Raw genomic sequence first — 242324 nt, 5'->3', positions numbered from 1 at the left:
TTGTTTGTCTGTTTACAACTTCGTTTGAATCTCTTTAGAATTACTCTGTAGACATTTTACTGCTTTGAAATTTTGTGCTCCATTTTGGTCATTTTAAGTCAGTTTGTTGCGGATTATGAAGTCAATGTGATCATTTTGTGGTATTGAATCGTTTTGCGATTCTAGCTGGCTGTTTTACATCTACTTATGGTCAGCTTCTTTATGGTTGTTTTTCATTTTATTCAACCTTTTAGTTTTGTGTCTGTTCCAGGTCATTTAACGTTTCTTTGTGGACATTTTGTGGCCAGTTAGCTCTTTGTGGTTTTGTGTTTCCTTTGTAGCTTTTTGTTAGTAATCTGTCTATAGCCAACCATTGATCCCCTGTTGTTGATTAGAACTTTGTCTAAGGTGATTTTAGACTTTATTGAGCTCAATTTTGTGTTAAATACAAGCTAGATTTTAACTCTGTACTCCTCAAGGTTTAAGCCCAGTAGGTCACAGTGTATGAGCTGAGATTACAGTTAGAAAATCATCACCATAAGAACTATTTTTTCTACTTTTTTATAGCTTTTCTCTCTGTGATCAATGAAGTCATATTGTAATCTAATTAATTATTCACAACAAAGCTCAAAGTGTGATTCTCAAGTTTTAGTTTTAGTGTTAAGTTTTCAGTGATGTACTCTTCTACGCTTTTCAATCTTTGGAGATGAACCATTCTTTGTTAATTAGGTTATTTGTATTTCAAGTGTTGTATCTGTTTTCCAGGTTTACTCATTCAGCTGCTGCAGCCTGGACAAAAACACCAGCTCACACTCTACAGACCAAACAGGTATCTGTCCTCAAGATTTACCCAGTTTGAAAAAATGTGTTGTATTAATGTTAGTAACAGTGTTTAAATTCTATATAAAATACTGCAAGTTAAAACCCTGCTTTCAAAAATTTACTTTAGTGAATTTTTTATTATACACTACACAGTAACATACATGATTCTTCCAGTGATAAGTTGGCAGACAAGTAATACAGAAATGTAAGATTTAACATAACTTATTTCAGTTAACATTAAATTACATATCTCCAATAATTGATCTGAAGTCTGAACAGTTAGATTTGTCACAAAAACACTTAACTCATCATTAAAGTTTATTTACATAGTCCATGAATATACTGTTCAAAATGAAGAATTTAAACATTGGCTCTCTGTCCCCCTCACTCTCCCTCTTTCTGCTCCTTCTTTCTTTCTCCCTCGCTCTTGCTTCTTCTCCCTCTCTCTGTGTCTCTTTCTGTCACTCTCCCTCACACACACACACTCTCTCCCTCTCACTCACTCTCTCTCTCTCTCTCTCTCACTCACACTCACACTCTATCTTAAGTCTGGCACACACTAAAAGATTGCTGGTGGAGTCAGTTCTCCAGTCAGAGCAGCTTCTTCTTTGTGTAAAAAGCAAATTTAACTCTTGGACTAGTTCTGATTTAGTCCAGAACAAGTTAGTCCACACGCTGGTTTCTTTGTAGATTTTGTTTTAGAGAGAGTTCAATAACTCTGTGCTTTTATATGTTTTTAAATGTTTGTTGTGTTTTTCTCCACAGGATTCAAACTTCAATCATTAAATCACAGAGAGAAGAGGCAAACATGAAACATGAAAACATTTCCAGAAGGTCAGTGTTAGTTTATTCTATTCAGTCAGACTCTGTCATTATCTCAGCTACAGTTTAATAAATAAGTTAAAAAAGTATAAAACTTTTAATAAATAAAATGCATAAATATTAAGTATAAAACCCATAAAAATGTAAAACATACAAAGATTAAATTTAAAACCTTTACAAATATGTGTAAAAATAAATATAAAATCTTTAAAAAATACATTTCAAACCTTTAAGGATTAGGTCTAAAAAAAACGGTTTGATAAATAAGATTCGCTTTGTAACACTTTTGTTTTCTTTAATCTTCTTCAGGTCTTCAGCTGCTGTCAACTTCTCCTGCAGAGACAAGAATGTGTTAATCACAAAAACTGATCAACAAACCTATTTTTCCTTTCCTAAACTTCTTACAACTCAGTCAATATCCTATATTTGTTTTTCTAATTATTACAGTAACAGTAATGACTAGATTTTTCACAGCATACTATACTATGGCCTTTTTAATGACATTTTTTTACAACATACTATTCTCTTTATACTATGACATTTTTTGACCATTTTTGACGCCTTAATATACTATGAGATTTTTTGGTGGTTTTTGGCGCTTACTATACTATGACATTTTTTGACACCTTACCGCTTTTGATGCCTTACTATACCATGACATGCACCTTAAAACAAAAGAACTATCTCAGTGCAGCCATCTTACCTTTGTTTTCCACAGACACAATCATTCACATACTCACACCTCTACACAGTGTTTGTGGGTTAGGTTAGATTTTGTCATTTCATTGTGGTATTTTGCTGTTTCAAACAGTACAACATCAGAGCTAAAATCCAGTCTATTACTGTGCACAATTTTAAATCATCTTGTTTTATAATTTGTCTTGTTTACATCATGCCTTTTTCCCCACTGTGGGACTAATAAAGGATTATTCAAATAAACACTTATGAAGACTGAATATTTTGTTGTCTGTTTAATATTGTATGAAAATGAATATTTTTAGTCAGAAGTCACTTGTAGCCAGGGGTTAGGGTTAGGGTTATGGCTTTCGGACACTTTTAGCCAGAAGCTAGAATTAGGTTTAAGCCGTAACCCTAACCCTAACCTTTGGCTAAAAGTGGCTAAAAGCAGTAACCCTAACCCTAACCCTAACCTTTGGCTAAAAGTGTCTAAAAGCAGTAACCCTAACCCTAACCTTAACCTCTGGCTAAAAGTGGCCAAAAGCCATAACCCTAACCCTAACCTTTGGCTAAAAGTGGCTAAAAGCAGTAACCCTAACCCTAACCCTAACCTTTGGCTAAAAGTGGCTAAAAGCAGTAACCCTAACCCTAACCTTAACCTCTGGCTAAAAGTGGCCAAAAGCCATAACCCTAACCCTAACCTTTGGCTAAAAGTGGCTAAAAGCAGTAACCCTAACCCTAACCTTAACCTCTGGCTAAAAGTGTCCGAAAGCCTTAACCCTAACCCTAACCCTAACCCTAACCTTTGGCTAAAAGTGGCTAAAAGCAGTAACCCTAACCCTAACCCTAACCCTAACCTCTGGCTGAGAGCCGTAACCCTAATCCTCATCTCTGGCTAAAGGCTGTAACTCTAACCCTAACCCTAACCTTTGGCTAAAAGTGGCTAAAAGCAGTAACCCTAACCCTAACCCTAACCTTTGGCTAAAAGTGGCTAAAAGCAGTAACCCTAACCCTAACCCTAACCTTTGGCTAAAAGTGGCTAAAAGCAGTAACCCTAACCCTAACCTTAACCTCTGGCTAAAAGTGGCCAAAAGCCATAACCCTAACCCTAACCTTTGGCTAAAAGTGGCTAAAAGCAGTAACCCTAACCCTAACCTTAACCTCTGGCTAAAAGTGGCCAAAAGCCATAACCCTAACCCTAACCTTTGGCTAAAAGTGTCCGAAAGCCTTAACCCTAACCCTAACCCTAACCTTTGGCTGAGAGCCGTAACCCTAATCCTCATCTCTGGCTAAAGGCTGTAACTCTAACCCTAACCCCTGGCATGACATTTTGTGACATTTTTTGACACCTTATGACATTTTTTGACCATTTTTGCCACATTACTATGACATTTTTGACACCTTACTATATTATGACATTTTTTCCCATTTTTTGACGCCTTATGACATTTTTTGACCATTTTTGACACCTTACTATATACTATGACATTTTTTGACGTCTTGCTATACTATGACATTTTGTCACATTTTTTGACACCTTACTATACTATGACATTTTTTGACCATTTTTTGGCCTTACTGTACTATGACATTTTTTCACATTTTTTGACACCTTATGACATTTTTTGACCATTTTTGACACCTTACTATACTATGACATTTTTTCACATTACTTGACGCCTTACTATACTATGACATTTTTTGACGCCTTACTATATAATATGACATTTTTTGACACCTTATGACATTTTTTGACCATTTTTGACACCTTACTATACTATGACATTTTTTCACGTTACTTGACACCTTACTATACTATGACATTTTTTGACCATTTTTGACGCCTTACTATACTGACATTTTTTGACCCCTTACTATACTGACATTTTTTCACATTTTTTGACGCCTTACTATGCTATGACATTTTTGACACCTTACTATACTATGACATTTTTTTACCATTCTTGACACCTTACTATGACGTTTTTTCACGTTTTTTGATGCCTTATTATACTGATATTTTTTCACATTTTTTGACGCCTTACTATACTATGACATTTTTTGACGCCTTACTATATACTATGACATTTTTTGACCATTTTTGGTGCCTTACTATACTGACATTTTTTGACGCCTTACTATACTATGACATTTTTTCACATTTTTTGATACCTTATGACATTTTTTGACCATTTTTGACACCTTACTATACTATGACATTTTTTGACATTTTTTGACACCTTACTATACTATGACATTTTTCGACATTTTTTGACACCTTACTATACTATGACATTTTTTGACATTTTTTGACGCCTTACTATAGTATGACATTATTCGACATTTTTTGACACCTTACTATACTATGACATTTTTTGACGTCTTACTATACTATGACATTTTTCGACATTTTTTGATGCCTTACTATACTATGAAATTTTTTGACATTTTTTAACGCCTTACTATACTATGACATTTTTTGACATTTTTTGACGCCTTACTATACTATGACAGTTTTCGACATTTTTTGACGCCTTACTATACTATGACATTTTTTGACGCCTTACTATACTATGACATTTTTCGACATTTTTTGACACCTTACTATACTGACATTTTTTGACACCTTACTATACTATGACATTTTTCGACATTTTTTGACGCCTTACTATACTATGACATTTTTTGACGCCTTACTATACTATGACAGTTTTTGACATTTTTTGACACCTTACTATACTATGACATTTTTCGACATTTTTTGACGCCTTACTATACTATGACATTTTTCGACATTTTTTGATGGCTTACTATATTATGACATTTTTTGACATTTTTTGACGCCTTACTATACTATGACATTTTTTGACGCCTTACTATACTATGACATTTTTCGGCATTTTTTGACGCCTTACTATACTATGACATTTTTTCACATTTTTTGATACCTTATGACATTTTTTGACCATTTTTGACACCTTACTATACTATGACATTTTTTGACACCTTACTATACTATGACATTTTTCGACATTTTTTGACACCTTACTATACTATGACATTTTTTGACATTTTTTGACGCCTTACTATATTATGACATTTTTTGACATTTTTTGACACCTTACTATAGTATGACATTATTCGACATTTTTTGACACCTTACTATACTATGACATTTTTTGACACCTTACTATACTATGACATTTTTTGACGCCTTACTATACTATGACATTTTTCGACATTTTTTGATGCCTTACTATACTATGAAATTTTTTGACATTTTTTAACGCCTTACTATACTATGACATTTTTTGACATTTTTTGACGCCTTACTATACTATGACATTTTTTGACGCCTTACTATACTATGACATTTTTTGACACCTTACTATACTATGACATTTTTTGACATTTTTTGACACCTTACTATATTATGACATTTTTTGACGCCTTACTATACTATGACATTTTTTGACGCCTTACTATACTATGACATTTTTTGACATTTTTTGACACCTTACTATACTGACATTTTTTGACACCTTACTATACTATGACATTTTTCGACATTTTTTGACACCTTACTATACAATGACATTTTTCGACATTTTTTGACGCCTTACTATACTATGACATTTTTCGACATTTTTTGATGCCTTACTATACTGTGACATTTTTTGACATTTTTTGACGCCTTACTATACAATGACATTTTTCGTCATTTTTTGACGCCTTACTATATTATGACATTTTTTGACATTTTTTGACACCTTACTATACTATGACATTTTTCGACATTTTTTGACACCTTACTATACTATGACATTTTTCGACATTTTTTGACACCTTACTATACTATGACATTTTTCGACATTTTTTGACGCCTTACTATACTATGACATTTTTCGACATTTTTTGACACCTTACTATACTATGACATTTTTCGACATTTTTTGACACCTTACTATACTATGACATTTTTCGACATTTTTTGACACCTTACTATACTATGACATTTTTCGACATTTTTTGACGCCTTACTATACTATGACATTTTTTGACGCCTTACTATACTATGACATTTTTTGACATTTTTTGACGCCTTACTATACTATGACATTTTTCGACATTTTTTGACACCTTACTATACTATGACATTTTTCGACATTTTTTGACGCCTTACTATACTATGACATTTTTTGACACCTTACTATACTATGACATTTTTTGACATTTTTTGACGCCTTACTATACTATGACATTTTTTGACGCCTTACTATACTATGACATTTTTTGACACCTTACTATACTATGACATTTTTTGACATTTTTTGACACCTTACTATACTGACATTTTTTGACACCTTACTATACTATGACATTTTTCGACATTTTTCGACATTTTTTGACGCCTTAATATACTGACATTTTTTGACCCCTTACTATACTGACATTTTTTCACATTTTTTGACGCCTTACTATACTATGACATTTTTGACACCTTATTATACTATGACATTTTGTCACATTTTTTGACCCCTTACTATACTGACATTTTTTCACATTTTTTGACGCCTTACTATGACGTTTTTTCACGTTTTTTGATGCCTTATTATACTGACATTTTTTCACATTTTTTGACGCTTTACCATACTATGACATTTTTTGACCATTTTTGATGCCTTACTATACTATGACATTCTTTCACATTTTTTGACGCCTTACAATACTATGTCATTTTTTGGCCTTACTGTACTATAACATTTTTTGACCATTTTTGGCGCCTTACTATACTGACATTTTTTCACATTTTTTGACGCCTTACTATGACGTTTTTTCACGTTTTTTGATGCCTTATTATACTGACATTTTTTCACATTTTTTGACGCTTTACCATACTATGACATTTTTTGACCATTTTTGATGCCTTACTATACTATGACATTCTTTCACATTTTTTGACGCCTTACAATACTATGTCATTTTTTGGCCTTACTGTACTATAACATTTTTTGACCATTTTTGGCGCCTTACTATACTGACATTTTTTCACGTTTTTTGACGCCTTACTATACTGTAATATTTTTATGCCTCAGTATACTAAGACTGTTTTATTATTATTATATTATTATATTATATTATTTATTATTATTATACAATGATATTTTTACGCTTTACTGTGACATTTTCTGACATTTGTATGCCTTACTAAAAACATTCATATGCTTTACCATAAGATACCATTTTTACTTATATTTGAGATTACTATTACTTTTGATGTCATATTACAGATTACTTTTACCATTCCCTGTAATGTCAGATCAAGTTTATCATTATATATTACTTTTTTGCTAGATACTACTGTTTTTTTAATTAACTTTTACTGTTGCAAACTACATCTAATAACAGATTACTTTGACAATTACATCTTATGTCTGATATTGCTAATCACTTTTACTTCTATTAATGTTACTTATACATTATTTTTATGTTACAGATTACTTCTTAGGTCTCTGTCCTGGGCTCAAACAACTTCTTCATTGTACGAAGACGCTCTGTGATCGCGGACAATGTCTCTGAGATTATGGACAAAGTCTCTGATCATGGACAATGTCTTGGTGATCGTGGACGATGTCTCTGAGATCATAGACGGTGTCTCTGTGATCATTAACAATGTCGGATGATCGCGGTCATGCCGTCGAATCGAGGAACCACAGCGTCACTACCGATTCTTGCGCAGAGCTCTGCGAAGCATGGGACAATGTCTCTGATCATGGACAACGTCTCTCTCATCTTTGACAAGGTCTCTGCGATCATGGACAACGTCTCTGATCGTGGACGATGTCTCCCTCATCCTCAACAATGTCTCTCCGATCATGGACCATGTCTCTGCGATCGTGGACCATGTTGTGGATGAAGTGGTGACACCTGGAAGAAATCAAACAGAAACATACAAAGGAATATGATCAACACACTACTACCTATTCCTCGTCGACAGTTTAACCATGAAAACACAGAGAAATATTCAACGTTACAGCTGAAACAGAACATTTAACAAAATATTTTATGCCTTACTATACTATGACATTTTTATAACATTCTATAATTAGATTACTTTTATCGTCACATATTAATTTGAATATTGCACATGACTTCTAAATTTACAGTTGATGTAAAGCTGTTTGTGAATTACCTGGAGGCCTCTGTCCTGGGTTCAAACAACTTCTTCACTGTACGAAGACACTCTGTGATCGTGGACTACGTCTCTGTGATCGCGGACAATGTCTCTGAGATTATGGACAAAGTCTCTGATCATGGACAATGTCTTGGTGATCGTGGACGATGTCTCTGAGATCATAGACGGTGTCTCTGTGATCATTAACAATGTCGGATGATCGCGGTCATGCCGTCGAATCGAGGAACCACAGCGTCACTACCGATTCTTGCGCAGAGCTCTGCGAAGCATGGGACAATGTCTCTGATCATGGACAACGTCTCTCTCATCTTTGACAAGGTCTCTGCGATCATGGACAACGTCTCTGATCGTGGACGATGTCTCCCTCATCCTCAACAATGTCTCTCCGATCATGGACCATGTCTCTGCGATCGTGGACCATGTTGTGGATGAAGTGGTGACACCTGGAAGAAATCAAACAGAAACATACAAAGGAATATGATCAACACACTACTACCTATTCCTCGTCGACAGTTTAACCATGAAAACACAGAGAAATATTCAACGTTACAGCTGAAACAGAACATTTAACAAAATATTTTATGCCTTACTATACTATGACATTTTTATAACATTCTATAATTAGATTACTTTTATCATCACATATTAATTTGAATATTGCACATGACTTCTAAATTTACAGTTGATGTAAAGCTGTTTGTGAATTACCTGGAGGCCTCTGTCCTGGGTTCAAACAACTTCTTCACTGTACGAAGACACTCTGTGATCGTGGACTACGTCTCTGTGATCGCGGACAATGTCTCTGAGATTATGGACAAAGTCTCTGATCATGGACAATGTCTTGGTGATCGTGGACGATGTCTCTGAGATCATAGACGGTGTCTCTGTGATCATTAACAATGTCGGATGATCGCGGTCATGCCGTCGAATCGAGGAACCACAGCGTCACTACCGATTCTTGCGCAGAGCTCTGCGAAGCATGGGACAATGTCTCTGATCATGGACAACGTCTCTCTCATCTTTGACAAGGTCTCTGCGATCATGGACAACGTCTCTGATCGTGGACGATGTCTCCCTCATCCTCAACAATGTCTCTCCGATCATGGACCATGTCTCTGCGATCGTGGACCATGTTGTGGATGAAGTGGTGACACCTGGAAGAAATCAAACAGAAACATACAAAGGAATATGATCAACACACTACTACCTATTCCTCGTCGACAGTTTAACCATGAAAACACAGAGAAATATTCAACGTTACAGCTGAAACAGAACATTTAACAAAATATTTTATGCCTTACTATACTATGACATTTTTATAACATTCTATAATTAGATTACTTTTATCGTCACATATTAATTTGAATATTGCACATGACTTCTAAATTTACAGTTGATGTAAAGCTGTTTGTGAATTACCTGGAGGCCTCTGTCCTGGGTTCAAACAACTTCTTCACTGTACGAAGACACTCTGTGATCGTGGACTACGTCTCTGTGATCGCGGACAATGTCTCTGAGATTATGGACAAAGTCTCTGATCATGGACAATGTCTTGGTGATCGTGGACGATGTCTCTGAGATCATAGACGGTGTCTCTGTGATCATTAACAATGTCGGATGATCGCGGTCATGCCGTCGAATCGAGGAACCACAGCGTCACTACCGATTCTTGCGCAGAGCTCTGCGAAGCATGGGACAATGTCTCTGATCATGGACAACGTCTCTCTCATCTTTGACAAGGTCTCTGCGATCATGGACAACGTCTCTGATCGTGGACGATGTCTCCCTCATCCTCAACAATGTCTCTCCGATCATGGACCATGTCTCTGCGATCGTGGACCATGTTGTGGATGAAGTGGTGACACCTGGAAGAAATCAAACAGAAACATACAAAGGAATATGATCAACACACTACTACCTATTCCTCGTCGACAGTTTAACCATGAAAACACAGAGAAATATTCAACGTTACAGCTGAAACAGAACATTTAACAAAATATTTTATGCCTTACTATACTATGACATTTTTATAACATTCTATAATTAGATTACTTTTATCATCACATATTAATTTGAATATTGCACATGACTTCTAAATTTACAGTTGATGTAAAGCTGTTTGTGAATTACCTGGAGGCCTCTGTCCTGGGTTCAAACAACTTCTTCACTGTACGAAGACACTCTGTGATCGTGGACTACGTCTCTGTGATCGCGGACAATGTCTCTGAGATTATGGACAAAGTCTCTGATCATGGACAATGTCTTGGTGATCGTGGACGATGTCTCTGAGATCATAGACGGTGTCTCTGTGATCATTAACAATGTCGGATGATCGCGGTCATGCCGTCGAATCGAGGAACCACAGCGTCACTACCGATTCTTGCGCAGAGCTCTGCGAAGCATGGGACAATGTCTCTGATCATGGACAACGTCTCTCTCATCTTTGACAAGGTCTCTGCGATCATGGACAACGTCTCTGATCGTGGACGATGTCTCCCTCATCCTCAACAATGTCTCTCCGATCATGGACCATGTCTCTGCGATCGTGGACCATGTTGTGGATGAAGTGGTGACACCTGGAAGAAATCAAACAGAAACATACAAAGGAATATGATCAACACACTACTACCTATTCCTCGTCGACAGTTTAACCACAGATAAATATTCAACATTACAGCTGGACTATAACATTTTCCAAACATTAGAGGGCTGTTTCAGAAAATCACTGAAGCACTGTATTTCTTCCACTGCAAATCATTATTTCACATTTCAATCTTCTTGTTATTAACACATATTTAAAATGTCTTTGTTTTTGTTTAATAAGCAACAAATTTACAAACGTCTTAACACCAACTGATTTAAAATTATGACCTGTCCAGTGTCCTGTACATGATGTATCCATTGTCTATGGTGTTGGCTGAGAACAAAAACACAGCATCTGCCACCTCTGTCTGTGCAATTTTTATCTGGAACAAAATCACCAAAGGTTTCTTACTTTTGAGTTGTGTTGACTTTATTTTTAAACAAATACAAATATAAAATACAAATCACTTTACCCAGCAAACTGCCAAATATTCTCTGCTTGCAGCTGCTAAATTATTATGCATCAATGAGAAAAATTTAACAGTTGTTTGTCTATTTAATGCCATTGTTCCTGGAATCATCTGAAGTATTTGCATGAACAATATGGCACAATTACAATCTTACACAGAACCATCACTACATGATCTAACATATCATTTAAATACACTTTTAGTTTAAAAACTGTTTGGGGTTTTAAACTTAATGTATATATTTATTTTTTAAGGTTTTAGACTTTTTTCCATGTTTGATTATCAAAATACAATCAAACTTTTGAAAACAGGAGGGTTGATAAAATAGGGATTAAGAATACGGGGTAATATTAGCTACCTACTATTGCTCAACATACTGCAACAAAAACCATTAGCATATGTCAGTGATTTTCAAAAGCTTTTTTTACTTATTTTAAAGTATAGACTTACTCTCTATGGTTTTGCACTTATTTTTATGCCTATTTTTTTAAAGGGTTAGACTTGTTTCCTATACTTATTCTATAAAGGTTTCACACTTATTTTTTTGCAGCTACAGGGTAGAAAATACAAATGAATAGTAATAAAAACTGATAAACAACAGCAGCTTTTTCTTAGTGATGTTTGTTCCAGACAACAAGGTTTTAAACTGTCAAACTGCAGCTGACATGATGACTGACGCAGACTCACAGTATTGAAAAAGAATAAACCAACACTAACCTTCTGTAAACTTTCATGTCTGCCTCTTCACTTTGCGAGCTGAAGTGTTTCCTGGTTGAAGTTTGAGTCCTGTAGAGAAAATCAGAGAATGATTAATATGAAGCGCACCCTAGTGGTCAAACTTATGTACTTATCTTTACTGTGTTTAATGTTGTCTGGAACAAAACCATTATAAGATTTACTCAAAGATTTACTGAACTTACTAAACTTTAGACTTGTATGTTTAATCTTTGTTTTAAATATGTTTGACTTTTCCACAAGGATTACTTAAATCCTTCAATTTTCACATTAAATACAAATGTTATTTAATATACAAATCATCTCATTAAGCAAAAATGTCAATGTTCTCTACTACTACCACTGCTAAATTAATTCTCTACATCACAAGATTGTTCCTGGAAACATCTGATAACCTGAGGTTAACTGTTGAGGCCAAGTCTGCAGGCACTAAAGAGAACAACAAAGTCATAATTAAATGTTTGTAGTAATAAGGTTGTGTTGGGATTTTAAAGAGAGATAGGATAGTTTTGATTGGAAGGAATAAAGAAAGGGAACAGTAATTTGGCTGGTCTTCAGCAGCTTTACTGACACTGGGTGTGACTGCTGACCACAGTTTACTATACTTTTTGACGGCCAATTTTTATATGCCTGTATTGCAGTCAACACAATCGGACATGTATTTTAAACAGACATATACTAACCTACACTTGTTTAACACACCTCCTGGTTAATCAGAAACACTGTTATATGTCTCAACCAGACCATTGAATAAAGCAGTGATCTTACTGAACAAGTGAGCTATTGCTGCCTCGATCAGTTAGTTTGTTTGTGTTGTTGTGTGATCCTTTTACGTATGTAAAGGATTGGATTTACTCTATCACACAGCAACACAAACAATATAACCGATTGAGGCAGTAGTATTTCAGCAATTCCCGTGTGCGGCTCGGTGAAAATACAGTTTTTGTCAGTGGAGTCTGGCAGCAATATATAGCGATGTTTCTGGTTGCACAAAAAGGATTTACTCTTTGATTTTAAAAAATAAAAGTTTGTCTCCATGGTAATCCTATCCATAATGTTGTCAGACTCTTTTAATATCAATCTGAAGTGGTGAAAATAAGCATCTTAATCGAGGAACTGCAACTGCACCACCGCAGTTCTTGCTCAATGCTGCACAGTTTGCAAGGATATTCGACCGTGTGAATCTTTTATACCAAAACAAGGGAAGCTAAGGGTTTGGCCGCTGATGTTCATATTCAAGGGATAACTACACATGATGTTGGCTAACTGTAACTCTGCTGCCAACTGAGGCACGCAGCGCAAACCCATTGCTTACATATAGTTGCTCTACTGCCTTTTATGCAGGTACACATTCTGTTGTTGTTGTTGTTGTCTGTTGTTCATCAGAAAGGTAGGTGAGTAAAACATAGCCACAAGTAAGTGTGCAAATACACATAGGCTAAATACCTTGTATGCTGCTGTTGAACCCTTCACAACACACTGTCGTTAGCTAGCGTTAGCTAACATTGCTACATTGCTACCTATTTTTGTAGTAACACGATACAAACTCCAACGATGCAAAGGGGAAACAACTATAATGTTACAAAGTATTCTTAGGAAGCAGTTAGCGGCAAAAGTATGGCCACATAAATTAGTTACCTTTGTCGAAGTGGACGCCGCACAAACGGCCATTAAGCCTTTCCGAGCTCAGCTCTTCCCAACCGAACGTAAAGATTCGAGGAACATTTTCGGTCATGTTTTGCCTTTGGCCCTTTATGAACCGCAATCGTAGGTACTCGTCAAAAAACTTCTTGTGGTTTCTCAGTTTGATCAATTTTAGCCGATGCAAATACTGATGTGTCGAGAGCCAGCGATGGCGCGTCCCAGAATCACTTCCGGTCCTCTCGTTGGATTTCCCTGACGTCATACGCAGACAAACTATTGACTCGATTCTGCCCAATCACAAACTAGAAGTGTTGTCCCATCCTTTCCGGATTCTGAACTGTTGCCGTGGTTTGTGTTTGTGAAAAAAAAAAATGTAAAAAAAAACAAACAAACAAACAACAACAAAAAAAAAAAACATTTCAATACATTTTATCTTTCGAAAAATGAAAATGATTGCGTCAAAAGATATAGATTATTGATATGAGATATCTGATATCAACTAAATATTCTGTCACTGGCAACAAGCTTCTAAAACCCACATCGGTCAAACACTAATTTCTAATCAAGTCATATCCAAAGTGTCTGTGTCCTTCTTTCTGTCCCTGACCCAACAGACCACGCCAGTAAAGTTACACCAAGGACATCCATTATGAGTCACATTATTCTCTGTTCCTGTAATAAATAATTGCATACCCCCTAATTTCCTCCCTTCCCCTCCTTGCAACTTCATCACTCAATATCGCTCTCCCACCACAAGATGGCGACAGCATCAAGCAAAAAAAACACACCCACAACCCACTTGACAACTTCTCTGCCTCCCAGACACAAAGCCAGTGACATCATCTGCGGAGGGACAGAGGGTGTGCGAAGGACAAATGTCTTGAAATGCATTACATCATTCTCCACTAATATGATAATATATCTCAGGCGCTGAGTGTGGTGCCAAGCATGAGAGGGGCCATAATCCATATGACGACCGCTTCAAATGTGAACAAGGGGATAAAATGGAAGTGGTGGTGGTGGTGAAGGAGGGGAAGGGGGGTGGGTCCACTGAAGTCGGGAGTGCAGCACTGAAGGTTATTCCAGACATTATTCCTCAATGAGAGCAGGAGGAGAGAGGAGACGATAATCACTATTACACACTAAGTAAAGATGAGGAAGGGATTGGCTCTAATGCTCTCTGTCTGTCTTCTGTCCTTGCCTTTCTTTTTTTTTTCTTTTGCAGTAGACGTTAGTTCTGTCGTGCTTTTTCATTTTCTCCATCCTCATTTTTTAACTGTTATTCAGGCGAGAAGAGAGAAGGACTGAGGGGGGAAATGAGACAAAGATGGGAGAGAAAGAAAGTACAAAGAAAAGGGAGAAATTAAAAGATCTACATGGTGAAAGAGAGACAGAAGATCTGAAAGAGGAGAGGAGAAGAAATGAGAGGAAAAAGAGAAAAGGGGAGAGGGGAAGATGGTTGGGGAGGTGCAAGCACTATAGAGAGACGGTAAACGAAAAGAAGAGGAATGAAGGAGGAAGAAGAAACACAAGAGAGGTGAAGAGAGAATTAAGTGACTACTGCAAGGACAGGAAAGAGGAGAAGCTGACTGAGAAGAAAAGGGAGGAAAAAAGAGAGAGAACAGCAGTGGAAGGAGAGAAGAGGAGAAAGAGAAATAGTAGTAGGAGATGTGAAAGGAGGAGAAAAGAGGGGAGGAAAGGATGAGGGGAGGAGAAATGGTGGGGTAAAAGGAAGACTAAGGAGAGGAGGTGAATTTAGAGGAGAAGAGGAGAGGAAGAGGGCAAGAAAAAGGAAGAGACAAGACACAAGAGGAGAAAGGAGGACAGAAGAACAGAAGAGGACTGAACAGAGAAAGAAGGCAGAAAATGGAAAAGGAGAAAAGACAAAAAGAGGGTAAATAAAGGGGAAGAAAGAGGAGCAAAAGAGGAGAGGTGAAACAATGGCCAAGGGGAAAGAGGAAAACAGAGGGGAGAAAATGACTGAGATGTTTAGGTGAGGTAAGATGGCAACAGAAAAGGAGAACTGAGACAGAAGAGGTGAAAGGAGGACAGAGGAGGAGAGGAGACAAAAAAGACGAGAGGGAAAAGACTGGAGAGGAGAGAGTAGGACCGACAAGATGAGGTAAAGAGGTGAACAGAGAAGAGGTGAAACGAGGAGAGAAGGAGGACTGAGGATGTATAGCTATGAGAAGAGCAGAGAGGGGAGACAGTGAGGCGCGAAAAGAAGTGAAAGAAGAAGAGAAATAGTGAAAGAAGAGACAGAAAAAAGAGGAGAGGGGAAAAGAGAAGGTTTTAGATTTGAGAAAAGAACTGAGAAAAGGAGGTGGGGGATGAGGTGAGGAGAGAAGAGGAGAAAGAGGTGAATGCAGGACGAAGCAAAAGAAGAGGAGACACGGGGAAGATAGAGGAAGAACCAAAGAGATCAAGTAAGGGAGAGGATGCCAAAGCATAACGAGGAGAACAAGTGAGAAATGAGACATGAGCAGAGGAAGTTAGAGAGGATAGAAGAAGAGGAAATGGTGGAAAAATGACAGAGAGGAAAGAAGTAGATGAGGAAAAGAGGAGACAGGAGGAGGTTAAAGAGACAAGAGACAAGTGAGATGAGAAGAAGTGAGGAGAGAGTCATAGAAATGTCAAAATGAAAGACAAAACAAAAGGAAAGAGGAACAGATAGGATGGATCAAGGGAGAAATGAAGAGATTGACGGAGGGTGAGGAGGTGACGAGAAGCCTAGTACAGGAGAAAGAGGAGAGGGCTGATGATGAGGCAAGGAAAGTGGGAAGAAGAGACTGCAAAGGAGAGGTAAAAGGAGACAAGAGGAGAGATAATGAAAGGACAGAGAAAAAGAACTGAGTGGAAAAGAAGAGGGGAAACAAGACGGCTGAAGAAGTAAGAGAAGAGGTGGGTAGAATAGAAGATGGAGAATGAGAGGACAAGTGAAAGTGTGAAAAGATGATTGAGGAGAAAAGAGGAAAACAGGAGAGAGGACAGTGTTTGAGAAATGGGAAGACTGAAGACAGGAGGCAAAAGAAGAGAAGATGGAGGGAGAGAGGGAGGGAGAGGAAGAGATAAAAGGTAAAAGGAGAGGCAAAAAGATGACCGGAAAGAAGAAGGGACATGAAAGGAGGAATAAAATATCAAGCAATAAGGGCAGAAGAGAAGAAGGAAACAGAGGAAAAATAGAGAGGTTGTAGGGGTGACAGAGGAGAAATGAGTTTCTGCAGAGGTTTGTTTTGGTGTTGTTCACTGAGCTCCACCGCCACACTAACTAACAGTCAGGTAAACACTATATGCCCTTGTGTCTGTGTGCTATACATAGACACACACTCACTTACTTCCCACTTCAGGCTGTTTGACATGAGAAACTGTCACAACAACTGCTCGGGTACAGTCAGTCATAGTTTGACCTAAATAAACAACAGTGTGCGAGACGTACAAACCTCAGTCAGAATAAAGAGGTGAAAATATTTTTAAGTCTCCTCCTGCAACAAAATGATAAAAATACTAAATATAATTCTATAAAATGAACTCTGTAAACTTGATGTCAGCAAAACAAACAAAAGAACTTTTCACCTCCATTCTTATGAAAGCCATGTCTTCTTTTATTTTCTGTAATACTGTGGAAAAATAATTACATACAATTTGAAAGAAAAAAACAGAATTCAAACAGAGAAAAATGAAATAAAAATCAATAATATCTTGTATGTTTTGTACTTTTTTTCTTGAATAAAAGGGATAAACAAGTACTCAAACCCAGTATGAACATAATACGCATGTGAACAATATATAGTGATAAAAATAAAGAAGTAGAGTATGGAGAATATATGTACGCTTATTTGAACTCACAAACTATCCCTCTCTCATCGTCATGCACACTTCCACTTCACACATTTTTAAGTGCAATATGGACTCCTTCTCACTGTTCTAATCATTGTCTTCATATGCTCAATGATACTAAGCAGAGCATCAGTTAATCCTGTTCACTTGTGCAGCTGTTTCAGAGAGCAGACAGGCTCAGCAGCTGGATGAGGGTCAAGCAGACCACCTCGGCTCCTTCCTCCTGTCCTAAGGCCACACGATGTCTCCTTCACTCTGTCCTACCAGCTGCATGCTTTCTCCTAGGGTTTGACTGATGTGTGGCTCTGAAAACTGATATCAATGTTATTACTTTTTTCCTGTAATTTTGTGAAGATGCTGACGATGCTGACTTATTTATTTTCCTGCCAATATTCAACACCTTCACAATGTACTATTTTTAATCCAAAAGCACACATATACAGCGTTACCAACAGAACCTTCTTGGCAGGGTGGAAATGCTTTTAAAGCTTCAGCTCACAATAAAATGTAGATGAAATTCTGTAAAGTTTTGCAGCTCTTTAAGGCAGTTTAAAGTTATAATCCTTGTAATTTTAGTCCTGTTTAATTTGTAAACAACAGACAATAGACAATTACAGACTGCTATATTAATACCATAAAGGTGGTTTGATACAATAAAAATCTTAAGGATTATAACTTTAACACGTTGCAAAAATACTGCTTTTAAATTAAAAATATTTTCTCAAAAATGATTATTGATCAAATGAATAAACACCAATCTTATGGTGATTTATATGCAAGTGTGGTCAGGAGGAACCTCCATCATACCAGCAGGTGACAACATGACTGTTTGCCAATAACATCAGTCAAACCCTTATTTCTACAGTCCACATATTTATAATGGTATGAAAACACACTGCGGTTACATGCTGTACACATGTACACACACATGCATGTTCACACATGGACACATAAACTACATGTGCATGTATGGAAACACAAACCAGTAGAGCGCGCACACACACACACACACAGTTACCCATGAGCATACATAAACACAATAAGCACAAATGGCTGCTGCATTTGTTTGTCTGCTCAGTTCATTTTCTTTGCACAGTCTTTTGGCACTCACTGAAGACTCCAAAAGGTAAAAATGGACACCGAGCCACTTGAGTCACTCTTGGCCAGGGATAGCACAGCAGAGCACAGCATGGAACAGAGCAGTTAGCTGTGGGTCTGGCCTGGTTCTAGTCTGGGTTGGCCTAGTTGAGACAGAATTTTGGCTATTTGTGGCCTGGCTGAGCAGTCATTTTGGCCACAGACACATACATCCACTCTCTTTTTTTCGCTGGGTTGATTAATCAGAACCTTCCACCACCCTTCTCTGATGCACACAAGATAAAATAAAATACTGTGTATAAAAACTTAAACACACACTTTTGACCACAGTCATTTCTTCCACCGGTGATGTAACACCACAAAATAATACCAAGAAAATAAGTTTTAAAATACAGATTTTCATAGAAAGAAAGGAGATCATGAAATAATGAACACCAAGGATGGATGTCATGAGCTTGAAGCTATATATTTTGTAAAAACAGACTCCCAACCCTCCAACATACACACATTTATACAAGCTAGATTGCTATATCTACCCCATATGTCGTCATCTTGAAGAAAATTTGGAAGAAAGCTATGAGAAAGGTTTGCAATGATGTTTTTTTTCCATGAAAAGACAGGTTCAACCTCTAAATTTGGAAGCTGGTAGGTGGCTATTAATATGACACAGGAGAGAGTAGAGAGTAAAGAGTTTCAGCACACACTGCCGTGAGAGGTACATATGAGGAAGAGGGGAAAAAAAGACATGGAGTAAACACTTTCACATTCCCTTCCAAACCACTTTTTTTTCCAATACAGAGCCACATCTAAACATCCATTTTGCACTTTTGGCATCTATGGTGTCTTCTACATATTTATATGCCCCCACTGTCAACAGACTGTAAATAGTTAAGAGGTAATGACTAAGTACCTGCATGGCCTGGCTGTGTATTTGTTGGCCTCAGTACCTCCACCGTGTCAAATTTACTCACTCTACACAAGGTCATAATGACATTCCAAGTCAGATGCAAAATACTGCGCGGCTACAACTCTGTAAAAAGGTTGTAAAGAGGTAATAGTATGCAGTACCAAGGCTGTGATAACCATATAAATTTAAAAGGGTGCTCCATCTGCCGTTCTTCTCTCCGTAACTGCTGAAACGGTTTATATAGTGACCTTGGAGCTGCAAGGTTCCATCTGATATTCTAATCAGAAATGATGTGGCTGTGGTTTCCTTTCTGAAAGTGTTTATTCAAAATAGGGGCAATAAATAAAATTTTTACTGCCCCTTAGCACAAAATTACCATAATATACTGTATCTGTGAGGGGCTGATAGGGTGGCTGATAAGTATAAAGACTCAATGATTACCTCTGGAGGTGCTAAGATTCCTGGCTTCACTTTGCAGTCTCTGGTCTTTGTAAAGCAACACTTCGTCTGCTATCATTTTTAACTGCTCAGAAACATGGTACAGTCACAAGTGGGTGACTCATTTAGTCCTCCTTTACTTTGTCTATCTAATAAAGCAGATGTGCCCTTAAGAGAAGGTAAAAAATAAAATGTTTAAGCAATTCCCAGTGGTTGCCAAAAGAAGTTTAAAAAGTCATACTTAAGGTATCTTCAAAATGAAGTTGCATTGGTGAGGGAACCTCATAATTTCAAGTTCAGCATATGGTAAAACCTGATGCTGCAGCTGTGGAGTCTAATCAGCAAATGATTGTCACCATAAAAGGTGAAGTTGTGAGATGGTACAAAATGAACCACTTCTACAACCAGTGGTAACTCTATGGCAGACGAGCCAACCATTTCTCACTGATCTTGCTTCAGTACCAGTAGCTGTTATCGATTACTGTTTTCAGTGCAGTGTTCACATTATAAGTAAGTGACTGGAAGTTGTAGGGGTGAACGTATCTCACATATGTTGGCCAAAACTGAACTTCTTGTGCTCACTACTCATAAAAAGCCAACTGGATGTTTGCGTAGCCAAAAACAACCATTCAGTTCCCTACGACTCAAATAAATGTCTGAAAACCAATCTTAGGACAATGGTAACATGCACTGTTGTTTTATAAGTAAGGCTTCCTTTTCAGTGCTTCTTACTTAAAATAACTTTTTACATCAGCCAAAAAAAATTTGCATTTGACTATCCAAACTTTGCAGCTTTACTTGCTACGTAGATAATAATCCACACTGTTCAAATTAAGTTGGATAGACTTGAAAAGCTGTTTGTAAATTGCTCATATTGCGGATTTCGACTTTGGGAAAGTAAGCAAAGCAACTAATCTGCAAGGAAATTTATCTTTGCCCTCATGCTTTTGAAGGCAAAAAAGACAAATCAGATTTCCTCTTTTGGGCAAAAATATTTTAGATGAAAGTGCAGTGGAGATTCACTCAAAAATGGGATTTGTTTAGCAGCTGCATCAGTAGAGGTTAGAGCAAATAAGCAGTATTTTAAATGCTGCTCATTGTGACCTGTAGGGTCAAAAGCCAGTCACACATACCAAAGCTGACACAACATAAAGGAAAGATCTCAGACACAGAATACCACCAAAGTTTCTGTTGCAGTGAGGAAACCAGCATACTTACACATAAATGTACAAAGTACCATATGAGCTAGATAGAACCCTCTGTACGTTCATTTTGATATGTTAGACTACACTTGAACCATCTCATTGCTTCCAAAGTTAACAGCACAGCTCAAAGTGAGCAGCTGCTTGTTCTCCATCCATCGCTCTGAATGTCGTTAACATTTTAAAAAAGGCAGTCCAGTCAGAAGACCGGAAGTCAGAGGAAGAGTTTCACCCCAAAGAGAGATATCCACTGAAGAGAATTTTTCCCCCCAGTCCGGATATTCACCATTTTGCAATGAAGCTCTTAAAAGTTTCTAATTTAAGTCTACAAGATCCACTTTAAAAATACCGTCCATCTCTTTTTAAAGAAACTCAAAACGTTTCCAATAACGATCACGTTGCCACTTACACATTAAAAAGCGAGCATCACCCAAAACTCTGAACCTTTGGTCCACAACTCCTTATAAAAATACTATAAAATGTTTCTGAATGCCATTTTTTTCTCCATACGGTTCGGTATAAATATGGGAAAAAAACATCTATTCTACTGTGCAAGTGAGAGAAACAAATACTTTTTGCCACTTGAGGATAGGGGAGGTATTTTTTTGTACAAATTGCAGAAATTCATTGAATGAAAAAGCACTCCTGCCACACCTCGCTTCACAAAAACGGTTTACAGCATTGACCTTGAGTGAAATGTGAAGTATAGAAATGCATCATGATGATAAAAATGAGACATGAGGAGGAGAAGGAGTTTACAGAGATGCTTGCTACTGCTCCTTTCCTCTTAGATGTGGCACGTACAAAACCTCGTCGTCCAGAGCATCTTAGTGTACACTTTACAAAAGAAGACACACCTCAAAAGTTTGTGTGTGTTGGCACATAAGCATTGGCACTCTGGTCACTCACTGTACCACTTTAAGAAGCTTTGTCCCACTTAAATCAAGGTAGATCTTGTAAAAAATGGCCACTGGGCAGGTTTTAGTGAGGAAAGAGGATCAAAAAGTGCCAGATATAGTTGTAGTCCAAGCTGCCCCGTTGCTGCAATACATAGAAACAAAGTCTGTGTGTACGTGTGTGTGTTTTGCAATATGTGAGAGTCAGTGTGGATTGCAGGGAGGTTTGCTGTCGGTCACTGTACTGCATCACACTGTATAGGTTTGTACAGGGACATAACTTTAAAATGATCCAAATCTGAATTTGCACTTATTTACAGAGATGAGGAGGGAGGAAAACGTGACGCAGGGAGATGGTCAAAGAGCAAAACGAGGATTTGCAGGAAGAAAGCGGTTCCTCTGCTCCTCTGTAAGCTCTTGGCGCTCTTCTTCTTCCTGTCTTCAAAGTGCTCTTCTTCTCTTTTTGTCTCTTTTCTCTTGATTGTGGCACGCTGTTGCTTTTCTTGAAGCATGAACACTGCACGCAATGGAAGGTGTGTGCGTACGTGTGTAAATGTCGCTTTGCATGTGTTGTATGTATTGCTGCTAACTATTATATATGCGGTGATGCTGCTGACTGCTGTGCGTTGTTACGTTGTTTTATTGGTTCAGAAAAGTAACCAAATTCCATGCACTGGTTGTTATGGAAACAGAAAACAGATTCAGATTTATGTATAGGAAGGTGGGATTTTGTTTGTTTTGTTTTTTTTTAAGTTTCAAAGTTTCTTTATGTGTAATAAGTACTGGTGCTGCACAAAGCGAACCAAAGAGTGTGTGTATGTGTTTCTCACACATGAGTCTGCATCCGCTGTGTGTGTCTGTGAGAATAGTCGGAGGGAGGAGATGAGTACGAGAAGCGAGTGGAGCTTCCGTACTTCCCAAGTCCTGTTTCAGGACTTTGCTGTCCTGGCCCTGGCCCTGGCCCTGGTCCAGTCCCTTGTCCTGTTGGATACATCTCATAGGCTGGTCCTTCCTCTATGGGCGGAGCAAAACCCATGCGGTAGCTGGGATACTGGGACGGGTATCCGTAGTTGTCGTAGGCCAGCTGCGTCGTGCTGTCCAGCAGGCCGCAGTCTCCTGGGTAATCTCCAGGCGATTGAAGAGCCGGATTGGGAGGTGCTTGCTGGCTCTGCGCCGCCCTGGAGAAGGTGTTGAACTGGGCGTAGGTGGCATGGGACATCCTGGAGGGTGGGCGGGGGTCATAGCAGCCTGTCCTTGAGCCTGGCACCGCGCTGGGCGGAACTGCACCGCTGGGGGCAGCCGAGGGTCCGCTGGACGTGGCACCGGCCGGCCCACTGTTTGGGTTCGGGGAGCGAAATTCTCCTTGGTAGTGGATGGCACGGGACTGGGGGCGCGCCTCATCGTGGGTGGTGGCTCGGACGTTGTAGTAGCCGTTGGTTGGATCCTGTCATCATAGAGAAGACTGTTAGCTTTTCAGCCTTGTTTTTTGTTCCATATATAGGAAGTGATGACAATGTGCTAAGCAGTAAAGACACATCTGCTCTGTATATGTATATGAAACTATAAAACTATGATAAACTGAAAAACTAGTTAAATCAAATAAAAAACTTCAGTAAAATCAGGATAACATATTGACTCAGCGAGATTCATTTGCTATGATAAAGTGACCGTCGACACGTTTGCGATTATATAATACTACACACTGCTCATATTTTATGTACTGTATATTGTCATATTGCAGGCTGATGTGCCGGTGATGTGGGTGCAGCTGGTTGCAGGAGGTGTGTTCATGCTATGTCCAGCAATGTAATGGTGTGTGAATGATGCAGCACAGAGTATGTGTATGAATGAGAGAAGATAAACATGGTTTCCGATGCAAGAAGAGAGAGAGCTCAAATGGGTGATAGCTAACTCTGGAATAAAAGTTCTATCAGGGTGCATTCACACCGAGGATGTTTGAAGCAGTTTGTCTCCTTATTTAGATTAGTTGGTTTGTTACAATGAGAATGAACAGCCCCCTGGCACTGTGTACTGTAATGAAAGTTTTTACCTCCAGTGAAAATGCCAAACCTGAGGAAAAAGTGCAGCTGGTAATCGGCACTTAATGATGGATATGACCACAAGTTCATGACATGTGATATGTCTGTGCACCATGCAGGATATAGATGCTATAGAAAAAAACATTCGCTGTCAAAATACTAAGACGTCTCTGCAGTCGACCAGCCACCCCACCTTGAGCTCGTACTCCTCCCGGGTGTCGCTCTCGCTCCTGATGTCCTGCTTCAGGTCCATGTCGTCTTTGAATGGCTGAGTGGAGGGAGAGAGGGAAACAGAGGGCAGAAACTAAACCATCAAACAACGAAACACACACACGGAAAGAGGGAGGGTGAGAAAGGAAAGAAGAAGGAAGAGAGGGAGGGGAGAGGAAAACAGAGTTTCAGGTTTTTCATCCCAAGAGAGTGGAAGATGAGAAACGCTTAGTTGTTGGGGAAAAAAAAAGTTTTCGGGTCGAGCTTTAAAACCGCGCCAAAGGAGCCTCGTCGATAAGATTCTTCAGCAGGACTTCCAGGGTGGAACGCTCTTCTAAAAGAAACATCTTAAAGTGAGTGTGTGTGTTATGTGTGCGGTTTGATTTGCATTGTGTACGTGTGTTTCTGTGTACCCTTTATATGTGTGTGTGTGTTTGTGTGTTTGTGTGTGTGTGTGTGTGTGTGTGTGTGTGTGCAGTCTGTTCTTTTCTTGATTTTGGGTCATGTGAGTGAATGTGTTTGTGTGTATGTTTTTGATGTGTGTGAATCTGCTTTGTATGCAGGCAGGCTTTGTGTATGTGTGTCTGTTTTACTGTGTGCACGTGTACTTTCAAACGTCTGTGTGTGTGCGCGCGCATGCGGCCGTAACAGCCTCTCCTGCCATGTCGCCCTTTGTGTATCTGTACATTTAAGGCCATTGACCCATACGCCTCCTCTCCACGGCCCCCGGTGACTCAGATGGGTGTCTACTCACGGAGTACATGGCCTTGACCATTCGGGTTGCAGTGGAGACGTTGGCCGCCTCCTCCTCCAGGCTGTGGGTCTCTTTGTTGACTGTTTCTACCTTGATGTCTGGTTTACCAAGAGTGACACCCCGGCGGCCTGGAACAAAAACACAACCTCTGGTCATATTCTGGGTCAGCATCAGGATAAATTATTGATTTATTCAACAGTCTGGTTAAAAAAGCAACAAAAAGAACAGTAAGAACACCTTATTCTGTTTAATGCTGTTTTCGTTGGACTTGTCTGGGCCATTATTTGCCTTGTTTCTCTTATTTTCTCTCATTTGATAATGGTACATTAAGCAATTTGGCACGCTGGCAGCCACAAAAGGCAGAGAGAGGTAATGGTTTGAATTTTGAGGACTTCACTTTCCGCCATGATGAAACTACATGTTCCTTTGGCATTAATTTCTTTCTTAGGGGCTGTTAGGATTGAAAATGATGAGGAGGATGAAGATTTCATTGGCTCATTATTTTGTCTGAAAAAGCCATTACGTTGGGATTTTGACATTAGCAACTTTAGAAACTTCTGGGCAAATGCTGAATCTACTGCATTTTATAAAGGCCTTTTCAGACTAGCACTTGTTACTGTACTTAAATGTGCTGGTAAATGTATATATCTGTTTCATTTTTGAATAAATGCCACTCAATTTTAGATAAAAGTCACAATGGCAGTCTTCTTAGATTGGACCTATTTCCATAACACATCCAACACGGCACAAGTCTGAACTGAGGGCTGTCACATTAACATAGAGCAGCACAAGGTTAAATATGTACATTTAGAAATTAAACATTTTTAATGTCATTTCATTACAAAAATTTCAGTTTGGTGAGCTGAGTGGGATTGTGATTTTAGGTCAACTAAAATCACCGCCCTCGCTGTTGCATGCCTCCACCAACTGGTCCACTTGTGTGTAAATTCTTGAGCTGTGGCCAAAAATGTATTTTGTGCGCTCACAGTGACCTTGACCTTTGACCTTTGACAATCAAAATCAAATCAGTTCATCCTTGGGTCCAAGTGAACGTTTGTGCCAAATTTGAAGAAATTCCCTCGAGGCGAGATATCACATTCATGAGAACGGGACGGACAGACGGACGGACGGACGACCCAAAAAACATACGGCCAGTGCAGAGGCATAATAAAACAGGCATATTACTATGTTAAACACGGCACCACTCAGTTTAATTCATACATCCCGAGCACGGAACAGTCAATATTTGTCAACATGAGCGACTCACTTCCCACAACCAGAAACCTCAGAAGTAAAGATTTAAATCAGTGAAGTCTTGAGCTGCATCATAGACAACAAATGACAGACTGCTTATCTGGAGCCACAGCGATGTTTGTTTGAGTTTCTATTTCTAAACAATATCCTTTCTGTAGTTGTGTTATCAGCTCTGAATCAGAAAATATACTGTTATCCCCCAGAAATATCCCTCTGGGGAATGTGCCAGTCACCTTCATTGTCTTTCCCAAACTCTTTATTTGCTATAAATTTAACGACTTGAAGACACCACATGTTCTGAAGCTCTCTGGTTTGTGGAGTGTGGTTTGTGTTCATAAATACTAATTGGATTGCCGTAGGCTGTAGAAATAACATATAGGAATTCATCATTTAAATACTATTCACCCTTAAATGCTCGTTTCCTGTTCTGTTATTTATGTACTTTATCCAGCGTACGAGCGGCATATACAAAATAATCACACGATTCTGTATCAGTGGAATGAAAACAGAACTGTACAGTAGGCGTTTTAGGGCAGTTTGCCTTATTGTATGAATATTCATTAATCTCATTTGAATAAAATGCTATACGGCTGGCATATGTTCCTTTCTTAGTGGAAAGGCAGAATGACAGATAGGGGAAGTGAATGAAAGAAAGACTGATAGACACATACAGTAAGTAACGCACACACACATTAGAGAACCACTATGTGCACTCACTGCCTTTGCGTTGGCGGTAGAGGAAGAAGGCGAGCGCCAGTAGAAACATAAGCAGCAGAATGGAGGAGCCCACCGTACCAACGGCGATAATTCCCACCGGAACAATATCTGAAACAAACACGAGCAGAGAAAAAGGGGGTCGGGGTTGAGGGACAGCTGCTGCTTCATTGTTACAGAAACCTGCACGGATGTTGCATCGTTTAAGCATAAATCCTGTTGTGTCCTAGCTTAATACTGAATCTCTGAGGGCTGGTTATGTTGATAAGGCATGCAAGTCTGACAAGGGATAAACATAAGTATACATAAGGACAAATCCAAGCTCTCTCTCTCTTTCTCTTTCAAAGATATTTTGGTAGATTTTCTGAGGCCTGTGAAATCTGACAGCTGAAAGAATAAGAGTCAGATGAGACTGACAGAGCATGAAGACATCATTTTCTCAATATAATGTGATGAATGAAAGTTCTCGAAGTAAAATGCGTAACAATCCACAAAGGACTAACAACACTATCTGTTGTCCTCATGCTGAGGCCACTGCTTAATAATCTTGCTCAGGGGCACTTCAGTTTGTACCAGAGAGAAGAGCAGGAGGATGAGATCCAGGGACATTAAAGGCACCATGTGGAGTTTTCATTCACAGTTTTGCAGTAAAATCACTTCAAATGTCCTTAAAACTTAACAAACATTTGACTTCATTTACTTCCTCACAGATTGCTGGCAAAACGCATTTTTAAAAAGTGTATTCTAAGAGTATTGTAATTATTGTGTTCAAGGGACAAACACAAACTCATTTATTTCCCCCTTTCTTCCATACCTGTCTCCTCCAGGGTGATGATCATGGTGCCGGGCCCAAAGGAGTTCCATGCGGTGCAGTTGTACGGCGAGTGGAAGTCAGACTCCATGACGTTGTTGATGGTGAGCGTGGAGAGAACAGCCCCGCCCTGGGACGGCGGTTTACTCTGCTCCACGGTGTACCTCTCCATCAGGGTGCCTTTCTCCTTCTCCCACACATTCTCCTTCCATGCCCAGACCTGAAACACATTTCAGAGGGTTTATTTAGCTTCTAATCTTCCACCAACAGATATCACTACACCTGTGTCAGAGTGAGTTACTCCATATTGTACCTTCAATCACATTTTTAGAACACAGAAATGAGTAGTAATGGGCCACTAGAAGACATTTCGTAGTGAGTACCCACTCTCATGTTTGCTCCCTTTGACCTTAAAAGAAAAAAAAAAAGTAAAGCTGGTGTACTTCAGTTTAAGATTAAGTTAAGAGCAGCATCTTGGTACATCTGTAAACTAAAACATCTGTAAATCAGTTGCTGTTAAACACAGCAGGATGTCCTTTAAGCCAATAGGAGCTCTATATTAGCGCAATGAAGACGTAATCTCCAATATGTTTAATTTGTTTGATTTTTATCTAAACTCGGCTCTTTAACTGCTGCAATCACCCAATTTCCCCTCAGGGATCAATAATGCTAATTTCACTTTATCTTATCTTAAATAGTACTAACCGCAAAAAAAAAACCCTACACACACACAAACACACACACAGTCACAAGTAAACATTCAGCCAACAGATGGGCTGGTGTTAAGAAAGGTTAAGAGACTCTGAAGCGAGTCTGGGCAGGAAATATATTTTAAGCAAAACAAATTATATTCTCACACCTTGGTAACTAGCTTTTTTTTCTCCTGGTGCAGTATAGGCCTAATTAAAATTTTTGCAGAAACTTTTCAGGCTGGGGAAGAAATAACAAATAAACCACAACACAGTCACACAAACACACATGTAGAGTGCAGCAAGTGTACTTGAGCGATAAAAAATTTTCTACTTAAAATCTGCTGAGGTAGAAATTTGAGGGTATTAAATATGGAGCATTACGGCATCAAATATACATAGACCCATATGTTGGACTAATGTACCTTTTAACCTGGTTTGACAAAATGAAAAAGGAGAATGTGATCAAGACTCAGTGAGGGAGAAATTTTAAAACGCCTCAAATCATCTGCTCTTTATTTTTTTTCTCTGACAGTCTTGCATAATGCGTCTTTTTCTGTCTCCACAGTCTGCCTCTCACAGGCCCTCTCTTTCTTTCTTTATCGCTCTAAATTCTCACAATAATTTTGTTGCACTGCCACTGTCTGTCTTTCGGTTTCTGTCTCTCAATCTGTCCTTGCCTCTTTTACACACTCGTACACTGTGCACGCGCATGCACACACACAGAATCATACTCCATATTTTATAAGTCCTTGTGTCTCTGCATTAAGCCGAGACTATAATGTCGTATCACATTATACGCTCTGAGCTCTCTGCCAGTGCAGCAGGGGGCTGAAGCTTCCTAAAAGCTCTGATTTCTGTCATGTTGGCACTGCACAATTGGATAATTGACGCTGAAAGGTACAGAATTTTACTCTCCCTCCATCACTTCAATCTATTTCACCCCCTCACTCTCTCTCACTCATTCTAGCCTTCAAGCTCAAATGTCATTACTGAATTTATTTCCATTTTTGGCCTCTCTTTGTGATTTGTGAGCATTCTGGTATTTTCCTTTTTTAAAGGTTTATATCACATACCATACTGCTCATTTTGTGACTTATATAACACACAAACACTTTATATTAAACTGTAGTTTGATCAAATATTGCACTCAGCGACTTTAGCAAAAGGCAGAAATGAAAAAAGCAGCACAGAGTTCTGCAGTTATGGCACATTCAGGAGGATATTCCATTACAATTTGCTGGTAAGGCAATCTGCGTGAAAGCTTTCTTTTAAAGAAAAGATGGCCACCACTTTGAAAGGCGCCACTGAATTGGAAAGGTTTATAGCTGGTGTGTCCAATTCACACTAAAATCAAGATGGTCTTGATGCTACACTGACCCTTTCATGGTGACCATAACTCAGTAACTCTTAATATCCGTGGCCTTAAAGCCACCATATGTAGAATTTTATGTGATTATATGTCTGTTAAATTTATTATAATGGCATTGTAGAAAATGTAATCAATGCTGCTGAAAATCACTCAACAGTTTCTTGCAGCAATCTTACATCTACAGAAAGTCACACCTCAGCTTGGCTCAGAACCTTTAACCCACAGCAGTGAAGGAGCTGAGGGTAAAATGTGTCATTAAAGGGCAACTTGAGAGGAATTGTACAAGAGGGGGAAATGTTACTCATAGATAAAAGACTCAAATCATTCACAAACAGATCTCTCTAACCTTTGGACCAACCAATGGCTGGTGCCACCCAAAAGGTAACAAGATAAATCCGAGGGGTCATACGATGTTTAACAGAACAGGAAAACAGAAAAAAGCATTAATAATTTCCTTTTTTAAGAATTGTTCATTAATTCTTGTGAATTAAGTGGTGAAATTTGCATCTTTAGAGACATCTTAGATTGAACTGGTAGACATAGCTTTGATTTTGCAACTGTGACTGCATTAAAACTAGTGACTGTAGCAAAAAGCAGAAAAATCTAAATGAATCACTAAAAGTAATGACCAAGGCTAAACACAAGACCTGTCCACACAGCTGCATTGTCTTGTATGAATTCACATGTGCGGCCATGGATTCAACCACAGCCTAATATGTTTTTCTGTGCTGAAATACTGTCCAACAATTCCATCCCAAGGCCATCCCATGTATCAAAGGAGTAAGATAAAGGGGTATTTGAGCACATCTTGCAACACTGTAAGCCCGACAAAAAAGGCTGGGATCCACTGTTGTACAACACCTGAGTTGTGACACGGCTTATGGGCTTACAGGAGCAGGAAAAATAGAAGCTGTGTCGACAAATCAAAAAAGGTGAGACATATCTCAAAACTGCAAAGACATTTGGCTGGGATTTGTTAGACAGAGGGGAGCTGATATACGTTTGGTGATTAGCTGAATGTGGAATTTTTACTAAACGATTTTTTTTTTTTTTTTGCTTTTCATATTTGAAAAATCGATTTAATGAGCTCACCATCAGCCATCTCAGCACTTAACAGTTACAAAATACTTTAATAAACATGTGGCAACACTACAGGCAGTGTTCTTTTTTCATGTGTCTCCTCTTTCATTTCAACAGCAGCTGTTTTTGATGAGTCACACCTTCCACCACCGAGAGGGAACACACCGTTCTCACATACTCATGACACAGTTGGAGAACAATGCCACTTGTGCCGATCGTTCGGCTAGTAACACGGGCTGAGAGGAGAGAGAGTAAAAATCATTTTGTTTTCAGGGTGGACAGGGAGCTGCTGTGATCAGGATTCTGTTTGAGGCAGATGCAATCTGAAAAGGTCGAGCACCTCTGCGGCAGATTACAACTTCCAAAGATGGACTTACAATCTTATCAGGTGGGGGGGTGCTGGCGATGTAACACTTGATCTCCCCTCTCTCCCCTCTGACAGCATACTGGACCGGATCACTGGAGATGATTGGGGGACCTGAGCGAGAGAGAGATAGGACGGGGCAGAGAGATGTTACTGCAACAAGCCAACAAGTTTTATTTGTAAGGGTTTGGGAGATAAAACTCATCACCACATTAATGTGTAGAAATTGCTGTAATTACTGCTAACATGAAACCTCCAGTGAGAATATGGAAAGAATTTTAAATACACTGTGTTTAATAATGTGACGCACCAGGCGACATTTATTAGAATATTTCCTCAACTTCTTGGCACAAATGCATGCTTTTTGTGGATCATGATGGGCATGTTTCTACTCATACTGTAGACCTAAACAGGGCAAGGTGGAGGGAGCTTCAAACTTCACTGATATTGTCGTAGCTGTGCTACACAAGGAGGGTTTGGAGATAGCACGTGGGGACAGGAAGAGCAGTGATTGGTCAGTTTGGTCTGCTTGTGTTTTCTCATATAACTATCCGACACAGGTGGAGGCAGCGAACCAGACACTGGTCACAATAATAAACATGCTGTTACGCCTGTGGATGGTTTGATTGTTTGGTTTCGGCACAAAAACTACTTGGTTAAGTTTAGGAAAAGATCGTGGTGCTTCCTTGAGGTTAGAGAACCTTCGTTGTCATGGTTACAGTAATAAACACATACTAAAGCTGTGGAGTGGTCATGGTTAAAAGAAAAAGATGACTATAGGTTTCAAAGCTCTGTGTTTGTGGACCCATCCTCCTCCTAATTCAGACTGTGTCGCTCTTAATACTGTGTCTCCAGACTTCCTCTTTTGTTCTGTCACATTTACTTCACCTACTAACAATAAAATGTAATGTAACAAGCTGCTGGTAGAGACGACCTGTGGGCTCATTTTTTACAGGAGGACAGCCTCCAGTATTGTTGCTCATATTGCGGCTGCTTATATTGTGTTGTGGTGGGGATATCGGGGTGAACTATAAATCAAAACCTATGCATTTGTGGCAGGACTACAGTCAACCCCTGGTGTCAAGTTATGTACAGTATGAATGTAGTTTAAATGTTCAAAATGGAGGAAGCGATCATATTAACCATCCAATGACTTTGCTCTGGTTTTGTTTAAATGGCTTAATAATAAAACTGATGCAGCACATTTTGGTACAAATATTTCCTTTGAATTAACTGTGCTAACATATTGTCAGATTGGTGAACAAGAAGTCACCAGGTCACCAAGCTTTCAGCACCTCATATTTTGCAAGGACGTGCCAATGAATGTTGCTGTTCTCCTTTCAGATTTGACCGGTCAGCTGGAGAAGATTTAAGGAGCATTTGAACTCGCTTTTTGTCACTGTGCTCTTGGTGAATCGGTTTTGATTTACTAAGCAATTCCTGGTCTCTCTGGGAGAGGGTTTTGGCATTGAAATAGTGGTGTTGTGCCTGTTTAGGTCTGAAAAATTAGCTGTTGGGTTTACGTTGGGCTTGGGCTAGAATGAATCAGGCCAGGTCGACGCAAATGTTATTATATACAGTATTATTGTTCTAATATTCAGTGGCTTCAGAGAGACACAGATACATGTATGATCAAACAAACACATCATTGAGGTCCCAGTGGTTTCATATTCATCTTCCATGTTTGACACAGAAACAGGGCTTTGCTGAGCATAAGCAGATCTGTCCTACACATTGTATAATTTCTGCCTCTATCAGCACAGTTATTAATAGCAGACTAATTGAAGAGTAACTGACCGTTGACAGTGAGTGTAACCTCAGTCTCTCCCACTCCAATCCGCGGTACGATGGCCTTGCAGACATACTGGCCTGCATCAGCCTGGCTCACTGACTTCAGATACAGCTGGTTGTTGTTGCTGAGCACCTGGATGCACATAAATAAGTAGGTAAACATGCATAAAAAAAACAGAATAATAGATTTGTGAGGTGGAGAGCAGAGATAGACAGACTGGAAGAGATGTTAAAAAGAGGGAGGGAGTGAGATCTATATTTAATTCATAAAACATGTTGATTTACTCAGCAGGCTCCATTAGTTTTTTTTCCTGGAGCTTTTCTTAACTTGTTAGGCATGAATTAAAGATTTAAGATATGAAGACGGAGTCTTACTACTAACCGTCTGCTGAGCAAACATTTATGAAGTCTGGGTCTTAGACATTAATATGGGCTGGGATTGGGGGTTTTCTGGAGGATTTGGTTATACTGTAGTTCCAGGGACGGGGCTTTATCTCAATATGTGGAGTTTTGAGTTTTTATCCTTTCTTGTATACATTTGAATATGTGACATTTTAATGAAATAAAAACTTTAATCTTCCAGGGTTCAAGGTCGAAGCTTAGGGGAAGGTATGACGGTTTGTTCTTACCATGCTGGAGCCCTTTTTGGTCCAGGTGAGGGTGAGAGGAGGGTTTCCAGACCACTTGCAGTTCAGAGTGACGTCGGAGTCCACATCCACCGTGACTGGCCTGGGCTCCACTACCAAGATTGGACCGACTGAAAGAGAAAAAGAGAATTAAAACCTCAGGACACAGAGACATCTGTAAACAGCTACAGACTGCTGGTTACAAAACTGTGGTTAGAAAAGTGAGTGAAACTGAAACAGAAAAAAGGAGTGACAGCAGGACTTTCTGTCACTCTTTTTTTTCATAACATGAAATATGAACAAAATGAAAATACATTTTCCCTAAAATGTCTTGTAGAACCTATTAGAGCAGAATTTATTCAAACTGTTCATGAAACAGAACCAGCATCTCTATATACTACAATGCACACACATTTTCTTACAATTGTGTGTATTTCTCAGCTTATTTAAATATTCTTAGTAACTAGTTTCATTAAATGTGCTATCGCTACTTTTTTATATATTCATTGTTATTTACTCTACTTTGTTTCTGTATTGGTTTTGACAACAAAAGCCACGAGGCTTTTCTGAATTGAAATGAATCAAACTGAACTGAGAGCACAGTAATCATCTACTGTATATTCATTCTGCACAATTCATGAATACTGTGTCGTAACAAGAGTGAAACCAGTGTGGCTCTTTAGACAAACACATTCATATATCATCAGAATCCCACACAGCTCAGGAGTGTTTGCTCTCTACTCACAGTGCACGTCCACCAGGATGCTGACGTTGGTGCTTCCCACGGCGTTGAACACCTGACAGGACACGGGCTCAGTGAAGAAGGAGTGATCTGCGGTGGTGACAAACACACTCTCCCTGGCCCCCTCAAGCAGCACACCGCCTTTGGCCCATCTGACGGAGGCACACACATCACCATTTCACAAGTTATGAAACGTTACAAATCACTGCTGTGTCAGTTTGTCAGCAGGAGATATCAAAAGCATAATGGGTTTTTTATCATTTTTTGGTGGTGAATCAAATGTTTGATTTCCACTATTAGACATGAGTGTTTTTTATATGGTCAGTTAAAGCTATTAAAGTAACATTTATAGAGTCTTGATGTCAAAACCTGAGGGAATGATTGCAAGTTAAAGAAATAAATTTACTCCTCATTTCTGTTATCCATACTGTATCTTGCCAGATATCTAGCTCAACATCATATAACCATATTGCACATCTGCCATTAGATGACATTTTAATATACACTCAATAGGCTTAGTGCCTAAGTACCTGGCAGTGCTCCCACGCTGGGACCCTGCGCTGGAGTCTCAAACCTCAGTTTAAAACCAGCGTGTAAAAGTCCAGCATTTAGCAATTTCACTGCTTCAATACTGTCACTTTAGATAAAAGTCAGTGTTTAATTTTACACATGTTCAATACTTTCACCAATTCTGTTCTCTAAGCAGAAATTACAATTCAGGATCACATCCAGAGGGCGGACACAAGCAAATTGGAATAGATGAAGGAAAACTTATTAAACAGAATTGCAATCTGCCTCCTGATGCTGCTCTGCAGGACAAAGTCCATCACATCATCGAGTCGATATAAAGCTGCAACAATACTGTTAAACCGAGTATGGCAACATGTATTTTGGTTTATGTAAGGAAGTGCTGATTTCTAAGATATTAAAGTGCACTCAGTTTTTAAAGTTAATTCTTCCCCACCTGTATCCCATGATGGGAGGGTTGGCAGTGGCCTGGCAGGTGAATGTGACCCTCTCGCCCTCCAGGACAGAGCGAGGCTCGATGGACAGGGTCACTGTGGGTGGATCTGCACAGTGAAAGATGCATTTTCAATGCACGACTAAAGATGAAGTGAATGATAGTGTGTTTCACCAGTGCTGAGCAGCACGAGGATTGATTTGCCGAATAAAATAAGTCACAAAAACTATAAATTCTACAATAAAAACTGCTGTTCCAAAACTCCACTTCTCCACAGCCCTCTGTACTGACACAGCACCGACTCCACATCTACAGTTACTGCAGTTATTCTCTCAGTAATTACTAACCACACTAGGTTGGAAAAACACATCAATCTTCTTGATTGAATATTCAAACTGCAATTTCCTTGTGACCAATCATTTCTTATTTCTTCAGGGACACGACTGAAATCCTTTAAACACAAAAAGTTTCTGATTTTCCAGATGTTGAAGAAAACAACTTGCTGAACTGCTTCAGGTGAAAATTATTGGCTGCAAAACTGCTGCCAAAACAACCCAAGCAGCTAAATCAGATTTGGAACAAGTCCATGTTTGACAATGCTGAAAAATAGGGGCTGTAAATTCATGTATACGCCATAGTATGTGTTATTTTTGTTGATAATTAAGTGCTGGGGCAAGTGATTAACATTAGTGATTTTGTAATGTGATTACATAATAATAGCTTAGAAAAAGATTAACATACGGTGGACATTAAGGGTGACAGTGGCTCGTTTGCCCATGGGTACTGCCGGGTTGCTTGCCACACAGGTGAAGTTGGAACCGCTGTCAGTGTCGACTGGTGTGATGGGCAGGTAGCTCCTGGTCGTCACCCTCTTCCTGTCTGGCAGCACCTCCTGTTCAGCAAAGAAAGAGGGAGAGGAGAGGAGAGAAGAGGAGGGTGTAGGTAGTGGATGGGGTGTGCAGAATTTAGGGAGGCGAACCGTCAGAGAAAGATCAAAGAAGAAGAAGAGGAGGAGCACGGTGGAGGGAAAGGACGAAAAGGACATAAAAAGGAGGGAACGGGAAATATCATGGGAGAAATAAGAGAGAAGACAGTGAGGAGGAAGGAGAGAGACATAGGAGTGTTACTAACAGAGCCAAGAGAAATGAATAAATAGCATAAAATAACAACACAAATAACAATCTGGAGGTAGAAATAGAATAAGTGACAAAAGTTTAATAGGTGGGAAAGAAAAGAGAGAGTGGAAACTGAAAAGGTGCAAAGGAGACATTTTATAGAAATCCATGTTCTTGCATTTTATCTTCATAATTTAAAGGTTTAATGTGAATGTACAGGGACTGTCTACAAAAAATCTTTCAATTAATGCAAGGAATTCAGTTTTATACTGACACTGGGCTTTGCATTTAAAATGAGAGCTGAATACTCGTATGAAAGGTGAAAAGAAACACAGTGGTGCTGAAACATGTCTTTGATTAATCAGCTGCAACTGCTGATTTTCTCATTTTTTTCTCAGTATCATTGGAACAGAAGAAGCACTTCAGATACATAATCTCAGGCTTTGAGATGGGCATTGTTCACTGTTTTTGACATTTTATAGATTAAAAGACTGATGGGTGAATCAGTAATGAAAATAAGCCTTACTCACTGCTATAAAAACAAATCCTTCCCTGCACAATAAGAACATAAAATCCAGTTTTCTTGGATTGAGGAGGTGGGGTGGTTTGCAGTGCAGCTACAAAATCTGTCAAGAAAGTGTGTACAAAGTGTGTATCTGTAGTGTAAATGCGTGGTCAGTAACACGGTAACATAAGTGCAGCATGTAATATGTATAAGCATGTGTGGGGGGGCATGAAACTGGCTGCAAGAGATGTAAAAACATCTGTGTTTGAGTGTGTGAGTCAGTGTTTGCTGCTGCATATGAAAGCAAAGAGCCCATATGTGAGTGTGTGTCTACGTGTGTGCGTGCTCGCAGGCATAATATCGTGTGTAGGAGAGTGTATGGGAGCGCGAGGAGTGTGAATGTGGGAGAAAAGAATGCAAAAATATATCACCGTGATAATGCTTAAGTGTCACTTACAGTTTGTTCCTATATGTGTATCTGTGTGTGTGTGTGTGTGTGTGTGTTTGAGTCTGTGGTGGGTTAATTAAACATGTCTCGGATCTTTGCGTTTCAAGTTGTGTCAACACCATAAAGTGCAGAAAATAACTGACATCTATTTCTGTATCCACATGTACTTCTGCTTTCTTGAGGAGTGAGCATGATTGACAATATATGATTTTACATACATGTAGATGTAAAGCTATTGAAAAACTAAGTGAATGTAAAGTAATACCTGCACACTGAATCAACCGAACTGACTGAGATCAAAACATCCATTTAATTAAATGGACGATTGGTTTGGAGCCATATTGTGCAGAAGTGACGTTTTGTGGATACAGGTTGGCTGAAATACCACATGCACATCTACAGGATCTAACCAGAGGCTGTGGCCTAAGTAGGAATCAAACCTAAGCCTTAATAAAAGTGCAAGTATCCCTGCAGGTATTATCAAGTTTCATTCCAAACCTTATTGCCTTTTATTCAACTTTTAAAACCTCTCACTTTCTACTTTACTGTCATCTTGCTTAAACACCTTGTGGCCTAAAAACTAGGCTGTTATAATAAATGAATGATATAATTAAGAAGCAGTTTTACATCCTTTAGTCATCCAGGCTGGGAAATTTGGGGGTTTGTCAAATTCCAGCTTGACCTAGCTCTCTTTGGTCAAAAACAAAACAAGTTCCTTTCTGTATTTTTACAGGCGTTTACAGAGAGAGAGAAGAGAGGGTGCTTTCCTCCAGCATTTAATAACAATAACAATTACTGCATAAATAGCAGGTTCTAGTTTGATATAGTTAATAGTGGTGTTGCATTTCAGTGATGTTTGCACTCTTTCATTGCCAGTATTGAAAATAAACACTGCACTTGGGTCCCAAGTGCTTAAAGTCAGATTTTAAGGCTCAACATGCATCTGTGTGCAGGTTTGCAGGTCAGAACTTGCAATTATTAAGTATTCAAAAGGATTATTTACTAAATATGGTTCTCATCTGCAAGAATGTTATCATTTTGTCAACAAAAAACCAAGAAAACCATGTGCCTAGTTTCTCTATTACACTGAGTGCACTGCACACTGTATTTCCCTAATGCAGGACTCCAGGGGTGCTGCATGGCCTGAGGTGTACATATTGTAATTCTCCTTCACAGTGCCTGTGGCAAAAATCATGTAAACAAACAAATAAAAAGACTGAGAGTGGATGTTATTGAGGGGCAGATTGTAAGAACTAGAATTTGTACTACAAAGTCTTCTGAGGCTACAATAAGCCACATGAGATTAAGCCGATCTCATTTTAGTGTAATAAACTCATCATGGTTTTATGTGAGTTTTATGTTGCATGACTCTTCCCTTGCACACGTGTGTGTTAGCTATTATCTGCATGTGTGCACGGGTGTGTGTGAGTCACCGTGGACTGGTAGGCTCCCTCCACAGCGACTCCATCCTTGGTCCACTGGATGTGCGCTGCAGGCTTGGCCCCGCGGGTCACACAGGTCAGGTTGTACGGAGTTCCGGCCATCAGCAGGAGCTCCGGGGATCCGTCCACCACTGGGTCCTCAGGGGGAACTGGAGGAGAAATACACGTGAATGATCACTTTAAAACATACTCATTTATACAAGTGTGCACTCATACATAGAAATAAACCAATCAGTACATATGTTCAGTAGATAAGGTTGAGACAATTCTACCTGCCAATGAAAACTCTGAATATCCTGAAAAGGGCATTTCCATCAAGCAAAAAACAAGGTTGGTTTTTATCTGCTTGACCATTAACCTGTTGGCTGTTGGTAGATAAGATTCTAAATAAACCCCTCACCTGTTTCAAATTTTAAAAAAGAGGAAAAGCACAGCTCATGAATTCTGGAAGTTGACTTGACAAGAAGCCAAGAAGGTGATTTGACAGGAAACACAAGAATCACATGTCAAATATAGTCAGTAGTATAGAATCGGCTGAACAAGGTCTGAAAATGAACAGCTGTGCATCTAAACCAGTCATGTGATTTTAACCACTCGGTTGATCTCAAACTGTGAAGGTGCTTCTGAGTGTAAAATGCTCTCAGCTCTGGAAACCTTCTCTCCACGAGGACACACGTATCAACTTGGCATTCCTCGATGTGATAATCACCTCAGGTGTCCTCAGAAAGAAAAGGTCCTTTGCTCAACCTATGCTGGTTGACAGAAAATCAGAGGAAAAGAATCTGAAAAATGGCCCCTGTATCTGCAGCTGTAGTCCACTTACTGAGCACATTGAGTTTGGCTCTCCTGGAGCGCAGGGCGGCCTCCGTGGCCTGACACTCGTACAGGGAGTCATCCGACAGCTCGGCATTGGAGATCTCCAAGTTGTACTGGCCGATGTCCAGAGCCCGCAGCACACGATATCTGGGCCAGGCTGCTTGAGAAACAAACCAGGTTTACAGTTAAATAGACGTCAAGACAGCTAATTTAACACACAAGTTTGTGATTCATGCAATTGTTTCTGTTTTAGTTCCACAATAAGTCATGCATCATACTATGGTTTATTTACAGGTCAGAAAAGCCCACTGAGTTTGGAAAATGAGCTCCAGGAATGTAACTTGAGGATAGTGTACCACCTGGAAAACATGACTGTTTTGAAATGATCGTTGGCATGAAGGAAGAGGTACATTACGCACTGCTATTACAGTCGTGAGTCATCATAATAGCACTGCCTTCACAAAAGATCTGCGTTGGAGAATAATATCATCTTTATTTTAGAAACAGTGAGTGATGAGCTTCAGGTAGCAACACTGAAGAAAACTTTATGTTGGGTTTCAGAGTAAAACTTTTTATTTCTATCTGCTTCAAGGAAAATAAGGTGGAAATGTAAATACACAGGGGGAGGACAGCTCCAGATTCACCTTTTAGAACTGATATTTTTTGTTATGATGAATATAGAAGCATTAGCTGTCCAGTGTCTTCAACTCCTGTCAAAAAAGCTCGGGCTGGAAGAGGCATATAGTTCACCTAAATTAATAACCCACTGCACAAATTTAATAGGGGCTATTTTTTCATAACCAGCAGTTCCTATAAAAACTGTTCCAGGTATATTCTGTGGATTATCCAGAGCGACAGGGATGCTAGATGTTGTTTTTCAGTGCTGTGAATAGCACAAACAAAATTCCATTCACCTCTATTTTATGGGGTTGCAGCAGAAGGCTCAGCGATGTATATCAATCTATCTATCAAAACCTCAGGAGATAAAACTAAAACTATCTCACTGGATAGATACCACAAAAAGTAAGTGAGATAATATATTTTTTTAGTATAGGGAACACAAAAAATACACAGAAAAAGAAAAAGAAAATGCATCTACTCGCTATCCTTTTTTATTCAGCGCCATCGTCTGCGTTTCTCTGCTTGGCTGTGCAGCAGAGGACTGACACTTGACTTGTTTACAAGATAAAGCAAATGTAAAAGCTCTTATGAAATGGATAAAAGCTGAATCACAATTGTATTACGCCAATCATAGACAGAGATCAGCAAATGGTACATGTATTTATGTGGAAATGTCAAAGCTTTTAATCACAGTACACAGATAGCAGTTAGCATTCATAGCATTTATTTCGTTTTGAAGACCTTTCGGTGTTAACCAGAGCATCTGGGGATCATGATAGTGGCTCCTTTACACAAACAACTCAGAGGAAGGTAATGAATGCAGGAGTACACACACACACACACACACACACACACACACACACACACACACACACACACACATAAAGCAGCACAGCTACCCAGTCAGAGATAAACAGACAAACTGATCAAGCATCACCATATATACAATGATGCCACATCAATTCCAGTATCATACACAGACTGCAGAACTACAGGCAGCACCGCTCCAATTACAACACCCCCCTTTCCTCTGCGTTTGAACCCCCGCCTCTCAGACAAAGACATAATTGAGCGTGACGTCCCACTAGGGGGCACTCATTGATCCTCCGTGCCCAATCCTAACATGACATCATGGATTCAGATGGCAAAGGCAGGCAAGCAGGCGGGCAGGCAGTTGGGGTACAGAGAGGAAGAAGGAGGATGGGTGGGGTGGTGGTGGTGGTGGTGGTGGTGGGGGGGGGGGACAAAAGTATTAGTGGAGATTACATCATCCACTCCAGCACCTCGCAGCATAGCAACCACAGAGGTGAAAGCACCCCAGGGAGAAGGAGAAGGAGAAGAATGAGGAGGAGGAGGAGGAGGAGGAGGTTCAGGACGAACAATAAACTGCCACCACAGATGCCTGCAGGTAGGGAACAGATGAGTGTGTGTGTTTTAGGTATTTGCATTGATAGGTGTAAACATGATACACATGTATATGTATATGCTGCTTTCCACTGATCATATATTAAAAGGATTTTCTTCATGTCTTGTGTTTTATATTCACATGCACAACTATGTGATGTGATGTCGAGAAACTGTTTCTGTCAGTGAATGAACGCAGATCTCCTGCATGTGTGTGGGTGTTCAAACTGCAGGTATGAATTTACTGCACGCCTACTCTGCCATCAACAGCTGTATAAAAATCATACAGGGCACATAACAACAACCTCTTATATGTCATATTTCATGCACCAGCAACACACCGCTAGATCAGAATAAATAAATATGTGTTGCTGCAAATATTGAGAACATACAGACTTTTCCCTGTACATAACAAGACTTCATGTTCAAAATAAAAACAAGACAGGCAAAAGATTGAGGGACAAAATGTCAGAGATGAAGGAGGGAATGGCAGCAGAGACAATTTAAGGATAAAGGATGGACAGAAGGTGATGATAGATGGTCAAAAAGCAGGGAAAGAGAGACAAAGAGAACAACATGTTTATCAAACGCTGGTGTGTTTGTCACCGGGACCGTGCTCGCAAAAAGGCTACAAGGACAAAGAGAGCATTACTGACAAAGAGAGAGAGGAGAGGAGGAAGGGATGAAGAAGAAGAGAGGAGAGAGCAGTGGAAGAGAGATGAAAAGCAATGGAGGGGATCTGGGAAATACATAAAGCAAGAGATGATGGAGCTGTAGTTTGAAAGATAGAGGGTTAGGGAATAAAAGAAGGGGAGAGAGAAAGAGGGAGAGAGATGTGCTGACCTTTACTAAACCTGAGAATTAAATTGAGTTGAACACAAGATTCACATCACATGTCAGATTATCACTTGAGTGACAATGTGTATGTGTTTGTATGTGCGTGTGTGGGCGGCGGGTTGACTGAATGTGTGTGTGTGTGTGGGTGTACTATACAGCATGTGTCGTTCTTTGTGGATGAGGAATGGGATTTGTGGTTTAGAGCTGAATGGGAACAAAGTATATGAATGCTAATGTACTTAATGTTATATTATGTTGAGCACATCAGATTCCTCAGTAAATATCTGTGACATTTTCAAATATAATAAAGAGTTTTTTTTACACTATTTAAAATATAGGTTCATTAAGGTAATGAAAGTTTTTTCCACTATGTTTTTCTTGAAACTGGAAACTAGAATTATTGCCTGATGTCTTTATGCCTCTGACAACCAATCAAGTTACAGCTGATATCATTGAAAGAAAGAAAAGAGTCTGCTGGTGTTCACATGCTTGGCCAATAAAGCTGAACACAAAGTTGTTGCCATGACAGTAAACAATGCTTTAAAGGTGGATGTTGCTGCAAAGAAGCTACAAATTGTAAAATGCTTCACACACATCTTCAACCTGGCAGCACAGAGGATCTATACAATCATTATAGTTTCAAGTGGGACACTCAAGATTAGTGTCACCACCTCAGTATTCAACCAAATGTGAAATACAGGGACAATCCCCTGTTCCTGAGTCATGGTGTTGAATATGGCCAGAAAAGTGTTTTTGCTGAGCATTATGATGCCACAGTAAAGCTGACCTTTGACCTTCTAGATATAAAACATATGCATTAAATTTTCTCATAATTAGCATATGTATTCCAGAGTTTTGGCCAAAAATGTGTTTTGTCAGGTTCATGCTGACCTTGACCTTTGACCTTTGACCTCCAAATTCTACTCAGATCATCCTTGAGTCCAAGTGAACGTTTGTGCCAAATGTGAAGAAATTCCTTCACCCTGCTGCTGAGATATCGTGCTCACGAGCCTGGGACAAATATACGTCTTTGTAGCATCACCCACATCAAGAAAGAAGGTTTTAATGGATAAACACTGAAAAACAGGCGACTTTAAGAATAAAAAAAGGAACATCTCACAGGTTTTTGGCAATTCAGTCAGTGTTGTTACACGTATTTATGGTGAAATTAATCAATAAAACACTTTTCAACAACAAGGGGCTCTTATCTGATTATGATGAGGCATTTAAGTTTTAATATTTCATACAGTATTTAATTACCCTCTGGTGAAGTTTCTCATCTCTGCGATAGAGACGCTTTTTCATCCTTGAACAGATGAAAGTCTAAGGAATCATTTTCACTCCTTGCCAAAATTTATCATTGGCAGAGAATAAGAGCTATCAGCATTTGTGTAAAAAAAAAAAAAAAGTGAACATCAATGTTCAGTAAGCCGCACAGGTCAAAAGCTTGTTTGAATGTATTTTGCAAAATGGGGCTGAGGTCAGTGAAGGAGGACATTTTTTCTTTTCTTCCTCTTCTTCTCCATGCTTCTTATCCTTTCATTTTGCACCTCTGAGTTTCCTCTGATCATTTCCTGAATGGAGAGGGAAAAACCCCCTCTTCTCTGTCTGTTGTGGTTTTGACCCTTTGACTCTCCTCACTTTTGTTTGCATGTGATGCTTCCCCATCTCTGAAATGAAGCGTATTCTGCAGCCGTGCTCACAGTAAGTCATTCTGGATGTGCGTGTCGGCTTAAAATGTAAATGCGAATGTGCGTCTGCTTTTGTCAGCAGTGTGAGGGATTTTCTCTAATTCAGCATGATATACAGGACTCATTTTTGCCCAGATTGTCACTCACACGCCTCTTGGCTCTTAACTCTCTCTCTCTCTCTCTGTACAGTGTTCATTCCCTTAATGTTAAAAAAACCCCTGCACTTTTCAGCCATAATAGCTTTTGTCAGGGTTCTTACAGTCAAAACTGAACCGAAACCGTGGCTGAGTTATTCCTCTTCTTCACTTCACTTTGATCCCTGCAGCTCAGTGAAGCTGCAAGGTTTTTTTTCCCCCTTTCTTCTCCCACCACAGGATTCCTGTCCCTTCCCTCACCTCGCAGACCCTCGCCGATGCCGAGGGCCAGGCCATCCTTGGTCCACTGGACGATGCCGCTGTAGTTGAAGACCACGCACGACAGCACCACCCGTTCTCCCAGTACCACTGACTGGTCCGCTGGTTCCTGGGAGAAGCGAACGCACCACACTGCAGCAGAGAGGGACACAGAGAGAGAGAGAAATCAATTTTAAGTTCCTTCCACTGTGACCTGGCCATGAGCTGCCATCTTTTATTGCACTGTATCGAGCTACACAGTCCCTGTCCGGTCTTATCGACTCATGCGTGTCCATATGGTGGCTGTTGGGGTGATTTGTTAAGTGTTTTTATAGTGTATATGGTGTTTTTATTGTCCCTTTTTTATTATGTGCTTTTATTTAGAGTGTGTTTTAATAGAAACCCTGTCTGTGAGTCAAACTTCTCTTAAGGGACAGTAAAGTTTTGAACTGATTTGCCTGCATTTAGGCACATATGCATTGGCTGAATGGAAGGACGCGTGAGAATTAATAGATTTTATTTTACAAAATCATAATTTCATAATTTCTCTTCTTAACTGGACCCAGAGCTCTGTTGCTAAAATTTGCATATTTGTCATTTCTTTGTGCCTGCTGCCTCTGCTTCGTCTCTTTCTTTCCGCCTTTTCAAGGTTTTCCCTGGACTTTACTGAGGCTTATGTGTGTCTCTGCGTGGGTATGTGTGAGTGGAAGTGTGCGTGCGTGCATAGATGTGTAACCGTGTGCTTGTGTAGCAAGAACATCATTGCCGAGCTGTGATACAGCCTGCTCTTTTTCATCACACAGTACAAAGGATTTTGCTTACACACACACATTTCCTCCGGCAAAATAAGCCTTTTGGCTATTGCAGTGCCACTAAAATACATGGATATAAAAACTACAAGTGTAGCGCAGGCATACATTAACGCTCTCGCATAAAGAGAAAGTGTCAGGTGAGGAGGCGAGGCACTAACCCGGCGCTGTTTTCAGCCGTTTGCATCATCAGGTAAAATTGTTTCATATTCCAGAGAAACTCTTGCAAGAAGGCGCGTTAATTAAGGCAGAGAAGGAGACTGTGGTGCCTTAGATGACACATGCACATGGTCGTGCATGAGCACACACACACAAACACACAAACACAGGCTGGATATTACACAAACAGAATCTGCTGCACACATGCAACATTGGATCACACCCAGTTTATGCACTTGTACACACACACCTCAGAGTCACTCACGCACATGCAATTGCACATTGAGTCGCACATACACACACAAATACACTTCAACAAAGTTGGTGTTTGTCTTCCCGTAGGCTATTCTGTTCTTGGATCATGGTTAAAACAATCCTATTAGCTAATTAAGGCAAAACTGGTTAATAAAGCAGGCCGTGGCTCTGAGGGACACGTCTCAGCGGGATTGAACCACAAAGGTGCAAACAACAGGAGATTTACTGATTTGTCAGGAGGATTACACGACCTGTCATGTTATTTGTGAAGAGGGCTCCTTTATTGAAGACGTGAATCTTCACACTTCACTAGGAGCACTTTGATGTTTCATCAACTTTACCGCTGAATACTGAATCAAGAAGAGAACTGCAGTGACTGTGAGATGATAGTTGTGTTAGCTATTTGAAGTTAAAGGGAAAATCCACCTCAAAAGACTCTTATTAAAGAAGCTGTTGCTTGAATATGAAATAATACAGATTCATAAGACAGTATTTTTTCAGCTGGCTTAGACATTTGCAATGGACATTTGGTTTTGTGCTGGCCAATTTTTTCTTGTCCGAGCTCCCAGGCTATGGAAAAGTCTTCCATTGGGGTCTTTGCATTTTAAATTTCATCTCAAAACCTGGATTTTCTCCAGGACATTTTATTAATGCTCTCACTCACTCATTCTTATCTGCTAATCCTGCTTATCTTTGATTTTAGACATTTATTTACGTGGATCTTCCTGTTTGATTTCTTTCTTCTTTGATTGAGAATCATTCTGAAACCCAGGTCTGAAAAGTGCCAGTCTGAACCTGGTCCAGGACATGTGTTGCAGTCCTGCATTTCATGGTTCCTGTCCATCTCTACTACATGATGAGAAACAAAGGCCAAAACTGTCCATAAAATACCAGTCACAGGAAAGAAAACATTCTTCAGGCACTGAAGAAGTTACTTTTTTTAGTCAGCTACGCTGGTTATGACACCAACCGCAACTGATCTTTGACTTTCCCATCCCAAAATATTCTTTAAACAGTCAAACAGGAAGTCATTTACTGGTGAAGACACAATGAAACAAATTTAGCAACTTAAAAAAGCCTCAGTAGACCAGAACAGTTACAAATCAGTTTTAGTGAATGGTACAACTATTACTTCTTTCACACTTGTCATGTACATGTACAGGTTCACACTCCCTCTAAGGTGGTCAATCAAAAGTTATTCTGAACAATGACTAGCACATGAATGAGATAAAACACTTCAAAATGTGCAGATTCTCTCTTTTATTCATGCATTCAGTCTGTTATGTACATAAAGAATGACTGAAAATGTTATTATTTCTTTATAATAAGTTACACAACCCTGCACATAGAATAGAAAGAACTTTATTCATCCCCGAAGGGAAATTCAGGAACATATACATTTTTGATTTCCCAAAACCTGGATAGGAGCCTGGATCATAATGTTCCCAGATTGGAACTTCATGCATCTTTCTGCCTTTCATAATCAGAAAGCAAAGACAAACAGAGGAGGAGACAAAACAGTGAAAATGGAAGCGGCTGCTGTTTCTTACAGAGGAGAGGAGGAAGAAGAAGAAGGAGCTGCTGGGATGTGATATCCTGCTGACATGAGTGATTTACATGTGGGTCATGTTTTGCATGATTTATGCAAAATTAACAGCTATTACGAGTAAGGGCCCTTTTCTTCGTGTATAACTCTGTACAGAACAACACATGTTCTCCTGGGACACACTGTGTTGTGTTACTGTGTGTGTCTAAGTGTGTGACAGAGGAGGGGGGAGAGAGAGAGAGAGAGAGAGAGAGAGAGAGAGAGATGGTGACAGAAAGACAAAAAGGAGGAGACAGAGAACATTTCTGTTTGTCTGTCGTGATATTTGAGTGTGCATGCATGTGTGTATATCTGTGTTTATGAGAATGTGGGTATATATTTGTGTGCATGTGTGTGTGTGTGTGTGTGTGTGTGTGTGTGGCCTGTCAGCCTGCAGCAGGGACTCAGATCGTGGAGGAGAGAGCCGCACTGACAGAGAACAGAGATGTAATTAACCCTACGGGATACCCACCCTCCCCCCCCGACACACACACACACACACACACACACACACACACACACACACACACTTCCTCTATCTCCACCCCCCGCCCCCCCTTCCATTTTCAAATTCCCTCTCTCTCTCCCCTCCTCCGTCCTTCTCCCCTCCCTCCTGCTTCCCTCTCTCTCTGTTTCCCACCTTCTTTTTCCTCGTCTAACTTTCTTTCTTTTCATCCTCCTTTTATTTTTTCTTTCTTACTCTTTCCAACCTGGTTTTCATTTAGTCTCTTTCTTTTTGTCTTCTCCCCACCTTCTGTTTTTCTTCTTTCCTTCCTTCCCTCCATCTTCTCTCTCTCTCTATCTTTTTCTTCATCTCTCTCCACAATTCTTTGTGTTTTTCTATCATTCTCACCTCCTAACGCTCATTTTCCTCCCTCCTTCATTTCCTCTGCCTGTTTACTCTGTCTATCTCCCTCCTCCTCCTCTTTCTCCTTCCTTTCCTTCTCGTTGTCTTTACTTCCCTGCATCATTACCCTGAGGGATGATGTTAGGTATATCATCTCTTCCTCTCTCTCCCTCTCATTGCATAATGTACCCAGTGGTACAATAGACAGAGCTTTGCAATTACAGCCTTGGTGTCCAAACACATTATCCCTAATATCTTTTGTCCTCTTTTTTCCATCAGGCTGTTTTATTAAACATCTATACAAGTGATATCTAACCAGCTCTTTATCAGTTTCTACACTTAACTTTTAAATATAAAGTACACATATCTTACTGTATCATAAAAAATTCTACATATTCCATTATACATGAGCTGAAGTATTAAGATTCAGTGGAAAACACTGACTTTCTTGGAATAGTGGCGCTACACTAGAAACTGCTGGTTGAATCCTGGGTGTAAAACAAACTTTGACTGAAAATGGAGTCATATATCTAAACTGACTGGACTTTAAAATGCATAATGTTTCCTCACAAATTTAATCCAAAACAAGTTTTAAACCCTGACAATACCCCGTTATTTGTCATTACCTTCCCATACAACACATGTAAGTGTTTTCTGATCTGATCCCCGTTGGACAAGTCAATGCTACGACAATGATTCATCATACAACTGTATCCTATTCTGATACGTGAGAAATCATGGTATGGATGTAACTTTTTTAACCAATCAAAGTTAAGTAATGATCACGGTCATGGTTAAAAGAAACTAACATGGACTGTCTGTGGGAAATGGGAGGTGGACAGCAGTCTCCACCCAACCACTCCTGCCTCTGCCGACTCCGAGGCAACGTCAAACAACGACATCAGTCTTTACTCAACATAAAGTGAGGTCAACACAAAGACTGGCCATTTTTAGGCATTTTCACAAATGACTGATGCTTGGTTTTGCTGAGAAGATGAAGAAAGTCTGGACAGACAAAGTAGCCAAGGAACAGTTTGTTTTCTTGTGTTTTGACACCCGTCAATGAAGCGGAATAATGGCCTATCCTGACGTGGTGCAGGACACCAGTGTTTGTTGCCCTGTAATGTTTGTCACTATCTCTTCAGCTCACTTGTTTTTGTGGTGATTGACAGACGTGAATCCTATCAAGCAACTTTCACTTTTTCCAAGCAGTTCACAATGATTGGCTCAGAAAGAAAAAAAACAGAAGAGAAATTGGCAGCCAAGAGCACAGCTGACAGGAATTTACAAACTGGGATTCGAGGCAACAATCAGCTTTTCGTTGATGTCTTTTCTACTGTGGTAGGCTGAACATCATAATATTGCTCAGTCAAATCTAATCTTACCACTCATGCAGTTGGAATTTAAGTTGACATGAAAGAAAAATATAAGAAAAGTAATTGTAAGACATAAAACATCAGTGGACATTTTAACTGCCTTGGCTTCAAAATGGGGTGTTTTGTCATCTTTTTAGACATGGTCACAGTGTGGACTGAAGAATGCCTCCACTGTTTGAGCTCAGGGACCTCCAATATGGCCGCCAGAGGCCAAATACAATTTCCTGCAAGAAAACCATTCCTGTGTAGAAATGAAAGGACAGTTTGTGAGGTTTGTAACCCTAAACTGCAGTCCTCCACACCCTGGAGCCTTCATCCTCCTAACCCCCACCCCTAAAAACTGCCACGCTGACCCTCTCCGTGTATTCATGTCCAAACTCTGCCTCCAGGCTACAGCTCGCTCCCATTTCAACTACCGCACACCACTCTCAGGCAGGAGAGCGCACGCCGCATCTATGTGTTTGTGTGCGAGTGTGCATGTGTGAGTATTGTCCGTGTTTACACGCATGCCTGCATACATATCTGTCATTGTTGCGCTGTTGTGTATGCCACGTGCATATATTTGCCATTTTTGAAAAGGCAGCAAAGGGCAAAGTGTGGACGGGAGAGTGAAAAAAAAGGTGTTTGCATGAGAGAGAGAGAGAGAAAAGAGACTGAAAGTGTGTGTGTTTGTGTGTGTGCATGAGTGTGTGTGTGTGTGGGAGGGAGAAAGAGAAAACCACAGAAAAATAAAAGAAGGAGGTGAAAGAGAAGAAACAGTGAGGATGGAGAGACACAGAAAGGCCAGTATCAGGGGAAATGTTTGTGACATTTTGTAGCTTACAAATGCACTTAGAAAAAAGCTGAATGAAAATGTGAAAATACATTAAAATCATGTTAATACAGTTCCCCAACACTGCAAAAAAGTTTTGACACTGTGTGGGGAGTGGAAAATGTTTTTGTTGATGAAGCATTTTCTGAATAAATACTGGCTCAGGCTCTGTCTCATTTCACACGAGGTCAGAAAAGGCTTTAGACTTTTAGGACTTCATTGCATCTGTCACTCATGACAATGGGACACCATGTTGACTCTTCCAGGTTTCATTGTTGTTAGACATTAGATGGTTTTACCTTTGGTTTCATCTTAAACATACAACTTCAGCTAATATCAAAAAATCGCCTTATTCACATTTTTGAATGATATGATACAGACGCAAAAAGCTCCAGCTAAAAAACTGAGATTCCTCTTGGACAAAAATGTTGAATGCGGTTCAACTTTTGCCACAAAGTAACATGTCATCTGGCAAGATGTTATGCTGAAGATGACTTTGTTGCGTGGTCTGACAAACCTTCAAACTAATGGATCTATTACTCGTGGCACACCTGTTAATTTTGACGTGTGTCATGCTCATGCAAACCATGCATAAGAGCCTGGTAGGACTCACACATGAGCAGAGCTATCCTCAATTTGTGAGCCGTCATTTGTTAACAGTGACGCTACCAAAATCTGAACCAGCCTCTGGATCATATTTCACCGTCTAACAGGTATCTGAATCATATGACATACAACAAAGCACACACACAAAGTTACCACATAAAATTAGTTTGAGTTTTCTGTCACATTACAAACCCATGTGTCCCTGCAGTCATTTACAAACACAGGTCAGAATACAGCGACCGGTTTGTTTCCGATTGGCCATGAGGGGCGAGTGCATCATTCCAGTGGGATGATATGTTTACTGCTGCCTTGTTTATTTTGATGTTTCTGGAAATATCGTCCATGTAACATTTATGCCCCCGAAGCACACGGCATCAAAGTGACAGAGATGAACACGAAAGCAGACAGAGAGACGGAGAAGGACAGAGTGAGACAGACACTGAGGGACAGACATGGAGATCATAACTTTGTCACTGTGTGTCCCAGCTCACTCAGTGTTTGCTGTAAACAGTAGCTCTGTGATTTCCCAGTGTCCCCCTCTCCACCAAACACTGCTTTTATTTCCCCTCACAAACACTTTCAGCAGAACAGAGGAGCAGCGTGACGCCGACCGCAGAGGAACAGTTATTGGAAAACACACACTGAGGCACACACACACACACTTACAAGCTCATCCAGGGACAATTACTAATGTGTAGATGCAGAAACACACAACCTCATACACGCAGACATATTGCATAAAGCTACCCAGGCCAAACGCTCACACACTCAAGTCTAAAAGCACACACTCCCACAAACAAATGCACTCAATTTAACTCCCCAAAACACTGCGAGGCAACAAGCAGAAATGCAAACATGCAATTTTTCCTTTGCATGGAGACACAGAAATATACAAACTTGATTTATTTATTTACAAGAAAATCAATTTAGGGATTAGCATTCCTGAGACATAACATTTTAAGGATCACATGTGATGCTAGTGCTCATTCTCTATTTCTGTCCCTTAATTCCATTTTCCTTTTACAGGGGAAAAAAGCGACATAGGGTGAAAATGTTTTAATGAATAATTCTAGTGTGTTACAATTTCTGTAGCTTATTTTTGGTTTTGGCCTGATGGAGACAAAGTGTCTGTTGCCGCAGCAGATGAATCAAAATAGATAAGACATTAATGTATAACTTATGATTGTAACCTATAGTCTGACCCAGTAATAGCTTCATGATTTTGATGATTTGCAGTTGAAAAAGCAGAGACAGTGATCTCCGCCCTTGCGCTAATGACTGATTGATCATTAAAGCGGTCAGTAAAGATAGGCCTTGGGTAATAACCTATCCTACTGGGAGTTTGATCTCCTTTTCCCGACATCAACCTCTGCAAATTAATGCTCTCTTATATGCGCTGTGATGTAAACGGTATGACTGAGGAAATGAAATGTCGTGTCTGACAGCTGCTCGAAGCTCGGAGGGAGGAGGAAACGGACAGAAACTGAGTTGCCAGCAAGCAACTCAGGATTAACAAACTCTGAATTTCCACTAAAGCTGCTTTTTGGAACAGCCCACAGATGACTAGATAGTTTGTACACAAGTAACAATAGTTTAGCCACATTATCTAAACACTTATTTGGTGGTAAAACTTACACACTTGAAAAGTAAAATAAGCCATAGTTGATACAAGGAACTTGGATTCGTAACTGTGATGTATACTCACAACAGTTTGTGTAATGACTTTATAGTTTACACTTGTTTCTCTGCCAAACCTTGGGATTTTGCTTCAAACCAGTTTGACTGCCTGTGTTGTCATGTTTCCAGCTATCAAAGATCAAGCAACTTGGGGAGTACAATGTTATTATTACCAATAGAAGTGATGATCAAAACTTGACAAAAATATATCTCTCGCAACGTTTCCTCTATTTTTACTCTTATAATCTGATTGTACAAATACATGTTTGCAGCATGTGATCATTTCCTGTTTGCAAGCGACCTGCATGACTCTCAAATTTGTGAAATGGGACTGTGCCATCATTTGCATCTGCGTGTAAGCAGTGCTCACAAATTGCTAAGCAAATGGGCCCCTGGTTCACAGGTTATTCATTCACTCTATCTCTCTCTCTCACACACACACACACACACACACACACATAAATGCAGCCACATGCAGAATGCTGTTGAAGTCCTACTGGAGTTCAGCTTTGTAAAAGAGAGAGTTGCCTAATCATCACTGTGCTGCAACCAACCTGATTATGGTGCTGTGGACTTCAAACAACTGGCTTGTGTTAGTTTGACTCTTTTCCGGAAAAAAGGCAGGAGAGACGCACACAAACGCTGTGTGCTCATGCTCCCAGGCACACACACAAAAACACACATTCGCACACTCGCAGCAATCCCTCCCCTCTCTTCCTATCTGCTTCTCCCTGCAGCTCTCTCTCAGTCTCTCTAATTGACTTCTGCTTTCTTACATTTCATTTCATCTCTTATTTCAGTTTTATTTCCCCCTTTTTTATGATCCTCTCTGTCTTCAATTATTCATCCCTCTCTCTTTCTCTGTCTGATTTCTTTCCATCTGGTCTTGGTGATGTTTAATTCACCTCTTCATTTGGAGGAGGGGGGGTGGCGGCTGCTGCTGTGCGCTGTTAATTGGTTTTTAAGAGCGGTAAGTACACACACATGTACGCACACCCGCATTCGCACATACGCTCTTGCGCACACACGCTCAAACACACACACACACACACACTCCCCCTCCCTCTGCTGTTGGAGCACACTGTACATGTCTGCTAGCATTAACATCACCAAATGAGCATGGAGTGAAAAAGCATGTGAGAAGAGAGGGCAATTGTGTGTGCGTGTGTGTATATAAATATATATATATGTGTGTGTGTGTGTTTGCTTGCATATCTATCCAACAGTGAACCTCTCCATCATTAGACATTCAACAAAAGTGGACCAGTGAGCCAACAGAGGACATTTTGTAGGTACAGTGTGGGACCAGTGCAGACCGCAGTCACATACAAAACTGTTCCACATCTTTACTGCAGTTTTCCTTAACGTAACCTCCCACTTTCAGCTCTGTGGAGAGAGCCAAAGCCTGCCTTCATCCTCTGCACCAGGATTGGTTTTGATACCAACAATGGGAGGGATTCAAACCAGACACTACACCACTGGTGCCTTATGACAGCGAACAAACCCCTTCATGCTACCAAGTCCCTTCTCTTTCACAGCTTTTCAGTCTTCCTTATGGTTCATTTTTAATTTCAAAATTCAATGAGCCTCATAAGGATCAAACTCTCATCCAACTGATACTAGTTTCCTATTTCCCTTTGAATGTTTACTTTGGGTATTGCACTTTAATTTTCATTGCAGATCCTCAGGATCAAATAGAAGACCTCAAAACTCCAGAGTAGTCCTCTTAATCCCTCTGCTATTTGAACAAATTCACTTGAGCTCTGTTTCTGTTCTAGATTTTGACTCTTTCTGCTGGACATCCATCCATTAGCTAAACCACTTATCCCTTTGAGGGTCATGGAGGGGCTGGAGTCAATCCCAGCTTACATTAGGTGAGAGGCGAGGTACGCCCTGAACAGGTCACCAGTCTATCACAAAGCCCATTGGCCACAGGACTTACAAATTCAATGCTACTCACAGGGATCAAACCCACAACCCCAAAGCTAACAAACAGTCCCTTAACTCCCTGAGCTGTCTCACCAGCAAGACTTGCTCTGTTTCTTATAGCCTTTGAGCCTTTCTTTCTTTGAGTCCTCTGGGTGGGAAGCTTCAAAGTACAACAAGTTGCCTGAGGCTAAAACCACAACCTCAAAAGTCCATTGCGTTTCCACTGGGCCACCACAACCTGCCAAAGGAGGTCCCAAGTTTTCCCTTTGACAGCATCCAAAGGAAAGAGACAAAAGCTCTAAGAAAAAGAGTGGAAGTTCTGAGGTTCAATTTTTATGAGTAAGTTTTATCAGAGAGTTTTGAAGTCCAATACCCAAAGTGTAGACTCAAAGGCTGTAAGTAATACAGCTCATATGTTATAGATTTTAAGGGTGTGGGTTCAAGCTTCAGTAAACTTAATGTATTCTGAAGTCTGACTTCCAAAGAATGGACACAAAAGGTCTAAGAAATGCTGCTCAAATGGTCTTGATCAAATGGCTCAGGGGGTCAGAGGGCTATTGAGAACTTTTGAGGTCAGGGGTATGATCATTGTGATGCTCGATACTACATTAAAAGCTGCTAATGTACATAGCATGCACTGTATATGGTTATAAATCACATACATTAATGGTTTTTCTAGGTAGTTGTGTCTTTTGGCCAATAGAGTGCAACACTACATGATTATTCTAGAAATATTTGACAAGGTAAGATGTTTAAATATTAAAAACAATAAAGTTAACCAATCTATTTTTGAAAAGACATCATAAAAGCCTTTGTATGTATTCATGTCCCAGTCTGTGTTCACCCCCAACAGTTACACTTCAGGCTACAGAGGTCCCCTGTTTGATAGGTAGACATGAGTGGGTGTGTGTCACCCACTTTGTCAAGTTCTCACTTCTTCAAAAAGCTGCTTGAGGATTGAGTCTTGGTTTTAGGACTGAAGTTGGAATTAGATGTTCCATATCGATGAGAGTCCTTACAAGGATAGGAGTATCTCTGTGTTTTATTCACAGACATGCAAAGGAAGATACACTTTCCAAATATCATTCTTAAGTTTTATTTTAGTACAGAATATAGTTGGTAATAAACTGACAAGTAATGACAGACTTTAATGGCAGCTCTTTGATGGACAAAAAACATATATTTCTATTTTTACACAGTGACTGTTGTTTATTCTTTATATTTGACAGGAAACTGAAGCTAAATCTTTTTTTTTTTTTTGGTCATTTGGAAGCCAAAACACTCGCTGTCAGACATGGAGCCATGACATATTATTACTTTATGAATCTTTAATGACTAATGTGTTGGTAAACAGTTGCCTTCTTACATAAATTCGGCAGACACAGCGCAGCATTACCATTCATTTGGTCACAGAGATTTCCAGTGTTCACTTTAGTGTTTTAGCTTTTAGCTTTTAGCTTTCGTTTTGGTTTCCAGTTCAGAATACTGAGTGAACCAAACACATTTTACAAAGCTGACACAGAGCTGCAGATTTTCTGCAAGATGAGTAAGTTCTTTATATTAGACAAAGCCATTTGATTCATAAATATGAAAAATATTGATTAGTAGAGCTTTAAATTTAATTAAAAGGATTTTGTAGTGTGCAATGTGCAAAACTCAGAGTATCTTTATTTTAAGATCAAATCCGAAGGTTTCCAGAGATATTAAATATACAATCTTGAAAAACATGAAAATGTGCATAAAATATTAGAAATACATCTGCGGTAAATTTTCTCCTTTGATGTATTGAAACAGCCATAAAAAATGGTGCGTAGTTTGAATATTTCACCACGAGTGAGCAATGAAGCACTGGAATGAGTAGACAGAGAATACTTACATGACATAGTGGAATACTGCAGAAAGAATGTTTTTACTAAGTTTCGTTAAAGGGGAATTTAAGAGGAAAAAATGTAGCTCGTGGTGTTAAGGTCAAATGTGTGTGTCAATGCGTGGCATTAAAGAGAACTCATACATTTAAGTACTTACAGTACATGAGCAAGTGAGTGACTTACAAGTGAATGTCTGCAAATATCTCCCCTGTGTAAGTATGTGTGTGCGTATATTCTCTGCATTCCCAGACAACACTGCAGCCACATCATTAGCCACATCCTCTGACTCCAACCTGGACGTCGGATCAGAGGAATGGAACTAAGTCGGGAGCAGATTAGTCATTATCCAAATAACGACCTCGCTCAGCAATGGCTGCACGATTTCCCCTTCAATAAGAATTGGTGATGTGAACTCCACTGAGGCAGAGGAGATGAGATTCTGCTGTGAAGTGAAACAGTGAAGGGAGAAATAACCTCGCTGTAGCCCTGTGAACAGGAAGACAAAAAACCCCCTCGAACTGCAAACAGGGATGAAGATATTTAAATCTTAATGATGATGAAAAAGAAAAGAGTTGAAGGAAAAAATCGGAGCTGCTGCTGCTGCACGAAGGAAATGTTCATGCAGTTTAGTCTAACTGTTGATAAGTTACAGTGAATTTTCAGAGTTACTGCAGTAATGCAGCACGAACAAGAGCTGGGCTGCCTTCCAACAACTAGAAAAGCTGAATGTAAATGTCAAGTTTTATGCTCACTCGAGGTAAAAAAGAAAGGTCTGCAGGTTAAGAAATTCTTTGTAAGATATTCTGTGTAAACCATGACCTCCCAGTCAAAAAGAAACGTACATGTTGATTCCCCCAAGTATAATGCTCGGGCGTAGCTGTGGTTGGAGCCTTTGCAGTATGCAAAGTGCATTCTTTGATTTCCATCTTGAAATGAAAGTATGAAATATCACTTACACTATCTGACACAAAAGCACGATAACAACTTGCCAAATAGAAATCAGTTCTTGAAAGTCTGTGTGGAAATTCAATTTATTTTCTTCAACGCTATTGATGGAAATACACCTAATTTGCATTTTATTTTCTTCCCTATGTTTCAAAAATTCACTTAAAATTCCTTTCCCTTCCCACAGCGACTGTCTGCAGCTCCTACCCTTCCTAATGCATAGAAATAATAAAGCTGCACTGAGAGGGTGTGAAAACTTGCCAAAGCCGTGCGTCGGAGACCCTTTTCTGTCAGAACTTCACAGCACAGCAACATTCAACATTCATCATATTTTTCTCTGATACCTCAGCTACTACAGACTTTGATCTGGCTTAGATCTGATCTTGCTACTGCAAAGAATGTAAAATATGAAAAAAAGCCCTTTCAGGTCTGTATGTGCTAATTTGGCTTCTGTCACATCCTGTATGTTTTAGATCTAGCATGTGGAGTTATAGTTCAGGGAATCTCTGTATTCCCTGCCTAATGCTTAATTTAAGAGCAGTGCGTTAAGGCAATACTTTGAGTTTGAGCCCATCAATCATCCTAATTTTCAATATTACAGAGAGTAAGAATAATAATTTAGCTGGTATTGGTATGTCAAGTGAAGATATACGAAGCAAAATTAGAACGCCTCAAGATTTATGTGTTTTCAGTTAATGTAGTGGCATCCATGGTACTTAGAGCTCAGTGCTATGCCATTACCGCACTGCATTTCCCAGAGATCATCTGTCAGTTTCATCAGTGCTGTGGTATAGTGACTAGGCATCACAATTTTATCAGCGGAGTCCTGATTTTCAAGTATTTGTCTTGAGGGGGCCGGGACTCTTTGCCCTGATAATTAGGTTGAATTAAGGCTGTCTTTGGCAAAATACATTTTTAAAAGTGATCTTAGTGAAATTTGCTGCTGGGGCAGAATTAAGGTAATAGGTTGGATCACTGCTCTAAATGAAAATTGTCTTTCTCTTACTCTCGCTCTCTCTCTCTGTCTCTCCGTCACAGCAGCAATTGCGAGGAAAAGCACAGCTGCAGCCTCTCAAAGCAAAGACACTCTGACAGAATGGCAGAGCTCAAACTGCACAGATTTCCTGTAGATGAGGTTTTATTTTCTGTTGATGAAATCTGAGTTTTGAGAAGGTAGGACCATTTTTTTCTGGCTTTCACTACTCACACTGACAACAGACTGTAGAAAAACAATAAACTATAGTGTTTGTGATGCTGTGTTTTGGTTTGCCACCATCTTGCTACGGTTTTAGGGACAGAAAAAGTAACTACTATGGCTTGTTAAAAACTAATGGTGTAAAACCCTTTTCTGTCATATGAGTCATCTGTATCAGACTAAACAGGTACTCTTCAGTTGTAATCAATACAGCTGTCCACACCTGTCATGAAAGAGCTAAACCTGCTGCTGATCTGCAGCTTTCATGACGTGGCTGGTGTGGACGATGTGGAAGACACCAGTCAAACAAACTAACTTGCTTATATTTGTCTTTAACAACTTCATGATACAACATACATTTTCAAATGTGAAACTGTCTAAGGGAACTTGTGAGAAACAGTCTTTACTTTCTATTAAATAAGTCCAGGATTTTTCCCTTAAAGAATCTATTTCATTAAATAATTAAGTTTTTCAATGGTTTAATTCTGCTTTGTCTTCTCTATAACATGTCTATCTGTCCTGGAAGAGGGATCCCACCTTGTTTTTTGGCTGGACCTAGAAACACAAAGAATTGAGCAACTGACTTGACAGGTGATGAAAGTTCTGCGTGTCCACTGAGAACTACACACCCATCAGAGGGACACACACAGCCAAATCTGAAACGACCAGAGTTATGGCAAGTTAACATCAGCTGACAACATCCTCAGCAGCCCGACAGGAGAGATACTCCGTGGTGTGATAGGACCACCTCGTCTAAGAATGAAGGATATCTCACGTCGTACAGATTGTAAAGTCCTTTAAGACTTGATTTTGATTTGACTTCATGGGTTCATCTAAATGCTACAATAAACAATTGACTTGCATGTAATGGATTGTGGGGAAATGATGGCTACAACAGATCCACTGGTTGCATCCTCTAAATTTATGCAGAAGACTACATAACTTTGTATTTTGGAGGAGCTGTTGAAATTGGACAGGCCTTGTTGACTTGTTAAGACATAAACAGTCTCGACATGCTGACTTTGAAGGATGTGACCCCTGAAATGGGATGCAGCATGAGTTTCCTCAGTGCCAGCATCCAACAGAATTCAGGCGTTTCTGCATTTTTCACTTTAAAGCCTTTCCACATTGGCCTCAGTATTAAGATTGAGTGGCTGGAGCTTGAGTTCTTTCTCTATTTATTAAAAACAAACAAACAGAAAATGCATCATTTCTTCCGCTGCAGATGATTTCCCTGCAAAGGACTGACGTAACCAAACACTGAGAGTTTAGAATAGCAAATATAACAGCTCTTATGAACTGTGTTTTTCTCATGAATCACTGCTGTCGAGGCATACTGTAGGCAAAACTGACATTACAGTTACCACGCAAATGTTTTGGGTCATTACTTTTCACCAAAACTGTTGGTCACAAGGTGTTTAGTGGTGCAGCCGAGGACACAAACAGACAAATACAGCAAGTGACTGTCGGTCAGTCCATCTGTCTGTCTGTCTTTTTGTTTGTCTCTCTGCTGTCTGTTTCGATTTGTATCCAGCTGTGGATCACTGCGTCTCTCTCTGTCTCTCCCTTTTCCTCTGTCACTCTCTTTTCTGCTCATCCTTTTTTCAGTCTGTAGGCGTGTCTCTCGGTCTCTGTCAATCACTGTGTTGCTGCTGTGTGTGTGTGTGTGTGTGTGTACACATGCATCTGTGTGTATGATTTTTTTAAAACTCATCTCCCACTGTCTTCATCTCTCTATCTCTGTGCCCTCTCCAGCTCATGTCTCCTCTCTCTTATCTTTCCCCGTCTCGCTGTCAGTCTGTCTATTTCAATTCATCTGTTTATCTGTTTATCCCGGTCTGTTTTGGCTTTTTTTTTCTCTTCGTGATCGTGTCGCTGCGTTTCACATGCACACACACACACACACAAAAATAAGAACATACACACACATCAGCCTGCCTTCCTTCTCTGGGCTCCTTAGGGGACATGTAAGTGGGACAAGGGGGAGAGAACAAACAGATCAAACTTCAGTCTAGGCTTTTCACTCTTTCCTCCTCCTTCTACGAACCCCAAAACTCCTGACACACATATGCACACAAACACACACACACCCTCCTCCTTCTCTTTCTCCTCCCCTCCTTCTTAACCCCCCTCCTCTTCCTCGATACACACTCTCCACTTTGCCCAGACCCAGCAGCCTGTTTGGCAGGGTCGGCTTGTTTCAAACACACACACACACACACACACAACCACTGGTACACACGTGCACACAGATTGCGAATCGGGCAAAAACTTGAAACTACACACAAACAAGCGCACACTGATAGAAACACATGATAAACACCCCGACACACACACAAACATGCTGCCTTCTAAAATTGCTAATTGTCTTGTTGACAGTGAAATATTTAAAATGAAGCATGAATTATATAAAGAGACATTGATTGTGTATTTGCTGTGTGAATAAAACATGAACGTCCCGTGTTTCTTCTTTCTCTCTTGCGCTCTTCCCCCACGCCCCCGTCTCCCAATGAAATTCAGTTCGATTCAGTAAACCATCGTACTTTTGATCGAGAAACACTATAAACAGAGTGAAGTAAGCTATTTAAAAAATGAATACATTTTTAAAAAGCAGAATAAAACAACCAGTTCCTCTCTCTCTCGCGCTCTCTCGCTCTCTGTCAGCACCCATCTTCTCACCATCTATCCAGGTCATTGTGTCTCTGTCTGTTCACACTTTCACACATTTGCTGACCTCACTCCAGCTCTCTCACATTTGCTCTCACTCTCGCTTTCTTTCTTTTTTTCCCCTTTCTCCCAACACACACCCCGCATTTCACCATCTAAACCTCTGTACAGAGCCTGGCAGGTTTAAGAAGTATATTTTTTTTATATATTTGTCTATAAAGAATTGGTGCTCCCCAGTTTGGTGTCAAAGAAGTTGCCAGCACAGAGCCCCCACCTCAGCCACGTCCAACACCTTTGGGATGAACTTGAAAGTCACACAACATCAGAGTCCAAACTCTCTCTCATGCTCTTGTGGGTGAATGGGAGTAAAATCAATCTCTGCAGCCAGGTTCCACAATCTTGTAGAGATTGTTTGCAGAACACTGACAGGTTGTCAAAGTGACAAAAAGGATGTGATTTCACTTTAATGCCCATATTAATTACAGGTCAGAAATGGTTTTGGCTGTGTAGTGCATGTGGCTATTCTCTGACATCTGTTAAACATAATGTCATGTAAAAAAATAACATTAGTGTTTAATGATCTTCATTGGCACAAATGATTAATTTGGGAGCATGAATTAGTAATATGTACGCACAATATTATTTATGTGGCACCACATCACAACTTTATTTCAGAGTGTTTTCTAATCTGTACAGTATGACTTCAAGTCAAATAACTCAAACAACCCCAGAAAACTGTCTCCCTCCCTCTCTCTGTCTCTCTCTGCCTTCTAGTCTTTTTCTCTCATTTTGTCCTCCTTCATTCTGTCTCTCTCTTTTCAATCTTTCTCCTAACCACTCCTCTTTTTCTATGTTTTCCTTTCTCCCCCTGCTCTCTTTTTCTCCCTCCCTTCCTCCCTCATTTCTCTGGAACAGTTTTAATTAGCCGGTAGCCTGAGGTCAACCTCTGCTCCTCTGCATTAGCGCACGCACACACACACACACACACACACACTCTTTACGTGTGTTTGTGTGTTATGACAAGCTGAATTGATTCTCTCCTCTCTGTTCCAACAGCAGATACATGCACTGATTTCTCCTTTAATGTTCAGAGTGGAAGAGTTTGAACTCCCACGATGTAGAGCAGGAGCACGACATGAAGTGTGTGTGTGTGTGTGTGTGTGTGTGTGTGTATGCGTGCAATATGTGGGTATGTATACATAAAGACTGATGCATTTGAATGTCTGTGTGTGTGAGCTGTGTTTGTGTGTATAGGTCAAAGTACATTTGAGGATATGTGTGTGTGTGTGTGTGTGTGAGAGAGAGAGAGAGAGAGAGAGAGAGAGAGAGAGAGAGAGAGAGAGAGAGAGAGAGCAGTGTGGGTGTGTAAAGAGCATGAGTGTGTGCTCTACCATGTATAATTACTTGTGTGTACAGTCCTGTATGATGTGTGTGTGTGTGTACGTGTGTGTGTGTGTGTAGACTGCAGCCCCCTGGTGCTTCTTGCGACATGCGACATTAGCAGTGACACAGAAAAGATGCATCAAATCCATTTCCTGTTGCACACACACTCACACACACACACAAACACTCAATCCCACCACCACCTCTTCAAAAGAAAAAAAATCCTGGACTTCTCTTCCAATTTGATGAATTTTTTATTTGGGTTTTCTTACTCTAAAATCATCAGTGAGAAATCGTGTTTTTGTGACCGACTGCTGCAGGGAGGAGGGAAATGAAAGCGATCTCTGTGGAGTTGGACCGGGGGACTCGCTTTTTAAAGGCGGCTCTTTTCCCTTTGGACGAGTGTGTGTGTGCGTGTGCATTTTACACATGTATATATATTGTGTCAGTAGGCATTCAGAGTGCGTCTGCTTCTCTAGCTTTGTGTATTCATGTGCATCAATACTGTACGTGTTTGTGTCTGCAGATCAGTAAATGTATCTCTGTCTGGTAGTGTGTGTGTGTGCACGGTTCTGTGTGTTCAAGTGTATTTGTAAGTGTGTGTGCGAACATTTGTACCTCTATTTTTGTGAGGACCAGTCTGAGTTAAAGACCCTGTGGATTGAGGACTTATGTTTGACAGGTTCAGGTTTAGGTTTGGGTCAGAGTAGGGGTTGGGGTTAGGCATTTATTTGTAATATTAGGGTTAGCATTATGTCAACGAGTGTCCTCAAAAAGATAGAATTACAAGTGTGTGTGTGTGTGTGCGTGTGTGTGTGTGTGTAACAGAGAGAGACAGAGCAGAAGGTTTTTCATTAGACAAAGTATGAAGGAGGTGGAGGAAATGCGGAGGAGGCTGGAGGGAGGAGATCCCAGTCACAGGACTATCAGCAGGGAAGCAGCACCTCAGACCAGCATACACACACTCATACAGTACACACACACACACACACACACACACACACACACATATATATATATATATATATATATAAATATATACAATATATATACACACACATATACACACACACTGCACAGATGACAAAACATAAGCATGTGAGACAAAGAAAACAAGTAGAAATGTTTGATATTATACACTGAGTCTTTTGTTTGAGAGTGTAATTTACCTTAACTAGCTGCTGTATGTTCAAATGTAAATGTGAATTAAAAATAACTCATTGTCTCACGCTGCCATGAGAGTTATCATTAGTGTCTGAAAAGCAGCACAAGAAAATTGGCCCAGTCACAATTTAAAAATACATTGTGTGTTCTCAAGTAAATGTGCATTCAAAATCAAGGTTAAGTAAAAGCACATAGGAACAACAGTAGCAGCAATATGCAGTGGAAGAGCACTTATTTCAGAGTGAGGTGTCTGCTTCACTGTGTAATTACGACATTAGGTATCATGAGACATGATGTCAGTATTCAAGTCAGTTCTGTGTTACCCTGATCACTGCATACTGATACTAACTGTGCTCACATGTGCTTTATCTCTTCATCTCATTCCACAAAAACACTTCTTTCCAACGCTCAAACAAACCTGTTCCGGTGTTTACCCACAAACCCCATCGCATACAGTAAACTCCCTAACACACTTCTAGATATCAAACACTCAAAAGATATGAATCACAAATAGCTCACTTCCTCTCGCGGCCTCAATGAGCGTCACGCTTCAATCAGAAACATCACACTAAAGGCAAGTTTTGTTCTTTTTCTCTTTCCAGCAAAACACACAGTAACAAAATCAACTGTTCACATCCTCTGGGGAGACAACAGTGAGCCTGTCATTTACAGTGTAACCGTACCTTTCAGTATACACTTTGACAGTTTGTTCATATGTACTGCCTGCTGCTAAGTAACCACATTTCACTCTTATTTTTTGTTACTTTTCTAGGCCTTTTTAACTCTGCCTGGGGGTGGATTTAAGACCATTTAACCTCTTTATTTCTTGATATTGGCCATAATTTTCTTACAATTAAGAATATATTTGGTATATTCTTGCTCCACTTTGCTGATGCGCCGAGTTGCTCATATACAGTGAAATATTCAGACCCAAAATGCAGTGTTTTTATGGCTGCACAAGTCTTGTCTAAGTCTAAGGCTGACATATTTGGTATCCTTGGAAACTCTGGGATCTCCAGTCGAATTTGAAATAATTACAGGTGTCTAAGTTAAAAACTAGAATTACCACCACATGGCTGTATGCCTCCAACAACCAGTTTACACCCATTTCTGTCCAGTCTCATAAAATATGTTTGGCCAATTAAACTGATTGTGATAGACACATAAGATCCACAAAATCAGCACATTTTCAAAATGGGCACCCAAGATTAGTGAATATCTGACCAAAAGATCACAACGTCCCCTTCAGTTCCTGAATTATGGCGTTGAGTAATGGCCAGAAAAGTGTTTTTGCAGGAAATTATGACGTCTCAGTCGAGTTGACCTTTGACCTTTGGGATATAAAATGTCATCACCTCGTTGTTTTATCCTATTAGACATTTGTGTTAAAAAGTTGTCATAATTAGCAATCGAATTCTTGAGTTATGGCCGAAAACATGTTCAAAGAGGTTGCAGTGATCTGTGACCTTTGACCACCAAATTCTAGTTACTTCATCCCCAGGTCCAAGAGGATGATAGCACCAAATTTTAAGAAATTCCCTCAAAGTGTTCCCGAGATATCACATTCACAAGAATGGGACAGACCTGAAAACACTATACAATTATGCCCACAGCTGTCACCAACACTGAGGTGTAATAAATGCTCTAAAAGTAAACACTGAGTGAGCAGAAAATAACAATGTACAACAGGAAATAAAGGGAATTATGAGGGGACAGCTACAGCACAAACAGTAAAGGTGAACACGTATCAAGGCATGCAACACAACATTATCACAACACTTGAAAACGATGTACTTATTGTGGGGAAACAAAGAGAGAAAGACCTTCCTCTCAGAGTCTGCTTCCACCAGATATGTCTGAATGCTAAGAATCTGTTACTACCAGGATCACTGTGTGTTCATGGCATTTGTTCAAGGCTTGCCCAAGCCTCATACTGACTCATCTTGGCCTGAATCCTACAAGGAAATTGTTACAACGCTACAGCAATGAAAAAAAAAAAAAACATCCACTTTCTCCTTTCCTCTCAAACAGGAACAGTTATGGTATCAGAGCAGCTACAAGGTGGTGAAATGGGTTAGCTGAAAAACTGCATTTTGACTCCAAGGCTACAACATTGGCTGAAACAGGTGATATATTGGAAGGTAAAGTATCTGCAATTTGTAGCAATGCAAGAGAAATGAACAAATGGACTCTTGAAGCAAACAGTTATTTACCAAACGGAGAAACCACCACACACTGAAACCACTGCATAAGAAACCTGTGAGGTTACACTTGATCTCAGGCCCTGATTTGGGGAAAGTCATTTATTTCAAATGTCTCATAGATGCTCCACCGTGTTGAGTCACTTTGTCTGCAAATTATTTTCATTTTGTGCAATCAGTCATTTTGTAAGAATGTATCCAATTTTTTTTCAAGTGACTATTTCATTTTGCTCTCAAACTCCTTATTCTCGAGGAGTAGTTGTATTAGGAATGCACTGATTGGCCACATACTGACTTCATTATGTGGACTGGGCTAACCAGCCAAAGAGCACCAATCCATATTAAACCACAAATGACTGATTTTTATTATCTATTTATTTTGCTCATGGGGCAGCAGATTGTGAAACAACTTTTATGTATATATAATAAAACACATATAAGCTGTTATAGTGAATTTATTAAAGAGTTGCTTCTTTGATTTTATGGATACAGAGGAACATTAGCATTCATTTGAAATCATGTGTCTGACTATCTGATGAATCTAAGTCCAAGATTCCTTCACTTTTCGCTCTGGTTTTGGGCTCCACCAACCCCCGAGGGGAATATCTGACTCTTAAGCTGCTAAATGCTCCTCTAAGTCCACCAGCTGGTCGCTTACTGTGTCTGTCTGCATCCAGCCTGAGTGCTGAGAGGCTGCACACTGTGCCATGTTTCACAGTGCTGAGATCATGATGACAGCCCACTGACACCTTGGACCCAAGACCTGCCTGACAGCCAGCGCAAATTAACATCATTGTGATGGTTTAATAGTGAGGTGATTTCATGCATGTGTGTTTGTGTATGTGTAAGAGCGTGACTCAGGGAGTTGGGTAGGCGGTTTAACAGGCTGACAGGGGTCACTGCTGTTGGTCAGGGACTGACAGGATGAATGGACATCACTTTTATCATTGAAGCTGAGCTCACCATGCGATTTCATCTTATTTCAACTGTAGATCACGTGTTCAGGTGATTTTCTCCCGACGTTACTGATCGAGAGTAGAATATTTTTCGGGTGGATTTTACCCGACATTAGTGTTTGTGTATTAAATCGATGGTAACAACTTTCAGACCTGCCATATTTATTGCTTCATATCATGCACAGTGATCATCCAGTCATAGGCTTGGTGACGGTCATCAAATGAGCAAAACATGGCTAAAGTTTGTTTATGTTGGCAAGAATTAATTCTTTGATACTAGAGCTAAGTTATCTAGCTAGCTACAGGTGAAGTTCTAGTGATATCAACATAACTTGTAACAGCTAACTTTAGTTATGGGTATAAATAAATAGCACTTAGTGATCATTTCTAAAGCAATTCATATGGTTAAAAAAAAATTATAGTCAGCTGGTCATTTTCCCCCTCTCAAAAAATGCTATTTTTTGTTTATCTCTCCCGGAGTTATCAGTGATGCAGGGAGACTGTAACTTCACAGGACAAGGCTCACATGTCCCAAGAACAGTTTGACCAAAGAACAAGTTCCCAGCTCCATTATTTATTTTTTTAGGAATTTTTTGTTAATGACATTTTTCATTTTATGAGACATTGTATAGATGGAAATGAAGGAAAAGTACTTTTCAATTGCCATGTATTGTTGTACTTTGATATATTTTGATGAGAAGTTTTTTTTTTCAGGTATATTACTTCGGGTAAAATATATCTGACGCTAGTGATGGTGTTACAAAAGTGAACGTTAGTGTTCTAGGGTTAAAGCTGATTTAAGTACTGTTTCCGCTCCATTAATTTGCAGTGGTAAGCTCTATGGCATTTTATATTTTCCATCATTTACTGAATGTGCTTCACAATGAATTCATTTTAATGTGAACGGATCAGTATGTCTTTGCTTTGGAACAGTAATATTCTAGGTTAAGGCTACGTGGGGGTGCTTACAATTTAAAGATGTACAAATTTAAAAACTACACTTCTCAAGATGATCCTAACACATTCAGATTTCTTGTTTGAGGCAACACACACTTCTGCTCATTTCATTACATCATACAGGCATGTGAAAGACAGCATGATCTCCTGAATAGTGTCTGGGTCCAATAAAACCAGCCTTGTTTTGAGCTCATTTGCCAGCCATCTCTAAGGTTATGTGCTTCATTTTCTAAAGATTTACTGAACTCAAAGGTTATGCAATTTTCTCAGCCTAAGAAGGGTCAGGGACCAGAGAAAATGGCCTGTCCTCGTTTTAAATGCAAAAAAGAGGCATGTACAGTCACATTGTCCCTCTGGCCTTCCTCAGACTGTGCATTTTCCACATTGAATGAGTGAAACAGAAAAGTTAAGTAAGCCTGGTCAGTGCTGTTTTGAATTCAGGCTATTTCTGCTCGCGACAGTGATGTGTCATTAGTGTCAAGCACTGAAGCAGTTTTCCCTCATTATGTTTCCTGTATTTTTGACAATCACAGTGGGTTTTTACTCTCCTGATGGTTTATGTTTGTCAAATTAAAGTACTAAAAATCAGTGTTTTAGTAGATTTTAAAACAGCACAAAACTGAGTATAAAATGAAATTAAAAATTACCAACTGAAAGTATAAGTTACATTTCATCACACAGACACATCCTAGGGATATTATTTGTCTAGATTTTTCTTGTAAATGAATCCCATGAGGAGACCAGAACCAACAATGTGTTAGTCCGTCAATACTTTTTGACTTCTCTGCTCTGTGTGGTACTAAGCCAGACATAAATCTTTAAAAATAGGTCATAAATATATGGTTTCACATGTGATTTCACTTTTTAAAAAGGCTAGGTCATTTTTAATAGCTGGGCAGAGTAGCAGAGTAGCTTTTTTGGCAAAAGTTACTCAGTCAGGAGTAAATTCTGCATTTGTCAGGGACTATTTTCAGCTGCCGATCGATAAACATTGGTGCACTTATGAGTTTTTTATGGCAGCAGGATTGATTAAACTACAGTACCCAACAATGTGGTTAACTGATCTGTTTTTCAAACGTTTTTGGACGACAATGAAGCTCTATGGCACAGAGGAATAAGATATATCAGGCTTTGGCTACACAGGCGACATGTGTTAGTGGGATCAATTCGGTGTTGGTTTTGGGATCATTTAACAATGTGAAACATTTAGAAAAGCCTCATCTTTCTGGATCTGAATGTTGTTATCCCAGAGGAACTTATTAGTTAGAACATTGCAAAGTGCTGCAATGTTGAGGACAGTGGACAAGCGTAATGTGAGGCTCTGCCTTTACAACTTAAGAACAAACATAGAGGCCATCAGAATGTTAAGTGCTGCCTTGTCTAACATTAACTCCATTTTCAAAGGTCAGGACCACAGTTGAGCGCAGTGATGAATTGAGCACTTCATTCTTTGCCTTATAACCACCCCCACCCTCCCATCTCTATGTGTCTTTCTGTGTGCTGGTCTACCTATCCTCCTCCATTTCCTGTATTTCTCTCTCATTTCTGTCGTTCACTCCCCTCCCCTTCCCTCACTCTGTGGTTTTCTCTGGCCACTTAATGGAATGCATGGCATTTCCTCCCACCCCCCCACCCCCCTGTTCTTCTTCTCCTCCATCTCCTCATCTCTCGCTCTCTCTCTCTCTCTCCATCCTCCCTCCAGTCCCTGCCTCCTGTAATGAAACGTAAACTTTGACATTTGTCAACTTAGTCTTCTCATCTACAATTTGCAGTGTCCGGGGGTGGAGGGTTTACTGTAGCGTGGCGTCTCTAGGCTAAAGCGCCACTCGCGGCGAGCCCTGACCTCTTCGCCCTGTTCCCTCGCTCTTTAGTTTATTTGATCTTTCTCTCATTCTTGTGTGTTTCCGTTGGTTCGTTCATCGCGTCTCTCCTCTTTCTTTCTTCCATGCATTCTTTGTGCTCCTTCTTTCTTTGCTTTACTTTTGTTGTACTTTGTCTCTTTCGTTCCCCTTCTGTGTTGCTTCATAATCTCCTTTTCTTTCTTCACCCACTCTCTCCTTCTGTCTCCCTTTAATTCAATTCTCTGCTGACTGATAATCTGGTTTTTCTTTTTTTCCCCTTCCACTGAGCACCCTCATTCTCTTTCACTCTCTCTTTCATTCTCCAAGTTCATTGATAAGGTCTTTTGCCCCCCCCCCATGTTTCATATTCCAGTCCTCACAGCTTGAATCAATAGAAGTTTTGCAGCTAATTCCACAGCTCTACATCAATACCCAAAGGCTCCAGTCTCCTCTATCACCCCCCTGCCTGCCTACTTTGAATATTCAAATGCGTATTATAATAAAGTGGTTTTTCTAAATGCATTAGCACGCAGAGGGGAGGGGAGAGATTCAATCCAAAATGAGATTTTCACCATTTTGAACAAAGTGACAAACACGTTTGCAACATGATTTGTAGAAACAAAGAGGAGGATAATGATTTGGATTCTCTGGACTTAAGATGAGGACTGTTTTTCTTTAACATGGTGATCTAGTTTTTGGTTAAAACTGCAGTGGAGGCAGAACAAAGCAAGGCCAGAGTGTACCACTGAGAGCTTAATGAAGTGGTTTTCTACATGCATTAGCAGGCAGAGAAGGGTTTCATCTCAAAAGTGAGATTTGGGAAAACTAGCACGCACTCTTACAAAGTGATTGACAGCATAACATTTGATGTTAGTTTTAAAGGAAAGCTAGGAAAGCCGGCTTTGCTTATCAAGACAACAACAATTGTATAGGTTCTAGGTTTTTGATACTTAAAGGATTCTGAATTATTGTCTTCAGGTGAGGTTTTCTTTCTTAAAACTGCTGAAAGGACAAACCAGGGCCAACATGTACCACCGGAGCCAAAGACATGGCTTTCTTTCTTTCTTTCCTTCTTCGCCCCTTCTTTTTTTCTACCCTCACACATTTTCTCTCCCTCCTTCTATCACTCTATTCATCCCTCGCTCTCCCCGGCAAATCCAAAAGTTGTGTCGCCATAGCAACAGCTGCCGTCTGCGAAAATTACCTAAATCCCTCCCTTTTTTTTCTTTCTCTCTCTCTCTTTTTCACTGTGTGTTCCCAGTGACATTCAATGGATACTGTTTTGATGTGGGAACAAACAAACGAGTCAGGGGGTGAGAAAGAAAAGAGGGGAGAGAGGTTGGTGTTAGGAAAACGACAGAGCAGAGCAGCAGAGCAGAAAGAGGAGAGGAGGGATTAGAGGTGGAAAAGCCTGGTGGCCAGACAGGCAGCCAGTCAGCCGGAGAGAAACACAGAAAAAAGAGTGAGACAGAAAGCAAACACAGACTAGGGACGGATGCAGGAAAACAGCCAGACAGATCTGCAGACAGCCATGCAGATACATAAAACACAAAACAAATAAACAAACAAGCAAAGAGTAAACAAAGAAAGGCAAGCCAAGGGCACACAAATACCCAGCGGGCAGACAGACAGACAGACAGACGAAGAGACTGACCCAGCGAGACAGGGCAGCATGTGAAACAGGTAGCAGGCAGAGACGAGACAGACATGTGTCGCCATGGTAACACTGAAACCAGTGAGTAAAGGAGAGAGGGAAAGAGAGAGGTGGTGGTGGAGGTGGAGGTGGTGGTGGTGGTGGGGGTTAAGAGGGAGAGATATAGGAAGCATGCCGTCCCCATGGTAACACAAAACGGAGGGATCCTAAGAGAGAAGAAGCGAGGCCACGCACACACACACGCGCGGAACAACACAAAAGGCACATTAAGAAAGTGGGAAACCTCGTTCTTCAAATCCCATCCCATCGCACCACCACCCCGCCTCCATCTCCACCTCCCATCTTCGTGTAGCGCTACAGCCTGATTTGCATCACCGTGTTTATGTTGTATGATGTGTTTGTGAGAAGCCTGAGCCCGCTTCTATGTGGCCAATTAGTGCCTCGAACATGCCATTTACCGTTCTCAGACTCTGCCAGTGAGCGGCAGTTTTATCTCTGCGATGAAGAAGGCATGTAGTTGTGGAGAAACCCTGACGGATGGTGTAAATTATTACAGCTTGCAGCATTATTCTTGGTTGGACGGCGTACAAGGCAATCTGTTGTCTTATCATGTGTGTGAGACAAGGCCAGTTTCCAGGATCGTGGCTGAGCCAATTCGGCAAAAGACAATCACATTCAATTGAGATAAAGCCTCAGTGGAAATCATGTAGCTGGGAAACTTCCCCAGAACGCTTATCAGACGCTAGTAATTACTCTTCAGCAAACACGCCAGCAGATTTGCAACTATTGTACCACTTAATCAGAGCATTGTGAAAGCAAAAAGGCTTGTGGCAGAATGTGACGAAATGAGTCAAGTTGCTTGACCTGAATGTGCTGCTGACTACAGCGACTGTCATTGCCAGGAAAAGAGTCACCAAACACAGCCCGCGGATTTACACTGAGAGCTAGTAGCAGCAGCGGGGTCTCAATGAGCCCACTGTCATTGAACAGAACAGAGCACAACATGAACAGCACAGAGAACTAGAAGCAGCTAATAGCTAACCAGCTACTCCAGTTGGCGCCTGCTGCTTTGAAAGCTCATCAAGAGCTGCCACAGCTGAGCTCATGGGATGGAAATGTAAGTTTTTGATGCATAAATGCTTTTGGACACCACTATTAAAAGTGAGATTGTCACAAAGTAGTTTTTCTTCATGTTTTATTTACATAATAAGCCTCCCTCCATCAGTATTCATACGGCTTCCATGCTCTTCACAGACTGTTACCGCAGGTATCATTGAAAATTCCCTCTGTCCCAGGCGTATTTACCATTGTGTTGGGTCATTAATGCACGCTCAACTCATAATTACTATATTTCCAACAGCACTTTAAGGCAGCATAATTGCAGTGTACAGCAGATGGCTGTTGGCTAACTGGCTTGCATTTACGCCTAATGGCTATTTGCTATCGGTGTAAAACAGGCTAATGGTTCGCTGGCCAGCAGCTATAGCTTAAAATAGACAGCTGTCCTGTGTTGGCTCAGCCAGAATTGAAATGACTATGTTCTCCTCATTATCTGCTGCGGTGAATTCACCACACAATGATGAACCATAAAAGCAAAAGAACAAAATGATCAACATTTTTTTTTTCCTGTCTGATGTCTGAGTGCGCTGAAGCTAAATCGGAAAAGGTTAATTTATGTGGAAAAATTGGCCCGTGTTTACATCTAATTATAATGACCATTCCTCTTGGAAAATAATTACCCGTATGAAGTTCAGTATGAGAAATGCAAATCATTAACGATGGTATATATCATAACTGCTGTTCAAAGCCATACTGTATGGATGTTTACTGGCAGTATGCTTCACAAAAGACATTCATGCTGTTTTTGTCTGCAATTTTATCTCCCAATTCAAGAGGGAAAAGCGGGGTAGACGGAGAATGTGTATTCCTTTTCAAACAAGGAGACTAATTACAAGGGATTAAGTAATTGCGTGGGGAATAGTCAGGAAATCTTTCTCGAAACCTTTTGTTCCAAACCCCATTAATTTCACCCCACTCCGTCTAGTGTATAACGAGTTAAGTTTTTGTGAGCGATTTCAAAGGACAAATCTACAAGATATTTTCTGAGCTAAGAAAACAGCGATTCATGAAGGCAGAGGCACAGAAAGCGTCAGTGTGAAAGGCTCAGATTCAACTGAGACTGTAAGGTCATGCACCCACACTCCAACTTTACAGAGGAGGCATTTTATGTTGGAAAAAGTTTGATAAAAGTGCTCTACCTCTTTAATAATTCAAAACAAAAATAATTCTTAAGCTGCTAGCATGCTTTGCCAAAACCCTTTTTAAAAAGTATGTACAAAAAGTACAATAAGTGTGACTTAGTATCACTTGTTTATAAGACAGTTTCAGTTTATTTGTGTCAAGGTCTAGAAAAAACTATGATGAGGAACACAAAAAACACACTGTTCCAATAACCAGTACACCAGGATGGTGTTAATACACAAGCAATAGCTGGTATACTACTGCTTTCCCATGTATCTGCATTTGATTATGTATTTAAAATGGTCACACTGAAGCTGATGTCCACCAGCATACGTACTGCATCAAATTCAGGTTCCCAAATGGTAATTGTAATCCATTACTTAATTTACTGATCAATGAAGTGAGTAAGGACTTCAGTGATTCAGGATTCAGGAGGAGGAGGCCAGTAACTGTGGTTCAAGCACCTCTAGCTGAAGAAGAAAAGCTTGAGGAGAGACTCTGCTTTACTCTTTTATGACTACAACTCTGCCAGGAGAAGCACATAGAAAATTGATGGCTGGATTAACATAAGTGCATAATGTATTTCTTGTCAGTATTATCTTTGATGGATATCACAAACTGCTCGTTCATGCTAGTCAATATGTAGAAGTACTGCGTGTGCTACAAAATACATCAAATCAGAGTTTCAGATCCAACCTGAGGTGAACCTCTGTAATACAGAAGGAAGTAGTAAAGATAAACCGGCAGAAGCACAAAGTCCGCCCCTGAGCTTTCAACCACATTTCACCATCATCCAGAATGAGTGCAACACTGACGCCATATCACGCACATATCACACCCACATCATCATGGACTGATACTTGTTGCCATATCAACATACACCAGTAACATTTTCCAGAGCTGATGTGCATCAGAAAAGCTGCAATTTTATTACATTTACTCCCCAGCCCGGCTTTGGTGCCTTAACTAAATCTTCTTAAATAATGGTATCCTACTGTGCACAACATAGCCAGTATATGTTGCCCTTAAGTGGAACTAAATTCATTATATCATTCACCATATATGGTTTGGAACTGGTGAATATCCATGCACAAAGCAGAGGAAGAGCCTCGTACACGGCTCATTTGCTTTGCTAAAAATATATTTTATCATAAAACTATTAAGAGTTTACACTTGAATTATTTGAATTTATCAATGCAGCCTACAGCGGAACACTTTTTACTTTGTTCATCATCTCACTTAAAAAAAAACATGCACTAAATACGCAGTGCTCACACTAATGTTCCCATACTATCAGTTTATTGGATGAAGAATTCGGTCACTCTCCCCCCTCATGACCCATGTCGGCTCTTATTTTGGATCACCATGTAGCTTCAGTGCTTTCGGGGAAACAGATCGAGGCCTCTGTGGTCAGAGCTGTCTGAACTCTGGGACTCCCAATCAATCCTCTCCCTCTCTCTCTCTCCGTCTCTGTCACCCTTCAGTGTTTCTCATTGCTCACTCGGCCTCTCAGCACAGTGATGGAGGTCATGTGTGGTCAAGAGCTGAGAATGGACAATCAGGCAGCAGCCGTACCCACTATTATAACTGCAAAGCCTCTCTCTACCGGCCTCAGTGCAGCCATATTACCCTGCTCGTTCCGTCTTTATCTCCCATTTACAGCGTTGAGCAGTGCAGCAATGTGATTACTTTTTTCAGTAAGGAGTAGTGTAAGGGATTACAATTTCCTAGGCCTGGTTAGGCTTTATTATTGCCACATTTTTATAGATTTTATTTTGTCTTGCAGAAAATTTTCTTTGTGCCTTTAGAACCAAAACTGCAAAACTGTGTTTTTTTACATCTTAAAGTCAAGAAGTGCCTGAGTTTTTCTTCAGAACCCTGCAGCTTCACTGTGAGGACTGGAGTGTTTCATGCGCCCACCATCTCTAATTTACACATGTTAAATAAAGAAGATGTGATGTCGGTTGTGAAGGCTTTGAACTGGGCTAAGTAACAGAAAGTAATGTAATGAGAAACCTCACAATTTATTTCCGTTGAGTGATAGAGCTGCAGCGCAGGATGAGCCACTGGCTAATGAGGTATTTTCCCCGCTATATATACCCAGCTGAGAAATTTCTTTTAATAATATCCTCAATGTTCCTAAACACAGAGACACTGAGAAATAAGTGGAAATTAGTTCATGTTTCAGCTGAATATATTTCAACTTAAGTTTTGATGTTTTTCCCCTGAGTTTGTTATACATGGATCACTTTAATCACTACAGTACCAATAAGCCTGAGCCAATCCAGTCTCCTTGAAATTATGTTTAAATACAACTAATTCACAAAAGCAAATGCATTTTGAAGGAAACATAAAGCACCAGATTACATTTTCTATCATCACAATAATGAAATGTTGTTAATTCCTATATTTTGCAAGTCACAAAAATGCTCCATCTGAAAGTCACCTCACACAGTTCATGCAGAAAATGTACCGGACTTGAACATCCTGAACCCTGGATATCTGCCCCCCCAGCACACACACACACACACACACACACACACACACACACACACTCAGCTCTATAAAAAAAGTAATATAATCATTTTTTTCAATGAGTATTAAGTAATTAATTACATTTTTAATTAACTTGCTCAGCACTGCCCAAATACCCTTCATTGCAGTGCTGTAAATTCACTCTTTCTTTGCTTATCTTGCCTTTTGAATTTCTTCCTATATGTTTTTTTAAAGTTTCTCCAAGTCCTTTTTCTCCCTCTTCTTCCGTTGCTATGGTAACTCTCTCTCTCTTTCTCTCTCTCTCTCTCTCTCTTCCTCCTTCTGTCTCTCTGGTGCACCCCCACTTTCCCCTCTCTCTCTCTCTCTCCAGCGGCTGGTTGGATGGTTGCTATAGAAACAGACTTATTTAAAAGAAGAGCTAAGAAATTATCTTTTTCTCTCGCTCTCCCCAACACACTCGGTTTTGCTCCTTCACTTCCTCTCTCTTTAACTCGCTCCATCTTAGCATCTTAGTAGCAGACCTCTCTCTTTTATATTCCTTTGGCCCACTCTCTCTCTCTCTCTCTCTCTCTCACTCACTCACACACACACACACACACACACACACACACGAACCTACAGTCTCTCTCTTCCTTCACCTGTCTTTGTTGCCCCCCTAATGTTTCTCAGGTTTTTCCTTTGTCACCTGTCTGTATAACGCAGCACCTTTCTTGAGGAACATACGAAAATACACACATTTTCTTTCCTGCATTATCACAACTCTCTTTGTCTCTCTCTCTCACATACACACACATCCTTTGTACATCTATATTTGTGGGAACCCGTCATTAACATAATGCATTCCCCAGCCCCTTACCCTAAGCTTAAACATCACATCTGAATACCTAACTCTAATCTTGAAACCAAGTTTTAACCCTCAAAATAAAGACTGACTAAACCTGTGGGGTTTTTAGACCCCACAAATATTGTAAAACAAAACCACATAAGCAGACTTGGACTCCCTGAATGTCCCATAACATGAGGAGTACAACAGGCCTTTTTCATGGAGGACATTTTGTGATATTGCAGTGACAAAATCACAGGTGGAAATGAAAAAATCCACAATGCCTTCATTCCATTTAGATGCCTCAGTTTCAGGGTCCTGGTATTGTGTATGCTAACTTACTATCACGCTGTCATGACTTATTGTGGCACCTGAAAGGAACTGAGCCATAATGTTATCAGTAACACCTGTGCTTTTCCTACAATGGCAAGTCAAACAACCATGAGTACAAACACTGCGAGGTGCATCTCTGCCAAAAATGTAAAGTCACAAACAAAAAAACACACTCACAGTCTAATCTCTGTTCCCAAACAATGACAAATCTCACTCTGACATAATCTCCACCTGTGACGGCATAACTTCATTTACCGCCACAGGAGTGAGAGATGAGCAGCGTGACGTCACCGTCCCTCTTCACTGCCACCGCTGAGAGCTGCTCGCTTATCTCCTTCACCCGAGCGTATCAGGCTTCACTGAGGAGAGATAGTGTCACCCCCACCACCATCACCACCTCACCCGAGTCTGCTCTCGCCTTCTCCTCTCCTCGCCTCATCGAGCCTCGCCAAGCCAAGCGGAGCCCAGGGTGTTATCAGTTCCTGATAGTTATCGACTTACATTAAAACATAAGAGGGGAGAGAGGAGGGGAACAGGCAGATAGACAGACAGAGGGAGGATGGAAACACAAACAGAGTGGGTGGTGATGGATACCGGCTTTCATCATCTCTAATCATGTTGTCCATCTCCATCTTTAAATCGCTGCTGCTTCTTTTATCACTGTTTAAAATCCACCAAAGGAAAAGAAATAAAAGGGATGGAGGGGTATCTTGAGACTTCAAAAAAGAAAAAAAAAAAAACCTTAGTCGTGGTGCCCACGCAATAAAATCATTTGGTTACACAAGTTCAGTTTCTGATAAGGGAAATAAGTTTGGAGGAGCCTCTGTGGGAAAGATCGGAAGGCTCTAAATGTTAAATTAAGTAAAAATGGAGCCAGTGGATACTGGGTCTGTAGGGTGTGAAAAATGAGGATTATGATCGTCATGCATTGGATTTTTAAAAGGGAAAGCATTAAATATTACAAACTTTTCCTTTAGCAGAAGCTTTAGTTTGAATAAGATATGCAGTCTTAATAGAATTTAGTAACTGCCTCACTAGATGAGGATAAAAGGAATGACTTGAAATATATTATAAATATAATGATGTGCTATTTTACATAAAGTATATCTAGTTTAATATAATGAGGGACAGCGGGGATCCCCGACCGTTTTGTCACCACAGAATGTTTTCATTTTGACTGTTTTCTCGCAGATTGGCCAACTGACATAAAGCTTTATTATATGTTTAGATAATAAAGCGCACATGTCATCCTCGGTCCTTCTGCCGAAGAAACTCTCATTAAACAGTTTGTGTTTACTCAAGTTTTACTCAGCTGTTACAACATGTGAAAAGTCAGTTCCCAGCTGGAGACATGACTGAGACAATATCAGTCATGTTCTACAGGTTAGAAAGAGACAAACAGTACAAATGCTCGCATTGTTGATTACAGTGGTTGGGAACCACTGTGGTGCAGTGTGCCACTGTATGATATGGTCTCATAATACCGTGCAGCAAATATCATGTTTTAAACTACTAGTTTCTCTCTGTTATATTTTAATCTCCATTACATTTTTAATGATTTGAAAAATAAAATCTTATAGGATTTAAAGCTGTAATCACCAAATGGTGCATTTACTTGATAATGATAAAACATATGAACTGACAGTCAGTCAGGAACTATCTCATTAAAGGATAAGAAAACAACATTTCTACTCTTACTAGACATCTGATGTGCTTTGGTACTTGACAGTTTTCAATACTCTTGAGTTTATTGTGTTTTGCCTTTATTTTTTATAGTGGACATCAGAGCGATGGATGGGGAATGCTGTGATCAACAAGCGATGCTGCAGTTACCTGGTGCTTGGCCATATGTTTGACATATCAAACATTCAACACCAACAACTGGGAAAAATTTAATTCAATAATCTGTCATTCAAATAATCACGTGTAACTGATAACGGATTCTTCCATTTATTACAAGCAACACGGTGCTACATATGGTATGGGTGAGCGCAGGTATACACACAAACACACTCACACACACTCAGACATACACACTTAACCAGCAGCATGCATAATCCAGGGCAAAGACAAAAGGGAAAACCGTCTGATAGCGATCTTGTAATGGATCAGATTGATTTAATTCACTGCGTCGGACAATTTCTCATTCTTATTCCTCAAGATGTCTCTGAATGGATTTTATGTGGGAGGCCCATTCAATTGTTCTCGCTCACCTCCACACATGAGACTCTCAGACAGCGAGCGAGCGAGAGGAAACACAGGCAGACAAAGAAACAGAGGGAGAGAGGCAGAAACATAAACTACCTCCACACTCAGCTTATTTGATCTCGCAGCCCTTTTTGTTGACATTTTTCTTCATATAAAAGGAAACACTTTTATGCTTTTGGTGCTTTTATGCTTGATGTCTGCATTTCTTTGAAAGCTTCTCCTTGGAGAGGGTGGCCAGTTTGGTTTCTCACTTTCCCTCCCCAAAAAGCTAAGGGTTACTTCCAGCCTTTTATCACTTTTATTGAATACTCATGCAGTGAAAGGGACCCACTTTATTTATCCTTGGAGGGCTGAGGAGTCTGTCGAGGGTGGTGCTTTGTGCATTGCAGCGTGCTGCTTGGAACGGCGGTGAAATATGCTGGAAATGCCTGGAAAACTCCAGGACCTGCTCTCCCAGGAGAGCCCCATCTATAATAGGCCTGGCTGTTTCCCTCTGCTCCCTCGCTGCAACCCTCTCCACACATAAATCTCTGCTCCCCAACTCTGCTCTCCTCCTCCTCTGCATTTCACTCCTGCCCTCATCCACACTACTGCATCTCCCCTCATCTTTCTTTCTCTGCCTTCCTTACATTAGCGTCTCCTCCCTCTGTCTCTGCTCCTCTGCTGCCCTCCTTCCTCCTCCAGTTTTCTCTCCTGCCCTCACCCTCTTTTCTCTCTCCTTATTTCCTCCTCTATTTCCCTGCTCCTTCGCTCTAACCGCCTGAACACATAAATCTCAGATAATCTGCTCTATTCCTCCTTTTCACTCCCTTCATTCTCTCCTCCTCTTCAACTCCTCTGCGGTCTTTCTACCCAAATTTCGCTCCTTCCTTTCTCTCATCTCCTCTCCCCTCCCTTCACACTCCATCTTGCCTCTGTTTGTGTTTCCTCCATCCGTCTGCACTCCTCCTCAGCCCCCTCACCCTCCTTTTACCCCTCTACCCTCCTCCATCCACCCAAATTCTCTCCTCCCTTCATCCTCTTGTCTTCTCCTCTCATCTGTTGTCCTCCTTCTCCTTTGCTCTCAACTGCGCCCTCCTCCTCCTCCTCCACTCCCGTTAGCTCCTTCTCCTCCTCTTCATTCTCCTCCTACACCTCTGAATCCCCTCTCCTCTTTCTTCTTCAGCTCCCCCTCTCGTCATGTTGTCTCCCTCCATCTCTGCTCCTCCTCTGAGCTCCCACAGTAATCTGCTGCCCCTCTGCTCTCTTCCTCCAACCCAAATTTCTCCCTTGACCTCCTTCTCTCCCCCATCCATTCCTTTATTTTCCTCTTCTCCAGCTCCAAGCCTCTCCACAAATAAATCTTAGCTCCCCAGCCTTGTTCTTCTCCTCCCTCACTACGCCGCCCCCGCCCATCCTCTTAAATATCTCTCCTCTTTTTCTCCTCCTCCCCTCCTTTTCATTTCTACCTTTCTCTTCTCCCCCCTTTCCTCTTCTGCCCTCTCTCCATTGTTATTTCATTCCTCCCTCTTCAATCTTCCTCTGACCGTTGCCTTACCTCAGCCCTCCTCCTCTCACCTGAATTCCTCTCCTGGCCTTATCTCCCTTCGTCTTCTTCTACCCTCGTACTCATTCGTTTTCTTTCTCTTCTAGTTCCTCCTCTCCCTCCCAGTCCATAGTCCTCCATTATTCAGGCTGACAGATCAGCCAGATTGACGGGTGTCAGTCCTAATACCAGTCGACGCTTTCTGCTAGAATCTGCGTACTCCTCAGTCTTTCACTCCCACACACACCAAAACACACATCAGCCCGTGTAGAGGAGGGAAGGGGGAATGTGCCGCTGTCGTTTTAGCAGATTACTAGATTATCGCGGCATTGTGGTGAATTAGGCGACTGCTAATTGTGGCAGTTATTTTATTTATTTATTTTAATTACTGTTTCTTGTCACCTCTGATTACGCTTCCTGCACCATACGGATATCAGATCTGTCAGGTACTGGAGGGCTTTGGGACGAGGCTCACACAAACACACTCACACACACACACTCTTTAACTGCACTGCTGTTGTTGTTTGAACCTCCGCTCTGCTCTTAAACAAGGCCTGTCATGCCATTCTTAATTATTTTCATTTGAGAGTACAACGCTTTTTATCCAAGTAGATTTTTTTCTACCACCCAATTAGAACAACAGAGTCAGTCAACCTTTTATATTTGCTTTTATGGCACAATCAGTACAGTATGGCACTAATGGCCAAGGTTGGGGGTCTGATATGTCCTGAGGCTGCTCATGCAAGAAATGCTCATCAGTGGAGCGTCCACCAAGAAGATGAACATGTTCGGTTGCCTTGCATATTGAACAACGATAATTGTGCAACCATTTTTTATATTGAATATCTGTTGAATAAATGCTTGATTTGCGAATTTTCTCCAGAGTAAGAGCACAATACATAATTCCATCACTTCTGGTTTACTGATAAAAGCTTTTTGTTAATGCATTTCAAATACGTTCAGGAGGCCCTAAAAGCCCCAAGTGGTAATTTGATTAACTGCAAATTTGTCTGTGAAAATCACCAGCAGTCCTGTGTTGCAAACGCAGCGCCTTGCTAGATGACGCTGCATTTTGTTGCAGCCAGGTTCAACTTTTTTTGTGAATGACCCTGTGTTTGTTCTCATGAGGCCTCATTCAAATGAATGAAGGGGCAACATTTTTTCTTGTCTGTCTAAACGTGGCCATAAAGAAGGTCCCTGTACACCACTTTCATCATTTCTGTGTACAATGTAATCAGTTTAATTCATCTTCTTGAAGTCCTCATTCATGTATGTACACAATACACACAGAGGTGGTGGTGGTGGTATGGGGGCAGTCAGTGGGGGCCAACCTTGAATCTTTGCCCCATGGCAAAAAATGGGCTAATCCAGTAATGCCACTGTGGATTTCCCTAAGGCAAAATGAGCAATAGCTGAATTTGCTGGAAATTACATAATCACTCTTATCTTCCCATAAGCCAGCGCTGTAAAAGAAATCTTCCTATATGAGGAGGTAGAGATGAACTGTAATAGAACTGTTTCATTACACAGACATTTTTGAGAGTCCCGTCACTACACAGCATGTTGGTGTGTTGTAGTGCAGTTTTCTAAATTCTTACATGCTGTAAAACAGTTAGGACTTAGCCCTCAAACCCCCATCTGAGAGTATTTTTGTTGTTGGATGATTCAGAGAGGAATTACACAACTGTTTGAGGGCGTAACAGTGGGGAGCTCGAAACTAATGATCAAAGACAATCTCATACAGTCTCTCATTGTACTAAGTTAGTAAAAATTCTCTGTCATCCAGGTCACGGTCTGCTTCAAAGTGGTGAGTCAAAGGCAACTGGACTTGCTTTAGATTCTTGAAGATGTTTTGGATGAGAGGCGGAAAGTTTTTGAGAATCCAAAGCGAGTCCTCTTGCCTTTGATGTAGCATTTCTGGATGAGAAACCCTTCTAAGGATCCCTGTGAGCCTCTGGAGCCCACTTTGGGTGTGAACTTGTGCACCAAGTTGTAAACCATCAAACGCTGATGGCCCAGCTGGGTTGCTGCTGAGGCAGAGACTCAAGCCAATAGGGCCCTTTCTCTTTCTCTCTCAGCTTCCTGAGCACTCCTGCTCTGCCTCTGTTTATCCTCAAACATCCCCTCTTGTCAACAGATTAGGACTGAACCCCGCTGTCTCTTCCTTTCTTCGTCTCTCACTGCCTCCATCTCCCTGTCTTTTGGCCTGTCTCTTTGCATCTGCGCCTCTGCTCTATTCTTGTGATGGGAGAAAAGAGTGGGAGGAGGGAGGAGGGGGAAGAAAAGGGAGAAAAAGAAACTCTGTGTGTGTGTGTGTGTGTGAAAGGGAGAGAGGAGAGAGATGGGACAGGTGCTTGCAGTGCAAGAACTGCTTTGCTTGCTTTGCTTGCATGATCAGGCTGCAAAAATGTTCAGCTCAAGCAAAAAGTGCTGTTCAAGAATCGACTCTGAGAAACAGGCTTCCTCGCCTGTGGCCAGACCGGCGCTGGCAGCACAGCGTCGGATCACAGCAGCAACACGCTACATCGGACCCACACACACATATACAGACACACGGGGCCGAGTGGTAATTACAGAGGCCCACAGACACGCGGTCAACCACATAGAGATGTAGTTGGCCTGTGTTAGGAAGCCAGGCACACCAGTGGACTGAGCAGTAAATCAGGCAGCTCAGAGAGACAGTCAGAGCTGTCAGCACAGGGAAGCAGGCAGCAGACACCTGGAAGAGTCCAAACAGGCTAAACACACATTAGGCTGCAGCTGCTGCATGTAGGGGACGGATTCACTCTGATCACATTTACAGGCTTACACCGGCTCAGCTGGAGACACTGATCTGCTGCTCTGCTCTGTTCTCTGCTGTTCTGTATGTGTTTGTGCTTCGTCTGCTGCTGTTCTGCCTCTGCTCTGTTCTTTACCTTTCTCTACTGTTCAGTTCTGTTCCCTGCTGTTCTGTTTCTGCCTGTGTTCAGCTCTGTTCTTTACTGTTCTGAATGTTCTCTACTGTATCCTGTTTTTGTGCTGTTTCTCCGTCTTATCAGCTCTGTTTCTGATCATTCTCTCCTTGGTTCTGTTCTGCTCTGTTTGCGTTCTGCCCTGTTCTCTACTGGGTCCTGCTTTTCTACTGTCTCTGGTCTTTTTTGTTCTGGCTATGTTCAGTTTTTTTCTTCCGTTTCCTCTCTGTTGCATCCTGTTTTGTTCCCCTTTGTTCTATTTCCGTTCTGTCCCTGTTCGGTCTTGGTTCTGCTCTGTGTCGGTTGTGATTTGTTTTTGTTCGGTTCTGTTCTGCTGTTTCTCTATCTCTAGAATCATCAAACTTCTCTGATCGACTTTACCCTCTTCACAACCAATAGCCGCTCTCCAGTCCTAATTAATCTGAGCTCCTTAGATTATTGACTGATTATCACCATGTCAGCCAGTCTAATCTGATTCACTGTACTCTCATTGAAAGAAGAATACATCCATTCATCAGTCCGAGATGCTCAGAGTTTTTGCTGACTTTTTTCCCGTCATGTGTTTCGTTCTATTCCACCTCACTGTTTAAAGCGATCATAATATTCTATTCTGCTTTATTCCACTCAGGTGGTCAGCTCAGCTCCAGCCTGGGAGCTCCTCTCACTGTCTGTCTAGGCAGATAACCGTCTGTGGTTCATCACACCGGCGGCCTGCGGCACCGGGACCCAGGTGCTGAGGCAGGTACACGTACACACTTGTACACACACACACACACACTGAACTGTTCACATCAGGCCACCTCAATTAATCACCTCTGTCTTTGGAGCCATGACTGCTCTCAAATACAAACGCACATCCTCTCTCCCACTGGTGTGTGTGTGTGGAGAGAGGGCAATCTATCAAGGTGATCGATAAATAGGGACATTAATATTAGTAATGGGGCTCTCCTTCAGTCCAGTGAATATGTCTCCGTCTTTACGGTAAAATATGAATTTTTCTTGGCACCTGCACGTTTGCGGCGGGACCGCGCGCACGGACACGAGCACGTGAGACTCTACCTGCATGCTAAGAGGAGGGTGCACTGGTCTCTGTTATCCCTCCCTCACACACACACACACACACACACACAGAGACTTTCCCTCTCGAGAGACACTTGCGCTGGTCTTTACTTTCCACTCTCTAAATACACAGAGAGAGAGACACACACACATACACACACACAAACTGAGATTGAAGGAATGCACGCGCGCGTGTGTGTCCTCTGTATGTGTGTGCGCGCGCGTGCGTGTGTGTTGGAAATTGATCCAGTGTGACTCATGTTAGAGCCCGGACCAGACTGTGCACTGAATCCTCGCCTCATCAATCATCCCCGGCTGGCAGGTTATGCGCAATGTGTGTGTGAGAGAGCGCGCGCGTGCACGTGTGACCAAAGCATGTGCGCGTGCTTGCAACACATATTCTGTTGACCCACACTGCGTTTGTAGGCTGTGTCAACCAAATCAATCTATTCATGCGTTTCAAAGGTCACGTCAAAGCAGTGTCGCGTGCAGATGCTACACATCTCTCCCATAAACGTGTAATTGAAGAAAAATGAACGCAACCCGTCTGGACCGTTTGTGTCTGCACTCTAAGTCTCATTTTTCCCCCAGTGAAGCAAAGACCCTGAACACCCCACGACTCTGTTCTCTTCAGCGCCTGTGGGCTGTAATGATGATGTCCGGGGCAGCACAAATCTATAACAACATAACACATTTACAAGCACGCGCGCGAGAGAGAGAACGAACACACACACACACACACTCACCACGCACACAACAACGCGCGTGCACATACTGCCAGACATATAGACGCACAATAAATACAAGCACTGGCAGCACAGACAGAAAGACACCCACAAAGCGCACAGACGCCCGCACACAGCAGAGAGAGGAAGAAGGGCAAAAGGGAGAAAACAAAAATTCGGACATTGAAAAGAAACTTTCCAGTGTCGCTTCTGTTTTAGCCCAGTTCAGCCTGAGCGTGTTTAAACATCTCTCACCTTGGTTCAAAGTGATCGCCAAAGTTATGATCCACAAGGCTGGCATGGTTCAGCCGAGCGCATTCAGATTCCTCCCCTCGGCTCTGCTTCCCCGAAAAGACACCATCAATTCCTCCCGACCGGGTGAATTTAACTGGAATCCTCTTTGAGTCATGAGAGTGAAAAGAGCCAAATTTAGAGAAAAAAACCCGATGCTTCTTTTCCTCTCTCTTCCTTTCCTTTCTTCAACTCGTTTCCCTGTTTTTCCCGTGCGTAAAATAAACCTGTCTTCACTTTTTTTGCCTTCTCTCTCTCTTTCTCGGTCTCTCAGTCTGCGTCCCTTTTCCTCTCTGCGTTCTGGATTCCCATTTAAACAAGACTGAATTCCTCTCTCTCTCTCTCTCTCTCTCATACAATCAGTGGCACACACCCCCCTCCCTCCTCCACCGCCACCACATCCACCTCCTCCACGCCTCCCCGCTCCAAATCTCCGTTTTGGACTCAATGGAGAGGAGGAGGGCGCTCCAGCGGCCGCAACACGAACTGCGCTTCAAACATGAAAACTTAAACCATCAAAAGCTTAAATCGCTTAGAAGTGAGCCCAGCTTAAGCACGGAACATTCTACAGCTGGTTAAGGTTGCATTATCTGAATAAAAGCCATTGTGTAGATGTGCAGTCATGACGTTAATTTCAGGACATATATTCCCATCTATAATAAAAGAATGATTGAAAAGTCTGTTTTATCTAAGAACAGCTGCTCATATCCAGGTTTACTCAAACAACAGAGGCGTAAACACATATTTAAAAGACATTTTCTCACTCAGCTTATATTGAGTGATGGAGTCTCTCATAGTTAGAACCGTGTGGGCTATTTTACTGACAGATTCATGTATTTCTGTCTTTGTTTTCTATCTTTGTGTCGTGCCACACTTGTTCTATTGTTTGTCTATGTTAGCGGCCACTGTAAGTCCTGATGATGCAGATGTGTAGAGTTTTCGTCTCATCCAGTTTTCCAAATAAACGTGAATGATTTCAAACTCATTTTTCTGACTCTGACTGAAAGTAAACACAGATCATAGCTGCGACCATTAAGCAATGCATTATTCGGGCCAACTTGCTGGCTGCACCCCGTCACAACATTTATTTTGGGATTTTTAAAAATACAGTTATTTATCTATTTATTATTATTATTATTTTTTTTACCTGAGGCTAATTATCCAACGCAGCATGTATTTTAATTTCAGGTCATAGTGGGCCCAGGAATGTAACAAGATGCTTGTGTTTACTGTCTGTGGGATGAACATATTGTTGCTCATTCTCTCAGTGTTTTACCTGTGCATGGAGTTGTTTCTCTTACCTTATGGAAAGCTGAGCATTTCGTCCAGCTGGTCTCTGTTTTTTCTTCAGTTACGTTTGGGGAGGTGAAGTTTCCAGAAGGACAAAACGGATGAACTCCGAAAAATCACTTACTGCAGTCACGATGCTGAAGCTGCTATCATCCAGGGACACATCCATTTTTCCAAGTCTGGAATCAACATCTCTCTTAGCTGTAAAAGTTTTCCTTCTCAGTCAGCTCTGGAGAGCAGCGGCCACAGGAGCACCACCCGTGTCTCCAGGTTTGTTGTCTTTCAAGACGGTGCTTGATCAGCTCCTCGTCTGTTTACTCCATGTTCGGATTAATACGATCAACCACCACAGTGGCTCCTCCTCATATAAATCCACGGCAGCACCCGCCATTGCATTTACCTTTTCCCAAACAAAAGAACCCCCCGGTCTCCTGAGAAAACAGTGGCTGTAACTGCTGCAAAAGTTTGTCCCTGCACCTGTAAACAAACCGGACATGAGCGGATGGATATTCAGGTTCCGGGCCAGCAAGGTGCCCCGGATGTCGCATGATGGCCGTTCCTAGTGAGTACAATCTGTGTTTTCTTTCAGTCAGATTCATTAACAAGTGTTTGAAATTATTCGTGTAAAAAATCACGTTTATTTTGAAAGCTATGGGTCTGCATGGTCCTTTAAGTCATGAACGTTGAGTGTTTCACATTATTAGTAAAGATTTAGGGAGGGCTTAGATTTTTGTAGTCTCCTATATGTGAAATGACCTGTCACCAGTCTGCAAATATAGGAGAATATACTTCAATCACAATTGTGAACTAACTCATTGACTCGTCAGCACTGCACACTTTTGTTGGCACTCACATTAATACATTTTGTTCCATTGTAACTAGATCACATTGGTTTGGTGGCAACCGACAGTTTAAATCTCACCATCACACTAACTTAGCAAACAACAAGTCCCATATCCTCAAACAGCTGGACAAAGTTATAAATATCCATCTGTGTGAGCATTGTGAATGCTTATTGTATAATTAACTGGTAGCATGTGTACAATGTTAGGCTGATTATTAACATCCATCCCAGTATCAACATGTGGTAACAATATTCCCCAAACCACAGTGCAGAGTAAAGGGGCGGAAGCAGGGAAAAGATAAGAAGAAACCACAAAGAAAGAAAGAAAGATCAAGAGAACATGAGGCCTTTCCACTGTATATAAAGAAAGAAAGCATTACAGTGTTAAATGATCTATTCTAGCTATAATGAGATAAAGACTATAGAAGATATGAAATGAAATTTGATAGAATTCAGGGTAAAAGTCAGTGATGTTCTTAATCTTGTAATCAACTGACCTTTTTGTTTTAAGAAAGGGTCTTTGAATTATTGCATTGTACTGCCCTCTGTTGGGCATGTTCTGCAACTGCACGGGGGGGAGGGGGAGGGGGGGGAGAGAGCATGGCTTATAACCTGTTGATAATTTTCACTTTATGACATTAAGTGATTATTATTGGATTTGTGAGCGGCTTTCTCACGTCCACAGTTTATTCCATAGATAATTTTAATATTTTTACAGTCACTATAAACGATGCTTGGTGAAAAGGAAGATATTTACCCATGTCCTTTTTCGTATAATACTAAATGATAAATACTAGATTAGAATTGTAAACACTAGGATTTTGGAGATATTGATGTGCATATTTAATGTGAGATTAGAAGTAAACTGTAGCAAGAATATGACCAACCCAGAGAGCAGAAAACAAACTACCCTCTGGATGAACATTTTAGCTCATTTTTTGAATGTGATTTTGTACGTTTCTGAGCAGGAAGAACCAACAACAATACAGGTGAAATTAACCCAAATGCATGTTTATTGAAGTCAACAACTGAACTGGTATTTCAACAAAAAAACCCAAATAAAACACAAACATAATACTTTATGAACAGCCAACGGACGCAAACCCACCACAGCATGCGGTTGGCTCTCGCCTTGATGACATCATCAGCGATAGTACAAATTAACATACATAACAGCACTATTCTCATGTGATATGGATATTTATTCAAAAGGAAGACTTGTCATCCAAAAATAATAATGCTAAAAACAGACATTGTTTTAGTCATCGAAATAATAACAATTTTTGTGAATGCAACACACTTAAGAGTGTCTCCGGAGTCTGTTTGGGTCAATTAATACACACCTCACACTCATACACAAACACACATACACACACATATGTACAAATACACCATAGTCACAGACATCATGCCTGCCGTGCATATCCAGATATGTGTGTGGATGTGCATGTATCTAAAGTGTGTGTGCAAAGTGTGTATGGGTGCGCTTGTAAGAGTATCCCAGTAAAGGCAACACTATATACATGAAATTATATAAAAATGGTTGTTGAAACAATAAAATATGCAAAAACTAAAATTTCTAACCTTCAAGTTTTGGAAAAAACTAATTCAAAAAAAAAAGAAGAAGAAAATGATTATCAATTGAATTGAAAGTAACACATTTAAGATTATGCACACCTTTTACAAAACATAATTTAAAAATCAATTTGTTTATACTATAAAAAGAAAAGCGATGAGCGGCAGCTAGTGTGCGACTGCCTGAAGAGGAGTTGGTGAGAGTCAAGTGGTGGGGCAGGACAGCTCGGTCTGACTGAAGAGGGACAAGAGAAGCTGCTGTTTGCTGGCATCTGGTGACAGCTTGTCATTACTGCACTGATGTGATGAAATATGAATTAGACTGAATGCACGTCCCAATTCAACGCTATTGTACCTCTATGTCGTCTTAATGTAATAAGTAATAAGTCCCACTTCATGGGTTGCCTCAGCGTTATCCCGAGAGCTGCAGTGGTTGAGGAGGTACAGACAGGTTTAACTGGGACACAGCCTATGTTTGCAGATCAGAGAACAGCAGGCAGGTCAGCTGGGCAGACCGCCGCTCTTGTCTCAAGAGAGAAGCTTGTCAGCCCTTCTCATCTCCAACACTATCTACATTTCCAACCGTTTCTCATGCAAGCTACATGCTAGCACATTAACTAAGACAAAGGACAGGACAATAAATTACAGGCAAATACAGGTCCATTAGTTTTAAAAGACACTACACTTTTTGAGTATGAGGCAGGTATTCCTTTCTCCATTCACAGAGCAGAATTAGACTGGGGTTAAATACAAATCAAAGGTATCTCTTCAAAGTGGACAATGGGCTCTGTGAGACAAAGTCCGTCCTCTGGTCTGCAGACATGATTACTGTGAAATGCTGTAGAGTGTTGCAGAGAAAACATGGGATAAACAGTGTTATGAATTCTATGCCTCTGTTTGTTCAAAGTTGTCTGGTTCACTTCCAAACTGTGTCCAACAGGATTCAAACAGTGTTTAAGCCAAGTTTACTCCAGTGTCAACTCAGCCACCCCAAATTCCAAGAAAGAAACACAACAGCTGACCCTGCTTCAGGTCACATTACCCTTTATAGTATAGCTAGCTTATAGACACACTAGCTTGGCTACTTTCTTTACAAGCAGCCAGCTAGGCAGCAGTTAACAATAATGCGGGGAAAGGTACGAAAAGCACAATCCCTGAACATTCCCGAAAAAGGTGTACAAAAACTATCACAGACATAACTGTCTACGGGTAGACTGACAACAGCAAATGGATTCCTCTCCAAAACACTCCCAAAAAGTGCTGCGGAGAGCCATCAGCGAACGCCGGCAAAACCTAGAGACGCTATTTCTACTGTACGTCTACATGGACTCCTGAATGAGAGTGAGAGAGAGACCAGCAAGGAGAATCGGACATCAACCGGAGATGGAGGAGGGAGACGAGGGGGAAGGAGCGCTGAGGAGAGGAGAGACCGGGTGAAGGTGGATCAGGACGTAGACGGGATGATTGATTAAAGAATGAAAAGAAATGGACGAGTGGAGCGGAGGGGCAAAAAAAAGAAGAGGACATTTAAGTTCCTAAATGACTTTCTTCAGTGTTAGTGCTGCCCAGACTCCAGCTCGGCACCCTGCCCACCAAGCCAAACCTTGGCATGTGAACAGTCTGGAGCCCAGAGCCTCTTAGTTAGATTGCAATCAATTTCCACGACCGGGCCAAGTGGAGCTTGCCAGTGCCAAGGCGAACTCCCAACCTTAATAAAACACTGTTCATTTATGGGAACCTTTTGCTAAGCTGGCGAATGATTCCTGCTTGCAATAACACACACAGAGAGAAAGAAACAATAACAGAAAGGGTTTTTTATGCCAGGAAGTTTGTCATAATGCATGTAGGCAGTCCTGTTTGGCCCTGTAGTGGAAAGCGAGCAAGCATTTTCACCTCCCTGAAGCAACAACCGTGCCAGCTTCTTAGAGGAAGTCGTGATGTCACTATTCAATGATTTTAGCGCCAGGTGGCCACGCCAAGACAAACAGTTTGCCGCAGGGGAGAAAAAAAAGGTGGAGGCGAGCGGTACGTTCAGCAGGGCCTAGTGGAAAGAAGACCACAGTGGTCCATGGGTGCAAGCACACCGGGGCAGCGATACTCCAGGAAAGCTCCACCAAACACGTTGACGCCTTTCAAAATGGTGACCACCAAGGTCTTGCTACAGTTTAGTGTTTGGGATTAAGAGGGCCAGTTAGGCAGGGACAAAATGGATGTGGGGCACAGAGAGAGAAACGGCATCAAAACCCTAAACCTCAAAATCAAAACACAACATTGGAAATCAGATTCATGGACTCCTGGACTGACAAACCGACAGACACTGTAAACTGTTAACACTGACAGTAACACACTGAGACACTGACGAGAGAAAGTCTCTCAGAAGTCCCAAAAACCAAACAGGGATAAAAGAACAAGGAGAAAAAAAACAAGGAAAACCTCATACAAATATTTGCAGATAAGGTTAGTTTTCATCGCAACGTCATCATCGTTATTTTTATTTTTTTTCCCAGATACTGATATTTTCGACTCTGCATTTCCACGCATGTAATAAAAACAGGCAGGCTTTTTTTGTAGAGTATATAAGTTACTGTAATGCAGTAACAGACTGTATGAGATACAGGAGAGAAGGAGATGTAGAGAGGAGAGAGACAGGAGATAGATAGAAGAAGGAGAGACAGAAGGTAGAAAGAGGACAGAGAGAGTGTGTATTTACAGCACACCAAACATTTTCTGTCAAGTAAAAAGAATGCTATATAATTCTATATATATATTTATATATATTTATATATGTATACTGGAGCCCCTCGGCTTTGTAGCACAAGGCGGGAATGCTATTTTTGCATGAGTGTTGCATGTTGTGTGGTGCTGCGTTGAGGGAAAAATTGTCGGCTCGTACCGGGGGGGCGTGTGTGAGGGTGCAGAAAAAAGAGGTTTGATGGAATAAAAAGATTAAACTGTGAGAGAGAGGGAGATTATGTCTGTCAGTAATAATTTAGATGGATTTCTCTGCCACTAGGATGTTTACAGAGGGATACTGCCTTGTTAAGATGGGAGAGAATGAGGACAAACAACGTGAAAAAGAGAGAGCTGGTTTGGTTTGAATGTGGAGGAGACAGGTCGGCATGGTGGTGAGGAGTGAAATATCAGCTTGGGATGCCGGAATGTGAGTTACAATTTTGCTTTTTCGAGGCGTTGACAGTTAGAAATAGGATACGATGCTTATGTAAAAATGTGTTAATGTGTCATAATTCAGATGTGTTAGTAGGAGGCTCGTGTTTGTTAATCTGAGCATCTACGAGCATTCAAGTCTGTGTAAGAGGAGTTTTTTTCCCCCCCAAAAACTGACTCATTTGTGTGTTTGTGTGTGTGTGTGTGTGTGTGTTTGAGTGTGTAACTTCAGTTCGTCCGTATGTCAGTGCAAAATCTCACTTCCCTGTTATCATTGCAAAGAGGGTAGTACCAGTTGAAGCTCAACTCATCACTTCATCCTGCCCACAGTTCTTTCCCTCCCTTCCCCTCCCATCATCCCTCCAACCGAGTGAAGAACTGAAGCGTCGTGAAAACAAAATGGAGGTTTTTGTATCCTTCACTCCTCCCTTCTCCTCTACTCCATGTCCTCCAACTTTCCTCCTCCCCCCTTCCTGCTCCTTTCCTCCACCGCTCCATCCTCTATCTAGATGAAGTACTCCTTCTTGTCCTCTGCTCCGGAGTGGCCTCCCTCTGCGTTGATGATAGCCGTGTCAGCGTCAGGGGCGTCGTCCGAGCCCTTGGCTTCGTGGGTCAAATATGTTCCTGTGGAAGGATAAAAAGAGAAAGAGAAAAAGAGACCCAGAAGGTAACAGAGTGAGGAGAGGCATAGGAAAGGGGGAGGAGAAATAAGATTGCTGAGGCAGTAAAAGTCAAACACTGGAACTGTAAAATGACCAAAGGCCAGCAGGACAGAGGCTGTTATAAACAGTTCAGTAGCAAGATGTTCCAATATGACGTCTAAATGATCACTTCAGGTGCTTTCAGTAACATTTTGTCTTTAACGTGGTTGAATCACTATGTGGTGAAGTTTTCTTTAGGTTGGACACAAAATCCTGAGAAAAGGTGTTTATATAAAACACAGACTTTACTTCTAAAAAGTTTTTACATTTCAACCAAATTTTAACTAAAATTTCTAAATGTTTTTGACCTTGATATCAGTACGCAACTGGCCTTTATTAAGACCTTGTCACCAAAGTCAAACCATGCTTCATGTTTTAGTTAAAAACGGCACGGTCTCTTATCTGAAACTCTTGCTTAGGTTCAAAAAGCAACTTCATATCTCCACAGCTTGTTGTCACTGATTTTCTTTGATACAGGAAAAAGCAGTTTAACATGATAATCTTGAATTAAGTTCCACTTAGAAGCTCTCAGTGACATGTTTTTTCAGCCAATATAATTTAATCAGATGTCATGGAGTTTACTCATTTGTCATCAGGTGACTTAGGTAGGAAACTCTGGTCACATGAGAGATCATATGGACACATGCAACAACTGTTGGCAACAGTAAAGTGATGTAACAACAAAACCCCTGGACAACATCAGCTCTCTGTGCACACCAGAGCAAAATCGGTCGCTGTATTGACTGGGAAGGGGTCAAAGTCATCAATATGGCTGTTAGGACGTGACCATCCATACTTAGTTAACCATTCGTTTGCTGATGAAGACCAAGAGGTGTCATTGAAAGCACCAGGAGAAGCAAGTAGAAACTGAGTCAAGATTATTGTGTCAAACTGTTTTTAGAGCGATTTAAACTTTGGTAAACACCTTTGGATGAATTATTTTCAGGCTGTTTTACAATATACAAGTGCATATATTTGTTGTTTTTATCAGTTACTTTGTGAGAGCTATCTCCATTTACTCTGCTCTCTCCTCTGTTGGCCCACAGGCTTATAAACATGCAGTCACCAGACAGTGAGGAGTTTCACACTGCCACCTCTGCACAGGTGCCTAAACTAACCAGAGTGAGTCACGAGCGCAGCGCCATCGACGTGATCTGTCACAGACCTTGGCACCTGTGAACACCGGGCACCAGGTAAATGTATTCAATATTCTGTTCCAGCTGGTGGCACCGGAGCTGAGGACTGAATCTGGCTCACTGTGGTGGTGGTGGTGGTAGGCATATATGTATCAACTACACCACATGTCTATATCACATGTCTCCTTGTGGAGCTGAGACATCTGAATTGTTTGTTTATCTTCCAAAAGTGAAATTTTGAGAACTGAATATAAGTGAATAGAGAGGGAGAGAACAGAGTAAGTAAGCAATTAAGTTTCTACTGGCCATATTAACTGAAAATATGCTGACGTCAGGAAATCTAATCTCACAGTAAGTGGTGTGAAGCAAAATGTATTAAAAGGCAATGAATAAACATTTACTCATTGTCATTCATTCATTTCCTTACTCTGCTTTAAGAGTAAAATAAGTGAGGTTTATGCTTAGAATTTATATTTAGGTATGAGTACATTTGCATTTTTGCGTGTGCCTGCATTTGTATGCATATGCATGTTTGTACATGTGAGATTCTGTCTCGGTACGCGTGTATCCATATTTATGTAAGTGTAGCTCCATGTAAGCTCATGCATGCATGCATGAGTGTGTTCGTCTGAGTGTGTCCGTGTCCGTGTGTCTCATGTGTGGGTGTGTCTGTGAGCAGGTGACCTTTGTGTCTGATGAGGTATCTGCCGAGGACAATGAGGAGGCAGAGCAGGATGAAGACGATAACAGCCACCACCCCTCCGATCACAGCGTGGTCCACCCCCGAAGAGGTCAGCATGGCCGTGGGGTCTTGAGACGAGGAAGGTAAACAGCAGAGGAGAGGAGAAGGTGAAAGGGAAGTCATGCAGTAAAGAAAAGGACATGGGAGTCATAGTGTGAGGGAAGGATGGGAAGGAGAGAATGGATGAGAAAGAAAGAGACAGAATGGCAAGAGAAAATGAGGGAGAGACAGTGAGGAATAAGGGGAGAGAGGGTAAAAGAGACAGAGTTTGAAAGCAGAGAGAGAGAACAGGGTGGAGGATGAATAATGGTAGAAAAGGGAGATGGATGATGAAAGGAGCAGAAACAGAGAAAGAGAATAATGGAGAGAAGGCAGAAAGACAAGAAAAGAAAAGAACAGGGGAGCAGAGAAGACATGTCAGTATATAATATCCAGGCAAACCTTCAGAAGACAAAGACAAGGATATGAAAAAAGCCAGGCGAAAGAAAAGAGGCCACCGTGCCACCCTCCATTAAAAATTGTTTGTGACTAACATGCAACAGGATTGTGCAGTTTACCGACCAAGTCCCAATCACTTCATAAGAACCTTGTGGGGACACTCGCTGTTGATGTCGGGTGAAATCCTTGCCCCTTCAGCTGTGGTGATTTCCATTTTTTCACTTTGACTGTGGATTAAGAGACTCTGAAAATGCTCAAGCTTGAGGAATCCGAGGATGGATTACCAACCAGGGAACTGCGCTGAGGCCCCAGACCCTCCAGGAGCCCCCCGAAGCCCCAGACTCAATTTTTGTAATAATCTGATTAAATACACATTTTAAGTTATCTGCTAGTTTAACCCAGACATGGTGGATAAAAAAAGATTTATCCAAACCATAGTGGATCACAAAGAAAGTACATTTTCTGAGAGTATGCTTCATACACTTTTCATTTATTTAAATGTAATAAATGAGGTTAGTGTATCAGGTTGATGCAAACATATAACTGGATTGCTTTCATAAAGTATTACATAAGTAACATTTTAATGCAATACAGACATTTAAAACACTTTTTTGGAAAATATACTTTAGCATATCCAAAAATACATTGTAAAAGTATAAAAGAATACATAGCATGAAACACACATAATAATAAAAATGTATTCAGTATATCACACATTTTACCAAAGGATAATAAAATTGAGGTTATGTTAGTTTTGTGAAAATATACTTTGATTATACATATATTAGTAACTCCTCTACTTTTAGTACCAAGAAGTATATTATCAATATACTTTATACTGGTAGAAATATACTATATGTTGTGTAATCTGTATCCTAAAGTAATGACTTCACTACAGAAAACTATATAATTTCTTGGTGATCGAGCTGAAAACAAGACCTGTTTCCTCATCTCTAAAGAGCTGGTATATTGGAGATTCAGGATTTTCACCCAACAGCAGAGATTTTATGTTTTTTCCTCCCAGTTTGTCTTGTTGCAGACACTCTGGCTACTACTTGCCCCTTGGAATAGAAAGCAATCTGCGCAGAAATAATCTGATACATCATTTATTTCGCCTGACTTTTCAAAGCGGATCAAACGCCGGGTGTCAATTTGAAAGTCACTCAGGTAGGCACAATTCAAAAGCAGCACTTCTCATACTGAAAAGCGTAAAAAAGACTTTAAAAATGACTAAAGACAGGAGAGGGAGCTGGAAGGAGACACTGGCTCGCACTTTGGTGAACACTTCAGGGGGTCAAACCAACGAAGAGGGCAAGGGTTCAACTGGTCAGAGGAGGAAAGAGCTAGCTTATACACCCAAAAAAGAGACACTGACAACCAGAGATGTGAACAAAACTGAAACTGAGGAGGTAAGGAAGGAACACGTTACAACCAAAAGATGTGGTAAACGGACAATTTTGGAGAAAAAAGTCAAATTTCAGCCAGTTAGAGAAGTGAAGGGGCATGACAACAGCCAACCAGAGGCCAGCCGCAGACAGAGAACAGAGGAGGGAGAGGAGGTGGGGAGTGGGGAGGGGGCGGTATGGGGGGAAGACTCAGAATGACACACACGCACAGAAAAGTCGAACACACACTCCGGCTGGCCGGCGAGGAGGTGAGAGGGGCATGCTGACGAGGCGAGACTTAGAATGAGCCCATAAATCCTGCTGTCAGCATCAAAGGAAAGCAGACAAGACCCAAGAACACCTCGAAGCCTGACCCCTCCCTCCCCAGTACTAACACACATACACACACACACAGAAAGAAACACACACATACACACATAGAGAGACACACAGAGGAAGTGAAACACTGTGTAAATGACTTGTACCACTTAAGGGGTCATGCTAGTGTGTGTGTCTTTGTGAGATAGATGTGAGTGCACAGTGTGAATACTGCAGTGTGAATGCGTGTTGAATGTGTGAAAGTGTGTGTGTGTGTGCATGAGCGTGTGTTTTGAGCCTGTCTGTGCATGTACGGGCAACAACAAAGCATTACGTGGGCAGAAGTATGAAATATTCATCCCTCTGCTCAGAAGTTCAAAGGGTCCCCAGACTCGTTTTTTTCCCTCGGAGTGACAGACAGACAAAAACAGACAGAACCACAGATGGATGGACAGACAGACAGGCAGGTGGACAAAAAGTTAGAACGACAGAAAGTCAGAACTACAGGTGACTGGTGGAAAAGTTATACCTGCAATGTTGTCTGCAGCATCTTCTCAAGTGGATGAGTAGATGGATGTTGGATGTTTAGATGGATGGATGGATGGATGAGTGGGTGGATGGATGAGAGGAGGAGTGTGGGGGGGTTTAGGGATTATTAACAGGAGGAAACAGGGAAACAAGAAAAAAAACATCAAACAGTTGTGACATGGCCACACAAATGCTATTTTTCCCTTCATTATGTGTTTCCTCAGTTTATGTCCTGCAGAGTATGTTTGTGTTTGCCTGTATGCAAAACAAACTCCCAGTATCTTTCAGACTGCTCCACAAAACAAGCACAGTTTGTGAATTGAGGGAAAAAAACTAAAATAAAGTAGTAACGTGAATGATGTTTGTTTTTCCACTCCATCACTAAGCTTCTCACAACTCTCTTGTTTGCAAGTGTGTGTCCAAGTGTGTAACTCAGATGGTTTTACCTGTGAAAGTGTAAACTCCATTCAGCCGCACGGAAACTGAGGGAGTAAGGGAAGAGGAGGAGGAGGGGGAGGAGGAGGAGGGAGTGGCAGTGGACGGTGCGCTGCTTGCAGAGGAGGGAGGAGGGGTAGCCGGGGAGGAGTGAGAGTCGGGAGAGAATGGCAGGTCGGGGAAGAGAGCGTTGGAGAGGGTGGTGGGGGAGGAGGAATCAGAGGAGGTGGTCGACATGTCAGCCTCGGAGGGGGTGGGAGAAGAGGAGGAATCAGAGGAGGTGGTCGACATGTCAGCCTCGGAGGGGGTGGGAGAAGAGGAGGAATCAGAGGAGGTGGTCGACATGTCAGCCTCGGAGGGGGTGGGAGAAGAGGTGGAAGCGGAGGTGAGGTCAGGGGAGAAGGAGGAGGAGGTGGAGGGGGAAGAGGATGCAGAGTCAGAGCTGGTGCCAGAGGAGACGTCAGGAGGGGAGGAGGAAGGAGAGGATGGAGAGTCAGAGGAAGAGGGGAAGGTGGTGTCTGGTACATCTGGGTCCATGGGATCTTGGGAAGAGGAACAGGCAAGCAAAGCGCAAAAAATGGCCACGGATCGAAAGAACAAGGCACATTAAAAGCGAAGGGAATGAAGCGCAAGAACCAGCGAAAGCGGTTGGATGGTATAAGCGGTGGCGGTGATGGTGGTGGTGGTTATGGTGGCGCGGTTGGATGAGAAAAAAAAAACAACAACAAACAAAAACAGGAGGAAAGAAACGAAAGAAAATCAGAAGAGAAAAAAGATGGAAGAAGTAAAAGCAAAGCCACAACAAACGACAGAAGAAATAAAAAAACGTGATGAAGAAACGTAAAAGAAGACATCCCAACCAACTTTTCTCTCTACACCAGTCCACCTCTTCCCCACCACACATCCCTCTTCCTGACTGTTTGTCCTTCCCTCTTTTCACTTGTTGTCGTTACCTTGCACCAGGAGTGTGTACTCCCCCTTGCTGACTCCGATGCCGTTGTTGGCTTGGCAGAGGTAGACGCCATTATCTGATTTGTTGAGCATCTCGAAGCGCAGGAAAGCACCGTCGGCTTTGGCCAGTGGGGGGAGCTCTCCATCCTTCTTCTCCCACAAGTAGGAGGTGGGCCTGAGACAGGGGAGAGAAAGAGAGATACACAAAGAATGAGAGACCTGAGTTGAACTGTACATGCTCTGCACGTTTTGCAAGTAAAAAGTAGAATGACTATGAGTAAAAAATCAAAAGAGAGCTGAAGTGACGAGAGGAGAGGGGAGCCCTGACAAAAGCTGCAGGAGAAAGAAAAGAAATGAAACCATCAAGAATAAAGTAGATGGAGAAAATGAAGAAGAAGAAATGGATGAAGAGGGGAGGCTGGGAGGAAAGAAGACAGAAAGAGAAGAGATAAAAGCAGGGGGGGAGAACAAGTGGGAACAAATCAGAGTAATAGATGTAGAGAATGAACAATGTGAGGGGGGAGAGGGGGGAGAGTTGCAGCAGATGGTAAAAGTGAAAAAAAGGAATGATGAAAATGATGGAAAGAAGGACGGGGGTTGAGAGGAGTGCTGCAGCTTGAGGAAGAAAAGAGCTTAAAAGAGATGGAGGGAGAAGAAGAGGAATAAAACAACAGAATGAAGATCAGCATTTCAGATCAGCCTTAGCTAAAAAATCCATTCTGCATAACAGATTGTGTATGAGAGAGATAGCGAGACGTGCCTTGATAAAAGAATCAATTATGTAAATGTGCAAGTCCTTAAGCACTGTACAGTAATTACAATGATGGGGAGTCTGAATCAGGGACAGACCTGAATGTGTTGGACTGATTAATCGCTCTGCGAAATGTAAAAAAAACCCTCAGCGACACCTAAGGTGAAAACCATGGCTTCACAACAGGAGCCAGGTGGACATTTGTACAGTGACTGTTAAAGGCAGGGACTGTGCTTCTCCTAGACCAAACTCCTTTCGAGCAATATTTTAAAATCTAGCTGGACGATCTGAGAGGCAAAGCCCACAACATTGAGTGAAAGCTAATCGCTAACTCCCTTGACACCTGCTGCTGAGCAAACACTGGGGAGACTGTGGATTTACTGCGAAGCTTAAAGTTTTGAATATGTGTCATTTTAGGGATATAAATCCTAACAATGCTTAAAAAAAGAGCTCTAGGGTTCACCCAGCTGTCTCCAGGCAAATAAAAGATAGATAAGATATTCTTACAGAAAAGAAAAAATTAAAAACAGGCACTTCCTGACCATGTTTGTCTAAATCGTCTGGTTACCTGCAATAAAATGTAATCGGCTGTTGTATTACACCGCCTCCAAATGCTAGTTAATACGCAATTAACTGAACAATTAACTTCACATTTACAGGCTGTAGCTCGCGTAGTGTTATTAAACACAATGCTCAAAAGTCAATCACTGTTACATGGCAGGTAGTTTAAGTGCAGACAGCTGATTGGTCATAGTTCCCATCATGCGTCCTGTGTTTTACTCTTGGTTATCAGCCCTGCTTAGGTGGAAACTTTTCAATTAGCACGCATGCATTAACCAACACTGCACAAAAGTCATGATACGCTTGAAAACATTCTTTATTGCAATTATGGGTACTTTGACGCTGCATATTCCTCCTTCTGGCAGCTGTAATCATTATCACAGTAAAGAATGAGCTTTGGGGTGTTTTTGCTAAGTTATTAATGTAAAATGTGTTAAATTATGCTAATATCTACCATCTGAATAATAATCCAACACTTAGTAACACATCCAACACATAGTATCTGTCATCAGATCAGTATTTTTACAGTTGGTGTTGTTTTATATTTTAAACTGTATTTATTTTCACCAAATCTGTGAAGAAAAACAATGCATTAATCCAACTTTCATTACTTTCTGGCTTCCCTACCCAGTCTGTGGCACTCAGTCCCAAGGCTACTGGTTTCTACAGGAAATAGACACATCTAAAGCTGTTCCAATCAATATTTTTATACAAACAATGGGTGAAATGAATAATCACCTGACTGCGCGCTTCTTCTTGGCCACACAGTTTTTCAGCTTTTTATCAGCACACTGTTTTTGTTTCACAGACCACATCGTAACTATTTTTGATTCAGTCAGCTCTCATCAGCATAGTTTCCAGACACAACAGGCAGTTACCCACTGTCACTCCTCGCCAAGCACCAAACAGCAGACTGATAATGTCAGCATCTAGTTAGAAAGCAGAGCATTGCTCTGCAACTGCTAAAGAGTAGTTAAAGCCAGATATTCCCCTCCAGAGTTGGTAGAGACCAAAGAGAAGCTAAAAGAAGAGTGGATGTTGGACTTAAATTCACCAGGTGGATACGAACATGACTTCAAGTAAATGCTAACATTTCTCTATGTCTGCTAGATGTCTAAATATGCCACTGTTCGCTAACACATTTGCCATAACAACTTGGTGACAATGTTTTGATTACAACATGCTGTGCTGCCCCCAAGTGGCCAAAAAGTGAACTATTGCATGTTTAAAGATGGGTCAAAAAGGCTGGGCACTAAGAAAAAGTAAACATAAGTAAGTAGTGCTTTTGTTGGGGACTATTTTGAGCAGTGGATTAATACACAGTTGGCGCCTTAGTGCATATTTACGACAACAGGACAGCATATGTAGTTTTGACTCAAACTAAACAAGAGTGCATGTAGTATAGCAAGGAGTGGGTCATCAAGTGCAATGATGTGGCTCACTGATGTGTTTTTAATAGTTTTTGGACAACACTGAAGCTCTATGGCACAGAGGAATAAACCTAATCAGACTGTGGCTCCACTGGCAGCAGTGGTTTTTAGGGTTTGATTCACTGTTCGTTTTAGTCTTTTCATGGGATTTGTTGACAGTAAGAAAAGTCCAGAATATGGTCGGCCTTGCGCTTTAACAGGTTACAGATTATTGTAATCCTGTTACGAGTCACCTGCTGTTTTCTAACCGTGGCCATGACCTTGCACACATAAGGCAGCTTGCACGCAATGAGTCAAAGTTATGCAAGGCTTTTTAGTTGTAAATGCTTTAAGTGAACAGTCTTGGGGAGTTTAACTTGATTAGATGACTTTAAGAGCTGAAATGGCAATTGCAAGCACTCCCCAGCCGTGTTGATTGAATAGATGGGAAATATAATAGAATGTAGAGCATGAATCCCTCTCTCCTCTATTAGAAAGGTCTTGCCGCCAGACGTCAAGGAAACACAGTATAGAATTGGATACGGTAAGTTATTGGTTTGTACCTGACAAGATGTGACCACAAAGAGAAGAGAGAGAGAGAAGAGAAGTGTGTATCATGGAATGGAGTGTGACATTCATTGAGTTTGATTGGGGAGGGCAGCTCGAGAGGAGGAGAGGGAGCCGAGTGGCTGGGTGTGTTGGAGGGAAGGTGTCGTCGCGGTGATTGGGTTTTGACTGACAGCTGCAGGGTCAACCTGTATCTGATTTGATTGGACACTAGCTCATCCACAAGCGGCGGTGCACAAAACTGAGCACGCCCCCTCCCCTTCTCTCGCCCTGTTTCACACACACACACACACACACACACACACACACACAGGCTCTCTCTTGTTTGCTCTCCCCCTCTCTCTGTCTTAGTCATTCGCTGCTTGTCACCAAATCTTTCTGTCTCCCCTCCGCCCACGCTCCTTCTCCGCTTCCCTCTACCTCTGCCTCTCCTGTTGGTTTGTCTCTACCTCTCCCTCCTTTGTCATTTTTTCCCTTGGTCTCACAGTTTCTCTTTTCTTCTGTAGCCTTGTTGTTTTTTTCTTATATACAGCCTTGGCCACTCAGCAGATGCTTTTATGTCAAGCTTTTCCATATACATTTTCCAAGTACATTTTTAGAAAGGGTGAACCCTGAACTTTTGCATGAATAGAACCATTTCTTACCATGGAACAGGACTATATAAGTCTTATATAGAACATATATAGAACATACTGTACAGATCATTAATGGATGCTTTCATCCAGTGTCTAACTATATCACAAATAAATAGTTTCTAACATAGGAGATCCCCTTGGGAATAGAACCCCTTGCAGTGGGCACACTGTTTATGCCTTGCTTTTCTCCTGTCTATAATTTATCGACTCCCTTGCTGCCTGTTAAAGCACATACATGTGATGACAGTCACCTCCTTCTCCCCCACCCCCTATCTGTTCGACCCGCCAATCAAACTAACTGGCTAGTCTTATTCCTAGCCACTCCTGTGATGAGCTGACAGGGGGAAAGAGAGGCAGGGGGGAGGGAGGAGGTGATAGGAGACCAGGGTGGGGAGGGGAGAAGGAAGAGGAGGGATGGGGAGTTTAGAGGGAAAAGGTGTGAGGAGCGATAGAAGAGAGTTATAGGAAAGGACAGGGAGAAGAGGAGGATGATGAGCAGGGCAGGGAGGCGTCGTGACAAGACGGAGAGAAGCGAACGAGCTGTGAGTGACACGGCAGCAGAGAGATACTCGATGATGGAGGGATGGAGGGAGCCAGGGAGAGGAGGACAGGGGGAGGAGGAGGAGAGTGGATCAATAGGGCTGGTTGGCTGGAGGTTCATCTATAATGCAGAAGGGCCAGGGGAAAGAGTGTATTTGTGTGGGCAGGATTTAAGACGCGGGTTTCAGTTTGTTTCTGTGTGTGTGTGTCTTTGTGTGTGTGTGTGTGTGTGTGTGTGTGTGTGTGTGTGTGTCTGTAGGTATCAGAAAAAATGTGTACACGCTGTATCAGTGAACACGCAAGAGCTTGTAGAAGCAGGTGTTTTTCACTACTGTGCCTGTGCATGCTTCTGTGCGTGTCATGTTTGAACAAGTGACCACTTGCACGATAAGGTGTCAGAAATTGAACATGTTAATGTGTGAGTGCTTACAAGTGTGTTTCTGTGTGTGTGTGTGTGTGTGTGTGTGTGTGTGTGCAGACTGTCAGTGCTGTTACCTGCAGCCTGTGGGTGTGAGTGTGTGTGCATGTCCATTATTTAAGGGTCTTTTTTTCTGCGTGTTTTATGATTGTGTACCTGCCAAGTAATTTGACACCTATTCAGTAGCTCAGTGTGGGTGTGTTTGCATGTATGTCTACTTTTTTGTATGCTGATCTTAAGTGCCTCTAAAATACTGTATATTGAGACCCTCAATGATAAAAGCTTTGATTAGACAAAGGACTTTAGCAACCAGCCTGACCTGTTTATCAGAGTCAGGGCTTCCATCAATACATGTTTTAGTAAGAGAAAAACAGGCCAAGAAAGAGAAAAAACATATTCAGGTTTACTAGATAAATGTCAAGAAATCACATATGGTAGAAATGACCAAAGTAGAAATTAGAACATAAAGCTATAAGGCTACAAGCGCACCAAAAATGTCATCACCAGTCATATGTCTCAAAAATATTCATGTTCTCATCCTGCAAATAAGCTCCCACCAACAGTCAGCGCTGGTTTCCTCTAGCCATGACCACTATGCACTATCCTTACATTAACCAAGCAGTTGGGTGGTTAGCCTAAGCCTAACTAGATCTTCACCATAGGGGTGGTAGATCAGAGGAAAGCTTATTAAGAAAAAAACTGCTCATGAGTCATATGAGCAGTTTTACAAGGCACTGACAGACAGGTTTAGTGGTTCAGGTATGAGAATCTGTTGTTGGTCCATTCACGGTAAACAAACAGTAAAACTTTTACTGAAGCTCATTTGTCATTTATCATCATACAGATACGCCACATACTGGAGTGGCTCCTTCATACAGACTGAGACTTCTATGAAATGTGAGCCTAAATCAAATGATCTCATTTCACTAGTTATTGGCACAGACAAGAAAGTCTTAGTAATATTGCAACTGCTTGGAAATGTTGGAACATGACCAATGATGTTTAGTAGTATTACCTACCTGTATAGTGTAAAGGATGTTTTGAAGTGAGGGTTTTTATTAAAGTTGTATTTAACATCAATAAACAAGCAGATAACTATGCTCTGTACAGTCAGGGATTTGTAATTGTGTATATATGTAGGTGTGTGTGTGGTATTTAGACTAGAATTTAAAACTGAAAGTGTGTATATACATGGATGCAGGCAGAGGGGATGTGAGTGAGGCGTGTGTGTGTGTGTGTGTGTGGGTGTGTCTTACTCTGGGTTGCCGTTGCCCAAACACTGGAGATAAAACTTCTCCCCCTCTCTGGGCAAATCGCTCTCAGGATGGATCTCCACGTTAGGGGAATCTGCAAGTGGAAGAGAAAACACACAGACACACACGAACAAACACACACAGACACAGTATAATTACATAACACAGGAGTCATAACTGTACAGACATGCATGCAGCACAGACAGTCTCATTCATCCCTGTCTCCATCTACTCCCATCTGCCTCCTGTAGGCGTCACCATCTCTCTGCCTCCTACAATGACATAACCCCTTACACAACGACATCACTTTCCCTCGGTGACGCAGTACCAGCAGTTCGCCCACAGGGTGGCAGCACCAGCACAGAGTCCGACGTAGCTCCGTTTCTAGTTTAATTTTAGATGATAACCTGCTCTTCTTATCCACTGTGACTCAACTCTGGGCGAGTGCACCGGCAGAGGAACGTAAAGGTCCTGTATGGTCATTATTACAGATAGCTAATGTGAAATTACAGGTGCAGAGGTCAAATAGAAAAGGGGGGAAATGCGCCTATACTTCTCAATAAAAGAGAAGAGCAAAGCAGAAATAAAAGCCAGAGCAGTTTGAAGTCTTACCTATCACATATGCCTGTCCTCTGCTTTACCTCTCCTCCCCCAGCATCCTCTGCATCTGTGCCCCCCCTGCCCCCCGTCATTTCCCAGTTGACTCACACAACACCCGCAGAGCCTGCTCGCTCCTCTTGTCCCCCGGGGCGAGAGATGCATGGTCGACGACGCAGGTGATGAGGGCATTGTCGTCGTTGCGGCTCACCTCCAGGGTGAGCTCGCTGCTCACGGTGTATGTGGGATTGTCTTGAACGGGCTCCACCACATCCAGACGCCCTGAGGTGAAGAGGGACAAGAAGGGGAGGGGACAGTCAAGAGGAAGGCGTCTGCATCTTAACACAGCACAGATAAAAAAAAATAAAATAAAATAAAACACATAAGCTATGACAAAGAAAAATACTCTTGACTGTAATTAGGAAGTGGTGGTTTCATGTTGTAGAACTGTACAGAAGTGCAATGACCCCCATTTGTTCCCATTAAATGAAAAATGCCTTTTCTGTGCAGTTACCGTGTGCCCTTGGGTGTTTTGTTCTGCTATCTGTCATTATATGCCACATACAGTGTATGTCTAACAATGCATTTTTATAGTGATATCATACCTTTTCTCTCCCTAAAAGTCTCATTTTTTTCTGCTGACTCATTCAGTGATGTACACAACCATTACATCCAATAAAACTCTCCATCACACAGAACCTGCAGCTCTAACTTTGTCTTCAACGTAAGTAGGTCTTTCAGGAGTAGCATGAGTCAGATGTGTGTTTTTCCTCTTACTCAGCCAAAAATTAGTTTAAAGCAGAAAGCATTAGCCGATCAACAACATTTTTATAACTGACATCTTAGGTCATAAATCAAGCTAAACTACACTTTACTCACTTGTTCCAGCAGCTAAACTGCACAGATTTGTTGCATTTCTTTGTTTTATATCAATTTACCTTGAATATCTTTGGATTTTTGGGCCGTCGATCAGAAAAAATAAGTATTCGGAAGATGTGATGTGCACATTTTCCACTATTTGCTGACATCTTACAGATTATACTATTTATCAGTTAATCAAACAATCTTCAGATCAATCAGTGATGGAAATCACCATGTTTCTAAATTTGCTCTATTTCAAATTCACTTGAATTTACTCACTTCTAAGAGGGTATAAATAACAACTCCACACTGCGTTTCCTGGTAATGATAACTTTCAAATCCTTTCAGTCTTACATCAGGGTGTGTAAGGGAGAATTCAACACACACACCTGCTTCATGTGAACCTCAAAAGTCAATGGTGCATGTTAGTAGCAACCAAATAGCAGCAAGAGTTAACTGAACAGGGCGGTTCTGCGTTCCCTTCAGTACACAGAACCCCTGTAATGTAACATCAGTAAACCGCACACAGCACGCTCATGTTTACTAACCAGACCAGTCTATGATGTTTCATGCTCAAGGACACAGAGGGGACGAGAGAGGCTAAAGATCTAACGTTGCTAAGTCTAGCTTTCTTTGGACTCACTTGCTGTTGCTTAGGAGACAGCTTGCATTTAACATGATATAATACTAGAGAACATAGTTTTATCCTGGTGAGTAAAGAAAATCCACAGCATCTCACTTGCAATCTGCTGCAGCCATATTTTGTTATTCACAGTGATGAAACAGGCATGTTTTCATAGTGTAAGTTTTAAGTAATAATATGCACAGATTTTTATAAAGACACCATTTGCTGTTGTTTCACTTTTTTTCCTGCATATTAAATTTGTGGCAGCAGTCACGACAGTCTGCGCAGGATAAAAAGAAGAAGTGGTTGTGCTGGGCAGGTGTAAGAAGGCCTGAGCACCAGCATCAGCACTACAGTTAGACAAAGTATGAAAGCATAAGCATAGTGGAGACTGTCATCCAGAGATTGCACTCTATTGTAAGAAAAAATATCAGACTGGGTGGTCAGACCGTGAAAGTGGTTGGTGAATCTTGGAAAGTGGACCAGAACCTTATCACTTTCCCCCTGCATGGAGTGACACACACACACATCCACACATGCACACACAAGCATGGGCGCATGTAGGTCAAGCTCATGAATAACATATACGCAGAGGAGACAGAGATAGTGGCAGGGAAGCAGATTGGAAAACACACACTTACTTGCACACACACTTTTCCCTCTGTCTCACTCTTTCAGTCAATCAAAACACGGATATTATAGATGCTTCCTCGTCCTCCTCCTCTGCCTCCTCCTCCCCCCTCCCCCTCCGGAGAACTCCTCAAATACCACTGAATCTAATGACATCTCTCTTTTTATTACCATAACCAGTCCTCTGACCCACAGAGAAAATTAGTTTACTTTCCAGGTGCATTTCAAAAATCCTACACCACTCAGGAGTCTTTTCGTCACTGTCTCTCTCTCATTACCCTCTCGCTCTCTCTCTGCGCACACAGATACAGACAGTCTATAGCCTTTATTAAAGACCATGGATCTCCAAAACCAGACTAGGGAATGAAAAAAATCCTGTTTGTTTACTCACTGACTCCTGTGTACAGTATTTCTGAAATCATACAATTGAGTTTTAATAAGTTTTTCAGGCCCAAGGGGTCATGGTACTGACTCAACACATTCATTACGGAAAAAATAAGATGCATTCACTTTAAATGGTTTTTCCCAAGACAGCAGTGATGCACATTTACTCGTGATTCACATTTTCTCAGTTCATTATTAGATCATCAGGGTAGAATCTGCATGTCAGCAGCTGCAAGCAGAGCAACAAGCAAATCGGACCAGTAAACAGTAACAGGTTGTGTTATGCTGCATTATATACAAACAGACTGTACCTCTTAAAGGGTCAGTTTATCTGAATTACAAAAATATATTCATGTTTTAGTCGTGCAGATCTTTTATGTTTTGCCCAGGTTTTGCGATATTTGCCCAATGAGTTCCAATGAAAACTGTTCCCTCTGTATTTCTGTGGATTAGTCAGTGCAACCAGGATGTTGTTTTTTGGTAACAAAAGTTGAATTTTTCAAGGCTGTAAGCAACAAAAACAAAATTCTCTTCACCACCATTGTACTGCAGGCAAGGCAGAAATTGACAACAAAACCTGGACAAATCAAATTAAAACTATCTGCTATAATCAACATCTTTATATTAGCAGCGGTTTACAGTGCTTGACTTTACAAAAGGAACCATTCATAGTGATAAAACAACAGAGGATTATCAATTATCACCTAACTCTAAAGTTTGCCTTAACTTTATGGAGCTTTCCAGCCAGACATGTCCATCAGGAGTTGGTGTAGACCAAACACAGAGTTAAAACAGTGACAGCATTCATTAGGTGGACACAAACATGGCTCCACATGAATGCTAATGCTTCTCCATATCTGCAGGAAGTGTAAATAGGCAAATGTTTTCTATGTAACACACTCCAATTATCATCTTTATGAGCTGATAATATGCCAATGATGGGTGCAGCTCATCTCTGCTGCTCCCAGATGGCCAAAAAAACACTAAATGCAGGTTTAATCTAAGTGCAAAATAAGACACTCAATATATGTACACTGAGCCTAATGAACAAGCTGTGTCTCTAGACATGCATAACAAGCAGACTGTAGACCAGACCATACAACAGGTAATGTGATGAGGAGGTGATGCCATGGAGGTAAAAATAAAGGTGTGAAAAATGATGGTTGTTCTGTGTTAAAGAGAGAGGAAACAGCAGACATTCATCAGTATTAACACAACCATATTTGCAGAAAAGGAAAGACACAGTTTGTTATTATCATTATCATATCACCAGTTCAATTTATCATCACTGCTTCATCACAGCTGAAAAGTTTACAACAGGTCACAAAAACACCCTGTCATTATAAAAACATATCATATCATCAAAGATATGGTTTTAATGAGTGATAAATCATTAAGAACAAATATTAATATTCAATTATATTTTTCCAACATTAGTGGGAGAGTGTGCTGAGTTCTCCCTCTTTAATATTTAAGCCTGACTATACTCCAGCACCTGCTAAAAATTTAATGGGATGCCCGTACTTTTCTATGAAACTCCTATTCCTCGAATGAAAAGGTGGGCAATCGGCACATCCTTGAGACTAACTTCCCCCAAGGTGGTGATGCGATGCAGATGAGGTGCTGGTGCTGCTGATGCTTCAACCCTCAAGCGTACAATCCACCATAAAATAATCATATTAAGAGAATCAAACAACTGGATACAGCAATTACTGCGTCCAGCGTGTTTGGGCTTTTGGGGCTGGGGAAGTGTGCTGGATTAGAGTTGAAACAACTAGTCAGTTAATCAATTAGTCTAATAATAAAACCCTTTGGCCCATTAATCAGATGTAAAACGCTGTTTTTATGATCAAAGAAATGAATGTGCTGGTGGAATGAAATATTTCCATTTGTTTGTAACATTCAACTGTGTGACATCTGGTGAGAAATGATAAAAAAAATAAGGTTTAGACAATTTAAAATTCATAATAATTGCCTGAGACAAGAAAATGTAGTAAACACTGATAAAAATAATGCTACAGTTAATGTTTCTGCAGTCTTTCTTTATGAGTTGTATTTTATGTATTTTTCACTATTTGAAAAACAAATATCATCAGATAAGGCCTATTATGGATGAAGAATACCATAAAAGAGACCAATTAGACTAAAACTCCCCCCTTAATATTCAACAACTTTGCCAGCTGAACGAGGTGTTTAACCCCCAGCTACTCCAGTGGAGCTGCTCTGTCACCAAAAGTAGAAAACTCTGGTTCACCTTGGCATCTCGGAGGTTTGGAAACGTGCATCTGTGAATAGACATTAAAGCATGGCTTAACACTGCTGTGCATGCTCAGCAGAAGCCCCTCTTCCCTCGATAAGGGGAAGGTTTTAAAATAATCAAAACCAGTCATCACTTTTAAGCTTAAATCGGATTAGGGCTAGTGAAAGCACTTCAGTCTGATTCGAGCGCTCATATGAGGTCGTCTAATTTGGAGAGAGTTCATTAGTCCTGTTACTGGATTGTATAGCTGCTGGAACAGATTTTGGTTGTCTTGCTATGTCTGTCTCTGCTGTATCTTTTTCCAGTAGTGGGAGGCGACCAAGTACCTTTACTCAAGTCCTGTATCTGGGTATAATTGTGAGGGACATGTACTTCCCTTGATCATTTCCATTTTCTTATACATTCACCACATTTTAGGTGGGAGCCCTGTACTCTTTAAGTATGTACTGTATTGTTTTTCTATATCACTGCAAAATCTAATATTTTGGGCTGTTTGGGCAATTTAAAGATGTCACACTGAGCACTGGGACTTTTATTCACTATTTCCTGACTCATTTTAATTGATTAATCCAAAATAAGTGACAGATCAATCAATAATGAAAGTTAGCATCACAGCTCTAGATTTGCTCTATTACTCAATGTGTGGTGATTGTGGTTGAATTGATTTTATTTTTTTCATTTCTGAATGGGTGGAAATGACAAATCCAAACTGTGCGAAAATGGTTTCTTCTATTAACACTAAAATCCTCTCAGTCTTACAACCTGGCCCAACATCTTTTACATCTCAAAGCTACCTCATGGCATCCTCCAAGCTGCTACTGTATATAACACAGCATTCTACATTATGAGTGGCATTACTTTTGATACTCTAATCTAAAACCATTTGATTCCAGACTTTCACTTGTGCAGAATTTTAAATGCAGGACTTTCACCGAGCCTTTCCTCCACCACTGTCTAATTCTGCCTCATCTCTTACATTACATTGCTCCATATGGACACACGCCCATGTACCCTTCACCATCCGCCCCACGTCCTGCATTATGACAATTTGGGCCGGTATTCAGCTGCTATGGCCTTAAGTGCCACCATAAATCCCCATTATCCACAATCCAATACATCGATGTCACTAAATGATCCATAGCCCTTTCACACAGTACAACTAATACAGTCTTCAAAGCTCTTAGCCTTTCATTCTTCTCAATTACCACTCCCTTTCCCGTACACTCTCGCTTGCTCTCCGTCTCCCGTCCTCTCCCCCGCTCTCTCTATCTAAATCCTCTTTCCGGATTTCTCTCTCCATTTCGTCAGCCTTCCCTCCTTTTTCTCCCCTCTCTCCTGTTGCGCTCTCCAGTCCCCTCTTCTTTAAAACTGGTCCCCCCCTTTGCTTCATCCTCTACCCCCATCCCCTTCACACCCCCACCCCAAGACTGCGCTCCCACTCAGCCGCAAAGCCGCCTTGCTTCTCCTTCTTCTTCTGTGGTTTTCTTAATTCCCCTACCGTTCTCTCTCTTTCTCCTTCAGTCTCTCTCTTCCGTCGGCTCTTTACAGCTCCCATCACTCTCTCAGTATCCTCGCAGTCGCTCCATCTATTTTTATGCACGCACACACACTCCCGCTCATTCACTCACTCCCTCTCTGTTCTCTGTTTTCTCAGCAGCCCTCACTGTCACTTTCTTGATACAAGGAGTCTCTCTCTCTCTCACACACACACATACACACTCTCTCTTTACATCTGTGTCGCCCTCATTCCCTCCCCTCTCTCTCTCTCTCCATCTTGCTCCCTCTTTCTTTTTACTGTCAGTGAAGCTGTCAGAGAAGCAGTGGTGAGCAGCAGTCTATGGGCTCATCTTTCCAACATAAACACACACACTCACACACATAGACTACAACTGCATGAATGAGAGGCTGTAATAATAATAGCACACTGACCCGAGGTGCTCTTCCGCTATCTAGCCGGAGATGAGCACTGTGTGTGTGATTATCATCTGTCCATTACCAGTGTTGGTGTGTTGAATCGAAGGTGTGTGTGTGCCTGTGTGTGTCGCTCCAGCAATGACTGATTGGTGTTGAGTGATGACAGGACCGCTGGGCGAGGCCTCGAACACACCATCTTTCACATCGAGTCGATCTCCTTCAAATCTCTCTCTGTCTGTCTCTATTTTACTCTGCTCTCCCTTTACTTTAAAGGGCCAGTTCACCCAAATTACAGAAAATGAGCCAATGTCGCAGTCACTTTGGATGCACCTCTATCACCAGATTAAGAGCACAGATTAAGGGCACTCAGCTAATTTTGTTCGTGGTGTTTAGGTACCTGGCATGAGTACTACTCATCTTATAAAAACACAATGCACAATGGCAAGTGTAGTATCCAGTGTTCGTGGAACATCTAATTTGCCTGGGGAGCCCCTTAAGGTATGGTTAAGTTTAGGTCACTAAAACATTTGGTTAAAGTTAGAGAAAGATTGTGGTTGTAGTGACAAGAAAGCAAACACTAATTGCAGGTCTGCGACAGGATGCAAACTTGAGTTTCCTGCATAAAAATCGTCCACCCAGCTCCCTTTGGCCACACTACTCTCTGCAATGGCACTGAATGCACTGACGCTGGATGTAAATCATGAGATGCAGATATGTCTATTATGAATATAATGCCTGAGACTATTCCTTTCGCAGAGATAATTCCTATGGAAACTCCACAGTGAGGTCCGTGAATTATCCAACGTAACCAAAACATTGTTTCTGAAAAGACATGTTGCTTTTTTTTTTTTAATTAAACTTTTTGATGTTGTGAGCACCACAGATAGAAATCTGAAGAGTTGGATATCTCTACAATAAGGACAACTCCACCATATGGTCTAAGAGTTATCCAGCATAATTAGAATATTGTTTTTGGAAAGAAATGTTTCTGTTTAATTAATTTTTTGATGAAACTTTTGAATGTTGCAAGCACCACAAATAGGAATCTTACAGGTTGGATGAGTCAAAACCTGCGCAAATAATACAAACTACCTGCAAGGCTAGATGCCATTACCTTTTTGTATTTGGATAAACTGACCCTTTAAACAGAAATCCAATCTCCCTAAAAAGCGACAATCCCCTCACTCCTCTTTCCCTCTGTCTCCTCTTTTTTTAGTTCGGCTGTAACAAAAAGAACAGATAATCTGTCCTCAGGCGGGCAGCACTCCCATTCCTCCTCTTTGTAGCTTTAGTCCATTCTTTCGATTCATTTCAATCCATAATTATAGCAAACACTAACACTGCCAAGACGTCAGGACACAAGATGGGCATTTTTGCATTACAAAGCCTGAATGCAGAATTTTCACATCAATAAATCATTATCATATTATATCATCATATTATATTAGTATAATTACTGGAGAAAAGGCCACTGCAAAGAAGATCCACCAGTCTAAACACAGCAGTTTACACAGAGTAGGATTTGGCAGGACATCTGCTGGAGAGCTTTGCATGCGGACAGAGGGCGCTGTTCTTCCAGTACAAACATAGCTTAAAGCTTATAGAGTTTCTGGTGGAAGGCAGATGGTGGAGGGAGCGAAAGGGCGACAGAAACAACACTTCCAACATGTTTGTTCTGCTCGGTAAAGCAAAACAGAAAACCTCTGACTGACGCGGCAACAAGAAGCAGGGGGGCTTTACGGGAAACATGGTTGTAATTTGGAGACACGTTACCACTGCCAATACCAGTGGTGTGAGTCAGAGGCTGCCAATCGTCTCCTTCATTTGCAGTTTATCTGTGAGAAGAAAGCTGGTTAATTTGTCCTCTCGTGACATCCTCTCTGCGCTCCGTTTCTCTTTCCTGCTCATTTCTCCCGTTTATCTGTAACAAAAGACCAGGCGGCCTGACCTCATGCAAAGCTCTCTATATCTCTGTTTCTCTGTTCGACCTCATCCCTTCATCCTCTCCTCCGCCCTGCCTTTTATTGCTGGATTCTGTCGTTATCCCCGGCTAGATCCGACCCACGCTATCTCTCGCTCTCTGTTGTGTCACTCCCAGTTGCAGATATGTTGCAGCTCAACGGATGACACACACACACACACACTTGCAAGAATAAACTCTGCATCAACACACACAAAAATACAACAGCAACAGCAAATGCATACACAGCTTCTGGATACATGCATAGGCACACATTTACAGGATCAGGACATGATCAGGAAGGAATGATGGGAAAGAAGGGCACAAACACAAACACACTCACAGCATGTTTCTGTGCTCACACACACAAGCAGCATGCTCTTGCACTTGCACACACACACACACGCATATGCAGGCACAGGTTTAGGGCACGCAGAGAGACAGCAGGCAACGTGGCAAGGACGCAATACACACACAGCATGATCACACACAAACTACATTATCATACACACACAACTACAAACACACAAACACTGACACGTGAGGCATATGTGCACAAATTTGCACATCTATAAACATACACACTTAGTTCCAGAGACAAACACACGTAAACAAGCAAAAACCACATCCTTGAATTCCTCAGAACATCCTCGCAGCCACACACTCACAAACACTGTCCCACAGACACACACACATAACCACACTTGTGCACGTCCTCACCACACGCACCAATCCAGCAGGAGTACAAGCCAGAGAATGACAGCAGGCACGTCCAACGTTTTGTGGCCCCACAATACACACACACACACACACAGTCACAAACACACAAAGAGAGTGTCCACACACTTCCCACATCTCTCACCTTGCAGCTCCTGGTCTCCGCGGTACCACTTCAGCGTGGCGGGGGGTTTGCTGCCGGTACTGGTGCAGGTCAGGGTGACTTTGCCCCCCTCCTGGACTGCATTTTCAAAGCCAGAGATCTGAGGTTTACCAGGCACGCCTGGAGAGAAGTAGAGAGACGTAAAGAGTTAGAGAAGTAGCCTGAGAGAGAGAAAACTTTTATGCTGCAGGGCTCACCTTGCAGCCAGAAAAAGCATATTAGAAAAAAAAAAAAAGGAAGGCCACTGGCTGAGCTCTGAACAAATACTGCATATCTTTTTGCAGATATTGGGAGGGGGGATGAATATTAACAGCAAAATTTGATACAGCATCCTCAATATCACAGACAAGCTTGAATTTGTTTGGTCAATTTTAAAAGCTCTGATGGAAACCAGCTGGGAGAAAAATAATGTTGCAGGCTTGTAATGATTTGCACCCAAAATTGTTCACAGTCATTGCACAGTGGCTCAAATTTCTGTAAAGCTTCTGTTCACCCTGACCTTCCAGAAGCATCAAACCTGCTGTCTTCCCATCAGTGCCAATCAGGTCTGGTGCACCAGAGTATTTCTGTTTGCCAACAAATGACCACTTAAGACAAATAATAACTGTTTTGTCTTTGAAGCAAAGGCAGAAGTAGCTTTATGTCATTTCTGCCATTCAACTGGGAGGGCTGGGTATGTAACAAGAGAGAGTGATATTTGCACCCAATTTCCTACCAAATGTCACTGTTGTTTCTCTTACTCATGACCACAATCATTAACAATCAGTTTTGACCAAATAGTTCCTTGTGTGTAAACTTATAGGCCAAGTTGATACCACACAAAATGAGCCTGATTGTGACATAAAGTTGTCATGACCATAAATTTCCAGTGTCAGGCCTGAACGTTGGAATCAACAAACAGGCCTTGGTAGGTATTTTGCTACCAAGTGTAACATCTCCTACGAGTTCCTTCATGATGACACAGCAGGTTCTCGTGTAAACATGGCGTTAGGTTCATGTTGCCACCAGTTGGTGTGGCATGCTCTTGACCCTCCTGCCAGACAACATGCAAGGACATGAACGATAACTGGTCGGCTTCAAACCTGTAGTGTTGCCAGTCTCCCAGCCAAAAAGCTGCAAAAATGTATGGCACTATAATTACATAATCTGACATGGTGACCATTGTGAAGGACAACAAATATCATGTAGTCTGATTACAGCATAACAGTAGCAGTGGCAGATCAGAGACCAATCAAATGGATCCTTTCTGTAACCGTCACTTCTAACAGCATTGGAGGGTAATACAAAGAAATGCCACGACAATGGAGCACCTGATTGTCGTAGCTTTTATGGATCATAGTTTGTTGTTCAGTTTGAAGGACATGTCGGGCAATCTACAACTACAGCTGGTCAAATGTGAGGATTTGCTGATTTCTGTCTTATATGACAGTAAACTGAATATCCTTAGATTCTGAATAAAACAAATAAAACAACCTGAATGCGGTAAATTACCTTAGGCTGTCAGAAATAACAACCGTACATGCTGACATTTTATAGGCATGATTCATTAAAAAATAATGAGATTAATTAGGTCCTCCAGTTTACAGGTGAATAGCTGTTAGTTGCAGCCAAACATAGAACAACATTAAACAAATATTTATAAGTTCTTGTAAAAATTTAATTAATGGATGTTCATGATAAAAGAAAAACTTAATTTTATAATGATACTGACAAAGAAAGTGTATTTAATGTGAATCAGTAACCTCTTGCCAATACCTGATCTGCTCATTGTAATTAGGTTAGTACTGGGTCCAATCATATGTGCATCCTTAGTTGTATGGTAAAATACACTGTATTAGTCTGTCTGTTTCCTGTATGTTTATTATCATTGATTCATTGCACACGGTCTCAACTGATTGAAAAATGTCAATAGTTATACATAATTCACAGGAAAGTTCCATGATATCACACAGTGGAATCTTACTGTGTCTAATCTTATCTTTACTAATTCACTGCAAGAAAGTCAGACTCTAAGTACATATCACTCTTGTAGCTTACCACATTTTTAGACTTGAATATAGCTGAATATAGAAGCTGAATATAGAAAATGATAACATCCTTCATTGACTTAACATTCATAACAGTGCTTGAGGTACATATATTAAGCATTCCAACATTTGTAGCAAACCCCTAAAAGGCAGGATGGCTGAATAATGAGAAGAACATGGCAACGCAATTAATTCAATGAAGAAAAAATAATAAAGCATTATCCTTTTTAAATCAGCAGCGTGGGCTCTCCATACCTCTGGCAGGCTTGGCATTTCTACAATTCAAGTCAGTGTGGTAAATACTAGCGTGTGACTGTTCATTCTCAGCACTTCAGGTCGGTTCAAAATGTCAAGTAAATTATATTCTGCTGAGATTATTAAATACCACTCTCAGAATTCATTAGCTAAAAGCCAAAATAGGAGTACGAATGACTCAGTCAGGCTAAATGTTTGGGGGGTGGGCGGATGGGCCTGGAGCCTTGGGTGAGTGTTTGCAGGAATAACTGAGAGGGACAGAGAGATAACATGAGCCAAAGGTCAGATTCAAGCCGTCAAGTGAAACACTAGGATGTCCCCAGCCAAACCAAAATTTCATGATTCATCCTCCTTTCCCAGAGGTGTTCCTCCACATTCCAGTTAAAATAAGAAACATTTTTGCCTAATTACTATTTTAACTTGGAGCGCAAGTTGAAGTAAAAACAATGCAAGCCTAGGAAGGAATCCACGTATCCATTCTGCCAAATATTTCACATATCCACCATCATGGTCAAAGGCAAGAGAGGAAAAATCAACTTTTCTCCATCTGGAGCCACTGTGGACGACATTTTTCTCCAAGAGCTGGCAGAGTTTACTGTCATTCTACTCTTGAAGACAATTAACACTCGGTTTTGCCGTCAACTGCATATCCCGCCATCTTGTGCATTAAGGGAGGAGAGAGAGAGTGATGGAGAGAGGAAGATAGAGAAAGACATGGAGCTGACGCTTACAGAGCAGAAGCAAAGAGAGTTAGACAAGAAGTTAGAGAATAGATAGGGAACTGATTTTCATTAAAACTGATGAGATTTTGTACCAATTACTGAAATTAAAAGATAGATAGATAGATAGATAGATAGATAGATAGATAGATAGATAGATAGATAGATAGATAGATAAGTACCAATATAAAGTGCCGTGAACTAACCAAGGTATAGATCAAAAAAATAAAAATGTGGTCAATGTTTAATGTAGCAGTATTTGATGTAGTGCACTGTGTGCGGAAGCTCTCTGGCAGTAAAGTAGCATTGAATATTAATGAGGGAATAATACTGCACATATAGAATTGGCTGGAGAAGCCCTGTCGAGACCCTTTCCTCTACAAGGAGAATAAAAGAGAATAAAGCCATTATAAATTATTCTCTGCTTAGCTCAGGAGAGAGCAGAGAGGCATGCCACACATTTCACTCTACTAGACACACAACCATTTAAAACTGACCATGTTCAGCAGTTATGTGCTTATGTGTGTTTGTGTGTGTGTCTGTCACAACACCGCACATGTCAAAACAAGAATAAAGCACTCACACATGGGCACTGCTCTGCCAAAACTTGATATCTTTGGCTGATTCTCCCATAGGGGTCGGTGCGTTTTAGACATTTTACCATACATTTTTAATGGTTTGGCTCCCTCTCAGGGGTCATGAAATATTTATCGAACACAGAATACAGTGTCACAGCCGTCAATTACAGCAAATAAAAAATGCTTGAATCACAATTACTGCAAAATTGGCAGAAATATGGAGGAGTGATTCTCATGTTAATTTGAATTTAAAGAGGTGAAGTAGAGCCGCCTTCACCCTTGCTTGAACATACACAATACCCTCCCCCCTTTACACACACGCGCGTGCACACACACATACACACAGACAAATCACATTAACATTTTAGGCGCACTGCTCATGCTGTTGTCCAGAGGAACTACATTTCATTCTTTTTGACATACTTTGCAGCACTGCCAAAACATTTGAATAAATATAAACAAAATGATTTATTCAAGGATGCTTCCACAGCTGCCGACTGACAAACCCCAAATTTTGGGGAACAGCCCTGTGGCCTTTCAGCTACATAACAGCCGCCATAAACATAAGCCACCCTGCCCCACCCTAAATATCAAAATTTTAGCATCTCTGGTTTCCACTAAGTGCATTTTCCAAGAGAATTAGGCAGAAACCTGCTGCAGCTCGGGGTTTTCATCCAAGTTTAATTTGTTGGCAAATTATGATGTATTGAATTACAGTAAAAAAGCTGAGAGGAAATGGAAAAAACTGATAAACCCTCCTCAATATCACAAATAAACTCACAGTAAAAACTTATTCTTGGCCACATCAGAGGGTATGCAAAAAAAGCCAATTTGTGGAATAAATATGGATGCAGGTTTTTTGTGATCAGCACAAACACTGACTCAATATCATTACACAGCAATTTAAAGGTGGCACTGGATGCTCTAAAATGTTGGCCGTAAACCTGCTCACCACGACTTCCCAGGAATATCTGACCAGCTGTCTCTCCCATGTACACAGTAGGTCTCCATTGTGGTTGTATGGCCATTAGCTGGTACATTACAGCATTGCCATGCACGCTGCTTTGTTCTCATCTTCCAGAAACCATGAAATACAGCCAGAATTAGCTGACACTGAGGAACAATAACAACTTGACTAATAAAAATCAATAGTTCAAAGATGGTTTGCGGGGGTCCAAAGCCGATTAGTCCAATACCCAATCAATACACAGGCCCACTCACCACTGACAGGATGACCACAATTTATAGCAGGCTGCAGGCAGGCAGGCATCGCACATAGGTAATAACATCCATCTCAAAAGGAATGAGTGGAGCTGGTTTATCTCCACACATGAGTTATATGAGGTCATAACCTTACACAAAGGTTAATGCTATAGGCAGGAGTCTGGATGTAGGTGTCACAGGAAAAGCTATGAAATCATAACATTACAGTCCACTGCAGTGTTAAAGGCATCATTTTCCGAGTCTCAAGTGTCTCAATTTATTTTTTAATTCATCTGTGACACTGCACACTGGCAGAATAACAGTTTTACTTTAAAGGGAAGCTCGACCAATTTTACACATGATGATCAGATTATTCAACGAATACAGGATCTAACAAAAAGATGCAACTGAGCTACATTATGAGCATCGTAGGACCCAGTGTTTTAGTAGCTTTACCCCTAATAAAGACTAAATGTCAGGATATCTCACCTTTACTGCACTGATTGGAGACATTGTTTTCTAATTGGTCTTTCAAAAGTCCCCTAACTTTATGGAAACACATTAAACAGGTGGAGTAGCAATAATTTGCCTCATGCCAACAGGCAGCCTCTCCTAGCAAGTCACACTTACAATAGACATCCACAGGGTCAAACGTCATTCTGCTCTGAGAGAGGGTAAACTCTGCAGGGTAGGTCAATGCCACAGCGGTGCATCAAGGTGAATTTGAACCACTTTGTTGCTATTTTAAAGTTAAAGTGGTCTGTAATTTGATTCGACTGCAATCTCTGCGAGCAGACTGAAACCGACTGGTAGGAAAAGTGGGCATTCTTGTTAAAATTGTTATAAACAACATGACAACTGAGGAGAAAATAAGAAAAGATGCCAGAGGCTTCGAATCATTCATTTAAATTTGTCAGAATCCTACAGGTTTTGGAGAGAAATTAAGACAGACTGCAGTCAAGCTGATTTGTACAACCATCAATCAGTCTCAAAGGAGACATGCCTGAGTATGAACACAAGGAAGACAAGAGTGTCATTCTGCACCATTAGGTCTCAGTGAGAACAAAGAACAATTTTTAGAAAAGCAGAGGTAGGAAAGAAAAAACCACAGGATGGGCCTCACAGAGAGGGATCCTCCTTCGAGAACAGATAGAAAGTTTAGAATTAATAGAATAAAGGAGTTTTACTTACATCACAATGACAAAATTGTAAGTTTTTTTAGTTATTAGTTAAAATAAAAATATTCTTGACAGTTGGATACAAATAGTCCAGAGTTTATTTTAAGGTCTGGAAAAGCTGCAGCCTCTGTAACATCAAGATGACAGATTTTCCCCCAACATGCACATGTGTGACCCACCTAGCACGGTGACGGTGGCTCTGGCGGTACGGACTGGCATGGTGAAGATGGAGCAGGTGTACTCGCCCTCGTCAGACAGCTGCACGTCAGCGATGGTGATGGAAAGCTCGGTGGGTGTCGAGCGGTGCAGCTGGATGCGGTTATCTCTAAGCGCTGAGGGAGGAAGAAGAAGAAGACAATGTCAGTAATCAGAAATGTGCACTTATAATCTGCTTTATGAATCATTTAAGGAAATTTAAGTCCCATAAAGCTGGCATTTTAAAATGACTATTTATTTACTGTAGCGGTTTGGTTCTTGTTTTGTAACTTTTATAACTTTGATACTGAGTAAAGATGGAAAAAAAGGAGAATGAGGAAGGAGAGGAAGATGTGTACAGGGTCAGGCAGAAGGAGAGGAGGGAGTCAGAGGAAGGGAGGAGGAAACAAGGGAAAAAGATGAGGGAGAGAAAGTAAGAGTAGTTGTTTGAGGAAGGAAGGCGTGTCGGGTGGGGAGGTAGGAAATAAGATATGAAGGGAAAGAAGACAAGCGGAAATGGAAGGGAAGAAGGAAAACACACAAGGGGGGAATGCATAGAGAAAGGGAAGAGGGTGATGGAGACAAGGAAAGGAAGAAAGGGTATATAGAGAGGGGAAAGGGTGAGAAAGGAAAAAAAGTACATAAAGTGAGCAGTGAAATGGGGAAAAAGGTGAGAAATGGATGAAAAGGAAAGTGAGAGGAGAGAATTTGGAAGCCACAAGTTGGAGCAAGCAGGGAAAGAAAGAATGGAAAGAAAAGGAGAGGCAGTGGGAATGTAGTGAGAAAAATAAGAGAGGCGGGAAAAGAGGAAGAGAGCCTGTGAAGGAGGTCGAGGAAGGATGGGGAGGGCAGAGCAAGAGGGAAAAAGGAAAGCAAGAAAGATGATGTGCAGAATTTAAATCATGGAAAAGAGAAAGGTAAAATGAAAAGGAGGAGGGAGGGGGAGAGGTGAGAGAAAATGATGTAAGACAGAGAGAGAGGAGGAAGAGGAGGAGAAGGAGGAGCGATGAAGGTGAGGTGAGAGAGGAGGGAAAAAATAGCTGAGATGTAAGCCCAAACGAGGCAAAAAGAGACAAAGAGGGGAGTAAAGAGAGGAGACGCAAATTGAGAATGAGAGACGGAAGAAAGTGCAAGAAAGAAAAAAACTGTGAAAAATAAAACAGAGGAAGCATAAATAGCAAGGAGAATAAGGGAGAGACAGGGAGGGACGGGTGGAGGAGGAGGGAAGTGGGGGGAGGATGAAGAGGAGGGAGGCAGGAGAACATAAGAGAGACATAAATGGCTTTGTCATCAATGAGAAATCCAGCCATGAAAGAGAGAGAGAGAGCGAGCGCAAGCGACCGAAATAGATGATGATGATGAAATGCGACGAAATAACCGCTCGTTTCCGTGATAGCATTGACCTCTACGGTGTTTGTGCAGTGTGATTGCTGTCTGTCTCCCTACCTTCCTATCTGCCTGTCTATCTAGATGTCTAACAGTCTATCTCTCTGTCTTAATAAAGGCTTTCCAGCTTTGTTCTCTGGCGCCATCATGCAGAGATGGCTCTCCACAAATGATGACTAAATGTACGACAATCAGACTAAAAGAAAGCAGATACCTGCAAAATACTACTGTGGTTTAGTAAAGTGAATAGTCTGATAGATTTGTTTCCACATTCAAAGTTATTTTAAGTTACTGTGGCACTATTTTTGTCTTGTCCCCGGTCTTAATTCTGAAACAGGAGAAGTTGACGTTTGAGAAGAGACAGCTAACCGCTATATATTAGGTAGCCTATTGTTATTGGTGCTAGAAGTAGATGGAGGAAGCTTCTGAGGGTGTGACGTAGGTAACACATGGGGACTCAGTGTGGGTTTGCAGTTGCATAACAGATAAAGTGGCCCCATGGATTACCTGCATACGTCCCTCTCTTGGCTGTTTCATGGAAATTTTGAATGTAGGCTTTTCTAAGTTAAGAGGGATGCGTGCAGTTAATAGTTACGTTCAAGCTCTAGTTCTAGCTGTGCTGTAGTTTTGTTAACAACACTACAACTCTTATCAGAACCAAGATGAAAACAACAGAAACAATAAAGGAAAAAGCTGTTAGCATCATGTTAGCCAGTCAACTAACATGCTAGCGAGGAGATGTTTGTTTTTAAGTTTTAAGTTTTGTAACAAGGTTTTAGCTTTTCCTACTATATCAACAGTAACACAGCATTCTGACTAGCCAAATAGCCAGAAGGCCTCTTCTCAAAGAATCCGATGCTAATGCAGCTACCAATGTTAGCCAGTGTGCAAATCAGCAGCAAGACTGTCAACAACATTAGCAGTGACATGAGAACAAACAATGAGGGTAAACAAAACAAACAAACAAAAAAACAAGTCACTAAATTATTTTATTCAGAAAATCTTTAGATTGGAAAATTGTGTAGGCTGGTCCAAAATGTGTGTGTGTGTGTGTGTGTGTGTGTGTGTGTGTGTATGTGCAGTTTAATATTGTGTTATGGTTAGCCTTTGTTTGCCTTATCTTATTGTTTATTTGCCTTTCTCAGTATTGAGCCATATCTGTGTCTGTTTGTCTCTTCATCTTTGTCTTTCTTACTGTCTCACTATTATCTCTGTCTTTCCATCTCTCCATCTGTCAATCCGCCTGTCTTTCTCTATTGCACTCCCACACACACACACACACACTCACACACACACCTCTGTTTCTCTTGGTATTTTTCAGTTATTTCATCCAACACTACTTTATCTTCATGCCTTATCACTAAGCAAGGTCACTACATCTGTCTTCATGAGCTACCCTCTCTGTGTGTGTGGGTGTGTGTGAGGCATATGGTCGGTCACTCACTCACTCTCACACACACTCACACACACACACACACACTTATCCATGCCCTCTGGACCCTGCGCTCAACTATCAGTCTCCTTAATTCTCTTCTCTTCATCTCTCCTCAATCTCCCCTCTTTCCCTCTCTCTTGTTCTTCTTCGTCTCTCTCTCTTACATCTCACCCATTTCTAATCTTTTCTGACTCCAGGCTTTTCTCGCTTTTTTTGTTCCTTCTTTTTTTCATTAGAAACGATGTATATTGCTTGAGAGTACAGGTGTGATGGATTTTCAAAAACTATATGATATCTAGTTACGGGGGCGCATCGATCGCCCCTGAAAATTGTACATGTGCCTCGCCCTGTTTAGCCTGCAATGTGAGCACCATAAATAGTCTGCCGATAGGTCACACTTTGGTTTCTGGGGGCGAAAGAATATAATGAATTTTTATTGAGATAAACTGGATTAATGGATGACAGTGTGTGTATGTGTGTGTGTGTGTGTGTGCGTGTGTGGTAGGGTAGAGGAATATATAGTTGTTGAATATAGTTCATTTTCTCAAAAAAATGTTAGGCAACTGACACTTGGAGCACGTCCAAGACTTGGATGGACATGAAACTCTGAACATCTAAGCTTAGAGTTCACAACCTCTGACACACTGAAACTTTTGGAAGTCTTTTGGAAGTCTATGTTCTAGTCGCTTCCTCTGATTTCTAATGTTGAAAAGCAGAAAAAATCCATTTCTCGACAGGCAAAAAAGTGGTCCAAATAAAACAGAAATTGTCAGTATAAAAGATGAGCACATACATAAGATAATACCCAGGGGCAGGCCCATAGCTTAGAGGTTAACGGTGTACTCACACTAGGCCTGGTTACTCTGTACCAGGCTCAGGCATGGCTAGCTTTCACTCTGGATGTGTACCGTTTCACAGAGTCCAACCGAACCGTGCCTGAGCCCACCTCTTCAAGCGGACCCAGGGCATGGATCAGCATACCGTGCTCTGTCACAGTAGTCAAATGAACTAGACTTTTCAGGTCAAACATGATCAGGCACGGCATGGATCTAGGCCTAGTGTGAGTACATCCTAAAACCATGCAACCATGAGCCACAACATCACCTGTCCAAGTCCAGCTAGATACCTTTGTGGCATCTCTTTCTTTCTCTCCTGTCATCTCTCCACTGTCTTTATCTAATAAAAGGCATAAAATGTCCAAAAATATCCTTTTAAAAAAAGAGAATGCAATGTAATGCTGGGTGCACCAAAAGCTACAAGCTAAAGTTAAATAGTGTGCATTTGTAAAAAACTAATGAAAACAGAAAACATTTTGGAGTTTAAATCATTCAGTTGTTTTTTTAAATACAGTACACTGACTTGTAACAATGATACATTCTGAATTTTGCTACTGCAGACTGTGTTTTTCTCCATAGCAACGTCAGCTGAGGCTTATGGGTGTCACAGAATTTGGAGCCATCTGCTAACCAGACAGAAAAAAAACATGGTTTCTCAAAGATAAAGTTGAAATAGTTACGGTGTTTCATAAACAGAGCATCTTACTATAAAGCAGTCTGCACTTTGGCAGCCAAATTTCCAATATTATTCAGAGTTGCTCAGCAGAAAGCAGATAGAAAAGCGTCCAAGTGGTGTTGAATCAAGGACATTTGGACTTGGTTGTGTTCGATCCCTTCAGCCCTTCTTGGATAACCATGACCTGGATGATTAGGAATCTTCACAGACATCATACTGAAAAGGTGCAACTCATTTATGACAGATACTTTGTAGCTGCACTTGCTTGTTTTAACACAAAATGCTGTACCTTCTTAACTTTAATTCAGTACTTCCCATTGGCATATATTAGCAGCAGAACACTGCAGCATTCAATCTCCTGCTTTACTTTAGGTGAAATGTGTCATGATAGACAAACAAAATAAAATGAATCAATAACAAACTAAATGCAGCATTAAATATTCATTTGGTATCAGTTATTTGTGTTTCTTTAAGCCAATCACAATCGCCTTGAGCAGCTCTAAACCCAGGATGCAGTGATAATGCCCCTGCACTAGCCTTGGTGAGCGCTCTCATTAAAATGGCCAATTCCCTGCAAAAGAAGCAGGCAAGCCTGCCAGAATGCACAATCCAAATCTTTATTAAACTTGCCATTTTCAGTGTGTAGGTTGTTAGCTCAGAGGTTGTTTTGCTGTTTCCTGAACAGATGAGGATTTTAAAACAGGAATATGCAGATAGTGGAAGGAGAGGAGAATGACATGTGAAATATGCAGCCAATGGCAGGCTTGTACCAACACTCTACATCCAGTGAGTCAGACTAAGCTAATTAGAACCAGTGTGTTAAACTGGCAGAGCAGAAAACAGCCACATTTGAGCTACAAATAAGCTGCTTTGGTCATAGACATTGGCGCACTGTGCAGTGTCTCCAGCAGCCCTGTAGTGTCATTAAAATATCAAGGAGACTCTTGTGTTTCTTTGCTGTGGAATATTGAGCATAATTGAAAACTTTCAACAGGTCAAAGAAATACCTCTGCAAATAGCATCTCCTGTGACTGTGCTACGTTGTGTGTACATGCAGTGTGTACATGCAGTGTGTACAGGGGTGTAAAGGGGTTTTAAGTGCTGTCAGAAAGGCTTTCGGCTAAGAAGACGGGGTGTGTATGTGTGTGTTGATTACATACAGAGTACAGGATCTGCTTATCAGCTTGCAAACCTTTTTGTACATCAGTGCGTCTGCGTATCTTTGTTGCCTGGGTATGTGTGTGTGTGTGTGTGTGTGTGTGTGTTTGGGCCAGACAGTGGTTCTTGTCTGCAGCTCAAACTCGAGACTTGATACTCCCTAAAGGTCCAACTGTTGATCTGGTCACAGCAGCTATTTTCGCCTACTTGTCTTCTTTCTCCACCTCCTCCTCCCTCAATCTTTCTCATGCTCTTTCAACTTCAAACATTCAGGAAGAGAGGAATTCTCTCACAACACACACTGAGCGCACATACATATATTCCTTTTTCATCTGCCTCCTGCCTCCTTATGCCTTTCCAACCAAGTTTCCACTCTGCCGAGAACTCTCTAAAATTCAAATGTGCTTTATGGGCACGACAGGGGAGAAACCTATGTTGCTGAAGCAAAGTACATCAGTTACAGACCAATATTTTTATATTTCTGACTCTTCTGACTCTACCCCCCCACCTCCAGCCCTCCACTCCTCTTCCAATCCATCTGTCTATCTCCTCTCCTTCCTTCCTCTTCTGTTTAGCCCTCTCCTTTTCTCTCCACCTCTCCCCCTCTCTCACTCGCTCATTTTGTTCTACATTTTACGCATTTAGCTGACACTCTTATCCAAAGAGACTGCCTCCCTTCTTCCTCCTTTCACTGTCTCTCTCTCTTTCTCCCACACGTCGCCTCCATCCTCCCATCTGTTTCTGAATATTCTCTCCAGCTCCCTAATTATCCGTCCTTTCCGACAGCTGATCTGGGTTCAGTGACCGCAGGCTTCCCTTGATCATACCGTCCCCGCTGATCTGAGAGCGTCAATTGATCTCGGATCAGTGTGCCAACTATGAAACACTTGATAAACACACACCTCTGTCTGTTTTATCCACCTTTCCCCTCCACCTCTTTTTCCCCTCTCAATCCACTCATCTCACTCACTCCACCTTCAGACAGAATTAAAAAATAATCATTTAGAGGCGGCAGCGCAAATATATGCAAAATCAATGGAAGGAGGCAAACGGAGTGAGATGAAGCACACTTTGCCCAAGGTGGTGCAAATTGAAGCAAGGAGGCATTAGTTCCAGTTGAAACTTGAGAGAGAAATGTTCCCAACGGTGTATCAGCTTCGCGCAACATGCCAATGAAATCCTGCCATGTAGTATTTACAGAAGTGAAAAATGTCCATTGGGGATTTCTGGTAAATAACACTGACCGATGACACATCCTAAGAGCTAGATTACCTAGAGAAGACACTGCTCATGCTGGCTGCTCAGCCTGGTGCAAAAGGATTAAAAGGAAAGTACCACAGGGTAAAATGTATAATGCTGGAGCATAGATTATTTTCTCATCTTTACTCACCTTTACAGAAAAAAAGTCAAGGAAGCAATTATAATAATGGCTGTCACTGTATCAGCCTGCTGCTTTCAGCTGCTTCACTGCTCATTTATTTAAGCTAAAGGATCAGATTCATGCAAAGTAGAGAGTGAGAATATTTTCACCTCTCTTCCTGATGACCCTTTATGTCCTCATAGTGTTTTCATTTAACTAACTTTGATTGTGGGGGTGTGGTATGTGTGCGCAGGACTTTCCATTATTCTATTTTTATACAGGCAGAGTGAGCTTTTGTGGTCCATCTGTACTTGTGCAAGAGGTTACTTTAAAGGAAGAGTTAGACATTTTGGGAAATGTGCTTATTTGTTGCCTTGCTGAGAGTTAAGAGAAGGTCGATACCAGTCTCATATCTGTGCGTTAGATCTGAAGGTGGAGTCAGGAGATGGTTAAATCAGCTTCAAGCAAAGACTGGGGACAGGAAAACAGGAGCTGGAAAGCAGGTTTGTTTCCATTTGGACAGAGCAAGGCTGGCTCGTTCTGGTCTTCGTCTATGCTAAGCTAACCATCTACTGACTGTGGCTTCATTTTTGGTGCAGAGACATGAAAGTCATATCGACCTTTTCATCTGCCCCTGGGCAAAAAAAAGTGAATAATTTGCCGTGTCAAATTATTCCCCCCAGGTTAGGACTCTGGGGTCAACCAGTTTACGGTTAAAATGAAGGATTGTAGCACAACTAAAGGAAAACTGCAATCGTAATGTAGTGGACAGCAGGTAAACATCAGAGGGAAAAACCCACACAGTCTCAACTCCACTGCAGTCTTTTTATTTTTCTTTCTATGGATCTGTGTTTCGGCACAACCTAAAAAAAGCCCAAATGTTTATTCACTAAATTAAAAATAAAAAGACTGCACCTAAGAATTACACACACACACACACACACACTACTAAGGTATGCATGTCTCTACTGTTTTATGTCTAGTTTACAGATTTTTATTTTTTCTTTCTATGGGAGGAAAGCGAAAGGCCAATTTCAGAATCACACGGGAGATGTTTTTCATACATTTACTTCATTAACCTCAAAAATAAATTGGGTTTTATTTAACTTTGAATTCTCTGTGCACCTGTCTCTTTCTTCTCCTTGAGCTTGTCTGCCATTACATGTGATTATTTTAAGGACACACGGCAAAATACAGAGTTTAGATGATACAAAGAGAAAATATAGAAAAAGCCTCCTTTCAAGTGCTAGATTTCAAAAGTCTCTCCTGCAGTCTTTCAGCCCTGTGATGGTTGTTGTTAATACATTCTCCAGAGAGCCTTCCCAGACACCAAGAAAACTTTGACTGATGCGATGTGGATCAATAGTTTTTCAGAAAATGTCAAAAAACAACTCACGCCCTGCATGTGGAGTACCGTCTCGCTCTGTGTTGTGAGCAGTCACTGTCAGTTTGTCTCGTTCTCTGGGAGCCTGAGTGGGGATCTTACCATCACTTTCATTATTTCCTGTGTTGTGCTTGTTTCACTTGAGATTGTTTAACACTATAAACTTCAAAAGTGCTTAGTGTGCATTTTTAATTAAATGATTTACCAGTTAGACTCATTTTAACCACAGTTAAAGTCTGCCTACTCAATATCCCCCCACTAGGCAAGAGCATTCCCGTCTACCATGGTTTGTAAATCACCAGAGAGCCATTACCTTGTTAAATTATACTGAGGCAGATAGCCTGTCTGATGTCTGCTGATATGCTTTTATGGAAAGGAAGAAAACCACACATGACAAATAAATAAAATTATAGATGGACTGGGAGCAAATATATGATTTTTATGCTGGTCAGGAAATGTGTTTGCAAACCTCAAATTATGAGTATTTGCACTGCAGGTCTACTTTTATTGTCTGAGCACTGTGGTTTCACTTCTCTGTGTAAGCCATGTGCCTGGCGTTGTGAAATTTTATGTACTGAACACAGCTTATATGTATATATCATGGTCCTTGAAGTAAGAGAGTGTTATGTAGTGGAGGCACAGGTGGAAACATGAAAAAGGTAAAGTTCTTGAAGTGGGCAGATGTATATGCTTTCAGTGCTGGATAACCTTGGATTAGTTCCTGAATCATACAAGAAAGTTTTTGAGTTTTCCCAAAAGAGTTTAATTTTTAGTCACGAACAACCAACCAAAACAAATATCTTCATTTATCCTCATTTCTCCAGCTGAAAGTTAATCGTTGGCTAGCAAGTGAATATACAGTGCTCTATTTGTGCCACTGTCATATAATCCTTTCAGGATGGAGGAAGGTAATCTTTATATTTTTGTATCCACATTATGTAATATGTATTTCAGACTTTGTGCTCATCTTGTATAAATGTTTTGTAATGCTGTTGGTGAGAGCATTCGATCTAACTTGTGGCGGTAAAGTACAATCCAATTCCATCCAACTGTTGCACAGTTTGCAAAGATGCACATAAATTATGTAACATCAGGACAAACTTTGTTTACTGCACAGAAAAACATGTTAGAAACAAACAGATGTCAAGCATCCAGAGGGATGTATGTTCACATTTTAAGGTTTGTTTTTAATATATTTGGCTCAGTTGACTGTTTACTGTTACTGTTTTGTGTTGGAAACACTAAATGTTAGTTTAGTCAGTTTGACACTGCCTCATTCATACTGTAGCCAAACTTTAGTCAAAGTATCAACACCACAAAGCCTTGGTGTTTTGTTTACCTGCAACAGCTTTTTAACTTTAAGGTTGCTGACTGTTGACCGTCAATCCCTGTTTCAGGAAGGAGACTATCCACTGCCAAAACACTGCTAGATAACAGGATAGACACGGCTCTGTTTCTAATGTTGGGAATGGGTTATCAGTATGTTGTAGAGCAGTTTAACCTATAACAGTTTATTGAAGTTTCTCATTTTCATATCAAAAAAATGTCCTGCTCTGATCTGTGTTCATATTGTTTACATCACTCAGCCCTAGTCTGGAGTTCAGTAGTTAAAAGCCTGCCTACTCCCAGAGCCTGCAGTTCAGTTGACCAAACCACAATGTCAAGTGAACTGTTAGCAGACTCTTGAGCAGTCTTACTCACCCGCTCTAAAGCTGTTGAGTCACCTAGGAAGAAACTCTGACAGTCCTCACTGGTGTCCTGTATTAATGCTAATTGTCGGCTAGTTTAAATTGTTCTGGATGAGAGCATCAGCTAAAAGCAAATATATAAATGCAATGTCCTTGTTTGTTTCACTTTCTCTGTCTTGATTTTAGTGCTTTGGTTTCTCTCTGCTAGTCTTTATCTCCCCCGTGTCCGTCCCTTTTGTCTCAATGTCCCTCTCTCTTTGTCTCTTGGTAGTCAAGCATTAATTTAAGAACCCATCTGTTTTCATGCTTTTCTAGCTGTCTAATCTCTTCTATTAGCAACACTAGGTCTTTTTTCCTCCCCTCCATCCATCCATCCATCCATCCACTCCCACACATTCCCTCCAGGGTGTCTGTGGTTCCTTAAAAGGGTCTTAAAATAAATTATCTAGAATTAAGGAATTAAAATGTATCAAAATATCTTGAATTGGCTACAGATATCAGATCATTTATTTTTGCCATGGAGATGCAGGTTCCTTTGCTCTAAATGTTCACGCTCAGATTAATACAGGACAGGATTAGTTGTAAAAAACATTTCTTTTGTCATTGCATCTGCTTTAATAAACACAACTGGGCTTTGTGTCCCATAACAATTAATTTCCTGCTTTGCTTTATCTTTATCTAGGCAGTTATAGTTGCAGGACACTCATTTTGCTCTGCTCCACTGGAACCAAGCTGTTTTTCTTCTTCTTTTGTTCCTTTACTTTGTTTTTTCCCCCTATTTCTGTTCACTTCCATGTAGCTTTAAAAAGGTCTCTTAAAAATGTGCCCACTCTGTTCCTTCCTCTTTGTCTACATCCCTCTGTATAGACTCTCATCTGTGTGAAGCAGGGTCAAATTAAACTGATATCAATGGCTTTGGCTGCCTGAGTAATGATAAAAGTCAGCTTGAGCTTTCGATCTACCACAGAGAATTGGATTGAATCAATGTGACCCTGTGATTATGCCAGAAACATCAACATTTCATATACCACAGCTTTGGCTCTGATTTCATTTTTCACATTATTTGTGAATAAGAACCTTTTTTTTACCAATTAAATCCTTTCCTTGTATCCTCCTGCATCATTTTCACAAACTCATTTCTCTTCTCTCTACAGTATAATGCAATATCTACCACTCTGTCTTTATATTCCATGCAGTTTCTTCACCACATCCCTTGTTTTCCCCTCCTCTTCTCTTACTCCAGTTTAAAGTAATAAGTTAGGAGAACCATCCATCCCTCTGTCTTTGGTTATTTATCTCTTTCTTCTGTCTTTCAGGCCTCTGAATTCGCCGTATCTGATCTCGCCGTAGTGCATTTTATACTCTGCAGTGTGGCAGTCATCACTGTGAGGAGTTGTCACTCATCATTCTCTTCTTCTTCTTCCATGTCTCATCACGCTGTTCGTCCATTCCATCGCTCCCTCCCCCTCCACTCCCTCCACTCCCTCCACCCATCCATTTTTCTCGACTCTCCAAAGCCTTATGCATGCTGTGCAGTGTTTGAACGTACTGGTGTGGAGTCCTGATTTTTCTCGTTCCCCATCTCCCTTCCTTTTTCTCCTCTCTTCAATCATCTGTCTTATTTCTTTCCCTGTTCTGGTACATCCTTCTTTTTCTTAGTACTCCTTACTCTCATCTCTTCATGTCTTGCTGTCTTAAGTCTGAAGCACACTGTCTGAGCTGCGCTCCTTGGGCCAACCGCATAGATGACTTGCTGCTCTCTTCCAATTCATCTTTTGGATCATTTCAGTCACTGTTTTTTCTCCAAGCTGCCTCACTTTTTAGATCCCACCAACCTTTTATTTTACTTTCTTAAACGTTCTGTCCTTCCTTCGTCTTTCCCGTATTGACAATTTTTTCCACATCGACCCACAGAAGCAGAACGTTTTCACAAATTATTATACCTACAAGCAAACAAATCATATCTGTACAATACAATGACTTTTGGACAAGAAGCTGCTGTTTCCTATAGTCAACAATGACTTCTTTTAACAATCACAATCTTTCCTTGACCTTAAAGTTGCACTGGTCAATATTTTTACATTAACAATTCATTAAATAACCATAGAGAAGTCTGAAGTTCTTCTCAGCACTACAGAGCTTTTTGCTGTCTTTCAGCTCACTGTTTTGGTTTTGCTACACACAACTTTCAGCTGTTTTCAGTAAAAACAAAACAAAACAAACAAAAAAAAAACCACCAAGCTACCTGCCGGGCACCAAACAGCAAGCAGGCAAAGTTAGAGACTAGCTTGTGAACATGCTGAAGTATTTAGCAGCTAAAGAATCAGATATTGTCCACAACAGAGCTGACAGGAGAGTTACAGAATACTGGAGTTACATTTATTGTGTTATGGAAATTTCCCGGTCTGCCTGTAGAGAGTCAAAGAACAAGACTGGCAAGGTAGCATGCACCAAATGTTTAATCTCTACAGAGAGGAAGCAACACACAGAACCACACAGCAGTAAGCAGTTCAAAGGTGTGCCCCCCGACCAAACGTTTCACCTCCTTTTTATACTTTGTGGTATGCCTCTGGCCCTCTGATTGAACTGCCAGAGAACATTACTGTACAACTGAGTAAACACTTGGGGTACAATAACAGCAGTGACCCATCTCAAGAATTTACAACTGGGTGTAATCTCCTGTGCTGATGAAGATACCATTTACCATCTTCCTCCTCAGGAAGGTATTCATGGTGGGGATATAAGAGTAAGTTCATCAGGTCATCCTTGCAACCACATGTCTTTGTTTAAAGCTCACTGTGCTGGACCCATGAAGTCAAAAGTATCAATTACTGCAGATCTAAACATGACCTCAAGTGTTGCCTAACCTTAACGAAGAAGTGTCTAAACTTAACTGAAACTTAAGCACAGTTAAGAAAACACATAAATCTTTCCTGTTCCTAACTGCTGAACAGATAAAGTTGGACATCTTTTAACTTTTATTTTGACTCTGCACTCAGACTGAGTCAAAAATGTTTTATTCTTCTTTTTCCTCCCTTCCCCGTCTCCATCTGCTAATCTCCCCCTAAAAAACTGCTGTCTTTCTTCTGTTTACCACTCCTCTCTTGCCTCCTCCACCCTGTCCTTCCTCATTACTTCTCATCTTTCCTAGATCAATCACTACCTCCATTCCTCCTCTATCTCCCTACGTCTTGGCTTTTCGGAAAACAAGATCTTCGTTTCTCCTCCTTTCTCTCTCCATCTGCTGCACTTTGATGAGAGGACATGGTTTAATGGATGAATTCTGAGCTCCCATCATCCTCCTCTCCCCTCTCTGCCTCCCAGCTCTCTGCTTTCCAAAGTACAGCATCTGCTGTGCATGTTGGACCACTGCAGTGGGGAGTTGCTGTTCCCTCTCGCTCCCTCCTCCTATTTTCTCCCTCTCCCTCTCCTCCTCCTCCTCCTCCTCCTCCAACACTTCTCTCAATTCTCTCCAACGTAGAGGTCAGGCTTTAAGTGTTATTGCACAGAAGAGCCTTACTTTCTATCTCCCTCGTCTCTTCTGTGGTTGAAGCTCCATCTGGAGTAAAGACTTGCTGATCTCTCCATTTGTCCTTTCCCACCTCCCTCCCTCATTCTCTCTCGCCTCTCTGTTGTCCAAATTGTCTGTTGCAAAAATGCTGGCCCTCCATCCATCTCTGCTCTCGCCATTCTTGACTCCATCTCTGTATCACTTCACTTCTGCTGTTAAGCGTTGTATTAGTGCACAAGGGAGTCTTTCTGTCTCTCGTTGCCCTTGTTTCTAATTCTCTAACTCTCCCATCGCTCCTTCCTTCCATCTGTACGACTCTCTCCTCTTTTCACTCCAATGTACCAAGTCTGTTGTGTGATGTCTGAAGAGGGACAGATCACAAAAAGTTGGAGCAAACATTTCAGCCCATCAGACTTCAAGTTTCTTTAAAGTCTTCTGACTTCAGCTATCATTTCTTTCATCATGTCAAAAAAAAAAAAAAAAAAGAAATCATCGTTTTATTGTAATCACAGCCTTGTAATGTCCCTGTCTTTATACTCAAACTAGCTGGTGTGTATGCTCCTTTTCACACTCCTGACAATGTTTTGAACCATTGGCTTGAGTCAACACAGTCAAAAGTAATCATTAGTACCAAAACTCCATATTTATAATGTCAGTCCTTATTTACAGTGTCAGTTTTTCCCCACCACTAACCGTCTCTCTCACCTCTTTTTTCTTTTCAAAATACAGGCTGTGCTGTGTTATGTCGGACCACTGCACCGCAGAGTGGGAAGTCTCTCTTTTCAAAATATCATTAAAAGCCCGGCCTGGCTCTCCAGCCAGTTAGGCCATCAAGTTACGCAAAATGGATTATTAAAAAGCTGCGACAGTTTTACTTTTTAAAAAAAAAAAAAAAAAGAAAAAAGTATCTGTTTGAATTGAACATGTTGACGCACTTTAGCCCATCAGACATTGAGGTTTGTTTTATAGTCCTCTGTTTTGATTTGTGGCACTTATTGAGCACTTTTGGCACCATGCAGTATTACAATAATATGCTGTTTGCTATCTCAGTCCCCCCATGTGTTTGTTTGAGGCTTTTTCTCTCGAACAAAGCTTTTGACCTGATGTGTACCAAGTAATTATTAGTGTCTTGTTCAACAAAGGAGCAGTAACAAACATCTCTATTGTAACCCTGTCTCCTAAAAACTGCCTTCATATGGAAGTAACATTTGTTAGCAAATATGCTCTGTAAGATTTGATTTTTATTATCAACACAGACCCCATTTAAAATACGTCAGTTGGACAGACTGAATATCTTTCAAATGTCAAAAATGTAAATGCATTCAAGACTGAATTCTGATTCCTTGAGATGCGTTTTAGCCAGATGTTTAAAAGGTGTATATAATCTTTACTCCTCCCAGGTGGAACTACCTAAGTAAGCAGTCTGTGGGAGTAAACTCTGCGCAGTCTGTCCCCTGTGTTAACAGCAGCTAAAGTTATACAGAAGTTTGCACCGTACAGAAAGTGCACCAAGCTGTTGAAGCATTTATCTGCTCCCTGATTGGTTCAATCACTTAATGATCTGTATGGTTTAGGGGGTGGCATTAAAGAAATCTCATGCGAAACCTTTGCCTCACTCATAGTTCATTAATGCAGTTCATTCGTTACTATGTATAAATAAGTTATTTTTCTCCTGGTGTTTTTTGCAGTTACCAAACAGATTCAGGTGTATCACCACCACCCTCTGGACAGCAGAGGGGCCTAAGTTCATTTGAATGTATCCTGGGAAATCTAAGACAGACTGTAATCTGATTTAGGATGTGGTCAACAGGGGGTGCATACTCTGTACGAGGCTTGGTGTAAACAAAGGGTACATTCTATTGCATCTGGATTTTATATGGAGAAGTGACTGGTGAAATAACAAGTGTAAACAGAGCTGTAATAAATGTATTTTGAAAGTATCAGTTTACCACCAATGCAAAATGTTCATACTGAACATATCTGAAATGTTTTGACTGTCAACATGTTTAAATGTGGTTTAGCTTCGTTTTCGCTCTTGGAAATTAAAGGTCTAGTGGTTTCGTTTAAGCAACTCAGAGCAGTTGAGGTTAGGGGACTATTAAATATTGAAAAAAATCAACACTGATTTGTAGCAAACAAAGAAAAGCATTGACTACGATCTTGGTCCAAACCATGGGCATAATTCTACACACAACCTACAACAAAAAGATATCTCTGTTGTCAAAGACATGCATTTAATACAGAAAGCTGCCCTACCCAGACTCTCCCCTACAACATCTCTGTGGTGGAGTGTCACATTTTCTGGACTGGAAAAAAGTTGATGGTGAACATAATCTAGGCAGCATTTATGTTCCTTGCAAAACATATTTGGCAAGGCAAATTAGCAGCATTTGAATGTGTTTTGGAGGAGATAGGGTTGCTTTTTGACACTTTCATAGCTTCTTTTCTTTCCCTGTTTCCCCAGTCTCTCCTCACCCCTCCCTCCTTCCCTCCCTCTCTCCCTCCCTCCACCTCACCTCTCTTCTCTCCAAAGTACAGGGTCTGCTGTGCAGTGTTGGACCACTGCAGTGAGGAGTTGTCGCTCTCGGCCACCCGGCAGGTCAGTGTCACCGTGCCCCCCACGGACACCGTCTCATCTGAGGTCACCGGCTGCAAGGGGTCATCGTCTAGGTAACAGGAGGGGGGGGGGGGGGAATCATAAGACAGAGCGACAGTGAGGCAACAGAGATAAGTCAGACAGATGCAGCACTTATATGAAAATACAAGCAAAAACAGTGGCACACACCAACACACAAATCAGATAAACCCACAAAATGCATTACTCGCCTCGCTCTCTCTCTCGCTCTCTCTCTCTCTATCTCCCCCCGCCCATCTCTTTCTCTGCTTGTCAGATTATCTATATATCTCTATCTGTCTTTCTGAAAGCACAGACACAACTCGCACACACGCACACACACTCGGTCGTGCTGTCAGAGGGACAAAAAAAGCAGACAAATGGCTATCTGGTTGCATGACTGCGAGGCCAATGTAAGAGCGATGAGTCAGTAGCAGCCCTGGTATCCAGAGACTGCACGACCTGAGGGACCAGCAAAGATGAAGAGACCACGACAGACAGTGGCTCTCGACAGGTCAAAGCAACAACAAGAGCACTGTCTCATCCCTCTAATGGCACTGTAACCCTCTTTTGTTGGTATCTGTGTCAGTTTTTAACGCCATGCATATGTATCTGCTGGTACAGAACAAGCTTGAATGGGACAGGCATTATGGAAATGAGCAGGTCAGAGGGAAAGAGAAAGAGAATACAAATGACCCACCATAATGAAGGGATTCTAAAGGCTGAAGCTGGAACTGGTGCACCACAAAAACCACTGAACAGTGAACTCTCTGGGTGTGTAACAGTATTCAAATTGGCTCAAATTATGGTATTTAACAGTGCTCTCTTGATAACGGGTGAGGGTGCAGGCTAATTCCGCTCTTTGCATTCAGTGAGGGTGTCAGGCGATTACATGAATCAGGAACAGGAGACATATACTAAATTATTCGGCCCCTCGTTATGGTAAGTAATGCCGCACACAGCCACTCCTGCGCTTTTTGCCGGGCTAAGTTATTGCGGCCTTGAGTGCACCCAACTGTGCTTTGTGCTCCCCTCCCTTCCTGCTCACTTCAAAACATGCCAGTGCTCGCTCAACCTAATCTCAAGCAAAACAAAAATATGGCATAATTGACAACAAGACCAAGCCAACGGAGGGAACATCTCATAAGAAGATATGCCTCAAAGCGGTCTCCTCACCCCTGAAAAGATGGCGTGTATAAATAGTTTAATTGGAACCAAATTGTCAAGCGGGAGACAGGTTTATATTCGGCGTGGAGCGTTATCACATCCTTGCACCGGCGGTGGAATTGATTTTTTTTTTTTTTTCTGCAGGAAGAACATCTGCTTAAGTGCGCTTCGGCGGAACTCCCATCAAGACATGAAAGAGGGGGGACACGGGAAAAAAGGATGCAGAAGAGGAGGCGAGCAAACTAACTGCATGTAGCATCAAAAACACACATTTGCAATACATGAGCTTAGAGAAGCAAGCAACTATAGGCATCTTTTTTTTGTCATTTGAGAGCTGGATGGCCAGTTCAGCATCTCAGAAAACATCAGTTATTAGAAAAGAAAAAAAGCCTTAGGTTTGCCTCCGGGCTGAGAGGGTTCAGAGCGATAACCACTCTTAAAGGTACCGCTGCTGTTTGCCGGTAGGACTCAAACAGCACTCTGAGACTTCCAGAGCCCTTCGTGTCAGAGTAAGTCGCTCTCTGTGGTGCTTTACTGCGGCTTTGACCTTGTGGTTAGTTTATCTAAGCACCATGATGGCTGAGGGCTGAATGTGTGGTCAAGTGCACCACGGATTAGTGCCTCCTTTAATAGCATCTTGGGATAATTCTTGCGGCTGATTATAAGAGCTCCTTTACTTGGCATGAACACTTTGGGTAAATTGGCTGTCCCAGTGCATCACTCATCAAGCCAACCGCAATGAGCTCTGACAAGTTAGCCAAACTTGTGTCGTATCTTTGGCCGCCACAGACTCCTGGCATTCCTGACCAAGGACAACCTGTGTTCGAGGCTCAGTGTGACATTTGTGCTGGTAAAACAACTTCAGTTGTCAAGCTGTGGACCTTCAGCGATTAACAATTGGGGGAAGGTATCTGCTTTTTAAGTGGATACATTGTTAAGAATCCTTTACATAATATATAATATTTAACTGCACCAAATCCCGGACTTACTACTTTCTATTATGTGCAGACAGAATAGAAGACCCAGCCTGTCCTCTGGTCGTGTCACACTCACATACTGTCACATACTGTACTCAATAAAGTCTAAGTCTACTGCCCTTAAAACTGCTGAACTGTGCTTTCCCCTGACACTTCCTGCATTATTCACTGTGTGCTTGCCCCATTGTTGTATTAAATTTGTATATTGTTTACTCTGAGTAAAATATTCATTATGTGGCTTCAGTGTTACATCAAATGTACACATTCTTGATAAATTTTCAATAATACTATACACATTTGTTCAGCATCCAGCTTGAAACTATGAATACCACGACAATAGAGTAAACTGATGTAGGTTTTATTCATTAATGCAAGCTAACAAATAAAGGTCAGTCTCACTCTTAATGAGCATAAGTTCTAAAAATGTTTTAATGATGATTAAACAGCACTCTGCATCTTGAATCTAAAGCTCCACTGATGCAAAATCACTTTATCTTGTACAGTATACCAGCATGTCAGAGATCGTGTTAGCCCCAACGGTCAAATATTAATAAGAGATGTTTGATTTAATTTCACTGGAGCAGTGTGTGGTTATAATCTAATTGCATCAGGTTAATTTGTCAGTATCTGAGCAATATTTCACATGGACTTAAGTAGTCATTATATGGTGAGATGGGTGGGGTTAACTGCAGTGGACATTAAGATGGGTGCCAGACAGATTAGACTGACATAAGAGAATAAAAAGTTTTTGTGGTTGATAAATTATATGATGCATCATAATGTGGCACACCCAACCCATCTGCCGGCCCAAACTGGTTCATAGAAAACACAAACAAAGTTGTCTGCCAGTAGAATATGACCCGTATAAGCCTCAGATACAGATACAGCTGTTCTCTTTACCTTTGAAGCTACTTAAGAGCAAAGTTAAAGGGGGGGAAATTAAGTTCAGCTAGAGTTTAAACGGTTAAGTCAGTATGAACACCCAAGCTGCAAAAATGAAAGGAGAGACCTATCTATCCTTAGCAGACGTTAAGTTAAACACTGTGGCTTGCTCCTCTTTCTTCTCTCCTCACTTCCACTCCTCCACAATCCCCCCCTCCCTCAAGCTGTAAGCTCGAGGAAGACACGGGTATTTAAAGCAACACAATTTACACTTTCCCTAGCTGGCAACAAGGTGAGAGAATGCAGAGGTAGAAGGCTGACTGGGATATCAAGCCAAGGGAGGGAGGGAGGGAGGAAGATGAAGAGGGGGGGAGGGAAGATGGATGGATAAGGGTATGAATAGGGAGGTGGGTGATAAAACGAGGTGGTAATCAGTGTACATATGTGAGGGAGGGGAGAGAAGAAGCCAATGAGACAACAGAGGAAGCGTGAGGAGCTCGAGGGCTCTCCGAGGACGAGCAAGAGGAGTGGTTCAACGTTTTTCTGAATTTGAAAACAGGCTTTGTTTTGAGAATTAGAGGAAAAGATCCCTCAGATCAATCCAGTGTCTCAGAGCTACAGTCAGGGTGTGGTAACATGGTGCCTGTACAAATAACACAACTTTTACATTTCCTGCCCTCAGACTTTATGCTAAGCTAAGCTAACCAAGTCCTGACTCCATCTTGGTACGAAACACACAGACAGGACACAGATATCGATCCTCTTGTCTCACTCTCAGGAAGGAAGCAAACATAGCTCTCAAAATATTCCTTTAACAAAAACAGCTTCCTCTTGATTCGATGGGTTTCACTGTTTAAAAAGGAGCAGACAGTGAAAAATTCAAACCACCTTGGCCATCTCCATGTTCACCCCCTCTCCTCCTTCCTCCTCCATCTGTCTCCCTCCATCCCCCCCCCCCCCCCTCCTCCTCTCCATCTGCCCCAATGTCCTCCTCTGTTTCCTCTTGTCCTCCCTCACCTCTTCGCCCTTCTGTCGAGCCTCCTCCCCCTCCTCCCTTATTCCCGACAAACTCGTTTACTTCTCCTCATCCTTAATTCCTTCTTTCCCTCCCTTTTTTGTTCTCCCAGGGAGGCTTTACAGTGTTGGTGCTAATTAGCACGGGTTAATGAACTTTATTTACTGTAATAGAAGTGTGTGTGTGCGTGCACCCTCTGCGTGTAGGCCTGGACTAAGTGTGCCTTGTGCGTTTGTGTGATGAGATTCTTACTCGCATGTTCATGTGTATGTGAATGTGTGTTAAGTATGTGCATGTCTCTTCACGTGTGTGCAAGTCTCAGGAAGCTTATTAGCGATGCTTGCAGGGGATTTGTTTGCATGCAAGTGCAGTTGTGTTTGTTTTTCCAGGGAGGACTTTATCTGTTTGTGTGTGGGATGAAGTATGTGCATCGCTGTGATTTATGAGATGTTTTTTATCTGCATGTGGTTGAGGCTACGCGCGCCTGTGCGCTGGCGTGTGTGCTGGAATGTATGTGTCCACATCCCATTGTAGCTGCACAGACAGCGGTGCTATGGAGTGTGACAGACAGCGCCATGTGTCACGGTGCTGCTGAGGCTGATGCTGTACACATTTGATGGGAAACCCAGCCAACAGTGTGCAGTTTGATATGGCACGGTATGATACAGGCCATTACACACACACAGGGGCATCCACTCGCACACACTGCAACCATGCTGACATGCACCCCTGAATCGTACACAGGAGTGCGCACACACACACACACACACACCCTCTCATAAAACATACAGACAGGAAGACAGACACATGTGTCAAAGAACAAACAACACCTACGCTCGTAAAGAGACATAAATATGTAAAATGTGCTTAAAAATACATTAAATACAGTTGGACACATAAAGCAAACATGCGTAAACACAAACACTTTTTCACAAAGTGCACAGAGGACACATTCACACACACACACACACACACACAGAGAGCAACCTCCCCCACACCATCCATCTATGCCCAGCTGTCCCCGACTACCACCCATCCCCCTGGGTATAAGTGTGTGTGTGTATGTATTTGTGAGTATATACATATGTGTGTGTGCCCTTCTGCCCACCTCTACCCTCTACAAGCTCCCCTACTCTCTTCCTCTTTTTTTTCATCCATCTCTCCTCTCTCTTGTCCTCCTGTTCTGAATCAAAAGATGCAAATTCAAACCAGATATTTGAAAATTTACCAACTGAATGAAAAGAAAAATACAAAACATCTGCAATGTAAAACAAATCTTTTTTCAAGTAGCAGGCCCCCGTCCTTTTTACTGCCAGACAAACACTCCTCCAGCTTGTGAAGTGTGGAGCAAAGCGGGTGTAGCGAAAGGCTTTGTTTTCCGCCTGATTTCCGCAGCTTCGCCGTCTTTAATAGAGTACGGTTGTTGCGATTCTCACTCTGTTGTCCTGTCTTTGTCATCTTGGGGCGCCGAACAAATTTCTTATAATCTTTGAGGGGTGTGGGTGGGTGGGGAAGTGAAGGGGGAGGGTGGCGGGGGATTGGGCTGTGTATTTGGGATTTAAACACCCCCGCCTGCCGTCTTAGCACAAACAAACTCCTTAGCCCTTAGTTTTTCCTCAGCCCGCCTTTTTTTTTTACGGGGCTCAAGGTTTGAGAGGGATTCTGGGAGCCCAGTGCAGCCCCCACCCTCTCCCATCAAGTACCTCCTCCAACCACCTCCAGCGGTACCAACCCTGCCACCCCACCCTTCCTCTGCTGCCTGTCAAACATAGTTAGCTCAAAGCTCAGACGATCCCCCTCCGCCTCCTCGTCTTCATCCTCCGCCAGCTAGACCCCCTTACACAAACACACACGCACACACACCACCACCATCACTGCCCAGCAGTGTGTCTGCAGCAGCAGTGAGGCGCCAAGCTGGCCGCCCCACCCTGCCACTGGAACAGCGCTATGAGAAAGAAAAGAGCGCGCGGTGAGAGATGGGGGAGCAGGGAGAGGGAGGAGGAGGAGGAGGAGGGAGACAGTGAGGGGTTCAGCTTGCAGAAAAGGGCAGCAGCATCACTGCTGACAAAAGAAAAAGAATAATGATTTGTCAGGAAGAGAAAGACAGAGAGAGTTGCAGTGGTGAAACAGAGAGAGAGAGAGAGAGAAGCAGAGGGGAAAAACAGAGCGAAAGAGAAAGAAAGAGGAAAAGAGAGAGTGAGAGGTGAGCGAAGGACATGGCAGAAATAAGCATATATAGATAGATGAGAGCAATGAGGAGAGATGACAGGGTGACTTAGAAAGAGGACGAAAAGACTGAAAAAAGCAGAAAAAACAACGAGAGCTCAATGGAGGGAAGTAGAGCAGAATAGAGAGACAGAAAGTCAAACAGGAGACAGAGGGATGGAAAGATCTGAATGAAGGGATTGTGGCAGAAGTGGCGAGGTGGAGAGAAAAAGCAACAGTGGGAGCTGACAGGAGTTAAAGGATCGATCTGGGGTTTTTTTCAGTCATGCCCAGTACAATAAGCACGCTGAGAGAGTTATTGGCCTCGGTTATCATTCATTCCTTCTCTCCATATGGGTCTGAAGTGATTCTCTTTCTAAAGCAACTTTACTGTGAGTGATGGAGGCCAAATCTACAATCCTCATTCTTAAATTCAGCTGATTAATACCAGTTAACACTTGAGCAGTTAAGAAATCAAGCTGGTATCTTTCAAAGTTGGGGTCTTTTCAACACAAATTCCCTCTCTCCGTTTCCTTGAACAGTCTTCCCTTGCTGACCTGCGGCGAAGGGATACATCCTAGCACAACCTACTCGCGTGTACAAGGCCGGATTACCAACCAGGCGAGGCGGGTGACTGCTCCAGGGCCCCGGATCCACTAAAGCCTTATACTCACTACATGTCAATTGGGTTTTAGAGCTGCAAATGTGCCATCAGTGTCACAAATTTAAGGTATACCACTACATCAAGTAAGAAAGGTTCTGGACAGTCCAGTATCCTAGGAATTACGGTCACGCTGGACGACTCTGCACCTCACAATTTATGTCAGGTCCAAGGAGGCTGTGAGCCCTATACATAGTGAGAGAGAAAGTATGAGTATGTCTGATTTTCATGGTTCTTCACAAACTGTAACCACAGTCTCTCCAAAAACTTAACCAAGGATTTTAGTTGCCTTGCCCTAACTATACCTTAACTACAGTTTATTTGCAGTCTTTCCCTAATCATAACCATACCATAGCTGCCACACAAAAAGTTAGAATTTTGTAACTAAGACTACTCAGAAAGTATCACTGCACAAAATGGGGTCTAGATATCACATCAGGAAGGTACTGCCTGATGACAGGTGTGACCAGGAATGACGACAGTGACCAAACACTCGTGAACATATGAAATGTGAGACATGAAAAATCGAAACGTCTACTTTAATGCCAGGTATGCTTTATTTAGTCACTAATCATACTGAAACGCATTAGTCAGCTAGTATTTGTTAGATCATACAATCCTCTGTAATCATCTCTTTTCCTCACATTGTAATGCACTTTAAACTGCTTCGGTAATACGGTTCACTTCCTGACAGCTGTGCCAGCTAACCCTCTTTAAAAATGAACTGATTGGACACGGACTGACGGAGAGACAGACTGGGAGATGTTTTTGATTTAAGAGAACAGTCCTTTGCTGCACCAGCATGCACAGTTCCAAAAAACCTCACCCACCAGAAATCATCATTTGATAAGAAAAAAGGAAACCAGACTTTATCCGTCCATCTACACACACACACGCACACACACACAGAGGAAGATAAAGAGAGTGAAATCTTTAATGCCTTGGCAAATGCACTGACTGCCCCTGCCAATAGGCCACTTAAAGAAATGAGTAGTCAATTACCAGAAGTCTGCCCTTTTGACTAAGATCACTGGACCCGTTATGGGGAGCCTCAGAACCTGCTTTTTCTCTTGGTCTCTCTCTTTAGCACAGACAACACCCATCTTTCACAACAGCAGTAACAAGATGGTTGGAAAAAGTTTCTGATCTGTTCTGGGAAATACAAGTGTGTCACAATCACACACACACACTTACATAAGCATGAAATGAATGGGTGATAATTTAATGTCATAGTTTGTCTTTCAGTGGGATCACATTACGACATTACTGTTTCACTAAATTCTGTTATCGAGATTAATGATTCTGAACAAACTGTGATTAAAAACTAACAAAATGAATCACTGAAGTTTTTGTTTTACATGTTAAAAAAGTTTTCTTTGATGTAAAACATAACTGTGCTCAACGTTTCACAACACTGATACACCATATGCCAAAAGTACGCGGAAAGCCCTATGTACTTTGGCTTGAGGTTGTTCTAATGAGCATAAATATTACTGCTGCAGCATGCATTGAAATTTTATACAATAGTTTGCTGCCAAATATGTGGCAACAATTTGGAGAGGGCCTTTTCCTGTTTGTGCGCAAAGTAAGATGAAGATCTTGGACTTCACTTTGTGCTGAACATCAGCGCTCGACCTCTCTAATGCTCTTGTGGCTGAATGGGAACAAATCCCTGCAGCCAGGCTCCAAACTCTTGTGGAAAGTCTTCTTAAAGGAGTGGAGGTTCTTGAACCAGCAGATCACATCCCCATGGATTTGGAAAGGTATATTCAACAATTACATACTAGGGTAATGTATAGGTGTTCACATACTTTTGGCCGCGAAGTGTACGTATTTATTGTAAAAGTATTCAGACTGCATGGATTCTGTGATAGTATGAAGTCGTGTACACACAGAGGCAAGCAAAGTCACCACCTTCAAACTGCACAATCACAGTACAACACACACACTCACACACACACCTATCCACTCATAAAACCTTGCGATAACAGCAGGGACTTATACACCAGGCACAGGAAGGATAGGGCTCTCGATGCCCTGGGAAAGACCAAGATTAGAAAAAGGGGACTAGTCCTAAAGCCTCAGCAAAAGAGAGAGGCTGAGGAGGATGAAGGAAGGAGCGTGAGCGAGGGAGAGATGGACGGAGAGAAGGAGAGAGGGAGAGAGAAAGAGAGGGCTGAGCCAGTGAGCCAGGGGTGACGAGGGAAGATATGCTTCAAATTAAATCATTTGGAACAAAAGAGGATTGTTGCCAAGCAACCCAGCCAGAACAGGGTTACCGGGGCAACCGAGGTGACCCGAAGCTTGACCTAAGAAATGGAGTCGCCCCTGTCGTCCATCCGCGCAGACACACACACATGCACACACTCATGCACAGACACCAAACACACACCAAACACACACCTGCACCACTCGCCCTCTCTCTCTCTCTCTGTTGCTTTCAAGGACCGTCCGCCAAACACAAACAGACAGCAGGTTTCTTCTGCAAAATGCAGAACACAACTAAAATGTCATCCCGTGGCACAAACAACAAACAGGGCTTTCAATCAAGAGGGGTTTCGAAATTGAAAGGGGACGAGGTTAGGTGGCTAATGGATGACGTTAGCCAAAATCAACAGCTAGTGAAGCACAACACATAAACTGTCCAACGTCCAAGATGAGCTTGTAGAATAAATAAATAGAGCTTCGTTTTTTCAGAGGGTTTTGGCAGCACTGTCAGTACACAAACACTGTTTTGAGATAATGGACAGATCCCAGATTCTTCTTCAGTCAGGGAGAGGATGCGCACAGCATCATTTAAGAAAGTATTAGGATGATTTTACATTAGAGAGCTTCATATTAAGATATCATGGCACTGTTCTTACTGAGAATAAAATATACAATATGTAATAACATCTGACAATTAATTAACTCTGATAAATGATACATCGTCCAATATTTTTACAGATATGTAATGATTTGCAATTTATGCTTTAATTAATTAATAGTATAATTAATGGTAGAGATTTGTAAGGAAATAAGGAGAGAGAGAAAGAAGAGATGAGGTATGACACACAAAATTCCCTTGCGATTTGAAACTAGGGACATTGTGATTCATGGTCTACTTATCACTGGATTTCTGTATTGCTATGCCTTGTTACTTATCGACCTACATGCAGTATATGTGATAAGGCTGGAAATTAAGAACGGATGTACATATGGAACAAGCTTTAGGCTGTCATCGTGCTCCAAACAAAATGCTTGCCAACTCATTGAATGGTATCTGAAATCCCCCAACCCCCACACCTCTCCGACGAGGGGGGGCCGTCTCCAACAATTCTTGTAACTTTTCCCGAAACAAATGATCCAACAAGCAGGTGTGTTGAAATAAGAGGGCAGGCAGGGTTTGAACTTCTCTCTCAAGCTCTCTCCTTTTTTTTTCACTCTTCCCACCACCACTTGCATCACTTTTCGTGACTGCAAACAAGTGCAACACCATGAGTGCCCTTGAGGAGAGACTGTCCGAAAGCGTGTGCTGTTATCCCTATTTGGACGATTCACTGTGTGGAGACTACAAAGACCTGAGAAAGACACAGAGCTCTTGGAGAGCGCTGGAGGAGGCAGCGTGATGCAATGAAGAGGAGGCTACAATAAAAAGGCTTTTTGACCCACCTCTGAATGTGGACATTCAAAGAACGTACAAACACTTTTACCTTTAGACATGGTCGGATAGTGTGTTGTATGAACTGGTTTGTTTCACCTGAAAGCCTGCGAATACGCAAACAGCTTTTAAAATTTCAGTCACCCCTCTTCCAGACTGCTGTCAGTGCAGATTTGATCAGAAATCCATTGAAATTACTTCAGAAATCAGTCTAGCATGCAGTGTTTTACAGCTTCATGTTTTCTCCCCCTCGCAATTAGAAAATTATTAGAAACCAGTCCTGACACCTTCATACTACAAACTAGCGATAGCTGCAGGTGCTACTGAAGTCAGTTTCTTTGGTATCATGTCAAATCTCCTGTCTGGCTGCCTCCACTTGAAATCACAAATAAAGGCGCTCTCTCTTCTCGTCGTGTAATTGTTGCCGAGTTACATGAGACTGGATGTTCTACTGGATGTTTTTTTGTTTTGTTTCAGGCAGACCTTCTTCCTTTCTTCTCCTCTCTGTCTCTGACTGCTCAGCAACATGACATGAAAGGACAAAGGAGTGTTTCTGGAAGACTGTGTGTGTGTGTGTGTGTGCGTGTGTGCATGCATGATGAACAGGAAGTGTGTATATGTTTTTGTGTGTGTCTCCCTGGAAATAGCACAGAAAGACAAAGCAGAGTTGAGAGAGGAAGAAATGTTAATGTGGGCCAAAGTTTGAAGTACGACATGTATACTCTGTGTGTGTGTGTGTGTGTGTGTGTGTGTGTGTGTGTTTACTGGAAGTGTGTAGTGGAACACTTTCTTCCTTGTATCCAGGCATGTTTCCTCTCTCCAGGGACCACTTGGGAATATGTGCGTGTCCTTCAGTGTGTGCCAGTTTGCAATTTGTGTGTGGTCATAGACATTCACCCCTCCACCCCCACTCCTCCCCCTCCCTCCGTCATGTCTGCAGGAATGTGTGTATGTCTTGTAAAGACGAACGCCCACTAATGAACACAACCTTTCAGATGGCCCCCACGGTTTGTCACTCCCAATCAAGACAATGGAGATCAATGGAGGAGCAAGGCGAGGGAAAGGAGGATGAAGAAGATGGGGTGGGGGGGGCTCTCTGCTTCTAACAATGGCAGCACAGACACAGACGATGAAACAATAGAGGCTGGACAGTGGCGGTTTTATCTGCGTGCATGCTGAGTGGCGGGGAGTCGTCAGACATCATCAGGGCGCCCCTCGTGGGCTAATTGCTAATTAGGGTCACTCCACATGGGCCTAACTGTCATGGCCGCCAACATCGGAGAATTGGCGCGGTCCTGCAACCATTTGGTGACCCACTTGACATGAGAGATGAAATATACGGGCAGGGCATCAGGGCAGTATATGATGGCACTCAGACACAGATGTACAAGTGGCTGAAATGTGTAGAGTCTGGCAACGATTGCAGATTTTTTTTCTCTAGATAAAAATGCTAATTATGATTAGAATACCCAGTCTTATTCACTCTGATTAATTAATTTGTACAGAAATAAATTACAGTGAAATGAAACCATTTATCATTTTCCTGTAGATCTCCTGAAAAACTCCATCAATGACCCTAGAACCATAATGATTTTAAAAATGCAGGCACAGCAGTGTACAGCACACACCTACACACACTATAAATACATGCCACGCAGAGGATAATACATGGTGGTGATGGTACAGTAAATATAGTAAATAACTGGGTAGAGAATCACCTCTGGTCAGTGTCAATCATTAGACAAACCAACACTTATATAACCTGTATCTGTACTTTCAGAAAAAGTCTGAAGGTACAATAGGGGTCTGTCTTATCCCTTAATTTAACATCCATAGACATCCATTTGATGCCACTTACTGTAATGTATTCAAACAATGTGTTCGAATTGAATTCATCAGTATTTCTATGTAAATGTTATTCTTGTCACGCCAGAGAAGCCTCTGAAACATCACTTAGATCATTATAGAACAGTAAAAGTCATTTCCTAACCATAAAACTCTTAGCAGCTCCCTAAGATCAGTTGACCCATTACTCTGATTCAATAGTAGGGACAAAGTCTAGGACACATCAGGCCTTTAAATGGAAAAATTATTCTGAAAAGACAAAACAGAATAATTAAGGCCATCAATGTTCAATGTTAAAGTTTTGATGCAGTTATTTCCAGGCTGTCTGTCTGCAGCTGAGGAAAGAAGGGACCATCATTCAAGCAGCAGCATAACTATCTGATATCCTGTATAAAAAGGCAACTACCGGCTAGATATATCATCCAGTCCCTAATGTGTGCTATAAATTTACATCATAAAGGTATATGTCAAGCTAAAAAGCTGGGTAAACACCAAACAGCCTGCACTATATCTTCGTGCATGCGAGCATAGATATGTGATGGATGCACAGTAGACTGTGCAGATGTCTATGCACTGTACCATCAATGTCATTTGAAAAACGTATGTCACCCAAACTAAAACTGTCAGAAACTATGAAGAACAGCCTAATATTGTAGATTTACCACCATGGAGTTTCAAGTAGTCTATATCTAATGGGTTTTGTAAAAGTTTCCCAAACATTTCTTGTCTCTCTCTGCCCCTCCCAAGGTGTTGGTTTCCCCTTTGAAAGAATTCAAAGCTTGGTCCAATGGATTGGTTGTTATCCTTTTGTGGAACATACTGTATGTACTAGGTGACAAATTAAAGGAAAAACCAACATTTTAAAAAGCATTTTAAGGTTTTATTCCACCATGAACCTTCAGAACAGCTTCAGTGCTCCTTCTCATGAATTCTAATGAAAGTCTGTGAACTCTACTGCAGAGACGAACACCATTCTTCTAAAAGATATTCTCTCATTTGGTGTTTTGATGACAGATCTGCATTTTATTACATTATGGACTCAGATATCTGGGTTTTTCCTCTAAAAAAATAACTAAATTAAATGCTTGACAGGTTACTGCACCAAAATGAAGCAAGTCCTCAAAATCAAATGACAGAATACATTGTCTGTAACTTGTGTGACACCTCTATCTGCAGGACGGCATCATTCGCCTTTCGAAAGTGTGTCCTTGTGATAGCTCTCTGGTTTGGTTGAATTTCATAAACACGTGGCTAGAGGACCGTCCTGGTCATGGTTAGAAGAAGCAATCTTGACTGACAGTAGCAAAGAGGAAACAGTTTCAGGTGTTTTTTTTTTTGTTCCATCCAACCATCCAGACATCCTCCTTATGCTGACTCTGTGGCTGTTTAATAACACAGAGAGCTCTGTCACTGGAACATAAACATATTCTGGGGCACTTGCTTAAACAACTGAGTCTGTCATTGTTCTCGGAAGGAAGGTTTCAAATGTAACTATCCATTAAATAAAGTGTTAAAGTCGACTATGTTCAGGGACTTATTTTTGTTTATTCTCTTACACAGCTCCCATACAGGTTTGCAAGAATCACTTCCCATTTTGTAAATTCAAATTTTGTTTCAAAAGGAGATGTGGAGATTTCCAAACCAAAACAGGAGCTAGAAATCCTTCAACTGCAATACAGGAATGAGTGAAAGGCTTAGTTTACAGAAATGATAAAAGACTCACTTAACTCTTTTAGTATCGAGCCATGCAGATAACTCTTGTTTTGTTGGTGCAGTTTTGAGATATCCAAATCAAAAATTCTGCCGCCACCACGATTCAACAGAACTGAATGGAATTTATTTATAATGCTGAAAAACTCAATGATAAACTCTTTCATTTGAGCATTCACAGTGTGGCCCGTGGATCACACAGCGTTAAGACAGACATTATTCTTGAAAGACACATTGCTGACACATTTTTCTTTAAATGTCATTTCTCAATGCTGAGAGTACCCATTCACCTCCATTGTTCTGAAGTGAATACAGAAATCTCAGGGACTGAGATATGTCAAAACCTGGGAAAGTAAAACTAAAATTATTTGCATGGCTACATACAACTAGAGGTAAGTGAGAAAATGTTGCTTGGGAATTTAGTTGAACTGACCCTTTAAAAGATTTTTTTCTCACACTGGTGACAATATAATATAACATAAGTTCGTGCAGCGTAGGCATACATTGCACAGGCTTGCACAGACACGCTATAAGTAGTTTTCTGGGCTGAGCTACTGTACAGCAGCACATTAATATGATATACTTATGCTCTTCATTCATACACTCAGTCATGACGCTGAATCTTATTTAATGTCACGAGCCACATTCGCCTGGAGTGGAGCCCTACAAGCTCAGCTTCCAGAGGAAAGGACTGAAGTCATCTTTCTTTTCTTGCCACCTCTGTTTCTGCTCTCTCCGTCTTGCTCCCCCCCTCTGTATCTCTCTATCTCCCTCTCTGCTGTGATCGCACCCACCTCCTCCGGCCCTCCTCCCCCCACCTCTCTCTCTCTCTCTCGCTCCTTCTGTCTCTCTCTATCTTTGCCTCTCTACCTCTCTCCCTTCCCTCTGCAGTCAGTGAATTCCCTCGGGTTCGACAGCGGGAGACTATTACACTCACAGACGGATTCGCTCTCCTCCAATTTCTCTCTGTCCTCTTCCTACCAGATCTCCCCCTCTTTCATCATCCCCCTCTTCCTCTCCTTCTCCTCCTCCTCTGCTCCTCTTCTGCTCCTGATCTCTCAAGCCTCCTTTTATTCATTCTCTCCATCAATGAATGTGTGTATTTGTGTCTTTCTGTGTGTGTGCGCATGCACAGGTCTTCCAACCCTCCCTCCCTCCCCCACTCCCTCCTTCCTTTTCTCTTTCTCCTTTTCTTCAGTCAATATAATTGGCATCGCAGGAGTGCTCCCTGCAGAGTATGCTAAAACAGCAAGCACAAAAACAGAGGGAGAGCAGAGAGGGAGGCAGGAAGGGAGAGAGATGTGGATAAAGGCAGAAAGATGGAGAGAAAGCAAGAGGGGAGTACAGGAAAGCAGAGGCTAGAAAGGGACAGAGGAGGATGAGAGGTGAACAGAGACAGGGACTTAAAAGTGATGAGAAGGGATGAGAGATAAATATAGAGATACAGAGGAATACAGAGGAAGAGACATATAAAAAGAAGGCAGAGAGAAATAAAAAAGCAAAAAAAGGTGACTGTGCAAAATAAGAGTGAAGAAAAGAGTTTAAAGGAGAGAGGGAAATGAGAATGGAAAAGAAAAGAAGAAACACAACAGACAGAAGGGGAAAAGGAGAAATAAAGCAGGAGAGGAAAGCAAGGACGTGAGCTTCAAAAAGACAAAGAAACGGTAAAAAAAAGGAAACTGAGAGCCCTGAAATAAAAGAAACTGGGAGGGATATGAAAGGGAGGGAAAACAAAGAGGAGGGAAGGCAAACAAAAAGAGAGAGGGAGGGAAAATTAAGACAGGAGTGGAGAAAGGAGGACACGATAAGAGGGAGATGCAGGGAAGATAAGACAGAGGGAGATGCAGAGGAGAAAATGAGGAAGGAAAATAGGAGAGAAAAGTCTTAACCATAGCAATCAGCAACCAGAGAAACCAGAGTGCATCCATTCAGAAACCAGCCATCCACTCAAGGCAAATTCAGCCATATATCTCCTCCTGACTAGACACACAAGTGCCAAACCACATTACACTGCAAGACAACCATCCTGAAATAACCCAGACCTCAGTCGCAGCAGCACTCTCTCTGTCTCTGCCTCTACAGGCTCTCTGCAGGATTCAGAAGGAATAATTCAGGACTTTTTGAAGTTACAGGCAATATTTTTAATGTAAAAGTGCATGTCTCATCAGCTTAAATCACAGATTCTTCACAGGATTCAGCAAGGAAGAGCGCCTCATTCCCGCTACGGAGAGCTTCTACATTTGTCCTAATTAAGCAACACAATGTCAGTGGCAGGAAATCTTCTTGGAAAACTGCACATTAATCAAAACTTAAGGGCAAGAAACAAACATCTGGCCAACCAGCCACCTGCCTCCCCACTAGCCCCTCAACTGGCAGAAATGCAGGTCAGAGAAGTGCAAAGATTACTGACACTACAGTACTTACATTACCGAAGATTACACCATCACATGACTTCTGGCTAATGAGTCTCTCGCTAATGAGCTAATGAATCTCCTGCTGCCACTGCTGCTGAAATGAAATGTTGCCTTGTGCGGTTTAAATGTGACACTTGTAGGGCTGCAACTAACCTTTGTTTTTCATTACTGTTAATCCCTCTGTTGTTTTTTGATTAATTGATCATGTAGGAAATTAAATGTCAAAAATGAAGACAAATGCTTACTCTACCTTAACAACAGTCGAAAAACTAAAAAGGTGTTAAATTTCCTGTCTCTTTTGTGTGTTTGCTCTGCATTTATGTCTTATTTCATGCATCTGCAACCACGAGGGCCTCTCCTTGATCTAGGATTGTACCACATGTGTGTTGCTTTGGACAGAAGCCAAATAATCTTGACTCTTTAACAGGCTATTTGTGTTTTCTGGGCTGCCAAACACATTTTTCACATATTAATTAGAGTGGTAATCATCATTTTTACACCACATGGTATCAGATGACACTACCTGCTCAGTGCCAAATGGCAAATAAATGAAGTTAACAACTAGCTTGGGAACATATCTTAGCATTTAGCTGCTAAAGATCCAGATATTTTCAAGAGGAGCTGATAGAGACCAGACACGAAGCTAAAGAAGAGTTAAGTGTTGGACTTACATTTGCCAGGTGATCAGAAAGTCAACTCCAATTGAATGATCATGTTGATCCAAAACTGATGAGCAACTGTTTGCTAACAAGTTTGACATATCAACACATGGTGGTGGTGCTGGGTTGTTTTGGCTGCCCCCAAGTGGCCCAAAAAAAGGAAGGGAAAAAAAAAAGGTTGAAACTTTATTCGTCATGTGCACAGGTACAAGGTACAAGCACATTAGAGGCTCAGTTCTCTCAGTCATTCAAAGAAGAAGAAAGAGAAATCAGATATACAGATATATCGCATACAGGTTCTTTACAACCTTGAAGTAAAGGGGAGATATCTTCAAACTAAAGACCAAACATTATTTATAGTTTTCTTGAAGGCAAAGTTAATGACCATGATTGGTCATTTGCCCAAAAACAACCTGATATTAACCAACTGGCAAAAAGCCATGAACCCTTCACAAGCTGGACTCTCAATATAAACCTAACATGATGAGCTCGGGTCCAGAGATAGTTGCCAGGGAAAAGATGCCTCAGCACAGTACATCTGGATTGCATTAACATTCCTCAGTTCATTCCAATAGGTCTATTGACCTCATAACACAATGTTGAGCAAGCACATAGTAATGACAGGATGAGCAAACAACACAACAAATGAGTCACAAATACTTTCACAATGTGTGCACATGCACTCAGTACATGTACAGGTATCACAAGGAGGCCTACTGTACCTGGACCATTGCCATCATGCTATTTCCCCAGAGGTAAAATTTCATGGTCTAAACTGTACTGCACCACTAGACTGACTCATTCCCTGAGGTCAAGTGGATGTATGTGACATATATGCGATGTAATGTAGTTATATGGAAAGAAATGTGTCCCGAATGCCATGTACCTGTGCATAAATAAACCAACATGTCTGTAAAAATGTGCATATTTGTAATACATTAATCAAATGTAATCAAACTATGTTAATACTAGACTTCTGAAGCATTCTATACCTCTATAAATCAGGATCACAAATACTTATCCTCACTGGTAATGAAAACATAGCTCCTGTTATTTATACCCTGATCCAAAGCCTTTGTGTTGTTAGCAATCTGGCAGATTTCCTGTAAAATCTGACTTGATAGGACACTGTGTAAAATGCAGCACAGAGGCCCTTAGAGGCTGACAATCTTCCTGGTAATAGTGTCATTTGTTTATGGTAATTACTTTATTGTCAAAATGTGGCAAGAGTTTCCAGATCTCACAATGCTACAAATAGAACGTTATAAAACTGCCAAAAGCAACTTATTTGCCATTCAGTACAGCTAATAAAAAATCTGAAATTATGAATGGGCAGTGTAATAAAAAGGACAACATGAAATTATTTGTTAAGGAACATTAAGTCTAATTTTGTTTACTAAAGTAGAAATGATGAATAAAACATTACACAGCCTATTGTACAGCTAACCCTGGCCTGCTCCAGAATAATCTGAGAGGAGACATGCAGGACAAAGAAACTTGTCAAAGAGAGATGGAAGAATAAGACCTCTAACACAGGCATTTCACACACTTTCACAATTTTCAAGGCCTTAAATTTAGATTTATTTTAAGGCTTTTGCAATTTTAAAGACCCGTGGATGCTCTCTCTTGCTCTGTATTTATTCTTTTCCCTCCATCTCCTCTGACTCTGCGTCTCTCCCTCTCTCTTTGTGTGTCTCTTTCCCTCCCAACCTCTATCTAATCTTGCTTTCTGAAGCCATGGAAGCAAAAAAAAAAAAGAGAGAGAAAGAGAGAGAGAGAGAGAAGAGAGGACAGACTCTATTCTATTCAAATCCAAAGCCGGGAGAGCAGACTCAAATCCAGCCCAATCGCATTTATAGCCGGGTTCCGCTCCAAATGGTAATTTGTCGACTGTCTATTGGCTTGGACACAGGGGCTCCTGTGATTGGCACTCCGACTACAACACAGCTGGGGGAGGAAGCGGAGGAGGAGATACTAACATCATGTTGCTGCAATGATGATGATTTCTGTTTTCTTTGTTTCAAATTTTATGGTGACTAGATTTACAGTTATCAGTTACAATTAGACTGAAATATTTCAACAACTATTGGATAGACTTAGTCAGACTTTATTGATCCCTTGGGATGACTCCCTCAAGGAAATTAGTTTGCCATGAAACAGACATTCATGTTCCCCAGAGAATGAATCCTAATAACTCTGGTGATCCCTTGTCTTTCCCTCTAGTGCCACCATGACGTTTGCATTTGTGCTCATGAGTCAAATCTCAACAAATACTAGATGTGAATTAGCATGGAATTTGGTACAAGCTTTCATGTCATCTCAGGAAGAATTATAATATCTTAAAGCATAAATAAATAAAGCAAATCATAGCACGTTCACATGCCAATCTAAGCTGATGAACTGCTAAATGTTTCAAAATCACTTCTGTGCCTACACACGGCCTCACACAGCCACTTTCACTGCTGTAATCTCTTAGTCTTGTTCTGTCTGGAAATCCAGATTTCTGTGTAAGTCCATGTGTCACACAAAAGCTACTCCTTGATTAGTTTTGAGAAATCACTGTGTGTCTATATGGCGTGTCTCATTCATACAGATCGTGGTACTGTGAACTGAAGGCAACTAGACTTCCTGCTCAGCCTTGAAGATATTTCAAACCGAAGGCTCTTGACAAGTGAAATATCTTAAAAAACAAACAGCAGGCTCAGTTACCTTGGATATACTACTTTTATAATAGAAATAACTCACATGTCATAACATGAGAGATTATAAAGGAAGTTTTCCATCACTTCAGTGTAGGAGATAAACATTAATAGATTGATATTATTGTCAGTTTTGATCAAGTTCTGTGTGTAAATTACTATTTTAAATCATCCAAAACAAGGTGCAATTATAATCAAAGGAAAATTAACCAACTTTCTGACCTTGAAGATGTTTGAAAACTCAGATAACAGCAGGTACCTTGGACATACAATTTTTGGATATAAATTCCCGAGAGCGAAGAAAACTATTTCCCAAAAGACTGACATCCTCTGCTGGCCTTTTCTTACTCAAATCTTGCATAAAATCTGCTGCATTGCTATATGTCTCTGTGGATAAATCTCTTCACTAACACTGTCATGGTTAGGGATTCCCCCTCGGGCCACCAGTGCTCAAAAATGTATGCTGTGCTTCAGGAGAAGTCATCTGACAAATGGCAGGTGTTGCATCACTGTTCTATTTTTTGTTTTTAATGGATTTGCTTTTCTGACAGTGAGGATGCTTGAGACTTTAGTTTGAAACCGCTGTATAAACAGTTATTTTATCATACTGTCTGTCACGTCTGGCACTCTGAATTATTAATATTTATCTTGGTAGTATCCAAGTGGAGATTTAAAGGTCCTATTTTTTTTACTCCTCCCTACGGTGAGGTACTTTTCAAATACATGAGTCACTGTAGCTGTGTTAATCAGATATTTGTGTGCGAGTTTGCATGTCTCAGCATGTGTTTCTATAACAATATGAAGCTAATGAAAGTATTTAATGAGGACTCTGTGAATAATTAATGGCGTATTTGTTTTGTTGGCATGTCTATGTGCAACCAAATAACCTTACTCACATGAATGTCTGACAGCGTCTTGCAGATACGTATCCTTTATCAGGTATTTCTTGATTGAAACTGAAAATGTCACACTTGATTCTGGTGAAGCTTCCTGTTTTCATTTCAAACAGCACAACATCAGTTGGTTGGTGAGAGTAATTTGATAGCAGTAGTTTGCTGGGGATGAACCAAATTGGAAGAGTAACAATTAAGCAAGAAACAGACGTTGCCTCCTCCTCCTCCCTTCTGTTGCCACTTCTTCGCTACGGTAGCATGTCCCCTGTAACCACTGGTAGTTGTGTCTACATATGCTCTGACAGACGTCTATTGTTTAGGGAATATGTGCCAGTCAATGTATGACATGCTGGCCATGACTAATCTGAAACTGCCAGTAAAAATGATTGGATTTCTGAAGATGAAATTACTGTACATCTTAACACATTGACCATTTAGCTGATGCTCTAAGCCAAAGCCAAACACAATGACTGAGCAGATACTGGGGGAATTACGTGTCTTAGCCAAGGACACTTTAACAGATCGCATCATGGTTACAGTGGGGCTCAGACGTGAGAAGACATCACGGTTGTTGTGCTGTCTCATTCAGATCTGTTGACTTGAAACTTGACTTGGACTTGACCAATGTGAGACTTGACTTACTTGAGACATGACTCCCTAAACACTTCACTTGACCTGAGATGTGTGTGTTAGAAAAACCATTATCAAACTCTTGAGCTCTGACTTAGACTCATTGTTGAGATGATTATTTCCACCAGTGAGTAATCTGGTTATTATTCTCTTAATTAATCATTTGGTCTGCAAAATGCATTTCACAATTTCCCATAACAACATCATTACATCGCTTGATTTGTTCAACCAACACCGAAAAAAACCTGCAGTCATCTAGTTTACTTTCACATAAGACAAAGACAAGCAGTTACTTATTAAGCCTGTGTACTGAAGGGCCTGGGGTCAGATATGTATTAAATACCATCAGTACCATGAACTCCATTCATAGTGACAGTTTAGACAAATTTAAACCTAATGACGATGCGTTTAAAAGACACTAAGTAAATTTTAGTTAATGAAATGATACGTTTTTACCAGTTTGATAAACTTTAGATTCTACAGAGGGCATCTGCTGAAGAACACAACTTTTCTCCTGAATTCTTCCCTTTAACAGTCAGCACTATGGGATGACAGGCCACATCGAGTTGCCATGGTTTTCATGTTTGCTCCATCGAGGTGTAACACACAACAGTACGAAGAAATGTCAACATGCGGCTGTCTTGCCGCTGGCTACTGACCCTGTGACGTAAATGACCCTTCCTTCCCTCGTCGACCTTCAAACAGGACTTCTGTAAATTGTACCTGAAGGTTGATGAAACCAGGCCAGCGCTGACTCTTTGAGCCCCCGAGGGGAAGAACCAGAAAATGTCACCGAACCCTTCAAACAACAACAAAAAGATGCTCTCCCAGGCATGCCGCCGAGCGCTGTCACAAAGTCAAGCGTGACACCTCCCATGTACGAGTCTATATGCCTCTCCACCCTCCTGCCTGTGAGGATATCAACCTGAAAATAGCTCCATGAAGCTTAACACTGAGCCATGATAAATAAATCACTATATTATTTAAATATTCATCATAGAATAAGAGAACAAGAAAAAAAAACAGATGATAAACCCCTTCTTCTTTGCTTAACACATCAAAACAGTTTGCCTTGAGGACGTTCGACTGCATTATCAAATTCTCCCTTCAAGGGACTCATCAAACATACAGTAGCCTGTGTAAGGAGGCTGATAGTCGTCACGCCTCGGGCTGCCCGTATGAATGAACAGCAGATAAGGGCGTGTAGCTCATTAACTCAATTATATCGTTCACTTGTGCCGTCTGTCGATGCATTACGCAAATGGGATCGAATTTGCCCGTAGATATGAAGTCATCTTCATTGACACACAGGCCACTGTAAATATAAAGACAGGGGCTTTTCCATTCATAAACTACACCACGTGGGCCAGTTGAGCCTCCTCGCAGCAGGAGCATTGTCAATAAATCTGTCCTTTAAAAACACCCGTCCATTTGTTGAAAAGCAGCAGGAGGAAAAAAAAAAAAAAAGCCAGAATAATCAAAATAGCACTCGACATGCCGCGGCACTCTCAGTGTGGAAAACAGGAGGTCTGGCATGCACTCCCCAATCCAGCCCCGCTGTTTGCTTTTGATAGCAAAAGCCATAATGACATTCAAGTACTCACCAGGCTGAGAAATGAAGCAGCAGAAGGAGAGAAAGGGAGATAGAGACAGAAGAGGAGAGCGTGCACGTGTGTGTGTGTGTGTGTGTGTGTGTGTGTTGGCACAGTACTTGCGTGGAGTGCATGTGTAAGCTACTGTACATGTAAGTATGAATGCGAACAAGTTCGGGTGAGACATAAATTGGTTGGGTGCCAAGTGGTTCAGCTACCTCTGCAGTGGAGACAGAAGTGTTCCACGGAAACCTAAGTCTGTTAATAAAGTGTGTGATTAATTCACACTGTGTCATTTTCCCAAGCTTCCACCCCCCGCCCCCCCCTCCCTTCACAGAGGGCTTGAAGAGCCGTTTAATTACTCAGCACTTTGCTCACTATAAAGTGGAGTATCACTGGTTGGACACCGCCTTATGGAAAAAATGTATCTCCCTAAGCAATATGGAAAACGTTACACATCAAATGCCTACACTGTGTATATACAGAAGTATAAGAATCAAGCTGTGAGGGAGTATATATTGTGGCTGGTCTGCTAAACACACACACTTATGCATACACATAGATAGCAAGGTAGACACACACACACACACACACAATTTTTCGCCTGGCAGTCAACAGCTTGGCTCACAGGGGTATTTTTGTTTAAGTAAAGACTAGAGGGCCTTCAAAGCTCTGTCTGAATACATTTGTGTGTGTGTGTGCACTTGTGCATATCTTCATGCATAAATATGTACATATGTGTGTTTTTCTGAATCTGTTTTTCAGTGTGTTAGCTTCTGTTTAAAAGTGTTTGTGTGTGTGTGCATCTCTAAGAATTGATGTGACTGTGCATGCGCGCGTGTGTGTATGTGTGTGTGCGTGCCAAAAACATATAGTCAAGAACTTGCGTGTTCATTGAGCAAGGAGTATGTTTAAGCCTGCGTGATAGGGAAGCCAGCTGAAAGACAGACAGATAAGATGAGTGTTTGTGTATATGTGTGTGTGTGTGTGTGTGTGTGTGTGCAAGCATACAGAGGATTTTTAATAGCCTGACAAGCAGTGTGTGAGAAAATGAAGTGAAGGAGAGTGAATCAAAACTAGGTGTGCACGCATGTGTGTGTGTGTGTGTGTGTACTTTTGAGCACTCTGGCAAAGGTGTGTGTGTGAGTGTGTCAGTGTGTGTAGTAGATTGTCATGCAGGGATAAGCAGCTTAGGGAAGGAGCATATTCTTTTCTAAGTAAATCTCATTAATTTTAATTAGCTGTATATTTAGCCCGTACACCTGGATTGGGTGTAATTCCGTTTGTGTGTATATATAGCGACTAGTGAGCAGAGCAGGTGAAATGACTCAGGTAGCGATTATATTGCCGTAGCCGCCTCACATTTGCATAATATCCTGTTTTTGATTGTGTTGCGCTCCTAAGGAGGATATCACAGGAAAATATGCATTCCCTTCATTTTCCTATTGCATGCTCTATGTAGCGCGCCATGGCTCGTCCTTTTAAATGTTCACCTTTTTTTTCTTGTGTGTTTTTTTTCTTCCTCCCTCGCTCCACACGCTGTTTCTTTTCATTTTCTCTCCGGTCTGTGCACCTCATCATTAGAGTGCACTTGCTTTTTTCTTCCCAAACCCCTCCTCCTCCATTTCCCTGCCCTCGTGCTCCCTTACTGTATGGATTTCTCTTGTTCACGTGCATGCCTCTGTCTTTTCTCCCTCTGTCTCCCTCGCCCTCCCTCCTTTCCTGGGTAATCAGCTTATCCTATGTGTGTCCAAGCCTCTATGTCTGCGTTCCTCCTCTCTTTGTTTCGGATTCATTCAGCAGGGAGATTAGAGATGCCTATTTGGTGCCTTTGTCTTCAACCAGCGCAGTAGCGATGAGTTACACCGCACGGCGATGGCCCCGTTGTCAAAAGCCGCATCCACTTATCATGTGTTCGTCATACCCTGATCAGTGTCAAGGGGCCAGATGCAGAATAAAACCCAAGGCTGACCTGTCCACTGGGCAGTGTGTGAGTTTGAAGCTTCCACTTGCATCACAGTGATTGATCGACTGACCTTATTATAATGTTTAAAGGAAGGCAATATATTCCCTGCACCAGCTGTTACTAGAAAACATGTACTGTATGTGTCACTCACTCACACACAACAATCTCAAGGATAACAGAACGAAGCAAACAAGATTATTTCATCAGTAGTTCAGTCAAAAGACTGCTGTTTTGGAATCTTAAAACACTAATGGCCTCAATTCTGGCACTTAAGAAAAAAGCAGCACATCACATGAAAGGGGAATGATACTTACTGTAGGTCATAATCACTATATTCACCAGGTACAAAGAAAGTATTCAAACAATGAGGATATTCATTTTATTTGGCGAGCACCTATCCAGACAGTGGTAATGAGAGAGAAACATAATCAAATACACAAAAGCACTGAAAAAAACACTTAAAATGTGGTGCAGGGGAGGAGTACCAGAGAGATAACAGACTATTTACTCTATTTTCTGGTCAAACATTCAGAGGTCTGACCTCATTTACAACTAGATTTAAAATGTCTGTGTGGATATCATGGGGGGAAAAACACATGGTAAAACAGCAAGAGCATTACGTTCTTAAAGTTATCCGGTCCCCTCGACCTCCTGCAGAGGTGATCAAACCTCAGCCAAGTGTGAATGCAGTCCACACAGTGTGCATTCCCAACTTGCAAACAGTGCAGAAAAGTCTAAACTCACTCCAAAGTTTGCCATCCGCTCAGCTTCTCCGAAGACACCTACAGCACCACGCTCCATTCCCATCACTTCTCACTGCTTTCCTTCTTCCATAGTATTTACTGTAGCTGCAAACTGCAGCAAAAAGCCACACGTCATCATTTTTGCTGCCTTCCAGGAAAGACTCATAAAAGACGACCTTTTCCACTTCAATGAAAAGTAAATATAGGTTCTATAGTATCAAGTCTAATGATCCTACACCAGTCATGGTTGTTCTTGTTGACAATGCAGCCTCCCAACTAACTCCCCCACTTTGCATAGGGCGCCTGAAAAATCTGATCCAATTACAATGCAGCCATAAATGGTGATGAAAATGCACACTACACTAAATGCCAGGTAGTGTATTAATGCAAAGGGCATTTAAATAATACAGACTGCATTTTAATAGCAGATGAACTGTATATGGGAGAGCTATGAGCATTCAAGCAGCGTGGCACAATGTGATTGTGAGGCATAAGGAGTGCAGCAGTGCAGTGGAACCACAAATGAACTCCGCTGAGCAGTAGCTGTGTTACAATACAAAAACTTAAATAATGATACCATCCAACATTCTCAGTGCTGAAACTGTATCTCAGTACACAATAAACCTGCAACTGAAACAGTAAATAAGTATGTCATGTATAGGAAACAATATCCAGGGTTGATTTCACACAGTAATACCAATAATACTTTTAGAATAACGTGTCAGATTTTAAGCTGCACCTAGTTCAACCACTGTGACTGTAATCAGTCAATCAATGCTAAAACTATCAGAAACTTTGTTGCTTGTGCCAGGACAGGACACAGCCTCAAGGACTCTGTCAGTCTGGCTGCTGATTCACTTTGACATCCTATCAGCTGGTAAAGCAGAAGTGCCAGACTCTGCTTCAGACGGCAGTCAATTCAGCGCAAATTACTTTCGTCAAACAGCCATTTATAGTTTTGTTACAGAGGGGAGGAAAGTGAAATGATCAAGTGTGTCAGGTTTGCTGACACATAAGCTGCATGTTTGTAGCAAAACAGCACATTGAGAAGTATTTTCATTTTGAAAAGATTAATGTTTTATGTGGAGAATATATATATATGAAAGTTCATTCTACATTAAGTACCAATATGGAGAATTGCTTCACTATACTTCAAATACTGGTTGTCTAAGTGACAGCACTATGTTAGAGGTTCGAGAAGTCTCACCAGCCACTGAATGGACAGTGATATCCTCAGCAGAAACCAGACTAGGGAGAATTCCCAAGACAGTACACAGGTGAATTAAAATGGCTTTATGGTTGTGGTATCAGCGATAAGATCCCCCCACAGACACACTCCCTACCACCAAGCTGAAGTGATGGCATCATCAAAAAGAGGCAATAAACAAGAGCAACCTCTGCTCTTTCATTGGTGGAGCTCCTGCGCTCAGGGGGAACCCTCAGCACTCAGACTCAATCAATACAAATGCTGCGTTTTACAGCCATGCACTAGCGTCTTCCGGCACCCCGTCATAGCCGAGATTCACACAGCTCAGTGATGGGCTTCAACAAACAGATACACCTTTCCAGGAAGCCCTTGGTCTGACCAGCCATGCGTCAGTGACAGGATGGGTGATTTCCACCCCCACAGCAATCAATTAAAACACCCGCTGGAGAATTCCGGCAGATAACGAGAAAAAAGGGGGGGCTAGGGTTGGGGGGTGGTGAGAGTGAGGGACCTGATCAAAGGAAAAGCTGGTTGAGTGCGGAGCGCAATAATAAGGGCTCTTGTTGCTGGAAACGAGGTGAATTAATTTATTCCAAGGCTGGCGTTGTTGTTGTTGTTAGGTTTGTTTAATCGGCAGTGTCTTTGTGAAGTGATGGTTTAAAGCTGACAGCTCTGCAAATACGGGACCCCTAATTTTCTCGACCCTGAGTTGCCACAGAGTGATGTGTCTTTTCAGAGCACCTGAGAGGAAGCTGAGTCTGATGCTGCTTTGCAAAATCTCAAGAGCCCTTCTCTCTTTCAGTCTCTAAATGGCATTTGCTGTTATTATGATAGTAGCAAGCAAGATTGATCTGCTCCGATGTAATCTCACATTGCCTGAGTGGGCCTGGGTGGATGAGATCTGCCTCAGATTGATGAGGTCTAATGGAGTCTTGTTTGGGTGCTCCTGATGCCTTTAAGATCCGATGATACTGGTGCGACACTGCATTTTAATTCTGCTTAATTTAGCCACAAATTACTTATCAACACTTGTGCCTTGTTGAGCTGTGAGTTTCTCTTCCTGTCACTGAAGCATGTGTAATGTTTCAGCATGTCTGAGGAGATGTATGAAGATAACATGAAGACACAGAAATGTGTATAATGTGTGATGCAAATCATCCCCAGGGGTCTAGTGCTCATGGTTAGAGCTTTGTTGGGAGTTTAATCAATCAGCCACAGCGCCTTAATTAATCGGCATGATGAACAGGAGAAATAATTGGTTTTCTGCCAGATGTGAATCTGTTGCAAACTAATGCCAGCCAATCATGATTCAATTTATAATCACAAAACTGATCTGGACGACAAAACACTTAAAGGATCAGAGAGGAGTAAACACACGAGACAATGGGAGTAATATGGCTTTGGATTTAAAATTCTGATAGGAGACAGTTCCTTGGAGCTCCTCTGCATTGTGCTGACTGTATTTTAGATGCCTAATTGGATCTATAGTGTCAGATTCATCAACAGTCTCTCTGACTGAAATCTAGGATATAAGTCAGTATATGTCATTGTCTTTCTTCTTTTAAAAAACAAACATATTGCTAATTAATTGGCATGATCAGCATGAGAAGAATTAATTGGGCTCCTCCCCAGATGTTTCTGAATGAATCGGCAGAAAACTAATGAGGGGTGTCTGGTTTTTCATTGAAGCAGCAGATGTCATTAAAAGCAGCCCACACCGACAATGCTGATCAACCTCACTCTAATCAGACCAGGTAACCAGTGGCTGAAGGAAATGGAAAAGCACTGGAGCCAGTAAATAACCAGGGTCTAGATTGGAAACCACTGGTTTAGCCCTCTGCCAGCAGAGCCAAATGGAAAAATAGCTTAGGCCTCTTATTAATGTCACAGTGGCTAGGCGGTAATTCCCCCAGGCTCTGTGTACCTCAGCTTGTTAATGAGTCACTGCTTATCAGTCAGCCTTGTTAACAGGCAGAGGCCTCCCATCCAAACCGCCTACTGCTATTGTGTGCTAGCCGTACTGTGTATTAGCCAAATGTTCCCCCATCTTGGCACACAGGAAGTCAACAGTAAACAACAGCAGCACACACAGGAAGTGGGCATCGAGCCAGCGGAGAAAGAGCTGGTCTAGGGGGGAAGGAGCCCATTTTGTGGCAGGATAAAGTGAACCACTGGCAGAAGCACACACACGCAGAGCCCTCCCGCCTGTAAATCTCGCCACATTTCGATTGGTTCACACCGCTCCCATCCTTTAATCCTTATTCATTATTGGCCTTGGCTGGAAGCATCGAGCTTAATTCAGTTGTTCCGACCAGTAGAACTCATCGAGGTAAATAAACTATTAGGCATGTTTCTTGTCACGAATGCAAACAGTCTCCCAGGGTTTGAGATCAGGCTGCTGTGGAGTTGAGGGCCAGGTGGCTGATGGGAGGCCACTGCACACTGCTCTACTTGCTGTCTACAGAGTGCTCGGGCAGACGGACCCTCCACACTCCGCAGCAGCCCCGAGGTAACTGGGTCAGCTGTACAGAACCAGGGCACAGCCGGCCAATTGCATGCCTAATCTGTGCCCTTCTGAGAGGCACTTTCCATCCGCAGTGCATGGCTGCACATCCAGCTGTGGAAATGGATATGTCAAATGGCGCGCAATTAGTGTCTCCCCGATTCGTTCACTCGCTCTAAGGAAGCCTGGTCACAGATAAATCCAGGGAAAAACAGAGCTAGAGCTGTCCTTTCCCTGACTTTAACATGCATCAAATGAAGCTGAGGCAGTGGAAGCGGAGGAGTCGGGAGTCCAGGACTGGTCTGGTCAGGAATCTAAACGGTCATGACATGCAGCCTGTTGGCTGCTGTATAATAATCAACCCCATAACTCATGGGGCAAGCTTTTCCTCTCTCTTTCTTTCTCAGATGATGAGAAGAGACTAACGGTCTACATGTTGCTAATTCACTGTGGACTGTGGAGTATAGCAGTGATAAGCAGTCCTGCTCTCTGATGGCTCATCTGCTCTCACATTGATTTGCTGAGCTAATCGTTTTTCCTCTCTGATACATAACATTGAATTATTTATGCTAAGTAGACCCTTCTGTTCCAGGGCCTCTTAGCTTGGAGATCTCCATTATGACGGCATTATCTGACTGCCCATCCTGCCCTACTCCATCTTCTACTTAACAGCTCTGCTGCTGTGTCACAACAACACCAATCAGACAGATCGGGGCAGATGTGAGCGATGGACCAGTGCTCTGCAGCTTACACACAACATTTCCCTCTGAAGCTGCAACACCACTATTTGCCACATTGCTCAAATGTCTGGAAACTATAGAACAGTGAACACAAGATAGTTTCCTGTCTGCTGAATCTTTGGCACTGCTTTTGGTACTGTGTGTGAGGTCTCATAAGAGCTTACTTCCTTGCCTTCCAGTGACAAAGGCTATAAATTGTCAGTATTTCTTGCACCAATGCCACCTAGACGAATTCCTGTACTTTTCTTGATGACATTATGCATCCTGATTCTGATTAATATCTTCCTATGTCGCACAAATAGGCCAAGTATTCTATATTCCAAACTTTTTTTTTTTTTTGACAAAAGCAATTTTTGATTTCATTGCAGAATCCCTATTAGTTTCACTTCAGTGTAGTTAATATTAGTATTTGATTATGCTTTGATAGCAAAAGTGGTTTACAAGCTCCACACTGAAAGTCTCTTAAGTCAGCACTCTGTTCCTGCCTCCTCTCGCCTCTCAATTGTGCTCTTTGACGTGTTTTCTCATCTCCTAAACACTGTCAGACGCCCCAGCCTTAATTACTCTCCTTGACTGACATGATAATGTAAAACAGCGCTTAGGTGAAACCAAAGCAAGAATTGGTCATGCATGGTCAGGCCTCCCGCCAGGCACACCTTAATCAAATGTGACGTGTGTCTGAATGCGGGCCAAAATCATTTTCAGACCCAAATAACAAAGTGCTGCCTGCGTTTCAATGACGAGCTACACGGTCGGGGTCAGCGCTCTGACGAGAGATTGATATTTCATCATCAGCACCTCAATCTGGAGATTGTTTGTGCATTTCTCATCTTCAACAGCTTTCGGGGCCGTGACAGGCCTCTATTTGCATTTGTTTAGCAGTGACCTCATCCCCAGCTTCTTGCCACAGCCAGACTGTTTCTCGCTTTTCGCTGCGCTGACCACTGTGAGCTCGCACTGACAGTCCTCCACTTCCCCACACCTCATACACAAACATAAGTATGCATAATTCAACAGAAAGTAGAAACAGCTGATGTGGATAGATGAAGTAGAAGCACTGTAAATGTGGTGTGTGTGCTTGCATATCTGTGTGCGGACACGTGTACACCGGGCATGTGTCCATGCGTGACCATGCACAGCGCGCTCATGGATGTATTCAGATTTGCTAAATTGTGTGGGTGTGCACAAGGGAGCGCAAGGGATCTCTGAGAATATATATTGCAAATGCAAATCAGGGAATGTCTATTAGAAGCCTTCTTGCTTGCTGTATCATCTTCCCCAAACACTGTGCAATTAAATCGCAACTGTAATGAGAAAATGCCAACAGGATTCTACCTGTGTCAATCAATTTTTTATGGATTACGAGCCAATCATGATGCTCCAATTCGCCATCAGCACAATTTGCCCTCTAAAGGTTGTATTACCAGCAGCCACTCACTTGAGTGTTATGTAATTGGAAAAGCACATTGGACAGTGTATTCCCGTTCAGTTGGTGCTCACAGCAGGGATGATATCATTACAAAGTGCTTCTCTCATCAAATCCTCTCCTCCATCCGCTTTCAGCTGCGCCCAACTCATCATGAGTTCAGCCATGACGAGTGTCAGGTGTCTGTGCGTGTGTGGTAAGTGTGCACAAGATGATTACTGCTTAACTCTGGGTTGAATGACCCTCTGACACAGGCACATGTGAGGAAGACAGAGAGATGCTGAGCAGGTGAACATGAAAGCATGAGTGGCAGTGTGTGAGCGTGTGCCTGCTTTTGTACTTCTTGTGTGAGCGTATGCAAGTGATTGTAGATGTCATGGACGTTGAAAGATAAAGAGAAGAGGGAGCTACGGGGCAAGTGAGCTGCATCGGGGAGGACCTGTAGTAAGCATGTGTGTGCAGCTCTGCGCCCACGTGCAAGTCACACACATTCCTCAAAAACAACGGCAGAAATTCCACTGGGGTACGGGTAGGTGGGAGTGTCCCATGTGCTTATTAACGGCTCTGTGATTCCCTTGTCATAATACAGGAAACCACAGAAAAAGCCTCAAGTCAACAGATAAGGGGCACCACCAGAGACAGAAAGAGAGGGTCGGGGAGGTCAGGGGCCCAGGGACAGACCGGGAGATAGAGAGAATAGGAGGCAGGCAGATAAAGAGGGGAGAGATGTGCTTACCAAAGACAATGTTGCTGTGAACTGCAGCTGCGAACAGTACTGTCAATAAGCTGACACTCCATAATGCGGAGGGGGCTGATGGGAAGGCCATGGTCGGGCGCGCAGATCCGCCTGTCTCACTGAATCCTCAGGAGGGCAGAGGAGCTCTGGAGTGTCACCTGCAGGGAGAGCAGCAGAGAGATAAAGAAAACAAGCAGGGCATGCCGACTGGCCACTAATTGTGTCCCCTGCCATTGGTTGGGCTGCTGCTGAATAAACGCTTGGCCCACCCGTTACTCACGCGTTGCTCCATGGGTATTCATCGATCTGCTTGTGTCATACCATACTGAGAAATTGAGGGAGGCGGGGGCGAAGAGAGGGGAGGTGATAGAGCCAAAGAATATGGTGATGGCGGTGGCGTAAAGGTGGTAATGAGGGAAGAGGAGGAGAGGGAGAGGAGGGGGTGTTCACGTAACTGTGAATTTATTCATCTACTTTAACAAGCTGTGGAGTGAAGGAAAAGGAGTGTTTTGGAATACCGAGCTCCAACTAACTCGCGCTAATTAGAAATAACGCAAAGGAACGTTCCCCCAGTTGGTCATGGAGGCAAAAAAAAAAAAAAACCAGAGAAGAAGAAAGGCAACAGAACAACAGCAGCGGAGAGATGCACCTGTCGCCCGCTGAGAATACACGGTGCGTTGTGCACAGGACTGGAGACGGACAGACGTGCATAAAAGCCGCTCGGGCTCTCGTTCTCTCACTCTGTCTCCCCCTCTTTCTCTCTCTCACACTCACTCCCTCTCTCTCTCTTTCTCTTTCTCTTTCTCTAACGCTCATTCCTTAAAATAGCAGTATCCTGCGCCGAGGTGAGCCCCCGGTCCATCTGCGAAACGCTCCCTTATTGTCGCCCCTGAGAGAGAGAGAGAGAGAGAGAGAGAGAGAGAAAGGGAGCCGCGGATGGAGCGTTGCCTGCGGGACGGGCGGGCGGTTAGGGCGGGGACAGAGGGTGGGGGTAAGGGGGGGTGGGGGCATTGGATGGGAAGGGATGTGGGTTGCGGGGTGGGGGGTGGAGGGGCCGTGTTTATTGTTGCTCCAGCCCTTCCTGTGGAGTGATGGCGAGAAACGAAAACAAAACTAGAACAAGTGCATCCATGGGAAATAATCCGGGCACTCTGGGCGTGATTTAACACAAAGTTCTTGCGATGCACTCTAACGTGGACGGTAATGATAGTGATGATGATAATAACAATAATAACAGCTCGCGGTGGCAACCTGCATCGCTGCGACGGAGCGCGGGAGCACCGGAGCAGTGCCTCTCAGTTCGGAGCGCGTTTTCTGACACCTTCTCCCCGCACTTGCAGAAATAACAGATACTGATGGGATGAGATTTAGAGACTCCCATAAAGGCTTGGGGAGAGGTGGCTGCTGCACACCGCGCGCACTTGTGATGCTTTTTTTTTTTTTTTTTTTTTTTGCAGAGCGATAGAGACAACTGGAGAGCTGGGAGCAAAGAGGAAAGGGAGATGAGTCGAGTAAAGCGCAGGCAGCCCGACAACAAAACGCATATTCAGAGTAGGCTAAATTATAAAACACGCAGGGATTATACAGCTCTTTCCCTGGGCTGGCATAACGGATTACACACACACACACACGCATGCACGCACACACACACACACCCAGCCACCTACCCAGAGTGCGCACACAGACACATTCCTGAAGACGGAAAAGCGTCAGCACTGACAGGTGTCTCCTGTCCGCCCTACAGGCTACACAGCCAAACCCTGGACAATAACACAAACTGCGAACCAATGCACGGTAATAACCACACACACACACACACACCGTTATATTCCGCCTCCGGAGTCGGGTTTTGCTGGCGCTGGTCTCCAGTAAGGTCCCCAGTAAGGTCCCTCCTCTAATGCGCAGCAGTCGCTTGTCCGGAGCCTCCTCTCAATCTGCTTTTATCGACTTTTTTTATCTCCTCGTTCCTTCTCCTGACTCCTTGTTTTTCTTGCTTTTTCCTCGGCTCTCTCTCTCTCTCTCTCCCTCTCTCACTCTGTGTTTGTATCTCTATCTCTCTCTCGCTCGCTCGGCTCCCTCTCCACGGCTACCGTTCACTGCAGCAAAAACAGTCTGTCTGAAAGACGAGAGGGAGGGGAGGGGACAAGGCAGGGAGGGAGAGAGGGAGGGAGGGGGAGAGAGAGAGAGAGGGAGGGAGGGGATTTTAATACGATTTGGCCCGTACCACCGGGATAGCGGGGCCAGAGCAGGGGCCTGCTGGCTGAGAGCAACATGAAGGAGATGATGGAGCAGATAGAGAAGTGTGATCTCACCATACCAAAAAATCAACATAATGTTCATATAATACTCCATAGTGAGTCTACCCTGACCTTATCGGACGCTGTGGTGTTTTATTAGCTCCTGTGGTAGCACATTACTGTAGGATTTCCTGTGATAGCTCCTGCTCACCTTATCTAAAGGTTTGATATTGAGTAGGTCTTGTATCCTGCTGGATAAATTTGTTATCACAGGATTAGGCCTACATATCTCCCAAGATGAGGCAGCAGAGGTCATCCAGAGTTGATTGTCACGGTTCTCAGTGGCCTATAATGGTTCTTATCATCGATATTATGGAGCTATTACTCCTATCTTTCAGTTAGGCCCAGTGCTATTTCCCGTAGGCCTGATAATTTGCAATATGATAATGACATTAGGCTGCTGAGGCCTTGGCCTTGTGGAGTTGTGCGACTTTGTTCTGTGTCAGTGTATCATATCCCTGCAACACCGCCCGCCTGTGCCTTTAACACTGACTTTATTGTAACTTTATCTGTCATCACCTCAAAATTTGCATAAAGCCTCCATAATGTCCATACTCTTAACGTTTATATCCCAGGAATGGCCAGTTTGCAAATACTTTATCATAGAGTCAAACAGTTTTGACGTTTCATGCATCAGGCCCGTTTGGGAATCTGGATCCAGGGGAGGGAGGAGGGAGGTTCAACTTGCCAGAGAGGATTAAGGATTAGTTTTACTGGCGGATTAGGTCTGTGTGTGGGGAGGCATGATGGGGTTAAACATGGATGGCGGCAGCCGCACGACCCAATCAGTGTGGTGGTGGTGGCGACAAACCGAAACCAGGGGAGGTGGGTTTGAAGAAAATACAAAATAATAAAAGCCATGGGGGAGCCGGGAGGGGTTAGAGGAGTCGAGGCATATGAGAGATCTTCAAGCGAGCAGCTGCTTTCCACACTGAAAAAAATAAATAAAAAGTGCTGCTCTGGGCCTCCATGACTGGGGTAATGTAGGTTTTTCTAAAGCAGAAACTAAAGTCCACCTTCAGGGGTCCTTGAAAGGATTCCAGAAAGGTCCCTGCTCTGATTTAACTAAATTAAAAATACACAATGACTACTGCAATCCTTATTCTCCTCTCGCACCCGCCACATTGTAGTTAGAGTCTATAATTCAATGTAAAATCTGCACACAAAAATCTTGAGACGACACCATTTTCTGGCACTGTGAGTCATTTATGTTCAAAGTAAACCAGAGTCTTTATCTCTCCCTCTGTCCCTAAACCAAATGGGAGAATAGAAACGCAGCATCTGGCATCATTAAACACTTGTTATGAGGACGGAAAAAGCTTTAAATGTTTTGTGGTTGGCGCTGCTTTAGAAAAAAGCTTTTGCTCCGGTTTAAATGAGTGGACAGCCCCAGGTGCTGAAACCGTGCGCGAGCGAGCGAGAGAGAGAGAGACCAAGCCAGGGAGCGAGCGAGCGCGCGCGCGCGTGTCCACTGACTTTCACACGGCGAGGCTGCACGGTGCTGTGCTGTCCTGCGGTGCCTACGTGATGACCGTGTAAAGACCAGAGTCTGAGCGCGCAGCCTGGACAGCACAAGGCTGGTAACGAGGCTGCTACACCGGAGCTGTGGTGTCAGGCTTTTGCCTGTTTGAAATCTGCATATTAGAGCGCTGACCTTTGCGCAATAAAAAGGCTCGTCCATGTGAAATTTCTATGACAGCTGAGTCCAGATACAGTGCGTATTGGGCCCCTGCTGACCTAACACATAAGTGGTAGTCTCTATATCTATCCATTATTTATCTGTCAGTCCATCCATCCATCCTTCCATTATATCTGGAGACAGAACAGCCTTGTGAGATGCATCCTGCAAAAGATACAAAACAACATCTCTGGTTATTTCTCCATCACTCTATATCCTCTCATCCAAAAAGCCACATCCCTTTCAATCACATCTCTGCCGGGACTCGAACCCGGAGCCTCTGGATTAGAAGTCCAGCGCGCTATTCCATTGCGCCACAGAGACTGAGGCACATTTTTTTCGATCAAAAGCGGGTTTATACTCCCCCCTCCCAGCCCTGTGCAGCATCCTCACCATCCCTCAGCATCAGGACCGCAGCCCCGTGGATGGCAATTTGCCGCCCGGTAGGGGGTGCTGCCGCCGCGTAATCACTAGTCTCTTTGTGCCTCACTGAGACGCCCTCATTGCTTTCACGCAGGTTATCTCGTAAAAACATCATCATTGTGATATTATCACAGCAAAACCAGAAGATGGAACATCTTACATTATAAATGCGCCAATAGCTATGAGGCAAAGTGCTCATTCCTCGCAGGGAATAGCTCCAATGAACAGCCCATGTTTTTATTACTTCAGTTTCTGTTTTTCTGTTTTTACTAGAAAATATCTCTACTGATTTGGTGCGAACAGACTATAAGCAAATCCAGTCTTATACCCTGCAGAGTTTGAGCAATTTTCTTGTCAATCACAATAGAAAATTGCATGCCAATGGATTTCTAGCTCAGGTGGAAATGTGCCTGTAGCATGGATTAGTCTCAATGCAGGGAATAATCTACATGCCAAATTCACTGCAAAAGTCACATACAGAGAGCAGTTTTTGCAAATGCTGGATTTACAATGACAAATATTTTGAGCTGGCAACTGTTAAATATAGAGATGTTTGTCCAGTAATGGAGCTGATGTGGCTCTGAGGGGACTATAACACAATCAAAAGCATTACATTACCTCTTGTGCTTTATAAAAACTGACAGTTGCTGTTACTGTGACCTTTATGAGCAATGTGTTTGATCATATGTGTGGCTCAAAAATAAATTTCCTCAATAGCAAACTGAAAACAAATGCAAGCTGACAAGCATTTTCCTTTCAAGCTACCACTGGCAAATTGATAAACCAATTTCGCTGGAGCTAACCAGACTAAGCTGTCGTGTTGTTTCTCTCTGTGCAAGTTCAGTTGATCTAAACAGACACCTTTTCAAACCAGCTGGTACAAAACAGTACAGGTGCAGCCTTGCCTCCCCCCTCAGAACAGTTACTGTTGTTTTTTTTTTTTCCCAGTGTGTAGTTGTTACTGTACCCTACATAAATGGAGTTGGATCTGACATCACATCACGGCATGCTTTTATTCACACTGCAGGACAAAAGCTGTTCAGGTGCAGTGTGTAGCTCCTGTGCGTCTCAGTGGGAGGTAAGGCCTGAGGCGGGCTGCCGGTGAGGAGCCTGTTCACATACACACAGCTTCCACCACTGGGCTGCCTCTCCCGCACACCAGCCCCGCGCTTTTCCTGACGTTAAAAATGCATCTGAGCAGCTGCGGCCTGGAGAAGGTAAAATATGAATGACAGCCTACAGTAAACAGCCGCTCTGCTGACACAAACACACATTCCTGCACATGGAGACAACAGATAGACACGCTGCTTGGGCTGGCGGTGACTGAGCTCCTACAGCAAAGTAAAGTGATTAATGAATTTGACGTCACAGCACTATTAGACAAATTACATAAGGATGTAACATGTAGGACATGTCTAATTTTGGCCACTGGTGGTTGTTCACACCGGAACAAGTGTGAAATAAACTAGGTCACATTTGCATGCACTTTGCACTCTTGCTGCATTTGATGACCCCAAAGCTTCCCAGAGTATAATTAATTCCAAGGGACAAAACATCACAACACCTTTACTGCGTAGGGCATAATATCATTTTTTATTTAATACTTTGATGAAACAGGACCCACAGTAGGCCAGAACAGAACATATACACAAACCCCCCACAGTGCATCCAATCCACATTCCCTTCAACTCCCTCCTCTCCTGTCCTCTCTGCTCATCTCTTCTCCTGTGCTCAGAGCATAGCCAAGGCTATGGAGGTGATGATGGACAGACCAATCACTGTGTAGCCGGTGCGGTAGACCTCTGGGATTTTGAAGCCCTTGCCAATGTCCCACCACTGATTTAAATAATAATAAACAAACAAAAAGGAGAGAAGAGGGAAGACAATTTAGCATAAGCGACACTATCAGTTTAGAAATGCCAGCAAATGTAATCCATTTTCTATTAAAACAGTAAATTAAATAAACATGACAAAAATGAAAAATGTAACAAATTGCATAGAGATCCGTCTCCTTTCAACAGCTTAAGTCGACACCAAACAACAAATATGGTAATTACCAAAGAATCTACATTACACTTTAAAGTGGGATAAAAAAGACAAACATTTGCTAGGTCTATTAATCAAATGATTAAGTCTTACCAAGTGGCGGATGCCGTTATAGGTGTGGTAAGATACAGGGAAGGCGAGGCCGAACTTGGCCAGCCCAATGAGATAGGGGCCGATGGTCAGCGAGTGGATCAAGTCCAAGTAGTATGGGTAATTTCCCGGTAATACCAGCGCTGCCACCGCAAAGGCTGAGATAGCTGGACACAGACAAAAGCAATAAGAGATACTCGACAAGGTTTGTGTATGTGTGTGTGTGTGTGTGTGTGAGAGAGAGAGAGATGGAATGTGTTTAAGAAAGATTTGATATGCATGCATTTCAACGAGAAATGAACATATCAAGTACTAGTACAATCAGTCTGAACTCATGAGTCATGCGAGTATTGCCTGTTAGCAGGTTTCTTCCCTGCTGACCACCACTCTTTCTTACAGAGAAACAAAAGGCTTTTTGTTCAACAGGCAGGCATCTAAGTCTCTGTGCTGCCTCAATGAGTAAAAAGCCTAATTATAGTAGTGACAATTCATCATTTCCATGTATAGAAGGTATGAAGTTATATTTATCTTTTGTGTCAATATGAACACAAAAGGTAAATATACACGTTGTTATTAAGCCCATGTGATATTTTCATACAAAGCCGACACTCAGTGAATGAGTGTTAATGTCTCAGTATACAAGTCAGACTGGTAGTTGAGGACACTGACCCTTACTGAACCCATTAACACATAAAACTGAAGCCAGCTTTTACAGCGTGGTGCATCAAGGACAACAGTACTGATGTCCAAAGTCACAGTAACACAGACTCGACTTTTATCCAGGCAAATGACTAAAAGCTGTGCTACACTTAACTTTCTCATGCAAAGGGCTGAATTGTATTGACCAACTTCTGTTTTATAATGCCAGTAAATGCTCTTAGCAGCAATCAATAGTGATGGACTAAAATGCCCTGAAGAGATTTTCAGGGTCAATCAAAAGCTGACAGCAGCAGTAGAATGGCTTCATTCAATATTAAAATAATAATGAAACAAACAAGAAAAGGTTCGCATGTTATCATTTTTTTATGTATCTAGTACATTTTGACTAGTTTAAGGATGAAACTAACTACAGAAGGAAACAGTAGAATATCTACTAGTGCATCTATAACTTGAGTCATAGATGACAAACAAAAAACAGACGTGTTACCTCCACTTAGCCCCACGCCAGTCCCTCTGTGTGTGATGGACATCATCATGGGGACAGACCATCTGGAACACACAGAGAATGCAATACAGTTATTATAATACATACATATGAGGCTGAAACACATTGCAAACTGCAGGTCGAAGCACTCCACTATCACTGATTTTTAAGAGCTGTTTTATGACAGGCCCGACTGTGTCTGACAAGTTGCATCACTCCAATCTACTACAGAAAAAAACAATACTTCTGTATTTCAGCCTCAAGCAGCAACACAAATTCAAAGTGACTGAGACTCACAAGGCCAAGCTGTGAGTCATGCATGGGAGGTATTTCTTAAGTTTCGAATACAAGCAAATGACAGCTGACACTTCAGATTTCAACCTCCCTGGGGGGGGCACCCCCATATCTGAATGGTTGGGACTTAGTGCCCTCAGCAGCTGGTCCCCGGATTGACTCCTGGTCTGGCCGGACCTTTACTGCATGTCATTCCCCTACTCTTGCTCCCTGTTTCCTGTCTCTCTCCACATAAATAAAGGTGAAAAAGCCCCAAAAAATAATCTTAAAAAAAAGATTTCATCTTCTGTTGGAATCTAAGATAATGCTCTTATACAGAATAACTTAAAACAGGTGGTAGAGTATAAATCACTAGATCACCAACAGCCAAAGACAAAGTGCAGGGACTCGGATTAGCTGTAAAAATGATCCCAGATGACAGAGAAATAATAAATGAAAAAATTAGCAAGGAAGGAAACATGGAGAGAAATTGAAAGGTAGACATACTGAGTAAAAAGGTTTTCTTTACTCCAGGTTTTAGGACCCTAATAACTGCCCGACAGTGCATCAAGATACTTATTGCGCTACATGTACCCAACGGCATGAAAATCTCTGGTAGTGGTGGCTTCTCCTGCTGTTTTATAAGCATTAAAAGAACGAAAAGAATGCATGATCTGCAAATTGATTTTAACAGTGATCTCATTTTCAGCTTGGATAATGTGCTGCAGAAGACTTTAAGTGTCTTGGAAAATATTAAGCTGAAATTATAAAACATAAATGAAGGATATGGTTTCACTTGAATTACTGATTCATCTCTATCTTTAACTTGACACTGTTCAATCTGCACTGTGTGTGGGATACAGCACATACTTGTAGATGGTGAGATGGGGAGACATGGGACGATTTAATCTGGCATTTTTGGCCCAAAACTTGTTCATCTCCTCCTTAGCTGTGGTTCCCATTGGAGCAGCACTGTAGTGGAGAGAGTCACAGAGTTGGCATTTGTGTATCTGCATCGTTACTATGAATAACAGTAGCATATATATATGTGAAAACAGTGTTCTTGCTCTTGTCGTCTCTCTCACTCTCTCTTTCTCTTTCTCCATCTCTCTCACACACACAACTCACTGTCTGTAGAAGACACTGTACTGTGGTCTGGAGAGACAGACGCCCTGACGGGCCAATGTCCTGAAGACAAAAGACAAGAAAGAAGTGTTAAAGATGAGATTTGATATCAGGGTTTCTATGTCTGTTGTCAAATATTGGTTAAGAAAACCATAAAACCATACAAACACAAAATATCTTATACACATGGTTTACTTAGATAGATTTTTAACAATAGGACTGTTCCAAAAACCGTAGAAGGAAAAAAATACATACATAAAAAAATGAATAACACTAGAGTAAGAAATAAAAACAAGAAGTGAGAACTTAACACGTCAAGTAAATATCTTATTTCTGGCAGCCATGAAACCATTTCAATACTTACATCTATTAATCAATTCATAATGACTTTAATACTGTGATTAATTACACATTACATACACACACGCCTACATTAACACCACAGAGAGCAATTGCTGAGACATATTTCTAGCAACATGACTTCTTAAACACCACTTCGACTTACTACTCTTACACTTCCTAACCAGATATACAGTACTGTGCAAACGTTTTAGGCACTTGTTTAGATTTTTACCCGTCACACATCAGACAAACAGCCAACATAAAGAACTATTTTCAGCAACCAGAAGAAGATTAAGGAGTCCAGTAACAGATGCTCTGGTCCCCACAGAGCCCTGGTCTCAACATCATGGAGTCAGTCTGGGATTACATCAAGAGACAGAAGACACTGAGACAGACTAAATCCACAGAAGACCTGTGGCAAATTTTTCAAGGTGAAGGGGACAAACTACCTGTCGAAGACCTTGACAAATAGTACTAGGAGAGCTGATGCTATTTTCAAGGAAAAGTCAAATATTGTGTGGTTTATGTTTTTCTGTGCTTACTGTGCATTGCTGTTGGCAAGTCAAAACTGTTCATGACATTAGTTTTTAAAGCATCCTCAACTAACTGTTGTACAGTACTGAATATATCTATATTGAAAAAAGTCTTCAGTGAATTAATTACAAAAGCACAAAATCCATGACTACAACAGTGCTGACTCTAGTTCTAAGCAATGCAGGCAAACTCAAGTCAATCTGATCAAGAAGATGATAACAGAAAAGGAAGGTGAATATCTATCATGCCGAAGGAGAAATAAATACACATTAACTGCGACAGTACTAAATATTAATTTGATAAGCTTAAGGGAAGCTGTGCTTATCTTTAACAACCGCCTTAGGTCAACGAAGTGGACAAAGTTCAACAATGGTTTGACTTTCCACATGTCTAATACTCTGCTGGTAACAGGCACGACACTGTAGCAACACGAGCTATAAGCTAACTCCTAGCTAAACCAGTCTAAACGCTGCAATTGAGAAGCCTGACAAAAACGCCTCTATGAGGAGTAAAGGCGTTAAACAGAGCCGTTTAAGTTCGTTATTAATAATAATCAGAGCCAAAGTCCACTCTCGGCTAGCTTTCAAACATACCGACAACAGTTAGCCCGCTAGCTAATGTCAGCTAGCGTTACGTCTCTCCATATTTACGATACATAAGTGCAATAAAACAAAGCAAAAAGTCACACTCAGACGCACTGTCCTCAGCGGTTAGTGTGATTGACTGACATGATACACCCGAAATATGGTAGAAAGACTTTCCCTGAACCCAAACGTAATGTAACACAGATGTACTGACCTTAGTATCAGCGCCATGTTTGACTGCCAGCGAACGGAAGTGACGATAACGGATGTTGTTGTTCCGCCCGGTTATCCAAACCCATGAGGGCACGAGAGGCTGTTTACAGAAGGTCAGAGTAGGACAGAGGGAGGTGAAGGCGTTGATTCAAGGCTGTGTTTTTCATTTGCATTTTCTCTCATTCACATTCAACAGCTTTTTGCTCTTTGTCGTTACCTTACTCCAACAAATATTATTTAAACAGAGGTGAGCCAGTACAGCTTTCTCTCCCCGTTACAACTGCAAAATATGGCAAACAAACAAACAAACAAACAAACAATATAAAGAATTAAAAATACATTTCTGCTTTAAAATTACTCTAATTATATTTTATTCATTGCATTAGCCAGGTCAACTAATCAATGCATTGGTTTATCAAAATAAAGAAATAAAAAACTCTAAGCGACTGTTTTGATCAGGCAGTGATATTTACATGATTTGCTCTCAGCTTGTTGGTCTTTCACAACATATTACACACCAAACATTTTCATACTGGTGAGTCTAAAGAAATGTGTCATGTCTGCTCTTACAATTGTAAAATAAATAAATAAATAAAGCTCACAAATAAATACATAATACAGTAAGTTTCAATAAAATCAATGTTTACAAATGTTTTTAAATTTAGAGCTTATGTGATTAGCCTAGTCAAATAATCAATTAGTTTTCAACAAATAATAAATGTATTGATTTATTAAGATTGTATTTATAAATGTATTGCTTTGTACATTAGATTGTAGATTAGATTCAGCGTCAGACACAAAGCCATTAAAATACAGTTAGCATCTAACCAGATGTGCAAAAGAATTGCAGATAAGTGCAAGTGTAATGCCATATCTTATAGTATGTACAGTTATTAGTTATTGACAGTGGAGAGTGGTTATATGTGCAATATAGATAACAGTAATTGACAGTAATGAACAATGTGAGAGGTTAGGACTGTGCACAAATGGGCAGTACAAATATAAAAGTACTGAGATAGTGCAGTAATTAGTGCAATAATGCTTAGCGCTGTGGTGTAGAGTTCAGCAGGGTCACAGCCTCAGGGAAGAAGCTCTTCTGAGCCTGCTGGTGCAGGAGCAGAGGCTCCTATAATATAACAGAAAATAACTAAATAGCAACATGAAATGAAATCTGAAAATCTGACTGCAAGGAAACAACATGGATATGACAAAATGAGAAAAACTGCAAATTGGAAAGAGATGGCTCCCCAAATCTAAACTTTTGTAACTGCGCCACCAAACCTAGAGACAACAGAAAACTCACAAGAAAACTTTAAATCAATGGGGGGAAAAGTCAACCCAACTCAAAGACAGGTTTGCATGTTTAGTTTCCTGTAAAACCCCACACAGTAATAAAATGGTCAATGTGTAATTAAGAGAAAATATTAAGAAAAATACAGAGTAACAGCAGCAGCACCCATGTCCATGTTCAGGTGTAATTAAATGCACAGAATTAGGTATAGGTATGTTTAAGTATTGAAAGACAAGACAGCCACATACACACAAACACAGAATGAGAAATCTACATACACACTAATATAGACAACACAATGGTAGAAAGGTTAATGATGCCCAGAAGCAGCCCTATACTCAGTTCCCAAAGGCCTATTCCTATACTGAAGTTGTATAAAATTAAAAAAAACAAAGACACCATGTTGGAACCAAGTAGTAGACTTAGGTTGGGTACATGACAGTTGAAACATTTCTAATTCATTTTTAGAACACTTTTGACATTGCCTTTGACTTCCGCAAAGAGCTGATTCCAGAGTTGTTAAACTCAGGAGGGAAATACTTTGCTGCCTGTCGGTTCTTTTTCTCTGACATTTTCTGACAGCGAGATAACGAGTGTCCAGTGAATAGAAGACAAGAGAATGTACATAATGGATGATGAGGTCAGAAATATATGAGCATTAGCAGAATCTGTAAAATGCTGGATTTCTGAGGCTGATATACCAATATTGATATTGATATTGAGTTTTAAAAAGTTTTTATTTGCTCAACATTTCTCACATGGTTGCAAAAGAATTCTGGCCAAGATTAAGCAGGACATTTTACACTTGAAAAATAAACTTGTCAGTGTTCTCTGGTGAACAAACTATCTAATAGCAACATGGTTTTTAAATTACCTGTCATACCTTTGGCATTTTTGTATTATATTTTCTTGTAACTCACTGGCCAGCACGCTGATGATGATATAATTGACTCAGCCAATTAATCTGTCTTTTAGCATGGTGTGTAGCATTATGTAGCATCAACTGGTGGACTTAAGTATAAGGTCAAAGTAAGGGATGGTGTAGAAATGTCCATTTGTTTTACATAAGCTAATATGTGGCTTGGAAAACATACAGTTATTGGCAGTGGTGGAAAAAGTACTCAGATTCTTTAATTAAGTAAAAGTACCACTACAGCAATGTAAAAAATACTCCAGTGAGAGTCCTGCATGAAAAATACTACTTAAGTAAAAATGCATTAGCATCAAAATGTGGTTAAAGCATTAAAATAAAAGTGGTGGTTTGGTCCATCTGACTGATCTGTTATTATATAAGATATAATTAGATGATTAATACTGAATCATCAGTGTGTCAGCAGCATGTTACTGTTGTAGCTGCTGCAGGTGGAGCTGGTTTGAACTACTTTATACACAGTTTTATAAACAGGGTCAGCAGATAAACCTGAGGGGTTCTGAGATGATTCATGGGAGAGGAAAGAAGAAAAAAACAAAGTTCTGATTCACAAACCTGTTTTTAGTTTTTGGACTTTCTCCTCTAATCTTTGATATTTGGTGAGATACTGGATGTAACCTGACTACAGCCTGCTTTCTGTAAGACATCAGGAGCCGAAAAGTTTGGAACCCACTGGTTTAAGCTTTTGAAATACAATGTGTTGTATGTTAAAACATTATGTTATCAATTGTGTAAAATCTTAACCTTAAAAGTAACTACTAACTAAAGCTGTCAAAAGAATGTAGAAAGTACAATATCTCCCTCTGAAATGTAGTAAAGTAGCATAGAATGGAAATACTCAAGTAAAGTACAACTACCTAAAAATTGTACTTAAGTACTTTACTTGAGTAAATGTACTGACTTGCCTTCTGCCACTGGTTATTGGTACATATGGTGCACTTTATATTAAGACTAACAAGCTGCTCTGTATCCTCTAACAGTAACTCAAAAGCAATAATAGTGATAAGAAATGATACTGAACACAAAACTAATGGATCAGTGGAATCAGGGCTACTTTGGAATACATTTTATTTGGTACATTTCACATGATGAATGACATTTGGTATTCCTTTATAGCCAAACAGGCCACGATACATCACTTTGGTAACAGTTTATGTAAGGCACAAAGGTATACATTACCGTTGTTCTGCTGGAAATGTTTTCTGAGAAAACAAAAAAAGGAAAAACTCACAGCACAATCAAAAGCGTATTTTCAGCAGTATTTTTTATGATAATCAGATTTGTGAACTGATCCATGCAATATTACAACTGACAGACACACACAAACAGTTCTACCCACACAAACACACGCACGCATACACCCACACACACACTCATACACACACACACTCACAGACGCACAATTCAAACTGACATTTTCCGAATGTTAATAATACGTCTCCTGCTCCACCCAACCTGGAAGAGAGAGATAGAAACAGAATAAGAGAAAGAGAGAAAGTGTCAGAGACCAAAATGACAGGCGAGCAGTTTTCATCATATCCTTTTGTATCGCTCTATTTGTATTCATCCCGTTGCCTTTGTCTCTGTACATTTCCAAATGAATCCCCTTATAACTCTAATACTCTGATCAGTAGCCCGTGACACACAGATTAACAGAAATGATTAACTGTCACGATAAATTATATTTGTCTCCTCATGTCTCGCCCTTCATCAGCTGAGACGCCGCGGCAGTGAACAGATTTTGAGCTGCAGTAGTGTGTCCATATCATGTATATGATCTTTGGGGCATATCTCAAGTGCCTTCATCAGCCTGCTTCAATTTCCTTTCTCATCATTTGCTACTGATTCTGTTGGTGTTGGACAGGTGTAATCTATTTCCTGGAGCAAGTTTTACATATGTTTACTTGTTGACTGAGTCCAAAAAGATTTCTATCTACTTATTTCTCATTTCAAGTGCTGCACACTGGTAAAGATTTTGACCTTCAGGCCAAACGAGTATTCACTAAATGTTTTTGTATACATCTGCGATCATTATTTGTAACTGCTTCCATCAACAAAGTTTTGGGTGGCTTGTGTTTTCACCCCTGTCTGTTTATAAGCAAAATATTTTAAAAAGAAACAAAGGACTTTGGTTGAAATCTGGAGCAGATGCAGCCCTTGGCCCAAGAATCAGATCAAATTAGATTACGGTGGTGATGTGCCTGTGTGATTTTCACCACTGGATGTTTTCCTGTTTATTAGCTGTGTTTTTATGCTCCATTTATTAAACAGTATTCTCAAGCAAACTGCCAGACAGCAGTGCATTTACATGCTATTTTGTCAGAAATCAAACCTGGAAGACAAACAGTAATCAGTCAAGTGTTGCGGAGGCTGCAGCTTTGAAAGCTGGAGAATAGTTCAGCATTGAGTGGCTCGCCTTCTGCTGGGTGCCTGATAGATTTCAGCTGCATTGCTAAGAGTTAGGCCTCCTTTATGGTTAAATGTATGATTGATAATGACTTGTAGGTGAGTTCCAGGTTGGTAATTTATATAAAAATGCCAAAGACTACCTGAGAAACTGACAGGAACACTAAGGGAAGTGCAAAATTTGCATCATGGACTTTTTCCCAAATGGTAAAATGAAAGGGATTTCAATATGACAGCTGGCACCAATGTTGAAACCCCCGTTCTGAAATGTTACACCAAAATTAAAACTTACATCCCTTGTCGTCAATAATCATCCATAATTGCTACCAACATTGCTTTGTAAAATTGGTACCTGTACGTTCCTTTTTGATCTCAGTTCAAAGCTGTTTTTATAAAATGATACTGAAATCCTGCGTGTCACCACATCTGTCAAATGCTTGCTGGGATCCTTCAGTTAAGAAAAGCAGAGTCGAGCTGTGGTGACTTTGTCAATCAGTGTGTCCTTAACAGAGTGGACAGTCTACTGTTTTAGGATCTTTGTTTTGTTTAGAGGACAGTAAGTCTGAGAGGGGTGGGAGTGAAGGTCTAGGTGGAAAATGGCACATGTGGTTCTTTAGATAGGGATATCAACCACTATACCATCACTTTGAAATTTTATTTTTTCTTCTAGCAAATTAATAAGACAAATAAGGTTGAAACCTTTTAATCTTGCTTTCTCTTTAATAAGTGCTTACCTCCAGGGGACCTCCTCAGAATTAATTTACGGATCTCATCATAAACGAAGATGAGGAGACTGTATGGGAAGGCACAGAACCACCACAGGATCCTGAGAGGAAGAAAAAAAAAGAGTATAACAAGGGTGGGGAGTCGCAGGCAGAGTGCAAATTGTTAAATTCATTGCAGTCATTTTTGAATATTAAGGATAACAACGTGGTGTTTAAGGAGATCACAGACTTCATTTAAAGTCGAGAGTGACAGGCTAATGGCAGGCTGTTAGCTCTTTAAGAGGTTATTTTTCGGTTCGGTGGAGATATGCATGTGCAGAGCGTACCTTAGGGGGTACATGCGCAAAGCAATGTCCATCCCAGGGCAGTAAGAGAGGAAGGCAGCAAGAGCAGTCTCAACAAAGAGGCCAAAGATCAGGATCCTGTTCCTGTTGGACAGAAATTAAGAATAAATCAGAGACAGGTTGGAACAATTACAGTTCAGATGAAATGCCCTCTTATTTCCTGCCCTTGATTTCACATCCCTCTACCTTTCTTCTTCTCCACCCTGACCTTCCTTCCTCCCTCACTTACTTCATGCCCTGCTGGAAGAGGGAGTTCCTTCTGGTCTTGCAGATGATAAGATCGGCCCACTGAACGACCACGATGCTGACGAAGAAGGCGGTGTGGCAGGTGAACTCAACGATCTTCCTCTGCTCATACGTCTGCCAAATCGACACGGACACATTGTATTTATCCTCATACGAGTGTGGAAATTTTGTGTCGGTTTGTCTTTTGTCTCTTCTACTTACCCACTGCTGGCCGTAGCTGTCCTCCAGGTCGTTGACTCTGCGGTCGTCCCAGTTGATGCGAATGCCCACCAGAGATTTTGGGAGGAAGCCGTTCTCAGCCAAAATCACAAAATAGGTGAAAAAACCAGCCAGAGCCTGGATCATACCTGTTTTAAGAAATGTGCAGGAGCATTAATATGGGCTCAATGCCAAAACCTGTCTATTTATTATGAGGGTTATCTATACATAAATACGTAAATAATGTTTGTAGCAACAAAGGCCATGCTTTTACAGAATAAGTAGCAAAATAACAAGATATTATAGATAATGAGCTATCAGGCAGTCAGCAGCAGGAATAACACCACTGATCCAATATTTTTGTAGTACTTATGCACAGGAAGTGTACCAAAATATAACAAATAAATTGACTTGTATACCTACAAAGTCGGTCTATAGTAGCTCAGGATATTAAGCCTCACTGCACTTGGTTTTTGCTACTTAATGTATAAAAAAGGAAACAGCACAGGTGATTATATCTTCCTCCCTCTGCCCTCTACAACATTGTTATTTTGTAAGTAAATGGCTCCAGACAGCTGAAGACAGCAGCAATAAAGGCCGATAGTGAGTTTTAATTTCATGTTGGCAAATTCGTTTTGTCAGAGTGGGCGTAACATTTTCAGCATGATGGACATCTTGTTTTAGAGCCAAAGTCTTCACATACACCAAACCTCTGCGAGTACTGATCAAGGATTGAGACGATGCTTATTAATCATCTCGTTCATTATGTTGTGAAACTGAAACCCTACACCAGGTCAGTGTTTCTGTGTTTAATAACAGCGATGTCAGGGATGAGAAAATTGTCTGCTTCTGTTTTCTGGATTCTGGTGCTTTTGTTTTTCCTGTCTCTTGGTGATCTTACTCAACCATCACATGCAGTGTGTGTCACTCCATATCAGATCAGTTAGGTTTGCTGCAGAAGCTTCAGGACTTCAAGCTGTAATGTCAGAACAGTGGTTTGTAAATGTGATTTGATTTGACCTGCAAAAGTTTTCCCCCAGTAGCTCCCGTGTTTTGAACATGTTCAGCTTTAAATTGTATGTCATCCAATGAAGCCCTGTCATATTTTGACCTATTTAACAGCCTATGAAATTGGGCCAGCCTTTGATTCTCACTATTCCCAAAACATATAAAACCAGAGATAAAAAGCATGCTTTCAAGTGAAGCTCCAACCAGTGAAACATGACCAAGATTAAGTAGAAAATAGTTGCATTCTCCACTCTCAATTTGCTGTAAATGTCACGACAATTAGATGAAAATTGTGAGACTCTCTCCTGACTGCTGCTCACCTCCAGATCTATCTTCCTTCACTGTAGGTACCTAAACATTTACAGAGGCTGTAAGAAATGCCAGAATTTCTGATAAATGTCAATATTTAATGTTTTTATGCCGGTGATGTTTATTATCACCATAACTTTACTACATGAGGCCTGTCACAGTGATTCAGGTTTAAGAGCTGTGGCACAAAGAGGTTATGAGGACAAACCTATTTGACCGTAGGCCATGCTGATGAGACGCTCGTTGACCAGCTTGTCTGTTTTGGGGTTCCTAGGTTGGCGTTTCATGATGTCACTCTCCGCGGTCTCGTAAGCCAGTGAGATAGCTGGAACCTGGGAGAAATGGGCGGATAGAACAGAGGCGGCTCATTTCATGCACCCTGTACGATAAATGTGCAGGAATTTGTCTTTATGGCATCGGTACAAAGGCATGATGACAGTGCCAGACACAGGAGTAGACTAGACATGGCACTATTAATATAATTCAGCATTCAATCACCGTGTGGAAGGAGAAAAGACAGAAAAAGGGCAAAGAGAGGGAGAAAAGAAGTGGTGACAGTGATGGAGAGACAGCCAGGGAGAGGGGACAAGAGGAGAGAGGGAGTGATAGCGAATTTCAAGACGCTCATAAAATGAGTGGGAGGATAGAAAGGCCCCTGTAATAAAGATCTTATATTGGCTGGTTTTACCAGGTAAGCAACAGAGCAATATGTGTGACTTAGGGCAGGAAATCTCAGAGACTTAGGTGGGATTTGAGGTGAAGACTTGGCACTGTGTGAAACTGAACACATGCTCTGTGGTCTACAAATCCAGTTTGTTTTGGTGTTACACTCCCCTGACCCACAGAAGTTGAGAAAGACAAGAAGAGGGAGAAGGATATGACTGTGCCTGACATTGATTTTTTACACCTCTGAGAAGTGTGTATGTGTGTGTGAGAGGCTGTGTGCCATATCCAAATTTCAGTCTTGCAGCATTCTTAAGTGTGCCACATCTTGCTTTGATAAACATCCTTTGCAGCCATCCTTTTCCACATGGCAGTGCTTGCTAAAAATAATCATAGCAGCCTCCAAGTGCTGCTTGTCACTGCTAAATCTCAGCAGAGCCCTCAAGCCTGTAGCCTGGAGTTGAACTAAGCTGTTAACAAGCTGTTAACAACCTCACCAGCAGACATGGGAAATTTGTAGTTTTACTTGTTAACTGTACAATAAACATTTTTCAGGTTACTTTATTGAATATTTCAATATTTTCATTTTAGGGTCCTTACTCTTCAAAGCAGTCATCCAGCTGTTCTCTACACCAGTGGTTATTAAATACATGCAGACATGTTACTTTGAAGGAAAGGGTTTTTTATATGCAAAGCAGGTGCACAAATTAGATGCTTTTAAACTTCAATCATCACATCTTTAAAGAGAAAGCCAGCCAATAAAGAATACACCATCCCTGTGATCTCAGACAGTTAAGTAAACATTTGTCAACATGAACAAATCTGTCCTGCTGCTAGAAAACCAGAGAGGTTCATTTTTTTTGTGTCACCTGAGTGGAAAATAAGTGGAACTGCTTTATTAACAATATGAGCCGGCTGTTCCTCTTTATCTTTAACCTGTGGAGACTTAAAATGTGTCTTGGCAGTTGAATATGAGACTATGATAAAACATGTACCTCATTACCAAAACTTTTGCTTTTGGCTCATTGGGATATATAAAAACCAGTTACAGCTGCACACTAATTTCTGGTGGCTGAGAGCTGGAAAAATTAAAGTCAAAGTAATGAACACAAGTGAACCAGTCCTTTTGAATATATTCATCGTGTGCTTCCTTTCTTTTGTAATGATGGATTACGCCCCTCAGGCAAGCAGCATGCCAGCAACTCTTTTTGTTGCTGCTGGAAATACAATGGAGAGACTGGCATCTGGAAAAGGCAGAGCTGTGAAATGTAAATCTGTATGTGAGCGTCACCCGGTCTTTGTTCTGCTTGAACAAATGGACGTCGGCAGTGAGCCAAAAGAGAATTTCTCCCACTGACAGAAAGAGCAAATTACACCAAACATTTTGTTCTCTTTACCTTCAGGCGTTCATATTTGACACCAACATTAACACCATTTTCCTAAATGTCACCTTTAGCTTGCCTGTAGCTATGCAGCATGCTAATAATTAGCATTCTCTCATTGAGAAGAATCACTAGAATTAGCCAATAATTAGCCTTGTGTACTGAGAGGACTCTACAGTATAACCCAATAAATAAAGATAAATCTAAAACATTATCTCCTGATTTGGTGACTTTCTGTGAAATTCACGAAAACTGAATGTGTGCAGTGTTGTACAGAGAGGGTGAAAGTGGCCTGAAAAGGTATCATTTTCAAATATAAACACAGGAAAGCAAAATCTAAAAGATCAGAAGAACAATAAGTCTATTAAATGGTCATTTTTTAGGAACTTAGCCAAAAGTATTGATTGAGATAATGGAGTGGAGATTAATGTTAGCATGTCTGGGACTGAGGGACTAATTAAAGGATTTACACGTCACTTCTCCCCACTGCTCACCATGTCAGTGCCGAGGTCGATGCACAGGATGGTCACCGTCCCCAGAGGAAGAGGAACACTGGCGATGATGAAGAGGAGGAAGGGCGAGATCTCCGGGATGTTACTGGTCAGTGTGTACGCAATGGACTTCTTCAAGTTATCAAAGATTAGACGACCTACAGATTAAAAACACAAGAAAGAACACTTCAAAGTAGAGCTTGGAGATATGTTTATAGTGATATATCATTAATACTCAGATATGTGAGTAGATATTGGATGGCATATTGGTTACATAACACCATGGTGTAGTTTGATTATTGTCTTTTCCTGATGTTATAGGCTTCATCAAGCTCAAGTGAATTTTTCCAGGCTTAACTGAAATAAAAAATGATTGACGATCCCTGCTGCGTCAGCACATCCACATTACTAATGGTTTTTCTCAGACCATATTAGCTGCCCTTACTTTAAATTAAATTCCAGTCTCTTGTGGCAACTTTCAAGTCCTTGAGGGCAAGGCCATGTCAAGTTTTAATAGGCAAATTGCAGGTCAAAATGCAAGTCACTCAGGTCTCTGAATGTTGATCAAAGAAATGATGTGGCAGTTGAACATTTTCATGCCAAAAATATTCTTTTTTTTAACATAGCTGAGATCAAGTGCTTTCAATACATAAATATAAAATGCAGAAATATAAAATATGTGTGTTCTCTTATTTCTTTATCATTATTCTGGATTTTACTGGTTCAAAACTTGAGGCTTGAATGTTTTGAAAGTCTCAAGTCATTTCAAGTCTTTAGGAAGTCAAGTCATTCAGTTAGAAAGTCAGAGGCACCACATGCCTTGTACCCATAGTTGTGAACGCTGATCACCTCCTCTGCTGTCAGGCTGTAGATATAGGGCCGTGTATATGTGCTGGAAGACTGATGAGGAATGAAAGTTAACTGTACACTGTGGTGTGGTTATTTGTATGTTTCTGTTGCAATTGTACAGGCTGTGAAAACACATTTCCTGCGCGACAATAGAGACTGTATCTAAGTCTCAAGTAAGTAAATACTTTATTTGGCAATGTCCTAATTTTTGTGACTAATGTCTGACTCCAGGCCAAATCACAAGTTTCAAGTTTCGGCTCTGTTAAATACTTTGTGAAATCAGCCACAATCATATTCGTATCACATTTTCAATTTGAAGGTATATATTAAAAAATAATCTTCAGTCTCTGTCGCTGTATGAAAGAGGAGCTTGCCTGCAGAATTTTTTAATTTCAAAGTTTTTAAATCTCCTCTCTTTGTTTCCCTGGCTCACCTTTTCTCTCTCGATCTTGGCTTCCTCTCTCTTTATCATTTCCTTGTTTCATTCTTCCATTCTGTCACCCTGTCTTTCTTTCGCTCTGTCAGTTCCCCTCCACACTCACCCTCCTCCACTCCGGTGACGATGGAGGCAAAGTTGTCGTCCAGCAGGATCATGTCAGCCGCCTGCTTGGACACATCAGAGCCGGCGATCCCCATGGCAACGCCGATGTCGGCTTTCTTCAAGGCTGGAGAGTCGTTCACACCGTCGCCCGTCACAGCCACGATTGCCCCCTGCACTCAGAAGGACCAGCGAATAAAAAAAGTGTCAAGAAAAGAAAGATAAGTACCGTGATTTAAGCTTTTCCCTCTCTTTCCCCCTCCCCTTCAGTCTTAATAATGTCTTTTCAAAGCAGCTCTGGGGAGATTAAATGAAAAATGGAATTGAGTTGTAATCATTCAGTCACACGGAGTGAGAGTCAGGGTGAATTGTTGCATGACCTCAATATATGGGGATGTGTTTAAGTGCATACACACTGTTTTGGCATTTCACACACAAAAGCTGAGCACATACATCAAGTCATATATAGAGAGAGAGCTTAATAAATTAATTTAATATATAGTTTGTATCATGTACTCTACAGATACACACTTGTATTTAGCCATAGCGCGCACACACACACACACACACACACACATATGCACAAAACCCTGCATTCATCCATTCAACCGCCTGCACTGACAAATAGCTTGAATACATTCACACAAACTCATACACACAGACACACACAGAAAACTGTATTCAGCTTTAAATGGCAGGGACACACACTCTTTTGCTCACGTACACACACCTGTATTCAACCACACCTCCACACTTAGACATAAACAGAAACGTTCAGGCATTCATCCAGACTTTATCACAAACACACACACATGCTTACATTCAGCCATTTAAACACACACATCGCTATTCATCTCTACACTATCAAAAAAGGCCCCCCAGCACACACACACACACACACACACACACACACACACACACTCCTGTCCATTGACCTGTCTCTGGCAGCCCTCCACAATGATGAGCTTCTGTTGAGGAGAGGTGCGAGCAAACACAATCTCAGTGTGGTTCCTCAGCAGGTCGTCCAGGTACTCAGAGCTCATGTCCTTTAGGTCTGAGCCATGCACCACGCAAGCCTTGGCATCCCTGGGAAACAAATAAAACACACACACACACACAAACACAGTAAGGAGTCAGTGATACCGGAGACAATTATGCAAAGAGGGGCACTGACATTTTCTTGTTTTCGCCTCAAGTTTTTCTGTGTTTCTTTCTCACACACACACACACACCATCATGCAGGAAACATACGCTTTTTCAAGCACCCCTTCTTAAAGGAATAGTTTGACATTTTAGGAAATATGCTTATTCCTTTTTGCGCAGAGAGGAGGATACACACACACACACACACACACACACACACACACAACACACAGTTACTTGCAGTCACACACAAAGTTATTTTTGAGACGCTTGAGCGCACAGCCTAAACCTCTTATGACACACGCACACACTCTCTCACACACCTGGGGTTAACTTGGCTCAGAGGGATGTTCAGCCTCTCAGCGATGTCTTCAACCGTCTCGTTGCCCTCAGAGATGATGCCCACACCTTTAGCGATGGCCTTGGCTGTGATTGGGTGGTCCCCAGTCACCATGATCACCTGACCAGCACACAGAAGGTCCCATAAATCACGAAGCATTATCACATTACACCCTGCTGTATCCTCATCTATACATCATGTGTCACTGCATGCTTGAGCTACAGTGCTGTATGGGCCTTTAGGGTCTATAAGTCATCAGAATGTGTAGTTACATTGGAAAAGAATGGTGCTGTTAGGGGTTAGCAGTTCAGCTCCTGAAACAACAGATTGGTGTGGTCTCGCAGGAAAAATAATGAGCTTAAAACCAAAAACAAGTACTGAATTTGCCTTTGGTCACTATAGTGGACAGGCTGGTTAGCAGAGCTTAGTGCACCTGCAACAACAGCTTAACAATGCGTCCTATGACTGGTTTCAGGCAGCATATTTTCATCTCCTCACCCAAAGTTATACTAGTTTCAGTGTTTAGCGATTAGTTTTAGTGTGACTTGCAAGCTGCTTCGTGTCCTGAGAGAGCTCTCCTGACATATATTGTCTAATTTATTGTAATAACCCAAATACAAGAAACTGGCAGACTTCACTAAAAAACTCACTTCTCATTTCATCACATAAGTGACAAAAGAACATACTGTAAAATGGATTTTATTTTCAATTTCATCAAAGATTACACAGCAGACAAAATCTGTCCATATCTGGGATACTTAAGGATGTAACTTTTTCTAACTTTTTCTGTGGCCAAATTTAAAGTAATAATCTTTCACTAAATTTGTGAAACATTTACGTAGAACATTCTGATATACAGACAGTCACACAAGGACAACGTGTCTATAGTTCAAGTTTATACCATAACTGTATCCATACAAATCATTTCTTTTAAAACCTTTCATGAAAAAATAAAGCAATAATGACTACAATATGCAGCAGGACATATACAGACTGAATTAGAGTGCAATAAAGATAGAGCACTATACTGGTTATTGCACTAAGGCACATTGAGCTAAAGTGTTAGAACTTAACCCATTAACTTTTCATGCTGAGCTCAGCTACGAGGAAATACATTGGATTTGTGCAGATGTACACTATATGGTGGAATCAGAATCAGACAATATGTCTGCATTGTCTCCATCTCTGACACTGTTCAGCAGTTACATGAAGCATATATACATACCTCGTCACAGCTAGAAAAATTATTTCATCTGCATAGAATAAAAGTCTAACGATCATGTGGATATATTTAAAGGACGATTCTTGTATTTTTGAACTGGAGCCTATATTTACGAGCTCAAAAACCAAAAATATTGTGCACTAAGATATGTGATACAGCCGAAATGAAGTAAATATTTTGCTCATCATCAAACAAACCTATAATATGGTGATTTAGACTTACAGAAGGAGTGTAACTGTATAAACATTACATGTTATATAGGTGCAAAGCTATCTGAGAAACAGCATAAATAAAGATAAATAAAGAGTATTGCCTGTAGGCACTCCCAACTACCCATCTCTTTGTCAGGCCAAAAAATACATGGCATAGTTTATAGTTTATACCATCTTGCTACAAAAGTTGTCAAAATAGAGGTGATACGGTCAATCTAAACCTCAGAAATCTTTGAGATTTTACCATTTTATCAGACATGTAATTAGTTTTGTTGCCTTTTCTTTTTTTAGCTTAAACTCCTCAACTATTTCACTTCACTTAAGCAAGAGTAACATTTTGACTCGCTTCTGCCTCTGGTTTGTTCTTTAAGCCAATTACAGTGTGTCTTTCAAAAATAATTATCAAAGCATGACAACAACTGTACCTGAAATTAAATGTGCAAACATCACTTTTCCATATTTGTAGTAGTTCCCCTTAAATCAGATCTCATTCCACTCATTATCCAAGTCTATCTCTGCTGGAAGTTGTTTAACCTTCCTACAGCCGGGCTTATTACTGCACTGAAAATCTGCTCTGTGTGTATTTGCAGTTGATTAACATATAATGAAATCTGTAAGAAATCTACTGAATCTACATTTTACTAAATTGAGCCTTTCATAAAACTAATATTGGAATAGAAAGAGTTCATTCTTTATCACCTGCTTTTTATTTTTACATCAAAAATTCTATTTTTGCCTGATCCCAAAACTATTAATTTTCCCATTTGAGAATTAAATTTGCTCCTAATGTTGAGAACAGGTAAGTATACAACCACGGAATAAACAGCAAAAGAATTCACCTTTGTCTGGCCTCTTTAGAGCGTATACACTGGATATGTTATCAGCAGCTTCCTCTAAGCAATACAACTTCATTTATCCATCGATTATCCTCTGTCAGGGCCCCTTGGAGCGCATTGCCTGTCATTTGGACTCCATTTTGTGATTTGAAAAGACATTTGACATGCAAATCCCTTCTCTAAAAAGCTTGATAAATGAAGCCCTTGGAAAGGCTTTTCAGAAACTACAATGAAGGTTGAATCTGTGGAACCAATTACCTTGATACCAGCAGAGCGGCATTTACCCACTGCGTCAGGCACAGCGGCACGCGGCGGATCAATCATGGAGATGAGACCCAGGAAGCAGAGCTGCTCGGTGGGGAAGTTCATGTCGTCGCAGTCGAAGGTGAATCCTCGAGGGTACTGGGTTGAAGACAGATTCAAGTGGCAGAAGCCTGCAAGAGAGGAGGGATCAGTGAAGTGATCATTCATAACTGATTGAAATGACATCTCAAAGTATACAGCAGCTATTGAAGAAAAAACTAAACTTGATTTGTTGCTTTGACATCAACTGACAATTCATCTGGTACTGAGGGCGTTTCAGGTCTAAAACCTCCAATAAACATTAAGGATGCTCCAGTGTCTTTTGATGTTGCTATAGTTTTGCTGTACGCTGAGTAAAAAACTATGAAAAAATGTAAACACAAAAGAGGTCTGAAGGCTCTCAAAGTCACGTTCATAAAATACATTGCCCTCTGGCTGCAATGATCCTTTACCTTACAGTATGCATACAAATCATTTTTAATTTTAGATGTAGATTTGGAGGTTGCAGGTCTGAAATACAAATTGAATCAGCCACTTTTATTAATTCATGATCCAGAGCCCCTTTAAAATATGTATCTGCTGAATCCTATAGAGCAAAGCAAAATAAAATGCTCCTGATATTTAAAAAAACAGGCTCAGTCTAAAAGTGGTAGAACCTTTCTTTGTCATGAAACAGCAGGCTATCATCATCACCCAAGGCATAACTGAGATTTAATAATTTACATGATTTCAAGAGTTTCACTGCAAAAATGGCACAATTCCACTTTTCACAGTTTGAAAAAAGTGACACCTACTCTAACAAAATGATGATAGCACATAATTATTACCTATGGCACTTTTAAAAGAGATGCCAGGTAACTTTCCTTGGTTGTCAAAATGATGACATTTACAGAGTCTGGATGCTGAACACTTTAGAGATACTGAAAGTTGAACTTAGGGTAATGATTTTTTTTTTTAAACCCAAAATGTTATTTGACAAGGGAAAATGTTATTTCTCGTACAAACTATTTTAGACTTCAGAGCAGAGTTTGACCTGAATTCAATTAACAGTCTATTACCAGTAGATAATTCATACAACATTATATACTCAATTCATTCCACAGAGAATCTCTAACATTTTCTGTAACAGTGGTAATTTCAGCTTCAACTCCGACCTTCTTCTTTGGATACACTATCACAATAATTCCACACTTTTATGGGGAACATTTGGCTAAGCTATCCTGTTTACCAAGGAGATTATGAAAGGTAAGTCCTGTGTCCAACTGCATCTTTCTCCACTACATATTCCTAAACAAGCTGATAATAGCTGGTGCCACCAAACATACCGAGCACTCTCTCTCCCAGTCCTCCCAGCTCCATGTAGGCATTCTGGAAAGCATCCCTCCAGTTCTCATCAAGTGGTTGCTCCTGGCCATGTATCATAATGGTACTACACCTGTAAAACATTCATGAATAATACTTTTAGCACTGCCACTGCTCATAATAAGATCCATAATATAGTGCAAAACAACAAGAACACACTAAAGCTAAAAATACATCAGAAATAGAGGTAAAAACACAAGGTGGGTTAACTAAGATCTAAATCTAAAAAAAAAAAAAACATCTGTTTGTGCCTCCAGAAGACTATTTCAATACAACCAACATAAGTTTAATGAAACCACAATAAGCTATGGTCTATTCTGCATTAATTGTACATTGAATATTTATACAAGCCTAAAGGTAAACACTATTTTGCAACACTGGCACACACTTAAGGAGCAGGGTGAAAAAGGGCACTTCCTCCACAGCAAAGCTGGAGTTGGTTTTTGCACAAAGTCTGGTGGGGCACTTGGTGGGGACGTGGAGTAACCAGAATAATTTAATGTCACCAAAAGGAGTATTTGGGCTGACCAGAAGTCAGATTAGATGTCACAGTGCAGTAATGTGGCCAAAATCAACTTTAGCACCTCAACCCCACCCCTGTGCAACTAATCTACACAATTTAGACAAATACCATGAAAAGAAGAAAACCAGCAAAGTGTTTCAGACAACAGATCTCCATGGCACAGAAGCAATACTAACAGCAAACAGCAGCTTGTTAGTAGGATCAATTCATTGTTAGTTTTTGTACTTTCATGGGATTTACTGACAGTAAGAAACAAATGTAGAGAATATCGCCAGCCTTTAAGAGGAGTGGTTCAGAGCAGAACAGATGGAAAAGATAAATGGAAAACAAGTCAAAATGTTGTGTTGCATTTCTTGTGAGACGTATAATCGATCCATTATTGATTAACCAACCTGTCCAAGATTCTCTCCGGCGCTCCCTTCATGACCAGAATATGACCAGAGGGATTGTCCTCTACTTCATGAATAGAGAGCTGAGACAGGAGGAGGATAGAAAAACTGTTAGGGATGTAACCTGACAGGATGCAGCCACATTTAAGATGCAACATGTAGTTTACTTGTGCTCTAAAATGATTCTGTTTTAGTTAGGAAAGGGCACAAGACAGACACGCTCCTTAGCAATACTCGACAATGAATTTAACCTCTGCACCAGCAATCATTTTTTGCGAGCTGCTGTCACATTTTTCAAGTGGTATGAAATAAAAGTCTTACTGAGACTGACTTGACTGAGTGCACACTGTATGTCATATGTATTCCCTGTGTTGAAGGAGCATTCATTCAAACTCTCACACGTATTCCTGTGGCGCTTCACCTAGCACCCCCCCTTCCCCCCACAAAAACACACACACACACTCACACATACAAGCACACACTCCCCCAGGTAATTTGTATCTGAGTCACAGCATATCTAATCTCAGAAAACCAGAGCAAAATTGCTTTTTTCCCCTCTTCAACACAGACATTCCTATTTTAAGTCAGGGAACAGGTGCAGAGAATGCATGCAGGAAGTCCTTTGTTTGCTTCAACATCACTGCTGTGTTATTCATACGCTGGTTCAAATCTCCAGACGGGCTGGAAAAGACTGGGTGCAGAGAGTGAAGCAAAATCACTCCCCCTCCGCCTTAATTGCTGCGGTGCCCTTGAGCAAAGTGCTAAAGTTCGATATGATTACTTTTTTATATTTCTATATTAACTTTTAATTTTTTGGCAGTGTTGTTCTTGACTCCTACAGGATCTAACAAAGCATGTAGCTTAACTTAAGACCCTCCAGAAGCACCTGCTCTGATGTACTGTTTTTTTATTGTCAAGTGAATTCATCAAAAAAAAAGTTTAACCATTCCACAGGATTCTTGAATCAATGTTGTTGTAAAATTTTAACTTTTCTCCAGAGCCAGTTCTATCATAATGAAACATAAAAGCAGATGACAAGGTAACAGAGCATCTTCTAAGCAGCCAAAAAGAAATCAGTTTGTGATCCACATGTACAGAATCTTTCTACCATAAATAAGACACATTGCATGGAGCTTCAGCGCTGCAACAGTTTCTGTGTGGCCTCTGGTTGTGGCTTGTTGGGCAGCTTCCAAATATGAATGTGTGCAAGCATATGAATGTAAAGTAGGGTTATGTTGTAAAAGAGCATGCATGTTCAGGCTGTTTTCCCCGGATGCAAAAAGGTTGAAAATGAATATGCATGAGTCACTCAAAGCATTTCAAAACATGATAATATTGTGTGTTTAAAGAGCGTGGAACAGAAACTATCAGAAATAAACAAATACTATACAGTAAATACAAAATTAAGTCAAATTTAAAAAGGATTTGATGATTTGAAAAACGATTTGGAAGAAGGAAGAGGAAAGAAGAAATTGATTTACAAATAATTAGAATTTGAACAAACTGAAAGACATTTAAAACTACAGTATAATGTACACATTAAATACTTAAAGTACTTAAAGACTTGGTATTTGTGTATTTGTAATTGTCAAAGATTGTATAAAGTATCAGTGACGGTGATAAATTAAAGTATAACTCTATTCTACTATTCTAACTCTGCTATTTTATAACCTGGGCCTTATTTTCCCATGTTTTTAGGTGTAAATGACTGATAGGGACAAAATCTTTGGAATCTGTGCAGTACTGAGCAAAAGCAGTGTCTGAGTCCATGGGAGCTGCTGAAATGCCACTTCCTCGATCAATAAGTTTCTTTGTGTAATTAGGTTGTACTTTTACTTATGTGAATGATCTGTATATTTCTTCCACCACTGAAAGTCACACATTAACAAGAACAAACTAACAGATCAAGGCAGTGGTATTCTAGCTGCCCCTGTGTGCTGCTCAGTAAAATGCTGTTTTCATCAGTGGAGTCTGGTTGAGACATATAGTGATGTCTCTGGTTAAAGATCTGATCTTTAAGTAAAAAGGTCTATCCTCTCCATAATGTTGTCAGGCACTTATAATAACAATCTGAGCCTGTCAGTGGCAAACACAAGCACTTTAGTGAAAGTACTTTGATATGGACAAATGCCCAGTTGGATTACATTTCAGCAGCTGTTCACAGTTGCTGGGTATACGATTCTCAGAAACATGGGAAAACAGGTTCAAAAATACCAGAGTTATCCTCTAAGTTATAAACTGTATCAGGATTTCACTGCATCAGCAGCAGTTCCAGCACAAAGCTGTGATATGACATTAGTCGCTTTCACTACCTGGTACTTGTTGGTGGAGTTAAAGGGGATCTCTGCCACTTTGGGGTTTCTGGTTCTCATGTCACGAACACTCCCACAGCACACCTCGATGCATTTCAACAGAGCTGACTCTGATGCATCCCCCGCTGTATCCCTCTGGGGAAAACACAGACAGACGAACATTAGCACAGTCATTCACATATGCATATTAAGAAATGAGTATCTGTCTCACTGCCTGTGTTTGTCGCGCTGCGGTGGAGAGAAGCTTTTAGATTATCTGTTATTTAATTGATTAAAGTCGTACCTGAGAGAACTTTCTTTTCTTCCATTATGGTTCTCATTAATGATGCAGGAAGCCGAGTATCATCTACATCACCAACACTTGCAATCTGGTCACAACATTGTTTTTAAAGTTATGTAAGAATTTAATGTAAAAGTAATGAAAGTGCAAAACCTAGTTTTCTTCTTCAGTTTAGGGGATGAAGAATAATCTGATTACAACAGCTCCATTTCCTCTGCAAAAATATAACTGATTATTTGGCCATGTATACTGTTTGCAAGGTTACTTGAAGGCATTTTTCAACAATATGAATGTTAAAGTCCCAAGATACAAAGAGTTCATGTCACACTGTAAATAAATATTGTTGCAGGAACACATTAGACCACTGCCTACTGGCAATAATCAATACCAAAGTGGTTGCTAAGGTTGTAGCTATGAGTAAATGAATGCTATGTGGAATTAAAACATCAGAAGTTGTTCTGAGTGGTCCATTTCTGTTTAGAATAATTGATAATAAATAAATAAGAATAAATAAGTACAGAATAATTCAATAAACACAACAAGCATGGAAATCTGTTGTGTAAATTCCTACAGTTGTTTTGGTGTTTAGAAATGTAATGTATACATTTTAACACTTAGAAAGGGTCCATGGATTTGAGCATGTTTACACTACATGCATGTGTGTACTTCAAAACAATATGCTACATACAGTTGGTACAGGAGGCTCAAAACCTGATTATCCTGTGTTCGGATGCACATTGCTCGATATTTGTTTTTGTGGCTTTTACAGGTTTATTGGATTCAACTTGTGTGACAAAGCTGTTTCTGTCTTGCTTTAATCATTTAGGGGAAAGTTCCCTTTGGATGACCTGTAAAATCAGCCTTTACAAAAAAATTCCATAATGATCACTGCAATTAATCCCACTCTTGGAGCCAATTTATTAAAATCCACGCTGAACTGATTGACCTGACACCCAGTTCTCCACCGGGGGCCAAACTAAGACAAGAGATTTCTCTTTGTTCCTGTTTATTCATTCATGAACAGCCGCAAAACAAGGACATGCTCTCTGCAAGATTTGTCCTTGTTTGTGCCTTTTCATGAATGAATAAATAGATCAAGGAAATTCCATTTCTCTGTTTTTCCGGGTGCAGATGGGGACTTGTTCTTGTAATGATAGTGGAGCCTGGGCCTTGACTGCTGTGTTTGAGTGCTGTCAGGAGACACGGCCGTTACTTAATGCAGGGAGGCAGTCTGGGCACCTCCGGGGGCAAAGAGGCTGCAGCGGCAGGGTCTGCTCCCACCAGAGTCAAGAAGCTGTAATCCCTGTCGCTGAGAGCCAAACGGAGAATTTCTTCAGGTCAATGTAGCACAGGTTGGAGGATAGCGGTTGGTAAAACACTGGGATATTATTGACTTACCCACCCAGCGGTGTGTGTGTTTGTGTATCAGTGTGGGAGAGTTATTTCCAGGGGTGCATTGGATTATCCTCAGTGTGTCTGTGTTTGTGTGTGAGAAGGAGGTAAAGTGTGTGAGCCAGTGTGTGTGTAATGCACCTGTGTCAAGTGGTATTGACAATTTTTTTTATGGGTTGTTTTTTTTCCCTGTGGGTGCCACGTGGGTTAGGATCAGCTGGCAACGGAAGAGAATACAGAGCACATTGACTCATGCACTGTAATTGTGAAGCATGTGAAGTGAACTTGAGTATGTCCATGTTATGTATACTGTGCATCTTCTACTTTAACTTAAAGGATAAGACAGATGTTTTTTAATCCTTTTAAGATTATCAACAAATCCCTAAAGACACTAAAACCAACAACGAGTTTAATCGTCTGAAAAGTGCTGCTCTAGCCGTGCTCAATGCAGTGAAGGAATATGTCACCCAAGTGTATTTCTATGTTTTTAAATGGTGTTGGACAGCAGTGCATATACTTGTTTGCTTGTAATGGATGTGCTGATGAAAATAAAAAGATCTAGCCTTATCCTTTAAGTGCAACAGTAAGTAAAGGATTTGAATACTTCTTCCATTACTGCTCATTTTTGAGTGACAGCTCACCTGGCGCTCTCCTGATGCTGTTAGCTTCGCCCTACTGGCAAACCATGTAGACAAAATCATGTCTTATGAATAATGTGCATGCATTATGTGATCCAAATCTAAAAAGGCCTGCTCATAATGTCCTTGGATTAAACTAAACCCATTACACCCCACTACATTAGAGAGTGGAGATAATTCATGAGGTTGAAGTATCAATGCAAAGGTTTTCTGAAAGTTGCTGTTGTAGTGTCAGTGTGTGGTGGAGGTTCGTACCATTGGGACAGGAAGGTGCTCCTGTCCGGCTTTGAAATCAGCTCTGTTGCACAGGGCGGCCACGCGAGACAGAGCAGACCAAGTAGCAGAGCTCTTGTCAAAACCCAAACCTGAGAGAATAGCAGAGGAAGCTGTGTTAGACTTTTTTTTTTTTTTAAGTAGGCCTCATGCAGTATTTATGCTACTGACTTAACTCTTGGTTCACAGAGTAGCACTGGATATTGTAGCTAAATAACAGAATCGGGGTCAGTTAAGTTGAGCAATCACTTTTTCCTTGACAAAAGTGATATTTCAATTCCCAAGTCTGAAAAATGGCATTCATATTTAACTAGAGTGTCTAAAAAAATAAAAGCTGTTCAGAAATTTCTCGTATCAAAATTTTATCCTTCCCCACCCAATCGAACTGAAAATGACCTTTACTCCACTGCTGGCGCCTGCATTCATTTTTCATTTTAACCCAGACTCTCTAGAGTGGTCACTGTCCCTGTTATTGTGAAAACAGAATATGATGGTGTCATGCAACATACAGTGCACAGTGGCAAACTGTGGCTGGAGTTGTTGAATTTGACAAATTGAGGTGCGAAAGGCTCAAAAAGCTGCAACAGCTGCAAAAATACAGTAGCCTGTCCTCCTGAAAAATGAATACACTGTGTTTTTCTTTAGCATTTGCACTGTTTCAGCTGTGTGGCCTTTGTCAGCACTGCTGGCTGTCCATTTATGATTGCACAATTGTCTGACTCAATACTCATTGGTATGCATAGAGCACCTGTTTTTTTTCTTCCAAACCTTTTGGTTATTGCTAAAAGCTTCTTTGAATTTTGGCTTGATTTGTTGCCGTCTGGTAGGAGACAGGAATCCGATTGGTTCCACAGCAGCAGTCTTGCTGAGGAACTCTGGGAAAAGACACGTTCTTAGCTGAGGGTTGTGCCGCCCACTGCATACCGCTGCTCACTTAATTCAAGCAGTAGCACAAACACCGATGTTGGTTGGCGGCATGAACATTGGACAGATGAATTTCAGCAGGTGGTCACACTCCCCCTCTGCATTCCCACACACTCTACCTCTCCTCTATATCTCTCAGTCTCTCCATCCTTCCTCCAAGCTTTCCTCTTCCACCCTTTCCCTCCTCCCTTTTTTTCCATCCCTCCCTCTCTCTATCTGTCTTACCAGTCTGGTCCTCAGTGGTGTCTGCCTCATGGATCTGGTTGTCGAACCACATGTGGGCCACGGTCATGCGGTTCTGGGTCAGCGTGCCCGTCTTGTCAGAGCAGATGGTGGAGGTGGAGCCGAGAGTCTCTACGGCCTCCAGGTTCTTCACCAGACAATTCTTCTTGGCCATTCTCTTGGCAGTGAGAGTCAGACACACCTGGGAGGACGGCGGGAGGCGAGAACGGGGGAGAGAAAGAGTTGGTGGGGAAAGGGAGGAGGATGAGGAGAGGATGGATGATTGTTAGTCAACGAGGGGAGAGAGCATGTGTACGCACTGGTGCGTTCAAGTGTTTGTGCATGTGAAACCATGCGTGGTCCAGGTGCCTTACAGTGAATGTGTGTGTATATGTGTGTATTTGGTTGGCTGGTTAACAGCAGGTGCACAGGGACGTTAAAATACAAAACATAGATACATTCCATATGTTGTATGAGACACATCAACATACATTAATTCAAGCTGACCACATTACTCACATAGCTACAAATGCAGAACACACAAACATTTCCACACACGACTCATGGTGTGTTTTAAGTGAAAAGCAACTAAAGAAACCACTCACTGGAAGTTAATTTATTTTCTGTGACCAGTGAAATGTCGACTGATGGCATTTCGAATGCCAGCTGGCATCCACCTCAGCTCACACTTTGTTTATTGTTGCAGAAAAAGTTAGATGTACTTCAGCATTTGGGCAACTTCAACATCCAGTAATAAATTACCTGTTTTTGCTGTGTTCTGTAGCATCATTAGAGCTACAGCTAATGTTCACTGAGGTTGAGTTAGTATACACAGGTGTAACTAATAACATGCTGATGATGATGGCTTAATTCCATTCAGGTGTGCCAGTAAGCCATGACAGTAAGCCAGCAGGCAAAATATCAGGGTTGAGGAGCTGGCACACACAGAGCTACACTAATCAATATTTTCAACAATAGATCAAATGCTGTAATGTGAAAGCAGCTGCTCAAGCCAAACCTATGAAGAGCCAACATCCATCTCTGCAGTTCCCCACAGTTCTACAGAGCTTTTAAGCCTCTTTTAGTTCAATGTTTTGGTTTTCAGGCCCACAAATCAGTCTCATTACCCCCCTTTCCAGCAGCCTCAGGCAGCTGTTTTCAAGGCCATTAACCTACTATTTGCCCAGCTCCAAACAACAGACAGACAAAGTTAGCAAAAAGCTGGCGGGAAAGTCAAATATCTCATAGCTAAAGAGGCAGATATTCCCCTGAGGAGTTGGTTGAGAGCAACAAACAGCTAAACATTGGACATGTGGACATTTTCCATACCTTTAAAATGGCCTTTATCCCAAAAATGGCCAAAAGAATCAATCAGTGCAACTTTAAATAGAGTGCAACCATTAATAATGTTATTAGTCACACCTCTGTGTGTCTGTCTGACTACCTGCAGAACAATCAAAACCTTACCAACAGTTTATAGTCCACCCACCAATCCTCTCCATCTTAACACGACTCATTACTATGGCTAATGTTTGTTTATTCTGAAAAATTTCACTGTCAAAGTAAAATTATAATGAAAGCAAATTATGAAAATAGAAATAATTAAAATTACCATTTGCAACACAAACACTATTTAACCTTTTTGTTTTGTTTGTGTAGAGCTGTCAATTTATGACCTTTCCTCACGGCTTTGTTCACTTTTTGTTCCCAGACGCATATTATGACCTGTCCTTGCAACAAGGGGAACTTGTTTATTGTAAACTGAACTGCACATTGTTTTTCTCACAGCAAAAACAAGAAGAGGGTGTACAGGGACATAAAATTCCATTAAAAACTGATCTGCTCCCTTAAGAAAAAAACACCAAGATTTTTTTGGTGAAAATCAGTTCAAACTTCAAATGATGAGCCTGAACTCTTAAAAAAGAGGAAAAACACCCACACACATTACTCACAGTGACAGTAGCCAGCAGTCCCTCGGGCACGTTTGCCACAATGATGCCGATGAGGAAGATGACAGCCTCGAGCCATGTGTAGCCCAGGATGAGCGATAGGACGAAAAAGCTCACGCCCAGGAAGACAGCCACGCCCGTGATGATGTGGATGAAGTGCTCGATCTCGATGTTGATGGGTGTACGGCGGACCTCCAGCTCAGACGCCAGGGTGGCGATGCGACCCATCACTGTTCGGTCACCGGTGGCTATCACAATGCCGCGGGCCGTACCTGAGAGGAAGAGGTTCACTCACTGTTAGGCTCTCTCAAAAACATCAGTTCAACTTAACGCATATTACAATGTTTTCAGAACCCATCATCCTATCCTCAAAATGACATTTTCTCAGCAAAAGGGTGAATACTCAGATGATTAATCACCTCAATACTTTTTTTGTCAGGAAGGCAATTGAGTAGATGACAGTTTTTTCATAAAAGTCAAAGCAAGCTCTTCAAACGTGAAATCATGGGAGTACAAACCAGAAGATTAAAGGTTTGACTCTCGACAGCCTGATCCGATGCCTTCACTGCTGTGATGAAATGTGTGTGTTTCTCAGAGTGGTATATAAAGAGACAAATCACTGTTAAAATAGTGTGGAAGACACTGTAGGGGTTGAGTGCTGTATTTTGTTAACAGGAAGGAGGGTTGATGGGGAGGTGATGGCTGGATGAAGAGCAGTGATGGATGGAGATGAATCACAGGTGTTGGCCAGTGATTGATGGTCAGGTGGACTGAGCAGATGCTGGACTGAGTGAGCGAGGACAGAATTTGAATCTATTACTTCTATTTTCTCAGTCAAAATAATTTCCAATGAAAACAAGATGTGGCATAACAAGGACACTGTTTCTGGAAAAAATATATTTCTATTGATTTTCCTAAAATATCATTTCTATTCTTGTGAACAACACAAACATAATTCAATTTACCTCAAGCAGAGATCACAGGAACATTCATCTCACAACCTGGACACACAAACCCAAAACTATCTGCATGGCTCACTAACAGAGGTGAGAGAATAAGGTCAAGTTTTTCCTTTGTAACTTGGGTTAAGTGATCCTTTAAACCAACCTACACATATAGAGCAAAATTGCGTAACAGACTATGAGACAGCAGACTAAACATAGCTTTCTATCACATAGTTTTCATGACTTATTCTGATGTTCAGCTTTTGAAAACAGACACTTATAAAATGATATAAAACATGTTTTTTTTAGATATAGGATGCGACTAAATCTCTATCCTCTGCTTTTAAGTCAACACGGATAAGAAGTCCTTTAAGTGTTCAGAAAAAATAGAAATGTTAATGTGTACAGTTTCGTGACAAACTCCATCTGTTGATGAAGATTATCTGATATGATCAAATGCTCCCAAAAAGCTACAAAACTGACCTTGTGGTGGGATTTTAATAATTTCCAGTCTAGTCTAGAGTGACCTCTGAACCTCAATTAAATCCCTCATTGACAAATGATTGGATTTACAGGCTGGATCCTTCACATATTAAAATTACTATCAGACCTAAAACTTCTTTTTTCCTCAGACTGACAGCATTGTGCTGTCAGAGTTCAACTGTTCACTTTATATACAACCACCATTAGAATCCAGATGAAGAGATCAATGAAGCTGCAGATTCCACTAAAAGTCCCGTTGAAATTCTCACTACATCACTATTTGATTGACTGATGGCAGCTGAGATACAAACTAAAACTCCCAACGGTTGAATGTCAAATGGAAGCCCTCATTAATAATCTCTGAGCATTCAAAATTCAATAACTACACACTGTACTGTGGGATGAAGGGATGGAACATCTGATGAATTGTGCACTGGAACACACTAATGGTTGGGTGGTAAAGCAAAACGGTGTTGATCTCCAGATGGCTTAAAAAAAAGAGGACATTTAGAGGCAATAAGAGACAATCTTGGCCAGATGTGGCCTACTGACCCTCGACACAGTTGGTAGAAAAGAAACAGATGTTGCGGGTCTCTAGAGGATTGTCGTGCGTGAACTCTGGGGAGCGAGTCTGGGGCTCTGATTCTCCCGTCAGAGAGGAGTTGTCCACCTTCACAGGGAGAAGGAGAAAGGAGGAGAGAACAGTGTTATCCAGAGACTGGGGCTGAGGGACAGAAACAGGAGACAGTGTGGAGGTGAGACTGACAGGGTGGAAATGAAAGAAGCAGCACTTATCAGAAACAAGTGCAGTGATGTAACACTCTTGTCATGTTCTGGCATTGGTGATTTTTTTAACACATTCCCCAAAGGTGAAGAAATGTATGCCACCAATCGCAACAGTCTTATTACACTGCTCCAATACAATAATCAAACTCAAAAATAAACAGTGGTCAAGCTAAAAGTGAATGCACAACCAACAACAGTAAATATATGGACAGAGAGCTCAGAGGTTAATGTGTAACAAATTTAACTTGACAATATGGGAAGAATTCAGTTTGAACACTTCAACTTAAGTTTTCCATTAAACCCCCAAATCAAAATCAACAAGCTACAGTCATGCTGGGTGAACATGATGTCCTGGAGGCAGACCCTACCCATGATGCAAAAACTGAAACATTCCTGGGGTTATATAAACACAGTCATAAAACATTATGGGATATGCCAGTCCTCACAACTGATCCATGATGTACTCTGTGTAATGTGTTTACATTTGACTAATATTTTGCTTGTAGCTATAAAAAACTCTGAAAAGAAGGTGTTATGAGGTCGATCTTCCAAAAAGAGCAATGGTTTGATATAATTAATTTACTGTAGTAAAAGAAATTGAAAACTTGGGAAAAGTGGACAATTTACAATAATCAAGACTCCAAAAAGTAACCTGATTGTTTAAATATTGAACAACTGCAAATGAGAAAGAATTACCCAATGACATGTTTTGATCCATCCAACACTTGAAGTATCTAGACTAATATTCAATATGTTGCCATGAAATTTGGTACAAATATTCAAGGTTATCTGACTTTTCATCTAGCACCATGAGCAGGTTAAAGTTTTGAATTATTCAGTGAAATATCTCCACATGTAAGAGATGAATTGGCAGAAAATCATGTTCCCCATAAATCCCAATGACTTTGGTGATCTGAAGTGCCACTGGCAGACATTTATGGTTTTCAGCATAATGTCTTGACAGCCTTTGGATGAATCACCATGAAATTTGCTACAAACATTCATGTTCCCCTCAGGATGATTTCTAATAACTTGGTGATCCCCTGACTTTTCATCAAGCCAAGTTTTCAATTAATACTTTGGTTTATGGCCAAATACCTGCAAAACTGATGGAAATCCCATCAGCCTCAGCTGTACTTTGTTTTACTGATAATTAGAAAATTCTAATTTAAGTTGATAAACAACAATTGAAGAAAGAAAGAAAAAGAAAAGAGTAAATTAGGAGGACCAAAGTCAGCTGAACTACTGTAATCCCACTGAGACCTCCAGGCTCCCCAGGGCTGAGCCCGGCACCCCTCCCCTACCTTGCATCCGCTGGAGGAGATCACTCGAAGGTCAGCTGGGATGCGGTCTCCCCCTTTGATCTCCACCAGATCTCCCTGCACCACAAGCTCAGCATTGATCTGCATCTTCTCCCCCTCCCGGATCACCATCGCTTGCTGGCATGGAGAAAAAGGAAGCGAGAGATGAGAAGGGAGAGGGAGTGTGGGGAAGAGTGAGAGAGTTTGGGAACACAGAGAGGATTTAGTCAGAGGAAGAGAGATGAAAAAAAGAGGAGCCAGAGGGTGTAGAGGTATGTGAAAGGCAGAGATCGGGAGGGGAAACGGGAGAAGAGAGAGAAAAGACAGGTAGGGAAAAGGAGGCATAAGCAGGGAGTGAAAAGAGGCTAAATAGATTAAAGAATTAGGCAATCGAAATGCTAGAGGTGGATAACACATGGGGAGTTTTTATGCAAACACACTCACAATCCGAAGTTGGCTCAAACATTTATTCTTCCTTTGTGCAAGCTTATTAGGTTTCCACTCAAGTGAGTGTGTAAGCCCTACTTGAGGGATGGCTTATTGATTCAGAGAGCTCTGCGACTACACCAAACACAGAATGCATCAACTTACCTGTGGCACCATTTTCTTGAAGGAGTCCATGATTCGGGAGCTCTTGGCCTCTTGGAAGTAGGAGAAACAGCCGGTGATGATCACCACGGCTGCCAGCACCACACCAAGATACAGCTGAAATGAGGGTAAAGCCAAGCCACAGGGGAAAACAGTGTCATTATCGACTTAGTTTGGTTCATGTAAGGCATGATTAAGCATAGGAAATGGGGATTTACAAGCTTCAAACTGGTTTTAAAACAGCAAAACCTTAAATGCAGAGTGCAAGAGAAGAGTTAAGAGCAAAAAAAACTGTGGAAGCTTCAGTCTTACTGAGAGATTTAGAAGGAAAAGCCAACCTAGAGCTGAATTCTTGTGTACTATTCCTGTCATCTTGGACAGTTCATTCAATGTTAGTCCAAGTGAACATCTGTCTCCCAAACCCAGAAAACCCAAGAACTCTTTGATCTGTGAGGCCACCAAGAGACACTTTCTGAACTGCAGCCTGACTTTGTAGGCTCATGGTTATGTGAAAGCAAGGAGTATCTATTCTGGTGTGTTTTTATTTTATTTTGGTGATGGGTTTAGCTCTCAGTGATGCAAACAAGACAGTGAGGCACTGGATGAGAGCATGGTGCACTGTATGTCCTGTACTCCTGGAAAACAAAATTCCTAAATCCTGAACACTTTGCTTTTTTGGAAGGTGTTGCTTTCATTTGACAGCAACAGCAGCGTGCTGTGCTATTTTACACTTGAATTACTTTTTTTACGATAGAAGTGCAAAATCCTCTGAACCAGGAAATACATTTGTATCCTCCGAAAATCACTTGTCAGTGTTTACAATGTTTGCCTCCATTTCGGTGTTGTGTTTCCAGCTACCTGTTTTGTCTCCACATGGGTTTTGTAGATTTAAATCTCAGCTCTTTTGCCTCTCCTCGCTTCGGGAGACAGTTGTTCTTGTTCACCAGCTGTACAGAATTATAGGAGCAACATCTGTCCAGGCAGGTGACACATTTGAATCTACTAAAGTCTAAAGGATTGCAAGAGTAAGTGCTTCACTTCCAGATTGCACAACATGATTTGGTGGCAGTAAATTGTGTAATTTTAGCTGTTTGGAGATGCTCAAACATTTTCTCAAACCAAAGAAGATAAAATCTTTCAGCTCAATAAACACATCAAAATAATAAAAATTAAGTTAAATTTGAGCAACAACGATATGTACAGTCCCGTTAGGGTGGATTTTCATCTTAAATAACTGCTTGTACATTATGCAAAGGCTCAAAGTGCCAAAGCTGCAGGCAGTCAGAGCTTTGAAGCAGTTCAGCAGAGCATCCAGCTGTACATACTCAGTACAGAATGCAGAGATTAAATCAAGGGGAGATTAACGTTGTCACGTGTGTACATGTGTGTGTGTCTATCTAATGTATGTTACTGTATATTATGCAAGGGTTTAATGCTGTCTGTGGTTTGGAGAGCACTGAATGATGATTGCATAATGACTCAGCTCCATAAAGTGCAGTATGGATGACTGCTTGGCTCCATTTGCTCAGCAGTTGGCCTGAGTATTTATCTGTGCAAATGCCAAGACCGATGCCAGTGTCAGCGGTTGTTTTTACGTCACACCTTCTAAGGTGGGGGAGGGGTGGTGGGTGGGTGGGTGCCAGGTGCGGTGTTTACTTGTAATACTATACTTATGAGGACAAAATCCTTATTTTGATCCCACAAAGTTTTCCTCCTTTTTCTTTTGCCTTTTCATTTTAGAATCTATTTCCCTTTAATTTTTCCTTTTTTCCTTTGGCACTGTGTTGGTCTGTGTGACCTCACTGTGTTGCCACTTGGCTCAGACTTTTGGAAAAAAGATTTAGACCTCAAGAGGCCATCCTGGTTAAGTAAAGGTCGTACAAATCTGCCTACAAGAAAAAAAAAAGTTAAAGTCAAAGTACTTGATTTAGGTTAGGGCGTGCGCAGGTTTTGTAAATGTGTCTGTAAAATGTGTGTATATTTGTATATGTAGTAATTAGATGTTACCGTCTTTTGATTCTTAGTGGAATAATGATATATATATATATATTATTGACAGATGGTATGATCATAATTTTCATATTCTGTTGTCCAAATGATTGATTCCACACACATTTTAATTAAAAACAAATGAACTGTTTAGATATGTTACCTGGAAGATCTGTCTGTCGTTCTTACACAGCCGATGTTAATATTGCACAGGCTGCATTATAGACCATGACGGAGAGGCAAGTTAAACTCTCCTCTATGTATCAATTGTAATCAAGAAATTGGTACATATGAACACAAGTGGACAGACAGAAATATAACCATGAAGCAAATCCATCCGGAAATGTTCGGGCTACTACATTGAGAGAAACTGACCAGCACTCTACATGACTTGACTGTGGCTGACTTCAGTAACTTTAAAATGCAACTTGATTCAGAACCTCAATAAAAAAGATGTGGGGAAAAAGGATTTGTTTTACACACGTGATGTTTTGTTTTATCACATGCAACACAGGAAAATTGTATGTATGATTTTTACACAACAACACAACAACAAAACTGTAATGCAATGTTGACCCCAAACGAAGGTAAGGACAATCCCAAAATCGACAAATTCTTTACCCTCTGAGAGATGATTTAGAGTTAAGATTAGACATAGTATATGGTTTAAGTAAAGGTGAATCCCTTATCTTGATGGATGGATATACACAGAAGATGCAGACATGTGAAACTGTACTGTGTGTGTTTGTGTCTATATACATGTCTTCTGTACCGGTGTGCATCTCCTCCTGTGTGTGATTAATATGTAAGCTGCGTGCCTGTACATGCACATGCTTTGTTTTACAAGCAGTTTCTCACATTGTCATTGGGCGGCTCATCCTCCATGGCCACCTGGATGCTGAACGCCAGGAAGCAGAGGATGGCACCGATCCAGAGCAGGATAGAGAAGCCGCCGAACAGCTGACGGCAGAACTTGACCCACTCCGGGGTGGTGGGGGGAGGAGTCAGGGCGTTTGGACCATCCCTGGCCAGAATCTCCACAGCTCTGGCGTTGGTCAGGCCCTGGGGGAGAGCAATTTTTAGGAATGAATGTCTTTCTGTCTGCGCTGGTAATCTTATTACAACACAACGGCCCCATTTTCACTGTGGCTTAAAAAGCAATTTTACTGCTACAGTTGCAGAACATCAAGTATTCCTGCCTGGCCTATTTAACACCACATGTATAATAAACTGGGCGACTCTTCACATCTAAAGGTGCTGGCTGTTGGATGTAACTTTATTGAACATTTTTTGCCTCACACATTTAATAGTGTCATGGTCTAAATTACTGAAAATGTATGCATATACCTGAAATACTAAGGTGTTTGACATTTTTACAGCTTGTGTAATTTCATGAGCACTCCTGCTTCTATTTTTCTTAATGCTATAATCAGTTTCACTACACCTGCAATATCAGAGTTAAGGTAAGGAGCAAATGTGGCCACAGTATAAAGACTTGTGTGATGCAGTCACATCTGTCTGTGTGTAGGAGTAGGTGTGTCAAAGTGTGTATGTTTGCGTTTGTGTGTGATTGAGGGATTAAAGATGAAGAAGGCTCAAGGTGAACTGGATGTTGCTTTCCAGTCCAGGCGAGCAGAGATTACATCTCTATAGGGGATATTCCAGCTACTCTTTGTTGTGTGTTTGTGTGAAAGTGTGCATGTATAAATGAGAGTGTTCATCTGTATGTGTGTGTGTGTGTGTTCTCACCCGTGCAAGGTCCACTCCATAGCATTTCCCCAAATCATCCAGAGATACTTTGTGGTCATCCTGCAGGGATTAAACGTTCCTTTTTTATTAGTGCTTCAGTGGATTGGACGCAGTAAACAGAATCAGAGTCATTTTAACTGGTTAGTAAAATTAAAGGAAATTTGTCTTTAACACATCATGAATGAGTAGATTTACATACCATTCTACAGAAAGACATTCACAGCATTATTATGTGAACTGGAACAGTATGGATGTAGCTATAAAGGGAAGTGTAATAAGTGACCACAGGATGTAGCACTGATGCATTAGACCCTCCCATCTTACAGCAAAAATACTTTATTCTCTCCATCTGACATGGATTGGAGGGCTTTAAATATATGATTTATTCCTCATGACAGATCAAAGAGTGATGTCCACTCCCCCTGAATTTCCAAGAAGTTCTGAAATATACAGTGGGTGAGCAAACTATGTTTTCTCCAGTAGTAAAAATGTGACCCAATAAAACAGAAGATAATCCATCCTCAAGCACTTTAAACACTGTTCAAAAGATCTTGTTGATGTATGTTATGGGGGGGGTTGTTATTGGGTGGTGTATCTTTTTTCTTTTTATTCCTGTATATAACTAGCTGAGATACTGTTTTTTATTTTAAAATGGGAGTATGGTGCTAAAACAATGTAAATTTCATCCATCAGCTGTCAAGATAGTGTCAGTGCCACAGAATAAAGTGCTACTTCATTCATTCAATGATAAGACAGGAAAAAATCTGCCAGTTTCTTCACCTAAGTGGTGGACAACAATGAATTGTAGCTCCAAGTGAGTTGGCCATAACCAATGACATGCCCCAGTGTTCACCTAACAGTTTGCTAGTTAAGCTTTATTCATATGCCCCTACACCCAGTATCGATCAGCCATAGTCTGGTGGTGGTTTAAAGGATTTCTGGGGGAAAAAAATGTAGGAAATCACTGACCGAGGAAGCAGTTTGTGAGGAAGACTGATGACTAAATCACAAAACTAGTCCTAAATATTGACAGTGTCCAAGGAATTCTTCTCTTTAATCAGTCACAGGCCAACTTGATAATTGACAAGAGCTGCTTTATCAGAGATAGCGCAAGCAGCAAAACTTACCCCAGTTTTCATGGGCATCGCTTGACTGCGTTTTGACAGCACCTCAAAGAGCTACAGCTCTGCACAAGACAAAAACTCTGCACTACACTGCTGGTGGCCCACAAATTATTCAGCATCTCTCTGAGTACAAAGAAGAGCAGCCAGAGGGTGGTAGAACAGATAGGAGAGGACAGGCAAGCTTAGAACTCATCTACAACTGACTACACTAAGCAGGTTGGATTGCCATTTTGTTTACGGGCCACTGTTTTCATTTATAGCCTTGTTAAATAACCTGGTGTCTTTGGCGTAACACTATTTGGGGATCGTTTGGGAGCAGCAGCGATGGAATCAATCACTGTGCAGGGTGAGTGAGTGTTGGAGCAGTGACAGTTTGTTTTTCTTACCAAGGCCACTTCCTTCTTCAGCTCATCCAAGTCCCTGTCCTTCCTCTTCCTCTTCCCTCCATTCTCGGCACCGCACTGGAGGAAAAAGAGAGATTGCCATACATCAGGCCCGTAGGCTATCATCCCAAAATCCCCAAGAAAAAAAAAGTGGGAAAAGTCACATGTTTGTAGCCCCGTTGTGCCTAGTCATTTACATTCATGGCCATGTATTACAAGCGTCAGTTTGAGCACAATGGACTTTGTGTAGGCTGGTTCATTTCAATCTCCTGGCACTATTGGCAAACTATTCACTGAATACAGAGGAGAAAATATTTTTTCTCATAATATGAGTTCCTCCTTTGTGCAAGCGAGAGAGTGTGTGTCATGAACAGTTGGAAGAATGGTGCATCATGGAAATCATCTGCTGCTGTCAGTCTCTTCTTAGCAGCACGTGTGCATGTCAGTGAAGGAGGGATATACAGGCAGAATGAGAGGAGAGCGTGAGCGAGTGACACAGTGAAAAAGTAATCAAAAAGAGCCAAAGAGGGGAGCACAGAGCCGGTGGAGTGCCTGAAATGTGTCTGGCATAGCAATTTCCCCCCACTGTGTGTGAGGAAGATTACCAGCCTGTCCTCCCATAAAGGTAAATGGAATCGGCCTGATGGAGGGAATAAAAAACAAAATTACGTAATTACACAAATAAACAACACGCCGGGAACAAAACTTATTGAGGAAAAAAGCCATCATCCTGAGACGTTACTGTCTTTGGGAAAAAAAAGCTGCATTCTGACGCTCAGAGACATCAGGCCCTGCGGATACATTTAGAAAACTCAGTAGTTTTCCATGATGCATGTCCACGCCATATGCTGTAACTGTACATAAGCTACAGCAGGAACACAGAAACTGAGTCATGTTCGTTCACTCAGCCACTCACTCAAGACAGGAAGCAAGGGATTTAGTATATTAAAACACATTGTAAATACACGTTACGTTGTTTTAAAAAATGAAGTGAACTTACCCCTCTGCCCATGCTGGACGTCCAGACGTCGGCAGGTTATAATGTGAAGGACAGTGCTCAGGGGGCCCTACCACAGCTGAGACCTCCCGCCCCCACGTGTTTGAAGACGCTGGTGTCTTTTTTTGGTCCTGGCACCCCCACATCAAGCATCCCACCACCACCACCACCCTTGCTCCTTCCTGTCAGGGTAACCTGAGCCACACAAACCCCCCCAAAAAAATCCCTCCCCACTACTCTACTCCTATCCCAGGGCTTCTCTGCACCCAGGAACCACCACCAATACCACCACACATGCATACTCACACACAGAGGGGGTTTCTGTGTGTGTACCTGCACCTGCTCAGTATGTCCCCACAACCCCCCCACACAACACACACATGGTCCTTTAGAGAACAACAGCCCATCAATCACTGCTGTCACCACAACAAATGTAACTTTTGCACTCTACGTAACATACGCTATTTATAACAAACATGATAATGACGCACCGATACTGGCCCTCTGTTTGGATTCTGAGCACAGACTGAATCCACAGGTCTGTTCTGAAAATAAAGCCTGTGATAAACTGTTTAATAATTCATTAACTGATCCTCAAAGATGAACTGTTAACATCATTTTAATGTTTTTCTTCCCCTTGAATTCAAAGTGATTCATAGCCAGTGCAACGATGCAATGAGCTTAAAGTCCAACATATTTAGAACATAAGGCAGGTCATCACCACTGCGCCCACACAACAGATGCAGCGAATGATCCTGTGTCAGATAAGTACCAAATGTCTTCTCACCAGTTGCCAGTTACTTTTAGAGTAGATTTTACGCTTGGGCTCTTCCCACATTGCAGTGCCTCTAATTCTGTATAGGCTGTATACTTCAGTGTAGGTATGAGCCCCTGTAGTGTGCTCCCTTTCAGGGTTTTTTTTCCACAAGAATATGCTTGCTTGTTTGGTTGTGCTTACCACAGAGCAGTATCTATGTTCCCCAATTCAATATTCTGTTAATACTCATTAACCCTCCTATTGTATTCAAGTCAAACTTGATATTTTATAAATACTAACCAGTTTTTTTTTTGTATTGGAACAACGCTTCAAAACGCAGATATAACCACAACAACCCTAACCCATTTGAGTTAGTTCCCTCAAGTGTAGGTCTTTTATATTGAGAACCATAAGGCAGAGCTGGGGAACAAAAAAACAAAAACAAAAAACAAACAAACCCTCTGATGAATTCCCACAACAGTCCATGTCATATGAAGCAAATACAGAGCTGGGGAACATCTTTTTCAGGTTCTCATTATGTGCTATAGCATATCAGTATATAGCAGTGACTCCCTAAACACCACAGTTTGGCATAATAAAAAAAGAGAGAGATAATAAAGCTTATCATTTAAGTGTCTTTGCAGACGTAAATGTAGAAATTCAAATTTTAGTTATAGTAATCAGTACTAATCAAACAAACAAATCAAACCTCAATGTATCAAGAGGCAACAGATATAATTTCGAAAGAAGAAATAACACAAAACTTAACAAAAATTGAGACAAATTTATAACTGTAAGCAATGAAACACACCATTACCCAATTCAATACGCTCAGGGGTTTTGCCTGATGGTTGTGGTTGTGTAACTGACATCAAGTAAGTCAATTTACTTGATGTCAGTTACACAAGTAAAGCATGACTTTACTTGTCCTACTACTTCGATATATTTTCACAGGTTACAGATTTTTTTTGATGGTTTTATTACAACATTTGTAATACTACTGATTGGCGCTTATTGAGGAGAAAAGACACTACAGACGACAACAGACTTTGCTAACACTTTCTCTCTTTAGCACCAGGAGAGATAAACTGGAGCTTTCGGACAAAAAATAACTTTTTACCTAGTCATAATTACAACTGATATGAAGGCTAGTTACTAGTGGTACAGTGGTGATTGAGGTGTCTCTGTTATGACATGAATCCAACATTATTCCAGTAGGAATTTGTCTTAGTCTTACCAAGCGAAAAAGACTGGAAGCGGGGGGAAACCACACCCCTAACAGGATTATCAGGCATCCATGTTTCCAGATTGCGTATCGTTTTTTCAACCCAGTTTAGATGAAACCACGCCCACTTCCGTAAAACAAAAACCACAACGAAACGACGGAAGCCTCGATGGCTGCGTTCTCATGGAAACCGCGCTAACACGGTTCCGCAAAGTACAACAGCTATAGTAGCTTCGAAAAAAGCGACACAGAGCACTGATTTTGATAAATTAACTGTTTATCATACTACAAATGAGACAAGAATTAGCTACCAAAATTCAAAATATGCCTCTGCCAAACCATATACACTACATATACTACTCCAACAGCATTGCTAAATTGCCAAATGTATCGTAATATCTATAAATTAACACCATTAATATTTAGTATGCCAGCACTAAAAGCAGTTTTCCCTAAACAGTTCTTTCATCTAGGTTCTAAAATGGCCTTGTGTAATTATGTGGTGTTTACCAGTGGTTCTCCACCCTTTTTCCATAACTGTCTACTGTAGAGTGGCAGATTATCAATGAAGAATATGGATCGAGAGGCCGGGCAGCGCAGAGCATTGCAGCATGTTTTGTGTGTGCGTGTGTGTATGTGCTGATCTGGAGTCAGTTTAGTAGAATCTGGGTATAAATAAATGATTTCATTTAAAATATGGATTTTTAATAATAGGTATTATTCATGTAATTTACAAAATAGGTCTACCCAACCAGCGGACAAAAAAATTAAACCTGTGGCAACACTTCAAAAGTTGCCCAGTTCCATGGGAAAACCGCAGACCTGGCAACTCTGTCCCCTGGCTCTGTCCAGATTTTAAACAAGAAAAAAAAGGCCTCCCAGCGCCTCTAAAGCTCCAAAGCTCATTAATTAACACTTACCACAGTTTAAAAATTTGTACACTTGAAGAAATGTAAAAATGATAAGGCAGCCACAAGACTCTGGAGAGTCACTACACCCAACTGTTTGTCAAGAGGTAGTTACACAACATAACTATGTGATCTAAAAAGACAAATTCCACAAAATACTGAGCTATGAGGCATAATTTTGAACTGTGGAGAGAGACAGACTGGCTGTTTCTCCCCTGCTTCCAGTCGCTAAGCTAAGTATAAATAGTCTCCTGGCACCAGCTCCATACATGACACACAGACATGAGAGCGGTATCAGTATTATTATTTAACCAACCATAAAGCCCCTATGTGTAGGATTTGAACGTTTCTGACTTTGTTGACTCCTAGCGGTAGCATCTAATCAGACACCAGCAGACAGCAATGTGTCATTTAGGCGCTGCAGCTGAGCAGGTCAGTGGGCATAAGTTAAAGACTGTGGTTGTACTGTGTGTGTGTGTAACTGTCTGAATATGAAACAGAGCATTTCTGAAAAGGTTATGTATGCTCACTGAACCCTACCTGCATTTTAAGTCAGAAAAATTAAGCTTCCATGAAAATTATACCTCATCCTGTCACCCTTTAAAATGTGAAAAGGTTGTAAATGGTTACTGAGCATTTATTTTCAGTTCATCATCATTACTTTTTTGGTAGTTGGGTAGCAAGGGGGCATGATGAGGTGAAACCATTTTAGTTCTCAGCTGCTGTGATGGAGCAGAAGAGTTTCAAAGTTTAATTACAAAACTGAATTCCTTTTGTATTTTTGAAGAAAAACACCTGGTGGTCATTGTTAAGCATTTAAAGTCTCCTGATTACATCCTCCAAAATGTTCGCACTGTGTATGCAAATGTCTTCAGATAGCTAATAAGGCTAGTGCTACTCCATAATTAGTTTTACTTTCATGCCAGCCAATGGAGTATTCAAATATTTCAAATGGTGGATATCTCATTTTGGGAGGAATTTCTCCTTTTGAAATGTTCATGAAAGTACGTCATTGCAGAGACATTTGTGACAGATTAACACAGCGGCTGGGACTTGGAACGGAAGGAAAGGAAGCTGCAGACATTTTCAGCTGGGTTTACTTTGTCTCCTGTTGACAACAGCTGCACTTGGGGCTTTAATTTTTATTTACGTTCTCTTTACAACATATTATACAGAGTCATCAAATGTTGTTAGTGCTCTGGAATTATCACAAGCATTAAAATAAATGTAAAAAAAAAATGTAAGAAGCTCCAGTCATTTCAAATGAAGGAATGTTATTGTGCAACTATGACTAATACAGTTCATAATACATACAAACAAAACATTTTTAAAAGGCACTTTAATGCTGTCTTATGTCAGGTGTCTGTGTGGCTTTGCTGAAAAAGAAGAAAACATTCTAACTAATCCATTTGACTGGATAGTTAAACAGCGACTAGTGAAACAGATCTCCAGTTATAAAGATGTGGGTTTTAGCACCTCCATTCCTGTTATGAATTTTAAAGGAACATTCAAGTCTACGTTATCCACCCTGCATATCAAGCACGCAGATCGCAATCCATCTTTGGCTCAGGGTTGGGGAAGGAGCACCTTTAAAAGAAAGCTCTGGGGGAAGAGCAGGCTCTATCTGTAGTGATACATATGGATTTTTGGCTTGGCTTAACACACCAGATAAGTCTCTTCCTCCAAAGCTTTCTTCCACAGCAAGCACCATCCCCCCACCCCCACACGCACGTTTTTTTTTTCTCCCCAGCCACATCGTTGAATCTGAGGCTAACCGAACCCTTATCCACCCCTCATCTTCTCTGACACCTCAAGACAACCTTGATTTCCCTTCGCCTCGGAATAAAACATGCACCAAAGGCACAGCCACACAGTACCATCCATAACACACAAGGTCAGAAATATAATGGCATATTCCATCAGATACAATTACATTTCTTCCCTGCCTCGATAAACATGTTCTCCATGTGTTTTCTTGTACACATGTAAAATATGTCTCAGAAAACATTATTTGCTTTACTTAGGGTGACGTACTGTTGTTTTGTTTTTGCTTTATATCAAATCTCTTTTTAACACTCTGTAACTAGACACACATATACATAAAACACGCGTCGTATTTGCAACCGGAGAGGAGCTAGCTAGATTATAAGTTTCTGTCTTCAGTGAGAACTAAAGGCGGATTTCTGCCCGTGTGTTTCCTTCCTTTGCCAGTCGGGGGCAGAGGAGAGCATTTTGGCATTCGAACCAGCAGAAATGAGACAGTAAGGGGTCGGTGGAAGGAGGGCTGGCAGGGGGACATGCCTTTTGGGGGGGAGGTGGCAATTTGAAGGGCAAGCGAGAGGGCGCTTGTTGATCATTGGGTAAGACGGAGAGGGGAGAGAGATGTCCGTCACTGAGTTTGAGAAGGAGAAGAAGAAGGGCGTGGAGGAGGAGGAAGGACAGAAGAGAGGAGAGAGGAGCAGAGCATTGAGCTGTAGGCCTGGCAGTCAGATAAGGAGAGGCTTAAAGAGTTGAGTGGATTTTGTATAGGCCTTTTCTGTGGGGGAATAATGCAGTGCAGAGTCACTAGACGACAGGAAGAGGAAGAGATAAAGAAAGCCAAAGACGTAAGGACAGAGAGAATGAAACAAGGGTTTGGTGGGAGGAGACGAATCCCAAGATGGGAGCCAAGATGAAGAGTGAATAACAGAGGCGCGAAGACAGCAGAGGAGGCAGGGAGGGAGATGTGGAGAGAGATATCTGGTTACCAGCACGCACTAAAATAATTAGCCCTGGGCTGGCGAGGAGAAACGTGTGAGCGGATTAACTGGACCTAAAATAACTGTGAGAGCACAGAAGCTGCACCTCTTCCTGGTAAGCCCTTTTGTCAGACTCCTGAGAGCATCCGCCAGCCCTCGGGGGCCGTGACGTCATTCCAGGTCGTCAGTCGCCGGCCATCGAGTCAACAGCGGACTGCCTCATGCACTCAGGCACAAACAGCGCAGCAGGCGCCCCCTACCACCCGCCCTGCTCGCCTCTTTCTTTTTCTACCGCCCCACCCCCCTCCCCTGTAGGCTGAAAAATGTGCAGCTGTTACAGTAAGCCCGTACGCTCTTATAGGGCCAGAAATAGCCCCCTTTAGCCAGGGCAGGGACACGGCGACAACCTCCATTAGCTCAAATGTGAGAGGATTGAATCACCCCGAGCTCGAGGGCTTGAACCTCTATCTACGCCGGCTGAGAGCAGGAATCATATTTCTCTCCCACTATCACTCTCCTCTCCCTCTCTGTCTCTCTTTTTCTCTATCTGAAGTCCAGAGTGCACTCACAGCTCCACTCAGTGTGTGTGATTGAGTCGTAAACATTAAGGGGGAAGATTCAGGGGACTCTAAACACAGAGGGATGTCTTTCGGGTTCCTCTTAAGGAAGTTATGTGCATAGTTAGGCCTTAAACAGTTTTACAGTTTGCCCAATGAGCGCATACAGGGTCTCCGATGAGGCGTTGTAAAAATTATTTGACACTGTTGCCACTGATATAGTAGGACTATTCTTACAGCCAGTGCTGTCTTGAGAGAGTAGAGATAATGGGAAATAATGGGGGTTGCATCAGGCTGGGCAGAAAAGGAGGGAGCAGACTAGAGGAGTGGAGGCAGTCATGGAGAAGTCAGACCTTTATCTATAGGAGAAAGAAAAGGAAGAAAAGAGGGAGGGGAAGTGAGAGAGGAAGAGAAACAGGATAGAGCAGTTAGCATATAAATCACTTCTGTAATTTGAATTAACAAGAAAGTCAGGAAATTCACAGTGAAAGAGGAAGAAATGGGATAGCAGAGGAAAAAGAAAGAAGATCAGTGTGAAGGGAGAAAGTAAGAGTTTGACACGTCGCCTTCGAAAAAAAAAAAAGCAAATTGGCTTGTCCCTGCAGCTGGGGATTCGTGATGCGTATCGGACGCACTTGGAGAAAGCTTTTTCGGTGGATAGGATCACAATGAAAGGAACCAGAAAGGCAAAACCCGGGGAGCAGCTTTTTAGATTTTGTTATCAAACCCAGCCGTCTTAGGGTCTCGCTTCAAATGGCATATCTTATGACCTGACAAAAGTACTCGGGGTGCCGGCTGGTGTAAGAGATTATCACGACATCTTAGATCTCGGCCTATATAGCTGCTGCGTCTACAGTCATCAGCCTGTGACAAGAGCAGATATGATTTGACTCATTTATTCAGGTACTCAGGTTGGCATTGTGGTGGGTGTAAAGTGGGATTGTGGTTTAACTCTCCTGCTGTTCTTCAATAGACTTCCCACTCTCCTATCCTCAACAGCTTCCTCCCCCCTTGGCCTCCCCCCTGCCTGCCAATTGGTCTATTGTTTGAAGGTGAGCTGGTTGGCGAGGCGGGAGAGAAGGCCAAGCCCTTTGGACCTCCCCGTCCCCGCCTCGCTGCTGGGCCCCTCCTGCCCGTTTCTGCCGGTCAGCTCCAGCTCGATGGTCATCAGCACCCGGCCCGAACCCTCCTCCCCTCCTCCCCCCACCCGCTCTGTCTTTCTGACTATGGTTCGCTGCCGCTGATTGGGCTGGGCCTTCGCCACCGCCTGGCGCACGGGCTGGAGCAGCCGGCTGGCGAGCCCGCCCCAGCCCCTCCCCGTATCCTATTTCTTATCCTTGCGTGACTCCTGCTTCTTCTTTTCCGAGGCAGCCGCCTTCACCTTGGAGGGGTCAGCGGGAGGCACGGGGCCCTGTGGGGGAGGAGGGAGAGGGGGTCGGGTGGAGAACAGGGGAGGAGAGTCACTTCAGGAGGAAAGGAGTGTGAGGGAGATAGAAAAAGAGAGAGACAGAGAGCAAGAAAGAGAGAGAGAGGGTAAAGAGGTAGGGGAAGGGGGAGTGGTGAGATGGGTGCATTAGAGGTGAGAGGATGAGAGGTGGGGTTAGCAGGACGGGTGGAGCTGTGTGAAGAGGAGAGAAAAACACATTTAGGAGGAAGAGAAGAGAGACAGACGTACGGAGAGACAGAGAGGGGTGAGGAGGTAGAGAGACAGTCCTTTTAAGGGAGGGGGTAGCAAGTGAGAGGGGGCGGTGTCCAGAGCTGTAAGGGGGTGACAAAACAGGTAACCATGCGTTAGGATGGGACACAGTGGCAGGTAGGCTCCAAACACCTGTGACAACTGAGAGACAATTGATCAATAACACACACTCAACACACACAACACAAACATTCACGCACACACACAAACTGTAACCAGACTGGGTTTTAATTGGTAGATATTTGAACACCTTTAAGTTTGACCATGTTTGTCTTTTTAAGGTAGAAAGTGACTGTTTTTATCTACTGCACATCACCAGTGACTATATTTACATGTGCAGTTAGGACATGCAACTCACCGAAATAGAGTCATTTAAATACTGATGAAACAATGCTTATATACAGCCAGGATAACTTAGCGTAAAATCCAGCACATCATTTGAATTCTTTGAATCTGCCCTTTTTCATTTTTCAGGTGTAAAAGAGAATAAATAATCTTGTAGACCATTTTGCTGTAGCTATGGTCAGGGACAGACATGCTTGACTGGCTTTGTGATATTTGCAAAAAAAAAAAAAAAAAAAAAAAGCCAACAGCAGCTTCAAATATTCATCCTACTAACACTTACATAATTCATCCATTCACTCCCACTCATTCTGGATATTGTCTGTGCATTGTCTAAAAACATCTCTAAGAAGAAATCTATAAAAGGAAGAGGAGGATGAGGGAAAAGGAAGTAAAGTGAGGCTTCACTTGAGCATAACAAATCCATCAGGAAGGACTGGACAGAGAGGAGATAAGGTCACGGCAACACTTAACTTTACAATAGTTGTATTTCAGTGCATTAACCTGTGTGTTAACCTATTGAAAAGTATCACAAGTGCACCATAATGCTCTGATGGAGCTTAATGAAACTTCACTTATATGTAATGGTTCTCACAACTTGTACTTTTAATGTACTTCCACAGGTTGAACAACAGGCCGGTACACTAAACAGTAAAGTGTTACTGAGGACAGACAGAGTGAATGGGAAGCATGCTGGATCTGAGGGTTAGAGACTGAAATACTTCAGCTCTAATACATCAGGTTAGTCAACAGTGGAAAGCACACCAGAGGCTGCTTCTACTCGCTGAAGCTTCAACTAATAATACCCCACTGATTGCATTAGAAAATGTATCATCTTTAATTATGCACTGTGCAAAAGCAGCACACACTCTGATCAGACAGCAATTGAGTCATACGTTACAGCTAACATCCGGCTCGATGGAGCTGCTGTGCAGCCCATCCGGTGTCATTACCTTCGATCATACTTACATTCTCTCATATATCATTGTATTGTTTACCATTATGCATCCCACGGTAGGCTCAGTTTGTGCTGCAATGTATTGCAGAGCTCCCACGCTAACGACGGAGCTGCTTCGTAAACACAATCCAGCCTGCTTAGGCAGAATGCAGAGCCACCCTTGTTACAGGACCTGCACACACTTCAAAGGAAATGTGGGTACAGTGGCAAAATAGGAGGGACTGGTGAGGAGGTAGATAGGTGGGGTAGTGGCTGCGTCCCCTGCTGCATATTAAACAGAGACAGTGACAGGTGAGGAGGGAGATTGAGAGGCAGATGAAGAGTGAGAGGTAGTGATTTTCTGTCCAGAACCGAGGATGATCAGAACCCAGAAGACCTGAGGAGGGAGAGAGGAGAAACTGGGAAGGGAGTGAGGCGGCGGCGGCGGTGGTGGTGGTGGTGGTGGTGATGGGGAGGAGGGGCGGGGGGAGGATCGACAGAGCGAGAGAGGGAGTAAGAGGGGAAGAGGAGAGGGAGAATTACAGATAGATAGATGCTTCTCATGGACAGCGAGGAAGTCAAAGGCATGAAGAGGCAGGAGGTGGGGAAGGAGAGGAGGAGGAGGAGGAGGAGGAAGATGCGACTGAAGAGAGGGAGACAGGGGACCGGATAAAAGGAATGTGAATGAGAGAGCGAGGGAGGGAGGGAGTGAAGTAAAGTGAGGGGGTGAGGCAAGTGGGGGGATGGAGAGAAGAATGGGTGGGTTGTGCGTGCGTGCGTGCGAGCTCAGATCGATACCGAGTGCACTCAATTATCATTCCAGTACAGTGTGTGTGTGTGTGTGTGTGTGTGTTCATTCCTGTGAGCTTTCTTATGTGTGTGGCTGCAGGGGTAAACTCCTCTCCCACAACTCCACCTAATGGGGAGTAGCACACACCACGGGGTTCCTTTGTCTCTCTGTCTCACTCACTCCCTCACTCACTCCCTCACACGCAGCCTTTTGGAGATTTGTAGTGCAAGCCAAGCAAACAGAAAGTAACGAAGATGGTGAGGCTGATACAAAATTGTGTTGTGTCAGCAGAGCCTCCTAATAAGGGCTATTTGATCAAACAACCACTTATGAGCACACTATAAAATCCCATGGGTGCTTTGTGTGTGGCATAGCTACAGGAGAGGAATCAGCTCTGAGAGGGAAAAAAATAAATAAAAATAAAAACATAAGCGAGCGTGAGCTCAGATGCAACGTCTGTTTTTGCTGTGTATTTTTCTTCCAAGCTGAGACTTGCAGGAGAGTAACTGTAAATGACAACGTTGTCAAATATTTCAGTGTCCTTTTGGCGGCGAGTTATTTATTCATATATGCACTGTCACCCGCCGCAGGCACTTGAGAGCAACTGACTGCAACTCAAGAGTAACCTGACAATCATACGACAGTAGAAAGGAAAGAAGAAGACAGAAGGAGGAAGAGGGGCTCCAGGGAGATGAGAGTGAATGCCCTTGTTTGAGGTAGTAGGAAGGGTTGGCCCTCACTGGTGTCGCCCCCTAGGTTTGGGGGCAAGATGGTGCGCTCCTAACCGCCGGCAGGAACCTGCCACCGCCACGGCTGCTTCGTCATTATATTAACTTATACCTGCGGCTAAATGACTCGCTGTCACAGGAGCACCTTTGATCTCCTGCCTCAGATATCTTTGCGTGCTTCTCATGTCAAAGCTGATTTTTGATTTAGAAAAACGCCTTGAACTGAAATCCCTTGACTTCCCTTTTTTTCGTTATCAGCATCCAAGGCATACAGTCGATTACAATACACCCCTGCAACCACTCAACACCCCCCCCCACCCCCCGCCCACATTACCACAGAGTAATCAAACAGAACTTGCCCTAGTGCCTTGTATTCACAAAAGAATACAAGCCACCAAAATGTCTGATTAATCCACCACTTGAGGCTATCACACTCCCATGAGGAATAGAAGAAAAAAAAAAATACCCCAAATCCTTGGCGTGCAGCAGCGTAAAACCACTGATAACAGCCCAGACCATTATAGGCCCAGTGATTTTCATTTGACTCCCAGTGAGCGAAATCAGCAGCTCCCGTCCATTTCCCCACTGCGAGCAAATCACAGCCCCATTCAATACAGCAATAGCATTAGCGCCGTGACCTGGCCTCGGCCATTTCACAGTCGCTGGTTTGATTTTTGCCCCATGGCTGTTTACTAGCACGGCGCTGTTTAGGCCCCCTGAGGGAGCTGAAGGAGGGGGCGAAGGCCACGAGAGAGAGGGGAGGGACAGTACCGGCTTTAGAGTACCTCAAATGCTGAGGCGGCACTGGAATTTTAACAGCTTGAACACTGTTATTAAGCGTTCGCCGGGCAGAGTTTGAATGACATGTTATTTTGTTGTTGATACGTTGCTGCGAGGTGGAGACGGCTAAGTGTGTGGACATACTGGAGCTGCTGGGACTGGCACTGGGGGAATGCGATTATGAAACTGTGCCGTTATGCACTGTCATGTTGGATGTATGCTATTGTGTGGCTGCGCTGCAACAGAATAGATGAATATTCCGTCTGACACCACGTTTCCTGAGCCTAACAAATATTCAAAAACTGAACGCTACTGTAATCTCTCCAAAAGGACGTCATTTTACTATGTGGCGCCTGAATATGACAGCAAACAAAGCTGTTGCATTTGTTGCTGTCGAGTGGATGTGTGCATGTGATGGGAGTGTGCGAGGAGAGGAGGTAGAGGAAGAGGAGCAGGAGGAGGAGGAAGAAGAAGAAGAAGGGGGGGCATGGAGGAAGGAGTGGAAGGAACTTGCCTGTCTCTGCTGTGATCCCTCTTTCTTTTTCTTGCCATGTTTGCTGGAGGGGACAAAAGAAAGACAATGTCAGAATGTCGAATCTATCTCTCCCTCCAGTGGTCACAGGGCAGCACTGCCTGGCAGCCATCATAAAGAGAACATCAACTTAATCTACAGGCCCTGTCCCAAACACAGCTCCCAGGTGCTAGATGTGTTAAGATCTCATAAGATTGGATAGGTATAAGCAAGATGATGGATCCATCATCTCCATGATCTAGTGGATTATCCACTCAGACACCTTCGCTTCACCACTTTTAATCATCTTGCTTTGGACCTATGCAGTAAGGTTTGTAGATTAAATCTAAATGAGAGATCATTATCTGTCTCTTTCCAGCTGACTAATTTCAAATCTAAACCTCGCACACCAAACTAAATCAAATTCGTGGCACTGCAGCTACGCCAGCTTGGCCACGCAGGTGTCGGTGCCAGGGATGGGCTCCGGCCTCAGCTCCAGTCCCTGGCACAGACACGACTGGCAGAGCGCCGCCGGGCAAAGGCCGGGCACTGACCTGACACTGAGGCTGAAGACGCGGCGTGCCACCAGGAACCTCATCAGGTAGTAGATGACCACGATGAGCACCAGCAGGCCCAGCACCACCCCGATGATGGCCCCTGTGATCACGCCAGCCTGGATGGGCACTGTGGATGGAGGAGAGGAAAAGGAGGAGAGGAGCAGTGTTAGAGGACAGAGCAGAGGAGAACAACGCAGAGATATTTGAGGATAAAAGGGAGAAAGAGGTGGAAAGCAAGTGACAGGCAGAGGTTGGGAGTGTTCAAAAGAAGAAAAAAAGGTGTGAAGAGAGAAACAGTAAAGGGGTGCGAGAAGAAAAGAAGTGAGAGGAAATGGAAGGGAGAGGAAGGGGAGGAACAAAGCTAGAAGGAAAGGGAATAGGAGATGAAAGTAGAACAGAAAAGGAAAGCAATGGCACAATAAAGGTTGAATGAAAGATGAAGGATTCAAGTGCAGCAGATGCAGAGGAGGAGATGGAGAGAGGGAGAGTAAAAGTGAGAGTGGGGGATGGGATGAGACAGTGGAAGACGACAGAGAGGGGGAAAGGAAGAGAGAAATAGGAGGCGAGAGGGAGGGGGAGAAAAGAAGTGAAAGGGAGGCAGTGATAGCAATCTCAAATAGAGAAAGAGATAAAATTGTAATTGATTTCATTTAATGGGAAGTGCGAGGAATTCTAAATGAGGCGGTGCAATGACTGGTCTGAACACAGAACTTGCTTTAGTCTGATGCACAGCGCAAATTGAGATTAATTTCAGAGTTTGGAATGATTATAACAACAATTGAGAACAGTTGGCTTCTGACGAAAAACATTCACCAAAATATGCCATATGGGCTCAGTGGAAATCTAATGAGCAGACACAGATGTAAGACAATGCAGGCATCAGACTTTACATGGTGGGGAATTTGATTTTGCTGAGGAACCCCCACCAGGCTCACTGCGCTCCCTCCAGTATCACCTTTCTCAAAGACCAGCAGGCGAACGCTGGAGGGCCGGCCCACAATGTCAGGGGGGTTCTTGGCGTCACAGGTGAAGGTGCCATTGTCGCTGAATTCCAGGTTCTTGATCAGGATGGAGCCGTCTCGGCGGCTGGGGTTCCCCACGAACTCTAGTCTGTCCCTGAACGGGCCCTTGTTGTCGACATAGGCTGCGCCACCGGTGTAGTGGAAGATCTGTAAAAGACAAAGAGGACATTGTACTGTACGTATGTACGTGGTGTATGTACATGTATTTACTCCCAAGAGTTACTGCTGCATTTAACTGTTAGTGATGGTTCAGATATATTTTGCAGTCACGTACAAAATAAAGACAAACATTTACAAGTCTAGTCCACAAACTGAACTGACAAGTATGACTGAGTGTTGAAACTCAATACTGTTTTGGTAGCAACAAAAATCTGTCTGTAGAGTATTGAAAACTGTCAAGTACTGAAGGTTGCATGTTTTTTTTACTTGTTCTTTGATAGACTGCTCCCTACTGAAACTTAAAGTTGGGTAGAAGTGGAGAGTGTAAACATAAGTTGCTTATTTAGACAAAGCAGCATTAGCATTCATTTGTAGTTGTGTTTCTGTTTTGGTCTCTTCCAACTCCTGAGGGACAATTTCTGGATTTTTAGCTGCGTGACATCCCACTGTGTTCACCAGTTTGTCACTAAAACTGTGTCTGTCTGCCTTTTGGTCATGGGTAGTTAGCATACAGTGGATCTTTTTATGAGAACAAAAACAGGCTGCAGGCTGGAAAACCAAAACAATAAGCTGAGAGACACTACAAGGCTTTTTAGAGCTGAGCTGGCTGGTGACAGAGTCAGGTGTTAATTCTCTGTGGGTTCATCACGAAGAACGACATGACGCAGTCATTTAATCCTCTGGCAACATGATGACATTGATTATCGCAGCTTTACATCAGAATGTTTCTATTTTATTTTAAGATGTTGTACAGCTGCTCGAGTTTAGACAAAACAATAAAATGATTTAAAGGGAAAAAGAGAGTTTTGTTAAAAGCATGTTTATCGTTATATTTCGAAAAGTGAAATACTTGAATAATATTGTATCATACCAAAATCTAAGTATCGAATCAACACTAGCAAAAATCCTCCAAAAAAGGAGGATTACAAATCAAGTCCAGAGTTCAAAGAATTGATTTTTTAACACAGTGCTAATTGATTTGGGGCGAAGCCTGAATGGACAGAGTGTTACAACTGGGATGAAAAGGCTGATGATCCAGACTTGACAAGGTCAAGGTCAAATTGAAATGTAATGTTTCAGTACACGTCTAACTGAATATTTAAGGCCTGTGAGATGAATAAGCAGGTTCCATGTATTACACACAATCTTTGATATGATATGAACGTGTCTGAAATCAAATGCGACATTTAAAAGGACAAATGCACCATGAAAACACAAATGCACCATGAAAACAGACAGACATATGAAACTGTAAATCCGTCCAGGCGGGTGAAGAAATGAGCGACAGAAGATAAGTGGAAAAGAAAAAAGAAAAAAGAAAGAAATCTAGTTTCAAAGTGAGGGCACCGCGGGAGACGGATGAAGGCGATGGAGGTGAGGGGAGGAGATAATGAGAGAGGAGGGGAGGAACAAAGAAGGCAGGGCTGGGGGGGAGGAAGAGATTAAGGGAGGTGGACAGAGGGAGGCGCAGTCAGGACGGGGAGATAGAGAGATTAGAGAGATGGCAGGACGATAAGGGCAGGGAGAGTGAAATTAAAGAGCAGGAGGCAGGTGAGGCGGCAAGAGTGAGAAGATTAGGAGAGAAAGTTTCTGTGTGCTTGTTGTCTCCCACAGTAAGTTAATACATGCAAACCTCAGTGGTGCGTTAGAATAAATTGAATATTTTTTTGAATGTGTGAGGACATTTTAGATAATACACCGTCCTGCATTTGTCAGATTAAACCCTTGTCTTTTTTTGATGACTTGGAAGTGTCCTGTTTGTGAAGACGTTCCTACTAACCACCAAAACATATTGTTTGTCCATCAGCTAGCAAAAATAATCAGCCATGTTTAAATTCCCGATATTAAAGCTGCACAAAGCAAGTCAGCAAGTGATGCCAAATGAATGTAGTTTGAAGTCTGATTCCATGTGACATCAGACCACCACTCCCTCCTTTACTGGTCTTTGTGCCTGGCAGGGGCGGAGATGGTGAAAACAAAAAAGCCTTTTTTGGCGACAAACAAAGCCATTGTTGGCAAATCTACATTTCTGTTACTGCAAAGGACGTTTTTGTATTCCCAGCTTTAATATTTATCTGTGGCTTCTCAAATATGAAAGGAAATTAACTCCAACATCAGAACTTCATTTAAGAAGGAGGAGGAAGGGGATGCTCCTCTGTTGTATCTCAACTTAATGACTTATGTTAAATATCTGGCACCTCAGCTGCTAAATGATTCACTATGTTTCACCAGCTAGTCATTGACTTTGTTTATCAGAGCCGATGAGAGCTGATGAGATTGAATCAGCAGCAAAGATAGGGGCTGTAAAGCCAAAACAAAGAGCTCAAAGATACTAAAGTGTGCTTCATGACAGATTCATCAAGTGCAGCCTTGATGTGGATGTAACTACTTTTGAATTTTTGTTGAGATTTACTGACTTCTCGACAGGTTCCAGTCAACTACCCGTTGACCAAAGCATGTTACCTTTAGCCTTTAATCTTGTCTAGTTTTGGTGTGTGTGTGAGTGAGAGAGAGAGAGAGAGTGTGTGTGTATTACAGAAATGCTGTCCCGGGATCCGTCAGGCCTGTATGTCCAGGAGAAGGTGACGTCCTCCGAGGTCCAGCGCCAGGAGAAGAACGAACAGGACAGCCGGATGTCGGAGCCCACCAGGGCGTGGCGCTCCCAGCCGGTGTAAATCACTATGGCCTGGGACTGCTCAGGCACTGGGAGACATACAAATCAGGTGGATGTAATTCACAAACAGCCATCCCACAGCGACAGAGGATATAAAAATCAATTCTGGTTTAAAGAAAAATACTCCCTGTACCCCCTTCTACTGTAGAGAACGAGCAGAATAGCAACATGAAAAGTTTTTTTAAGAGAACATCGAGTTCACAAGGCCATGTACAGTGTTATGCATGAGTATGTATAAAAATATGAATTCACTACATTACACTTTTGATGGGAATACATGTAGTGACTTGCATTTTTCCTGAATGTTTCTCAATCCCTGCTGTAATCACAGAGCTCTGCTCACATTTCCATTCCTTAGTTCTCTCCTTGAAATCTATAAAGTAAATTCTAAATGCTCAGATATGCAGCCAGACATGCACGTTAAACTGCACATTTAGTGGTGTCAGATCCTCCATTGATTCAGACATGCACTCAGTAAATATTTGGATTATTAGTGGAATATTGGTGCTAGTCTCTAAAAGTCAAAGGGGAACATCATTTTCTCCATTAATATGGATTATGTTGGCTTAATCATGTGCACTGTTTATGCTTGAATAATATTTAATGATCAATGTTAATTTGGTTTCGGCTGCAAAATCAATATTTTACTTCCCTAGAAAATGCTCTCAGCATCTCAAACAACCCACGAAGCCCCAGAGAGCTGCACACACACCTGCCACTCTAACATTAGCCACAGCATCACTTTTTTGTATTGTTCAGTCTCACTTGAAGCGTCTGCCACATTGACACTAATGTCCTAGGTGCCCTCGAGCTTTTTTGTTAACACCTGGAGAGTAAAGTTCACTGCTCTCACTGCAAGCATCCATGAGCGATTGCTGTTAGTGCAGCCGGCCCCCTCGAAACTCGTCAATGAAACCACGCCTGACATTTTTAAATTAAAATTCGGACAAAAAGGGAGTTGAGAAAGCTACTGCATCTGCTCAAGAGCAAAAAGTCTGCCAGCCCTCAGTTTAAAAGTCATGATATTAGTGCCTTTTAGGTTTGCAAGCTTAGAGACACCTGCTTTATGAGAGGAGCACAGATGGACAGTGCTCAGCCACTTAACATAATGCACCTGAAAAGGAACTACACTCTACTACAGGAAATCAATACAACAAAGACCAAGATATCAATTTAAATGCTTTAGTTTAGCATTAATCCACTGTAGAGGGAAATGTTACATTTCAGTAAAAGATCAGTTAATTCACTGCTAATCCTACTGACCCTTTTTATTATCATCAACTCCATTATTTTTCAGGTTAGCACAGAAGAGGAAAACAGGAAAAAAGCCATTTTCATCATATCCTCATTTAACCTTTAACCCCACATCAGTGGAAAGATAATTTCTAAGTCTTCACTTCCAATAGATGAAATTCAGTGTGGGCTTCTTTAAAACCTCATCAAAATAAAAACTGAACAAAGTTAAAAGAAGACTTAGTTTTTCTTTTTCTTCTTCTTTTTTTTTTTTACCTATTCCCAGGAGGACAACCGACGCCAGCGCCAAAAACGTCAGCATGGTTTCAGGCTTCTACGGAGCTCCCAAAAGACTGATGCCGCAGACCTGACAGGAGCCTGTCGAGGAAGAGTCCCAACTCTGGAGGGAGCGTGAAGTGAGTGGAAGGAGGAGAAAGGAAAGAAAGAGAGTGGCAGGGGCGCAGGATGCCAGGACAGAGGGCTTCAAAACAGGACAACAACAGAAAACCCACTGTCCCCTGGTTTATACCCAACCACACCCCTCGCCCAGGCCCGGTCCGGCCCATTCCTCCTCTCCACACACCCCCCTCCAGCCTCCACACAATCCCCCCACTCCATCCCCACCTCCACCCTTCCTGCCATTTCTCTCCATTTCATCCCTCATTGAAACAAATTACACACATTATCTTTTGAAGTGGAGGAAAAACGCAGGCAAGAGGCACCTGCTCTGTACAGTAGCTCGTGAATTAATTGGGTAAACAATAGGCAACTTGGGGCGAATTTGCAAAGTCTGTGCAGCATTTACACCATGATGAATGTAATGTGGTAGATTACACCCTCACCGTGCTGTGATTGAGCTGAGAGGGAATGCTAATCAACGCTTAGCATGTAGGCGTGAGCGAGGGTGTGTGACAGGGAACCATGACCATCTGCAGTCGCTCTGCGTGTGATCACTGCTCATATGTAAATATTACATGTGGAGTGGTGGGAAGCCGTCTCAGGCCTGTTTCTGTCTGTTTACAGTGAGGGAGGAGGTTACGAAGGGGATCCTGCAGCGAGGTCAGCCCAGTGCTCTCTCCTCTGTCCCCATCCCTCACCCCTCTTTCTCCTCTCCCTGCACTTTCACCCGGTCTGAGGCCAGCGGCCCAAACAAAGCCCCGACTCTTCACACTGCCTCTCTCTCTGTCCTCCCTCTCTCCAGATTCCTGTCGTTTGCTGACGTCTAGCACTTGGAGACAATGGAGAGAGAGGGGGACAGGGGCTGACTGGTGTTTGCCCGTCTGTCAATGGTGCTTTCTTCCTCTCCGTTCCTCTCCCTTTTCTTTCTCCCTGCCTTGCTTTCTGCTCCTGCCCAGACAAAGCTGTGTATTCAAAGCGCAGCGCCCACTCCTCGCTTTTCCAGTAACGCAGACAGCGGGAGTGTGGGGAGAGACCTGCTATATATAGATGGGTTGATATGAGGACAGGACAAGACGCGCAGACACGAGAGCGAGACAGCAGCAGATACAGAGGCAGACACATGGGGAGAAAATGAGAAAAAGAGGCAGCAGTGTGAATGAGCAGAGACACCGGAGTGGAATTTCTGCAAAAGCCTCATTTCTGGAGGCCTCATTCCATCATTTTGTCACACGTCATAAATATGCATTCATTTAGCCGCTGGCATTGTAATAGTGAATACATGCACAAATTAATGGTCTGCGGTACTTCACCAGCCTCAGCAAACACACAGGCTGGATTCACTTATACTCAACATGAAATGTAAACCGTATCAATCATGATATGACTCCTCCTACCCCCCTGGGGAATGTATGTATGAGAGTGAGAAGAAGAGGAGGTACTTGACAAGGATGCCCACTTCACCTACTTCACTTTGTTATTTTATCGAGCCCACTTATCCAGGTTTCCTGTGCTACAAATCAAGGGTCTCCTGTGCAAAAGGGGGGCTCTTGGCCAAGACAAGCGGCAAAGCGTTTAGCGACAGATCGACTTTTTGCTTACATTTGAGACTGCGGCATAAATTCTTGCCACTTGTGACGAATCGCAACCACTCATTCATCTTAACACCTCAAATACCCCGCTGACGGATCAGCTGAACAAAATGGACCATCTGCCAACTTGTTGGCGCCATCAACTGTCTCAGCTTTGGCTTGAACGTCTAAATCGCGACATCCTTAACAATTATGGCAGATCCTGCCTTCAGGCCCCAGAGAAACAGGGGGATTCTTTATGAGCCTGGCAGGTGCAGAATGTGGCAAGCGCCCAAACTCGTCAGCAGCGAGTGACGGTGGCAGCAGCAGTGGCTGAGCTTGGCAGGCAGAAACTGTATCACATATAGAGCGAAGGCCCCCCATTCCTTCAGCTGGCAGTGATATAGCGCGCTAATGTAGGAGAGGGAGAGCTTATCTGCTGCTAAATTATACAGAGAGGAGAGGTAGTGGAGAGGGGAGAACAGGGGAGAGAGGTACCAGAGAGAAACCGACAGAGGAAACTCGATCTGTAGAGCCATTTAGAGATTTTTTGCAAAATTATACATGAGTCCTCAGCTGTACTTTAGTGATATTGAGGTGGACAAGGCTTCATATCAATTGGTGTTATTAGAGATGACTGAATACGCAAGGTACCCCAGGCCTCAGCCACTGTGTGAATGAAACCATCTCAACTGTCTGCTTGTATAACTCATCAAGCTTGTTTTCACGGGTTGAGACAGTGGCCTCAGTTGCATTCGGTGAGGGCATGTCATTAGACACCCGTAGAAATTTACAGAGCATATTTTCTTGTGATATTGTAATTTTCTTTGACGCAGAATTATTTCCAATGAGATGGGAAAAAAAAACATACCAAACACGCAGTCAAAAGACCGTGGGATAATCACAGTCTGGGAAAGCATCCCGAGCTGTAGATGTTAGAGGCTCTTGTCAACTCTATCCATGTCTAATTTTTCTGCAATGTTGAGTATGTTTGTCACAGCTGAGTGCAGCCCTGATCACAAGGCAGGCTGGCAGATGTGCAGAAGGGGAATGTCTTTTTCGAAATGTGGAGGGCTTCTGTGAATGGAGGGCGCCTTTGAGATGGGACTGCTGGAGGGGGCTCCTCGCTGGTCAAGACGGGCAGAGACGAAGAGAGAACAGAAGACGTTCACACCACAGAGGCTGGTTCACACAAAGGTCGTAAGACTAATGACCGTCTACAATGATCCGATGGAGTGCGCTGCAATCTTACCCCCTTAAGCACAACCCTCTCAGCATGGGCCAAAGTGAAGCACTGACAAGTGGAGGGAACAACAACCGCCGTCACCATAAACCAATCATAAAGCAGTCGCATAAACGACTAGATCGGCTCACAGTTTTGCTACAGGGGTTGGATAATCAAGCGAAACATTTCCATAACCAAATAAGGCAAATGAGCCATGGCAAGCAATTGGCCAGAAAACTGTCAAAAGTTAATGCTAGAGGGCAGGATTAAATATAAATACAGCAGTGTTATGCTATCTAGGTTTCCTAATAGGGCACAGGTTAACAACCCACTGACAAAAATAAAAAATAAAAGAACTAGAGTAGGAAACTGCCTCAAAAAAAAAAATGACTGCAGAGCATCTGTGTACAGTTCATATTTTAAGCATTTAGAGCAGTGATTCCCAACCAGGGGCACTGGAAGAGCCACATGGAAAGACTGTGGAGTAGCTCAAGTAATTTGAAAAGACAGAAATTACAATTTGATTTTAAAAATACATCCATATTCACACAACCAGTCAGCAAGCTAGCAGAGAAGTCACAGTAGTTACCTAAAGATAATGGATCAACAGCTTCAAATTGCTCAAATTAATGGATAAATGGTTGAAACAGATGGTGGTGTCACTGAAGAGGTACTTGAGTTCAGCTGACAGGGCTGGGGGGGGGGGTTAGATCTGACAATAAAGGTTAAGATCCATTGATTTAGAGGACAGTCATCTGCACCAGCTCATTGATGTTTAGCGGCTTGCTGAGGGAAACATGGCTGTTGGTGATAGTCTCTTTTTCGGCATCCAGTGCAAACTGACGCTCAGTCGTTTTGGCAAACGCCCAAAACTTACACCTTATAATTCTGACTGTTCTTGTCTGTTAGAAGCAAAGGATGAAGGTGTGATGTTGTTAGACAGCTGTGAAGCCTGCAGAGGACGGAGGGGTCAACACGTCTGACTTTAACATGAGAGACCACTGTGCATTAACATAACCCCAACCAAGTTGTTTTTCTGTTCAACCAAACCTCAGCCATTGCAGTGTTTCACTTTTGCAACAGTGATGGTTTTTGAAAGCCATTTGGCGTTTCTATGTGTCGCAATTCCAAAGTATTTTGTCATTTAATTTCGAGCACTTGTTGGCACGGTCCAACACAACTAGTGCTGGTTTAACTGAGCTGATGAAGTGCCCTGATGAGTCACACAGTGCACACAATCGTGCACTGTCTCTTGTGTTGAGGACCTAACACCCTGTTAGAGTGGAGACTGAAGGACGAGGGAAATCATATAAAGGGCCCAAAAAAGAGGGGGCCTGACATCATCAAATCCGAAAGGTTACTGGCCAACGCTCGGCGCTCCTGCTCAAGAAAAACACTATTGATATTCCGTGGGTTCGGGCCGGGGACAATGGCAGGGCCTGTCCCTCCCTCTCTCCCTCATGGCCTGGCATGGCAGAGATGTCACAGAGAGCACCAAACAAATGGATGGAGGGATAGAAAGGGATGGAGGGATGGGGAGGAGGAGGAGGTGGAGGAGAACAAACGCATTGTTCTCGGGGTGGAGAAAGGGGTATTGTGAACAAGACAGATAGCTTATGTGGGAGAATGGGGTGGGGGAAGAGAGAGGGACACAAAAAGGACAGGGAAAGGTGAAACCTGGCATTTTTTTTATAGATGCCCCCTTTTTTCTTGCAGTTGGAGGTAATCCATAACCCTGCTTTAGGGGACGCTTCCTGAAACTTTAAAGAGGAACACAGCGGGGACAATTTCAGCACGGAGGAGCCATCTTCAGCTTGCCTTTCATCTGTCACAACACCAGAGATCAGTTGTGGGGCATTTCTTTTTAAATCATGCCCCACACAGTTCAACAGAGGCAGCGAGCAGGTAGGTTTGCAACAGCGACTTCCCCCTTCGGGACCCGGTCTGAACGGGTGACTTGATGTGAACTAACAGCACAGCTGTTTGAACACGGGCTAGAACCTCTGTGGAGATGGAGGCCGCTGTGTTGCCATGCCCCGCAGGTGCGTGATGTGCGCCAGCTGCCCCCCTCGGTAAACATCGGCGACACATATACACACACACACACACATTCAAGCAATGGGCAGTAAACCAGGCACACGTATTTAACACAGAGATGATAAAAACAACTCCATTCACACATGAACAAATGAGGGAATAAATACAGAAATGTGCAGGCGCCCAACACAAAGGTACACAAAGATTCAGAGACTTCACGCTTCCTCTCCATTTACACAATCACACGTATACAAATTAGGCAGAGACATTTGCCGCAGTCAACCTTCAAAGTAATTCACAACAAAAGTAGGGATCATACAGCACACACAATATGGAATTGAATTCATTACATATTTGCATTTTCAATATTTCATGCTCTGTTGCCTGTTTGATTTCCATTAGGGCCTTCTCCATCCCTCACACTTGCTGTTTCAAGCCAACTTCTAAAGCAACAGTACAGCTGACGACTGCTATTTGAAATTCAGATTTAGTAACACCAGCAAGTCCCTTGTTTCTATTAAAAAAAACAGACAAGATGTGATGGTGATAATCAAGATGAGCGTCAGATGTACCCAAAGTAGTGTGCAAGAGACATATTTAAAAAGCTGACAGGAGGGAAAAAAACATTTAATTGTTCACAAGGGGAAAGAAGTGAATAAAAACATTGATGAAAAAAATAACAGTATGGTACAGAAAAACAACACTGGCGGACGCAAAGGGCAGGCAAATCTTGATTTGGAATTTCCATGATGATTCTACCACAATGGTGTCCTTCTCAAACTCCCCTTCAGCAGACACAGGACACAGCCCACACACACAAATAATGGGCAAACCACCAGCCGTGCAGTATGCATACTTGCATACAGAGATAGCATAACAAATAGTGATCTCACAAGCTCTCGAGTATAGGAAATACAACCCGCTCTGCATGTGAAAACAGTGACAATAGTATGCCACATACTGTGAGAGTCACCACAGAGATGGAAACATTTTTTTTTTTACATTTTTGCAGAAAAGCAATTGCTATAAAATTGCAGACTTGATGTGTGGCTCAATTCAGCTGCAGGAATGCAAGCTTATGCTTATTATTTATTTTCTGCATGTCATTGTGTTCAGCACAGCTTCCTGCTGCTGCACTGGAGCAATGCATTACTGATCACCTGGTACACAGCCCTAAATACCAAAACAAGACAGTTCACAGCCATGCTAACAGCTGTGACAGACACAGTGCTCCTTTGAGCTAAATGCTAACGTCAGCATGCTAATATGCTGATGTTGAGTAGGTGTTTAGCATGTTCATGATGTATCCTCATGGTGGCGCCAGGTGAAAGGTCAGGGGGTCATTAAAGTCACTGTGATTCATCCTCTGGAGAGCTGTTCTAAATTTAATGGTCAACCTATTACAGTCCAGACAAAAACGATGCATAACCATCTGCTGTAGTATCTCTAGAGCAGCTTAAAGTCAGTAAACACCACAACTAAGAGGCTGAAAGTTGTTGGAGTTTATATCTGGTGAAATGAGCAGTTTGCAATCAAACAGTTCTTCGTGTCTTTAATGTACATCTGTATGCAAAGTAAAACTCTCAAGCAGTCAGCGTCTGTCAATGTCAACAAAAGACTTACTGTACATTCACCCTACTTGGCATTTAACACGCTCAAGGCTCAGACAGACAAAAGCACAAACACGCTGCAAACACTAAGTGGTTCAATCTACACTCACATCCTCTCAAACAGCATCACTGTGGAGGAAACTCTCTCAATCCTCTTTGCTTCTCCATGTAATAACCACCCGTCCTTGGCTCTCAAACTGACCCCCGCCTCCTGTCTCTCCACACATCTCCAACAGTCTGATTGATTCAGGCTGGACAGTTAGTGGATTTCCATCATCTAATGCAAGCT

At 41.7% G+C, this 242324-nt stretch overlaps 5 protein-coding genes, 1 long non-coding RNA gene and 1 other non-coding gene across 76 annotated transcripts; all 7 read right to left on the bottom strand.

The window, feature by feature from the left end:
* Positions 1 to 4005: 4005 nt before the first annotated feature.
* On the bottom strand, positions 4006 to 6696 carry LOC127142351 (uncharacterized). Of its 46 annotated transcripts, XR_007812986.1 has the most exons (6): positions 6072 to 6590; positions 5488 to 5881; positions 5308 to 5421; positions 5032 to 5173; positions 4928 to 4965; positions 4006 to 4579 (listed from the first exon to the last, which is right to left on the bottom strand). It is a non-coding gene; the product is annotated as an uncharacterized LOC127142351 (long non-coding RNA). The 46 variants fall into 46 exon arrangements; XR_007812984.1 differs by lacking the exon at positions 4928 to 4965 and having other exon boundaries at positions 4007 to 4579; XR_007812988.1 differs by lacking the exon at positions 5032 to 5173 and having other exon boundaries at positions 4008 to 4579; positions 4928 to 4993.
* Positions 6697 to 7674: 978 nt separating this feature from the next.
* Positions 7675 to 86856, bottom strand: kirrel1b (kirre like nephrin family adhesion molecule 1b). 21 transcript variants are annotated; one of them, XM_051069816.1, is made up of 21 exons: positions 86487 to 86856; positions 44989 to 45138; positions 40048 to 40200; positions 39216 to 39373; positions 36456 to 36606; positions 35718 to 35823; positions 34757 to 34905; positions 34015 to 34142; positions 33392 to 33518; positions 31608 to 31708; positions 28093 to 28309; positions 27282 to 27389; positions 25311 to 25438; positions 24540 to 24650; positions 23138 to 23751; positions 12268 to 12336; positions 10628 to 11073; positions 9917 to 10362; positions 9206 to 9651; positions 8495 to 8940; positions 7684 to 8229 (listed from the first exon to the last, which is right to left on the bottom strand). In XM_051069816.1, exons 1-17 carry the CDS (start codon positions 86530 to 86532, stop codon positions 10959 to 10961), a joined length of 2631 nt encoding a protein of 876 aa, XP_050925773.1. In that variant the 5' UTR covers positions 86533 to 86856; the 3' UTR covers positions 7684 to 8229; positions 8495 to 8940; positions 9206 to 9651; positions 9917 to 10362; positions 10628 to 10958. The 21 variants fall into 21 exon arrangements, with proteins under 21 accessions (XP_050925783.1, XP_050925781.1, XP_050925782.1 ...); XM_051069828.1 differs by having other exon boundaries at positions 7686 to 8229; positions 24540 to 24614; XM_051069827.1 differs by having other exon boundaries at positions 7686 to 8229; positions 40048 to 40197.
* Positions 86857 to 89646: 2790 nt separating this feature from the next.
* Positions 89647 to 173021, bottom strand: cadm3 (cell adhesion molecule 3). Of its 3 annotated transcripts, XM_018678164.2 has the most exons (12): positions 172610 to 173021; positions 170789 to 170946; positions 138381 to 138530; positions 122415 to 122567; positions 116258 to 116395; positions 106873 to 107043; positions 106168 to 106258; positions 100033 to 100205; positions 99091 to 99621; positions 98646 to 98666; positions 95918 to 96043; positions 89647 to 94020 (listed from the first exon to the last, which is right to left on the bottom strand). In XM_018678164.2, exons 2-12 carry the CDS (start codon positions 170877 to 170879, stop codon positions 93902 to 93904), a joined length of 1764 nt encoding a protein of 587 aa, XP_018533680.1. In that variant the 5' UTR covers positions 170880 to 170946; positions 172610 to 173021; the 3' UTR covers positions 89647 to 93901. The 3 variants fall into 3 exon arrangements, with proteins under 3 accessions (XP_018533680.1, XP_018533678.1, XP_018533679.1); XM_018678162.2 differs by lacking the exon at positions 99091 to 99621 and having other exon boundaries at positions 172610 to 172951; XM_018678163.2 differs by lacking the exons at positions 98646 to 98666; positions 99091 to 99621 and having other exon boundaries at positions 172610 to 172946.
* Positions 173022 to 175013: 1992 nt separating this feature from the next.
* Positions 175014 to 175087, bottom strand: trnar-ucu (transfer RNA arginine (anticodon UCU)). Its single transcript has one exon. It is a non-coding gene; the product is annotated as a tRNA-Arg (tRNA).
* A 1673-nt stretch (positions 175088 to 176760) lies between these two features.
* Positions 176761 to 181639, bottom strand: sdhc (succinate dehydrogenase complex, subunit C, integral membrane protein). Its single transcript, XM_018678165.2, has 6 exons — positions 181539 to 181639; positions 179868 to 179927; positions 179610 to 179711; positions 178470 to 178531; positions 177326 to 177489; positions 176761 to 177022 (listed from the first exon to the last, which is right to left on the bottom strand). Exons 1-6 carry the CDS (start codon positions 181553 to 181555, stop codon positions 176918 to 176920), a joined length of 510 nt encoding a protein of 169 aa, XP_018533681.1. The 5' UTR covers positions 181556 to 181639; the 3' UTR covers positions 176761 to 176917.
* Positions 181640 to 184810: 3171 nt separating this feature from the next.
* atp1a2a (ATPase Na+/K+ transporting subunit alpha 2a) lies at positions 184811 to 217724 on the bottom strand. The gene is made up of 24 exons (XM_018678167.2): positions 217586 to 217724; positions 216589 to 216663; positions 215079 to 215138; positions 214188 to 214391; positions 211344 to 211457; positions 210756 to 210890; positions 209218 to 209335; positions 207242 to 207510; positions 205293 to 205491; positions 204126 to 204235; positions 201561 to 201695; positions 199252 to 199331; positions 198300 to 198409; positions 196930 to 197105; positions 194385 to 194521; positions 193854 to 194004; positions 192923 to 193091; positions 191535 to 191689; positions 189204 to 189327; positions 187682 to 187827; positions 187464 to 187594; positions 187217 to 187318; positions 186900 to 186991; positions 184811 to 185214 (listed from the first exon to the last, which is right to left on the bottom strand). Exons 1-24 carry the CDS (start codon positions 217595 to 217597, stop codon positions 185186 to 185188), a joined length of 3033 nt encoding a protein of 1010 aa, XP_018533683.1. The 5' UTR covers positions 217598 to 217724; the 3' UTR covers positions 184811 to 185185.
* Positions 217725 to 221563: 3839 nt separating this feature from the next.
* Positions 221564 to 235711, bottom strand: mpz (myelin protein zero). 3 transcript variants are annotated; one of them, XM_018678169.2, is made up of 7 exons: positions 235473 to 235711; positions 233826 to 233992; positions 231064 to 231277; positions 230106 to 230235; positions 229555 to 229597; positions 225149 to 225178; positions 221564 to 224126 (listed from the first exon to the last, which is right to left on the bottom strand). In XM_018678169.2, the coding sequence occupies exons 1-7, from the start codon at positions 235516 to 235518 to the stop codon at positions 224115 to 224117; spliced, it is 642 nt and encodes a 213-aa protein (XP_018533685.1). In that variant the 5' UTR covers positions 235519 to 235711; the 3' UTR covers positions 221564 to 224114. The 3 variants fall into 3 exon arrangements, with proteins under 3 accessions (XP_018533685.1, XP_018533687.1, XP_018533686.1); XM_018678171.2 differs by lacking the exon at positions 225149 to 225178; XM_018678170.2 differs by lacking the exons at positions 221564 to 224126; positions 225149 to 225178 and adding an exon at positions 225185 to 225525.
* Positions 235712 to 242324: the final 6613 nt, after the last annotated feature.

The sequence above is a fragment of the Lates calcarifer genome, linkage group LG4 (assembly GCF_001640805.2).
Source record: "Lates calcarifer isolate ASB-BC8 linkage group LG4, TLL_Latcal_v3, whole genome shotgun sequence".
NCBI classification, from domain to species: domain Eukaryota; kingdom Metazoa; phylum Chordata; class Actinopteri; family Centropomidae; genus Lates; species Lates calcarifer.
The sequence above is the reverse complement of the archived record's forward strand: the minus strand, read 5'-3'. Positions and strand labels throughout refer to the sequence as shown.

Coding starts and splice junctions, on each gene's coding strand:
- kirrel1b (XM_051069826.1), bottom strand. CDS start 86,532: ATGCCAGCCTTGTGGATCATAACTTTGGCGATCACTTTGAACCAAG. Junction 31,709..33,391: donor GGTTACACTCACTGTCAACG/GTCAGTTACTCT, acceptor TCTCTCGCTCAG/GTCCCCCAATCATCTCCAGT. Junction 12,337..23,137: donor CAGCGGATGCAGACTCATGT/GTGAGAAACACA, acceptor TTTTCTCTACAG/GACTCAAACTTCAACCAGGA.
- cadm3 (XM_018678164.2), bottom strand. CDS start 170,879: ATGGCCTTCCCATCAGCCCCCTCCGCATTATGGAGTGTCAGCTTATTG. Junction 98,667..99,090: donor TGGAGTTTACACTTTCACAG/GTAAAACCATCT, acceptor CCACTTGAGAAG/ATGCTGCAGACAACATTGCA. Junction 94,021..95,917: donor ATACCTCATCAGACACAAAG/GTCACCTGCTCA, acceptor ATCCTTCCACAG/GAACATATTTGACCCACGAA.
- sdhc (XM_018678165.2), bottom strand. Junction 177,490..178,469: donor TGGCGTGGGGCTAAGTGGAG/GTAACACGTCTG, acceptor GTCTGTGTCCAG/CTATCTCAGCCTTTGCGGTG. Junction 177,023..177,325: donor ATAACGGCATCCGCCACTTG/GTAAGACTTAAT, acceptor TATTTAAATCAG/TGGTGGGACATTGGCAAGGG.
- atp1a2a (XM_018678167.2), bottom strand. Junction 210,891..211,343: donor TCAAGAAAATGGTGCCACAG/GTAAGTTGATGC, acceptor TCTCCATGCCAG/CAAGCGATGGTGATCCGGGA. Junction 199,332..201,560: donor ACTCCACCAACAAGTACCAG/GTAGTGAAAGCG, acceptor CTCCTGTCTCAG/CTCTCTATTCATGAAGTAGA.
- mpz (XM_018678169.2), bottom strand. CDS start 235,518: ATGCTGACGTTTTTGGCGCTGGCGTCGGTTGTCCTCCTGGGAATAG. Junction 233,993..235,472: donor GGTTGTCCTCCTGGGAATAG/GTAAAAAAAAAA, acceptor TATGTCTCCCAG/TGCCTGAGCAGTCCCAGGCC. Junction 225,179..229,554: donor AGGGATCACAGCAGAGACAG/GCAAGTTCCTTC, acceptor CCTCCCCCACAG/GGCCCCGTGCCTCCCGCTGA.